The 251,232-nt window shown below is 44.8% G+C and overlaps 4 protein-coding genes across 7 annotated transcripts in view; 2 read left to right on the plus strand and 2 right to left on the minus strand.

The window, feature by feature from the left end:
* The window catches only part of NSMCE2 (NSE2 (MMS21) homolog, SMC5-SMC6 complex SUMO ligase), a 125,403-nt gene extending 101,940 nt beyond the window's left edge, over positions 1–23,463 (minus strand). The window contains exons 1-2 of the mRNA XM_072151204.1: positions 23,316–23,463; positions 20,069–20,221 (exon numbers count right to left, since the gene is read on the minus strand). Of these exons, the coding sequence (XP_072007305.1) occupies positions 20,069–20,207 (139 nt within the window). The 5' untranslated portion in view covers positions 20,208–20,221; positions 23,316–23,463. The remainder of the gene's footprint in view (positions 1–20,068; positions 20,222–23,315) is intronic.
* WASHC5 (WASH complex subunit 5) lies at positions 23,407–49,217 on the plus strand. Its single transcript, XM_072151203.1, has 29 exons — positions 23,407–23,545; positions 24,580–24,805; positions 26,153–26,298; positions 26,396–26,480; positions 27,251–27,351; positions 27,513–27,705; positions 29,083–29,235; positions 31,525–31,638; positions 32,349–32,520; positions 32,776–32,903; positions 33,711–33,840; positions 34,669–34,781; positions 35,780–35,946; positions 36,595–36,670; positions 36,768–36,878; positions 38,018–38,158; positions 40,382–40,462; positions 41,030–41,131; positions 42,238–42,417; positions 42,593–42,717; positions 44,039–44,201; positions 44,300–44,402; positions 46,168–46,247; positions 46,549–46,652; positions 47,360–47,489; positions 47,589–47,685; positions 48,297–48,450; positions 48,541–48,628; positions 48,964–49,217. Exons 2-29 carry the CDS (start codon positions 24,620–24,622, stop codon positions 49,018–49,020), a joined length of 3,480 nt encoding a protein of 1,159 aa, XP_072007304.1. The 5' UTR covers positions 23,407–23,545; positions 24,580–24,619; the 3' UTR covers positions 49,021–49,217.
* Positions 49,218–52,291: 3,074 nt separating this feature from the next.
* SQLE (squalene epoxidase) lies at positions 52,292–66,996 on the minus strand. The gene is made up of 11 exons (XM_072151210.1): positions 66,072–66,996; positions 63,523–63,775; positions 60,360–60,540; positions 58,872–58,968; positions 58,670–58,783; positions 57,849–58,020; positions 57,387–57,482; positions 57,006–57,148; positions 55,767–55,863; positions 54,695–54,782; positions 52,292–53,512 (listed from the first exon to the last, which is right to left on the minus strand). The coding sequence occupies exons 1-11, from the start codon at positions 66,321–66,323 to the stop codon at positions 53,320–53,322; spliced, it is 1,686 nt and encodes a 561-aa protein (XP_072007311.1). The 5' UTR covers positions 66,324–66,996; the 3' UTR covers positions 52,292–53,319.
* On the plus strand, positions 66,935–185,203 carry LOC140132432 (uncharacterized). 4 transcript variants are annotated; one of them, XM_072151208.1, is made up of 25 exons: positions 66,935–67,196; positions 78,517–78,574; positions 98,286–98,353; positions 110,062–110,164; positions 110,879–111,033; positions 114,385–114,471; positions 114,551–114,701; positions 117,234–117,392; positions 118,441–118,550; positions 124,583–124,673; positions 124,928–124,956; positions 130,489–130,580; positions 130,688–130,802; positions 132,959–133,129; positions 143,822–143,892; positions 162,086–162,256; positions 164,160–164,240; positions 168,593–168,711; positions 170,187–170,385; positions 170,481–170,682; positions 177,230–177,369; positions 178,926–179,083; positions 183,586–183,652; positions 183,927–184,051; positions 185,011–185,203. In XM_072151208.1, the coding sequence occupies exons 4-24, from the start codon at positions 110,071–110,073 to the stop codon at positions 184,039–184,041; spliced, it is 2,577 nt and encodes an 858-aa protein (XP_072007309.1). In that variant the 5' UTR covers positions 66,935–67,196; positions 78,517–78,574; positions 98,286–98,353; positions 110,062–110,070; the 3' UTR covers positions 184,042–184,051; positions 185,011–185,203. The 4 variants fall into 4 exon arrangements, with proteins under 4 accessions (XP_072007309.1, XP_072007310.1, XP_072007306.1 ...); XM_072151205.1 differs by lacking the exon at positions 66,935–67,196 and adding an exon at positions 67,963–68,276; XM_072151209.1 differs by lacking the exon at positions 78,517–78,574.
* Positions 185,204–251,232: the final 66,029 nt, after the last annotated feature.

Raw genomic sequence — 251,232 nt, forward strand, 5'->3', positions numbered from 1 at the left:
TCCTGCAAGAACTCCTGTATGAGGATTGCAGGGCTGAAGGTCCATTTCGTTATTATACCCTGCAGGGTAGTAAAATTTTGGTGGCCAGGGTGGCCGCCCAAATGGCCCATATTACAATCCATTCCTGACGGATCCACACAGACCCTAAGGTGATGGCGGAGGATTTCTTTCTTGGTGGTTATGTCCTGCTCTGCTGGAAATATCCCGATTCCCTGAATTGTGACAAGACATGTCACATCCATGCAGTCACGTGTGACCAGTGCCGGGCAATGCATGTAATCTGCCATATCACCTATAGGATGACAGCAGTTCCTTCCCTTAAATCCTGCTGCAGAACATCAGCTGGAGTCTGACTCTGATTTTCGCAATCTTTCACGCTGTAGCTCCACATAAAGTGTTGAGAAATTTTGCAAACACTTTACTAAACATGAAGTGATTTGCAGTTGCATCATTATCTTCTCTGGTTACATCTAGAGCCAAATTAAAGGGGAAATTCACATAAATCATCTTCTGGTATTTTCTAAGTGACTGACAGAGTGGAGGGGCCCCTGGTGTAGGGCACCCACATTCCTTCCATGTCTGGAAATCGCAGACACTTCTTCTCCACCCACTTTTTCCAATGGAGCTGAAGCACGAGATCTGAGCTGGGGATTTTCAGTCTTTACCAAGTATCTCGGGTTTGGGGTCTTACTGGACCCTCTGGTCCTTCTAATTTAGGAATCCAAAGTTACATGTCTTCTATTGTCTCACAGGACATGCTTTGGCCAATAAGTGGTCTCCTCAGACCACGGGACGTCACTTGTGATGTAGATAAAGAATCGTTCCGTGGACCCAGGAGGAGACTCATTAGTGGATCTGTGATCCCCTGGAACAGCCTGACATAGGCGCCAAAGATCATGAGCACCGAGGTGACACAGGAACTGGATGCCAGAACAGGGCAGGGAGCATGCACTTTATTTTGCCACCTCCGCATTAGGGATCACAGGGATTTCTGAAAATAAATTGGTCCCAGAAAACCCCTTTAATAGAGGTGATAGCAATGGTGACTATTAACCCCTTTGCGGCTATATACATCCCAATAGAACGCACCCCTAGCAGATAGCACACGTATAGATGTCATTGCAGGGGCAAACTTCAAACAGCAATATCTTCTGAACTGTGGCACCTAGAAATCTCCTCTAATAGTGGACACCTTCAGTTCTGTGGCTCAATATTAAAGTCGTCGTCCAAAATGCATTTCTTATTTTCAGCTGTTCAGCCCCGACTATAAAATTAACAGTGGATCTGGGGCACGTAGAACATGTGAGATTCTCCTCTTTAATATGTCATCAGAACCCTGTTTCTAGGTGCCACAGATCAGAAGAAGGCTGTAGCTAAAGGCAGAATAGGGAGGGAGCAGCAGGAAGACAGAGCCAACGTTCTGCAGAAGTACATACAGATCAACGCACTACATGATTTATTTTTTTTTTTTTTTTTTTTTTTTTTACATATTTTGGGGAAATTGTATTCAATTTTACAATTGAAACATATATTAAAAACATTAAATGGATAAAAATCCAAAAAGAGCATATTATTTTCACGCTGCTAATTTTATAAAGAAAAAAAAAAAACTTGTAGTTAATAGAACTATTGTATCATGTTAAAGTCTTGCATTTCTAAAATAAGTTAAAAAAAAAATTGAAAGCTGTTTAAAAGTTATTACAAAGAAGAAAAAGTGACCAGAAAATTCAGGTAACTATAACCTCTGGTCAAGGAAGGGTTAAGGATCCTCATCTATTGCACAGACTCCATACAAAAACCATCTCTGGCTCAGGAGGACTTGTCCATATTCAACAAACAACCCATCCATAGTGAATCAACACTGTGTAATACTTCATTTCCCCCACATGGTGGCGCTGCAGGGAAATCTCCATAGATTACAGCTGATCGCTCTCAGCAGGTGCAGAATTTGTAACTGGTTTACAGTCCAGTACAATCCTATTAGTAGAGAATCTCCCCCAAATAGAAACCCTCTAAAACCTCAGGTCATTTGTGTCATTTCCACTACGGACTTGGAATCTGTGTGTCCAAGGCTTAAAGTAGCAAAAGTGGCCGACAGGTAGAATAAAGTGAACTGCTGACCCAACGTTAACCCACCAGATAACAAGAATCATAGGAAAAGATGGGGGCGCAGTAAGTATTCAGTGCTGACTGCAGTATAGCCGTGGCGGAGAGTCCAGGAGAGCCTCTCCCTCTGACCCACCTGCAAGACAACAAGATACAGCAGGAGCCATCAACCCCTATGGTCCACCTACATTACAACTGTCTACAACAGGAAACTCCCCCCTCGTACCCACCTGCAAGACAACAGGATATAGCAGGAGCCTCCCCCTCTGACCCACCTGCAAGGCAACAGGATATAGCAGGAGCCTCCCCCTCTGACCCACCTGCAAGGCAACAGGATATAGCAGGAGCCTCCCCCTCTGACCCACCTGCAAGACAACAGGATATAGCAGGAGCCTCCCCCTCTGACCCACCTGCAAGACAACAGGATACAGCAGGAGCCTCCCCCTCTGACCCACCTGCAAGGCAACAGGATACAGCAGGAGCCTCCCCCTCTGACCCACCTGCAAGACAACAGGATATAGCAGGAGCCATCACCCCCATGGTCCACCTACAAGACAACTGTCTACAAAAGGAAACTCCCCCTCTGACCCACCTGCAAGACAACAGGATATAGCAGGAGCCTCCCCCTCTGACCCACCTGCAAGACAACAGGATACAGCAGGAGCCTCCCCCTCTGACCCACCTGCAAGGCAACAGGATATAGCAGGAGCCATCACCCCCATGGTCCACCTACAAGACAACTGTCTACAAAAGGAAACTCCCCCTCTGACCCACCTGCAAGACAACAGGATATAGCAGGAGCCTCCCCCTCTGACCCACCTGCAAGACAACAGGATACAGCAGGAGCCTCCCCCTCGGACCCACCTACAACACAACAGGATACAGCAGGAGCCTCCCCCTCGGACCCACCTACAACACAACAGGATACAGCAGGAGCCTCCCCCTCGGACCCACCTACAACACAACAGGATACAGCAGGAGCCTCCCCCTCGGACCCACCTGCAAGACAACAGGATATAGCAGGAGCCTCCCCCTCTGACCCACCTGCAAGGCAACAGGATATAGCAGGAGCCATCACCCCCATGGTCCACCTACAAGACAACAGGATACAGCAGGAGCCTCCCCCTTGGACCCACCTGCAAGGCAACGGAATACAGCAGGAGCCTCCCCCTCGGACCCACCTACAACACAACAGGATACAGCAGGAGCCTCCCCCTCGGACCCACCTACAACACAACAGGATACAGCAGGAGCCTCCCCCTCGGACCCACCTACAACAAAACAAAATACAGCAGGAGCCATCACCCCCTATGGTCCACCTAGAAGACAACAGAATACAGCAGGAGCCTCCTCTCTGACCGACCCACAAGTTTGGTTCCAGGGTTTGGATGCATCCCCCACAATTCTGTAGCACTGCCAGATTGTCAGCCATAACTGCCCGGAGGTGTCATGGCTATAAGGGAGGGGTGTCAAATTTTACAGAATGGCTGCCCAACCGCCAATCTAGCAACATGTCCGCGTAGCACGGGATGCAACTTATCTCCACCCAGTATCAATCGCAGGTAATAAACCGACTCTCCCGTTTTCTTCCCAGTACCTTGACACTAATTTAGACTTGTCCCTGACTAGGAGGGACTAGCGAGCGCCATCTGCTGGACGGGATAATCGGGCGCAACCTGGCAGATAAGAAAGATGGAGCGATACTCTGCACATGCGCGGTTTCACAGCTGTGCCGACACTCACTAATCGGAAACACAGCTGTGACAGGATACGTCATAGGCGGGAGGACCGTCATAGGTTCCTTCAGAGTTGGCCACGAAGGACTGCAGGAACGAGAAGAAAGAAGATGGAGACTACAGGACGACGCTGGAGATTTCCTTATGAAGGTAAGTGACGTGTGTGTGTGTGTGTGTGTGTGTGTGTATACACACATACATACATACATATATACATATATACATATATACACACACATACATATATACACACACATACATACATATATATACACGCATCCCCTTTAAACCTTCCAGGCCCACTACACATCTCTGAGAAGGTCCATCAGCCGGTAGCTGACAGTGTTAGTGTAGCTTGCGGGTAACATCGCTGTGTTTTACCATTTCACTGTGAAATAGGTGACTCACCAGAGAGTATTATTTCTCCGTCTGGTTTAATTTGAATTTACAGAAATGTCATAACAGCGAAGCTGAGAGAAGGCAGAATGGATGTGGAAGGGATGGAGTAGAGATAACGCATGTAGGGGAGGCCTGCAGCCTGTCACATACAGGAAGGTGTGGGCTACGGCTGCTATCTGTACAGTGTACATGTATAGGAGAACGACAACGTGTTTTACACCACATACTGAGTATCTATCCTCTAGTCCTGCTTCCCTCACCTACTATACAGAGAAAACCTGTGAGTCCTACTAATACACCCACTAACATAGAAAGCCTGTGAGTCCTGCTTCCCTGCATCCACTCCTAGAGAAAGCCTGTGAGTCCTACTAATCCACCCACACATAGAGAAAGCCTGTGAGTCCTACTAATCCACCCACTCATAGAGAAAGCCTGTGAGTCCTGCTTCCCCCACCCACTCATAGAGAAAGCCTGTGAGTCCTGCTTCCACCTCCCACTCATAGAGAAAGCCTGTGAATCCTGCTTCCCTGCATTCACTCATAGAGAAAGCCTGTGAATCCTGCTTCCCTGCATTCACTCATAGAGAAAGCTTGTGAGTCCTGCTTCCCCCTCCCAGTCATAGAGAAAGCCTGCGAGTCCTGCTTCCCCCTCCCAGTCATAGAGAAAGCCTGTGAGTCCTGCTTCCTCCTCCCAGTCATAGAGAAAGCCTGTGAGTCCTGCTTCCTCCTCCCAGTCATAGAGAAAGCCTGTGAGTCCTGCTTCCCCCACCCACTCAGAGAAAGCCTGTGAATCCTCTAATAGAGAAAGCCTGTGAGTCCTACTAATACACCCACTCATAGAGAAAGCTTGTGAGTCCTGATTCCCCGTTCCAGTCATAGAGAAAGCCTGTGAGTCCTGCTTCCCCCTTCCAGTCATAGAGAAAGCCTGTGAGTCCTGCTTCCCCCTCCCAGTCATAGAGAAAGCCTGTGAGTGCTGCTTTGATCACCAACTCAGAGAAATAATCTTAATTTTTTTGCAATTCCAACAGAAGAGGAGCTTGGACTGGCTTCTGTCATAACTTCTGGACCTCATGCGATTTTAGAAATGCTAAATCCCAAAAGATATGAGCTGCCAAGCTAGGAAGTATTAAGAAAAAGAGCCAGAAGAAGGAAGTGCATACCCCTGGAGAAGAGCAACATGCCAGGGAATGAAGGTGACCCTATGTCTGTGCCAGGATAAAAAGAACCCAAGTGGGCATGGACCAACAGCATTATACTGCCACAGTTGCTCTATGATGAGTATGGTTCCAAGCAGGTCCCTCTTTATGATATCTATATACCTTGAAGGGCTTTTCCCATTTGGATGGAAGATAATGTTCTGATCTTTGGAGAACTGACCGCAGTGATCCCCAGTGTCACAAGACCGGAAGCTTTCAAGCACTCAATATGAATGGAGCCCGCCATAGAAGTCAATAGAGCGCTGGGCGAATACGTGCAACATATGGGACCCTAGGAAACACATCCGGGCTCCATTGTTATAAGTCCTGAGTCTTTTAAAAGGACAGCAGTTCCGAGGCAGAGAAGAAATTTCACAGGCTCGAAAACACGCATAGAAAAGTAAAAACTTTCCATTACAATTGAGCAACTGATAATCTGCGGTTGTGTAACGCGACGTATCGGATGATCCGGAGCCGCATTAAGTAACATTGCAGCCACCTTTCCGGTAACTCTCGCTCCTGATAAGAAGGATCCGCTTCGTATTTGGCAGTCGCCAGCGCTATATATGGCACAGAAAGTCTCTGCCAAATTTCAAACAATGGTGAAAATTCTGCAGGGAAAAAAAAAAAAACAAACCAAAAAACTAAAATATTCTTAGTTTAATCTACAATACAACCTGCCACATCCATAGTCATAAAATGCCTCAGCCAACTTGTATATAACCCAAGGCCTGGGAATATATAACAATAGATGAATCCATCACTCACCTTCATCTCCACCCCAAAATGTGCATGTTTAGGGCCCAGGGACACGGACGTATGGGTGACGTATATACGAACGCAAATTTACAGCCACATATATAACCCCCCCCCCCCATAGTTGTCTAAGGCACGCCGGCTCGGTTTGGTGAGCACCACATGCCCGCAAAAAAGATAGGACGTGCTCTATATTTTGCCATAAGGACGTCCGTGCTCCACTATTCTCTATGGAGAGTGGAGGGGCGAGCAGCGCTCACTTCTCCTCCTCTCCACCATGCCTGACCTGTCCCAGATCTGCTACAACTGGGCGGACGCACCTCAGTGTGCATGGACCCTTACAGTGCGGTAACTATACATGGAGGGGAAGCTGGAGGTGCAAACGGAAGGAGGATGTGAAGGATTGAGGAAGGGGTCACCGTGACACAATAGGGATCCTACTCTTAAATCTAGGGCGTCCATCCATTCATCCGTATATATCTCTCTTCAGTATAGGACTTTAACCCTTAACGCCTTCACCTTTTTCGTTTTTGTTTCCATTTTTTTGGCGCCTCACCTTCAAAAATCCTTTACCGTAATATTATATGCCGTGCCGTGCGCTGGGAAGCTGGAAACAATTTTCAAATGTGGTGAAAGTAGCGAAAAACACATTTGCACAATTTTTAAGTGGGCTTGGTTTTTACAACCTTCACTATATGTTCCAAATGACACCTTTCCTGTATTCTTTGGGTCAGTATGATCAGAGATACCAAATGTATACAGGTTGTATTGTGCTGGAGGAGATTTTTAAAAATTAAAAGCTTCGCTACAAAAAAAAAATATATATGTATTGATTTTGCCTTATTCCGACACTAATAAACTTTTTGATACTTTGGTGTACGGAGCTAAGTAAGGCGTCATTTTTTGGGCAACAAGATGACATTTTCATAGCTACCATTTTGGGGACTGTACGACCCTTTAATGACTTTTTACTAAAAATTTTCATTTGGGGCGATGTTTGCTATTGCGGGTTTCACTGCCGAAAATAATCGGTTTTATATTTTGATACCTTGGGCCTTTGGGGACGTGGGATCACCTGATGTGTTTATGATTTTACTTGTTCATTTTTATAACAGTTTTAGGGAAAGGAGGGGAATTGAACTCTTCATTTGTTTTTTTTTGCATAATTTTTAGATCTGTTCACTCCCACCATATACTGTACTACTACTGTATTGCAGTATATGGGGATTTTGCAGTATAATCTGTATTGGTCTGTTACATATGGACCACAACAGATTCGGCCTGAAGACAAGCCTTGGAGTTTGACATTAACTCGTGGCTGTCATCACGTGAAATCGTCCCGCCCCAATGACACCACGGGGTACGCCAATCACAACCAAGACATTTAAACGTCCATGGCACCTTTGCCGGTGGCAGCACGGGTGTTTTCTGCATTATGCAGCAAACACCCCGGTAAGTATGAGGAGGGACCAGCCCGTGAGTACTCTGTGTACACCCTCTACCACAACAGGATGTCCAAAAGCGGGAAGGGGTTAAGCTTATTTGGGGTATTCAAAAAATGTTATCTTTATCAAAAAATCCTCCTTAAAGGAAACCTACCACTTGAAGTGGCAGGTATAAGGGGGAACTACTGAGCACCAGCGCAGGGTGAGATCAGGGTGAGCTGGTGCCGGAGCTTAGTTTTGTTAGTGTTTTAAACCGCAGTATCGCAGTTTAAAACACTTTTTAAACTTTATGGCCGAAGCTGCTTCGGCACAGGGAGGTACGCGCTTGGCGCTTACCATGCGCGCGACCGTGCCCGCGGTTCTCCTTCACTTCCTATGTAGCCGCGCGCATGGTGTGCCGAGCGCGTACCTCCCTGCGCCGAAGCAGCTTCGGCCATAAAGTTTAAAAAGTGTTTTAAACCGCGATACTGCGGTTTAAAACACTAACAAAACTAAGCTCCGGCACCAGCTCACCCTGATCTGGTGCTCAGTAGTTCCCCCTTATACCTGCCACTTCAAGTGGTAGGTTTCCTTTAAAGGGGTTGTAGCTAGTGATGCACAGCATAGGGGGTAACAAACTGATTGGTGAGGGTTTGACTACATGGACCCCACAGATCACTAGAGCGGGGACCCCTAGCTGTCCAGAAAGTGGGGTACTGTTCTCACTAAGGAGTAAAGCGGCAAGACAAACATGGCTATTGCCACTTTCAATACTTACAAGCAGAGCAGAGAATACACATGCTTCAGCCCCCACTCCACCAATTAGTGAGAATACCCTCCCCATCCCCTCTGTTCCCCTGAATTGCCGGGCGTCCTGTAGTCGTGATTGGTAGGGGTCCCAGTATTCTTGCTAAATTGGAACAAGTTAGGGTGCAAATGTAACCTGGCCTGTGGTTATATCTGCCCTGACTGCCGGGGATCCCAGATGTGTGTGCAGTCAGTGCTCAGAAGGCCCGTCCTCTGCCATCTGTTTGCCATGAATTACTAGGATAAGAGCGGCGATAGTTACTCGCTGTGATGACTAGTACACGGAGTAATGACTCTTCCTTGAATCACGGCCTCTCACAGTGATCCATAGCACAGGCCACACAAGCGCAATGCCCGGGCACCCAACATATGTAATACACAATATACTATTCATAATACGTCTCCGCTGAGAACAATGGCCACACACAAAGCCATGACTGGAAGTGACTGTGGCCCCATAGCGATACCAACGAAATTATCCAAAGCAATATTGTAATGAATTAAGTGACTACAAAAACTCTTATGTATCCAAATCAGAGGAAAGTGAATCTTTTGCCCTCCTTGTTCCACTCTGAAATATCTGCTGAATCCGTCCGGGGAGTCCAAGAATGATTCAGCACAGATTTTAGAGTGAATGAAGCATCAAATAAGTATCTAGTAACAGCTCACCATAGAAGCCTACAGAGAGGAAGGGGGGAGAAAGAACCAAATAAGAGAAGCAGAGACAAGTGCTGCAGCAGCTAGCACCCAGTGGTTTACAAGCTAGAGTCACACTGGAGTCCTTTAGGACCTTACTGATGCTTCTGATTAAGGGTGAAGACACACATGGCGTTTTTGGGCCGTTTTTGGGCCGTTTTTACTAAGTGCGTTTTCAGATCGTCAAAAACGCATGCGTTAAAAAACGCATGCGTTTTTTAAAAACGCATGCGGTTTTTGAAAACGCATGCGGTTTTTGAAAACGCATGCGTTTTTGTCAGTTTTTCCGAAATTGCGCAATGAAAAACGGACAAAAACGCATGCGTTTTCAAAAAACGCATGCGTTTTTAAAAAACGGATGCGTTTTTAAAAAAACGGATGCGTTTTTAAAAAAACGGATGCGTTTTTAACGCATGCGTTTTTAACGATCTGAAAACGCACTTAGTAAAAACGGCCCAAAAACGCCATGTGTGTCTTCACCCTAAGAGAGACACAAGGACAGACAGAGGCGGCTAGAGATACAATTTAGCTTCTAACACACCACAGCTGCTTAATTCACTCTCTATAATGTCCTACATGATCCTGCAGTTACTTCTGAGAAAATAAGAGGAGACACGGGTATACAAATAATACGCTTCTATCTCACCCCAAGTGCTTTATTTACGCTGTATAATGTCCTATATCATCATCTTGATCCTTCAGAGTGAGAAAGGCTATACACAAGCGTAGATAGAGGCTGCTAGAGCTAATAAGCTTCTATCTCACCCCAATTGCTTTATTCACTTATTGCTGCTTCGGAGCGAATGTCTTCGGTAGCAGATTCCGATTTTCCTTGGTGTAGTTTATAGTAGATCTCAAGGAAAACCATGGAGAATGTATGTCACATACTGTCCAGGAATAGCGCTATACTGCATGCTACACCAGAAGAAGGAATAAAGACCAAGCCAAAATGAATGCTTTAATAGGTGCCTCAATCTGCAACAAGTCATTTCTTTGTACAGACTTCAGCCCAGATTTTACCCATTGCAATATGTAGGAAGAAATGTTCATTTGTAATTATCTACATACTGATCATACGATTTAAATTGGGTTGTAACACTGACAACAATTATCACCCTACCGTTTGGGATCAAATGTAGCAATGTAGGAATATGTAGAGTTGGAGGTGCTGTAGAGCGGGTCACAGCAGGTTGGGGGGGATCCCCAGGTAGGACAGTGATGCATCCTCAGAGACATCCATAACCTGCCCTGTTCTATCAGCAGCGTAACCACTGGTGGATTCCATTAAAATCCTTACATTATATAGGTCCATTACATAATGATACCCGATTATAAAGAGACCTCCCTGGTCATAGATAATATATAGATACGGGAACGACAGATACAAGGTAGAAAGACAGAAGTCACCTCTCTATAAAGCCAGTAATATCTTGTCATGTATCAGAAGAGGACTGGATGTAATATTACCACTGTACAAGGCATTAGTCCGGCCTCACCTGGAATATGCCGTCCAGTTCTGGCCACCAGTCCATAAAAAGGAGGTCCCGGAGCTGGAGACAATACCACTAAAAACCACAAAAAAGTTAAGGGCTACAGAAGGTCTCAGTTATGAGGGAAGATTAAAAGAATTACTGTATATACCCGAGTACAAGCAGACCCAAGTATAAGCCGAGGCCCCTAATTTTACCACAAAAACCTGGTAAAACCTATAGTTTTTTTTTTACTCAAGTATAAGCCGAGTTTGGGTTTTCAGCACATTTTTTTGTGCTGAAAAACTAGGCTTATACTCGGGTACATATGGTAGATTTATATAGTCTCGAAAACGAGAAGACTAAGAGGGGACATGATTCATCTATATAAATATATGAACAGTACATTAAAAAAAATACAGTGGAAAAATCTTCCAGGTTAAATCAAATCAAAAGACAAGGGGGCGCTGTCTGCACAGCAGGGACAGGAGAAAGCTTCAAGGTATAGATTATTTTTAAATCAAAATAACAGATGGTTATTTTATGTACAATTCTGTTCCCTCAACCCCTTTCCTTCTTTGGTTGAACTTGATGGACATTTGTCTTTTTTTCAACTGTACCAACTATGTAACTATGTATATGAGATGATAGAGGATAGATACATTGTTACATTAGCTGGATACAATATAGATTAGATAAACAGATGATAGATATGAGATAGATAGATAGGGGATAGATATGAGAGAGATAGATAGATATGAGAGAGATAGATAGATATGAGAGAGATAGATAGATAGATATGAGAGAGATAGATAGATATGAGAGAGATAGATAGATATGAGAGAGATAGATAGATATGAGAGAGATAGATAGATATGAGAGAGATAGATAGATATGAGAGAGATAGATAGATATGAGAGAGATAGATAGATATGAGAGAGATAGATAGATATGAGAGAGATAGATAGATATGAGAGAGATAGATAGATATGAGAGAGATAGATAGATATGAGAGAGATAGATAGATAGATATGAGAGAGATAGATAGATAGATATGAGAGAGATAGATAGATAGATATGAGAGAGATAGATAGATAGATATGAGAGAGATAGATAGATAGATATGAGAGAGATAGATAGATAGATATGAGAGAGATAGATAGATAGATATGAGAGAGATAGATAGATAGATATGAGATAGATAGATAGATAGATATGAGATAGATAGATATGAGATAGATAGATATGAGATAGATAGATATGAGATAGATAGATATGAGATAGATAGATATGAGATAGATAGATATGAGATAGATAGATATGAGATAGATAGATATGAGATAGATAGATATGAGATAGATAGATATGAGATAGATAGATATGAGATAGATAGATATGAGATAGATAGATATGAGATAGATAGATATGAGATAGATAGATATGAGATAGATAGATATGAGATAGATAGATATGAGATAGATAGATATGAGATAGATATGAGATAGATAGATATGAGATAGATAGATATGAGATAGATAGATATGAGATAGATAGATATGAGATAGAAATATAGAAAAACAGACAGAAGATAAATGTATTATCCAGAAGTGAAGGAAGTGAACAGCAGTGATTCAGCTCATCCGCAGCCGCTCTGTTATTACTGTTAATCATCCTGTTATTCTGCCATGGAACAGCAGGGCCTGAACAATACGAGGCTCGTGAGTCACTGGATCACACAGTCTCACAAATCCTACAAAATAACACAAACCGATTCTCAGCCGAAAGTTGTATAACATATAGCGCATAGAGCGGACAACACACAGACACAGCAGAGGCACGACACCGGTGTGTACCAGCTTATCCTTCCACATATATCTGGATACACCGGGAATAACCAGACAGACACCAGATTATAGATACAGGCATCGAAAATAAATCAACATTGTGAATGAGCTCTCTCATACAGAATAACTATCCTGGTGAAGAGATTCAAATCTTCCAAATGACACCAGGCAGTTGGTTGTAGCATCTAAAGAGCCCAAGATAGGGGTATCGGAAGTGTTGCCTCTTTAGCTGACTCATCTCAGGCAAAAAAAAATAATGACTCTTCTCAGCTAATTTGCATATGACTTTGGATGTGATTCTTTTTTTTATACATAAAAATATTATATACACATGCAGACTCGCACACATTTATATTCAAACTCACACTTCAACTTCTGCAGAAAGTAACCCGTGTTGTGGACAAGACTCCATGCATCATAGTGATATATCATACAAGGAGTCCCTGCTTCCCTGCATATCAAGGTGGTGCTAATTTGTCGGCAAGCAGGGACTCTGCACATTATATATTGGGGAAACAAGACCCCATGGTCTGCGATTATGGACCGACCACAGTAGTCAGAAGGAGCTCTAAGGCTTCATGCACACAGTCCGTATACACAATAGATTCACCTTATGGAATGGGTGTGGGTTACCAGAGCTTTGCAATGTTAATATTTAGGTGTCGCTAAGCTCTGTAGCCAGCGCTGTGTATACATATATACAGCACCAATGTAACCACATGAGATGTTCATTGAGACGGAGGATGAATAACAATGGCTTCCTGCGTCTGATCTGATGCCGCTCAGACAGTTGGCGCGGTGGCAGCAGATGGCAGCAGGAGACACCGCCAGGATTTCGTGGAAGTTTTTGTCATCTGTTTGTGCCAGACACATTTCTAACACTTCTCCTCGCATCTGTCATAGGATCCTGTCTGTACCAAAACCTCAAACTACTTGTGTCTGATCTCCAACATGATTCCACCGTCTCTTTAAGTCTCCATAAAAGGGAACCTGTCAGCTCCCTGGTCACACAGAACCTAAACATACGGCCCAGGTGAAGAGCCATGTCTCAGTAGAGAAAGAAATCGTCATTTTTTTACTTACCCGTATAGAAACTTTTGCATTTCGGTGCACAATGGGCGTGGCCACGTGATCCCGTGTGCACCCTCTAGCCCAGATTCCTAGGGGAAGTAGGGGACTTAGGGCGAGTTGCTGGGGAGCAGAACTGAGAAAGAAAAGGTGTATTGGACCTAATGGCCACACTCGTACTCACACTCATTCCCGAAAATAAGACCTAGTGCAATATTTTTCAGGCTTCAAAATATAAAGCCTCCCCTTCAAGAAGAAAAAGTCATTGATACGGCTCCCCCCGCACCGTAAATAAGTATTAGTAGATCATTTAAATGATTTCTGCAAGAGGCTGTGACACGGGGGAAGAGTTCATGGGAGAAAATCACAGACTGTTGCGCTGCAAACGTGATACATGCAGCGACCGGGACAGGTAGGAAAGGGTTAAACATGAGAGATTGGGGCCAAGGATTCCAATAGAAATGGAGTCACAAGAAATTCAGCATGAAATTCAGAGTTTGGAGCGTTATAAGGAAGTTAGAGAAGTTATTGACATAATGGTCTTTAAAGGGAACCTACCACCCCGATTCTACCTATAAAGGTAGAAGGGGTGGTAGGTGGATGAATGGGACGTGAGGATAGCCCTTTTTGGGCTAATCCTCACGTCCCGGGTGTCTTTTAGAAAAGTTTATTGCGGGCATATGCAAATTTATTTAAGCGGCTACTGGGGCGTGGAGTAGGCGGACATGAGGCTACTAGTCGCGGCTACTCCACGCCCCAGTAGCCACGTTCCTCCGCCTACCATTTAATCTTCGGTGCGCAGCTCCTCGTAGCTGCGCGCCCTCGCCCTGCGGCCTAGTCCCCTGCGTTCTGCGGCCTTCTGCGCATGCGCAGTAGCTCCGCCCCCGGAGCCGAAGGCAGAACGCAGGGGACTAGGACGAGGGCGCAGAGCTACGAGGAGCTGCGCGCCTAAGATTAAATGGTAGGCGGAGGAACGTGGCTACTGGGGCGTGGAGTAGCCGCGACTAGTAGCCTCATGTCCGCCTACTCCACGCCCCAGTAGCCGCTTAAATAAATTTGCATATGCCTGCAATAAACTTTTCTAAAAGACACCCGGGATGTGAGGATTAGCCCAAAAAAGGTCTATCCTCACGTCCCATCCATCCACCTACCACCCAATCTACCTTTATAGGTAGAATCGGGGTGGTAGGTTCCCTTTAAGAAAAAATGTTGCTTTTTATTCATAAATACTGGAATTGTATAATGTACCAGAGATTGTTGTACGTGGAAGAGTCACAAGAATTTCTTGATGGAAGTCAGATGGTTTTGCTGATGTACGTGATCACATGACTACAGGATATTAATACATGCCGATTTTTAAATTCTTGTTCATGTAAAAATAAGACATCCCCTTAAAATAAAAAAAATAAGACCTAGTGACCCTTTAGGACCAAAAAACAATATAAGACACTGTTATTTCCAGGGAAACCCGGTAGTACAAGGAAGGCTCATTTGCATATAATTAAAATGTATTCAGGCCAGCATGAGGGATAGGGGCTAGTCACTGCTCTGACATTGTGGGGGGCCCAGAGCTCAGCTCTATGTATGGTAGAGTTCTCTACAATGACAGCTTACATAGAGCTAAGCGGCTGAGCTAAGATACAGACGCCCAACTATGTATCATAGATAAGTGTTATATATCATAGATAATGAAAGCGTAGAGACAGCAGCTCAGCTCTATATATAGTAGATACCTTCTATAAAGACAGCTTAGATGCAGCCGCTCAACTTTATGTATGCTAGATACCTCAATAAAAGCTTAGATACAGCCGTTCTATGAATAGTAGATATCTGTATGATGAAAGAGAAGGTACAGCCATTCAGCTCTATCTATGATAGAATGACAGCTTAGATACAGCAGCCCAGCTCTATGTATGATAGAGATGTGTATGGTGACAGATACAGCGGCTAAGCTCTATGTATAGTAGATACCTTTACAAAGAACAGCTTAGATACAGCCGCTCAACTTTATGTATGCTAGATATCTCCATGATAAAAGTTTCGCCATTCAGCTCTATGTATGGTAGATATCTCTATGGTGACAGCTTAGATACAGCCGCTGAGATCTGTATGGTATAGTAGAATATCTGACAGATTAGATATAGCTGTTCAGCTCTATACAGGGTAGATAACTGTATGGTTAGAGCTTAGATACAGCCACTCGGCTCTTTGTAAGGTGGATATCTACATAATAGCAGCTTAGATACAACAGCTAGCTCTATGCACTGTAGACCCCTTTATTACACTGAATTATGTCCAGTGACGTCTGAGTGTAAATAGTGGAAAAGGAGAAACCTGTGTCCTTACAGCTGCAGATTTCTCTATAGATAGAAGGATTTCACCAATGGCGGTGACATTGTTGTGCAGTGACTCTATAGGCCTGGTGACAATTGCCACCACTCAGCCGCTGAGTCACATGGACTTGAATATCTGTGCATGTAAAAAAACGGGAGAAAGACAAAAAAGGAACCACAGAAGCCACAACGGAGAAATGGTGGTTAAAAAAGTGAATTTTGATTTTTGAAACTTAGACAATTTGTAAAGAATGATGACACAAGATGACATCCCCTTCCCCAGAGCCGGGGGGATTTTCTGAAATCTGAACCCTAAACCTCATAACAATACATGTTGTATGTATTCACCCAGAGCAGGGGGAATAGACTGGACCCAATGTAACACCCCCGGAAGGTAAAGAGGATTGGGGTTTAGTGAGATGAATGTACAGGCAGTCCCCGGGTTACATACAAGATTGGTTCCATAGGTTTGTTCTTAAGTTGAATTTGTATGCAAGTCAAAACCGTAGATATTAAAAAATTTTAGATCCGGATAAAAAAATTTTTTTGCCCCAGTGATAATTGGAGTTTCAAAATTTTTTGCTGTATTAGGACCACAGATTATCAATAAAGCTTCATTACAGACACCTTACAGCTGATCATTGCATCCAGAAAGGTCACCAGAGGTCACAGTGGGCAGAGGGGTCTGTTTGTAACTAGGGGTCGTATGTAAATTGGGTGTCCTTAAGTAGGGGACTGCCTGTAATCACCCTGCCGTTACATATCCGCTCCCGGAGTTGATCATTCCGGGATCTAACGTGTCAATTTGTATCCGTTCTCCGGAGGTGTAAAATGATACAAATTACCTCGGCAGATGAATAAATCTATCAGATGACATTGTGGCCCTGACATTTACTTGAGTACAGAACATTCTCTATAAATCATTACAACTTCCTTAAAATATCAGCGTTCACAGAATCCGTCTATGGAACTGACTCATAAACCTGAGAAAAAAACTTCTCTATTAATGCGGCAGATCTCCTGTCAGACGGCGGGCGCACCTCCTCCGCTCCATCTCATCACAGGAGAAAGAGCACACCAGAGGGGCTCAGGAACTGGACCCGAACATGTGTGACCCCAAAGTCAGCTAAACTCCCAGAGGACATGCGAGGACCTGCCTACAGAAGTGACAGTCCTGAAATCTAAATACATATTTCCAAGTCCTGAAGCTACTAACAAAATACGTAAAGGTATGATTACACATCTCTCCAGGAACAATACCAAAGACTAACAGCAGATGGAACAGAGCACAGCAGTGTTTGGACAACCCCCAGTGCACTTGGAGAAGCTACAATCCTGGAATAGAAAATCCATATTTCACAGTCCTGCTGCTACTAACAACATACACAAAATTCTCATTACACATCCCTCTAGTGACAATACAGAACACTGGCTGCAAAGAGCTAAGATCACAGCAGTGTGAGGACATACCCCTAATGCATTTGGAGATGCTACAATCCTGGAATATAGACTTCTATTTCACAGTTCTGCTGCTGATATCTAATAACATACAGAAAGTTATAAAATACAGATCTTAACACAGGACAATTGCCAACACTGGCTACAGACAGCACAGAGCAGCACATACTTTTGTTTTTGCTGTTAGTAGCAGCAGAACTGTGAAGTATGGATTTATATTTCAGGATTGTAGCTTCTTTAAGTGCACATGTCCTCACACTGCTGTGCTCTCTGCAGTCAGTGTCATATATTGTCCCTGGTGAGATGTGTAATCATAACTTTATGCATTTTGTTAGTAGTAGCAGTTCCATGAAAAATGTACCTATATTCCAGGATTGTAGTGCACTCAGGTTGTGTCCTTACACTGCTGTGCTCTCCGCAATCAGTGTTATGTATTGTCTCCGGAGACTTTTGTGTATGTTTAAATTCCAGGATTTAGATTTTCCATTAAAATCCCTTAAATGTTCTGAATGATGGGATTGCACGTGTAGACCTCATGGCACAGGGCAGTGAACTAAAGCTCTCACCAGCTCAGCAAATGTCCTCTCAGGTTATCACAATCCAGTGACTGCAAAATACCCAATACCACTGAAGATACTTATCATGGTCTGTGTGTAGGACGCTGCCACCACCTAGAGGAGGCCCAGGGGAACTGCAAGATTTCTATAACCTGCAGAATTCTCATACAATGATTGATGTTATTTTCTGACAGTATATAAGCATATATGTAAAAATCACATTAAAGGGATATCCACTGTCAGAACTATCTGGGACACACCCACCGGTCCTTACAAAAAGGTGGTTTATTGCCACATATAGACCTTTATGGAAACAGCCTGGGGCTACAGACTTATAGATATAGCAATATCTGACTATAAATTTCCGGAAAAAAATAAAGTTGCAATATACACAGTCTTCCTTATCATGCAGTTCACTTCATAAGACCAAGACAACACGGAAACAATTGATCAGCAGTACTTCACCTTTGCGAGGATTCAAGCATAATACTGCCCCCTATGTACAGGAATATAACTACTATAATACTGCCCCCTATGTACAGGAATATAACTACTATAATACTGCCCCCTATGTACAGGAATATAACTACTATAATACTGCCCCCTATGTACAGGAATATAACTACTATAATACTGCCCCCTATGTACAAGAATATAACTACTATAATACTGCCCCCTATGTACAAGAATATAACTACTATAATACTGCCCCCTATGTACAAGAATATAACTACTATAATACTGCCCCCTATGTACAGGAATATAACTACTATAATACTGCCATCTATGTACAAGAATATAACTACTATAATACTGCCCCCTATGTACAAGAATATAACTACTATAATACTGCCCCCTTTGTACAAGAATATAACTACTATAATACTGCCCCCTATGTACAGGAATATAACTACTATAATACTGCCCCCTTTGTACAAGAATATAACTACTATAATACTGCCCCCTATGTACAAGAATATAACTACTATAATACTGCCCCCTTTGTACAAGAATATAACTACTATAATACTGCCCCCTTTGTACAAGAATATAACTACTATAATACTGCCCCCTATGTACAAGAATATAACTACTATAATACTGCCCCCTATGTACAAGAATATAACTACTATAATACTGCCCCCTATGTACAAGAATATAACTACTATAATACTGCCCCCTATGTACAGGAATATAACTACTATAATACTGCCCCCTATGTACAAGAATATAACTACTATAATACTGCCCCCTTTGTACAAGAATATAACTACTATAATACTGCCCCCTTTGTACAAGAATATAACTACTATAATACTGCCCCCTATGTACAAGAATATAACTACTATAATACTGCCCCCTATGTACAAGAATATAACTACTATAATACTGCCCCCTATGTACAAGAATATAACTACTATAATACTGCCCCCTATGTACAAGAATATAACTACTATAATACTGCCCCCTATGTACAAGAATATAACTACTATAATACCGCCCCCTATGTACAAGAATATAACTACTATAATACCGCCCCCTATGTACAAGAATATAACTACTATAATACCGCCCCCTATGTACAAGAATATAACTACTATAATACCGCCCCCTATGTACAAGAATATAACTACTATAATACCGCCCCCTATGTACAAGAATATAACTACTATAATACCGCCCCCTATGTACAAGAATATAACTACTATAATACCGCCCCCTATGTACAAGAATATAACTACTATAATACCGCCCCCTATGTACAAGAATATAACTACTATAATACTGCCCCCTATGTACAAGAATATAACTACTATAATACTGCCCCCTATGTACAAGAATATAACTACTATAATACTGCCCCCTATGTACAAGAATATAACTACTATGATACTGCCCTATGTACAAGAATATAACTACTATAATACTGCCCCATATGTACAGGAATATAACTACTATAATACTGACCCCTATGTACAAGAATATAACTACTATAATACTGCCCCCTATGTACAAGAATATAATTACTATAATACTGTCCCCTATGTACAAGAATATAACTACTATAATACTGCCCCCTATGTACAAGAATATAACTACTATAATACTGCCCCCTATGTACAAGAATATAACTACTATAATACTGCCCCCTATGTATATAGAATAAAACTGCTACCACCAGGTTGTAGGAAACATAATTATATAAGTTTCATGTCTTACATCCGTTCTGTACTAGGTCGAGGGCCACAACGGTGGTGATATCCATTCCGGTGTCTATGTACGCCTGACAGTTCTTCAGGGATGACAGAGAGTTCTCCACAGCGGAGGAGGATACTACTGATGACCCGTGCGATGCCATGTTGAGATGACCACCTATTAATGGATAAATAATAAGTTTTATTCTTATTCACACAATAGGGGACAACAATCTTTTTGGTGGGGATCCAACTACTAGGAACCCCGCCGATCACGAGAACCATTCACTGACTATGAGAGGAATGGTAGAAACTGAGCACAGATCTCCTGCATTCTCATAGACAGTGTATGAGAGTGCAGAGACAGGTGCTCATTAATTACCAACATTTAGAAGGAAGGAGGAGACTGATAACAATTATCGGAAGATTACCACAGTCACTGTGCCTGGATCTATGAGTACAGTATATACTGTAAATTTACTGTAAAAATTGTGCTGAAAAAACCAAACTCAGCTTTTACTAAAATCTATTAAAAAAATTAACACTGTACTCACCTTTCCGACGCCCCCTGCAGGTCCTCTTCTTGCTTAGGATGCTCCGGTGCCTCTTCAGCTCCCGCGTGATGTCAGCGGCGCACAAACAATGCCAAAGGCAAAGGGCTGACATCATTGTATGTGCCGGACATGCACGGGACGCGAAGAGAAGCCGAACCACCCGAAAAGGAGTCAAACGACCCGAAGAGGCACCAGAGCATCCGTAGAAAGAAGAGGACCTGCAGTGGGCTTCAGAAAGGTGAGTACAGTATTTTACAGTAGTGGGGGAGGGCAGGGGCTGGCAGGCTATATACTGGGGGAGGGCAGGGGCTGGCAGGCTATATACTGGGGGAGGGCAGGGGCTGGCTATATACTGGGGGAGGGCAGGGGCTGGCTGGCTATATACTGGGGGAGGGCAGGGGCTGGCTGGCTATATACTGGGGTGTAGGGGCTGGCTGGCTATATACTATGTAAAGGGGCTGGCTGTCTATATACTGGGGGGAAGGGGCTGGCTATATACTGGTGGGGAAGGGGCTGGCTGGCTATATACTGGGATGGAGGGGGCTGGCTGGTATATACTGGGGGGGGGGGCTGCCTGGATATATACTAGGGGGAAGGGGCAGCCTGGATATATACTGGGGGGGAAGGGGCTGGCTGGCTATATACTGTGGGAGGGAAGGGGCTGGCTATAAAATTGGGGAAAGGGCTGGCTGGCTATATACTGTGGCAGGGCAGGGGCTGGCCGGCTATATACTGTGGCAGGGCAGGGGCTGGCTACATACTGTGGGAGGGCAGGGTCTGGCTGGCTATATACTGTGGGAGGGCAGGGTCTGGCTCGCTATATACTGGGGGGGCACGGGTTGGCTATATACTGTGGGAGGGCAGGGGTTGGCTGGTATATACTGTGGGAGGGGAGGGGCTGGCTATATACTGTGGGAGGGCATGGGCTGGCTGTCCATAATTTTGTTTTTTTTTTTCTTTTTTAAACAAAATGTTGTATCACCATATTCTGAAGCCACTAACCATCTCCTATTTCGCTGTACCGATTATTTTATTGCTACAATTTTGGGGACTGAATGAAGCATAGATAATTTTCTATCTATATTTATTTACAAATATTTATGCAAAAAAGCATGGATTCAGATATTTGTATGTTTTTTTCAGTTATGGAATAAACGCTTTTATATTTTCATAGATCAATCAGTTTGGGATGCGGCCATAACTGCCTGTTTATTGCCGTTTTTATTTTTATGTGCGTCCAAGTGAAAAAGGGGGGGGGGGGAATTGAACTGTCAGAATATTTATATATATTTCATAATAAGGCCCCCCACTTATTGTCACAAAGTACTGACACAGCAACTTATCGCTCTCTGCTCAGCCACAGATTTCAATCGTATTGGGTAACTCCAATACTCACCTTTCCCCGCTCCCCCTAAGCTACAGCAGTCTTCTTCTTTACTCGTGTGACTGGCACAGACTCCTCACATTGGGGGAGCGCCGGCGTGGTATTACATCTCCACCTGTGAGTCTGACAGTTTTAGATCCAGCGCATACAGCCGCAGCTCACAGGAGTAAAGAAGACGACTGCTGCAGTTTAGGGGAAGTGGGAAACGGTGAGTAATAGTGTGGGGACACCCCGACACCCGGCTTCTGTAACCCCGCTGTCCCTGATTACTTAATATGTTCAGCTTTGTGGATTCATTCAAATGGCGGATAGTGAAGGTAATGCTGTATAACGGTAACTACTAAACGGCTCAAGTAGAGACATTTATACAGATAAATTAACTTCAGACGCTTTAAAACAAGTTATCCACAGGATAGGGCATAGCTTGCTGATCGGTGGAGGTCTCAGTGATGGGACCTCCAGACATCAAGAGAATGGGGCTCCGATGTACCCCACTCGGATCACTTGTCACTCCCCGAACAGAACAGCAGGACGTGCATGTCCGGGCTGCTCCATTCATCTCTACGGAGCTGAGGGAGATTGCCAAGTACAGCGCTCAGTAATCTCTGTCAGCTCCACATTGATGAATAGTGCAGCGCAGCCATCCGCTCTGCTCATCTCGGGGAGCGACGAGGGGTCTGACTGCAGTACATCTTACCCATGCTCTCAAGATCTGTGGGGGTCTCATCACAGAGACCCCCCCCCGATCAGCAAGTTAGGCCCTAGTAAGATGGTAGACCTTAAATGGTTAAAACCTGCGATTAGTGGGAAATCTGGGGATCACACTATCCACAAGTCAGCGCAGGAGATACCCGGGCGCTGTGCTCAGCACTTTCCAGCACTCCCATGGAACTGAACGCAGTGATCAGATAATTATGTCCTATGTAGAGGGGAGAGCAATAAAACAAGTGCCATCCCTTATAACACAGCAATGTGGGCCCTCACAAGCCTCCGCCATAGAGGATCCACTCTGGAGAGTATATATATATATATATATATATATATATATATATATATATATATATATCTGTTCCTGGGAAAGCTGGGTGACTACACTGTAGATATATACAACTACCTGATATCAATGTTTGTACAATGTCAGTAATGTGATACAACCAATACATAAGCACATCTGATGCTGGGAAAGCTGGGTGATCTGACATGCAGGCGTCTAGGAGAGCCGATGACAGCCTGGTTGTCAGTGATGGTTATGCACAGTGCGAGCTGCGGATAGCAGAACCTGCTGAGACTTGTAGTCCTCCTTACAGAAGCCTCTACCTCTCCGTCACATTTACCTCACGCTGCTGCTGCTGCTCTCGCGCGCTGTTTTTCCTATCACCACACCACGCCCCCTGACCGGGGCTAAATGTTGCTGAGGAGGCGGGCGCGCAGGAGTGACGTCATCCGCCGGCGCCGGCATCACCTGACAGCAGGGTGGCGGGTCATGTGATTGGGGAGATGTCACCCGCTTCCGTCTACATCCAGGGATGAGCAGTCTGTGCTGAGGGAGGCAGCACTGCTACAGGTATGGAGGAGCCTGGGGAACTACAACTCTCCGCATACTAGGATTAAATCTTTGGGCATGCTGGGAGTTGTAGTTCGCAATATAATAAAAAGGGATTTGTCAGTAGTTGTGACCATACAGACTGCATACAGTATTCGGGATTGTCCCTGGAGATCTGTGTATTAGGACCTATGTGTGTATTGTTAGTAGCAGCAGGACTGTGACATATAGATTTATCTACCAGGATTGTAGCTTTTCCAAGTGCACTGAGGGTGTGTCCTTACACTGCTGTGCTCTTTGCAGCCAGTATTTGTTCTTTTCCTTGAAGGGATGTGTAATCAGACCTTTGTATATGTTATTAGTAGCAGCAGGTCTGTGAAACATGGATTTATATTCCAGGATTGTAGCTTTTCTATGTGAACTGGCGCCGTGTCCTCACACTGCTGTGCTCTGTGCTCTCTGCAGCCAATATTAGTTATTTTCCATGGAGAGAAGTGTAATCAGACCTTTATTTACATTTCTACATGCATCAGGACTGTGAAACATGGATTTATATTCCAGGATTGTAGCTTCTGAACTGGAAGCGTGTCCTCACACTGCTGTGCTCTGTGCTCATACTTTTGTGTTTGTTGTTAGTAGCAGCAGAACTGTGAAATATGTTCCAGGATTGTAACTTCTCCAAGTGCACTGGGGACATGTCCTCACACATGTTTGCAATCCTCACACTCCTGTGCTCTGTGCGCTCTGCATTTGGCTGCTCCACAGCCCCCTCTGCCTGGAGTACTAGTGCTGCTAGGTAAGGGGGAACTCTAAACCACCAGTCTATAAGAACCTGTGAGTGTTTTGGTGTCCCAGATCCTATTTGAAGGGGTTGTACAGCTGTGTAGCGGATGGAAATGTAAACCACATGGGACGTGACAAAACCCTTTCACTTGTGCTGTGGATGTGTTTGACTGATCACCTAGAATGACCTCATAACTTGAGTAAAACCCTTTATACTTCTGTGTGATTGATTTTGCCATTAAAGTGTTTCTTCCTTTGCACCGTTCCCACAGCTCGGCCTCCTGCCATCTATAGGATAAGACTTGAGCCATCATGGTGGACTTCCTGGCTGAGAACAATCTCTGTGGACAGGCCGTCCTGCGCATCGTCTCCCGGGGCAATGCCATCATTGCTGAACTCTTGAGACTCTCCGAGTTTGTACCCGGGGTCTTCAGGCTGAAGGACAAGGCAGACCAGCAGAAATATGGCGACATTATATTTGATTTCAGTTATTTCAAGGTAAAGAAGTGCAGGATGTTTCAGTTTTCTATGCAATGTCTGATCATTAAGAGGAGGAGGAGGAGGCTGCTGGGGCATCCATTGTACCAAGGGTACTTTCATTCGCCCACGGCAGCGCGCTGGAGAGCAGCACTCACCCCTCACCTCTCTTAGACCGGCCGTACGTACAGGAAAAGATGGCACATCTTCAATGTTTTCCCTGTGCTATGTTACACGTGTATGGCACCGTACCGTGCCGGGCGCCATAGCCGTCTATGGTGGCTTATATTTATGTCCCTGTAGACCTCTATGGTGCCCAGCAATAGTCTCTTTGGGGCCTAAGAGTGGAGAGGGTGCAGGCTCTTTGAGTTTTTTGAGACTCTGGATCAGTTCTGACCACACACTGTGCTTGGTGTTGCAGGAAGTGAATAGGAAGTGTTGCAGTTCTTTCTTTAGAGAGTATGGGGCACATTTACTAAGGGTCCGCACACCGCATTTCCGTCGGGTTTCCTGACTATTTCCAATTTGCGCCACATTTAACAGGGGTTTTTGCCGCACGCGATCGGATTTTGGCGCAATCGCAGCGACTTTCATGCAACAAAATGGGGGCGTCGTAGTCGGACAACCCAAATGATTCAGACTGAGCTTGGGATTTAAAATTCAAATTGTGTCGCAAGATCAGCACTTACATACACAAGGAAGAAGAAGGTGAACTCCGGCACACATACAGGTAAATGTACGCACAATCTTAGTGAATCGAGCCAGACTTCATCCTCGTCAGACAACGCACTTCGGGGATCGCGACAGGACAGGTAAGTAAATGTGCCCCAGTGTGTCGACGCAAACTGAAGGGGGTGCTACCAATGAGCCATCAATAACTATAATAAAAAATACACGCGTGGACAAATCTCAGACAGCTTTAAAGGGAACCTGTCATCAGGTTTTACCCAACTAAACTTCCAGCCCCCCCAGGTCGGGGATAAAATGTCCTTTATAGAATTCCCTCTTTTCCCTGCAATCTCACCTGAAAAAAAAAATCCCTTAGAGTAAGGCAAATATGACTCTTATTTCCTCATTTTCACATGAGATGCACCAATTTTAGAGGCTGCAGGGGGCAGCGTCACTTCACAAACCTCTATCTTCTGTTCTATAGCACCATAGCACTATAGAAACATACTTTTTGTGTTATGGAAGATACAAAAAATATAATAACAACATGACAACCCCCTGTCGGGGTAGGGGCGGTCGGGCAGCCTTACATCCCATAGTTAGAGACGGACATTCTTGTCTTCTGACTTTCTTCTAGTAACCATATGTAATTTCCATTCTACAATACACTTATACATCTTATGTATCTTGTCTGCACAGGGCCCTGAGACTTGTGAGGGGAAGCTGGAGGCCAAACCCGAGCTCCAGGATCTGGATGAGGAATTCCGAGAAAACAACATAGAAATCCTCACAAGGTTTTACTTGGCCTTTGAAAGTGTCCACAAGTATATAGTGGATCTCAATAGGTGAGCGCTGGAGCTTCGTCCTATCACTTATATCCGGGATAAAGAGGTTCTTCTTTTTTACTGCAATAACTTGTACTTGTTTCTCTTTCCTTCTCAGATATCTGGAAGATCTTAACGAAGGAATTTATATTCAGCAAACTCTGGAAACTGTGCTCCTCAATGAAGATGGGAAGCAGCTACTGGTGGGTACTAGAGATGCATAGATGGGGGGAAGGTTGTGAATGTGATATCTGTAGACCTAACCCTTTACGATGGCCACCAGACTTTACCCTATGAAATGCCTGGTCCCCTTAGGTAGGATATGGAATGTCCTTTCTAGAATTCTCTCATTTAAGTGAAATCTTGGACAATTACATAAAAGAAATCTTCTCTAGTGGAGTGACAATAAGTGGAGACGAGTCATATTTTACCACAGATGAGTCAAGTTTAGATGCTGCAGGGGGAGTGTCACTTCAGATGTCTTTAACTTTGCTTGTTAAGCACCTTGAAGTATGTGATCTACAAAACCGGATATACAGAAAGTTAAAGGAAAATTGAGAATTGCATTTTTATCTGTAGCTCGCCTTTCCAGAGGATGTCTTCACCTGTCTGTATCTCCGGACATGTACGACACAGAACCACAAGCCTGATGCAGTCTGAATGATGAGATTTATCTTAACTAGGAAAAAACCTGCAGCATGGTACTTGGTGCTATAGAACCGAAGATAAAGGCATCTGTAGTTACCTTCCCCCTGCAGCTTCTAAACTTGACTAATCTCAGGCAAAATATGACTCTTCTCTACTCCAAGGTCATCTGACAATGAGCAGATTTTCATAGGTAAATTAGTCAGATTTAACATAGGGAATTCTAGAAAGAACATTTATTCCTATACCTAGTGGGCTGGGAGATTAGTGGGGTAAAATCTGACCGGTTCCTCTTAAAGATCAGTGAATGATTTCCCTCCCTGGGCAGTGTGAAGCTTTGTACCTGTACGGGGTGATGCTTCTGGTGATCGATCAGAAGATCGAAGGAGAAGTCCGGGAGAGGATGCTGGTGTCCTACTACAGATACAGGTAGGTCTCCTGTGCATCACCTATTACACCATTGTCTTCTAGATTATCTGCACAGCAGTGTTAGTATTGTGTAGCTACTGGCTAGAGTTTTGTATGTTACTGTCTACTTGATGATGTTTTGTGATGGGTCTCCCTTTCTTTATTTGATTGTGATCATTCAGCGCTGCCAGATCATCCGCTGACTCCAATATGGATGATATCTGCAAATTACTGCGGAGCACAGGCTTCTCCAGCCAACCAGGGTCCAAGCGCCCCCCAAACTACCCCGAGAGCTACTTCAGCCGAGTGCCTATTAGTGACACCTTCATCAGTATGGTGATCGGGAGACTCAGATCAGACGATATCTATAACCAGGTGAGCTCCATATCTTTTCAGTTATCATATTCTGTAGCGCTTTACAACTACAAATACAATAATACATTATAGAGTACAAACAGTCATATGGAACAATCTTATCATTACTTATCCTGTACTGACCCTGAGTTACATCCTGTATTATACTCCAGAGCTGCACTCACTATTCTGCTGCTGGTGCAGTCACTGTGTACATACATGGCATTACTTATCCTGTACTGATCCTGAGTTACATCCTGTATTATACTCCAGAGCTGCACTCACTTTTCTGCTGCTGGTGCAGTCACTGTGTACATACATGACATTACTTATCCTGTACTGATCCTGAGTTACATCCTGTATTATACTCCAAAGCTGCACTCACTATTCTGCTGCTGGTGCAGTCACTGTGTACATACATGACATTACTTATCCTGTACTGATCCTGAGTTACATCCTGTATTATACTCCAGAGCTGCACTCACTATTCTGCTGCTGGTGCAGTCACTGTGTACATACATGACATTACTTATCCTGTACTGATCCTGAGTTACATCCTGTATTATACTCCAGAGCTGCACTCACTATTCTGCTGCGGGTGCAGTCACTGTGTACATACATGACATTGCTTATCCTGTACTGATCCTGAGTTACATCCTGTATTATACTCCAGAGCTGCACTCACTATTCTGCTGCTGGTGCAGTCACTGTGTACATACATGACATTACTTATCCTGTACTGATCCAGAGTTACATCCTGTATTATACCCCAGAGCTGCACTCACTATTCTGCTGCTGGTGCAGTCACTGTGTACATACATGACATTACTTATCCTGTACTGATCCTGAGTTACATCCTGTATTATACCCCAGAGCTGCACTCACTATTCTGCTGCTGGTGCAGTCACTGTGTACATACATGACATTACTTATCCTGTACTGATCCTGAGTTATATCCTGTATTATACCCCAGAGCTGCACTCACTATTCTCCTGCTGGTGCAGTCAATGTGTACATACATGACATTACTTATCCTGTACTGATCCTGAGTTACATCCTGTATTATACTCCAGAGCTGCACTCACTATTCTGCTGCTGGTGCAGTCACTGTGTACATACATGACATTACTTATCCTGCACTGATCCTGAGTTACATCCTGTATTATACCCCAGAGCTGCACTCACTATTCTGCTGGTGCAGTCACTGTGTACATACATGACATTACTTATCCTGTACTAATCCTGAGTTATATCCTGTATTATACTCCAGAGCTGTACTCGCTATTCTGCAGCTGGTGCAGTCACTGTATACTTGCGGTCATAATCCTCCTTTCTATAATTTCATAATTTTAGTGTTATATACATTCCTAGGTGTAACATGTTTGATTTTCTCCCTAGGTGTCGGCTTATCCTTTACCAGAACACCGGAGTACCGCTCTCGCCACGCAGGCTGCCATGCTGTATGTCATCCTGTACTTTCACCCCTCCACTCTACATACCCATCAAGCCAAGATGAGGGAGATAGTCGACAAATATTTCCCTGATAACTGGGTAAGTAATGTATTTTTGGCACCATTCCTCTAATATTTTTATATGTGTGTGTTTGTGTATATACATTATATTATATTATGAGTGTGTCCAGATTATTAGACTGTAGTTAAATGTGTCCTTTGGGGTATATATATATAATATCGTATTTTTTGGACTGTAAGACGCACATTTTTTCCCCAGTCCGAATGTGCCAGCCCTCCACTGCAGGAGGGAATGGAGGACGGCACATAGCAGTAAGCGCAGGGGCAGTGCTGAGCTCGGCTACACACACAGCTGCCGCCTGCTAGTGTCTGTGAGCAATGGAGCTCGTGCAGTGCACACAGACTGTGACAGCCACTTCCAGGTTATCTGAGGAAGGAAGCACAAGCCACGCCCCCTCTGCACGGAGCACTCACTGTGACTGATACCGGACAGATCACTGTCTTCTACCAGAGTCCCAGCTGCTCGTGCTGCAGGGGCATCACATAACACTAGAGGGGACAGGAAGTGTGACCAATACTGGAGTCTCTGCCCCTGTACCTGCTGTGCTGTGCTCACAGGTGTGTGAAACTGAACAATTCCCAAACAGTGCTTATACAATGTAACAGTAGCACTGTCATCTCCTGTGTCTCCTCCTCCTCATAGATTGTAAGCTCTTGTGGCCATTGTACAAGCACTGTCATCTCCTGTGTCCCCTCCTCCTCATAGATTGTAAGCTGTTGTGACCATTGTACTAGCATTGTCACCACCAGTGCCCCTCCTCCTCATAGATTGTAAGCTGTTGTGACCATTGTACTAGCATTGTCACCACCAGTGCCCCTCCTCCTCATAGATTGTAAGCTGTTGTGACCATTGTACAAGCACTGTCATCTCCTGTGTCCTCCTCCTCATAGATTGTAAGCTGTTGTGGCCATTGTACAAGCACTGTCACCGCCAGTGCCCCTCCTCCTCATAGATTGTAAGCTCTTGTGACCATTGTACAAGCATTGTCACCGCCAGTGCCCCTCCTCCTCATAGATTGTAAGCTCTTGTGACCATTGTACAAGCATTGTCACCGCCAGTGCCCCTCCTCCTCATAGATTGTAAGCTGTTGTGACCATTGTACTAGCATTGTCACCACCAGTGCCCCTCCTCCTCATAGATTGTAAGCTTTTGTGACCATTGTACAAGCATTGTCACCGCCAGTGCCCCTCCTCCTCATACATTGTAAGCTCTTTTGACCATTGAACAAGCACTGTCATCTCCTGTGTCCTCTCCTCCTGCTCATAGATTGTAAGCTCTTGTGGCCATTGTACAAGCACTGTCACCGCCAGTGCCCCTCCTCCTCATAGATTGTAAGCTGTTGTGACCATTGTACTAGCATTGTCACCACCAGTGCCCCTCCTCCTCATACATTGTAAGCTCTTGTGACCATTGAACAAGCACTGTCATCTCCTGTGTCCTCTCCTCCTGCTCATAGATTGTAAGCTCTTGTGACCATTGTACAAGCATTGTCACCGCCAGTGCCCCTCCTCCTCATACATTGTAAGCTCTTGTGACCATTGAACAAGCACTGTCATCTCCTGTGTCCTCTCCTCCTGCTCATAGATTGTAAGCTCTTGTGACCATTGTCACATATACTCATACCTATACAGCCCTGGTAACTCTTGAGACCCCCTGACTAGGTGTCAGCATAATTCTATCTAAAGAGCTGTAATTCCCATCACTAATTCTGCCCCCAACACTGGTTGGCTGAGCTTGCTGCTAGCCAAGCCCTAGCCAATTGGGTCAAAGGAACGGCACTACCCCGACCACCAAGTGTTCTGTATAGGGCTGAATCTGACAGAACACTTGTAGTGTCGGCACGGGAGCCATCCTTCAGCATCAGGTAACAGTGTCCCGTAAAATGTCCCCTAATAAAGTGTCCCCATTAATTCTCCCTGAACACAGTACACTATTAAAACTTCACCAAATGTCACACAATGACCCCTAATAAAAGTATCCCCTACACAGTCCCCTTAGGCTACATTCACATGAACGTGTGCCAGCCGTACGTAGCACGGCGGGCACGCGTCGGTGCCCGGGAGAGGAGGAGGGGGTGAGGGCTGCTCGCCCCTACCCCTTTCCATAGAGAAACATAGCTGCACCTCCCCTTAAAAATACGGACTATAAGACGCAAAAATATATATATATATATATATACGGAAGCTACAATCCTGGTATGTTATACTTGTGGTAGTTGCAGGTGTGGTAGGGTTGGTACTTATTACTTCTTATAACTTCACTGTATCATTCACTACAACTTTCTGAGTTTCTTTTGTTTTCCTCCAGGTTATCAGCATTTACATGGGGATCACGGTCAATCTCATGGAGGCCTGGGAACCTTACAAAGCTGCGAAGACTGCGCTGAACTACACCCTGGATCTTCCCAACATCAAGGAGCAGGTACAGCTGTGTGCCCAATGATGCAAAGTTTTTAAAGGGGTTTTCCATTTAATTCTCTAGTCTTCGCTGCTTAACTTCTGGACCTAAACTCATCAGAACCGCAGCTTCCAGACTTCCAGGCCAACTGTATAAGTGGACACAGATCAAGATCCTTCATCTCTCTGTTTCACATTGTTCCATGGGGTTGGAGGGGGCATAGTTATTGGACATGTAGCACAACATCAGAACTATTCCAAAAGTCTTTGTTATGATGACTGCAGTTGTAGTATTTTAGATCCTTGGATAAATCTTTTTACCCCTTCAAGACAGCGCTACTATTATGTCATATTTACACATGACCGGTGCATACAACACATATGTACATGTCAAGACAGTGTCTCACTTTAAACTGTCAAATCTTCTGAACCATGGCACCTAGATTCTGGTGTACTTTTAAAGAGGAGAATCTCTACTTGATTATAGTATCAGGATTGTGTTTCTAGGTGACACAGAGATATCCACAGTTAAGTTGCAGTGAAATATGTGATTTTTTTTTAATGCAGATCTCATTTCCCTAGTGTAACTTTAACAGGGGATATCTGCAGTTCTGTTTTACCTAGAAACACAATCCTGATATAATAATTTATTTAAAATGTCTGCTTTTTATTCCATTATGTCCAGTTATTGTTATTACACAAATGCTATACTATATATGTATACCTTTATGTCAGGCATGCCGATACGCCGCCATTATGGAGCGTCTACATCCGCAAGTGCAGCAGTTCCTGAAGGAGGGATTCCTGAGAGAGGAGTTTGTCTTGGATAATATCCCAAAGCTGCTGAACTGCCTGAGGGACTGTAATGTCGCCATCCGATGGCTGATGCTGCACACTGCAGATTCAGGTAATACAGCTGACAAAATTCTGCACAGACCATCGATTCGAGTAGTTCAGCCCTTTCTTTGATATACATAATGGTCATCATCTTCAGGTCATCATCTAGTTGTAGATAAAGTGGTCTTGTGTCAATAGTGGGAACTAAGTGGCTGCTATTATATATTGTAAATCTTATTAGAGGAAAACATCATGGTATGACTATTGGTCCTTTATATTATAAAAATGTCGATAATCTGAACCACATATTGTCGTTTCTTTCCAGCTTACGACCCAAATAATAAGAGACTGCGCCAGGTAAAGGACCAAGTTCTGGCTGAATCCAAGTACAACTCCAAGGTCCTGTTCCAGCTGCTGCTCGACACGGCTCAATATGAGTTCCTCTTAAAGGAGGTAATGTTATCCCTTTTAAGAGCAAAAGTAAAATGGTAAGAAGAATATGGTTACAGCTCACCCACAGAAAGTTTCAATGTCCATCTTGGTAGAGTGTCCGGGAGCACGGATTTCCCAAACGCTGGTCCGGATATCCAGGATGAAGTATACTTGTAGCAAGATTTGATGAAAAAGACGTGAATTCCAGCAGCCGAAAAAGACTTACCAAACTGTTGAAGCATAGCCAAAAAATGTATTCTAATTCTTTAAAAAACACATAATGGGGCTTTTTTTACTAAGGGTCGGTCAGACGATCCGACTGATTCAGACTGAGCGCAGGATTTAACTTTCAAATTGTGTTGCAAGACAATGCACTTGCATGCACCAGGAAGAAGGTGAACTCCTGTGGACCTGAGCGGGTAAGCGACACATGCAGGATATCGGGCGCACGATCTTAGTGAATCGTGGACCAGTGCGTTATCATCGGACTTTGCACTTTCGAGAACTCCGAGGGATCGGGTAAGTAAATGTGCCACAATGAGTGCTAACACGGACACAGAGAAATACGAGACAAAAAATGCAGCGGTAACACATTTTGGACTATTAAGTCCGAGTCCTTAGTCATGACTAAAGACTAGGAATTAATAGTACGAAACGCGTTACCGCTGCATTTCTTGCGCTAGGAGCTGCTTACTTTAGTGCCTTTTTTATGGGTGACAGGTCCTCTTTAAGTAATTAAAGTTTTAAGTTTATTAAAGGTAATAATCTCTCTAACTTATAGTAATTCTCTACATCACAACTCGTCTTAATTTATTATTTTAATTTCAGATGTTTAAGCAAATGTTGTCAGAAAAACAGAACAAGTGGGAGAATTATAAGAAGGAAGGTTCGGAGCGGATGACGGAACTTGCAGATGTTTTCTCTGGGGTTAAACCTCTCACCAGAGTGGAGAAGAACGGTACGGTGCCAGATCACAACAATATGCTGCCAAGTGCCAGGCCTTCTGGTTTAACAAACCGCTTCCTAGGGATTTTCTTTCTGACAACCATAGTTGGTCCCTAGCACTTCATCTACTTTCTTGTCAAGTCTGCTACTTTCTGCTACACCTTGTTTCGATTGTTCCATTTTCAAGAACCCTGATTGCTGTCCGTTAATCTGAGTATTCTTCTGCGACACCTACACAGGACATTCTGATGTGTTCACATCATAGATGATTGAAGTCATCCCCATTGTATGAAACACTTCATGTTTTGTGACGGATAGAACCATACACTGGGGCACATTTATTATGGACCTTGCGCCAGTTTTCTGTTGGACTTTGCACGTTCTTTTATGTGCAAACTGCTTTCACATGTATTTCAGAAGTGTCTGTGCCACATTTGTGTCACACATGCGCCGTTTGTGGCGCGGCTGCACTATTCTTCATGCAACACAAATCTCTGCACTGAAGGGGGCGCTTCGGTACTCAGTCGGACCATGCGTCACCTTAATCATACAGTGTCTGACAGAAGTGTGTCGCATACCCCATGTTAAAGTTGCACCAAAAAAAAGTTGGTGCACTCTGTCGGAGCAGTGTAGGGGGCGCCAGATTCATGAAGAACAGGCGCCAGAATTCATGAATCTGGCGCCCCCTGCACACTACACAGGACATAATTTACACTGCACTGTTCTTAGTAGATGTGCCCCAGTGTGTAGTATAAGGTTGTAGAATGTACTCGTGGATTATGCAAGTGGATTTCTTGCTGGTTTCTTCATCACAGGGTAAAATTCTTTCATTCATCCACAGAAAACCTCCAGGCCTGGTTCAGGGAAATCTCCAAACAGATCCAGTCACTGAACTATGATGATTCCACAGCTGCCGGAAGGAAGACGGTGCAGCTCATCCAAGCACTGGAAGAGGTAACATCTCCCTCATGTATCACTTTATATATTTTCAATCAGTCATCTCTGGAGAATTTGATCAACCAGGTTTGGTGTCCATGACTCATCTCTATGTTGAGCAAGATTTTAATAATACTGTGAGTCCTGCTTCCCTCCACCCACTCATAGAGAAAACCTATTAGTCCTGCTTCTCCACCCACCTATATAGGAAACCTCTGAGTCCTTCCTCCCTCAACCCATTCATAGAGGAAGGCTGTGAGTCCTGCTTGCCCCACCCACTCATAGAGGAAGCCTTCAAATCCTCCTTCCCCCGACCATTTTTGGAGAAAGCCCAAGAGTCCTTCTTCCCTCATTCCACTCATAAAGGAAGGCTGTGCTTTCCTTATCCAAGCCTGTGAGTCCTGCTTCCACCTCCCACTCATAGAGAAAGCCTGTGAGTCCTGCTTCCACCTCCCACTCATAGAGAAAGCCTGTGAGTCCTGCTTCCACCTCCCACTCATAGAGAAAGCCTGTGAGTCCTGCTTCCACCTCCCACTCATAGAGAAAGCCTGTGAGTCCTGCTTCCATCTCCCACTCATAGAGAAAGCCTGTGAGTCCTGCTTCCATCTCCCACTCATAGAGAAAGCCTGTGAGTCCTGCTTCCACCTCCCACTCATAGAGAAAGCCTGTGAGTCCTGCTTCCACCTCCCACTCATAGAGAAAGCCTGTGAGTCCTGCTTCCACCTCCCACTCATAGAGAAAGCCTGTGAGTCCTGCTTCCACCTCCCACTCATAGAGAAAGCCTGTGAGTCCTGCTTCCATCTCCCACTCATAGAGAAAGCCTGTGAGTCCTGCTTCCACCTCCCACTCATAGAGAAAGCCTGTGAGTCCTGCTTCCACCTCCCACTCATAGAGAAAGCCTGTGAGTCCTGCACTCTGCTCCCACGCATAGAGAAAGCCTGTGAGTCTGTGTATCTCTTTGGTCCGTATATCCACTTCTATCCTATACAAGAAATCATGGCTTTGACTTTCTACAGGTGCAAGAATTCCACCAGCTGGAGAGTAACCTCCAGGTCTGCCAGTTCCTTGCTGACACCAGGAAGTTTCTGCATCAGATGATTCGCACAATTAACATCAAAGAAGAAGTACTGATCACCATGCAGATTGTGGGGGACCTGTCCTATGCCTGGCAGCTGATTGACAGGTAACGCAGGCCTCTGCTTCATTATATTGGTACAGATTATATTTTCCTACTAGTAATAGAAGAAACAAGCAAAATATTAATCAAATATACAACTTCTAATGAACTTCCAGAAAATGTAGATGACAAAACTCACACTAAACTAATGATTACTTTTTACCAGGGTCATTGCTGGCAGTGGTGTAACAAGGAGAGACAGGGCCCCATAACAGACCTCTGAATGGGGCCCCGTAACCCACAGAAAATATACATATTTATATACTGTTAAACACATTTATGCACTGATATATACACTTATACACTTATACAGATTCTACAGTCTCAGTAGCTGCTGATGGAATGGGGGGAAGTAGGGATAAGAGATTCCTAGTCCTGTCATTCTGCTGCCCCCTTCCTCTTCACGGACGTTTCCTATCTGAGCTGCTTATTCATGCTGGATACTGAGGAAGATGTGCACCTTTATATAGATACGTTATTGCACAGGGCACATCTTCCATTCTCTAGTGTGTCAGGACGGATGTCGGGGCCCCCTAACACTGCTGGCCCCATAGCAGCTGCTATGGCTGCTACCGCTGTAGGTACGCCCCTGATTGGCGGTTGTTGATGAGTAAGTTTCTTACTTGTAATATAGTTACATGTTTTACCTTCTAGTTTCACATCGATTATGCAGGAGAGTATAAGAGCCAATCCATCCATGGTCACCAAGCTGAGAGCCACGTTCCTGAAGGTACAAGCCTATTCCATCCTACATTAGGGCACGTCATTCCCGCCATCACGCTGGCAAAGCTGCAATGCCTAGTAATATATAACTTCTTCCATTACAGCTGGCATCGGCCCTGGATCTCCCCTTACTGCGCATCAACCAAGCCAACAGCCCGGATCTACTTAGCGTCTCGCAGTATTACTCCGGAGAGCTGGTGTCCTATGTCAGGAAGGTAAGTCATCTGTCCAGCTCTACTACACCCCCATTACATAGACAATGGGGCAGATTTATCAAGTGTCTGAAAGTCAGAATATTTCCAGTTGCCCATGGCAACCAATCACAGCTCAGCTTTCATTTTACCAGTGCTCATGAATATTTTAAAGGGGAGCTGTGATTGGTTGTCATGGGCGACTGGAAATATTCTGACTCTCAGACACTTGATAAATCTGCCCCAATGTGCTACCACTTTAGTCACATCAAACTCCTACAAATGCTCTATTACAGTATATGAAGGATCCCTTTAAGTATAAGTGGTTCCTCCTCCTGACCAACATGTAATGGTGCATTTCGTGAAGTAACAGGAGGTGAATCTAGTATCCAGACCTCCTGTGATCAGATTAACACTGGGAAACCCATTTAGTAAAGTGGCTGTCTCTCTTTGCAAAAGATGAATGCTCACACTGCTGTGTTCTGTGCATTAGGCTGTTTCTTAGTACCTCCACTGTGCACTGAGTGACTCCAGTAGTATTCAACCAGGAAGCTGCCACAGTTTTTAATCACAGCAGAACAAAGATGCTGTAAAGCTGCTCAGAACGCAGCAGTGTGAGGACACGTCCCCAGTGAGTTTGTATAGATTAATAATAATTATAATTCTTTATTTATATAGCGCCTACAGATTATGCAGCGCTGCACAGAGTTTGCCAAATTGGTCCCTGTCTCCAATGGGGCTCACAATCTAATCAACCTACCGGTATGTTTGGGAGTGCGGGGGGAAAGCGGAGGACCCAGAGGAAACCCACGCAAACACGTAGAGAACATACAAACTCTTTGCAGATGTTGACCTGGGTGGGATTTGAACCCAGCGCTGCAAGGCAGAAGTGCTATCCACTGATCCACCGTGCCGCCCTATAGAAGCTACAAGCCTGAGGGGCTCCAGGATCCATCAACACCTATGGAGCCTGGAGCCCCTCAGGCTTATTTACCTACAGTCCTTCATCCTGGTGGTAGATGTCCTTTTAAGGGATGTAAGACCCTCAACACATTCTGTAAGAGGGGCAGCTGCTTGCTTTCCAGCTGTGCCTCACCAACTCTTACTCCTGTATCAAATTGAATATGTTGGATGTAGCTGAGATGTTTATTCTTTTTATTCAGGTTCTTCAGATCATTCCCGAGAGCATGTTCACATCTCTAGCTAAAATTATCAAACTTCAGACCCACGATATAATAGAAGTGCCCACTCGCCTGGATAAGGATAAACTGAGAGACTATGCTCAGCTCGGGGCCAGATATGAGGTAAGTAGTGGCCACCCCTATGATCCGTATACAGCATTAGAGGAGGAGAGAGTTGTGGTTTTAGCAAATAAATTATTGTGTAATATAGAGAATTTCCCTAATATCTCTTTTATCAATTCTGGGACGTTTTTCAAAATCTCTGCTTTCTGTCATTTGATAGAGAGTATTTTCCTAGTGTGTATGAACCAGTCCTGGTCATGTGATGGACATACTGTACAGGTCCATGGCTCTTTATCAGACACCGCTCTGATGACTGTACTGACACGGGAGGCAAAGGATGACGTTAGAAAGTGTGAAAGCAAGCGGAGATATTGAAAATTGCTACTATTTTACCATTTTCAGGAATGGAGCCTTAATGTTGCCAGAGGCTCGCCATGTTCACTGGTGGTAAAGATGCATGGGAGGCACTCTGCAGAGGCTACCCAGGCAATTAAGTAGCCTTAGCCCCTGGAGCCCTCACAGGTTATTCCACGCCTTGAGTAGCCCCTGCTAGTAATTAGCACATACATAAAATAAAGTATTAAGATGTATATGGCTTAGTTAGATTAAGAGAATCTACCGTCTGGATCTATTAAGTAACTATGGCAGATATCCTTGAAGTAAAACGGCTCCTCTGTGGCTTTTTCTGCTTCTTCTTTCTCCTGTAGTGAGCAGTGTTTCTAAAAACCTTCTCATGTATGTTAATCTTTGGCTTCCTTTCCTTATCTGTCTGAGATAAAGTCTTTATACCACTACATATCCTTTAATGGCTCTGTACTGAGATAGGACTGGCCAGGGAATGTCTGTAAGGCGTTAAGTCATTAGACACTTTATCAGCTTCTCCTTATCTCTCAGCTGTCAGTGGATACAGGACAGAAAGCTGGTTTACACAAATTCTAAAAGCAGAAAGAGAGATGGGAACAGGAAAAATTTCCTCTAATGAACTATATTACAACTGTACTATTAATTTATAGAATCTGGTTAAAAGTTTAGTTACACTTTATTCTGCAGATACTGCTGTGTTACTGTAAGGAGCTCCATGCTGCACCTTGTCTTTGCCTTTTCTCACATGAATTTGCTGGCAATATGTGGTCCTAATACTAAAGGTGTTCTCCATTCTTGCACCCAAATGTTTTTTTACGGCTTTCTGCTGCCTGTTCTGTTATAATATGGGTAGCACACGGCCACATTCACTACAGTGGGCAATATGGTCATCCATTTGAATGGCCGTATTTCCCGTTGTACTGTATCAGTGCCGTCCTGCTTCCTATTGAATGGCGGTTGTGTTTACTCTTGAGTGGCTTGAGTCGCGTTTACATGGTGTTTGCGTTTACTTTCTGTTTGCGTGGCATTTGCATTGCATTTTTGTTGCATTTACGTTTTTCGTTTGCATAAAATTTATGTGCTATTTGCATTTAATTTGCATTTGTTGTTTGCGTTGATTACGCCTTCATTTATGTGGCATTTTGTGTTTATGTCTCATTTGGTCGTATTTTACACTCTGCTATGGCCCGGGTGAGCACACTCTGTTTTCAAAGGACCTAAATTAAATAGACCCTAACTAATCAGCAAAACTTAAAGGTGTTTTCCCACAAACGCAAGTTAGGTCCTAACCCCAGGACCCTCGTAGTTCACGAAAAACCCTCGTCACTTGATCAGACTAATGGAGCAGACAGCCACGCATGACGGTTCTGCTCCATTAATCTCTATGGAGCTGACAGAAGTTGCCAAGCGCAGCGTTCACCGATCTCCGTCAGCTCCGCAGAGATCAATGGAGCACAACGGTCATGTGCGGCCGTCATTCTCGTGATCTGTGGCGGTCTCATCACTGAGACCCCCACTGATCAGCAAGTTAGGTGCTATCCAGTGGATAGGGCCTAACTTGCGTTCGTGGGGAAACCCCTTTAATATAAATCGGCCATACAAGTAAAAATAAGAAACTTTGTAATAAATCTTATTCCAGAAAACTGCTTCTTACTCCACTTATCAGGCTCTTTTCCTCCTCCCCCTCCTAGTCTATAATCGCATGAGAAGTATCCCATAACTAGGTCAAACGTTACTCCCAAATTTGTGTAAGTGAACAATCCTTACATCATGTACCCAGCAAGGGAGGAGGCTTTAATATCTCTTATGTATATAATAGAAATCTATGGTCCTGATGCACATACAGTAAAGAAATATGCAGAATTGTGGACTGGAATGGTAAAGTTTTAGAAACAATTAGGTCATTGTGTTCCTCCTCAGGTGGCACGGCTGACCCACGCCATTTCCATATTCACTGAAGGGATCCTGATGATGAAGACCACCCTGGTGGGAATCATCAAGGTACGGATGGAGGGATTGGGCTAGTTGTGATGTATACATCTCCTATACCAGTGGTGGCGAACCTATGGCACGGGTGCCAGAGGTGGCACTCAGAGCCCTCTATCTGGGCACCTGCGCCATTACCCCAGGGCAGAGTTCACCAGACAAGACTCAAGGCCTCTTGCAGTCCCAGGCCGCCCAGGAACCTAGAAGCTACAATGATAATCCAAACTTCTTCTCCTTCTACTGTATTGGTGTCCTCAGGTGCCTATACAATTTAAACCTGTGACTTTGCAGGTAGTAATAAGTTACTGCTTAAATTGACGCTTTGGCACTTTGCGAAAAATATGTGGGTTTTGGTTGTAGTTTGGGCACTCTGTGTCTAAAAGGTTTGCCATCACTGCCCTATACCCTGGGGCAAAGACTTGTATAATCACCGGTCAATATGCAAATCGGTCTTTACCTCCAACAAGATACAACGATATCTATGATCCTGAGTGTATACAGAACATATGGGAAGGTTTATGTGGTTACTCCAGGTAATAACTGTGTATGAGAAGAGTAATTGTAGGTTTATGGCTTCTTCAGGTGGATCCTAAGCAGCTTCTGGAGGACGGGATACGGAAGGAGCTGGTGAAACGCGTGGCTTTAGCCTTACATAAAGGCCTCATCTTCAACCCCAGAGCAAAGGTACCAAGGATGCATTGCACTACATGACCCGATCCTATGGGTTCTGTTCAGACGCAGCATCTCGACCTTATACCTTTCACAGCTTAGAGGTGGATGCAATAGTTGCAGATCCTCAGCTTTGAGATTTATTAGATCTGTATGGGATTTTGGGCTCTTGGTTGTTTCCATTCAGTGACAGCAAGAAAGGATCTTCATTTTGAAGAATAATGTAGACACAAATAAGGCACTTTTAATAAGATAAAAGTTTCAACCAATGAAGGTTTGATTGGTGCTCCATTCACTTCTATTGGGCTGGTGAAGATGCACTATAGAAGTGAATGGGGCGCTGATCCAAAGTGATCCAGACCCCCAGTGATCACACGTGTTATCCATCTGAAGGAATTGCCCTTTCAGAAATTGTAGAGCAGGTCTTGCAAGAAAGTTTTCTCCATGCAGTATATACATTACCTGTAGAAACGGGATATTTAAAGGGGTTGTCCGTAGATAAGTAAATAACATAGTTGCTACATCCCAGGAATAGCGCCACCCACGCTCACAGGTTGTGTCTGATATGTCAGCTCATCACCTTTTGACTTCAATGGCACCAGTACCAGACCTACTTCATGGACTTATGTGGTGCTGTTACGGGAGAAAAGGAAATCTGCCATTAAACCCATCATGATAAACATACATTTGATACATTTGTTATCCATGGCCTCCTTCCTTCTAAAACCAACTTATATAATTATGCTAATGAGTCGGGGTGTTACAAGAGCCCCTCCGTGCTGCAGCTTCACAGGCTGTTACACTTTCTATCCTACCCTCTTCTCCCTCTGCACTCCCCCTCCATCTGTCTGATATAATCTTGCACAGTGGGAGGGGGAAGTGCTCCAGCACAGTCGAAAAGCCTGTAAAGCTACAGCATGGAGGGGCTCTGGTAACACCCCCAGGAGCCCTTCAAGCTCATTTAGCATAATTTTAAATGTTGATTTTAGAAGGAAGGAGGCCATGGATAACAAATATAAGAAGATGACCACGGTCACCTTGCCTGGATCTATGAGTAATTGCCCCGGGTTTGTGATGATGGTAAATGACATAATAATGTCTCTTCTCTTCTGCCTCTCCAGCCCAGCGAGCTGCTCCCCAAGCTGAAGGACATGGCGGCCACCATGGACGGTTTCCACCGCTCCTTTGAGTACATTCAGGACTATGTCAGCATCTACGGCCTGAAGATCTGGCAGGAAGAAGTGTCCCGGATTGTGAATTATAACGTGGAACAGGAGTGTAATAACTTCCTCCGCACCAAGGTCCGGTATCCGCAGCTCCATGTGTTCTGTCTGTGAGGCTGGGGGCAGCGGGTGAAGGATAACCATAATGCTGACTCACTAGTCATAGCTGTGTCTTATATACCCAGGAAGAGCACCCCCTACTGGACAGGGTGGTCTCTGCACCCAATTACACCGGACCTGTTCTTTCTTTCAGATACAAGATTGGCAGAGCATGTACCAGTCCACACACATTCCCATTCCAAAGTTTCCTCCCGTAGATGAGTCTGTGACATTCATTGGTCGCTTGTGTCGGGAAATCCTGAGGATAACTGATCCCAAGTAAGTAAAAAGCATGAACATGTACATACCTTAGTGTATGTCGTCAGTAGCAGCAGGACTGTATGGATCTATATTCCAGGACTGTAGCTTCTCTAAGTGTACTTTGGGGTGTGCACTTACACTGCTGTGCTCTGTGCAGTCAGTGTTATGTATTGTCCCTGGAAAGATGTGTAAGCAGAGCTTTGTGTTTGTAGTTAGTAGCATCAGGACTGGGAAATATGGATTTATATTCCAAGTTTGCAGATTATCTGAGTGTACTGGTGGTGTGTCCTCACACTGCTGTGCTCTGATCTCTCTAAAGCCAGTGTCTGGTATTATCCCTGAAAGATTTGTAATCAAACCTCTCTGTTTGTTGTTAGTAGCAGCAGGACTGTGAAATATGGATTAATATTCCAGGATTGTAGCTTCTCCAGGTGCACTGGGGGCGTGTCCTCACACTGCTGTGCTTATAGCTCTGTGTATAAAACTGCAAATCCCATTCTCTCTGCATTGATTACAAGCTGTAACTGGCTGCTTGTTCAGTACTACTGCAGCCAGAGGTATAGAGCACTAAAGCAGTTCAATGCGTAGAACACAGAGCACAGCAGTGTGAGGACACATCCTTAGTGCACTTGTAGGAGCTACAATTCTGGAAAATAGGCCCATATTTCACAGTCCTGCTGCTACTAACTTACACAAAGGTTTGATTACACATCTCTTTAGAGACTTGAACTAACACTGGTTTCAGAGTGTACAGAGAACAGCAGTGTGAGGTAGCACCCCCAGTGCACTTGGAAAAGCTACAATCCTGCATGTTTCATAGTCCTGTAGCTACTAACACAACACACACAGGTCTGATTACACATCTCTCCTGGTACAATACCCAACACTGGCTGCAGATTGTCTTTGACTTGATGTTTTACTACTTCCCATACATCTCTAGTCTTATGAAAGGGTTTTTTTTATGTTTTTTTTATTGCTTATGATACTATTGTTTTTTTTTCCCTGCGTCCAGAAACGATCTGTGAAGGGATCCAGCAGCGAGTGATTTCCTTACAGCGCCCCCCACAGGCCAAATGTAAAATGACACTATTTATGTAATGTAGACTGTAGAATGGGCTCTGGTTATAGAAGGAGGACCCCCGGTACAGTAAGTCTTCAGTAGATTGGGGGGTCTTATCCACATCACCCCATTATGAGGCTCCTCCCGGGGGTTATCTATGTAATACTTGGTGATTTTAGGAAGGACAAGTTTAGAACTAAATTATCCAGATGGAAGCACCAGTCCATTAGGAAGTGTTTCCCTGATAATATGTAGCCTATATTGTTCTGTACGTTGCAGGGTGACCTGTTACATATATCAGATGAACACCTGGTACGACATGAGGACCCACCAGGAGGTGACCAACAACCACCTCTTCTCCGAGATCCAGGACTCTCTGGGGACATTCGGATTGAACGGCCTGGACCGGTTACTCTGCTTCATGATTGTGAAGGAACTGCAGGTACAGGGGCGACTGTGGGGTCACTGATTTCATCTTAAGACATTGCATGTCCCATCCCCCGTGTAACAAGACGCTGCATCGTCTCCTTATCCCTCCAGAACTTCCTGCGGTTATATCAGAGGGTCATCCTGAAGGACAAGACGGCCCAAGATACACTAAGAGCCCTGCAGAAAGTGGTCAGCCCCATAAAGGGCATCATAGGTAACGGCCCAGAGATCCCAACATCTGCCAAAGTCTAACCATGAAATGAAATATAGAACAAAATTTCTTGCCCTACCAGAATACTCTGTCCGCTCCAGTGAGGCTCTTACACGTTATATAGCGTTATTATCCCTGGTTCTCCAATATACTGGAGGGTGATCTGTCCTGGGAACAAAGGATGGGCCATGTTGGCTAGATGGATGGAGAGATGGGAGAATAGATGGAGCGATGGAAGAATAGAGTCAGGGATGTAAGAATGGAGGGATGGAAGAATAGATGGAGGGATAGGAGAATGGAGGGATGGAAGAATAGATGGAGAGATGGGGGAATAGAGGGATGAAGGGATGGAAGAATAGATGGAGAGATGGGGGAATGGAGGGATGGATATATAGACGGAGGGAGGGATGGATATATAGACGGAGGGAGGGATGGATATATAGACGGAGGGAGGGATGGATATATAGACGGAGGGAGGGATGGATATATAGACGGAGGGAGGGATGGAGAGCTGGGAGAATAGAGGGATGGAGAGCTGGGAGAATAGAGGGATGGAGAGCTGGGAGAATAGAGGGATGGAGAGCTGGGAGAATAGAGGGATGGAGAGCTGGGAGAATAGAGGGATGGAGAGCTGGGAGAATAGAGGGATGGAGAGCTGGGAGAATAGAGGGATGGAGAGCTGGGAGAATAGAGGGATGGAGAGCTGGGAGAATAGAGGGATGGAGAGCTGGGAGAATAGAGGGATGGAGAGCTGGGAGAATAGAGGGATGGAGAGCTGGGAGAATAGAGGGATGGAGAGCTGGGAGAATAGAGGGATGGAGAGCTGGGAGAATAGAGGGATGGAGAGCTGGGAGAATAGAGGGATGGAGAGCTGGGAGAATAGAGGGATGGAGAGCTGGGAGAATAGAGGGAGGGATGGATGCCCATTCCTTTGTATATAATTTTACTTGTATTCTTGGGAAAGGGGGTGATTTAATTTTTTTTTTTTACAGATTTTTAGGCCTCTTAAGGCACTTGAACTCTGGGAGATCTGATCACTCATATTGTACATTACAATACAATATGGTAAAAACATTGTACTTCTGACATCTGTCATGGGCATGGGGAGGCAGCATTTTAAATTTACCATGAAAATCCATCCTGATAAACCAGGGACACTTAGATCCAGGCAGCGGGACTGTGGTATCTTCTTATATTTGCTATCCATAGCCTCCTTTTTGCTAAAATCAACCCTCAGCATTTCCCCTCCCTCTGCCTGATGTAATCTCACTGTATTAGAGGAAGTTTCAGCACACAGTGGGAGGGGGAAAGGGCTCCTGCTCAGTGTACCAGCCTGTGTAGCCATTGCACGGAGGGGCTCTGGCAACACCCCTCAGAGCCCTTATCTCAAGCATAATGTTGATGTTAGAAGGAAAGAGGCCATGGAAACACATAACAAGGAGATTACCACAGTCCTGGGGCCTGGATCAATGAGTAAGTGTCTCTGGTTTATCAGGATGGAATTAGATTTACTCTACAACCACATATAAGACCCCAATTTTATAAATGACAGATGGGGATAGAGCTATTTTAAATTGGTTTAGCAGCAAAGCGCAAGAATCGCCCTAATAAACCCCTGGGGGACCCTGAACTAAAATACATGTAAACTCTGTGTTACCTAATTATCAGAGGGGTCTGTAATCTATTAAACCCCACACGCAGCCCACCTGAATGTTACCTGGATATATCGGGAATACATAACGGATCTATGGATCTTGTTTCTTTGCAGTCAATTCTTCCAAAATCTATTCTTCTGCCATTACCAAAACCCAGAAGATTTGGGCCCCTTACCTGGACGCAATAATGAAGGTGAGTGAGCGCTACAGTTAGGATCTATGAATGTGGTGTCCCTTAGGTAGGGTCCTAGAGGGGTCCTACATGTCCATATGACCTTGTGCTGCACTACATCTGTGTATAAGACACATGTTGTATAGTGCAGGGATTCTATAGATTCCTTTTCCTCTTGGTTACATCTTGCTCCATCACGCTGACACTTACACTCCATGACCAGTAGAGGGAGCCAGGCCTGAAATCCAAAGCATTTGGATACGGATATGGGTCCTGGGTGTCTCCGGGCCGCCCTGCTCATGCTTCTGCTTTGTCATTGCAGGTCGGACAGATGCAGATTCTGCGGCAGCAAATTGCGAATGAATTGAATTACTCGTGTAAATTTGACTCCAAGCACCTGGCGGCAGCGCTGGACAACTTCAACGAGTACGAGAAAGGGACATCGTATCCTCCCCATGGGGTGTCCTGGGCCCAGTGATGGAAGGAGCAGCTTATGATTGCTCAGTCTTTCCTATATTACTAGTCATCAGGGTCTGGATGGTGATAATTACTCATCACATTGTACTACAAGCCGCAGCTTCTCCCGTAAATACATCGTAACAGGTTGTGTCAGGTCTCCAATCTAAGGACATGACAGGATTAATGTGGAGGTTGGAAGCAGGACTCACAGGCTTCCTCTATGTGTAGGTGGGGGAAGCAGGATTCACAGGCTTTCTCTATGAGTGGGAGGAGGAAGCAGGACTCACAGGCTTTCTCTATGTGTAGGTGGGGGAAGCAGGACTCACAGGCTTTCGCTATGAGCGGTTGGGGGGATGCAGGACTCACAGGCTTTCTCTATGAGTGGGTGGGGGAAGCAGGACTCGCAGGCTTTCTCTATGTGTAGGTGGAGGAAGCATGACTCAAAGGCTTTCTCTATGAGTGGGAGGTGCAAGCAGGACTCACAGGCTTTCTCATACAGTAGACATCATGGCTGCACCTTCCTTCCATTGTCAATACGGGTTACAGAAGTTCTGAGTGGTTCCTTGCAGGTTCTGCTGGACCGTGTATGAATGGAGCTGATGCACATTATTAGTGGGAGAATTGTTTGTAATGAATATCTCCTGTAATTATTGCCTTTTTATCTTCTTTTCCAGAGCGATTCTATCGGACATCAAGGCACATTACAAGGACCCGTCGCTGCCGTGCCCCAAGGAGGACAACACCCTCCTGTATGAGATCACAGCCTACCTGGAGGCCGCGGGGACCCACAACCCCCTCAACAAGGTGACGCTGCTCTACTTGTACGTCCTTGTGGTTTTCAGTTCTTGCCATCACCGTGCAGCCTGGGCTGATGTTGTCCTCTGATCTTCTCTCTCCGGACAGATCTACATCACTACAAAGCAAGTGGCCTTCTTCCCCATTGTCAACTTCTTGTTCCTGATCGCTCAGCTGCCCAAGCTGCAGTATAATAAAAACTTAGGTAATTTACAAGGGCAATGGATTTCTCTATAGATCCGCTTACATTGTCAGGCCACACCCATATGTCAGAGGCCACTCCCATGCTGTTACCTTCCCGCCCCTGCATGGACCATGGAATCACCTGATTGGTTAAAAATATGATAATTCAAGGGAGAGTTTCACATAATATACCTATGAGTTACAGAACCGGAGACAGGAAATTTATAGTTGGGAATTTGAGCTGCAGATAAAGATCCAGTTCCCACCTATTTCTGTAACTGTCTGTATCTCTGGGTCTGTATCACATAACCTGATGCTTTTGAAAGGTGAGATTCTTATCTTTAATATGACGCCATGTTTCTAGAGACAATAGAACAGTAGATAGGAAGTCCCCCCTGCAGCCTCTAAACTTAACTCATCTCAAGCAAAATGTGATTCTTCTCTGCTCATTGTTACATGACTTTGGAGGAGATTTACGGGTGAGATTTCACATAAAGGAGGGAATTCTCAAAAAGGACAGTTCATAAAGAGCCTGAGGGGGTAACAGCTGGTGACAGTGTCCCTTTAAATCACGGCTTAAGCTACACATACACGTAGAGTCCTGATCTTGATATGACTGTGCTTTATTGGCAGGTATGACATGCAGGAAGCCCGCAGATGCCATCGACTGGCCGCCATTGGTCCTCGGCCTCCTGACGTTGCTTAAGCAATTCCATTCCCGATACACGGAGCAGTTCTTGGGTCTCATTGGGCAATTCATCCGATCCTCGATGGAGCAGAGCACGAGGTGAGACAACCACAGGCCACGTAACAATATGATTGCCCCATCTCTACCAAGTCACTGGAGGGTCACCTCTATATTTTGTTTGGGTTGCAGCCAGAAGATTCCAGAGATGCCGGCGGATGTGGTCGGGGCCCTAATGTTCCTGGAGGATTATGTGCACTTCACCAAGCTGCCCAGGAGGGTAAGTGTGCACTAAGATTTGTCTGTACTGGGACATAGGGATATGTACGTGTGTGGTTGGTCGCCTAGATGTGCATGGAGGAGGAGGTGAGGGTCTCATTGACTTCAATAGGAGCTGAGCTGCCGTTACTGTGCCGGACCACTACACCGAGCCGGTGCTGTGCTCTGCATTCTGGACCGCAGCTGCAAATTGCTCCGGTGTTGACACCTGGCCACATCGTATGTTGATACAAATTCATGGCCAACCCCTTTAAGGTTCCATACAGAAGCCTAGAACCCTCCACTTCTTAGTCTCTACTATTGTCCTTCCTGATGTTGTGCTGTGTCCCCCTGCAGGTGGTGGAGGCGCACGTGCCCAACTTTATCTTTGATGAATTTAGAACGATCCTGTGAGAGAGAGAGACGATGACTATGAAGCCTTCATCTTCTCCCTGTGACTGATCCTAATGGACCTAATCGGATTAACCCTTGTGAACCCAACCCCCTCCTCTACAGAAGAGCATCTCCTCCGTAGCACTTACACATGGACATTCATCTCTAATGACTTTTGGACAATAAACTTTTCATAATAAAAAGAAATAAATATCTGATTATCTGTTTCTGAGTATTTCTCTGGGGTGCGGAGGATACAAAGGGGTGGAATGATGTCTTGTTATAGATCTTCTATAAAACAATCTTCTCTGAGACAGAGCTCCAAATCCTCAGCATGCACAGGGCCAACATATTGTAAACCTGCAGCCACCATTAGGGGGAGCTAGTAGGTACTTGCAATGAGCTGTTGTGCTTTGTGTAGTAAGGGCTATAACACTTACACAACATCTGCTGTAAATCTACCGGATTTTAACCAGAGGCCTGGCTATTTTCCCATCAGAATCCATCCTGATAAACCAGGGACATTACTTATAGATCCAGGCAACAGGACTGTGGTATCTTCTTATATCTGTTATCTATGGTCTCCTTCCTTCTAATATTAACTCCCTCATGGCACGTTCAGAAAATAAGACCATGAAAAATCCAAGATAAATCCTGTCGCCCTGACAATGTTCCAGCAGATTATGAAGAGGTCTGGGATATTTAAAGATAAACCTGGATTTTCTTGCCCATCTGTCATTGTGGATGTTGTAAGGACCTGCAGTATCTCAGAGCCGCTATAGGGGTATACAATGGGGGAGATTCATGATACCAACTGTGATGGAAAAGTTTCCTGCTTTATTGGCTCACACAACCCCTTTAGGCATGTCGGGGCAGGCAGGGGAGTGAACCAGCAGAGACCTCCGGCAGACCACACCGGTCTTGGGTCGCACCCGGTTGGGATTGCACCTGGAGCCTCTTGGTTAATACAATTGCTGGAGGTGGGGAACTTTTATGAGTCTTTAAGCATAACCGTAATTTCAGATGAATTTTGATATTGTGTTTGGGAGGGGGGGGGGTGAAAACATTTTTTTATATACTTCTGCAACATCCCTGCCAATGCAAGGCAGAGGAGTTTTTGCAAACAAGCCCCTTTATATGTGTGTCCCCCTGGAAGTGAGTCTGATCAGCTCTCCTGCAGGACACTACACATATAATCAGGTAATTGTGCAGCAGTAGATTCTGCCTGGAGATTGGAGAAGGAGACCACCTGACTAGGGAGTAATTACACCCTTAGTCAAGGGAGGAGTTAGCTTGGAGTGAGGCTGAACGTAGTTCCAGAAACTTGAGAGAGAGCAGATCTCTCAGGCCCAGCTCTCACCACAGGAGAAGCTGCTCGGCCTCAGCTCAGCTAGTACAGATAGTGACATAGGACAAACAGGACAAAGCTGCAGCTTCCAGGATTGGACCCAGCTACATCCCAGCCTGCCCCTGCATCCAGGCTGGTGACCCAACTCCTGAGGTTCCTCTCCACAATCACTCCAGTACTGTATCTGTGCAGAATCGTTTGGCGTGTTGTTACCGTTGGTTGAATAAAGAACTATAAGTTACTTTTATGCACAACATAGCTTCTGTCTGGTCCCTGCTACGGCTGCATCACCACCACAGGCTTCCCCATCCATCTACCAAGGACACATACTACAGACTCTAAGGGCTGCCCCAGGTAGAACCAGTACATCAGCCTCTCCCTCCATCATTTCTTGCACACACCACCTGCTGGAGACCTGCCAGGCTGTAGGACCCTCCGCTACCCATACCAAGCACCGTGACACTAGCGTGCCTAGTCCGCAACCGCCAGCCACTCCGGTATTCTGGGACCCGGCTGCCTCCAGGCCCCAAGAAGAGGCTAGGCCCCGGTGGGGATGTTGCACTTCATTAAGGGTGAAGACACACGTGGCGTTTTTAGGCCGTTTTTAGTTAGTGCGTTTTCACACTGTTAAAAACGCATCCGTTTTGGTCCGTTTTTTATTACGCAATTTCGGAGAAACGGACAAAAACGGAAGCGTTTTTTAACGCATGTGTTTTTAACGATGTGAAAACGCACTAACTAAAAATGGCCCAAAAACGGCCTAAAAACGCCACGTGTGTCTTCACCCTAAGAAATTCTGCTTACTTTGTAAAGAAACAGACTGCAATGTGCCCCTCTCTATTGACCAATCTATCTACAGGATTGAATATGGTTCTCTCTCTATTCTCCTGTTTGAGCTGTGAGTGTTAACCCTTCCTACTCTCTCCCTGGCTGCAGTATGCTATGAGCAGTATGTTTAAAGATAAAGTTAAAGGGAACCTGTCACCAGGAGACCCATTTTTAGCACTCCCCCATTCCCCACAGAGCATAGTACATACACTGCCAAAGCGTTTTTGTATAAAAAATTGGTTTTACAGAAAAAAAAGATCTGTTATATTGTACCTTTCATTAGCATGTGCTGTGTGACTAGGCAGTTGCCTAATGGGAGGGTCTGGAAAGGAGCAGTCCCCCCCCCACCCACAGCTACTCCATGTGACCTTTTCAAATATATGAAAACACCCATCACTGGGCTTAGCGACGCCCCCTGCTCCTCTACAGCCAATCCCGAGTGAGGGGAGTTAATATATTTGAAAATGTCACATGTTTCCCAAGGGTGGGGGGAACTGCTCCTTTACAGACCCTCCCATTGGGCAACTGCCTAGTCACAAAGCAGATGCTAATGAAAGGTACAATATAACAGATCTTTTTTTCTGTAAAACCAATTTTTTATACAAAAACACTTTGGCAGTGTATGTACTATGCGCTGTGGGGACTGGGGGAGTGCTAAAAATGGGTCTCCTGGTGACAGGTTCCCTTTAAGGGGTAAATCCAACCTTCTCAGAGCTGTGTAACCAAACACTAGGAAATTAGATGTGAGCTCCTGCAGCCTCCATAGACACACATTGTGCAGGCTCTATAGAAGGGAGGAGCTTTTATTTATTTTTACAAACTAAGGCTACATTCACACGAATGTGGCCACTGTACCTTAGCACGGCGGGCACACGACGGCATGCGGGAGAGAAGCAGGGCTCACGTACGGCGCTGTAAGCCCATTGCCGTCAATGGGGGGCATATATACGGGTTATATACATCGGCCGTATATACGCCTCCCCATATGGCCATGTGAATGTAGCCTAAGCTACAATTATCTCAAATCACAATTACACTTTCATGAATCCTCCCCCCCCCCCCATTGTCTTGGGGTCTTGCACTTCTTTTGTCATGAAACCGACCAACAAGCCGTTCATAAAACCACTTTAATTTGTAAAATTAACAACTCCGTTAAATCGCAGGTTGACTTTTTTTTTTGCATAAAATTTTCCATCGTATATAAAAAAATAAAAACAAAGCACTTCCACGATACGTGTGTATCACGCTGTACAAAAATATTGCATATCCACCGTCCGTATCCTCAGTGAGGAGTTTCCCCATTTCTTTCAAACATTTCAGGTTATTATATCAAGATCATGAAACAATGTGCGGCGTATTCTACGCGAATTAACCCTTTATCTCACTGTCCGGTTCTCTATACCGACCATAGCAAAGAGATGAACAATGTAAATCCACACTGGCACAGGGAGGGGAGGGGGCGGCAGTAAAACGCCAAGGTTGGGTTGATGCCCAGGCACAGTCTGTGATAGACACTGGAGGGGAGGGTACAGGTAGGTCGGAGGGTTCGGCTACAGGACAGTGGTTTTATAAGAAGGAGAATCGGTCTGATACATAGAATAGGTTGGCGGTATTATAATATCTCATCAGTTTACATTGTGTCTGATAATTGCCGCCATGGTGAACCCACCGGTGCCAGCCATTATGCCAGCTCGTTTCCACATGGCTAAGGATTTATAAATAATTAAACCATCTGGCGCCCCCTGTTGAAACGAATGAGTATTACAGAGGAGATGTATCCAGTATAGAAGGCTCCAGCACGCTGTCGAGTTCCTAATCTTCATCTACGTCTTATCATTGGCTGCAGGTTCCTTATATAAATAGATATAACAATGTACATGAAGACATTTGCGGTTCTTGCACGGATTCACATAACGGATCAGTTTGCGTCTCGTGTCTCAGGACGGAGCGGATACTGATCTCACGCCCCCCCGGGTGTGAGCGGATGCCCGTCATGCCAGGCTGTGCAATCATTCTGCTTTGTACATCAGGATCATTATGGACCAGTTATAACCAAATTGGACCCGCATGGTGGCACTGAGAGACGTGCCTTGTTGCCTGATTGGTGCCCTCTGTTGGCAAGGTTAACTGTTCAATGTCTGGATTCAGTAGACCAGGTGTTTCATCTCTGAGTATATTAGAGGGAAGATGACGGAGCACGCTCGGTAGAGGACGGCGCTGCTTCGGATCAGGGCGCGGGGCTTGGTCAACCAGGGCTCGGATTTAAAGCAGAAGTACACAGCGTAGAAGGCGACAGCGAAGAAATGTCCAATAAGCAGCGTGGGTCTGGGGGACAATCTGTGGGAGGAGGCAAATAGATCAGTAATGTCAAAAAACCTTCCTGTATATATTGTATGTGGATGCTATGGGATAAGCCTGGGTGCTAATATATTACACTGTGTATACAGGCGGTTCCCTACTTAAGAAGACCCGACTTACAGACGGCCCCTAGCTACAAACGGACCACTGGATGTTGGCAATTTACTGTACTTTAGCCCTAGGCTACAATGATCAGCTATAACAGTTATCACAGGTGTCTGTAATGAAGCTTTAGTGTTAATCCTGGTTCTTATGACAACCCAACATTTTTAAAGTCCAATTGTCACAGAGACCAAAAAAATTCTAGCTGGGGTTACAATGATAATATATACAGTTCAGACTTACATACAAATTCAACTTAAGAACAATCTTACAGAACCTATCTTGTACATAACTCGGGGACTGCTTCCCTGTCTATGACAAACTACAACTCCCAGCCTCCTCTAACAAAACGCATCTCTCTAGCAGTGAGGAAATCAGATTCTCGCAGTGCTGGTTACATAGGGGAAACTTACAACGCTAAAGCGGATACGCTCTGCCAGCGCCCCCTGCACTGCTCCGGCAGAGTGCACCATCTTTTTTTGGTGAATCCTTAACATACAGCGTGCAACACACTTCTGTCGAGTCTCAATAATACATTTATGTGCAGAATTTTGTGGCGCGGGGGACACACAGCAGCTGAGACACAAAACTGGCGCAGACACTATATAAATACATGTGCAAGCTGTCTGCACGATCTTTTCAGGGCAAAGTCAGACAGAAAACTGGTGCCAACACTATAATAAATGTGGGCCAATATTCAAATATAAGAGCACAGCAGTGTGAGGACACACATCTACTGCACTTGGAGAAGCTTCAATCCTGGAATATAAATCAATATTTCACAGTCCTGCTGCTACTAATAACAAACAAAGAGATCTGATTACACATGTCTCCAGGGACAATACCCAACACTGACTGCAGTGAGCACAGAGCACAGCAGTGTGAGGACACGTCCCCAGTGTAGTTGGAAAAGCTACAATTCTGGAATATAAATCCATATTTCACAGTCCTGCTGCTACCAACAACATACACAAAGGTCTGATTACACATCTCTGCAGGGACAATACATAACACTGGCTGCAGTCTGTATGTAAGGGGGGAAGTGAATGTTATACGTACACAGACAGAAGTCCTATGGGGCCGGCCACACATTCTCCTCCAAGCTTGAAGTAGTTGAAGCAGGCTCGTCTCAGCTGGTAGAGGGAATCTGAGAACACACAAATCACATGAGATTAATATACAAGAGTAAATATACAGAACATGTGACACATTATCAACCGGTTAATCAGATTAAATATTTTTCTGTCTCCTTCCTTGTCCCAGTGCAGACAACAGAGACACATCATTACCACTACTCTCTCAAAAGAGTCTGGTTCCGCCACAGATTTTGTGCACTTTTAGCTTTTTTTTTTTTGACTAGTTTGACAAGGATCGGACATGTACTACAAGGTATGACCACGGTCCGGTGTTTGCAGCCGTTGTTCACTTCCATGTGCTGGCAGCATAAACTTTAAAGGAAATATACCATTTGATTTGATGCATTATGAAGCAAACATACCTTGATAATGCTGTAGCTACACTGATTCTGGAACATCTTGTTTAATCCCTGAACTGAGTGGTTTTGCTGAAAAAACTATTACAAAATTATGATAATGGAGTTCTGTCGCTTTTCCTTTCACATTAGTTATGCACTGCACCAGAGGATGATGTAATCACTGTTCTCCCTGCCAGGCAGAATAATCAATTGCTGCACCATCCCTCAGCTGATGTGTATGAGTGATCAAGCTCAGGTTGATTAGTCCTGCCTTGGCTGTTCAGAAAGCTTGTGTATAATGTGGATCCAGCTTTCCCAAAGTCCTGAATTTTATAGTTGTTTTTTTCAGCAAAACCACTTGTCTCAGGGATTTAACAAGATATGTTTCTGCTTCAGTGTAGCTACAGCAGTCTCAAGGTATGTTTGGTTCATAATGCATCAAATCAAATGGTAGATTTTCTTTAAATCTACAGCGATAATTGACTAGATGAGGTTTCTAAATCCCCATTTTTTTCCACCCCAGGATATTATTTTTCACATAATGTGGATGGGATTTGTATAGATGCAAATATCTGCAGATCAGATGATGGATTAGGACCTTTGTGCAAATCTTTTCCGAACACATGAGTATCACGTGTCCCTACATCTTCTACTCACCATCAGTAGCTGCAAAGAGCTCGTACAGAGCCTGGGCCAGGACATTCACCACGAAAGAGTGCGTCTTCTTCCTAGACCAGTAGAACTGCTGTTTAGCCTGCAAGCAAAACAACAATATAATATCACAGCAGCAAGGAGAATTACAATATAAATAACCGATTCCATAAATATATATAGAAATAATACTTAGCTCTGTAAAGTAATCAATACAGAAGAGGATAGTGTAATATTACAAAGTAGGATAGCATAAAACTACAGATTAGAATAGTATACAGAGGGTGATAGCATAATATCACAGAGATCGACAATATAATATCACAGAGGATAGTATAATATTACAGAGTAAGATAGTATAATATTACAGAGGAAGATATTATTATTTTACAGAGGAGGGTGGTATATTATTACAAAGTAGTAGAGCGTAATATTATAGAGGAGAATGGTATAATATTACAGAGTAGGAAATCATAATATTACAGAGAAGGATAGTTTAATATTACAGAGGAGGATAGCATTACATTACATAGACAGATAGTATAATATCACAGAGGAGGATAGTATAATATATAGTAGGAGAGAATGATATTAAAGAGGAAGGTAGCATAATATTACAGAGGAGGATAGTACCATATTACAGAGAAGGATAGTATAATATTACAGAGGAGGATAGTATTAAATTACGGATGAGGATATTATAATATTACAGAGAAGGAAAGTATTATATTACAGTGGGGGTAGAATAATATTACAGAGGAGGATAGCATTACATTACATAGACAGGTAGTATAATATCACAGAGGAGGATAGTATAATATATAGTAGGAGAGAATGATATTAAAGAGGAAGATAGCATAATATTACAGAGGTGGATAGTACCATATTACAGAGAAGGATACTATAATATTACGGAGAAGGATAGTATTACATTACGGATGAGAATATCATAATATTACAGGAAAGGAAAGTATAATATCACAGTGGGGGTAGAATAATATTACAGAGGAGGATAGTATAATATTACAGTGGGGTTTGTGGATGCCGGTGTAGGTGGATAAATGGCTCGTGAAGTGTAATGTAAATAAAATAGGGGAATAGGTAGATAAAAGTCAGGGACAGGTTGTAAAAAACATAGAAAGCTATAGGGGATCTAATAATAATAAACATATTGTATATATTGTATATATGAATGGACAGTACAGAGATCCTTCAGTCTTGTCCTTTTTACAATTATTTTCTCACCTTCAGGACTTGTGAGTGTTCGCTCAGATCAGGCAGATCCTGAAGAAGATCCCTCCAAATTTTAACATCATTCAAGACGACGCTCATTCCACCTCCGGTCAGCGGATGCCTCATGTTGTAAGCATCTCCCAAGAGCAGAACTCCTGCACACAAGAGATACTGGTGTTGGTTACTCTGTGCCATGTGTCATGATAGCTGTCATACTAGAAATGGGATCATTTGTGTTTGCCTTTATCCGGCACTAGGGGGAGCTCACTGTATACAGATTTTTGCTGCCAACAATATATCTAAAAAATACGTATATTTATGTGCAGTGAGATATGAAAATAAGATTGATGGACACTGCAACCAAACAGAAAGTGAACCCTAGTGTATTCTTACCCTTTTTGTCAACAGGTGAAGGTGGAAGGAAGCTGGCCGGCATCGTCCTCAGGCGGTCATTTTCAACAGCAAAGTGGAAAGGTTCTTGTAAATGTTCTGCAATAGAGTAAAGTGGGGTAATTCTATTGGCTCATAATACACTGATATTTACCATGTCATCATAGGTCTTCCTTTGAAAATCTGTGCACTCATTGCAGAATTTATATGCTAATTAACATTTCAGTGCACCATAGGTGTGGTCTTGACGTCTGGAGCACCCATTCTTATCAAGTCCTACAGGGAAGGTAGGGCACTGTCATTCAAAGCTAAGTGGGAGCTGATACTGGACAAGAAAGGTGCACCCATATGTTCCGGAGCACAAAATACCCCAAAATTAGGATATTACAGCTGTCTTAAAGGAAATCTACCATCCAAATCAAGGGGCACATTCAGGGTCACACTATGACCATCCCAGGTCCTCACCAGGAAGCTGCGGCAGGATCTTCTCCAGCATGTATTCTTTAAGGTTCTTTGGCATCTCTCCCCTGATGTCCACCAGGACCCGCGTTTCATTGGACGATATCTGGTAGATAAGGACGGGGCTGGGATTGGCCAGGACCAGCTCTGCGTGATTGGCTTTAAACTGTGGCGAGTCCTGGAATGAGGAATAAAAACAGTTGAAGTTGTTTAAAAATCTGATGTTCTTTCACCATTAGAAGATGTACAAGGGGTATCCCTGGCTACTTCGAACAAGTCTACCACTTCCCCAAGTATTATACACTATGATTTGTAAAATACCTTTATTATGTCTATCTATTATGCCACTACTGAGAAATTCCCAGTTTTATCCATATGCTAATGAGGCAGTTGGTGCAATCATAACTTGCCCTTAGCACCCACTGCACTGCTAGGACCACTCCAATCTCTACACGTGAGCAGCATGGGGTGAGACTTGAGTTAATTTGGAATAGCAATGCACTGGGTGCTGAGGAAAGACCCTGGGTACACCAATTACCTCATTAGCATACAGATTAAGCTGGGAATATCTTGGTGTCATCGAATTCAGGCCATTGGCATTAATTCAGACAACAGATCCATATGAACATCTGTTTTACTATAGCAGAGCAGTTCTGCATCTCTGCCACTACAAGGAGAATGGCGCTGTTCATCCAGCTATATTTTCTGTCTTGATTCTGGCAGACGATGCATCCAAAATCAGCCATAGTGATCATGATGCTTGGAAAGTGTCATGTGACATCATGTGACAATACATTCAAAAACTGCAACTAGACTAAAGTACTTACCTTTAAAATGCAACCCACAAAATGGGAGGAAACTTTGACCTGTCCAGAGATTAGATCTTTCCTAAATTTGGAGAAAACTCCATCAGCGACGACTGTTAGTGGAGCGCGGACGTCCTACAAAGTAAGGTTTAACCATTAATATTCTGGTATTATTATATAGATAGACGACAGACAGATATAAGATAGATAGTTAACATCTTACCTTCACATCTCCGGTTTCTTTGTCTCTGTACTGGACTCCTACAACAGCGTCATTTTCCTCAATGAGCTGAAGGACGGTCCCCTCCATGTACTGTGTACTGCAAAACAAGCAACAATCATCCTCATAAGATATAAGAGGAGATGTATACAGCTGGCCAGGGGGAGGTATACAGCTGGCCAGGGGGAGGTATACAGCTGGCCAAGGGGAGGTATACAGCTGGCCAAGGGGAGGTATACAGCTGGCCAAGGGGAGGTATACAGCTGGACAAGGGGAGGTATACAGCTGGCCATGGGGAGGTATACAGCTGGGCACGGGGAGGTATACAGCTGGACAAGGGGAGGTATACAGCTGGCCATGGGGAGGTATACAGCTGGCCAAGGGGAGGTATACAGCTGGACAAGGGGAGGTATGCAGCTGGACAAGGGGAGGTATGCAGCTGGACAAGGGGAGGTATACAGATGGGGAGGTATACAGCTGGCCAACGGGAGGTAGACAGCTGGTCATGAAGAGATATACAGCTGGCCATGGGGAGATATACAGCTGGACAAGGGGAGGTATACAGCTGGCCATGGGGAGGTATACATCTGGCCATGGGGAGGTATACATCTGGCCATGGGGAGATATACAGCTGGACAAGGGGAGGTATACAGCTGGCCATGGGGAGGTATACATCTGGCCATGGGGAGGTATACATCTGGCCATGGGGAGGTATACATCTGGCCATGGGGTGGTATACAACTGGCCATGGCGAGGTATACAACTGGCCAAGGATGTATACAGCTGCTCAAGGGGAGACATACAGCTGATCAAGGAGAGGTATACAGCTGGTCAAAGAGAGGTATACAGCTGGTCAAAGAGAGGTATACAGCTGGTCAATGGGAGGTATACAGCTGATCAATGGGAGGTATACAGCTGGTCAAGGGGAGGTATACAGCTGGACATGGGGAGGTATACAGCTGGCCAAGGAGAGGTATACAGCTGGTCAAGGAGAGGTATAGCAGCTGTACATGGGGAGGTATACAGCTGTACATGGGGCGGTATACAGCTGGTTAAGGGGATATACAGATGATTAAGGGGATATACAGCTGGACATGGGGAGGTATACAGCTGGTTAAGGGGATATAGAGCTGGACATGAGTAGAATACAGCTGGACACAAGTAGTATACAGCTGGTAATGGGATCTATGCAGCTGGTCAAGGGGTGTTATACAGCTGGAGATAAGCTGGCCTCCGGCCCTACCTATCCTCACTCTGTGTTATGGAGGTTCTGATGGAGATAGTAACCCCTGGTATCATGGGGAAAAGGTTTGATAAGGGAAAAAAGAACCCGATCTCTCGCACTACTCAGCAACACACAATATTACAATGTACAGTAAGTGAATCAGATCTCCAGTCACAGCTGTAGACCCCTGGTCTTATATATCAAGTGGAGACACACATCAGGTGATAACAGGGAATATAAGGAGAGATAACATCTAGTAGACTCACTTTGGTTCTGCCATGGCCATCTTACGGAGCCCCATGATGAAGCGGCCATGATGGAAGGCCCTGCCGCACTGCAGCTGCTTCTCCTCATTCACTGGGTACGGGATCTCCACTTCTGCCTTACTCTCTATATCATGGACCACATATCCGTGCACCACATGGGCATCCAGACCTTCCACCGCATCTGGAAAAGGACCAGCATATGGGGATTAGTTATTTCCAACTTAGCATTGTCCATTACAGAATATAGTATACAACGATCATAACTGTAGTATATACTGGGCAATATCGTCCTCTTATGAGAAATGGAAAAATGAGCAACCATAATGATCTGAGTAACCTTGACATACAGTGGATATAGAACGTATTCAGACTCCTCTACATTTTCCACACTTTGTTTCATTTTAGCCAATTGGTAAGATCAAAAAAGTTATGTGCCCTCTGCCCTCATTGTGTCAGAAAAAAAATTATTAAACAAGGAAAACTGAAATATCACACAGTAAGTATTGGTGTTGAGGTGGGTTCCTTACTAGGTAGCAAAAAAGCGTGGTTTTCCTTTTCCCATCATGGAAAACTTTTTTGCATATTTTCACATGCTGATAAGTATTTGGCCCCTGTTCAGTGTTGTATAGAAGCAGATTTGGAGCTGGTGTAACCATGAGTCTTCATGGGAATGGTGCAACAAGTTTTTCACCCCTGGATTTGGGGAACCTCTGCCTCTTCCTTGCAGATCCTCTCCAGTTCCCGCAGATTGGATGGTGAACGTTGGTGAAAGCCATTTTCAAGTCTCTCCTTGGCACAATTCTGTCTGTGAGCTCCTTGAGCAGTTCCTTAGACCTCATGATTCTCATGTGCTCTGACATGCACTGTGAGGTCTTATATAGACAGGTGTGTGCCTTTCCTCATGAAGTCCAATCAGCTGGACTCCAATGAAGAGTGTTGAGTAGAACCATCTCAAGGAGGCTCAGAAGGAAATGGACAACATATGAGTTAAATATGAGCGTCACAGGAAATGCTTTGGGGGCAGAGTGTACTTTTTTAATCTTACCAATTGGCTGCAATTAAACAAATTGTGAAAAATTCAAAGGGGTCCGTATACTTTCTGTACCAACCTTAGGTTAGATATTGCAGCTCGCTTTGTAAGGGAGGTGTAGTCACAGAGCGGCCATGCCGACCCCTAACCACTGCTGGCTATGATAGAAAGGTGTCAGGACACACAGGACATGGCAGCTCGCTGTGTATGGGGGGTGTAGTCACAGAGGGGTCTGAGCACCCATGCTGATCCCTGACCACTGTTGGCTATGATAGAAAGTGTCAGGACACACAGGACATGGCAGCTCCCTGTGTATGGGGGTGCAGTCACAGAGGGGTCAGAGCGCCCATGCTGACCCCTGACCACTGCTGGCTATGATAGAAAGCTGTCAGGACACACAGGACATGGCATCTCGCTGTGTATGGGGGGTGTAGTCACAGAGAGGTCAGAGCGCCCATTCTGACCCCTGACCACTGCTGGCTATGATAGAAAGGTGTCAGGACACACAGGACATGGCAGCTCCCTGTGTATGGGGGGTGTAGTCACAGAGGGGTCAGAGCACCCATGCTGACCCCTGACCACTGCTGGCTATGATAGAAAGGTGCCAGGACACACAGGACATGGCAGCTCGCTGTGTATGGGGGTGTAGTCACAGAGGGGTCAGAGCACCCATGCTGACCCCTGACCACTGCTGGCTATGATAGAAAGGTGTCAGGACACACAGGACATGGCAGCTCGCTGTGTATGGGGGGTGTAGTCACAGAGGGGTCAGAGCGCCCATGCTGACCCCTGACCACTGCTGGCTATGATTGAAAGGTGTCAGGACACACAGGACATGGCAGCTCGCTGTGTATGGGGTGCAGTCACAGAGGGGTCAGAGCACCCATGCTGACCCCTGACCACTGCTGGCTATGATTGAAAGGTGCCAGGACACACAGGACATGGCAGCTCGCTGTGTATGGGGTGCAGTCACAGAGGGGTCAGAGCGCCCATGCTGACCCCTGACCACTGCTGGCTATGATAGAAAGGTGTCAGGACACACAGGACATGGCAGCTCGCTGTGTATGGGGTGTAGTCACTGAGGGGTCAGAGCACCCATGCTGACCTCTGACCCCTGCTGCCTATGATAGAAAGGTGTCAGGACACAGGACATGGCAGCTCGCTGTGTATGGGGGGTGTAGTCACAGAGGGGTCAGAGCACCCATGCTGACCCCTGACCACTGCCGGCTATGATAGAAAGGTGTCAGGACACATAGGACATGGCAGCTCGCTGTGTATTGGGGATGTAGTCACAGAGGGGTCAGAGCGCCCATGCTGACCCCTGACCACTGCTGGCTATGATAGAAAGGTGTCAGGACACATAGGACATGGCAGCTCGCTGTGTATAAGGGGTGTAGTCACAGAGCGGTCAGAGCGCCCATGCTGACCCCTGACCACTGCTGGCTATGATAGAAAGGTGTCAGGACACACAGGACATGGCAGCTCGCTGTATATGGGGGGTGTAGTCACGGAGGGGTCAGAGCACCCATGCTGACCCCTGACCACTGCTGGCTATGATAGAAAGGTGTCAGGACACACAGGACATGGCAGCTTGCTGTGTATGGGGGGTGTAGTCACAGAGGGGTCAGAGCACCCATGCTGACCCCTGACCTCTGCTGGCTATGATAGAAAGGTGTCAGGACACACAGGACATGGTAGCTCCCTGTGTATGGGGGGTTTAGTCACAGACGAAAGTAGGCACAGCCAGAGTTGCAGTAATAAGTCCATCTGGTCTCATGGATCCCATCTTACATAATGGGCTCCGCCAGATGCATGTTTATCATGTACATGGGGAAGAGAAGGCACCTTGATGCATTATGGGAAGAAGTTTCCAGTATATGCTGTGGGACGCTCTGGGCAATATTCTGCTAGAAACCTTGTGGATACAACTTTGAAACCTTCCTTCATTACAATTTAGCCTTTCTCAGAGTTAGTCAGATCCTGAGATCATGGGATCCTGAAGTCCTCTGGGTCTTGTCATCAACCATATTTCACCGGGCACGGATGAGCATATGTTGTAGTTTAGATATCCACTGTGCAGTGTATAAAGTGTACCCCAACCTCCCCAGCCTGATGTCTAGTGTCATCCCTTACCCCCAAGTCCCAGATCCTTCAGGGCTTGATACCCTCCTGGTTGCAGTAATTCTCCCACAATACGATCTGGTTCCTTCAGGTCTCGTTCAATGATGGCCACCCTCCTGCCATCTCTGGATAACACTGTAGCCAGTGCTGAACCGAGGACCCCAGACCCCACAATGACGACATCGGGGCCATCACCAGATCTGCTAGAAGAAACAGCTGCGCCATTACTGTCAGTGGAGGATCGCTGGTGGTTCTCAGTTTTCCTCTGTAAAAGAGAGACTAAAAATATTCAGAATAAAAACTGACCAATAAACTTCCTAAAATGTCATTGCATTCCCACTGTAACCATTGAAACCACTAGACCTGATCTGAATGTACCCTTAAGAGTCCTGTCCTGGTGTGAATTGGGCCATCCCAACATTTTATTTGAGTCCGTGGTAGTCTGAAATCTATCTCTTTTCAGCAGTCTAGGCTGATGCATGATACTTTACACTGCAGCTCTGCTCGATTTCCTTATATTATTATATTATATTATATATTATATTTCCAGCACATAGTAGGAACCTGCACACTTCTGCCATAGTAGGTAACTGTCCCTTTAAATGGGAGAGCTATATGTAACGTTGTCTGGCTCCGCGCCCAGGTCATTTTCATGATATAACTTAAGCTCCTGCCAGGTATGTGCAGCCGTGTAGACGATCCATGAGAATAATCTGTATAACAAAAAGAATCAGGAAGGCGCTATCCCTATAAGAGCGCATAAAACTAACACAGCGACAGCCGAGGGGCGGAGAACATGGCTGCCCGTCCTCTGACACATTGTGACTTCTACATTTTGTTTCTTTTTATCCAGGAGAAGAAGTAGGACTTTTAAGTGAACATTTTGTGATGAAAAATCTAAGAGGTAAAATTGGCAGATGGGTACAAGAGGATCTATAATAGAAGGGGGGTGATGAGCTGGGGTCACAAAAAGTAATACAGAGAGATGGGTAAATATCGGAGAGATACTGGAGATAGATAACAAAAGAGACAGAAAGAAACAGGCGGTCCCCAACTTAAGGACAGCGGACTTACAGGCGACCCCTAGTTACAGATGGACCTCTCTGCCCCTGTGACCTCTGGTGAAGTCTATGGATGATAATTAAGTGTCTGTAAAGAAGCTTCAATTCTCGGTCCCATGACCAATTGTCACAGGGAAGAAAAAAATTGTGTTATGACTTACAATGACATACAAATTCAACTTAAGAACAAACCTAAAGAGCCCATGTTGTACGAAACCAGAGGACTGTATTACATGTAGAGACAGATGTTACACATAAATATAGATAAAATGAAGGTGGATTGATATGATATAGTAAAAGAATGTTTAAAAAGATTATACATAGACAGATAAAAAGATAGATAGATATGAGATAGATAGATAGATAGATAGATAGATATGAGATGGATAGATAGATAGGAGATAGATAGATAGATAGATAGATAGATAGATAGATAGATAGATAAGAGATAGATAGATAGATAGATAGATAGATAGATAGATAGATATGAGATAGATAGATAGATAGATAGATAGATAGATAGATAGATATGAGATAGATAGATAGATATGAGATAGATAGATAGATATGAGATAGATAGATAGATATGAGATAGATAGATAGATAGATAGGAGATAGATAGATAGATAGATAGATAGATAGATAGATAGATAGATAGATAGATAGATAGTCAGCAGTTGCACACAGATAAGTGCTGGAAGCTCTCGGCTCAGTACAGTAATCTCCGGTGACTGCTGATTTCTGGAATAATCTTCGCTGTGAGAACATTATCCGCTTTAAGTCTCATTGAAACTCAGTAACTAGTAGCCGACAGACGACACTTATCTATATCCATGTATACACCTGATGCCACACTGTAACACACCTGGGTAGGACACAATGTAACTGACCATGTTCTATAAGTAGATATAGAGAAACTTTATGTATCCTCCTATCCATCTATACTTGGTAGCTAGATAGACAGACGGATGGATAGATAGATATGAGATAGATAGATAGATAGATAGATATGAGATAGATAGAAATATAGATAGATAGATAGATAGATAGATAGGAGACAAGATAGATAGATATTAGATAAATAGATAGATATGAGATAGATAGACAGATAGACAGATAGATAAATAGATAGATATGAGATAGATAGACAGATAGACAGATAGATAAATAGATAGATATGAGATAGATAGACAGATAGACAGATATGCGTAGATGGATGTTTAGACATAGAATAGATAGATGTTATAACAAAGATGTTAGAAAGATAAGTAAATATTAGATTGAAAATTAGATGGAGCTAGATATATAAATGCATACATAGACATTAGATATATATGGGATAGATATAACGATAGAAAGCAGAAGAGATCTCTATATGTACATGTATCTCTCTATATACTATATCTATACACACATATAGTCCAGTACATTCTTTAGCCACACGTACAATACACATACATATATATTTATTGTATAGGTGTCACACTGGCGGCCACCTACCTGTCTCACGCCGTTCTCTGCGCCTCTCCCCATGTCTTTGGGTGCGGTGCTGTTCAGCATCCTGGAGACAATCCCTGGACCCCCCTGTTTCTGTGAGCCCACTCTCCCGCGGTACCGGATGAGTGACAGCACCAGGCCAATGGTGCAGCACCCGATCAGGGCGAGCAGCACCTCCAGCCGGGGCGAGCTCAGCAGCTCATCGCACTTCTTATACACATAGGTGAAGGTGGCCACCCCCAGGAAGGTCCACATCCTAACAAGATCACAGTCCAATGTAATACGGCGGCTCCGAGCTGAGGCCAAATTCAAATTGCCAAAAAAATAATAATAATAATTTCAAAAAAACTCTGAAACTCTGAAACTCTGAAACTCTCAGAAAAAAAAAATCAAAAATGGGAAAGAAAATGAGAATAAAATAAATAAATAATAAATATTTTTGAATATTTTGCAGTAATTTTGCGGAATATATAAATAGAAGAGGCAGCAGAATGTGAGCTGCACACAGCGGCGGGTCCGGTGCAGTGTGACAGCGCACACCTGTAGGCTCTGGCTCTGGTTACATGCAGTGACGGCCGCTCTCACATACACCGCATCATAGGATGGTGCCTGGGGGCGGAGCCAAAGCGCAGCCTCAGCAGCAATCGGCGCCTACAGTTACCCGGCAACCAGAGCTCGTCAGCGTACTGGGCGCGGTTACAATTCCTAGAAAGGCGTGACTCGCCAGCGCGCAAGTTTCCGAGTCCCGCCCCGCGCGCTTTTTCAGCCAATGGCAAGCCGTCGCTACGGTGTGCAGAGCTCACGCTATGGCTGTGGGAGCCAATGGGAGTGGTCGTGCCAGATCTCGCTCAGCGCTTGTGAGCCGTAGTGCGATGTGACGTCACGCGAGAGGCGGGGTGGGCTGAGAGGGCGGGAAGGCGGCCCGGTGCTGAGGTGAAGTGACGGCGGCGCTGCTCGTGCATCACGTAGACGGGCGGACGGGTTTTTTTTTTACGTGGACGTGTAATGGTCGTGACTTAACGACATGTGTTCACCTCGCGCACGACGCGATGGGAGAGGGGGGCGCCATGGTATAGAATCTATAGGGCTCAGGCAGTTGTCGAGGAATTCTTGCTTGAATTTCCTGAGGTAAAAAGTTACTTGAGAAAAATATTCTCTTTGATAAGTTGTGTCCCGCCCCGTTTTCTGTCAGTTTTCAAGTTAGACACAGTCCGTGTCATCCAACTTAAGCCGTGTTCACACAGTGCGCTTGGCATGTGGCTTGAAATCCCAGTTAAGTTGCAGTGGATTTCATAGTGACTTCCTTGTATAATGTGTGATCGCTGCCTGAGCCAGAATTGCGTTGTGAAACACGTTTTAGTAAGTATTAAATGGAGATGTGCCTTATTGCATTGCGTTAACATTGCACTTTGTAAACATAATGTTAACACAATGCAATTGGGCATATCTCCTCTTCACCGCTGTTCAATAGCATTTCAAAACGCAATGTAAATTCCACCCAGAGAGTTTTTAAACGGACTGAAAACACATTCATTTTTAAACGCAATCGTTTTGTATGTTTACCATGTGTTTGGCTGTTTATCTCAATTTCTAGAAGTGTAGGCAGCTGTGAAAAGGATTAAAACTAGCCAAAAGCATGGTAAACATACAAAAACGCATCAGTTTTTAGTCTGTTAAGAACGGTCCACATGTGCATTTTTAAACACAATAGGGCAGATTTACTTACCCGGTCCAGTCGCGATCCAGCGGTGCGTTCTCAGACGCTGATTCGGGCCTGCCAGGATTCACTAAGGTCCGTGCGCCCAATATCCAGCAGGTGTCGCTGCTGCGCCCAGGTCTGCCGGAGTTCACCTGCTTCATCCCAGTGCATGTAAGTGCTGATCTTGCGACACAATTCTTTTTTAAAATTTTGTGGTTTTTCCGGATCCGTCGAGTTGTCAAACGGCCACGCCCCACGATTTCTGTCTCGTGAAAGCAGGCTCCGATGCGCCCAAATCTGATTGCGTGCACCAAAATCCTGGGGCAATTCAGGGCAAATCGGAAGTGTTCGGGAAACCCGACGAAAGTGCGCGGTTTGGACCCTTAGTTAATGAGCCCCATTATGGCTACCTTCACACAACCTTTTAACCAATGAAAAACCTCAGAGGTACCCAACAAATTGTACCCACTCGCTCGACCACAAGGTCACTAGCGCCAACCAAAAAACAGGTGAGAGTACACAAAAATCATAATCCATATGAATAAAAATCAACGCTTTAATACATCATAATTAGAGATGAGCGAGCACTAAAATGCTCGGGTACTCGTTATTCGAGACGAACTTTTCCCGATGCTCGAGTGCTCGTCTCGAATAACGAGCCCCATTGAAGTCAATGGGAGACTCGAGCATTTTTCAAGGGGACCAAGGCTCTGCACAGGGAAGCTTGGCCAAACACCTGGGAACCTCAGAAAAGGATGGAAACACCACGGAAATGGACAGGAAACAGCAGGGGCAGCATGCATGGATGCCTCTGAGGCTGCTTAATCGCACCATTATGCCAAAACTATGGGCAACAGCATGGCCATGACAGAGTGACAGAATGAAGCTAGATAGCATCTAAAACATCCAATAATTGACCCTGACACTATAGGGGACGGCATGCAGAGGCAGCAGCGGCAGGCTAGAGAGTGGCATGGCGACATACTCTAAATGGACTCAGGCTTCAAACCAATGGGTGGCAGAGAGGAACCAAAGGAGGTGAGCAAGAAGCGCTCAAATAATATCGGTACATGATAAAAGTTTGCCAGTATATTTTGTGGATTACACAGCAGGGTGGCGACAAAGTTAACATGGAAGCCATGAAAACAACCCAAAATTCTGCCTGACACAGCTCGTTTGATAAGGGGAACATGTATGGAGGCAGTGAACTAGTAGTAGATTAAAGGTGCTGCAGTTAAAACTATGTTAGTTGGATCTTGGCATGGAGCTGGCGCTCCGCTGCCAGGCGAGCTTTCGCCAATCCAAGCCCCTGTCTCTAGGCTACTCCCCAAACAGCACTTCTAAGAACCTTTTGTATAAGATCAAGTGTAGTAGCGTTCTTATAAGTTTGGGATATGGCGGGTGAGGGGAATGTAAACAGATGCGCAAGAAGCGCTGAAATAATATCGGTAAATGATAAAAGTTTGCCAGTATTTTTTGTGGATTACACAGCAGGGTGGCGACAAAGTTAACAAGTTTGTTGTGGAAGCCATGAAAACAACCCAAAATTCTGCCTGACACAGCTCGTTTGATAAGGGGACCATGTATGCTTACAGTTCATGCCAGTCGCTGCACTGGCTGCCAGTCTCCTTTCGAATACAGTTTAAAATAATAACCCTCATTCATAAAGCTCTGTATAATGCTGCACCCCCCTACCTCTCCTCTCTTATCTCAGTCTATCGCCCAACCCGTGCTCTTAGATCCGCCAGTGATCTTAGCTTAACCTCTACCCTAGTGCGGACCTCCCACTCGCGTCTCCAAGACTTCTCTAGAGCTGCACCAATTCTATGGAATGCTCTGCCCCGGACTATCAGACTAATACCTAACCTCCAAAGTTTCAAACGTGCTCTTAAAACCCATTTCTTTAGGCAAGCCTATAACACTCATTAACTGCATGAAGTTTTAACTCTTCTACTAACCCGTCCTGTGTCGTCCTCCCATCTGTTATCCAGCAACCAACAGGCACCAGACTTCTCTGCAGTCCCATTCACCCTGGACCTGGTATATAAGATGACGGCTGAGTGGTTCAAGCGACAGCAATTCCATTTATTATATTTTGTTCTATTCCCTAAGAAGAATGGCTTGACCATTAAATATTCTTTTACCTCGTGTTACCCCATCATCTTCATAAACCGTAAGCTCTGGCGAGCAGGGACCTCACTCCTGTTGTTCCATACAAATGTTGTGCTCTGTTACATTACATTTGTATTTGTTTCCTATGATTTGTAAAGCGCTACGGAATATGATGGCGCTATATAAATAAAGATTATTATTATTATTATTATGGAGGCAGTGAACTAGTAGTAGATTAAAGGTGCTGCAGTTAAAACTATGTTAGTTGGATCTTGGGATGGAGCTGGCGCTCCGCTGCCAGGCGAGCTTTCGCCAATCCAAGCCCCTGTCTCTAGGCTACTCCCCAAACAGCACTTCTAAGAACCTTTTGTATAAGATCAAGTGTAGTAGCGTTCTTATAAGTTTGGGATATGGCGGGTGAGGGGAATGTAAACAGATGCGCAAGAAGCGCTGAAATAATATCGGTTAATCATAAAAGTTTGCCAGTATATTTTGTGGATAACACAGCAGGGTGGTGACAAAGTTAACAACTTTGATGTGGAATCCATGAAAACAACCCAAATTTCTGCCTGACACACCTCGTTTGATAAGGGGACGATGTATGGAGGCAGCTATATGGACGACTTTTGGAGGTAGCAATGGAGACAACGTGTGGAGGCTGCTATGGAGACAATTTAATTTGGATAGTGCCTGTATGTGGCAGTCCAAAAAAGTTTTCAAACCAGAGGAGCAGGTAGGTGGCCCTCCAGAAAAATGGAATAGATTGAGTGCCTGTATGTGGCAGTCCAAAAAAGTTTTCAAACCAGAGGAGCAGGTAGGTGGCCCTCCAGAAAAATGGAATAGATTGAGTGCCTGTATGTGGCAGTCCAAAAAAGTTTTCAAACCAGAGGAGCAGGTAGGTGGCCCTCCAGAAAAATGGAATAGATTGAGTGCCTGTATGTGGCAGTCCAAAAAAGTTTTCAAACCAGAGGAGCAGGTAGGTGGCCCTCCAGAAAAATGGAATAGATTGAGTGCCTGTATGTGGCAGTCCAAAAAAGTTTTCAAACCAGAGGAGCAGGTAGGTGGCCCTCCAGAAAAATGGAATAGATTGAGTGCCTGTATGTGGCACTCCCAAAAATTGTTTAAAACAGAGGACCGGGTAGGTGGCCCTCCAGAAAAATGAAATGCATAAAGTACTATAGCTAGAGCCAGTGGGCCCTGTCAAAAAATAGCCAGTTTCCTCTGCTTTAGTGTACAAAGAGGAGGAGGAGGAGTGCATAAATTATTCAGGTTGAGCTTCCTTCACCTGGTGGAGATTGGAAATTATGAGAAATCCAGGCTTTATTCATCTTAATAAGCGTCAGCCTGTCAGCGCTGTCAGTCGACAGGCGTGTACGCTTATCGGTGATGATGCCACCAGCTGCACTGAAAACCCGCTCGGACAAGACGCTAGCGGCAGGGCAGGCAAGAACCTCCAAGGCGTACAGCGCCAGTTCGTGCCACATGTCCAGCTTTGAAACCCAGTAGTTGTAGGGAGCTGTGTGATCATTTAGGACGATGGTATGGTCAGCTACGTACTCCCTCACCATCTTTCTGTAAAGATCATCCCTACTCTGCCGAGACTGGGGACAGGTGACAGTGTCTTGCTGGGGTGACATAAAGCTGGCAAAAGCCTTGTAAAGCGTACCCTTGCCAGTGCTGGACAAGCTGCCTGCTCGCCTACTCTCCCTCGCTACTTGTCCCGCAGAACTACGCACTCTGCCACTAGCGCTGTCACAAGGGAAATACTGTTTCAGCTTGTGCACCAGGGCCTGCTGGTATTCATGCATTCTCACACTCCTTTCCTCTCCAGGGATGAGAGTGGAAAGATTTTGCTTGTACCGTGGGTCCAGGAGAGTGAATACCCAGTAATCGGAGCTGGAATAAATTCTTTGAACGCGAGGGTCACGGGATAGGAAGCCTAGCATGAAATCTGCCATATGCGCCAGAGTCCCAACGCGCAAGAATTCACTCCCCTCACTGGCCTGACTGTCCATTTCCTCCTCCTCCAACTCCTCTTCTTCTGCCCATACACGCTGAACAGTGAAGGTCTGAGCAATGCTCCCCTCTTGTGTCTCGCCAACATTCTCCTCCTCATCCTCCTCCACCTCCTCCGATATGCGCTGAGAAACAGACCTGAGGGTGCTTTGGCTATCAACAAGGGAATCTTCTTCCCCCGTCTCTTGTGACGAGCGCAAAGCTTCCGACTTCATGCTGATCAGAGAGTTTTTCAACAGGCCAAGCAGCGGGATGGTGAGGCTGATGATGGCGGCATTGCCACTGACCATCTGTGTTGACTCCTCAAAGTTCTCAGCACCTGACAGATATCAGACATCCACGTCCACTCCTCATTGTAGACTTGAGGAAGCTGACTGACCTGACTACCAGTTCTGGTGGAAGTTGACATCTGGCAGTCTACAATCGCTCTGCGCTGCTGGTAAACTCTGGATAACATGGTTAATGTTGAATTCCACCTCGTGGGCACGTCGCACAACAGTCGGTGAGCGGGCAGTTGGAGGCGGCGCTGCGCTGCCCTGAGAGTGGCAGCATCTGTGCTGGACTTCCTGAAATGCGCACAGATGCGGCGCACCTACGTGAGCAAATCAGACAGATTGGGGTATGTCTTGAGGAAACGCTGAACTATCAGATTTAACACATGGGCCAGGCATGGCACATGTGTCAGTCTGCCGAGTTGCAGAGCCGCCACTAGGTTACGGCCGTTGTCACACACAACCATGCCTGGCTTCAGGTTCAGCGGTGCCAGCCACAGATCAGTCTGCGCCGTGATCCCCTGTAATAGTTCTTGGGCGGTGTGCCTTTTATCGCCTAGGCTCAGCAGTTTGAGCACCGCCTGCTGTCGCTTAGCGACGGCACTGCTGCTGTGCCTAGAGCTAGCGACTGATGGCGCCATGCCCACGGATGGTAGTTCGCTGGAGGAGGGGTGGGAGGAGGAGGAGGCATAGTAGGCCTTTGAGACCTGGACCGAGGTAGGCCCCGCAATCCTCGGCGTCGGCAGTATATGACCAGCCCCAGGGTCAGACTCGGTCCCAGCCTCCACCAAGTTAACCCAATGTGCCGTCAGCGATATATAGTGGCCCTGCCCGGCAGCACTCGTCCACGTGTCCGTGGTCAGGTGGACCTTGTCAGAAACGGCGTGTGTCAGGGCACGGATGATGTTGTCTGACACGTGCTGGTGCAGGGCTGGGACGGCACATCGGGAAAAGTAGTGGCGGCTGGGGACCGAATACCGAGGGGCGGCCGCCGCCATGAGGTTGCGAAAGGCCTCGGTCTCTACTAGCCTATAGGGCAGCATCTCCAGGCTAAGCAATCTGGAGATGTGGACATTAAGGGCTTGGGCGTGCGGGTGGGTTGCACTATATTTTCTTTTCCGCTCCAAATTTTCCTGGGAGGGGGCAGACTGGGGGGGAGGAGGCTGAGGTGCAGGAGCTGGAGGAGTGCCGATTTCAGTGACATGGGTGGACTGCGTGGAAGACTGACTGGTGGACAAATTGCTCGAAGCATTGTCGGCAATCCACGACATCACCTGTTCGCACTGTTCTGGCCTCAACAGTGCTCTACCACGAGTCCCAGTAACTTCAGACATGATGAACCTAGGGAGTGTAGCTCTGCGGCGTTCCCCTGCTCCCTCATCAGCAGGTGGTGTCTCACCCCACCCAGGACCACGGCCTCTGACCCCTGCAGTAGATGGACGCCCACGTCCCCGCCCTCGTCCTCGTCCTCTACCCCTAGCCCTCGGGTTAAACATTTTGAAAATGAAAGTTATATAACTTTAATTTTTATTTTAATTTTTTTTGTGTTTTTTTGTGTTTTTTAGGTTTTTTTTGTGTTTTTTAGTTTTTAAAACCAAACAATGCTATCCTATTGCTATGGCTATTTTCTAGCCAAGTATGAAAGCACACTGATGAGATGACGCTGAGTTATGAAAAAATAAAAGGAAAATAAAAAGGAAATGGCAGACTGTGCCTAATTGAAATCCGACCCCTAATAAATTTTCCCACTTCGGTCTTTGTGATGGATATGTGCGTCACTAAGCGCTAAACACAGCGGTCGCAAGTCTCACTCCAAATTCCTCACAATTGGCTAGTATATGCACTGCAGCAAGGACAGCCACCAGCAGATCAACCAGAAATAAAATATATATAACGCTATTGTAGGCGTAAGTAAGCCGTTTGGATTCTCCTTTGGCTATTTTCTAGCCAAGTATGAAAGCACACTGATGAGATGACGCTGAGTTATGAAAAAATAAAAGGAAAATAAAAAGGAAATGGCAGACTGTGCCTAATTGAAATCCAACCCCTAATAAATTTTCCCACTTCGGTCTTTGCGATGGATATGTGCCTCACTAAGCGCTAAACACAGCGGTCGCAAGTCTCCAAATTCCTCACAATTGGCTAGTATATGCACTGCAGCAAGGACAGCCACCAGCAGATCAACCAGAAATAAAATATATATAACGCTATTGTAGGCGTAAGTAAGCCGTTTGGATTCTCCTTTGGGGTGGATATGTGTGTCACTAAGAGCTAAACACAACGGTAGCAAGTCCCCCTGCAAATTCCTCACAATATGGTACTAGCTGCACTACTAGTGCCAGCAAGCCCAGCCACAAGCAAACAAAAAAAAAAAAGTATAACGTTATTGTAGCCCTAAGAAGGGCTGTTGGGTTCTTGTTGAATCACTCCTGCCTAACAGTAATCTACTAGCACCCTAACGCTGTCCCTGACCAGCAGCAGCTCTCTCCCTAGCGGCATCCAGACACAGAATGATCCGAGCAGCGCGGGCAGCGGCTAGTCTATCCCAGGGTCACCTGATCTGGCCAGCCAACCACTGCTATCGACGTGTAAGGGTACCATGTCATGCTGGGTGGAGTGCAGAGTCTCCTGGCTTGTGATTGGCTCTGTTTCTGGCCGCCAAAAAGCAAAACGGCGGGAGCTGCCATTTTCTCGAGCGGGCGAAGTATTCGTCCGAGCAACGAGCAGTTTCGAGTACGCTAATGCTCGAACGAGCATCAAGCTCGGACGAGTATGTTCGCTCATCTCTAATCATAATGATACAAAGAAAATACAAATACGAAAAATCTGATGGCATGTCAAAAGGAGAGACAGTCAGATATATAGCACCAGAAAATTACTGACTGAAAATAGGGGGTAGACACCTAAGGGTGATGCCACACACAGCGTTTTGAAACCCTTTTTGGTCCGTTTTTAAGCAATCCGTTAAACGCATTCATTTTTTATACCGCATCCATTTTTTATTGCACAAATTCGGAAAACCTTTCAAAAACGGATGCGTTTTCAAAAAACGCATGTATTTTTTAAAAATGGATGCATTTTTTAAAGGATTGCTTAAAAACTGACCAAAAATGGTTTCAATACGCCATGTGTGGCATCACCCTAAGCATCCACATATATCACTGACAGGTGACCAAAGCCTAGATTGACTGGGACAATACCAGTTATGACATGTCTCCAAAGAGATATACTACCTCCAAGGTAACGCTATAAATGAGCTTAATACCTAAAAGTAAATGGGGGAATATATAATACATAGCAATAATCTAAGATGCATGGAAACCAGCACATGCAGTACTTGTATATCATATTGAGTGAAGGGTATAATGATACACAGGAGATGTATTGTGTCCTAAAACATCAGACATGCTGGAAATATATCCATGTGGAAAAAACACAAAAGTAAATAAAAAATAAAGTCATATGTGTACCTTGTGTTATCCTGTCAGTGTGTAGGGCAACGCCGCAGACAGAATAACCTATACGTACGTTTCACCCTGCGGCTTTGTCAGAAGGACATTCACACGACCGAATGGGGTACAGCAATGGCCACACAGAGCAATACAGATGTGTCCTATCTTTCCCCGTGTTACGGCCCGTACCCAATGCACACCAAACAGGAGGAAAGCTGACACATCCTCTATATCCTACACCGCACAGGAGGAGAACTGACACATCCTCTATATACTACACCACACAGGAGGAGAGCTGACACATCCTCTATATACTACACCACACAGGAGGAGAGCTGACACATCCTCTATATCCTACACCGCACAGGAGAAGAGCTGACACATCCTCTATATACTACACCACACAGGAGAGCTGACAGATTCTCTAAATACTACACCACACAGGAGGAGAGCTGACAGATCCTCTATATACTACACCACACAGGAGACACATCCTCTATATACTACACCACCCAGGAGAGCTGACAAATCCTCTATATACTACACCACACAGGAAAGCTGACAGATCCTCTATATACTACACCACACAGGAGAGCTGACACATCCTCTATATACTAGACCACACAGGAGGAGAGCTGACACATCCTCTGTATACTAGACCACACAGGAGGAGAGCTGACACATCCTCTATATACTACACCACACAGGAGAGCTGACACATCCTCTAAATACTACACCACACAGGAGGAGAGCTGACAGATCCTCTATATACTACACCACACAGGAGAGCTGACACATCCTCTAAATACTACACCACACAGGAGGAGAGCTGACACATCCTCTATATACTACACCACACAGGAGAGCTGACACATCCTCTATATACTACACCACACAGGAGAGCTGACACATCCTCTATATACTACACCACACAGGAGAGCTGACACATCCTCTATATACTATATCATACAGGAGGGCTGACACACCCTCTATATACTACACCACACAGGAAAGCTGACAGATCCTCTCTATTCTACACCACACAGGAGAGCTGACACATCCTCTATATATTACACCACACAGAAGAATTTACACATCCACTATAAACTACACCACACAGGAGAGCTGATAAATCATAAATATACTATATCGCACGGGAGACACATCGGCTATATACTAGACCAAACAGGAGACACATAATAATAATTCCTTTATTTATTTAGCGCACACAGATTACGCAGCGCTGCACAGAGCACATTAGTCCCTGTCCCTAATGGGGGTCACAATCTTATCAGCCTACCAGTATGTTTTGGACTGTGGGAGGAAACTGGAGGACTCGGAGGAAACCTACACAAAAACGGAGAGAACATACAAACTCTTTGCATATGTTGACCTGGATGGAACTTGAACCCAGGCCCCAAGCACTACAAGGCTGTAATGCTAACCACTGAGCCACCGTGCTGCCCCTACACATCCTCTGTATACTACACCACACAGGAAAAACATCCTCTATATACTACACCACACCGGAGAGCGGCAGATACTCCTTATGAAGGAGAAATTGCAAAAAGTTGATGGAATCATTTATATTTAATTTCTAAGAATCACTACAAATATACAATTTTATAGCAGTGTGTTGGTATGTTTTTTATGAGTATTCAAGAGAACGAAAGTTTTGACATATTGGGGCAGATTTACTTTCCCGTTCCTGCGTTTGTTGTCCGACGAGGATTTGGGTCCGGGGCAACTCACTAAGATCGTGCGTCCGAGTTCCTGCATGTGCCGCTTCTGCACCGAGCTCCGCCAGAGTTCACCTGCTTCTTCCTGGTGCATGTAAGTGCTTGATCTTGCGACACATTTCCTTTTTTAAAGGGAACCTACCACCACGAATCTACCTATAAAGGTAGATCGGGTGGTAGGTGGATCAATAGGACGTGAGGATAGCCCTTTTAAGGGCTAATCCTCACATGCCTCGATAACTTTTATTAGCTTTATATGCAAATTTTCTTATGCGGCTACTGGGGCGTGGAGTAGCCGCATCTGAGGTTACACGGGGCGGCTACTCCACGCCCCGGTATCCTCCTTTCTCCACCTACACATAATCTTTGGCGCGCAGCTCCTCGTAGCTGCGCGCCCTCATCCGATGATCCTGCCGCCTGCGCATGCGATGAACAGCAGGCCCGCGCCTGTGCAGCTCCGGCTTTGGAGCAGTGATCACGCAGGTGCGGGCCTGCTCTTCTGCGCATTCGCAGACGGCAGGTTCGTCGGCCGAAGACTGTGAGTAGGAGGAGAAAAGAGGCTACCGGGGCATGGAGTAGCCGCCCCGTGTAACCTCAGATGCGGCTACTCCACGCCCCAGTAGCTGCATAAGAAAGTTTGCTTATAAATCTAATAAAAGTTATCGAAAAAGGGTTATCCTCTCGTCCTATTGATCCTCCTACCATCCGATCTACCTTAATAGGTAGATTCGTGGTGGTAGGTTCCTTTGAAATTCCCCGGTTTGTCCAAATCCGTTGGGTTGTCAGACAGCCCGCCCCCCGATTTCTGTTGCAGTGCGCCAAAACCCTGGGGCAATTCAGGGCAAAAGAGAAATACTCGGGAAACCCAACGAAAGTGCTCCGTTCGGACCCTTAGTAAATGAGCCCCAATACCTCCAATTGCATGTTACCATGATGTTATGATTTTTCTCTAAATAAGACAAGCCAGGTAGACTCATCCTTTATACTCATAAGGTGATTATCGAGGCTTTGAATGATGTTCTGGAATACTTTGAACACGCTGGAATACGTGTTTTGTACTTAATCTCATTATACAACTTGATGACATAATAAGCATTCCTATAATGTTGTGAGTAACTCCTTAGTCTTTTAAAGAAATGTGGTTTTTCTCCTCCATAGATAGGTTTACTTCACTGTGATCAACATGCGACCAGGAAGGTCCTCACCATTCCACACAGTAAGTCCTGATTTCAGGGTTCATTTGTTGATGTGGGAAAAATTAGGCAGATATTATTTTAATGGAATTTTTTTTGCTTCCTAAAGGGGTTATATTTCAATTGGCTTCATGATCTCTGTAGGGCCTCGCCACTGTAACATTTACTATCAAGTTTATTAACCTAAATTTAGTCCTATTTTATGAGATACTTATAGTTAATACAGTTCTTATTCAATATGGAGATCAGATGAGATACATGGTTAAACCCCTATGGAGAGGGCTCAGCTTTTGAGCCCTCTCCATTCATCTCTCCACAGTATGATTTAGAGGTGGTCCTCTACTTAGGGACACCCGACTTACAGACGACCTCTAATTACAGACAGATCCCTCTGCCCACTGTGACCTCTGGTGAAGTCTCTGGATGTTACTTTAGTCCCAGGCTACAATTATAAAATATACAGTTTCGGCTTGCATACAAATTTAACTTAAAGGGGTTTTCCCATGAAATAAAGTTAGGCCCTATCCCGTTGCTGATCAGTGCTGACACCCCCGCAGATCGTGGAAACGAGGGACCTCGTGGCTCTGTCAGATTCATGGAGCAGACGGCCGAGCATAACCATTCTGCTCCATAAATCTCTATGGAGCTGACGGAAATTGCAGAGCGCTCACCGATCTCCTTCAGCTCCATAGAGATTAATATAGCAGAACGGTCATGCACGGACGTCTGCTCTGTTAAACTGAGAGAGCGATGAGGGGTCCGACAAACTCCTCTTTATCGCGATCTGCGGGGGTCTCGGCACTGAGACCCCCCCACTGATCAGCAAGTTAAGCCCTATCCTGTGGATAGGGCCTAACTTTCCTTTGTTGGAAAACCCCTTTAAGAACAAACCTAAAGAACCTATCTTGTACGTAACCCAGGGACTGTTTGTACTGTGAGGTCATGGGGCAGGAATAAATGGAGGTGTCCCCAAGATCGGCCTTTCCAGCAATGCAATTTGTCCGCTTTTATAAGGTCAAAACTGCTGTTGCCCACTTTTAAATAACATATGTGGACCATATGATGGCTAAACTTGACAGACTGGCCACTTCTTGTAAGATTATCCTTCTACTGTGCAAACTGCAGAGCAAAATGTAATCATGTCTACATAATGGTAGAAAGGACTCCCTGCATCATATATCACTACAATGCACTGAGCCCTGTCCCCTGGTTAGTGGTCAGTTTGTGATATTTGGCCGGCACATGGATGAGATAACGGAAATGTGAACAGGCCCTAAAATGTTGCGGATAAAACTTTTCCTCCGTTTCCTCCCACACTCCAAAAACATGTGTTGAGGTGTAAATGCACATGGACAGGAACTCCTGCCCCATGCGCTTAAATTGCTTTTCAAAACACAGTTCATAATGCAGCCTCTGATCGCAATGTCACTGTTGAGTAATTGAAGAAAGAATTTTATTTTAGTAGCATAAATCCATAATGCCATTTATTTAAAGTAAATATATATTATATGCAAAAAGGAAACAAAACTTGGCGACCCTGTAACTTAACTCAGTATGAGTCCCCAGACCCCCATGACATTCTTTATAAGTACAGGCGGTCCCCTACTTAAGAACACTCGACTTACATACGACCCCTAGTTACAAACGGACCTCTGGATATTGGTAATTTATTGTACTACAATGATCAGCTGCAACAGTTATCACAGGTGTCTGTAATGAAGCTTTATTGTTAATCCTGATTCTTATAACAACCCAACATTTTTAAAATCCAATTGTCACAGAGACCAAAAAAGTTCTGGCTGGGGTTACAATGATAAAATCTACAGTTCCGACTTACATACAAATTCAACTTAAGAACAAACCTAAATCTTGTATGTAACCCGGGGACTGCCTGTAGTTGAATTTGGAACAAAAGAATCTTCTAATCTTTTAAAGGGACTCTAAAGGGTCACCGCATTTGTCCTCATTAAACTGCTAGCACCTTCAGGTGAATGGAAGATATCTTCTGTTCACCATAACGGAAGCATCTGACAATCCCAGTTTTTAAAATTGACTCAACTCAGGTAAAATATCACTCTTCTCTGCTGATTTTCACATGACTTTGGATGAAATGTTTTATAGGTTAACGGGGGAGATTTCACAAGGAATTCAAGAAAGGACATTTCATACCCTACCTTAGGGAGCTATGAATGTTATGGGGTAAAATCAGGTGACAGCTTCCCTTTAATCTACAAGTATATAGTTTTTACAATATATAGACCATAATGATACTAGGTACATGGAGAAGATATATACTAGACAAGTATATATCTTCTCCATGTACCTAGTATCATTATGGTCTATACATTGTTCTAGCTCTACATGCTTATGTATATAAACCTTTGTATCCTATAGTGTTTGACAAAGGCCTGTGATAGGCCGAAACGTCACCAACTGATCACGTTCTTGTAAATAAATATCACTTTCTGGCATCTGAAAATCAAAAGGAGTGCTTGGATTAATTTATTTATCGATTACATTGGGGTGGGAACCCTAATCCTTATCAGCACCCACTGTCGATGTGCGACCGCACAAATCAGACCATTATACAGGCTGTCAGTCATGTGTATAGGAGTATCTGATACACACAGGCTGCAGGGAGCACCAGCAACAGGAAGCACATGAAGGAGCCATTACACCATTATACCTCACTCCATTATACAGACTGTCAGTCAAGCACCGGGGGTGTGGCTGTGCCTCCCACTCATGAATAAGCTGGACAGCTTATGACTCATTGGACATCTCACAGGTCATTTGCATACAGCTTTAGGACCTCGTTGCTTAGGTTTACAGGCCTGTAGAGGGACAATGAAGGGATAGAGGCAATGCTCTCTAATGGCAGTTTATGAAAATATATTTAGTTTAGGGGGTTATTTTGCCTGACGGGTTCTCTTTAAAGCGGCAGCCTGGCCATGCGCGATCAGCTGTTCCGCTCATCTCAGGGAGCGACGAGGGGTCCAACAGAGGTACATTGGACCCCATCAGACCCCCCATTCTCTTGATCTGTGGATAGGGCCTAACTTGTTTTGTAGGAAAACCCTTTTAAATGTTCTTACACTTGAATATGAACTATTTCTACAGAATTGGAATGTAATTGCATAGGATGACGCCATAATTTTGATTTATACCTGTAAGAGAAAAAAACACTAAAGAAGAAAAACATGTTGGTTATTTTGGTTACTCCCCTGATACCTCATAAAAAAAGTTCAAATCTCTTTGTGTTGTGAACTCCCTTTGTATTCATTGGTGTTACATCTTTTAGGATATTATTATTCCTCAGATAATATACAACCTTCAGTGTTATACAATTAGTCTTAGACTTGTCCTGTTCAAACTATGTTCACATACACCATCGGCTGAAGATACAAGTCTGTAAGTCTAAACAATTACTTTATGTGTTTTGCTGTAAAGTTTACCTATTTTTTTAAATTGGGATTAACTTTTTTTTTTGGTGGATGGGAGGCTAGAATGTAATGTAATCTATATAACATATGCTTCTATCGGGCAGCTCGTGGATTTGTTATTTTAATTTTCAATGTGTCAGATAGGACAGGGTATGGTTCACCTACTCTGTGGTGTACTGGTTGTTTGGGGACAGTGGGGCAGATTTACTTACCCGGTTCATTCGCGATCCAGCGGCGCGTTCTCTGCGGTGGATTCGGGTCTTCCGGCGATTCACTAAGGCAGTTCCTCCGACGTCCACCAGGTGTCGCTGCTGCGCTGAAGTCCTGAGTACACGATGCATTGCCTGGTGAAGGTAAGCGCGTGTCCAGCGACACTTTTTTTAAAAAAATGCAGCGGTTTCTCCGAATCCGTCGGGTTTTCGTTCAGCCACGCCCCCCGATTTCCATCGCGTGCACGCCGGTGCCGATGCGCCACAATCCGATCGCGTGCGCCGAAATCCCGGGGCAATACAGGGAAAATTGGCGCAAAGCGGAAAAATTCGGTTAGCCCGTCGTAAAAATGCGAATCGGGCCCCTCGTAAATGACCCCCAGTATGTATTTCTGTCGTGGATCTATAGAATCAAACTGCAAGTTTAGACAGAAATAGCTAAATTGAATTATTTTTTTAGAAGCTTTCCAATATGGTTTTAATACAGGGGTGTTCCCATTTCAGCAAAGTAAATTTCATTGTTTGTATTATAAAAAGTTATACAATTTTCTAGTATACTTTCTGTATCAGTTCCTCACAGTTTTCCAGTGGACAGAAATCTGACCATGGTCACACAGTTGCACGGCTCGTTATAAAAAACGTCTCTGATTACTCTCTGTGATACTAACGAGCCTGTATGACCAGGGTCAGGTACCTGTCCACTTAAAGTAAACATAGAAGCTTTCTATAAGCAGAGATCTGGAAAACAGTGAGGAATTGGTACAGAAAGTATATTGGAAGGTTGTATAAATTTTCATTTTACAAACAATAACATTAATTTGCCAAAATGGGATAATCTGACTCAATACTATTACAATAACACAACATTTATATACATTTTTAAGTATTAATTCTTTTGTACAAATATTTTTACTTATATAAATAAGTTTTGGCACTTTACAACACCCATTGCATTTTTTCTGCATGAAAACCTGACATTATGTTTATTGGTGCAATTTAATGGCATATAAACAAAAACAGCAATTCTGATATTTTTTTTCCTGAATCATTTTAGTAACTTATAATTTTTTTTTCACATTACCTGGGTACCTGCCAGCAGCATATGTGTGTCCTGGGAGGGGGAATTGTGTGTGTCTGTATCAGTATCCTCTCCTCCACACTCATCCATCTATCTCCATCCTCCCCTCTTCTTGTTATGTGCATTGAGCAGGGGAGGGGGATGGTTTTGAGTAGAGGAAGAACGTATAAGGAGACACACACACACACACACCAGGTAATGTGAAATAAACTTTTCTAAACTACTGAAATGATTCAGAATGCTGACAAAGGCATTTTCAAAATCAGCATAGCACAGACCAGGGACACTTACTCATAGATCCAGGCACCATGACTGTGGTAATCTTCTTATACAGGCGGTCCCCTACTTAAGAACACCCGACTTACAAACAACCCCTAGTTACAGATGGACAACTGGATGTTGGTAGGTTACTGTACTTTAGTCCTAGGCTACAATAATCAGCTATAACAGTTATCACAGGTGTCTGTAATGAAGCTTTATTGTTAATCCTGGTTCTTATGACAATCCAACATTTTTAAAATCCAATTGTCACCGAGACCAAAAAAATTCTGGCTGGGATTACAATGATAAAATATACAGTTTCGACTTACATACAAATTCAACTTAAGAACAAACCTACAGACCCTATCTTGTATGTAACCCGGGGACTGCCTGTATTTTCTATCCATGGCCTCCTTCCTTCTAAAATCAACTTTTCTAATGAGCCAGGAGTGCTTTAGGGTGTGTAACCAGAGCCCCAGTGTCACTGTATGTAGATGCACTACTGTACTAAGAATACACATCTCTGCACATCTCATGCAGTTTTGCTTATACACAGGTGTTTACAGCCGTGCATATGAATCATAGTATTTGTCATCCCGGAGATTTTTTCAGTGCCTAGATTATGCCTGTGACATTACTGCTCAGATTTGTGGGGACACAACATTGTAAATAAGGAGAGACTACATGTTTACAGAGTTAATCATAAGACTCTTAGAAAGAAAAGCAGCACATTGTAGACAGATTCATAGTTCATTTTTTTAGTCTACATACTACATAGAGAAATGTAAGAAGATATGTATGAGATATTTTCAGAATGTATGTCAGAATACACATTGGCGTTGGACCAGGGGTACCTGAGATCTTGATGTATGCTTGTTTTCTTATACACTCCCTCTCAAAAGTTTAGGGTCACCCAGACAATCATTTGTTTTCCATGAAAACTCATACTTTTACTTTTTCAATTTCTTTTTCAAATTTTTGACAAGGTTCAAAATATTATTTTTTTCATTTGAAATAATAATTTTCTCCTTCAGTCTTTGCTTTCATCACAGAATGTTCCATTTGCTGCAATTACAGCATTGCAGACCTTTGCCATTCTAGCTGCTCATTTGCTTAAATAATCTGGAGAAATGTCACCCCATGCCACCAGGGGCCCCTCGCTGTAGTTGGATTGGCTTGATGAGCACTTTTTGTGCACCATATGGTCAAGCTTCTTCCACCACAGCTTAGCGTGGTTGAGATCTGGTGACTGGACGGCCGCTCCATTAGGGTTCATTCACACTGCCATCAGCTGGGACGTACATGCGGCCGCATATACGTCCCCATAGACGGCAATGGCGGCACGGCGGGGATACAGTGCCGCACATGTGTGGCACCGTTCCGCACCACACACCAGGAAAAGATAGAACATGCTCTATCTTTTGCCTGGTGTGCGGCCGTGCGCCGCTATTTCCTGTGGAGGGAGGAGGGGTCACCTCCTCCTCCTCCCCAGCACACGGCGGTATGCTCCCTTACAGATAGAATACAAGCTTATTGCACCAGCTGCTTCACTGATCACGGCAGAGGATACCCCCTGTCTATGGTGATGGCAGAACCTCCTCTCCTCTAGGTGTAGAGGATGTCCCCTGTCTATGGTGATGGTAGAACCTCCTCTCCTCTAGGTGTAGAGGATGTCCCCTGTCTATGGTGATAGTAGAACCTCCTCTCCTCTAGGTGTAGAGGATGCCCCTGCCTATGGTGATGGTAGAGCCTCCTCTCCTCTAGGTGTAGAGGATGCCCCCTGTCTATGGTGATGGTAGAACCTCCTCTCCTCTAGGTGTAGAGGATGCCCCCTGTCTATGGTGATGGTAGAACCACCTCTCCTCTAGGTGTAGAGGATGCCCCCTGTCTATGGTGATGGTAGAACCTCCTCTCCTCCAGGTGTAGAGGATGCCCCCTGTCTATGGTGATGGTAGAACCACCTCTCCTCTAGGTGTAGAGGATGTCCCCTGTCTATGGTGTTAGTAGAATCGCCTCTCCTCTAGGTGTAGAGGATGCCCCCTGTCTATGGTGATGGTAGAACCTCCTCTCCTCCAGGTGTAGAGGATGCCCCCTGTCTATGGTGATGGTAGAACCTCCTCTCCTCTAGGTGTAGAGGATGCCCCCCGTCTATGATGATGGTAGAACCTCCTCTCCTCTAGGTGTAGAGGATGCCCCCTGTCTATGGTGATGGTAGAGCCGCCTCTCCTCTAGGTGTAGAGGATGCCCCCTGTCTATGGTGATGGTAGAACCTCTTCCTCTCTAGGTGTAGAGGATGCCCCCTGTCTATGGTGATAGTAGAACCACCCCTCTCTAGGTGTAGAGGATGCCCCCTGTCTATGGTGATAGTAGAACCACCTCTCTCTAGGTGTAGAGGATGCCCCCTGTTTATGGTGATGGTAGTACCTCCTCTCCTCTAGGTGTAGAGGATGCCCCCTGTCTATGGTGATGGTAGAACCTCCTCTCCTCTAGGTGTAGAGGATGCCCCCTGTCTATGGTGATGGTAGAACTGCCTCTCCTCTATGTGTAGAGGATGCCCCCTGTCTATGGTGATGGTAGAACCTCCTCCTCTCTAGGTGTAGAGGATGCCCCCTGTCTATGGTGATAGTAGAACCACCTCTCTCTAGGTGTAGAGGATGCCCCCTGTCTATGGTGATGGTAGAACCTCCTCTCCTCTAGGTGTAGAGGATGCCCCCTGTCTATGGTGATAGTAGAACCACCTCTCTCTAGGTGTAGAGGATGCCCCCTGTTTATGGTGATGGTAGTACCTCCTCTCCTCTAGGTGTAGAGGATGCCCCCTGTCTATGGTGATGGTAGAACCACCTCTCTCTAGGTGTAGAGGATGCCCCCTGTCTATGGTGATGGTGGAACAGCCTCTCCTCTAGGTGTAGATGATGTCCCCTGTCTATGGTGATGGTAGAACCTCCTCTCCTCTAGGTATAAAGGATGCCACCTGTCTATGGTGATGGTAGAACCTCCTCTCCTCTAGGTGTAGAGGATGTCCCCTGTCTATGGTGATGGTAGAACCTCCACTCCTCTAGGTGTAGATGATGTCCCCTGTCTATGGTGATGGTAGAACCTCCTCTCCTCTAGGTATAAAGGATGTCCCCTGTCTATGGTGATGGTAGAACCTCCTCTCCTCTAGGTGTAGAGGATGTCCCCTGTCTATGGTGATGGTAGAACCTCCTCTCCTGTAGGTGTAGAGGATGTCCCCTGTCTATGGTGATGGTAGAATCGCCTCTCCTCTAGGTGTAGAGGATGTCCCCTGTCTATGGTGATGGTAGAACCTCCTCTCCTCTAGGTGTAGAGGATGCCCCCTGTCTATGGTGATGGTAGAACTTCCTCTCCTCTAGGTGTAGAGCATGCCCCCTGTCTATGGTGATGGTAGTACCTCCTCTCCTCTAGGTATAAAGGATGCCCCCTTTCTATGGTGATGGTAGTACCTGCTCTCCTCTAGGTGTAGAGGATGCCCCCTGTCTATGGTGATGGTAGAACCTCCTCTCCTCTAGGTGTAGAGGATGCCCCCTGTCTATGGTGATGGCAGAACCTCCTCTCCTCTAGGTGTAGAGGATGTCCCCTGTCTATGGTGATGGTAGAACCTCCTCTCCTCTAGGTGTAGAGGATGTCCCCTGTCTATGGTGATAGTAGAACCTCCTCTCCTCTAGGTGTAGAGGATGCCCCTGCCTATGGTGATGGTAGAGCCTCCTCTCCTCTAGGTGTAGAGGATGCCCCCTGTCTATGGTGATGGTAGAACCTCCTCTCCTGTAGGTGTAGAGGATGCCCCCTGTCTATGGTGATGGTAGAACCACCTCTCCTATAGGTGTAGAGGATGCCCCCTGTCTATGGTGATGGTAGAACCTCCACTCCTCTAGGTGTAGAGGATGCCCCCTGTCTATGGTGATGGTAGAACCACCTCTCCTCTAGGTGTAGAGGATGTCCCCTGTCTATGGTGATGGTAGAACCTCCTCTCCTCTAGGTGTAGAGGATGCCCCCCGTCTATGATGATGGTAGAACCTCCTCTCCTCTAGGTGTAGAGGATGCCCCCTGTCTATGGTGATGGTAGAGCCGCCTCTCCTCTAGGTGTAGAGGATGCCCCCTGTCTATGGTGATGGTAGAACCTCCTCCTCTCTAGGTGTAGAGGATGCCCCCTGTCTATGGTGATAGTAGAACCACCTCTCTCTAGGTGTAGAGGATGCCCCCTGTCTATGGTGATAGTAGAACCACCTCTCTCTAGGTGTAGAGGATGCCCCCTGTTTATGGTGATGGTAGTACCTCCTCTCCTCTAGGTGTAGAGGATGCCCCCTGTCTATGGTGATGGTAGAACCTCCTCTCCTCTAGGTGTAGAGGATGCCCCCTGTCTATGGTGATGGTAGAACCACCTCTCCTCTAGGTGTAGAGGATGTCCCCTGTCTATGGTGATGGTAGAACTGCCTCTCCTCTATGTGTAGAGGATGCCCCCTGTCTATGGTGATGGTAGAACCTCCTCCTCTCTATGTGTAGAGGATGCCCCCTGTCTATGGTGATGGTAGAACCCCCCTGTACTCTAGGTGTAGAGGATGCCCCCTGTCTATGGTGATGGTAGAACCTCCTCTCCTCTAGGTATAAAGGATGCCCCCTGTCTATGGTGATGGTAGAACCTCCTCTCCTCTAGGTGTAGAGGATGTCCCCTGTCTATGGTGATGGTAGAACCTCCTCTCCTCTAGGTGTAGATGATGTCCCCTGTCTATGGTGATGGTAGAACCTCCTCTCCTCTAGGTATAAAGGATGCCCCCTGTCTATGGTGATGGTAGAACCTCCTCTCCTCTAGGTGTAGAGGATGTCCCCTGTCTATGGTGATGGTAGAACCTCCTCTCCTGTAGGTGTAGAGGATGTCCCCTGTCTATGGTGATGGTAGAATCGCCTCTCCTCTAGGTGTAGAGGATGTCCCCTGTCTATGGTGATGGTAGAACCTCCTCTCCTCTAGGTGTAGAGGATGCCCCCTGTCTATGATGATGGTAGAATCGCCTCTCCTCTAGGTGTAGAGGATGCCCCCTGTCTATGGTGATGGTAGAACCACCTCTCCTCTAGGTGTAGACGCCCCTGTCTATGGTGATGGTAGAACCTGCTCTCCTCTAGGTGTAGAGGATGTCCCCTGTCTATGGTGATGGTAGAACCTCCTCTCCTCTAGGTGTAGAGGATGCCTCCTGTCTATGGTGATGGTAGAACCTCCTCTCCTCTAGGTGTAGAGGATGCCCCCTGTCTATGGTGATGGTAGAACCCCCTCTCCTCTAGGTGTAGAGGATGTCCCCTGTCTATGGTGATGGTAGAACCTCCTCTCCTCTATGTGTAGAGGATGCCCCCTGTCTATGGTGATGGTAGAACCTCCTCTCCTCTAGGTGTAGAGGATGCCCCCTGTCTATGGTGATGGTAGAACCTCCTCTCCTGTAGGTGTAGAGGATGTCCCCTGTCTATGGTGATGGTAGAACCTCCTCTCCTGTAGGTGTAGAGGATGTCCCCTGTCTATGGTGATGGTAGAATCGCCTCTCCTCTAGGTGTAGAGGATGTCCCCTGTCTATGGTGATGGTAGAACCTCCTCTCCTCTAGGTGTAGAGGATGCCCCCTGTCTATGATGATGGTAGAATCGCCTCTCCTCTAGGTGTAGAGGATGCCCCCTGTCTATGGTGATGGTAGAACCACCTCTCCTCTAGGTGTAGACGCCCCTGTCTATGGTGATGGTAGAACCTGCTCTCCTCTAGGTGTAGAGGAAGTCCCCTGTCTATGGTGATGGTAGAACCACCTCTCCTCTAGGTGTAGAGGATGCCTCCTGTCTATGGTGCTGGTAGAACCTCCTCTCCTCTAGGTGTAGAGGATGCCCCCTGTCTATGGTGATGGTAGAACCCCCTCTCCTCTAGGTGTAGAGGATGTCCCCTGTCTATGGTGATGGTAGAACCTCCTCTCCTCTATGTGTAGAGGATGCCCCCTGTCTATGGTGATGGTAGAACCTCCTCTCCTCTAGGTGTAGAGGATGCCCCCTGTCTATGGTGATGGTAGAACCTCCTCTCCTGTAGGTGTAGAGGATGTCTCCTGTCTATGGTGATGGTAGAACCTCCTCTCATCTAGGTGTAGAGGATGCCCCCTGTCTATGGTGATGGTAGTACCTCCTCTCCTCTAGGTATAAAGGATGCCCCCTGTCTATGGTGATGGTAGTACCTCCTCTCCTCTAGGTGTTGAGGATGCCCCCTGTCTATGGTGATGGTAGAACCTCCTCTCCTCTAGGTGTAGAGGATGCCCCCTGTCTATGGTGATGGCAGAACCTCCTCTCCTCTAGGTGTAGAGGATGTCCCCTGTCTATGGTGATGGTAGAACCTCCTCTCCTCTAGGTGTAGAGGATGTCCCCTGTCTATGGTGATAGTAGAGCCTCCTCTCCTCTAGGTGTAGAGGATGCCCCTGCCTATGGTGATGGTAGAGCCTCCTCTCCTCTAGGTGTAGAGGATGCCCCCTGTCTATGGTGATGGTAGAACCTCCTCTCCTCTAGGTGTAGAGGATGCCCCCTGTCTATGGTGATGGTAGAACCACCTCTCCTCTAGGTGTAGAGGATGCCCCCTGTCTATGGTGATGGTAGAACCTCCTCTCCTCTAGGTGTAGAGGATGCCCCCTGTCTATGGTGATGGTAGAACCACCTCTCCTCTAGGTGTAGACGCCCCTGTCTATGGTGATGGTAGAACCTGCTCTCCTCTAGGTGTAGAGGATGTCCCCTGTCTATGGTGATGGTAGAACCTCCTCTCCTCTAGGTGTAGAGGATGCCTCCTGTCTATGGTGATGGTAGAACCTCCTCTCCTCTAGGTGTAGAGGATGCCCTCTGTCTATGGTGATGGTAGAACCCCCTCTCCTCTAGGTGTAGAGGATGTCCCCTGTCTATGGTGATGGTAGAACCTCCTCTCCTCTATGTGTAGAGGATGCCCCCTGTCTATGGTGATGGTAGAACCTCCTCTCCTCTAGGTGTAGAGGATGCCCCCTGTCTATGGTGATGGTAGAACCTCCTCTCCTGTAGGTGTAGAGGATGTCCCCTGTCTATGGTGATGGTAGAACCTCCTCTCCTCTAGGTGTAGAGGATGCCCCCTGTCTATAGTGATGGTAGTACCTCCTCTCCTCTAGGTATAAAGGATGCCCCCTGTCTATGGTGATGGTAGTACCTCCTCTCCTCTAGGTGTAGAGGATGCCCTCTGTCTATGGTGATGGTAGAACCTCCTCTCCTCTAGGTGTAGAGGATGCCCCCTGTCTATGGTGATGGCAGAACCTCCTCTCCTCTAGGTGTAGAGGATGTCCCCTGTCTATGGTGATGGTAGAACCTCCTCTCCTCTAGGTGTAGAGGATGTCCCCTGTCTATGGTGATAGTAGAGCCTCCTCTCCTCTAGGTGTAGAGGATGCCCCTGCCTATGATGATGGTAGAGCCTCCTCTCCTCTAGGTGTAGAGGATGCCCCCTGTCTATGGTGATGGTAGAACCTCCTCTCCTCTAGGTGTAGAGGATGTCCCCTGTCTATGGTGATAGTAGAGCCTCCTCTCCTCTAGGTGTAGAGGATGCCCCCTGTCTATGGTGATGGTAGAACCTCCTCTCCTCTAGGTGTAGAGGATGCCCCCTGTCTATGGTGATGGTAGAACCACCTCTCCTCTATGTGTAGAGGATGTCCCCTGTCTATGGTGATGGTAGAACCTCCTCTTCTCTAGGTGTAGAGGATGCCCCCCGTCTATGATGATGGTAGAACCTCCTCTCCTCTAGGTGTAGAGGATGCCCCCTGTCTATGGTGATGGTAGAGCCGCCTCTCCTCTAGGTGTAGAGGATGCCCCCTGTCTATGGTGATGGTAGAACCTCCTCCTCTCTAGGTGTAGAGGATGCCCCCTGTCTATGGTGATAGTAGAACCACCTCTCTCTAGGTGTAGAGGATGCCCCCTGTCTATGGTGATAGTAGAACCACCTCTCTCTAGGTGTAGAGGATGCCCCCTGTTTATGGTGATGGTAGTACCTCCTCTCCTCTAGGTGTAGAGGATGCCCCCTGTCTATGGTGATGGTAGAACCTCCTCTCCTCTAGGTGTAGAGGATGCCCCCTGTCTATGGTGATGGTAGAACCACCTCTCCTCTAGGTGTAGAGGATGTCCCCTGTCTATGGTGATGGTAGAACTGCCTCTCCTCTATGTGTAGAGGATTTCCCCTGTCTATGGTGATGGTAGAACCTCCTCCTCTCTATGTGTAGAGGATGCCCCCTGTCTATGGTGATGGTAGAACCCCCCTGTACTCTAGGTGTAGAGGATGCCCCCTGTCTATGGTGATGGTAGAACCTCCTCTCCTCTAGGTATAAAGGATGCCCCCTGTCTATGGTGATGGTAGAACCTCCTCTCCTCTAGGTGTAGAGGATGTCCCCTGTCTATGGTGATGGTAGAACCTCCTCTCCTCTAGGTGTAGATGATGTCCCCTGTCTATGGTGATGGTAGAACCTCCTCTCCTGTAGGTGTAGAGGATGTCCCCTGTCTATGGTGATGGTAGAACCTCCTCTCCTCTAGGTGTAGAGGATGCCCCCTGTCTATAGTGATGGTAGTACCTCCTCTCCTCTAGGTATAAAGGATGCCCCCTGTCTATGGTGATGGTAGTACCTCCTCTCCTCTAGGTGTAGAGGATGCCCTCTGTCTATGGTGATGGTAGAACCTCCTCTCCTCTAGGTGTAGAGGATGCCCCCTGTCTATGGTGATGGCAGAACCTCCTCTCCTCTAGGTGTAGAGGATGTCCCCTGTCTATGGTGATGGTAGAACCTCCTCTCCTCTAGGTGTAGAGGATGTCCCCTGTCTATGGTGATAGTAGAGCCTCCTCTCCTCTAGGTGTAGAGGATGCCCCTGCCTATGATGATGGTAGAGCCTCCTCTCCTCTAGGTGTAGAGGATGCCCCCTGTCTATGGTGATGGTAGAACCTCCTCTCCTCTAGGTGTAGAGGATGCCCCCTGTCTATGGTGATGGTAGAACCACCTCTCCTCTAGGTGTAGAGGATGCCCCCTGTCTATGGTGATGGTAGAACCTCCTCTCCTCTAGGTGTAGAGGATGCCCCCTGTCTATGGTGATGGTAGAACCACCTCTCCTCTATGTGTAGAGGATGTCCCCTGTCTATGGTGATGGTAGAACCTCCTCTCCTCTAGGTGTAGAGGATGCCCCCCGTCTATGATGATGGTAGAACCTCCTCTCCTCTAGGTGTAGAGGATGCCCCCTGTCTATGGTGATGGTAGAGCCGCCTCTCCTCTAGGTGTAGAGGATGCCCCCTGTCTATGGTGATGGTAGAACCTCCTCCTCTCTAGGTGTAGAGGATGCCCCCTGTCTATGGTGATAGTAGAACCACCTCTCTCTAGGTGTAGAGGATGCCCCCTGTCTATGGTGATAGTAGAACCACCTCTCTCTAGGTGTAGAGGATGCCCCCTGTTTATGGTGATGGTAGTACCTCCTCTCCTCTAGGTGTAGAGGATGCCCCCTGTCTATGGTGATGGTAGAACCTCCTCTCCTCTAGGTGTAGAGGATGCCCCCTGTCTATGGTGATGGTAGAACCACCTCTCCTCTAGGTGTAGAGGATGTCCCCTGTCTATGGTGATGGTAGAACTGCCTCTCCTCTATGTGTAGAGGATTTCCCCTGTCTATGGTGATGGTAGAACCTCCTCCTCTCTATGTGTAGAGGATGCCCCCTGTCTATGGTGATGGTAGAACCCCCCTGTACTCTAGGTGTAGAGGATGCCCCCTGTCTATGGTGATGGTAGAACCTCCTCTCCTCTAGGTATAAAGGATGCCCCCTGTCTATGGTGATGGTAGAACCTCCTCTCCTCTAGGTGTAGAGGATGTCCCCTGTCTATGGTGATGGTAGAACCTCCTCTCCTCTAGGTGTAGATGATGTCCCCTGTCTATGGTGATGGTAGAACCTCCTCTCCTCTAGGTATAAAGGATGCCCCCTGTCTATGGTGATGGTAGAATTTCCTCTCCTCTAGCTGTAGAGGATGTCCCCTGTCTATGGTGATGGTAGAACCTCCTCTCCTGTAGGTGTAGAGGATGTCCCCTGTCTATGGTGATGGTAGAATCGCCTCTCCTCTAGGTGTAGAGGATGTCCCCTGTCTATGGTGATGGTAGAACCTCCTCTCCTCTAGGTGTAGAGGATGCCCCCTGTCTATGATGATGGTAGAATTGCCTCTCCTCTAGGTGTAGAGGATGCCCCCTGTCTATGGTGATGGTAGAACCACCTCTCCTCTAGGTGTAGAGGACGCCCCTGTCTATGGTGATGGTAGAACCTGCTCTCCTCTAGGTGTAGAGGATGTCCCCTGTCTATGGTGATGGTAGAACCTCCTCTCCTCTAGGTGTAGAGGATGCCTCCTGTCTATGGTGATGGTAGAACCTCCTCTCCTCTAGGTGTAGAGGATGCCCCCTGTCTATGGTGATGGTAGAACCCCCTCTCCTCTAGGTGTAGAGGATGTCCCCTGTCTATGGTGATGGTAGAACCTCCTCTCCTCTATGTGTAGAGGATGCCCCCTGTCTATGGTGATGGTAGAACCTCCTCTCCTCTAGGTGTAGAGGATGCCCCCTGTCTATGGTGATGGGAGAACCTCCTCTCCTCTAGGTGTAGAGGATGTCCCCTGTCTATGGTGATGGTAGAACCTCCTCTCCTCTAGGTGTAGAGGATGCCCCTGTCTATGGTAATGGTAGAACCTCCTCTCCTCTAGGTGTAGAGGGTGCCTCCTGTCTATGGTGATGGTAGAACCTCCTCTCCTCTAGGTGTAGAGGATGTCCCCTGTCTATGGTGATGGTAGAACCTCCTCTCCTCTAGGTGTAGAGGATGCCCCCTGTCTATGGTGATGGTAGAACCTCCTCTCCTCTAGGTGTAGAGGATGCCCCCTGTCTATGGTGATGGTAGAACCTCCTCTCCTCTATGTGTAGAGGATGCCCCCTGTCTATGGTGATGGTAGACCTCCTCTCCTCTAGGTGTAGAGGATGCCCCCTGTCTATGGTGATGGTAGAATCGCCTCTCCTCTAGGTGTAGAGGATGCCCCCTGTCTATGGTGATGGTAGAACCTCCTCTCCTCTAGGTGTAGAGGATGCCCCCTGTCTATGGTGATGGTAGAACCTCCTCTCCTCTTGGTGTAGAGGATGCCCCCTGTCTATGGTGATGGCAGAACCTCCTCTCCTCTAGGTGTAGAGGATGCCCCCTGTCTATGGTGATGGTAGAACCTCCTCTCCTCTAGGTGTAGAGGATGTCCCCTGTCTATGGTGATGGTAGAACCTCCTCTCCTCTAGGTGTAGAGGATGCCCCTGTCTATGGTGATGGTAGAACCTCCTCTCCTCTAGGTGTAGAGGATGCCCCTGTCTATGGTGATGGTAGAACCTCCTCTCCTCTAGGTGTAGAGGATGCCCCTGTCTATGGTGATGGTAGAACCTCCTCTCCTCTAGGTGTAGCGGATGCCCCCTGTCTATGGTGATGGATCTACAGTGTGTATGAGTACAAAATGCTTTATGGAATTGTAGTAGATTCTGTATTTTAGCGTCTATATCTCCATCTAGTGTCTGATGTTGGTGACTGTAGGCACCATGATCTGCTTTTTCTTTTTGGATAACTGCACATGGAGCTTAATGGCTGTGGGACGTACCCAAGCGGTAAGTCTGCAGCTATTACTCGTCTCAGATGTTGTTTCTGATGCATATAATGCTGCGATTTTGTGAAGCTCATGCTTTGCATTGCATAGGTTGATTTCCCCACCATGATCCTCAGCAAGTGATAGAAGTTACTTATTTGTTGAAGACCAGAAATTTGTAGCAGAAAGGCCTTCCTTCTGCAGAATATAACTTAGTGTGTGTATGGGACTGTAATAATTTCTATACACTACAATGTTACTGTATTACCCTGCAGATTTCCATGTGCAATATGTAACATATGCAGATTCACTTAAAATTTTATGAAGCTTATTATTTAAGTCTTTACTATTGTGCTTCACTTTATGGCAGGTTATACAGGCGGTCCCCTACTTATGGACACCCGACTTACAGACGACCCCTTGACTTTACTATAGTCCCAGGACACAATGATCAGCTGTAAGGTGTCCGTGATGAAGCTTTATTGATAATCCTTGGTCCTATTACAGCAAAAAATTTTGAAACTCCAATTGTCACTGGGGCAAAAATTTTTTTGTCTGGAGCTACAATTATAAAATATACAGTTTTGAAGAGCCCGTGATGCGGCAACAATGGAGGGGATCTGGTAATGCCCCCCCCCCCAAAGGGGGCTCATTAGCATAATTATACATTTGACTCTAGAAGGAAAGATGCCATGGATAACATTTTAGAAAGATAAGAAAGAAGATTACCACAGTCACGGTACCTGGATCTATGAGTAAGTGTATCTTGTTCATCATACCTGATTTTGATGGTAAATTTCCCGTAAAAGGAGCTGAATAGACCGCTGTAAGAAGTATTCAGCCTGTATAAAATATTTTGGTAAAATAGCAAAGCATTAATGCAATTCATGCAACAGAAGGTTGAAAAGGCATTATAACTATTGCTGGTGTAAATCTAGAATATAAGGTAACGGCAACAGAGTAGGGATGTACATTGCTGGTCTTACTGATTACTTTATCAAGGGTTTAGTTTCTGCAGGTCACAGGTTGGTGTTATGAGTATAGACATGGTGAGGAATTTCACTTCTTCACCACTTGAAGGTTGATGAAAAAAAGTTTTTTAAACCTCTTTATAGAATTGTTAACTACAGTATCTTCCTTAATGCCAAAGTGAACATGTGCACAAAATAATCACTTTCAAGGAGTGCTGAACTGTATAAGCGCTGAGGAAGCTGGGGGAGGGAAAGACAGTGTAAACACCTGTAAAGCCTGATCACAGAGGGGCTAGAGTAGCCCCTTAGAGTCATTAGGATAATTTTAAAAGTTGATTTTAGAAGGAAGGAGGCCGTGGATAACAAATGTATGGAGATTAAAACAGTAACGGTGCCTGGATCTATGAATAAGTGTCCCTGGTTTATCAGGATGGATTTTGATGTTAGATTTCCTTTAATATCACATCAGGATTCGGTTTCTAGCTGTCACAGAGCCGGAGATGTCCGTTGTTAAAGTTAAAATTGAGACTGGAAAGGAGTTTATAGTGCAACAGTTGAGATCTTCAGTTCTCCTGATGTGCTATTAAATGGAACTTTAATATGACACCAGAACTGTGTGTTCAGAAGATATAACCGTTTGAAGCTGTCCACAGTCATGACATCTATCTATTTGCTATCTGCAACTGGTATGTGCAATTAGGATATATGTAGACGTATATCAGTTGTGAAGGGGTTAATGTGTCTAAAAATTAAAGATTTATACTAAAATAGATTTAGCACAGATAAGAAGTTAAAGGTCGCAACAGGTTAAAGAGGTGGTACCAAGTTTGTACGTGATCCCCTGATCGCTGACAGACCTACTGCAATCCCCACAGATCATGAGAACAGGACCCCAAGCTATAAGTGGAGCAGCATTACAAGTATGCAGAGATCCATGAGCGCAGTGCTCAGTAATTTCTAACACTTCCTTACTATATTATGGAATGGCAGGATGCATACTCGTTCTGCTGCCCCAATACCTAGAGAGAACAGGACTATTCTCAGGATTCCTGAGCGTCCACTTCTCGTGATCATTTGGGATCCCAGCAGTCGACCCCTCACCAATCAACTTGTTGGTAACTTGCAAACTTAGAACAACCCCTTTTGGGATTAAAATATTTGTGAAATGACATGAAATCATATTGTTTTAAGTATCTAAAATGAGAAAAGTAACGACCATCCGACTGTGAGAGGCAAAGACCCCATAGTCGGGCTAATTTACTTAGGGTCCCGCAGCCACATTTTCGTTGTGTTTTCCGACTTTTCTGGGATTGTGTTGTACGCAATCAGATTTTGGTGCATTGGCGCCGGCTTTCAGGTGACAGAAATCGGGGGGCGGGCCATCGGACGATCCGACGGATCCGGACTAAGCGCAGGATTTAACATTTAAATGTGTGTCGCAAGCCAAGCACTTACATGCAGCAGGAAGAAGATGGTGAACTCCGGCGGACCTGATCGGGGGAAGCAACAAAAGCAGGAAATTGGGCGCACGATTTACGTGAATCGCGGCAGAGTTCATCCTCGTTGGACAGTTCGTATCGGGGATCGCCCAGGGACCGGGTAAGTAAATGTGCCCCAATGTCTCAGGTCCTCAAAGCGGTTTCCAGGCTTCTGTATTACTAAAGAGCTAATTCATAGGAGAGGTCATTAGTAGCTCATCCTTTATATGTTCCTGCATTGATCTTGTAGCATTGGTGAGTGGTTCCATTGTGAAATTAGAAATGAATGGTGACAGGGGAACAATACATATGTTGAATGGAAGCGTGAGGGTTACATTTCAAGCAAATAGGAGAAAAATGTCCGTCACAGGTAAGTGACTTGTAGGTGCGCATTGTGTGGGGCTGCCATTCCTCTATGTCACCAATAAGTTGTTCTTCCAGTACTGTGTATTAGACAAATGGCGTCAACTCCACTCTATAATTAAGACATTGTCAACACAAGAAACGCAGCACCAGGCGTTACGGTGTCTATGGATACAAATGTCTTGGGAGAAATTCATATCCAGACACCGAAAACCTGAGCAACTCTTGTCATATCTACTTGTGAGAAGCTGCTAGACTGGAGCCGTACTCACCTGAGTTTCATCTTTACAGCTAAAGAAGATTCGTCCAAAGCTTTACTGTCCGGCTTAAGTGTAACCCGCCAGGCCCGGCGCTCAAACGTGAGTACAAACAATCATGTCTGACGTATTGAGGTTCATACTGTGCATGGATGAGATTGTACTTTCGGCTTCCCAATAAGAAGTAAGTGCAAATTGCTCAATATAACATGAAGCTGTGGCTCCAAAAGTAAATACCGATGCAGGATCTCTAATTACACTACAGGTCATAGCACTTACCTGCAGTGCACCCACACCATGTGCCCTGGTATCCTGTATTCAGGAAATCACGCTACTACTCACCTGTTCTGTTACTAGTCATATACGGGGCATAAATCATTGCAATACAGAAACTGATTCTTTAGTTCCAGCTGTTTAGGGATTTGTAGATTTTGCTTTTCAATAACCTAGTTACTTATATGAGGAGAAAAAGTGATTTATAGGGAGTTCTGAAAAGTAGTAATTCAAGGTTACAATTAGGTAACCCCAGTTATTTTATAATATATCTGTATAGCAATGATGGAGAAGCTATGTCACAGGCGTAGAGGTGGCACTCAGGGTCCTCTCTGTGTGCACCCAGGCCATCACCCCAGCACAGAGTTCAATAGACAAGACTCAAGGCTTTACAAGACTCCTTCATTCCGCATGAGATTCCGCATTCAGCGCTATTTTAAAGCTACACATCCTTGGCTTCCAGTGACTGAAGGAAGTGTGAAAATGTTTGGAGAGGCTTGGTGATCTCTGAAGTTTCTGCTACAAGCCCAATTCTTCCTGTCCAGTATAGCTTTGGAGGGAAGCTGCAGCGTTAGTCTACATTCACGCGGCCTCTGTATATACGTCCCCCATAGGCCGGCAACGGACGCATGGAGCGGTACCGAAATGTTCCATACTGGGGGAAAAGATAGGACATGTCCTATATTTCTCCGCTACTGTACGGCGGGCACACATTTGTATGAATGTAGCATTAATCCTAATTTGCCCTCCTTCTTTCACCTATATTGCTGTCTTCAGGATGATTTGTTGTGGCTGAGCAGTTAGCAATAAATAATATAAATAATAATAAATATAAATGATGTAAATACAATTTAACTTTAACCCCTTAACGCTCTGCGCCGTAGCTCTACGGCGCAGAGGTATAAGGGATGTATGAAGAGGGCTCACGGTCTGAGTCCTCTTCATACAAAGGTGGGGGTTTTTTCATTTTTCACAAAACCCCCACCGCTAATAACCGCGGTCGGTGCTTGCACCGATCGCGGCTATTAACCCTCTCAACACCGCCGGCAAAGTCGCCGGCGGCGTTTAAAAGACGGCGGCGCGCGGGCGCCGCCATCTTTTTTCTGATCGCCGCGCCCCCGAACGTCATTGGTTACCATGGTAGCCTCGGGTCTTCTTTTGACACGAGGCTACATGGCTTATGCAGGTTCGTTACAATGAGCCAGTAGCTCATTGTAATGTATGACCTGCAAAAATGCCATATATTGCAATACTGTAGTATTGCAGTATATGGTAGGAGCGATCTGACCATCTAGGGTTAATGTACCCTAGATGGTCTAAGAAATAGTGGGAAAAAAAAGTTTAAAAAATAAAAAAAATTAATAAAATATTAAAAGTTCAAATCACCCCCCTTTCCCTAGAACGGATATAAAACATAATAAACAGTAAAAATCACAAACATATTAGGTATCGCCGCGTCCCAAAATGCCCGATCTATCAAAATATAAAAACGGTTACAGGCGGCGGTGACCTCCGAGGCGGGAAATGGCGCCCAAATGTCCGAAATGCGACTTTTACACCTTTTTACATAACATAAAAAATGAAATAAAAAATGATCAAAATGTCGCACACACATGGAGCGAAGAGTGAAAGTCGTAAAAACTGAGCCCACAAGAACGTGACGCACGTGCAGGTTTTTTTCAATTTTTCCACATTTGGAATTTTTTTTCAGCTTCGCAGTACACGGCATGTTAAAATAAATAACATTACGGGGCACAAAATAAGCCCTCACACAGGTCTGTACACGTAAAAATGAAAAAGTTATGGATTTTTGAAGTTGGAGAGCGAGAAATGAGCCGAAAAACCCTCCGTCCTTAAGGGGTTAATAATAATAATTCTTTATTTATATAGTACACACAGGTTACTCAGTGCTGCACAGAGCTTCCCAAATGAGTTTTAATGCCAAGTCAGATTTTACTATATGATGACTATACAATGGCTAGGAACTATACAATGACTATACAACATTTATACTAGTACTAGGAACTATACAGCAACTATACTAGGACTATGAACTATACGACGACTATACTAGAAACTATACAATGACTTTACTAGGTCTAGGAACTATACAACGACTATACTAAGACTTGGATCTATAAGATATCTATACTAGGTCAAGAAACTATACAACGACTATACAAGGGTTAGGAACTATACAACAGCTAGTCTAAGACTAGGAACTATACAATGACTAAGCTAGGAATTATAAAACTTGCATACAATCACACATCTGTGACAATAATAAATAGTTCTTCTACAGATGTAGTCCTGAGAAAAGGCAAATATACAAAGTTCAAATCATAATTACAAATATGTTAAAAAAAATAAAAGAAATTGATCTTGATTAGAGATGAGCGAGCACTAAAATGCTCGAGTGCTCGTTACTCGAGTCGAACTTTTCCTGATGGTCGAGTGCTCGTATCGAATAACGAACCTCATTGAAGTCAATGGGAGACTCGAGCATTTTTCACTGAAAGAACACATTGCAGATGTATGGAAACATCTGCAACGTGTTCTTCACACATATTGTTCTTCACACACTATTGTGAAGAACACCGTTCGGCGCGCGTCTTCGGATAAGTTAGCAGATGTACGGAACATCTGCAATGTGTTCTTTCAATGTGTTCTTCACTTCAATGATCCTGTGTTCACTGTTTTCACTGTGTTCTTCACTGTGTTTTCTTAAGTAAATGCTCGATCTCGAGCAGGCAAAATACTCGTCCGAGCAACAAGCCGTTTCAAGTATGCTAATACTCGAACGAGCATCAAGCTCAGACAAGTATACTCGCTCATCTCTAATCTTGATAGATTGGGTGGTCGTGGAGCTGTATAGCCTTAGTATTTAGCCAACTGTATGGAAGTTTTATGTGGTCAATATATTCCACTGTGCCTGGGTACATTACTGCATGGTACTATGGTAGACCCATATAAAGCCATTGTGTGATATGTTTATTTGCTGATGTATATAACATTAGTGTTTTGCAATTACTAATGTCTTCATATTCTTCCTGTATTAGCAGCAAATAAGAGAAAATGACTTTGCAGGAGCCTCAGCTTCAGTTAACTCTGTGACCTTTAGACAAGTGTCACCACATTCACTTGAGGCATTGCCTATTGTTTTGAGGTCAATCCATCTTTATAGTTTACATGGTGACTATTTGCATGAAAGACAACCATGGACTTCATGTCGTCATGTTGCTTTTACAGTTGAATCACAAGGATTCAGGCCTAAGGACAGAGGAGACTGTGGGGGGATCTGGTCTTCATTTGATCCATCCATACAGCTAGTCATACTACCCACCCTCTGCAATGTGAACAGCCCCTTACTTGCCATTTTTAGCATTACTTTACCATAATAAATTGACGTGGGAAAATTTCAGGTTTTGTACATCTATAAATTTTATTTGTTCCCTGGAAAGTCAGGGTGCTGCATGTTTTGCCTCTGATCCTGCAATTCGGATAACTTGTCAGAATTGTGTAATATTATACACAAGCAGGTGCATTATGTTTTGACCGTCCACCAACTTTACAATATATATGACGTGCTCATATTATTAATGACTACAATATATTACAACAGATAAAACCTTGTTCATATATTCAGTGAAGTTTTTTTTTTTCTGTTTTAGCCAAAACCAAGAGTACATCCTTAAAGGAAACCTACCACTTGAAGTGGCAGGTATAAGAGGGAACTACCGAGCACCAGCTCAGGCTGAGCTGGTGCCGGAGCTTAGTTTTGTTAGTGTTTTAAACCGCAGTATCGCGGTTTAAAACACTTTTTAAACTTTATGGCCGAAGCTGCTTCGGCGCAGGGAGGTACATGCTCGGCGCACCAAGCGCGCGACCGTGCCCGCGGCTCTCATTCACTTCCTATGTAGCCGAGCGCGTACCTCCCTGCGCTGAAGCAGCTTCGGCCATAAAGTTTAAAAAGTGTTTTAAACCGCGATACTGCGGTTTAAAACACTAACAAAACTAAGCTCCGGCACCAGCTCACCCTGATCTGGTGCTCAGTAGTTCCCTCTTATACCTGCCACTTCAAGTGGTAGGTTTCCTTTAATGGAAGAAAGCTATAAAGGAAAGACTAGGGGTATGTTCACACACTGCAGATGTTCCCCTCGGGGAACCCACTCTAAGGCAGAGGATGCACAGCAGTTAAAACCCCATTTCTGTAATCCTACGTCTTTTGGAGTATACTGTACCTTTAGCGGACTATATACTTCTAGATTTCAGACAGATTTGTATCTTACACAATTTGTTGATTTGAGAACAGTGTCTGATTCACTTTTTGTTGTCAGGAGCTGTTCTTTTGTTTTTCATGAAAAAATGGGAAAAGAAAAATTCAATTACTAAAATCAAAATGCCAGTGACACTGTTTCGTGACAAGATGCTGATAGCTGTCTGAAAATGGTTTAGTGAAGATCTATCATCAAAATCAAGCATGACAAACGCTTACTCATAGATTGAGGCACTGTGGCTGTTGTAATTTTTTGAATTATTATTTTTTTGTTATTCATGGCCTCCTTCCCTCTAAAATCAACTTTTAACATTCTTCTAATAAGCCAGGAAGGCTCTGCAGGCATTACAAGGGCTCCTCCGTGCTATAGCTTCATAGACTGTTATACTGTGCCTCCCACTGTGTGCTTTCTGCTGCAGAGGAAGTGCAGGGGGAGGGTAAGACTTAGACCTGCTGATGCACAGTATAACAACAGAGCACAGATGGCTTCTGTAACACCCCCAGGAGCCCTTCAGGCTCATTAGTATAATTTTAAAAGTTGATTTTAGAGGGACGGAGGCCATGTATAACAAATATAAGAAGATTATCACAGTCACGGTGCCAGGATCTAAGTGTCCCTGGTTTATCAGGGTGCATTTTGATGTTAGATTTCCCTTCTACCACCATCTACCACCAGTATCAAGGATTGCAAACCAAGCACGATGACATACTTGTTTCTTCCCCCTTGCTATGCCTTTATTTTTAAGAAATTACTATAATATTAATATTTATAGTTATAAATATTAATAACTGTGATGCAAAGAGATGTTCTAGCAGCACAATATCAAGATGTTCTACTTCTTTAGTGAGTAAATGCTACACAGATGCTACACAGCCCGGGGGCCTGCAGTATTATACAGGCCCGGGCTGCTCTCAAATCAGAGGTTATGTATTCCCTGCGGTGCCTCCGCTTGCATAAACCTTGTAAATAAGAGATATAGTCTAGTACGATGACACTGCAGATATTGTTGTTTAAAGGAAATCTACCAGCAAAAACTATCATGATAAACCAGGGACACTTACTCATAGATCCAGGCACCGGGACTGTGGTCATAAAACTCTATTAATCCTGTTTTGTGCATCATTACAGGCGGTCCCCTACTTAAGGACACCCGATTTACAGAAGACCCCTAGTTAAAGACGGACCCCTTTGCCCCCTGTGACCTCTGGTGACTTCTCTGGATGTTACTATAGCCCCAGGCTGCAATGATCAGCTGTAAAGTGTCTGTAATGAAGTTTTATTGATTATCCTTGGTGCCATTACAGAAAAAAAAAAATTGCTCTATTACCTTTGTGAAAAAGGAGTTGTGGACCCTTGTGGTACACCAAAAGAGGACCACACACTCATAAGTGCTTATTATGAGCTACAAACACGAAAACAAATTCATAAGAGACAACACAAAAACCACGTGTCAAGTAGCACAAAAACACATCTTTATTAATTTACAGCAAAAGATTCACAAATCGTACAGACAAATGTTAAAAACAGTTAAAAAGGGGTACAGAGCACCTGTACTCCAACAACAGAACACAGGAAGGACTGTGGCACCTGATAACACCAAAAAAGTTCTCCTATAGAGCCCTGACCCAAACAATGCCCTATGAATAGACACCACAAATAATCAGGCAGGTACATGAGCGTATGAGTCTGTGCACAGATGTATGTGGCAACATGTGAAAAAACAAAAAAAAACCGCCACTGATGGCATGTATAAATCCTATGCAGACAAAAGAATTACGTATGCTCAATTCTAATCGAGCCTAAACCAAAATACAGGCAGCCCCTCTACTTAAGGACACCCAACTTACAAACGACCCCTAGTTACAGACGGACCTCTCTGCCCACTGTGACCTCTGGTGACCTCTCTGGATGTTACTATAGTCCCAGGCTGCAATGATCAGCTGTAAGGTGTCTGTAATGAAGCTTTATTGATCATCCTTAGTCCAATTACAGCAAAAAAATTTTGAAACTCCAATTGTCACTGGGGCAAAGAAAAATTGTCTAGAAATTAAATTATAAAATATACAGTTTCGACTTACATACAAATTCAATTTAAGAACAAACCTCCGGACCCTATCTTGTACATAACTGCCTGTAAGTATAAGCCTGCCATGAAGAAATGTATTGCCATGGATCTGAGACAGTGTAGGGAACAAGGGCCCACTGTGCCCTACGCGTATTGCCTTGAACCGCAAATTCGGTAGGCTTATACTTATGTTGGTTCAGGCTTGATCAGTACAGGCAGTCACCGGGTTATGTGCCGGATAGGCTCTTTAGGTTTGTTCCGGAATTTGTATGTAAGTCGGAACCATATATTTTATAATTGTAACGCCAGACAGAATTTTTTTGGTCTCTGTGACAATTGGATTTTAAAAATGTTGGATTGTCATAAGAACCAGGATTAACAATAAAGCTTCATTACAGACGCCTGTGATAACTGTTACAGCTGATTATTGTAGCCTAAATTAACAGCATCCAGAGGTCCGTTTGTAACTAGGGGTTGTCTGTAAGTCGGGTGTTTTTAAGTAGGGGACCGGCTGTATATCTTTTCTGTGGGCATATGTACTTTACATAGCTGCATTTTTCTAGCTCACCAGCTGGTGGCAGCAGAGCTCTTCCCTGTATCCGGCCAGAGGAGCCTCTTTTGTTTGATTGATGCTGGAGAAAGTGAAGACGCAGTGCAGTGTTTGCTGCCGTCCTACAGGCCGTCTCTCCTCTTTATCGTGCTCTACTCTCCTTTAATCACATTGAGATATAAGTATAACTTCTAAATGTCAAATATTCTTATTGTCCAAAATAAATGAAACTGTATTGAAAGACTTTAGTCAGGTCTTCAAAAACATAAGCAAATTATCAATTCTTTTCATATATTGCACTGACTACTGTGTAATGCTAATGTCTGTAATGTATGCACCTACCACAGAGCAATGCCGAGCTTTGATTGGTTGCTAGGGGCAACAAGTCTATTTATTACTCTGTGACCCTATATGTCTTGTATATTGTCATTTTATGTAATGGGGAGATAAGTAGTAACCAGACACTTGTGGCATCATATATCTCCCGGGAAGTAAAGAAATAGACAGAGCCAGAGCGAGTGTTATTTGCCTTCAACTTACAAGGGTCTGAACTCTTGGTCCTTTGGTCACTCATATTGGGGCCCATTTACTAAGGGTCCGAATCGCGCACTTTCGTAGGGTTCCCGGCCGTTTTGCGCCGAATTGCTCCGGGATTTTGGCGCACGCGGTCGGATTTTGGCACATCAGCGCCGGCTTTCACGCAAAATCGGTGGCTTGGCCGTCAGACAACCTGACAGATTCGGAAAAAACACAGAATTTAAAAAGCAATTTGTGTCGCAAGATGAAGCACTCACATGCACCGGGAACCTCCGGCGGACCTTGGCGCAGCAGCGACACCTGGTGAATATCGGGCGCACAGACCTTAGTGCAGTGGTGGCGAACCTATGGCACGGGTGCCAGAGGTGGCACTCAGAGCCCTTTCTGTGGGCACTCAGGCAACTGACCCCAGGACAGAGTTCACCAACCAGGACCAAATCCACCAAATCTTTCTGCAGTCCCAGGCAACTTAAGAGATGCCTTTTGACTTCATTGTCTGTTTGGAACTGCAGGGAATGTAGGAAGGTGTTGACAGAACTGCATTATCTTTGGATGTCATCATGCTGGACCCGACCATTCTTCATCTACAGAGAGACCCTTTAGAGAAGCTACAATGATAGTCTGTATTATCCCTCCTTCTTTCAACTGTATTGGTGGAGTTAGGGGGCCGATATGATTGAAAGATGTCAAAAAACAGGTAGCAATACGTTATTGCTTAAAATGCAATGTTGGCACTTCACAGTAAATAATTAGATTTTGGTTATAGTTTGGGCACTCTGTCTCGAAAAGGTTCGCCATCACTGGTATAGAGCATGAGGAGGAGCAGCACAGTATAGAGCAGTGATGGCTAACCTATGGCACTGGTGCCAGAGGTGGCACTCGGAGCCCTTTCTGTGGGCACTCAGGCCATCACCAGAGATGACTCCAGGTATCTTCCTGCAGTCCCAGACAGCCCAGGACTTGCTGTGCACAGAGCTATTATAAAGTGACAGCTGTACCTGGGACTAGTTTCTGCCTTATTGGTGTCCTCAGGTGCTGATATCAATGAAAGCTGTGACAGAGCAGGGAGTATAAATCACAAATTAAATTTCTGTGTTGGCACTTTGCGATAAATAAGCGGGTCTTTGTTGTAGTTTGGGCACTCGGTCTCTAAAAGGTTTGCCATCACTGCCTTAGTGAATCCCGGCAGACCCGAATATCCATGCTCTATTTTGCGGCTCACGTGTGTAATCCTTTGCTAGCTTGTCTCAGCCTCACAATGTTGTGACCAATGTTTGCAAAAACAAGGATTACATATCTTTTCACATTCCCTCAGACTTCTATGTGAAGGGCCAAGCCGCAAACACGGGCAGGAATAGGAGCTGCTCTGAGTTTTCTACTGCATCCTGACGGATTTGTGCATGAGTATACTTTTTTTTAATCAATTCCTTATCATTTGCTAGATCTCTGCTTGCTGTCCTTCCATAGAAAGGTTCTAAGCTTACTTCCAGTGAATAGTATCTGTCCATGGTCATATGATGGAGGAGCACGAGCCATTATTTTCACACAGCTCTGATTACTCTCTATGATAATAACAGCTTGTGCACATGCGTGACCATGGTCAGATTTCTATCCACTGGAAGTAAACATTGAACATTTCTACAGCAGAACAGCAAGCAGAGATCTAGGAACCATGAGGAATTGATACAGAAAGTATATTGAAAAATTGTATAACTTTTCATTGTACAAATAATATCAATTATTTACTGAAAGTGGCCGACCGCTTTAACTATAACATTGTGCCCATTTAAAATATTTTTTTTTGTAAAGCTGTTTTCAGAAGTCATGTGGGGGACATTTAGCAGAACCCTTGCACCAGTTTTTGGTCTGAAATAATCATTGTTATTTGCGAAATTCTAGTAATTGCAATTGTTTCTCCCTTCTTACCACGGAGGAGCGGGAAGGGGTACGGACACCAGGCAGGACCTGGTGTACAATCATCCGCAGAGGCTGGAACCTACTGATGTCTCCTCGTGTGTTCGTGAAATACGGACCAGATGGCGGCTGTATTTTCCGTACTGACCACTGTGGAGATCCGGACTCACAGCATCATAGTCGGCTATAATAATTTATGATGCTGTGAGTCACTACCTTCCTGCATTTTACTGAAAACATGATCATAGTATGGGACCATGAAAAGACCGGAATGTACAATATAATGGACTATGATGCTACAAAACTGGGTTACCTGCACAATTTTCCGCCCAAAATAAACAGCTATTTCAGGGTCTGAGCACAAGTGTCTTAGGTCGAACGAGCATGTGCAAGCCGTAGGGTGGTCCAGGCTGCCACCAGTGTAATGGACAGGGGACCCTTTATTATATAGAAATATAATGCAAGGGTGTCCCATCTGCCGGACGAACAGCCGCGCCAGCACTTTATTAACTATTACAGTTCCAGCGCTGCATTTGGCCTTTGTGAAATTTCCACAACTGTCCCATTCATCTCATCAGGGATTGCAGAAATCAAAATCCGCATTCACATGAACAGAATTGTAGAATTTTTCGTTTCTGCAACATTTATAAAACTTTTTGGTCAGCCTCTCCCCCACATGATTTATAGAAGGCAAAATTCTGCATTATTCATGTCTCGTATGTTTATCTTGTTACTTCATAATGAATGAGTAAAATGTGAAATATTTAAATGATTATGTTCCTCCGAGCTGGAGAACACACAAAAGTCACAGAGGAGGAGCTGTGAGAACAGAGCGCGGTCCTGCAAGGACGATCACACTCCCCCAGGATACATCTCCCCTTATTAATAATGAATTTGTCTTCTAGTAGGAATCTGATGAGGGTAAAAATAAAGCTGTACAATTACCGCCAAGACTTCCTGGCAGCAGGTTATTAATGCGATGTCTTGTATGTATAACATGTAGGTGTAACTATAGGCAGTTTAATATTAATATAATAATAGCTGAATATGTACCGAACCCTACAAATGAAAAACATGTGCATCAGATCAGTCAACTGATGGGCCAACAATATCCTACCCCATAGCACTTATGGTCTGTCATCACAGGCCCCCAATCTCCACTGACATCTTCTGCAAATATACAGCACGGCCTCTGAATATTTTTATATGTCTGTACTGGGGAGTTCTATTTTTCAGGCTTTGTAAATTATATAATTTTGAATGCATGAAGCCACCACTAGGGGGAGATATAGAATTATATGTATTACAGTAATTACCATTGATGGTTTACCTCGCTGGGGGCCCATCATAGAGCGCCATCAAATGATCTACCATGAATGGTTATTGCTGGACAACCCCTTTAATGTAATCTCTTTGAATCTGTATGAAGTGATATTCCCTTAGTGGTGACATATGATATGATAGCTGAAATGAGTGATATAAGGGAATAATTTAGTGCTGGCCTCTCTCCTCACCGTAGCTGGTATACAACTGGTTACTATACTAAGAATAAAACTCTGGTTGTAAATGATAAGGAAACATTACTTACCTGTTAAATTCAATTTTGAAGACTTTTGTTTACTCTTTTGGATCAATGAGGAGCTATACATCCACATGACCACTGCAGACAATCGTACATGAGGCGTGTAAGACATGTGAGGCCAGTGATTGTCTGCGGCGGGAATTATTGTCCAAGGAAAACAGGGACCACCAAAACATCAGTGCTGGAGTGGGAGGGGGTAATCAGACAAGTATTTGAAACCATTTCATGTAACTACTATACTTTCCATAACTCTTGGATGATATATACATAGATAGATACAAAACAATGCCAGCACACCATTATGAAATAAATAAAAAGGTGGGTTACTTTATCCCCCAAGTCCTACATTTCACTCTCTAGATCAGAGACTTTTGTCAAGCTGTGATCTAGAGACTGAATCCTGGTAATTGGGGAATTAAGTTACCTAAGGTTTTTTTTTTATTTCATACAGGTGTGCTGCCATTTTTTTTTGTATTTGTAGATAGAGGATTCAATCAAGTCCGAAAAGTGTGCACCCAACCCCCTTTTGTAAAGCTGGATACTTTTTTGATACAGATAAATTGATAGATATTTACAGCTTTTGACTCACGTCCTGTATTTGTTCTCTTGAAGGGATATGCCATGGCTTCTGATGAAAAGCAGTCCTGGATACAAGCCCAATACACCAAGTACATACCTCTTCTGAAGCGATCCAAAGATGATATCGCCAAACCAGGTAACGGACAATGGACTATTGTGTGTGGCTCAAGTGGTATATAGCACAGTCCTGGGGCAGTTAATGCCAATAGATACAGCAGGTCTGATAATCCATGTCGGAATGAGGTGCATAGGGCCCAACAGTTGTCATGAAGTTTCTTAAAGATGTCAATGTGTCAGCTTAGGACATAGATTCTGTTCTGGCCACATCGGGTACTTTTATTATTAGAGGCAGGCACACCGATGGGGACGGACACCCCTGCCATTTCACCAGGTGTTGCAGCCCACCTGTGGATTCATCAGTGGTCCAGTCCAAGCCTGCCGATAAGTGATGTAAAACTTATTCTCTATATTACACACAAGTTATTCGAATGCTGAAATTTTAGAATTAGAATCTATATTAACTATATGTATAATATGACTGTTTTAGTGTCATTTTGTGCTATTTTGGTTGTTGGTGTGCCCCAGGATTTTCTAAGTATAAAAAGTGTGCTGCGGCTCAAAAAAGGTTGAAAATCACTGATCTAACATATATACAATACTTGCCGGATCAAGAATTTGTAATATATGTAATTGCCGAAAAGTGTTGATTATAGTTTAATTGTCTTCATTTATTACTGGTGCCATTTTGACGTATATGCCCCTGCTCCAAGAGGCAAGGAATCCCCCATTTTTTTTCCTATAAATTCTTCCCAATGATCTTATGTGCTCCCCTGTTGCCTCCTGAATATAGGTCGCACTTCATCGGAAACCTACTCAGGTCTGGAGGACAAAGTTGATGACATTGCTGAAAAGTCAGTTCATCTTCCGGAAGAAGTGACCAATTCCAAGTCACAGTTGACCGTTCTGAAATATTTCATACATCTCAGCAAAAATGAAGGCGAGCAGGTATCCAGCCCTGGTGACAATGGCGCTCTTCATATATAAAAATAAAATCCAGTTGAAGTAGTTGTACAAAGCAACAAACCTGAACTCCACTAATTCACTCCGGCCTTAGCTGGAAAATCTACCGTAATGTAAAGATCCTGAGCATATTTACAGGAATTTGCGATTGATTATTATGTGACATTTCATTATTTTATAACTAGGATAATTTGCCACCGTTTTTGGTGGAATATATTATAATACTAATGGGAATATTTATAATGTTACTGCAAAACTGTGACAAAAACAAAAGGACCGTGTGAACCCAGGATAAATATAAACATGCTTTTTAGCACACTCTCTCTAATCAATTTACGTAAATTTTGAAACCTTTTTTTTATTTCATATATAGAGCTTGTGTTAATATGAAATTTTTTTTTTCACATTTTTGCACCCTTTGTCCCTGCACTTATCCCAGTGTCTAAAAAAGCTCCCACTCCCTATTCAGGTAGCTGGGAGTAAACTTGGTGCAGACAATAAGTAATAAAATCTCCCCTGGCGCTTTCCAATAAAATGATTTGTTTTTATTTAGTAAAAATTGTATATAAAGAGTATAAACAGGGGGTTAACAGAGTGATTTACCATACAATTATGGGTTAAAACCCTTTGATAGCTTAAAAGGGAGACATATTTCAAGTCTGTTCCAGACTCATCCTCATTCCTGAGTATCTCACAACCTATATAAGGTGAGCGTACACCTAAATGCTATTTTTTTTCCCCTCTGTACTATATAAGTCCTCTAGTAAGTGCAGGCCTAGATAATTTTACAGGCTGTATTTCAGGATCCGTGCCTTCATAGCAATTGTTCTACCTGTGTTACATGTTTCACCTGTTGCATTTGTTTAATCTTTTATGAAAGTAAACCAGCCTTCTTCCCAAAATGTAAGGAGTGTAGATTTATGCCACATCCCCTGCCGGGCCCTAGCCTTTTCTTGGTGACCTTGGTTGTTCTTGGTTGATATGGGGACCGGAGGGCTGTCCTACAGCCTGGCAGGTCTCCAGCAGATTGTGTGTGCAAGAATTATGGAGGGAGAGGCTGAGGTACTGGTTCCCATGGGGAGCCCATGATGGTAACTGCCGTATCCAGGGATCAGACGGAGGCAACGTTGTGCAAATCAACTTACAGTTCTTTATGCAACTTTAAACAGCAAGCAACGACCAAATAGTAGCAGCAGATTCAGCAAGCTGGAAGAGTCATGGAGAGCCGGTCCGCAGGAAGGTTGTACACAGCCTGGTAGTAGCTTCAGGCTGGGCTGGTAGAGATGGAGCTGAGACCAGATGGTGGTTCTTTGCTCAGGGGCTGAAGTCTCCGGACTTGCCCTGGGTGCTAGGCAGTGGCCTGAGGCACCTCTGGTTTCTGGCTCTTAAGGAGCTGCACTTCCCTCTGCTTGCTGGAGCTGACATGTGCTTCAAGATGGAGTCTCCCACTCTGCTCATGAGGTCTGACCAGGTGCTCCTACCTTCCAGAGGTTTATATACTCCCTTGGTCAGGTGGTAGTACTTTTCCAATCAGCTTCCAGCTTGCTTTACAATATCGCAAGAAACCTCATTGGACAATGACATTTGGCATTGTTAACTCTTGCCTTACTAGGCACTGACCACAGCTGCAATTACAAAGTTCTCCAGTACTCAGTCCTGATGAGTCTCCCTAACAGCTCCTGACATAGAGAGCGCGCTATTCGCAACAACCACCTTGCCTATGCGTTGGCAGGGGTGTTGAACTTAACCGGTTCGCGACCGCCCACCGTGTATTCACGGCGGCGGTCGGGTCGCGCTGCATGGAGAGGGCTCACGGGCTGAGCCCTCTCCATAGCCGGTAAGTCTTTGCTGCATATTGCAGCAAAGGCTTACCGGTAACACCCGCGATCGGTGCTAGCACCGATCGCGGGTGTTTTCGCAGCGATGGCTGCCGGCAAAGCTGCCGGCAGCCTCAAAAAGATAGCGTGTATTAATAATTAATAAAATTGGTATATTTATCTATCCATGGGCATCCGCTTTTTTCTCTATTACTCCGCATGGGCGCCGCCATCTTACCTGGGATCGCCGCTCCCCGTGACGTCATGGGGGGCGGCGATCCTTCTTTATGGTAGCCTCGGGTCTTCCGAAGACCTGAGGCTATTTCGTTTTAACCCCTTCATTACAATGTGCTGATAGCACATTGTAATGAATGAGGAGGAAAATCCCCATATACGGCCATACTGTAGTATGGCAGTATATGATAGGATTGATCAGACAACCTAGGGTTAAAGTACCCTAGGGAGTCGGAAAAATAGTATAAATAAAAATAAAAAAAAGTTTAAAAAAAAATTATAATAAAAAAACCTAAAATTTCAAATCGACCCCAGTTTTCTCTAGAACTGACATAAATATAAATAAACTGTTAAAATCATAAACATATCAAGTATCGACGCGTCTGAAAATGCCCGATCTATCAAAATATGATAACGGTTTTTCAATGCGTTTAACCCCGTAACGGAAAATAGCGCCCAAAGTCGAAAATGGCACTTTTTTGCCATTTTGAAAAATATAAAAAAAATCTAAAAAGTGATCAAAAGGTCGTACAGTCCTAAAAATGATATCATTGGAAATATTATCAAATTTCAGAAAAAATGACACCTCCCCCAGCTCCGTACACCAAAGTATAAAAACGTTATTAGCGCCAGAAGTTGGCAAAATCAAAAAAATAATTTTTGAACAGGAGGTTTTAATTTTTGTAAATGTATGAAAACATTATAAAACCTATACAAATTTGGTATCCCCTTAATCGTACCGACCCAAAGAATAAAGTAGACATGTCATTTGGGGCGCTCAGTGAAAGACGTAATATCCAAGCCCACAAGAAAATGGCGCAAATGCGTTTTTTCACCATTTTCACTGCATTTGGCATTTTTTTTCCCGCTTCCGAGTACATGGCATGGAATATTTAATACCATCACTATGAAGTGCAATTTGTTACGCAGAAAATAAGCCGTCACACAGCTCTTTACGTGTAAAAATAAAAAAGTTATAGATTTTTGAAGGTGGGGAGTGAAAAATGGACATGAAAAAACAGGAAAGGGCCTGGTCCTTAACCGGTTAAATAATAGGATACTAGAAATCAGTAGAACAGAAAACATGGATGAATTAATGTAGAAATCAAAGTAAAATAGAAGCATATCACAAAATAACAAGACAGATACCTGTTTTCTGGTGGGAGATGTGCTCAGAGACTCCATGAGTTTTCCAATGCTTCCAAGTGGTAGAAAGGACTATAACACATATCCCTCCTTCCCTGTATGTATATTTATTGACTGACTATCACATATCACTTTGCAGATCAACCTTCCAGCAATTGATAATCTTCTCGCCCAAGGCTCCAATGTTAATGAAGTCGACAGACATGGACAGACAGTGATGCATGAGGTGAGATGACCTGTTCTCTCCGTCCCACCATGCCAGCAGACTACAAGGTGGAGGTAAAAGCCATGTGTTTCATCTCTAGGTATGTAAAAGCTGGCACACTGAAGTCGCACTCTTTCTGATCAAAAGGAAAGCTGATGTAAACAAAGCAGACCTTTATGGAGTGACTCCGCTGCATGTGGCAGCTGCAATGGATTACCCTGGAATGATCAACTTCTTATTAAAGCATGGAGGTGAGCAATCCTACTACTAGTCAGACATGCCTTTACTTACATGTCAGGGTAGTAATACAATATGCATTATGCAGTAAGTGCAGATATAAATTATTTATTCTTTGTTATAATAATTATGTATATAATTGCAGTATGGACCACAGGGACCCCAACACCCATTAATTTGCCTAGGGATTACATGCACCTGTAGCCAAAGCATATAACATGATGATTGCCATGTGGAAGCACGTTGGGGTATTTCCTTACCTATCCGACAGAGTTCACCCAAATTGCATTGTCCGACGATAATGCACATCTGCCACGATTCACTAACATCATGCGCCCGATATCCTGCATGTGTCGCTTCCCCACTCAGGGCCAACAGAGTTCACCTTCTTCTTCCCAGTACATGTAAGGGTGAAGACACACATGGCGTTTTTGGGCCGTTTTTGGGCCGTTTTTACTAAGTGCGTTTTCAGATCGTTAAAAACGCATGCGTTAAAAAACGCATGCGGTTTTTAAAAACGCATGCGTTTTTGAAAACGCATGCGTTTTTGGCAGTTTTTCATTGCGCCATTTCGGAAAAACGGCCAAAAACGCATGCGTTTTCAAAAAACGCATGCGTTTTTAAAAACGGATGCGTTTTTTAACGCATGCGTTTTTAACGATCTGAAAACGCACTTAGTAAAAACGGCCCAAAAACGCCATGTGTGTCTTCACCCTAAGTGTTTGATCTTGTAACACAATTAGAATCTTAAATCCTGCGCTCAGTCCGAATCAGTCGGATCATCCGACAACATTCCCCCCCCGATTTCTGTCGCATGAAAGCCAATGCAGCTGCTCCACAATCCGATCTTGTGTGACACAATCTCATCGCAAACCCCTGTTAAATACCTGTCAAAGCTGTGCAAATCCTGAAAACCCATGTACAGTACGACGAAAGTGCGATCCGCGACCCTTAGTAAATAAGCCTATTGGATTAAATTTACTTACCCGGTCCTGTTGCGATCCCCGATCTGGACGGTCCGATGAAGATGAAGTCCAGCACGATTCATAAAGCTCTTGCGCCCAGGTTCCTGCATCCGTCGCTTCCCTTGTAAGTGCGTGTAAGTGCATGTCTTGCGACACAATTTGAAATGTTAAATCCTGCGCGTAGTCCGAATCTGTCAGGTTGTCCGATGGCCCGCCCCCCGATTTGTCGCATGCAAGCCGGCGCCGATGCGCCAAAATCCGTTCATGTGCACCAAAATCCCCTGTTAAATGCGACGCATAACGGAAATCGGCGGGAAACTCGACGAAAATGCGCTCTGCGGACCCTTAGTAAATGAGCCCCATTGTCTTGTTACACACCTAGGGTCTCCTGTCCTTGCTGTTTTCAAATTGCAGAGCAAGGTGAAAATGCTTTGATGCACATCTATGGGGTATTGTTTTCTACGCATTGAGGCCACCCTTTTTTATTGTATGGCCTGAAAGACTCTCTGTGCCAAGTGGTCTCTACATGAGAAACATCTACGGATGGTTGTCTTCTATTCACACTGAATATTCTGGTTCTGGAATGGAGTTTCTAGGATTAAGAAAAACCCCTGAGGGGCCTCCTTTCTCGTTTACACACTCACGTCTTTGAAGGGTCCCTCCATTTTTAGCTGCAGCACACCATAATGATACCATGTATACGGTACAGCCAGTCCACTAGCTTCAGCGATCATGTCTGAATGAACGTATTAGAGAAAGCCACAGCACTCGAAGAAGATAAAGTGATAAACTTGTCTTTTTATTCACCAAGACATGACAGCTGTCTTGACTTAGTGAATAAAAAGACAAGTTTTTCACTTTATCTTCTTTGAGTGCTGTGGCTTTCTCTAATACATTTTGTGATCTTGGCACAGGGATCATTGGCTGTGGTCTGTGGAGAGATGGGCATCAAAGTCAAGCTTGATAAATCAGGGACATATACTCATAGATCCAAGCACCGAGACTGTGGTAATCCATGGCCTCCTTCCTTCTTATATAAACTTTTAAAATGATGGTAATAGGCATGTTACAGAAGCCTCCTGTGCTGTAGCTTCATAAGCTGTTACACTGCAGAAGCATGTCTAAGTCTCACTCCTGATAACATGGATGTTATGCTTTATTATGGTTTACTATACAGTACTTGATGGTAGATTTTCTTTAATTTATCTCATAAGATCTATGAAATGCCTACAATATGACAGATAGCTATCTTCAATAGGTGTCACTAAAGAGACGGCTACCTTCCTACCTCATGAGAGTTAATTTTATAATCTATGAGACACAACACCATGATGTATAAACTGAATTGTCTACTACAATCCACAATCACCTAATCCCCGGGATGATCTGTAAACCGGCCTTAACTTCTTTATGTGCATACATGTTAGACATTCCCACTCTTGTGCATGGGCTGTGTACGCTATTGACAATACGACCGGACACCGATCATGGAATAGAGTGTTGCTTTTGCTTTGGAAGTAAACTCAGATAGATAGATTTGTAAACTTTCAATTGTTTATTTATCCTTTCACTTGTTGGCAGCTAATATAAATGCAGCTACTAACGGGAAGCAGACACCCCTCCATTATGCAGCTAAATATGATGCTGTCAACGCTGTGAAAGTTCTTTTAAAGCATGATGCCGACACAAACGCCCGAGACCACAAGCAACGGACACCTCTGCACCTCGCTGCAGAATTAGGTAAGACACATCTCATTCAATTGTCTGTCCTTTTCTCAAGAAGGAATGCTATGTGCCACAGGGGGCTGTCTGGCTATATACCACAGGGGGCTGGCTGGCTATATACCACAGGGGGCTGGCTATATACCACAGGGGGCTGGCTTGCTATATACCACAGAGGGCTGGTTGGCTATATACCACAAGGGGCTGGTTGGCTATATACCACAGGGGGCTGGCTTGCTATATACCACAGGGGACTGGTTGGCTATATACTACAGGGGGCTGTCTGGCTATATACCACAGGGGGCTGTCTGGCTATATACCACAGGAGGCTGTCTGGCTATATACCACAGGGGGCTGGCTGGCTATATACCACAGGGGGCTGGCTGGCTGGCTATATACCACAGGGGGCTGATTGGCTATATACCACAGGGGGCTGTCTGGCTTTATACCACAGCAGGCTGTCTAGCTATATACCACAGGGGACTGGTTGGCTATATACCACATGGGGCTGGCTGGCTATATACCACAGGGGCTGGCTGGCTATATACCACAGGAGGCTGTCTGGCTATATACCACAGGCTACTGTTTGGCTATATACCACAGGGGGCTGGCTGGCTATATACCACAGGGGGCTGGCTGGCTATATACCACAGGGGTTGGCTGGCTATATACCACAGGAGGCTGGCTGGCTATATACTATAGGTGGCTTGCAGGCTATATACTGGGAGGCTGTGACGCATTTCCCCACCCTCGGCTTATACTCGAGTCAATAGATTTTCCCAGTTTTTGGTGGTAAAATTAGGGGCCTCGACTTATACGCGAGTATATACGGTATAACTATTTTTTTGCCTTTTCACTTTTTATCTGTCACCCTGTTGATTTCATACAATGTGACCAGATATCATGTGGCCCTTTTCCATTATTATATCAGCTGCTCCTCATCATCTATATTGTAGATGACACAAGAATGTTTAGTCCACGAAATTCTGGATTGCCTAATTTAAAAAAATTATTATTATTTAATTTTTTTTGTCCGATTTTTTTTTTTTTTTTATGGCCTGCTCAGATCGCAGTGAAGCAGCGCGACTAATGCTAAACCTGAATTGTGATGCGAGTGTTCAGGATGACACAGGACAATGTTGTCTGACAATGATGGTGGTGAATATGCCTCCTGTGGTGAGTCAAACTGATTGTCTTTTATAATGGGTAAAACCATCAAGGTAAGGAACACATTTCTCCTCATTTTAGGGAAGGATGTCTTACAGGGGTTGTACTAAGTATTGCTGTTAGGGGATACCAATCTGATGGACGGGTCCTACTGTTTGGAAACCCACTTTTCACAAGAACCAAGGTCCTTTTGTAAATAATTCAATGCTCCTGTTCTGTCTATGAAAACCCCAGAGATAGCGCTGTGCTTAATATTGAATGGAGTGCCAAGATGCCTGCTCAACCTACCATTTCATTAAAGGACATCTACCATCAATTTTACTGATTGCAGACACATCCTACTACTCAGCCTGCCTGGTCCCTGACGTCACCTGCTCTATACACTGTGGCCAGGTGGGACATGTATCGTAACGGGGGAGTGAATATATTGTAAGATGAGGCAATCTGAGGTGCTCTGGTGACATAGCCAGAGTGCCCCAGACTGATAAGCAATTTTTAAAACTCCAATACCAATGGAGGTATATAGGACAAAAGTCAATCCACAATCACAGACAAAAACTGTTATCGGGAATAAAACATCAACAATCTTTATTGTATACAAAATACAGCAATCAAGACGAGTATTGTTAAAAATGACATTAAAAGCTCCCAGAAAACACAAAAGAGTGTGGTGGTGGTCCAAAACAAGTCAATATAAATACATCTCTACTATAATGACCTAATGTGCAAGCCAAGTTTATGCAAATTCATATTACCCACCCGGGCGTGACATAACGCAAAAACAGCAGGAGCAGCACCACCACAGCACCCCGACGCACATTTCACCGTCGCTTCTTCCTGGGGGTGTGCCAGTTTTTGCGTTATGTCACGCTCGGGTGGGTAATATGAATTTGCATAAACTTGGCTTGCACATTAGGTCATTATAGTAGAGATATATTTATATTGACTTGTTTTGGACCACCACCACACTCTTTTGTGTTTTCTGGAATCTTTTAATGTCATTTTTAACAATACTCGTCTTGATTGCTGTATTTTGTATACAATAAAGATTGTTGATGTTTTATTCCCGATAACAGTTTTTGTCTGTGATTGTGGATTGACTTTTTGTCCTATATACCTCCATTGGTATTGTTGTTGTTGTTTTGGTGTTAGGATCTGTACAGGAATAGGGTTATCCGATTGGTATTCATTTTTTATAACTCTATATTGCCAAAATCTTGCCATATAATAGAAGTTATAATAGAAGAAATCCTGAGGAAACTACTTCTTCAGGAACCGGTTTGTAGGATAGTAAAACTCAGTAAAACTGATGGTAGATGTCCTTTAAATAATTGAGAACAGAACAATACCTGACACAACCCCTTTAAGGCTCCGAAATACACATGAGAAACATGTGGACCTGGCTGTCTTTTGCATGGGAGCGTCCTAACACTTCTATGACAAGTCATGCCGAATGAAGGAAGGCTCAGAAATGCTGAATCGTCAAAAATAGGTTTTATTTACACTTCTGTAAGTCAAAGACATGTGCAGCGAACTGAGCATTGAGCAGGCAGGGAGGACTAATAAGAGGGAATATTGCACGGTTTCTTATATTCGCCTGAACTACTCATTTATAAAAGATTTGGAACGACAGTCACTTCTTAATGATGCACGGCTAGTGCCAGACCAAGGAGAAGAAATAATTCTGCAGTGATTTCCCCCGGTACCTGACTTCTGTAGCATGCAGGACTTTGAAGCACAGTACCATTCACTGCTGTGTATTTTTAGATCTGTATGCCTTGTGAATACACTGCATTCTTTATACGTATAACACATACTGTTTCTGCTTACTTTGATTATAAAAAAAATTATAACTAGAGGTTTATCCAAAATACATTAAGTGGATATTTTCTCTTCATGCTGATTTACACGTATAAAACACACAATGTAATCAGCTGGAAGTATATTTGTAAGCTTCCAGCAATCCATCTGGCGCTTGGTGGTACTCGCGGCCCACTTTTTCACAGATGACAGAAATAATTGCTTTATTTACAAAGTTTCTAATTGATTGTTAGTTTAGTGAAAATGAAACTATTAATCCATTTATTATAGTATGTGTACTGACGTAGTAAGGTGTGGGTAAAACAGGAACATCTCTCGGGGGCTGCTGCACCTCACAGATAATGTAAATAGCGACTTTAAATGTTACAAAATTTTGATAAGGAATAATATCAACTATGTTCATGTTTTTAACCCTCTCCTAACCAGAACTATCTAAAAACACTCTTGCTCTCAGATTGCCTTATATTTCATGCTGGTTTTATTTTAAGAAAACAATTTGAGCGTAAACAATGAACATTTGATCCTCTTCACCTAATGTGGCTACATATTAACACCGCAACCCAGAAAATGTCCATAAAGTTATGTGTAACACAAAAAACACACACTTTCCTTAATAAAGTTTTTACTTCACGCCATCCCTCCATTATTTATTTTTATGTTATGGTGTTCTTACTCAAATCCTTCTGAACCACGGAGGGTTCCGTTATTGCGCTACTAGCTTGGTTCATGGATATATAGTTTTTTCATTTGGGTTACCATTGTGTAAGGGAATATACAATAATATATCTGTCTGAAGCTCAATTCAATTTTCTGCAAAAATTGTTTGACGCCTCCTGTGGGTTTAACATTACCTTTGCTGCATATTTTGGTGAATATACACCGCGTTCCAAATTATTATGCAAATGATATTTATCTCTGATTTTCCTAAATGGTTGATGCAAATGACAGTCAGTATAATAAATGTCATCACTCGTCACATTAACCGAATCAACCAAAACTGGTGTCAAACGTTTGTGCTGGTTTGTACAGTAAAAATTTTTGTTTCACATGTTAATTTGTTAATTTTTGCCATCATGGTCAAATTTTATGTATTTTTTAAATTAATTTTACACTTTGAATCAAAATTGCATGAAGGCACCTGTGCTTATAAACTCTTTAATGTAATTTTACAAATGGGGCAAGTGTCTGCATTCAGAAAATATATGGTTTGTTGGGGTTTAGTAAAACTCTCTTTGCTGTAATTTCAGTTTTATTTGTAAATGCTATTTGTTAAATTGCTCTGGTCAGTAAAGCAAAAAAAAAATTCCAGAAATGTGTGGCAGTGGTTAAAGGGTTTGTCCCACGAAAAAAGTTAGGTCCTGTCAGGATCAGTGGTAGTGGATCCTCTGTACCACAGTGGACAATGACATAAGCCGACACCTGGGACCTGAGTCTGGTTTCACCAGCGCCCGCAGCAAAGCAAATTGGACTTGTTGTGGCAGGGTTCCACCAGGTCGTTCCACATGTGTGACTTTGTCTGCGGTGACGGCCAAGCGAAGTACAGAATCGTCAATCGGGATGTGGCTTGCAGGGGCACCCGTGACAGGTCCTATCGACTGGATAGGGGATAACTTGCTGACCCCTGGAGGTCTCAGTGATGGGACCCCCACAGATCACAGAACGTGATCACACCCCTCATCGCTTCCTATGATGTCCGGAATAGCCGGTTGCGGATGCACAGGCTGTGCCGTTCATCTCTATTGAACTGATGGAGATTTTGAGCACCATACTCGGCAGCTCCATAGAGATGAATGGGGCAGCCGGCGCATGCGCAGCTTAGTGCACCAGTCATCTTGGTGAGTGACGAGATGACTGAGACTCCCACGGATCAGAAAGTTAGGCCCTATCCTGTGGATAGGACCTAACTAGCTTTATGGGACAACCCCTTTAAAACAGGTCCATTTTATGATTTGGGGATGAGCTGGGTGACTACTTGTTCAACCACAACCTTCCTAGTATTGTAGGAGTAGTTAGTACTGTATCACTACATAGTAAGGAGAAAAAATGTAACTACTCAAAAAATTGCAAATATAGGTTGAAATTCACTCAAGACAAACTTAGACAAGACTTAAGGATCATGACAAAATTAGGGCTGTGGTTGAGACTTTTCTGTAACTTTTTAGTACAAAATTTAACGCCAGGGTTTGCCTAAGGGCTCATTCAGACAGTCATTATGGGGGCCGTGATCTGGTCACATGATTGGAAACCAGATCACAGCCCCCATAGACCACTATGGCTCCCGGTGACGGTGTGGTGAGAACACGACAGACACGGCCAGTGGTCTGCCTATGGAGTTAGGAGGGGGTAAGATTGCTCTACATCCTTCGTTCGGCCTTGAACTCCCCCTGGGTACCGTCTGGACAAGCAACTGGCCGTCGGAATGTACATAATAAATGACACCTATTATATGCACCAAAAAATGCTCCCGAACCTGGAGTAAGATACCTGCTTAATGATAAATATGCCCCAGTTACTTCATTTACAAATTTACTGTAGGTAGATGAACTTTACATAACCCTGTGCTTCTAAAAGTTGCATTTACTTGTCTAAATAGGGGAAAGAGACATAGAAAGTACTTACAATGGCGTCACTGGCAGTCTCCGCTACATTACCTCTACCTATACATTGTCAGATTACTTCCCTACTCCACTTATCCCATATCCGCCACTAACATAAAGGAATCTAATTTTCACTCATTTTCTTTGTAAGTTGCGTGCCTCTAGTTGCATCAATCTCTGCATTATGCTGTTATATGTATGTACATCTTCTACCCACACTTCCAGTTTATACGAGGTCAGTAGGGAAATTACATCCTGTTCTGCGCTTATTACTCTCTGTAATCTGTGTTCTACCTGCCTCCTACTTCTCTACATCTATTATTGTGTCTCTACGTGATATCTGCTTGACTTGGGCACTAGAGTACTTATTTTATTTGTGAATTCAAACTTAAATGGGAGTTCGGTGTGACGTGTTTGGCCTAAAGCATCTTTCCATATATAACGCTGACCTATCCTAAGGATATGTGATCACAAAAAGTCCTGGATGCCCCTCTGACAGATACGTCTGGAGAGACAGGTAATGAATAAAATAGCACCTGTCCTATCCCAGTGCCTTGTAAATGGTGAAGTCTCTGGTGAAAATCTGCAGCATAAATTGACGTACTGCAGTGCCAAAAATAACGAGGATCGTAACGAAGGAAAGGGCACTAGGGGCACCCCTAGAGGTTCAGGGGTCAAGAAGTGATTGAGGTAAAATTGAACTTTATATATTTGGGCACAATAAGAGCATTTGCACTTAAAAAAGAACACTCATATCAGTGGACGGGTCCATTGGATATCCTCTGATGTTGGAAAACCTGGGGGAGTGGTAACAATGGCATCTGATTGGCTCAGAGCACATGGAATTGTGTGCTCTGAGCCAATCAGATGCCATTGTTACCACTCCCCTAGTTCCTCCAACATCAGAGGATATCCCATGGACCTGTTCCGACTGTTACCATGGAAGTGCAAGGTGTTATCTCACTCTCTTTAAGAGCATGTGAACATTTTAAAAGGGCTCCCCATTATAATGCAGTATTCAATTAGTTAAAATTGAGTTAAGTAGTGTAAACTCAATGATAACATTCATGTGTTAACATTGTCCAAGGTTCTGCCCGTGTTATAAAAAGCACAGATTCTTGTATACAGGTGGTCCCCTACTTAAGAACACCCGACTTACAGATGGCCCCTAGTTACAAATGGACCTCTGGATGTTGGTAACTTACTGTACTTTAGCCCTATAATTAGCTGTAGGAGTTATAAAAGGTGTCTGATATTAAGCTTTATTGTTAATTCTGGTTCTTAGAACAACCCAACATTTTTAAAATCCAATTGTCCCATAGACCAGAAAAAATTCTGTCTGGGGTTACAATTATAAAATATACAGTTCCGACTTACATACAAATTCAACTTAAGAACAAACCTACAGAACCTATGCTGTATGTAACCCTGCCTGTAGTTTGCTAGTATTTTACAGACATTCACTGTGTTAAAGGCTTCTCTGTAAAGCTGCTAATGTCTATACGAAAAAAAAATCAGCTGCTTGCTGTGGGTCCAACATGATCACTTGTTTTTGGTTATTCTTTGTAAACGTATTTAATTACCGTATATTCATTTTATTTTAATTTTATCTTTCTGCTTTAGGCCATTCAAGCTCTGGATCAGTTTCACGTTACGGATCGAGCAAACCGAAAGCAGCGTTTTTTCCTAAACCTAGTGGAACCACACACCTCAGGTTAGAGTCATAATTATATAAAGACAGACGTGTATCTCATAAGCTGAAGTAGAATATAAATATCTTCAAGGGGTAGCCACAAACACTGTTTAATGTAAGAAGCCAAGCGGACTGTAATGGGATGAATAACAACAACAGATAGGCACACCATTATTATCATTGTTATAAGGACTCCTATAACCCTCTGAAAGTTGTCATTGCATAAAGTTACTTTATGAAATCATAAAACTTGTAATTTTTTTTGTTATTAACAGATTTCAAAGGAACACAGGCCAAATCCCCAGTGAGTACTTTAAACAGTTTCATTGTTTTCTTTGATTTTGAATTACATTATTCTCATCTATACTAAAGGGAACCTGTCAGCAGAAAGTGACCTAATAAGCTACTACCAGTATGTTCCCAAGCTGAACACCTTCCAGATCATGTTTCTTTCATGTACCAGGGTGGTGGCATTAGCCAGAAAATCAACTTTGAAGTGAGATGTAAATTGGTTTTATAAAGTCAAGGAGGAGGAGAATTTAACACTAAAGTCTCTTCCTCAGAAAGTCCCTTTCACTGTAACTGATGGTCCTAAATCCAGAGACATCACTAACCAGATCTCCTGAAGTCCAATGCATGATGTCAGTCACAGAGGAGGAGGCGATCAGAGCCCCCCACCTTGACTTCAGTGTTAAACTTTATACAACCAATTTACATCTCAATTCAAAGTTGATTTTCTGGATGATGCCACCGCACTGGGTCATGAAAGAAACAAAAAACTGGAAGGTGTTACACTGTTTGACAGTATACTGGTAGCGGTTTATTAAGCCAATTGCTGATGACAGGATCTCTTTAACGATCAAAACCACAAATGTTTACCTCTTCCTTTCATTTAAAATACATTTCAAACGCACCAAGGCTAATCCCATCCTATGAAAGCATATGTGTTTCATATGCTTACTTGGTGGTCCAGTGAACTTGCATTGGTGTCTGGGGTCCCACCCAGCTGCATGGGATGCATTACAGCGAAAACCTGCGAAAATCTTTCATAAATATAAATGTCATAAATGTCTTTCCAGGGAACCCCCCTCTAAGCCTTCTTGTACCCACTATTATTCTAGAGCTGAATATGATTAAACCCCATTTCTTAGCAGATGTTGAGCAGTGGTACACTGCCCTGGACACACTGCTGCAAGTCTGTTTTATAACACAGAATCCCAGTAAACATGCCTGCCAGCCCCAGATGTCCCCAGTGCCCTTTTACATTGCAATTACTCTGATGTTAAGTGGTACTTCTGCCCACAACACGGCTGCTTCTGCTGTATGAAAGGGATTGGTGCGCAGTTGTATGATTCAGACTTCTCAGCTCTATTACACATCCCTGTCCTGCATTTCACATTGTCTGTGTGACTTTATGTGGGATTGTGACATTACACACACATTCTCTTATCACATTCTGTCATCTACATAATTAGAGAATGGAAACATAGATAATCTATTACTGGGGATGGAGGATTAAACTCTAAATGTGTTATTCTTGTAACAAATGTATTCCTGAATTTGGTTATAGGTATCAAACTCTCTTTTATAGGTAAAGTAAGTTGCTAGGGCCCCATAGACAAATTATTTCACCACTTTCTGATGTCAAGGGAGCTTAAGATAGTTTTACATGAACAGGTTTTGGGGCTGTCCACGTTTAGACTGACCCACTAGAAAATCAGAGGAGCTTCTGGTCTGGCTGGGAGGTCTAGCAAAAAAGCAATTAATTGAAACTAGATGTTGTATATTTAGAATATATTGATTTGTCGTAAAGTAACAGTCACATATCTTGTATATAGGGAGGATGTGCTCCCAGAATTCTCCTAGAGCAGTGATGGCGAACCTATGGCACTAGTGCCAGACGTGGCACTCAGAGCCCTTTCTGTGGGCACTCAGGCCATCAGTCCAGGACTGAGTTCACAAAACAGGAACAAATCCATTAAATCTTCCTGCAGTCCTAGGCAATTTATGAGATGCTGCACTCAGCAATATTTTACAGTGACACTTCATTGACTGTTTGGAACTGCTTGAAAATTGAGAAGGTGTTGAAAGAACTGCATTATCTCTGGAGGTCCTCCTGCTGGACCCACCATTCTTCCTAAACAAAGAGACCCTGGAGAGAAGCTACAATGATAGTATGAATTTGCCCACCTTCTTTCAGGTTTATTGGTGGCCTCAGGCGGCCGATACAATTAAAGAAGTGGAAGAACAGGTAGCAATAAGTTACTGCTTAAAATGGCACATCAGGGTAAATAAGTGGGTTTTGGTTGTAGTTTGGGCACTCGGTCTATAAAAGGTTCGCCATCACTGTCCTAGAGGGTCTTAGGTACCCTAGTCTGACACATGATGCGTGGTTTATCATAAAGTCTCACAGAGTGTTTTTTTCAGGACCTCTGTGCTACTATCTATGGTATATGTCATCAGTAGTTGATTGGTGGGTGGGCAACATTCATATTCCCTATTTTTAGGATACGCTCCGCAGACGTTAGTAGGAGCTTTGGAGGATGGACACCACTGTATAGCGTCCATCCCCAGCCTTCGCTGAGCGTACCCTGCAGGTGTTTCCCCAGTGATTTACTGTAACTGTCCAAATATGGAGAGGTATGTCACTTGGGAGACGCCAAGAACATCACCAGCAGCCAATCACCTGCTTCTGATTTAAGGGAGAGGAGCCGAACTGGGGGACATATCCCACTGTATGAGCATATCGTATGAGCATACAGTGGGATACACTTCCCTCTTTGGTAAGGATAAATTAGGAATCCCCATGTTTGTATTGATGACACCATGTTGGGGTCTTGTTTTCTTATAAAATTGGAAAAACTCAATAAATACAGTTGGAAAAAAAATTAGGAATCCCCCAACGTATCTTTACAACGGAGGAAAATAACATAATGTGAAGGTAGCATTATATTGTCAAAATCATCAGACATCAGGTGAGACCCCGTGAGCACAAGGCATCTGAGACAAGACTTTGGTCCAATCTTAAACTGCATGCCCCTGCTATCTACCACTGTAATAGATGGAGCAGCAGGGACCTTGGAACAGATGGGGGCAGTTATTAATACACTTTTATGTTTTATCATTTAACTGTAGCAAGGCATTGTGATATTAACAAATAAGCGAGCTTAGAAATAGTGGCAGATGTCAACGCTCTGCAGAGGACGAGGCCGATAGGGAGCAGGTCGCAGGATGGAAGTGGGGGAAAGGGAGATGGGTGTTAGGTTTTCACCTCTGTGCATGCTCATGCTTATCATGTAATGCAGATTTTCTCCTTCCTCCAACCTACAAACCATACCGATTACTCTATGTGCAGCAATTATAACCAGAAATATAATTATTATGCCGTCAGAGAACATTACCATTTGTTTCTCAGGCTTAATTAAGGCATGGAAGTCCACGGGTTAGTTAGGAAGTATCGTGCTTATGTTTCTGCTACACAATTATCATTGAAGCCTTTTAATATAATGTTTCCGTGCTTAGCCTTAAGACTTCACATCAGCAAGAAATTAGGAAATAGTTTTCTTTATATATTCTGCTTTAACCCCGTTTTCTCCACTAACACCAGTTAATGACATCAATTGCACTTGACAGATTTGCTTTTTATGGCAGAAATATTTTTTTTTCTCATTAATAAGTCTGTGCCCACGAAGTTTAGCGGAATAAAACTAAGGATTCGGGGTAATCAGCTAATGAGTCCTCAACATGAAGAATTTATTGTGCAGTAAATGAAATACTATGGCATATGTCCTCTTTACTTCATACTACTATGCAGGAGTATATTGCTATTTCTACCCAATTTTGACGTTGCAGACCAGACCCCTATATTTAGGGTAAATTAAGGACCAGGCAAACTTTGTACCAGGCCCCCAACTATAATGTATACTATACTATACGGTTTCTCTCGATATGGGAAGAGGACACGATATGGGCCCCATAACTGTTCTGGGCCCTGGTGCAAATGCTGAATGGGCTATCACGATTAGGGTACTCCAGCCTCATGTCATATTTATTAGCTAGAAGGGGGACATTTAGTGGTCTTTGTCATACTTTTACTGAAGTGGCAGGACACATTCTTGATTGACATCCATTGAAGTATCCCTGACCACACGGATGACTGGTAAAACGTAGGAGCAGGGCTTCCAGTGCTGGCGTTCAGTGTGGGTCCCCTGCGTTTGGGCATTACCCAAGTCACAATCCCCTCCCCCCCCCAATAGTACAGAGCTTTTCTAGTACTGTCAGGAATATATAGGCTCCATTACCATAACCCGTGAATAATGAAGTAGGACTTATGTGGGCATAACACTGTATTTGTGTTTAAGAGAGAAAAGCAGAAAAGTCAAAGCTCGAGCTTGAGAAAACAAACCCCAAGTGATTCTCTTGAAGGCTCCGATCCCCCGCACAATGGAAGGAAACAGGAAAATTAATGATGGGGAGTTTTAATGTGATAGAAAACAGTGCTCCGAGCTTCTCTGCTTGCAAATCATGCACCAGGGAAGCAAGAAGGGAACGACTGCACTATTGTAACTGAATGTGCACCGGGGTGTGAAGTGATCCCAGCATTGTGCAGTAAATAGATGCAGCATCACAGCGTGCACTTTATTAATGATCCCCTACACAGAATGGACTTGTTTTCTAGTCATCAAATAACACGAGATGATAATACTGATGGCACCGCTCACATCTCTATGCTGTGCCTAATGAAGGTTAAACATAGGTGAGACTAAGTCTTCATCACAAGGACGGGGAGTTTTCTGCACTTTCTTACAACCATCCAATGCTATTAATGGATGATATAATAATGTGTTACATACTACAGGGGGTAATAAAGTAGTTAAGGCATCCAGACTACAACTTTTTATACCACTTTGTAATTGTTACATGTACTCTGTCAATGTGGAAGGATTGATAGATGTATAGGAGATGGATATGTGATAGACTTGCAATAGATAGATATGAGAGAGATAGATAGATATGAGATAGATAGATATGAGATAGATAGATGATATATTGCTAATAGATAGATAGACAAAAAGAAAAGAAACACAATGCTAAACAGGTACTCGCGCACAAGACCCAGGATGTGGACAAAGTCCCGCCAGCTACAAAGCAAAAGTGCTGCCATTTTTTGTAGATATATAGCTAGACAGAACTACCGCAGCAGTAGTGGAGCTCTGGTTAGACATCTCAGTGACAGCCAATGCTACCCACATCCTCCCGAAACCGTTGTAGTAGAGTACGAAGGTGATGCAAAGAGCATCCCCCAAATCACCAATAAACATCTGCCATGGGTGCGATATGATGACAATAAGTAAGGTAAGAAATTATGAAAGGGGGAGCATGTAATTTACATTTAAAAAAACACCCATATCCCTCCTATTTGAAATATTGGTCTATGCTTATAAAGTTGAACAGCTTCCGAGATTGATGATGTGGGTCAAAAGCTCTGCTACTATGTTAATATGATTTGTCTCTATAGGGGTTTTGCTGCAGTTTCACAAAGTGGGCAGGAACAAAATTTTCATGGTTGCACCATGAATTGCAGCATTTTCGAAAGAGCATAACCTGTTGCAGCTGCAGAAACCGCAGGTTGCTGCATGGTCCCCAACCAAACAGCAATAAATTATGACAAGAGCTATTGGAAATTTTAGAATACTTATTCATCAAAGGAATCTTTTAAAGGAAAATACACTTATTAATTCGACACCATCTCCCACTACAGTGCACATACTCCACTAATGACCCATTTAGCGCTTACGATGTGCATTTCTCTTACTGTCGGCATCTTCCTCTCCAGCTCGAAGTCATTGTGCAATCCCGTCAACTAGACATTATTATGCATCCAGTTATCCAGAAATTAATTGAAGTAAAATGGAGATTTTTTGGCAGGTAAGCCTTGAGACCATTTCATTGAACTAATTGATAATTGCCTGCGGGCAAAGCTCTCGCTCAGCTGTTGAAGATGAAAGCCTGCGCTGTGTTCTCTCATCCCGCAGAAAGAATATCTCTATAATGCTGTCACTGAATCTTCTATTCATCATATCGTGGACAGCGCTGGGAATCGCATCCTCGCTGCCAAGAGCAGAGGATGCACCTTACAAATTTCCTGAGGTACGTCATAGCATAAGCAAAGAATCGGATTAGATCACTGCCAGTCCAGAAGCCGAAAGTTTTATGAAAGCTTCTTATACAGGATTGTTCATGGGTCACTCTGGCCTTATGTCGAAATAAATTTCCTAAAAACTATTTAAAAAATTAAAAAAAACAAGAGCGCAAGTGATTTCTAAAAATGAAAGAAATCCCATTCTCCCCTCTGCGGAGGACCCCACACTACTCTAGCAGAAACTCCATCTCTGCGTTTGGCTGTCATTATCTTGAGTATATGAAGAACATTATGGGGTAGATTTATCAAGCTGTCTGAAAGTGAGAATATTTCTAGTTGCTCATGGCAACCAATCACAGCTCCCCTTTAAAATATTCATGAACACTGGTAAAATGAAAGTTGAGCTGTGATTGGGTGCCATGGGCAACTAGAAATATTCTGACTTTCAGACAGCTTGATAAATGTGCCCCTATGTGTGAAGAACACATTGCAGATGTATGGAAACATCTGCAATGTGTTCTTCACATATATTTTTCTTCACATACTATTGCGCGCGTGTCTTCCGATAAGTTAGCAGATATATGGAAACATCTGCAATGTGTTCTTCACTGTGTTCTTCTTTCAATGTGTTCTTTCAGTGAAAAATGCTCGAGTCTCCCATTGACTTCAATGGGGCTCGTTATTCGAGACGAGCACTCGAGCATCGGAAAAGTTTGTCTCGAATAACGAGCACTCGAGCATTTTAGTGCTCGCTCATCTCTAGTAATAACCATTTCCTCGTGGAGAGCAGAAACCAGATGTGGAGACTTCACAGAGATAAGGTACAAAGGAAATGTTGCCACCTTTTCAGTTTTTTTGACCAGTTCTTATTAGCTGTTCAATAATCCTAAAGCGCCAATACAGGGCAAAAGAGGCTTTACAAAGCTTTCATCTAAATCAACAGTCACAACTTTGGCTAATAGATGAAACCCATTGGGGCAGATTTACTTACCCATTCAAGGAGTTCACAGAAAGTGCATTGTCCGTGTCACTGTGCAGCGAGTCACTAAGATCCTGCACCCGATATCCTGCATGTGTCACTTCCCCGCTTAACTCCGCCGGAGTTCACCTTCTTCTTCCTGATGTATGTAAGTGCATTGTCTTGCAACACAATTTAAGAGTTAAATCCCGCACACAATCCGAATCAGTTGGATCGTCCGATGGCACGCCGCCTGATATCTGTCACATGAAAGCAGCGCAGCTGCGCCAAAAAACAATTGCGTGCGACACAATCCCAGTGCAGACACTTATTTAAATACTTGTCACAGCTGCGCAAATCCCGAAAACGGTGCATATTTCGACAAAAGTGCAATCCGCCCCCCCGTAGTAAACAACCTCTATAGTGGAAGGTGACGAAGGGTAGTGACACACATGGCGTTTTTAGGCCGTTTTTGGGCCGTTTTCAGACTGTAAAAAACGCATGCGTTTTTGACAGGTTTGACCAATTTTAAAAAAAAAAAAAAAAAAAAACTAATGCGTTTTTCAAAAACGGTCAATGGTAAACGGTCAAAATGGATGCGTTTTGAAAAGGGCTGAAAACGCTTGCTTAAAAACGGACCAAAAACGCCACTTGTGGCATCACCCTTAGGCTAGTGCCACACGTAACGCTTTCTCTGCATTTGCAAACGCAGACAAAGCTGCACCCACTGGGGCGGGCCGCCTGGGATCGAGAACGAGCCGCCGGTGTTTTGCGTTAATTTAATGCATAACACCGGTGGCTCGTTCCCGATTGCAGGCGTTTCCATAGGAACGCCGATGGGATCGGGCCGCGGGCCGCCCCAGTGGGTGCGGCTTTGTCTGCATTTGCGTTTTCAAACGCAGACAAAGCGGTGCGTGCGGCACCAGCCTTAGGGTCCCAAACCACCCTATAACATCTTGATCTGTGGTCACTATAAGCAAACAAACATCTATATTTACCTAGAGAAGAGTCTGATAAGCCAACATAGTACACCCCAGCTGCATTGCATCTGCACTAGAGTACTTCTAGTGGGGGACTACTGAATGATTGAGCAGATATGTAGGTAGGTAGTTTGGGACACTAAACTTCCTAAATGTGTGGATCTTTTAGTGTCTCAAATTGTCTCAAAGGTTCCCTTTCATAAAATTGTATTTACCTTCATTGTAGGATGCGTGGAGGATCATTGTCATCTGCATTGCTCTGGGATTGACATTATATCAGATTGTGGAGGAATTTAAAGAACTATATAAATCAAAGGTCAGGATGAACAAGTGGATTGAATGGAGAAAAAAGGAGCTTGAGCGGGACTTAAAATACTGTCATCCCATGTGGCCTGAGGTACGTGCAGTGATATATGCGAAAAACAGGGATTCAGACTATATACCTTCAAAATCATTTTGAAGAACTTCTTACACAGACATGTTAATGATCCAAAAATGGAAGAAGCAAAAGGTTTTGGAGCTATGTGTGGGTGCGCTATTAACCAAATTTGGAGATGAAAGATATACCTTATATACTCGAGTATAAGCCTAGTTTTTCAGCACAAAATTTGTGCTCAAAAACCCTAACTCGGCTTATACCCGAGTCAACTAAAAACATAAAGACAAAACTCATCTTTCTGACGTCACCCATAGGTCCTCTTCTGTCTGAGACAGTCTGAGACAGAAGAGGACCTATGGGGACGTTGGAAAGATGAGTACAGTGTTATTTTTTTTCCTACTACAGGGGCTGGGCAGGCTGTATGCTACAGGGGTTGGGCAGGCTGTATGCTACAGGGGCTGGGCAGGCTGTATGCTACAGGGGCTGGCAGACTATATACTGGGAGGCTGTAACCAATGCATTTCCCACCCTCGGCTTATACTCGAGTCAATTTTATTTTATTATTCATTTCTATTTATTATTATTTTTATTTTATTATTTATTTATTTTTTTTATCATGTATTCTAGTTATGGTCTGACGAAGGGATTTTATCCCGAAACGTGTTACCATTGGACTTTTTTACTGCTGTAATAAAAATACACATATTTATTCTCACTCTCAGCCTCTATCTACTTACCGTATATACTCGAGTATAAGCCGACCCGAGTATAAGCCGAGACCCCTAATTTCAACACCAAAAACTGGGAAAACCTATTGACTCGAGTATAAGCCGAGGGTGGGAAATGCATTGGTCACAGCCCCCCAGTATATAGCCTGCCCAGCCCCTGTAGTATATAGCCTGCCCAGCCCCTGTAGTATATAGCCTGCTCAGCCCCTGTAGTATATAGCCTGTCCAGCCCCTGTAGTATATAGCCTGTCCAGCCCCTGTAGTATATAGCCTTCCAGCCCCTGTAGTATATAGCCTGCCCAGCCCCTGTAGTATATAGCCTGCCCAGCCCCTGTAGTATATAGCCTGTCCAGCCCCTGTAGTATATAGCCTGTCCAGCCCCTGTAGTATATAGCCTGCCCAGCTCCTGTAGTATACAGCCTGCCCAGCCCCTGTAGTATACAGCCTGCCCAGCCCCTGTAGTATTCAGCCTGCCCAGCTCCATGTAGTATTCAGCCTGCCCAGCCCCCTGTAGTATTCAGCCTGCCCAGCCCCCTGTAGTATTCAGCCTGCCCAGCCCCCTGTAGTATACAGCCTGCCTAGCCCCTGTAGTATATAGCCTGCCCAGCCCCTGTAGTATATATCCTGCCAACCCCTGTAGTATACAGCCTGCCCAGCCCCTGTAGTATATAGCCTGCCCAGCCCCTGTAGTATATATCCTGCCAGCCCCTGTAGTATACAGCCTGCCCAGCCCCCTGTAGTATACAGCCTGCCAGTCCCTGTAGTATACAGCCTGCCCAGCCCCTGTAGTATACAGCCGGCCAGCCCCTGTAGTATATAGCCTGCCCAGCCCCTGTAGTATACAGCCTGCCCAGTCCCTGTAGTATACAGCCTGCCCAGCCCATGTAATATACAGCCTGCCCAGCCCCTGTAGTATATAGCCTGCCCAGCCCCTGTAGTATACAGCCTGCCCAGCCCCTGTAGTATACAGCCTGCCCAGCCCCTGTAGTATACAGCCTGCCCATCCCCTGTAGTATACAGCCTGCCCAGCCCCTGTAGTATATAGCCTGCCCAGCCCCTGTAGTATATAGCCTGCCTAGCCCCTGTAGTATAAAGCCTGCCAGCCCCTGTAGTATACAGCCTGCCCAGCCCCTGTAGTATACAGCCTGCCCAGCCCCTGTAGTATACAGCCTGCCCAGCCCCTGTAGTATACAGCCTGCCCATCCCCTGTAGTATACAGCCTGCCCAGCCCCTGTAGTATATAGCCTGCCCAGCCCCTGTAGTATATAGCCTGCCTAGCCCCTGTAGTATAAAGCCTGCCAGCCCCTGTAGTATACAGCCTGCCCAGCCCCTGTAGTATACAGCCTGCCCAGCCCCTGTAGCATATAGCCTGCCCAGCCCCTGTAGTATAAAGCCTGCCCAGCCCCTGTAGTATACAGCCTGCCCAGCCCCTGTAGTATATAGCCTGCCCAGCCCCTGTAGTATACAGCCTGCCTAGCCCCTGTAGTATACAGCCTGCCTAGCCCCTGTAGTATACAGCCTGCCTAGCCCCTGTAGTATATAGCCTGCCCAGCCCCTGTAGTATACAGCCTGCCTAGCCCCTGTAGTATACAGCCTGCCTAGCCCCTGTAGTATACAGCCTGCCTAGCCCCTGTAGTATACAGCCTGCCCAGCCCCTGTAGTATACAGCCTGCCCAGCCCCTGTAGTATACAGCCTGCCCAGCCCCTGTAGCATATAGCCTGCCCAGCCCCTGTAGTATACAGCCTGCCCAGCCCCTGTAGTATACAGCCTGCCTAGCCCCTGTAGTATACAGCCTGCCCAGCCCCTGTAGTATACAGCCTGCCCAGCCCCTGTAGTATACAGCCTGCCCAGCCCCTGTAGTGTTGTATGTTGTGTATGGCTCTTTAAAGGAAACCTACCACTGCTCGCATGATAAAATCATGCGAGCAGACCACCTGGTAGGCTATTTAATACTGATGCCGGCACATACTTTAGTTAGGCACGGCGATCGTTAGTTTAGATAAAAAAATGTTTTACTTACATATGAAAATATTCCTCCGGTGCTACCCTACGTCATCTTCGGAAGGGAGATGCCTTCCGATCTTTAATTATTCACGCCTCCTTCATTGTAGCCGTTTCCTTCGGGTGCCGAGAGCCGTGACGTCACCAAGCTCTCGGCACCTATCGCGCATGCGCAGATACTAACTCTCACACAGCCAGACAGCGATAGGTGCCGAGAGCTTGGTGACGTCACGGCTCTCGGCACCCGAAGGAAACGGCTACAATGAAGGAGGCGTGAATAATTAAAGATCGGAAGGCATCTCCCTTCCGAAGATGACGTAGGGTAGCACCGGAGGAATATTTTCATATGTAAGTAAAACATTTTTTTATCTAAACTAACGATCGCCGTGCCTAACTAAAGTATGTGCCGGCATCAGTATTAAATAGCCTACCAGGTGGTCTGCTCGCATGATTTTATCATGCGAGCAGTGGTAGGTTTCCTTTAATGGCTATCATCACGGATACAACCTTTGGGACACAGACAACATAATTTCATCTTGGGTGTTTCGAATTGGTTATATATTGTAGAAGCCATGAAGAACCAGTATGAACAGCTGTGGTATATTGATAAGAAGACAAGGTCTATGAACATTAAATTGTTAGGATTGGGTAACACAGAAGACAGGGGATAGTGTGCCCTGAGCTTGCCCCAACCTCTGTCCCTTCCTATAGCCCCCCCACGCTAAACCGTGGGGCGACTACTTGAAGACTCGAAATACACTGGATAAGTGTGGGAAGGGAAACACGAACAGACTGACAAACATAAAAATCAATAGAGTGGTAAACTAGCCGGAGTCACCACAAGAGGGTATGTCAAGAGCAAAGTCAGTAAGCAAAGAGTCAGTGTCAAAAACTAGCCGAGGTCACAACAATTCAGATACAGAGCAAGTCAACCTAATGCAGAGAGCGAGTGATGAAGGGATTTCACACACTGGCACAGGTGACTAGTGAAGCTGCAATTTATGCAGCCAGAACTCCACCTCCAGAACCTGATAGGAGCTGGACAACTTCTAGGAATTAACCCCTCATGGTGCAGAATAACCAAGCACAATTGCAGGCACCACGCAGAGGTACCACAAGTCCCAGCAGTTCTAAACACAACTCCTAGACAGCGCGAGATCTTAGCAGCCGCTGCCCAGAGACCGCTTGTAGAGGACATGCAGCACCTCCCTTACATGCACATCTTATCCTTCATGCAGCACCTCCCTTACATGCACATCTTATCCTCCATGCAGCACCTCCATTACATGCACATCTTATCCTCCATGCAGCGCCTCCCTTACATGCACATCTTATCCTTCATGCAGCACCTCCCTTACATGCACATCTTATCCTCCATGCAGCACCTCCCTTACATGCACATCTTATCCTTCATGCAGCACCTCCCTTACATGCACATCTTATCCTCCATGCAGCACCTCCCTTACATGCACATCTTATCCTCCATGCAGCGCCTCCCTTACATGCACATCTTATCCTCCATGCAGCACCTCCCTTACATGCACATCTTATCCTCCATGCAGCACCTCCCTTACATGCACATCTTATCCTTCATGCAGTACCTCCCTTACATGCACATCCTATCCTCCATGCAGCACCTCCCTTACATGCACATCTTATCCTCCATGCAGCACCTCCCTTACATGCACATCTTATCCTCCATGCAGCACCTCCCTTACATGCACATCTTATCCTTCATGCAGCACCTCCCTTACATGCACATCTTATCCTCCATGCAGCACCTCCCTTACATGCACATCTTATCCTCCATGCAGCGCCTCCCTTACATGCACATCTTATCCTCCATGCAGCACCTCCCTTACATGCACATCTTATCCTCCATGCAGCACCTCCCTTACATGCACATCTTATCCTTCATGCAGCACCTCCCTTACATGCACATCTTATCCTTCATGCAGCACCTCCCTTACATGCACATCTTATCCTCCATGCAGCGCCTCCCTTACATGCACATCTTATCCTCCATGCAGCACCTCCCTTACATGCACATCTTATCCTCCATGCAGCACCTCCCTTACATGCACATCTTATCCTTCATGCAGTACCTCCCTTACATGCACATCCTATCCTCCATGCAGCACCTCCCTTACATGCACATCTTATCCTCCATGCAGCACCTCCCTTACATGCACATCTTATCCTCCATGCAGCACCTCCCTTACATGCACATCCTATCCTTCATGCAGCACCTCCCTTACATGCACATCCTATCCTTCATGCAGCACCTCCCTTACATGCACATCTTATCCTTCATGCAGCACCTCCCTTACATGCACATCCTATCCTTCATGCAGCACCTCCCTTACATGCACATCCTATCCTTCATGCAGCACCTCCCTTACATGCACATCTTATCCTTCATGCAGCACCTCCCTTACATGCACATCTTATCCTCCATGCAGCACCTCCCTTACATGCACATCTTATCCTCCATGCAGCACCTCCCTTACATGCACATCTTATCCTCCATGCAGCACCTCCCTTACATGCACATCTTATCCTCCATGCAGCACCTCCCTTACATGCACATCTTATCCTCCATGCAGCACCTCCCTTACATGCACATCCTATCCTTCATGCAGCACCTCCCTTACATGCACATCTTATCCTCCATGCAGCACCTCCCTTACATGCACATCTTATCCTTCATGCAGCACCTCCCTTACATGCACATCCTATCCTTCATGCAGCACCTCCCTTACATGCACATCTTATCCTCCATGCAGCGCCTCCCTTACATGCACATCTTATCCTCCATGCAGTGCCTCCCTTACATGCACATCTTATCCTTCATGCAGCGCCTCCCTTACATGCACATCTTATCCTTCATGCAGCACCTCCCTTACATGCACATCTTATCCTCCATGCAGCACCTCCCTTACATGCACATCTTATCCTCCATGCAGCACCTCCATTACATGCACATCTTATCCTCCATGCAGCACCTCCCTTACATGCACATCTTATCCTCCATGCAGCACCTCCCTTACATGCACATCCTATCCTTCATGCAGTACCTCCCTTACATGCACATCTTATCCTTCATGCAGCACCTCCCTTACATGCACATCTTATCCTTCATGCAGCACCTCCCTTACATGCACATCTTATCCTCCATGCAGCACCTCCCTTACATGCACATCTTATCCTTCATGCAGCACCTCCCTTACATGCACATCTTATCCTTCATGCAGCACCTCCCTTACATGCACATCTTATCCTCCATGCAGCACCTCCCTTACATGCACATCTTATCCTCCATGCAGCACCTCCCTTACATGCACATCTTATCCTTCATGCAGCACCTCCCTTACATGCACATCTTATCCTCCATGCAGCACCTCCCTTACATGCACATCTTATCCTCCATGCAGCACCTCCCTTACATGCACATCCTATCCTCCATGCAGCACCTCCCTTACATGTACATCCTATCCTCCATGCAGCACCTCCCTTACATGCACATCTTATCCTTCATGCAGCACCTCCCTTACATGCACATCCTATCCTTCATGCAGCACCTCCCTTACATGCACATCCTATCCTTCATGCAGCACCTCCCTTACATGCACATCTTATCCTCCATGCAGCACCTCCCTTACATGCACATCTTATCCTCCATGCAGCACCTCCCTTACATGCACATCTTATCCCCCATGCAGCACCTCCCTTACATGCACATCTTATCCTTCATGCAGCACCTCCCTTACATGCACATCCTATCCTTAATGCAGCACCTCCCTTACATGCACATCTTATCCTCCATGCAGCACCTCCCTTACATGCACATCTTATCCTCCATGCAGCACCTCCCTTACATGCACATCTTATCCTTCATGCAGCACCTCCCTTACATGCACATCCTATCCTTCATGCAGCACCTCCCTTACATGCACATCCTATCCTTCATGCAGCACCTCCCTTACATGCACATCTTATCCTTCATGCAGCACCTCCCTTACATGCACATCTTATCCTCCATGCAGCACCTCCCTTACATGCACATCTTATCCTCCATGCAGCACCTCCCTTACATGCACATCTTATCCCCCATGCAGCACCTCCCTTACATGCACATTCTATCCTCCATGCAGCACCTCCCTTACATGCACATCTTATCCTCCATGCAGCACCTCCCTTACATGCACATCTTATCCTTCATGCAGCACCTCCCTTACATGCACATCCTATCCTTAATGCAGCACCTCCCTTACATGCACATCTTATCCTCCATGCAGCACCTCCCTTACATGCACATCTTATCCTTCATGCAGCACCTCCCTTACATGCACATCTTATCCTTCATGCAGTACCTCCCTTACATGCACATCTTATCCTTCATGCAGCACCTCCCTTACATGCACATCTTATCCTCCATGCAGTACCTCCCTTACATGCACATCTTATCCTCCATGCAGCACCTCCCTTACATGCACATCTTATCCTTCATGCAGCACCTCCCTTACATGCACATCTTATCCTCCATGCAGCACCTCCCTTACATGCACATCTTATCCTCCATGCAGCACCTCCCTTACATGCACATCTTATCCTCCATGCAGCACCTCCCTTACATGCACATCTTATCCTCCATGCAGCACCTCCCTTACATGCACATCCTATCCTTCATGCAGCACCTCCCTTACATGCACATCTTATCCTCCATGCAGCACCTCCCTTACATGCACATCTTATCCCCCATGCAGCACCTCCCTTACATGCACATCTTATCCTTCATGCAGCACCTCCCTTACATGCACATCCTATCCTTCATGCAGCACCTCCCTTACATGCACATCTTATCCTCCATGCAGCACCTCCCTTACATGCACATCTTATCCTCCATGCAGCACCTCCCTTACATGCACATCCTATCCTTCATGCAGTACCTCCCTTACATGCACATCTTATCCTCCATGCAGTACCTCCCTTACATGCACATCTTATCCTTCATGCAGTACCTCCCTTACATGCACATCTTATCCTCCATGCAGTACCTCCCTTACATGCACATCCTATCCTTCATGCAGCACCTCCCTTACATGCACATCTTATCCTCCATGCAGCACCTCCCTTACATGCACATCTTATCCTCCATGCAGCACCTCCCTTACATGCACATCCTATCCTTCATGCAGTACCTCCCTTACATGCACATCTTATCCTCCATGCAGTACCTCCCTTACATGCACATCTTATCCTTCATGCAGTACCTCCCTTACATGCACATCTTATCCTCCATGCAGTACCTCCCTTACATGCACATCTTATCCTTCATGCCGCACCTCCCTTACATGCACATCCTATCCTCCATACAGCACCTCCCTTACATGCACATCCTATCCTTCATGCAGTACCTCCCTTACATGCACATCTTATCCTTCATGCAGTACCCCTCTTTATTGCTGCATTTCTCTTTCATGCAGTACCCCTCCTGCTTGCTGAATTTCTTTTTCTTGCAGTATCCTCTCCTCCATGCAGTGCCCTCTACTTCATGCAACACCTCTACTGTTTGTGGCACCTCTTCTCCAAGGGTACAGGTCCACCATGTATCTGCAATGAAAGGCATATCCTTTGGATATTTCATAAATGTCTTTCTGGGAAAACCCTTTTAACTTTATTGGACCCATGTGTTCCTTTTGAGATCAGAATAATAGAACACAAATGCAGATATATGGTAAAGATGGAGGGAACATTGATTAAAAACTGTGTAGGGCATAAAATACCTTGTCTCAGCCCTGGTACACAGCTGAGATACCTATGGATTAGGCAGGACAAAAGTTTTTTTCTTAGTTACACACAAAGCTACCCCTTGTTTAATAAAAGAAAAATCGTCAATGTTCACTAAAATAACTTGAATCAACATTTTTATAAAAATGAACAAATGAAATGCAGACAAAATAAAAAAAAAATAAAACTTATGAAAACAGGCTCGGACAGAAATGATGGTTTCCTTAAAGAGGCATTCCAGGAATAAGCATAATTCATATTCAAATGGGTCAGTAAATTATAAGCTAATATGTAACCAGTTGTTGTTTAAATTTTTTGCCCCGGCGCCGATGCACCACAATTTGGCGCAAACCGGTAATTTTCGGGAAACCCTAGAAAAAAGAGCGATTCGGGCCCTTAGTAAAAGACCCCCAATGTGCAGTGATGGCAGTTACACATTTTGCTATTTATTTTTTACTTTTGTCAGATTTATGTTATTTCTGTGACCTTTGTGGGATTTTTCTTCCATTAAACGAGGAGGACCAACATTTTTGTCCACGTGTGTATATTATCCTGTTATTATTGCATGAAAAATACCTGGTACAGAAATTACCATGTGGTATACGTTTATAACACCTAACCCTATGGGTGCCATATGCCATTTTTTTGGCATTCCTCATTGGCATCTGTGTAACATATGTGCTGAGAGGTTTTTTAGTGCTTCCAGTAAATGTGGGAAGAGACGCTGAATACTTGTACATAAGACTGGGATGTACATTAGTCAATGTCAGGGCTTTGGCAGCATTCATTGTGTATCCGATGCAGTAGATTGTGTGGACTATTACTGGATGGACACAATAACATGTTCTACCCAGTTGAGCTCACTTCACATCTCTTCCTATACATTTGCAAGCATGAAAAATTCCCCTCATGTAATGCATCCATTATAATAATAGAAAAACTTAAAAAGAACCTGTCAGCTGAATTTACTCCATTAAACTAGCACCCCCCCCCCCCCCATCAGGTAGAATTCCCTCTTTTAAGAGATAAACTAAAACTGGATCTTTATCTGCAGTTTGCATTTCCAGCTATGTCTTTAAATGACTGTATCTCCATCTGAGAGATAAGATTCTTATGTTTAATATGACATCAGAAGCAAGTCCTATAGAACTGAAGATATAGAAAGGCGAACAAGGGAAGACCAGATGGCGCTCATAGAGTAGTATTATTGCTAAAACCAGTGGTGATACTTAGAAGAAGGATTGGAACGAGGATCACCATATTTGGTTTTGCTAAGTTTGGCACAACTCTATTAAGGGCGTGTTGGAACTAGTGTCGGTGCCTCCAGGTGATAGCTTCGGACAGGGAACGTCAAAACACGGTTGCCACACCGGTCTGGACACGAGTTCAGTGGATAGAAGGGGGTTTGTCATGGTCGGCGCACTCAGGTATTCCCGTAAACGGGAGATGTGTTGTAAACAAATGTTTTACTTGGTATCTCTGGAACACAACGCGTTTCGGAGTCCAATATGACTCCTTTATCAAGTGGAAAGAGATTACAGCGCGGATGAAGGGTTAATTACCCGGAGCTCGGAGCGCTGCTGTCTCTTTCCACTTGATAAAGGAGACACAATGGACTCCGAAACGCGTTGTGTTCCAGAGATACCAAGTAAAACATTTGTTTACAACACATCTCCCGTTTACGTGAATACCTGAGTGCACCGACCATGACAAGCCCCCTGATATCCATAGACCTGAAGATAACAATCCCCCTGCAGCCTCTAAATTTGACTCGCCTCTGCTAATGTTCACATGACTTTGGAGGAGATTTTTTTTAACAGGTTAACGTTTAAAATATCATATGAAAGAGGGAATTCTAGAAAGAACATGGAGGGCAGTTTAATGGGGTAAATGCTGCTGACAGGCTCTTTTTACAAGTAGACTATGAATATGGTATCCACTGTGTAATAGGCAGCTGCGATCAGAAAAAAGTCTAAAACCGAATCCCATAAAGTTGATTAATCTTAAGAAATACCTAATTTTATCACATTATCTTGGGAAACCAGAGATATTGCAGTAAATTATCCAGATTGATTTAATGTGGCCGTAAATTATCCAGATTGATCTCGTGTTACAGCTCTTCTGCCAATTTCCATGTCTGAGAATTCGGCTGCTGCTACAAGACATAACACTTGCTACATTTTATTGCAGGAAAAAGAATACTTGCAGAAGGGTATTTTCGACTTGCTGGATATTCACCCCCCTTACTTTAAAGATTTCTGGTAGGTGATCCCAAATATCTGACATTCAATACAGAGGGATGATATTCTGTGAACTGGTCTATGTATTTATACCTCCAGGGCGTAACCTGACAATGGACTAGAGAACATAATGTGAATGTGTCCCTTATGCACATCTATACACAGTATATACATTCAGCGATGACAGACTCTAAGGAGAAATACTGTCTAGTTCCATGCGTTGCTGCAGGGGACATCTTAACAATAGCATCAGTGCTAATCTACTCCTCACTCCTGCATCACTTTACACATCCAGCGGCTGCTTCAGGTTCACCACATACCAGATACTGAACATGTCTATAATACACGTGAGAAACATTACAATGTCATGTATCAATCTAAAGGCCAATGCATCTAAAATGAGAAAAGAATTAGGGGTCCTGCAAGACCACCATCTATGGGCTTTATCTGCTGTGTGAAGTGCAACTCCATAATTGCGCTTAAATAAAGTTTATTGTTGAATTAAAAAAAGAGAGAAATAAAAGAATTCTGCAATAGGTTATAATTAGTTTTGTGCCAAAATATTTCTATGGCCCCAATGCAGACAGTGGATCTCTATGGTAACAAACAAACCATCTGTAGTCCAATCCCTTCTTGCTATCCGTCACTTCTTCCTAATCTAGGAGTCTTACTGACCAAAACCTCAGACTATCCATGGTTTGTTTGTTGTCTTTTACCCTTGAGGATATATTGGGGCTCATTTACTAAGGGTCCGAATCGCACATTTTCGTCTGGTTTCGCAAATTTTTCCGATTTGTGCCGAATTGCCTCGGGATTTTGGCACACGCAATCGGATTGTGGTGCATCGGCGCCGGCTTTCACGCAACAGAAATCTGGGGGCATGGCCGTTGGAAAACCCGACGGATTCGGAAAAAACGTGGAATTTAAAAAAAAAAATTGTGTCGCAAGAATAGCGCTCACATACACCGAGACGGAGAAGGTGAACTCTGGCGGACTTCAGCGCACTACCTTAGTGAATCCCGGCAGAACCCAAATCAGCGTCGGAGAATGCGCCGCTGGATCGCGACTGGTATATGTGCACGATTGTCTCCATAGGAGCTGTTAAATAGTAGGACAATTTTATTAAGATTTATTGCAGTTGCTTAATTTTTCCCTTAGGAGGCAATGACAGGGTAGAAAAAAAAATATTACAAATCAGGACATTAAAGGGAACCTGTCAACAGCCATTTACCTAATCATCCACCACCAGTATGTTGTCAAGCAGCTGACCACATTCCAGATTGTGTTTCTGTCGTGGCCCAGGGTGGTGGCATCATTCAGAAAATCAACTTTGAAGTGAGATGTAAATTGGTTGGATAAAGTCAAGGAGGCGGAGTGTTTAACACTGAGGTCAAGCTCTCTCTTTCTCAGAAAGCCCCTTCACTGTAACTGATGGTCCTGCATCCAGAGACATCACTAACCAGATCTCCTGAAATCTGATGCATAATGTCCATCACAGAGGAGGGGGCAATCACAGCTCCTCACCTTGACCTCAGTGTTAAACTCTCCTCCTCCATGACTTTATACAACCAATTAAGATCTCACTTCACAGTTGATTTTCTTGATGATGCCACCATACTGGGCCATAAAAGAAACAAAAACTAGAAGGTGTTACACTACCTGACAATATACTGGTAGTGGTTTATTATGCCAATTTCCCTTTAAAGAGGCTCTCCCATGGTTTAAACTTATCCCTTATGCACATTTTATGCATCTGATATTCCATACTAAGATGGTCAAAGGTGTGCACATTTTTTCAATTTACCGTACCTCTGTGTAATCTCCACACCTCAATTTTGCTGAAGACCAGGGCACACGACTGATAGTCAGTGCATCACACCCCAGATTTCAAGGACGAACATAGTGCCAGGGAACGGACTCTATGGACCATAGTACTATATGATTCAAGGAGTCCCTGCTTCCCTTCTATACAGCAGCACCAAACTAGAGATGAGAATGGTCAAGAAAAAAAGCCAAGATCAGGGCAGACTATTACACAGTTGAGTTTTAGGCTGTAGGTGAGGTCAGGCCTTGAAGATTTTTGGTCATAGACTGCCCAGAGCAGAATCACAGAAGCAAAGTCATAGTCATAGCCATCAGACGGATCAGGGTGCTTTCCCATGATAATAACTCACCAGGCCCCATACCACTCAGGGTTTGTGTGGGATTGCTGTGGATTCCAGTAGGCCTTTCATCTTTACTAATATGGCACATGTTTGCCCTGATAGCTAAGAGAAACTGAAGGCTTTTGGTCCAATAGGTTCTCATAACCCAGCCGCAAGTGAAGTGGAAGGAGGGGTGCGGCAGCCATACCCATTCGGAAATGTAACACGCTGCCCGGTACGCACCATTAGCGCTATATCAATAAGCTTTGAAGCTGCGTTCACATGCAGCATTTTAATTGCTTTTACAAAGCGTTAACATAGTGTTTACAGTATGTTATCATTGCATTTAGTGTAAACACAATGTAAAAGTTATGTAAACTATGGTGACCAGACCTTTGGTCAGAGCTTTGGCACTTTTGTTATAACCAGTAATAACAAGGTATAAACAGATACCCACACTGGGGCACCTTGAGGATTGGGAGAGGTATTTTCCCATCAGACAAGAAATTTTTTATTAAATGTATTTTAAAATAATAATATATTTTACCTAACTGGAACAATGGGTCCTATTTTTTTATCTTCTTTTTTATCTTCTTTTCCTTTCGTTTGACCAATTTAACACAAAACAGATCTCACTTGAGTGCTGATGTGCACGGTTGTGGTTTAATAAACCACTTATATAACAATGTATTTTACTACAGTGTAACTAATGATACAATTCACTTTGCTCTGTGTATAATGAATCCTCCATAATTTAACATGCAGAGCACATAGTTCAGTGTCCTGTACACAGCAGACTAATCAGTATGGGCCGTGTGTAGGTCCCTCTTGCATTATCCTGCCGTTACTCTGTGATCAGGGAAGTTTTTTCTCCCAATTCCTTATTTCACTCCATCGTCTCCTCGTTTGACTTTTGTGTGCGGCAGTCTGAATCACGCTGACACAGTTTATCAATTCCCCTATTAGTTCTCTCATTATTCTTCCTTTTGTCTGTCTCTTCTAATTCCGTCACTTTGACCTAGTGATCCGGCTTATTTATCTCAGTCTGCTGAAATAATTCTATCTTCTGCCTTTTTTTATCGGGCAGGATTGATTCAAGCAAACTCTTCAGAAATATAAAAAGGAACAAAATGATTGGAAGTGGACTCTTTAGACCTCTTACGTTGCAGATCAAGTCAAAGTGCAATGCGTGAAAAACTGACATTTTTGCCTGTTCAGTTTTGTTCGGTTTTTTGGTTGGAGTCATTAGCGTTTTTGCCTTTTTTTCATGTTTTGTTGGTGTTTTCAATGCATTGTCAGATGTGCAATACATTTTTAATGCAACTGTGGTCTATCGTTCCTGTGGCAATTGATCAGTGAAAAACGCATTGTACTTGCATGTGTCTCAGAGTGCAATACGTTTTTGATGCATCTTCATAGACTTGTATGGGGCGTTTTTCATTCATCAAGAAAAAAGCGTGTGTGCAAAAAGGAAAATCTGACAAAACCCACTGAATACAATCGGTCAGAGTACACTGCGAGTTCTGCACATCAAAAACACACACAGAACATGTGCATGAAAAGCGCTAGTGTTAAAGGGGCCTTAGAGTCTAGTAGTATGATCCCGATATCTTGGAATCATAAGGCCACATTTATACATGGGAGCACATGTACTAAGGGCCGGGCGCCAGTCTTCTGTCGGACTTTGCACTAAAAAGAATGTGCAAACTGCTTGAACAGGTATTTAAGAAGGTTCCACACCACATTTGTGTCGCACATGACCCTTATGTGGCACGGCTGCACTAGGCATCATGCAACACAAATTAGGGGGTGTTCCGGTGCTCAGTCGGACCGTGAGCCCCATTTAACATGCAAAGTCAGACAGAATTTGGTGTTAAAGTGCACCAAACAAAAAAGTGGTGCAATCTGTCGGAGCTGTTCAGTGGGCGCCAGATTCATGAAGAACTGGCACCAGAAATCCTGAATCTGGCGCCCTCTTCACACTACACAGGCAAACAGTTTGCACTGTTGTTAGTAAATGTTACAAAACGGAATCAAAGCACTAACGTGTGGCATCACCTTAACCCCTTCCCGACATTTGACGTAATAGTACTGCATCGCGGGAGGTGCGTTCCCGCAAAATGCAGTACTATTACGTCATGCTTCTGGCACCGGCTCCTGAACGGAGCCGGCGCCAGAAGCTACAGGTGTCAGCTATATATTATAGCCGACACCTGCCTCTAACACCCGCGATCGGAGATTTCTCAGATCGCGGGTGTTAACCCCTGACACGCCGCGGTCGCGCTGACCACGGTGTGCAAGGGGCATTTCAGAAGAATCAGACCCCCCCCCCCCCGTGGCGCTTACCGGGGAGGTCCGCTGCTCCGATCGCAGCCCCGGGACTGCCGGTGCCCGGGGCTGCGCGATCCTCCTTCCTGTAGCCGGGTCCTGCCTTCTGACAGGACCCGGCTGTAACACACTGAGCATGCGCAGTGTTACATTACACAGTGTCATACATCTGTATTACACTGTGTAATGTGAAGAATAGCTTGAACAAGTGATCAGTGGATCACTTGTTCAAGCTAACCTGTAAAAGTTAATAAAAATGTTAAAAACATTACATAAAATAATTTTTTAATAAAAATAATTAATTAAATAAAGTTAGAGTCCCCTAAACACAAATATTCCCTATACACATGCAATAAAGTGAAAAAAACACAAAATCGCCAAAAAACACCACATATTTGCTATCGCCGCGTCCGTAACAATCCGTACAATAACTCAGAAACATTATTGGACCCGCTCGGTGAACGCCGTAAAAACAAAACCCGTAAAACACGCCAAAAATGTACATTTTTCATAAAATCTCTACACAAAAATGTTCTAAAAAGTGATAAAAAAAAGTTATGTGCGCAAAAATGGTACCACTGAAAAGAACAAATCAACACGTAAAAAATAAGCCCTAAAGTAGCTCTGTCAACCAAAAAATATTAAAGTTACGTCTCCGAAAAGATGGCGATGCAAAAACAAATGAGATTTCCTCTATATTAGTTTTTATCCAGTAAAATTGTAAAAATAAATGAAAAACTATATAAATGAGGTATCACCGTAATCATAGTGACCTATAGAATGAAGATAATATAATATTTTTAGTGTACGGCGTACGACCCCCAAAAAATACGAAAAGAATGTAAACCAAAATTGACAATTTTCTTTTCACCCATACATTCAAGAGTTAATAAAATCTCATCAATTAGCTAATGACCCACTAAAATGAAGTATTTGTAAAGTGCATCTCATGTCGCAGAAAATAAGCCCTTATATGTCCAAATTGCCAAAAAAATAAAGATTGTATAGCCAATAAAAATTGACAATGCATAATCTGCTCTGAATGGCGCAGCTCCCTTCGATGCCCTGGCGTGTGCCCATACAGCAGGTTACCACCACATATGAGGTATTATTATACACGGAAGAGATTGGGTATCAAATTTTGTGGAGCGTTTTGGTATTTTATCCACTGAGAATTTGTACATTTTTTGAAAAACATATTAATTTAGCCAAAAAAATTTTACTTTCAAAATTGCATCCGATTTTGTTTTAACCCCTGTAAAACAATAAAAGGGTTAACAAACTTCATAAAAGTTGTTTCACGTACGTTGAGGGGCGTAGTTTCTATAATGGGGTAATTTATGGGGTTTTACTTTTATTTAGGTCTCTCAAAGTGATTTGAAACCTGAGCAGGTCCCTCAATAGCAGGATTTTGCGTTTTTTATGAAAATGTGAAAAATCACACCTGACGTTCAAAGGCCCATAACATCCTACAAAAATAAGAGTATGCATAAAAAACCATGTCCACATAAAGAAGACATTTAGTGAATGTTAGTTATTACGTTTTTTTGTGGTTATGACTATGTATGGAAAAAGTAGAACATTTTGAAGTTCAAAAATCAAAAATTTTTCCAAATTTTCACCAAATATCTGATTTTCTCATAAATAAATGCAAAACATACCACCAAAATTTTTCAAATAACCTGAAGTACGATGTGTCACGAGAAAACAATTTTAAAATCACTTGGATATGTTAAAGCGTTCCGAAGTTATAACCACTTATAGTGACACAGGGCAGATTTGAAAAAATGGGCCGTGTCAGGAAGGTGAAAAGGGGCTTCAGCGTTAAGGGGTTAAGGTCCAAACGTATATGTGATTGGGTGCAACTCCTCTCTGTTGGGATTGAATTGCGTTTTAAAAGAGCTCACCATGTTCCCAACATTCAACTTACCGATTGGATACTTTGTGCAATCTTTTCATCTAATCCTGCTCTATACCATGCTGTCTGCAGATAGGAGACTATTTGCAATCTGCTCAACTCTGCCTGCTTTATAACATGCTGCCTGAATATAGGACTCTGTATACAAATTGCTCAGCTCCTCCTGCTTGATAACATGATGCCTGCAGATAGGACACTATGTACAATCTGCTCAGCTCCTCCTGCTCTATAACATGCTGCATGCAGATAGGACACTATGTACAATCTGCTCAGCTCCTCCTTCTCTATAACATGCTGCGTGCAGATAGGACACTATGTACAATCTGCTCAGCTCCTCCTGCTCTATAACATGCTGCCTGCAGATTGGACACTGTACAATCTGCTCAGCTCCTTCTGCTCTATAACATGCTGCTTGCAGATAGGACACTTTTTACAATCTGCTCAGCTCCTCCTGCTCTATAACATGCTGCCTGTAGATAGGACACTATGTACAATCTGCTCAGCTCCTCCTGCACTATAATATGCTGCCTGCAGATAGGACACTTTTTACAATCTGCTCAGCTGCTCCTTCTGTATCAAGAAAAAGTGACTGTTCCAGCTCACCTCTAGCCTCCTTGTGCTCAGGAAACGGCATGGACTCCACCTTGTTTGTTAAGGTCAAACCATCTGGATACAGATACACCATGATTAAGAACGGTTAACCCGTTCGAAGCGCGTTGGATTTAAGAGGAATATTGAAACCTTGCTGTGGATATATGATGTTGACTAAATAAAAGTCTTAAAGTTTCATTGGAACCTGGCTGGACCTTTCAAAGTTTTTTCGTATGCTCCTTCTGTATAACATGCTGCCTGCTGGTAGATCAATATGTACAATTTGCTTAACTCCTCCTGCTCTATAACATGCTGCCTCCAGATAGGACACTTTACACTTTCCATTTTCATGGTGACAGGTTCCCTTTAAATAAAATTAAATACAGTAGTGCTGTGATAGCATAAAATAATCAGTGCAGCTTTATGGCTACGTCAGAATGTATCTTCATGGCACTGACAATTATTTAGCTGTTTTGCCCTCTGCTCTGCGGGTCCTGACCTGCCCATGGTGTAATAGACAGCGGATTCCACAATCACAGAAATCATTTCTGCTTGGCTGCTCTTATCTTCTTCATCCCTATAATGTGGGTTACAAACCAAACATTGGGAAGTGTCACGCAACAAGATGCAGCTCTGTGTAACCTAAGCAGCCTGTAACATCTGAGCGTTATTACTTATCACGTGCCGGGCTATTAGAGGACTATAACGTGTTAGACATACCTCATGCATTTATGCATGCAAAATGCTTTAATTATAGCAAGGCTGATGAAATACGACGGCTCAAGACGTTTCATCTTTCATAGACTGTAAGCTCTTGTGTCACCCCCTCATCCTCATAGACTGTAAGCTCTTGTGTCACCCCTCATCCTCATAGACTGTAAGCTCTTGTGTCACCCCCTCATCCTCATAGACTGTAAGCTCTTGTGTCACCCCTCATCCTCATAGACTGTAAGCTCTTGTGTCACTCCCTCATCCTCATAGACTGTAAGCTCTTGTGTCACCCCTTTATCCTCATAGACTGTAAGCTCTTGTGTCACCCCCTCATCCTCATAGACTGTAAGCTCTTGTGTCACCCCCTCATCCTCATAGACTGTAAGCTCTTGTGTCCTCCCCCATCCTCATAGACTGTAAGCTCTTGTGTCCTCCCCCATCCTCATAGACTGTAAGATCTTGTGTCACCCCCTCATCCTCATAGACTGTAAGCTCTTGTGTCACCCCCCTCATCCTCATAGACTGTAAGCTCTTGTGTCACCCCCCTCATCCTCATAGACCGTAAGCTCTTGTGTCCCCCCTCATCCTCATAGACTGTAAGCTCTTGTGTCACCTCTCATCCTCATAGACTGTAAGCTCTTGTGTCTCCCCCTCATCCTCATACACTGTAAGCTCTTGTGTCACCCCTCATCCTCATAGACTGTAGGCTCTTGTGTCACCCCCTCATCCTCATAGACTGTAAGCTCTTGTGTCACCCCCTCATCCTCATAGGCTGTAAGCTCTTGTGTCACCCCTCATCCTCATAGACTGTAAGCTCTTGTGTCACCCCTCATCCTCATAGACTGTAAGCTCTTGTGTCACCCCTTTATCCTCATAGACTGTAAGATCTTGTGTCACCCCCTCATCCTCATAGACTGTAAGCTCTTGTGTCACCCCCCTCATCCTCATAGACTGTAAGCTCTTGTGTCACCCCTCATCCTCATAGACTGTAGGCTCTTGTGTCACCCCCTCATCCTCATAGACTGTAAGCTCTTGTGTCACCCCCTCATCCTCATAGACTGTAAGCTCTTGTGTCACCCCCTCATCCTCATAGACTGTAAGCTCTTGTGTCACCCCTCATCCTCATAGACTGTAAGCTCTTGTGTCACCCCTCATCCTCATAGACTGTAAGCTCTTGTGTCACCCCCTCATCCTCATAGACTGTAAGCTCTTGTGTCACCCCCTCATCCTCATTGACTGTAAGCTCTTGTGTCACCCCCTCATCCTCATAGACTGTAGGCTCTTGTGTCACCCCTCATCCTCATAGACTGTAAGCTCTTGTGTCACCCCTCATCCTCATAGACTGTAAGCTCTTGTGTCACCCCTCATCCTCATAGACTGTAAGCTCTTGTGTCACCCCCTCATCCTCATAGACTGTAAGCTCTTGTGTCACCCCTCATCCTCATAGACTGTAAGCTCTTGTGTCACCCTCATCCTCATAGACTGTAAGCTCTTGTGTCACCCCCTCATCCTCATAGACTGTAAGCTCTTGTGTCATCCCCTCATCCTCATAGACTGTAAGCTCTTGTGTCTCCCCCTCATCCTCACATAGACTGTAAGCTCTTTTGTCCCCCTCATCCTCATAGTCTGTAAGCTCTTGTGTCACCCCCTCATCCTCATAGACTGTAAGCTCTTGTGTCACCCCCTCATCCTCATAGACTGTAAGCTCTTGTGTCACCCCCTCATCCTCATAGACTGTAAGCTCTTGTGTCACCCCTCATCCTCATAGACTGTAAGCTCTTGTGTCACCCCTCATCCTCATAGACTGTAAGCTCTTGTGTCACCCCCTCATCCTCATAGACTGTAAGCTCTTGTGTCACCCCCTCATCCTCATAGACTGTAAGCTCTTGTGTCACCCCCTCACCCTCATAGACTGTAAGCTCTTGTGTCTCCCCCTCATCCTCATAGACTGTAAGCTCTTGTGTTACCCCCTCATCCTCATAGACTGTAAGCTCTTGTGTCACCCCCTCATCCTCATAGACTGTAAGCTCTTGTGTCACTCCCTCACCCTCATAGACTGTAAGCTCTTGTATCACCCCCTCATCCTCATAGACTGTAAGCTCTTGTGTCACCCCCTCATCCTCATAGACTGTAAGCTCTTGTGTCACTCCCTCATCCTCATAGACTGTAAGCTCTTGTGTCACCCTCTCATCCTCATAGACTGTAAGCTCTTGTGTCACCTCCTCATCCTCATAGACTGTAAGCTCTTGTGTCACCCCCTCATCCTCATAGACTGTAAGCTCTTGTGTCACTCCCTCACCCTCATAGACTGTAAGCTCTTGTATCACCCCCTCATCCTCATAGACTGTAAGCTCTTGTGTCACCCCCTCATCCTCATAGACTGTAAGCTCTTGTGTCACTCCCTCACCCTCATAGACTGTAAGCTCTTGTATCACCCCCTCATCCTCATAGACTGTAAGCTCTTGTGTCACCCCCTCATCCTCATAGACTGTAAGCTCTTGTGTCACTCCCTCATCCTCATAGACTGTAAGCTCTTGTGTCACCCCCTCATCCTCATAGACTGTAAGCTCTTGTGTCACCCCCTCATCCTCATAGGCTGTAAGCTCTTGTGTCACCCCTCATCCTCATAGACTGTAAGCTCTTGTGTCACCCCTCATCCTCATAGACTGTAAGCTCTTGTGTCACCCCTTTATCCTCATAGACTGTAAGATCTTGTGTCACCCCCTCATCCTCATAGACTGTAAGCTCTTGTGTCACCCCCCTCATCCTCATAGACTGTAAGCTCTTGTGTCACCCCTCATCCTCATAGACTGTAGGCTCTTGTGTCACCCCCTCATCCTCATAGACTGTAAGCTCTTGTGTCACCCCCTCATCCTCATAGACTGTAAGCTCTTGTGTCACCCCCTCATCCTCATAGACTGTAAGCTCTTGTGTCACCCCTCATCCTCATAGACTGTAAGCTCTTGTGTCACCCCTCATCCTCATAGACTGTAAGCTCTTGTGTCACCCCCTCATCCTCATAGACTGTAAGCTCTTGTGTCACCCCCTCATCCTCATTGACTGTAAGCTCTTGTGTCACCCCCTCATCCTCATAGACTGTAGGCTCTTGTGTCACCCCTCATCCTCATAGACTGTAAGCTCTTGTGTCACCCCTCATCCTCATAGACTGTAAGCTCTTGTGTCACCCCTCATCCTCATAGACTGTAAGCTCTTGTGTCACCCCCTCATCCTCATAGACTGTAAGCTCTTGTGTCACCCCTCATCCTCATAGACTGTAAGCTCTTGTGTCACCCTCATCCTCATAGACTGTAAGCTCTTGTGTCACCCCCTCATCCTCATAGACTGTAAGCTCTTGTGTCATCCCCTCATCCTCATAGACTGTAAGCTCTTGTGTCTCCCCCTCATCCTCACATAGACTGTAAGCTCTTTTGTCCCCCTCATCCTCATAGTCTGTAAGCTCTTGTGTCACCCCCTCATCCTCATAGACTGTAAGCTCTTGTGTCACCCCCTCATCCTCATAGACTGTAAGCTCTTGTGTCACCCCCTCATCCTCATAGACTGTAAGCTCTTGTGTCACCCCTCATCCTCATAGACTGTAAGCTCTTGTGTCACCCCTCATCCTCATAGACTGTAAGCTCTTGTGTCACCCCCTCATCCTCATAGACTGTAAGCTCTTGTGTCACCCCCTCATCCTCATAGACTGTAAGCTCTTGTGTCACCCCCTCACCCTCATAGACTGTAAGCTCTTGTGTCTCCCCCTCATCCTCATAGACTGTAAGCTCTTGTGTTACCCCCTCATCCTCATAGACTGTAAGCTCTTGTGTCACCCCCTCATCCTCATAGACTGTAAGCTCTTGTGTCACTCCCTCACCCTCATAGACTGTAAGCTCTTGTATCACCCCCTCATCCTCATAGACTGTAAGCTCTTGTGTCACCCCCTCATCCTCATAGACTGTAAGCTCTTGTGTCACTCCCTCATCCTCATAGACTGTAAGCTCTTGTGTCACCCTCTCATCCTCATAGACTGTAAGCTCTTGTGTCACCTCCTCATCCTCATAGACTGTAAGCTCTTGTGTCACCCCCTCATCCTCATAGACTGTAAGCTCTTGTGTCACTCCCTCACCCTCATAGACTGTAAGCTCTTGTATCACCCCCTCATCCTCATAGACTGTAAGCTCTTGTGTCACCCCCTCATCCTCATAGACTGTAAGCTCTTGTGTCACTCCCTCACCCTCATAGACTGTAAGCTCTTGTATCACCCCCTCATCCTCATAGACTGTAAGCTCTTGTGTCACCCCCTCATCCTCATAGACTGTAAGCTCTTGTGTCACTCCCTCATCCTCATAGACTGTAAGCTCTTGTGTCACCCCCTCATCCTCATAGACTGTAAGCTCTTGTGTCACCCCCTCATCCTCATAGACTGTAAGCTCTTGTGTCACTCCCTCATCCTCATAGACTGTAAACTCTTGAAAGCAGGGCCATCACTCCTATTGTTTCCGTTTGTTGTTACTCTGTATCGCCTTATTTTATTTGTACATTTCCTCATGTTTTTGTAAAGCGCTACGGAATATGATGGCGCTATATAAATAAAAATTATTATTTAGTCCTCTATATCTCCATAGTAACAGACTACAAATACTGTGTAATCTGATGCTTTTAGTCCTCTCTTGTGCTCCATAATTTCCGCTGATTGCAAGAAATAGGCTAAGAATATTTTGTTTACATGATAACAACTAATGTAGGCTACATCACAGGACCCGTCTGTCCTCGGACTATATTTAGTGGAAGCAGAGAAGGGGGTTTGGTAGATCTAAACAATGTTTTCTGAAACTTTTTGGTTCCTGTGTAACTTTAAACACTATAAAAGGAGATGGCTGGATACTTGTATCTGTTTGAGTAAAGTTTCCAAAATACAGTTTTCAAAATACAGGCAGTCCCCTACTTAAGGACACCTGACTTACAGACAACTCAGAGTTACAGACGTGCCCCTCTGCCCCCTGTGACCTCTGGTGACCTCTCTGGATGTTACTATAGTCCCAGGCTGCAATGATCAGCTGTAAGGTGTCTGTAATGAAGCTTTATTGATAATCCTTGGTCCAAATACAGCAAAAAATATTGAAACTCCAATTGTCACTGGGACAAAAAACTGTTTTTGTCTGGATCTACAATTATATAATATACAGTTTCGACTTACATACAAATTCAACTAAAGAACAAACCTATGGAACCCATCTTGTACATAACCCGGGGACTGTCTGTACTCTCTATTATCATAATTGAACTGAAATTCTAGATGATTGTAAAAACTAGAAGATGACCAATTGTGGTCCCTGATTGGGGATCATCAAATCTCTCCTGTCTGGATCAGACGACAAGTATTTACATTGATGAGGACAAGTGACTCTAAGACCTTTCTTTTTCGTTTCCTACTTCCAGGATCGTTCAACTGAGTATTAGGTTAATCTGTGACCGAGTTCTCAATTATAAAGCATTTAATACAGGAGGGAGAAGAACGACGGCCGGACCCATTATACTCTGCGCATTCACCAATGCATCTCCCTCAGGCCACAGTCTAATTAGCTTTTGATGAGACATTCTCTCTTTGGCTCAGCCCATTGGGACATGTGCGCGGCTCCACATAGAGGAACGGCTTCCGTCGTGTCTGTTTTGAATTTACTTCATCTGGATGTATTATCTGTTTTTTGTGTCATTGTGACTCACCATCCGCAGATAACCAGATGTGGAGTTAACCTGTTCATCATTGGAGGTGCCTCCTGTCATCCTCATCTCAGTGATCACTTCCTGTTGGACACCTTCTAACAAAAATGCATCAAATAAAACACTTTCTGACTTACCTCTACTTATCCTTTTGTTTGCTGCTTTTTAATTTTTAAATTATGAAACTTTTTCTACTGAAACAAAAAAATGCACCAATCAATGAAACTTTAGGCCCATGAAGGTTACCTGACATTGCATAATTCATTAGTCGGGGGTGTGTACATGAAGAATACTAATTTATTTTCACGGGAGCTCCTGTGACCCACATCCCGGGTCGCAGACGCACCCGTGCCCCTCTCTGTGGCACCCCGGGTTCACTCACCTCTCCACGCTCCTGCTCCCGTCCAGGCTTTCCGTTCCGTCTCCCTGGGCGTGCGCACATCGGCGATTATAGATATAAAGGTCCAGTGCACCGCCTATTGAGCTGGTCATTTCCTGGATTTAAATAAAAGCCGGCCTCTTCCAGCATTCCCCGCCGGATCTTCGTGCTCATTCCGTTGAGAAAGCTTCTGCCCCTGCCTTGCGTTACTGTTTGGATTTCCCATTGTGACCCTGGTTCTGTGTTCGACTCTGATCCTGTTCCGCCTGCCCTGATCTCCTGCTTTGTTCCTGTGCTGCCTGTCTTGATCTCCTGCCTGTCCCCGACCACGAGTTTGCCTGACAATTCTGTACCTTGCCGTGGCCTCCACCATGGACAAAGTTGCACCTGTGGAATGACCTGGTGGTACCACGCCGCAGCAAGTCCAACCCACTTTGCAGCGGGCTCTGGTGAAAACCGGGTACCACATAGACTATGGTCCCAGGTGTCGGCTTACATCAGTGGTCCAGTGGGTCACCATTATTCTGCTTCTTCTAAAATTTTTCACTCTGCAGGCTCTGTGTATGATTTTCAATCCTCCATGAGCTAGGGACTGGAGACGTAGCTGCTGTGACTCAGCTCATTTTATCAGGAAAGTAGCGAACTTGTGGACCCCGGCTGATAAGGAAAACATGGTTTCTATGTACAAACATTGGAATGGGAGAAATCCCAGTGATCCTCTACACACTTCTAATACCGAATTATTGTAGTATATTTTTTTTATGTGTATACTTTCTTCTTTATTTTTAATAAAGTAAAATACACTATATTATCAACTGTGTACTGACAGTCATTCTATTACATCCTGTTTTAAGCTAATAGACTCCATGTATTGTGACAACCCATAGGGCAGTGATGGCGAACCTTTTAGAGGCCGAGTGCCCAAACTACAACAAAGACCCGCTTATTTATCGCAAAGTGCCAACACAGAAATTTAATTTGTGATTTATACTCCCTTCTCTGTCACAGTTTTCATTGATACCAGCCCCTGAGGACACCAATAAGGCAGAAAATAGTCCCAGGTACAGCTGTCACTTTAAAATAGCCCTGTGTACAGCAAGTCCTGGGCTGTCTGGGACTGCAGGAAGATACCTGGAGTCCTTTCTGGTGATGGCCTGAGTGCCCACAGAAAGGGCTCTGAGTGCCACCTCTGGCACCAGTGCCATAGGTTCGCCATCACTGCCATAGGGGGTTCCAAGCTGTTATTACAACCAAAAGTCTACAGAGTGAACTCTTTCAAGTAAATCTACCATCAAAATGCGTAATGATAAAACAGGGACACTTACTCATAGATCCAGGCACCATGACGGTGGTAATCTTCTTACGTTTGCTATCCTTGAGGGAATTCTATTCCCTCGCTTTTGCCTCTGTAAAAGTGCCAACAATATAGAAATGGAGACTATTTCAGTACCTCAAGGCAGGACCAGGGTATCAGTGGGCATTTAAAAAAAACCCTCATTGGCTTGTCATATCCTAGGATTTGCTTGATCACTGAAAGTAATTTGCTAGCTTAGCAGTACTTCCTGATACCTAGAGAGGGACACATGCTCCTTCTAAGATATTCCCAGGATGAGCAGCCAATTCAAGGGGACGTTGGTTACCTGCCAGTGGGCAATTTATAGTAAGCACCGTGTTTCCCAGAAAATAAGACATGGTCTTATATAAATTTTTTCCTAAAGAGGCATTGGGTCTTATTTTCAGGGGATGTCTTATTTTTACATGAACAAGAATTCACATTTATTGTTGAACAAAATCAACTTCTCTAACATCATCTAACAACTCTCCGAACTCTGAATTTCATGCTGTATTTCTTGTGACTCCATTTCTATTGGTATCATTGGCCCCAATCTCTCATGTTTAGCGATAGCACTTGGTTGGTTGCCACTTATTTTCGGGGATGCTTGATTTCTAAGCTTGAACAAAATTGTATTAGGTCTTATATTAGGGGCATGTCCTATATTAGGGAAAACAGGGTATTAGAAAGCCCAAAACCTATTGGGGCACATTTACTAAGGGTCCGTACACCACATTTCCGTCAGGTTTCCCGACTATTTCCGATTTGCGCTGCAGATCGTTGGACGATCCGACAGATTCTGACTGAGCGCGGGATTTAAAATTCGAATTGTGTCGCAAGACAATGCACTTACATGCACCGGGAAGAAGAAGGGGAACTCTGGCGGACCTCAGAGGGGATGCAACACATGCAGGATATCGGACGCACGATCTTAGTGCATCGCGCCGGACTTCATCCTCATCGGACAACGCACCTCGGGGATCGCATCAGGATCGGGTAAGTAAATGTGCCCCAAGGAGAATTATTGAATGGATTCATGTAACCATTTTTTTGATGGTACATGATCTAAGCATGATGAAATGATGACCTAGATTTACTCTATTATTATATAATTTATCTTACTGATGACAAAGACAGACAAAATGAATGGACAGAATAATTAGTGTTAAGATATTTGCTTCAAATGAGTTTGCCTATGGCAGCCACAGCAAGAGAAATTCACTCTTGATCGCTTGCTTGAGTCCTCTACCAACACCCCTGGCTGAGCACTGAGGTGCTGTAACCAGAGACGGGAGCAGCTTTAGAACACTATGGGGCAGATTTACTGTCGCGATTCACTAAGGTCCGTGCGCCGATATCCACTAGGTGTCGCTGCTGGGCCAAGGTCCGCTGGAGTTCACCGGAGTTCACCTTCTATTTCTTGGTGCAGGTAAGTGCGTGTCAAGCGTCACTTTTTTTTTTTTAAATACCGCTATTTTTCAGAATCCGTCGGGTTTCCTGATGGCCACGCCTCTCGATTTCCGTCGCATGCATGCCGGCGCCGAAGCGCCACAATCCGATCGCGTGTGCCTAAAAACCAAGCGCAAATCGGAAAAATTTGGGAAACCCGACGAAAAAAAACGATTCGGATAAATGACCCCCTATATTTTTATTGTTTTGTTACCTCGGCCCGGCCCAAATGGGGTTTTCTAAGAATCTCTAGTAGCTTCGAAAAGATTAGAAGCTTAACTTTTGTATGTGATCAGCTCCTGTCTAGGAAACTTTTCCAGTAATTTGAGTTTTTTGAGGTGAGCATTGGGGGGAGCCTGGTTTTCTTGCATATTTATTTGACAGTACATTTTTGTTTTGTAAGTATTTATATGTCAAAACTTGTCAAAAATGTATCCTTGGCCCCTGTGACCAAATCTTCGCAAATGTGTAAGGGACGTTTCCAATTATTATACGTTATCCAATACATAAGAATGTTATTCTTGTTATTATTGTCCTTCGCCATCCAATGATTTTGGGTGGGTTGATTCGTATCCTTCGAAGACACGATGAGTATTTAAAATGCGCAGAATGAGACGAATCTTGTCATTTTACAATGCCAGGGAGGGAAACTGGAGGAGCAAGAATTCTAGGAAAAGTAAAGCGGACACATAAAAACTCTAGAATCTCTGACCAGAAGGGAAGGGCTCCCGGGCTCTCCCATACACAGTGTAAGTAGGGGCCCGCAGATGGCCGACACCTGAAACAAGTGTGAATGGAGGAGATGCTCATCCTACAGAGCCTGAGTGGTGTAACATAAAAATGTTTTTGGAATTTTGGTTGTGTAACAACACTACTTCCTATCACAGTAGGTAGTAGTGCTGCCCTAGGGATCCCCAACTACTCACCCAGTACTGCAAAGGGTAACAGCCCCTCTCCCCCACCAAATAGATGACCTACAAATTTCACTCCAGCTCAAGCCCACAGATGGAAATGGAGGAGTTTGGGGATTAACTTCAAGGGGGGGTTCTATTTTTAAAAGTTTTCCATTCATATATTCTCTCTTTTGCAGTGTATGTCTAAATTTTAGTTCTTAGCACCAGAACTCTACATCCAGGAAAGATTAGAGATGCTCAGAAATGAAATCCCTCAATTACTTCCCGATTCTTTAGCTTTAGAAAACCTCCAAACCCTCAGCCCGATAATTGTGAGATTAATTTCTCATTGTAATTTATTAATACAAAGAGTGCAAAGAGTCCCACGGCAGCGCATATTACTCCACGTATGGCAAAGGTTGGAAGCGTAATCCTAATAAGTTACAGTGAGTGTTTTATTCATTGTGAAAGTCAATTGATAAATACGGTAGGTTGTTTCTTTAGTGTTGGATGTATAGAACAGGAATGGAATAGAGATCTGTGTTTGATAATTTACAAAGAATCAGGTTGTGCAGCAATGTATACACAGAGCACTAGGTCTCTCTTACATCTCATTGCACTTGTTAACTGGTCATAACCAGCATGGTAATGGTAGGATGCATATATGTATATACTAATATGTATACCTGGATAGATTATACATAAGTTGTTATACATATGTTTTTTTAGACTTTTTTTTTCTGTTTTCAGGAATGTCTTTGACTGGATTGTGTATTTCCTACTTCTGGCTGTCATCCTCACTCATATAGCCGATGTAGTTGTGCAGCACAATTCAGATCTACACATTTCTCATATCCGAGTCTTTGCAGTCACCATCGTCTTTCTCTGGCTCCGGTTGATGAAGCACGCTAGAGCCATTCGGTAAGTAAGAAGCACACTATGGAGAACTGTGCCCCATAGTATAATTATCGTTGGGACCCCCCTAAAGCTAAGCATGAAAGGGGTATTCTCGTCTGGACATTTATATTCAATTTCATTAATCTGCCGTATATATAAATTCTTCAATTAGATGTTATTAAAAGAAATTTACCTGTGTGAAGATAATTTCCCATAAATGTAGTCTTATGGTCCCTTAGAAACAAGACGGTGTCCTTGGATATGACCACAGCTGCTGGAAAGTTTACACAAAGAAACAAAAAGTTTTTGGATCTGAAATGTCCGGGAGTTACTGAAGGTTCCAGAGACGTCCTGTGGTAATGATTCCTGAAGCCAGTTGGTCAGGCAGGGCTCAATGCTGCCTGAGTGCGAGGGTGGTCGTGTCCGAGGAAGCTATGTCGTTTCTAAGGGACAACATGGCTACATTTATAACAAATTATCTTCACACAGGAACTTATTTGTCAATAACATTCAATTGAAAAATGTTTACGTATGGCAGATGAATTTAATTAAATGTGAATGCCCAGATGGGAATACTCCTTTAACATTGCAGACTGGAACGCACATCACTGTGTGTCTGTAGCCTGATGGTACCTGTACACCTGCCACATAAAAGTGCCTCTATTTCCCAGACTGTCCATTGTATGATCAGTCGTAGGTACGGGTGCAGCCTGGGAACGAGTGGTAATACACACGAGCTTACCTTCACAAGTATGCATCATGTCTGTATGTAAAAGGGTTTTATAACATGTTGTCTTCTTGACCAACTCTAGCACGGGTTTATGCTGGAAGAAGAGGACTGTAGAGTAATTGCTGAATATGTTGTACATCCTTCACTCATCAATATTGTCTCTAGTCCGGACTGACGGGCCCCCCTGACACCTTACACCCCAGTTGGAAAGGCTGCTAAAGTGGTTGTTATCCCTTGGATAGAGTGGCACAGTATTTGCAGCGTACATCAGACATACTTGTTGGTGCATACCCTCCAATCCCTGTGTATGTCACTAGCATGTGGCACCTATCACTATGACATTTTTATGATTAAAAACTACATTTTTTCAGGATTCCTTTGCATGGAATAGCACAGCAAACAATGGTATCACATACAGCTAAAAAGTAGCAAACACTGACCTGTAGTGCAAAGTTTACGCTTTAATTGCAGATTTCACCTTTTGAATTGCTTCGGGTTTTATGCACCAAAAATCCACAACAAAAGCAGCCCTTAATTTTTTCTTATTTGAGCAAGCACGTGGCGCCAACGAAGCATCTTCGCATATTTCATGTACAGTGTAGATTTTAAGAAAATGTTCAGATTCTTGGTGTATGTTCACACAATGGAAACATTTGGAGGAAATATAAGGTATGTCGGTTCAAATCCGTGTCTGATTTTTACCGAAATGCTTTATATTCTGAACGGCAGCTGGGTGCAGAGGAGAGACGCCAAGGTAATAATGAGAATGGGGAGATGACAGAGGAAAGAAAGTTATTGGAGTACAGGCAGTTCTTAAGTCGAATTTGTATGTAAGTTGGAACTGTATATTTTATAATTGTAACCCCAGACAGAATTTTTTTGGTCTCTGTGACAATTGTATTTTAAAAATGTTGAGTTGTCATCAGAACCCGGATTAATAATAAAGCTTCATTACAGACGCCTGTGATAACTATTATAGCTGATTATTGTAGCCTAAGGATAAAGTACAGTAATTACCAACATCCAGAGGTCCGTTTGTAACTAGGGGTCAACTGTAAGTCAGGTTTTCTTAAATAAGGGACCGCCTGTAATCATGTTTGGGGAAAAAAAAAGATGTCTAGGGTGTAATCTAGTTACAATGTTCAAGTATATGAATAGAGAATACAGAGATCTTTCTAATGACCTTTTTACACCTAGGCCTGTAACCATGGCAAGGCGGCATCCTCTATACCTAGCGGAAAGACAGATTCCCCATCACCATAGACAGGATTTGTTACTGTAAGAGCAATAAAACTATGAAACTTACCGCCACAAGATGTTGTGATGGCTGATAACAGGTGATCACAGATTTATGGACCAGTTGACAAATACTTCTATATTCTCACGGCCCTGGATGGGAGCGGTACGGTGCAGCACACGTGCGGCACCGTACCGCTCTGTAGCCCGGTAGAAAGATTGGACATGTCCTATCTTTCTACGTGATACGGCGCTGTGCGCTGTATATGCCTCTCCGCAGCGCCGATGTATGCCTGCCGTACTACGGTACAGCGGGCATACATCGTGTGCATGTAGCCTTATATGGGGAGAGCAGCACATATGGACATAATAAGGACATAATAAGTGCGGGCATACGAGTGCAGCCTTAGCAAGGTGTGTACAGACCTGACCCCAACACACATTTCGGCTGTGCCTTCTTCTGTCGGTGGTCTGTATAAAGTTATATAGATTGTAAGCTCTTGTGAGCAGGGTCTTCATTCCTTTTTTTGTACGCCATGATCTGTAAAACGCTGCAGAATATGATGGTGTCTATATAAATAAAACACGATTTGTTATTATTATGTCCATATAATCTGTATGCATGTAATATAGATGTGCTCATCCTTACCTTTGTCTTTTGGCAGCACACGTCATCAAAGGGAAAACTGACCATACAAAGCTACAGACGGTATAGGCCCTAGAGAACTGTGTAATCCTGCCTTTGTATGTGTAGTAAGTAACAAGGATGTGAAAAGTGAAGTTTTAATACAGTTTTGCAGCTCCTGCAAGTGATCGGGGCGGGTTCATCCTGAAGAGCTTTCTTCTCTTTGAGGGTGCGTTCACACGTTCTGTTTTTCAGATGCAGTTTTCAAAGCCAATAGTAGGTGATGATGATTGGTGAGCACATACCACTGAGAGGTTCTACTCCTATTTTTTTCACTCCACTCCTGGTTTGGACATCAAAAACTTCATCTGAAAAATTCAACGTGTGAACACACCCTAAAATGAACGGCTCCACAGCCCCTCCCCAATGCACTGAACGACTGCATGAAGTATCCAACCAAAATCCTGAAACGGCTCCTAACTAGCAGAGGGGAGGGGCTGTGGAGCAGCACAGTGCACAGAGCAGAAAGCTCTTTAGGCTGATAGACCCGCCCAGAGCCCTTGCAGGAGCTGCAGAACTGGATTATTAATACACTTTTCACAGGCAGGTCACTACTAACAACACACACAGACAGAGGCATAACTAGAAGCTGATGGGCCCCAGTGCAAAGACTGTGCCAGGTCCCCGACTATAATGTATGGCAAGTGCCCCCTAAACCTCTTGGGCCCAGGTGCTATCGCAACCTCTGCACCCCCTAAAGCTACGCCCCTGTACAGAGGTATAACCACAAATATCTCCAGGGCACTGGCTGCATCTTTGCATTGTCAATAGATTCCTGATAGATTCCCTTTAATAGATAACTAATGGAGGTGCAACAGCAGTCGCCCCCACCAATCAGGTAAGTGCAGCAGTATTAATGGTTGCACTACATGACAGCAGACACCTATGTCCATAGTGTACAGGTCATCCAGACACACCTCTCAGAGAAGTGAATAGGACTTGCATCTGCAGTATGGCTGGATGGTTCGTAGTAGCATACAGCAGCTGATCCCTGAGGATACCCATCACACACTTTCCTATGAAAACGTCATTATTAGTTTTTAGCCAGAATTTCAACCAAATTTAAGCAAAAGTAATGGTGGACACATACGTTTGTGCAGTGATAATCACAGTGATATAAGCTTTCTATGTGGAGGTATAAAAAGCTTCAGGAATCATCCTGATGTAGTGATGGTTTTATGCTTTGTTCAGTTTTATTGATTGGAAGTACAGCGTGCGATATTTATGATCTAGTCTTTTTTTGTTTTCTTTATCTTGTCTCAAAATTGGAATCAATGGACCCAGGAATAAGGTAATAAGTGACAAGGAGTTGGGGCTCTTTGCCTCTGGCTGAGGTATAGGGTTAGCAGAGTCCCTGTGGTGCATTATTCATGCCTTCCCTGTCACTGGTGGAGGCTCCTGCTCTCACAACTGCGATTGATGATTGAGGAATCCCCCTCATCATTTATATTGTAGTATATCTGATACACTAACAGGGAGAAGAGAACAATGATCAAGTCATTCCCTCATCTGCCACCACCTGCTCTCATTTGTCACAGACAAAGGGCACAAACAGATCTGATGAAATGTGTAAAGGTGAAATGTATTATACTGTTATGCTGCAGCAGATAGGGGCAGTAGTGGATTATCATATAGGCCTAAGCCTGCTAGGGGGCCCATGGCCACCCAAACCACCCACCAAATATTTTACTCAGAAGGACCTTCTCCGTGAAATCCTGGTATATCTGTCCCTGCTCTTTATACACAAGAGCAATTTCAAGACCTTTGAAAGTCCTCCAAAGGTCCTAAAACTACAGATTGAATGCAGGCAGAAAAACGCATCCTTTAAGGTGGTGGCAAACATGGCGTTTTGAATCCGTTTTAATCTGTTTTTAGTCATTCGTTTTCAGTCTGTAAAAAAACGCTAGCGGTTTTTTTAAAAAACTCATCAGTTTTTGTCCGTTTTTAATTAAGATAATTGGGAAAAACTGACAAATATGCACTAAAAACGGGTTCAAAACGCCACGTGTGACACCACCCCTGAATGTCCGGAGTATAACAGTATACAGAGGAATGGAGATTTCAGACCAGAACTTGTGTAACTCAAGAGGAGAAATATTTTATGTGCCTGCCAGAGGCGTCCGTCCAGGAGCTTTGTAGTAATTTCAGAAATGTGCTGGTTACTACGTATGTCCTGTGCTGTCTCCTTATGTTTTCCTCATTAACGTGCATCAGATGTTTAGGACGTCTTTCTACTTTGATGATGTCGTAATAGTTTAACATGTCGTAACTATCTGTCAACTTCACTGCAAGGTAATTAGATCTTTGAGGAAGTAGATGTGATCCAAGCCAAGAGGTCATGTGTACTGCAGGTTTCATAATATTACTGCAGGTTGTTCCATTGCTTATTTTTAGATACATGAAATTCCCTTCTTTAGTTAATTAAAAAAATTTAAATTTATTTTTTTTAGTTAAATTTAAAAAAAATTACTTATTATTAATTAATGCAAAATTCTTGTGTTAGGCACTGTTCTCTCGTGCACTTAGGATTTCTGCTATTGCTGAGAGCAGTTTGCAGCTATATTGCATGCAGCCAGTGTTGGGTATTGTTGGTGGAGATCTGTGTAATCATACAATTTGCATATGCTGTGATTGCAGCATTACCAAGTGCCCTGGGGGGCATGTCCTCACACTGCTGTGCTCTGTGCTCTCTGCATTACCTTGCTCATCAACATCCCAAACCCCTGCTCTAGGTAACTGCTGTAACAGTCTTTTGGTTAGGTGTCACAGCATGCACTCAGAGCAAAGGGAGTGGACTGTGGGAAAAACACGGAGCAAAGCAGTATCAAAGCTTCAAGTGCTGTTACAATCCTGGAATATAAATCCAGTCATATCTTTTCTTATGAAAGGAAGCTACGACAATAGTTTAAAGAGAACACAAACCCCCTATATATTTATGTTATGTTAAATTTTTCACCACAAAGACATAAGGATGAAATGACTTTGCAGCTAATGTGAGAAATAAACCTAGAGCAGCTGTTACTTCCCCTCATCCACCTCACTGATCACAATTTGGGATAAATAATATATTATTACAACCCACCGCCTTTATTTCTACAGTATGGGCAGCCTGGAACTGAGGGGCTACTGACTTGTGCCCTGTGGCTCACTATATGCAGGACTATAGTAATGTATACTGTGGAAGGAACATTCACACAGCAATGAGACAGTTCTGTCAGGACCAGTTAGAAGGAGGAACATGCAAGTCATTATGGGGCTTGTAGGACACTGCCAGCTAATGTGGATCTCCACTTTCCTTTTTCTACTGTTCCTCTCTGCACAGTGAAGGCAGAAATAGTTGATCATGTCTGAAAACCTGCACAATAATGTGCACTGTTAACTCTTGAACCACCATCTATTTTGTTTCGAGTGCACAATACAATGCCAGCCCTGTATATGAGTAGAGTAACAGGGCATCTGCACAACCACGGCTTCACTTACTGTAGCTGGGAATACAAGGGAATTTGTTCCCTACTTATCCCGGGACAGGTTCACTTTAAAATCTATGCTCCGAGTAGATACAAACAAGTTTGCTCTGGTATTGGCTCGTAATTTGTCTTAAAACATGTTTTCTTGTGACAACAAGCCCCCAACCATTACTCAAACTTGTGTGATCCCGTTCCAGCCTCTCGTGCTTAGTGCTTTATGTAATGTTTTTATTTTTTATCAGACTCCTCGGTCCGTTCATTGTGATGCTGGGAAAGATTGTTACTGACGTCCTAAAATTCCTGTTTCTCTATGGAGAATTTTACATCCCCTATGCCTGTGCATTCTGGATCATATTTGGAGGTAAAACTATTCATGACTTTTAGACCTTGCCTGTATATGTGATTCTTATACACAAGTCACAGCTATCAGAGGCCAGGAGCAAATAATGATTTTCTACTGTGTAATAGGCTGCCTCCATTACAGCCTCTACCCTGCAGAATTCACAGCCCCCATTACATTCCATCTGAGTAACATAATGACATCGAATCCACCCAGACGCAGATCAGATGCAAGGCGCATAATGCGTAATTAAATGCTTCTCTTGTGTGAGTTTCACATGCACATTTATATATATAAAATTGGGACTTTTGCAAGGAGTCGCGCCCTGCAAGTTATTATAATACGCACCGAAAACTGATATAAATCAAAGCTATAATTCAGCAATATGCTGCATAAGATTCTGCAGCATGTGAATTTTTTTGTTTTGGGTTTTACTTGTAGATTTATACATTTGCAACCTACATGTAAAGAAGCAGATAGTAAAAGTCATCCAATTTCATGAGGTTTACAGGAGCAGATACAGGCAGTCCCCAGGTTACGTACAAGATAGGTTCTGTAGGTTTGTTCTTAAAGGGAACCTGTCACCAGGAGACCCATTTTTAGCCCTCCCCCAGTCCCCACAGAGCATAGTACATACACTGCCAAAGTGTTTTTGTATAAAAAATTGGTTTTACAGAAAAAAAAGATATGTTATATTGTACCTTCATTGGCATCTGCTGTGTGACTAGGCAGTTGCCAATTGGGAGGGGCTGGAAAGGAGCAGTTCCCCCCCACCCCCCACCCTTGGGAAACATGTGACCTTTTCAAATATCTGAATAACTCCCCACACTCGGGATTGGCTGTAGAGGAGCAGGGGGCGTCGCTAAGCTAAGTGATGGGTGTTTTCATATATTTGAAAAGGTCACATGGAGGAGCTGTTCCCCAAGGGTGGGGGGGGGACTGCTCCTTTCCAGCCCCTCCTATTGGGCAACTGCCTAGTCACACAGCAGATGCTAATGAAAGGTACAATATAACATATCTTTTTTTCTGTAGAACCAATTTTTTATACAAAAACACTTTGGCAGTGTATGTACTATGCTCTGTGGGGACTGGGGGAGTGCTAAAAATGGCTCTCCTGGTGACAGGTTCCCTTTAAGTTGAATTTGTATGCAAGTCGAAACTGTATATTATATAATTGTAGATCCAGACAAAAAATCTTTTTTCCCCCGGTGACAATTATAATTGGACCAAGAATTATCAATAAAGCTTCATAACAGACACTTTACAGCTGGACATTGCAGCCTGGGACTATAGTAACATCCAGAGAGGTCACAGAGGGCAGAGGGGTCTGTCTGTAACTAGGGGTCGTCTGTAAGTCGGGTGCCCTTAAATAGGGGACCGCTTGTAATGCAGAATTTTCCTGGAGAGGTTTTTTGCACACTCAAGTGTGTAAAGGAATAAGTCCTTCCACTGATGCATCTATTATGTGCCACGTAATACAATATTTGTGTTTGCAGGTCAGGTCTCCAACATGGCGACTGTACCTCAGATGCTGTTCACCATATTCCGCATCACACTGGTTGATGATTATAACTTTGGAGACATGTACAATGTTGATCCCGTCATGGCCTATATACTATGTGGAACCTTCTTGGGTGTCTCCTCCATCCTCTGTATCAATCTCCTCATTGCTCTGCTTGCTGATACGTTTCAAAGGTACTGTATGCATAATACTCCCGTATCGTTTTAGGAAACCCTCTGTCTGTGCATCTTAGAATCAGTCCCTATAAATATTTAGTTTTCTGTTATAGGGTTTACGATAATGCAACAGCAAACGCAGTCATGCAGCAAGCAACTATGCTGCTACAGATAGAGGAAGACCTCAGCAAAAAGAATAAATCCAAGTTCAATGAGTACATGAAGACCACCTGCGCCCCTCTGTCCCTCTTCTATGACGACGACCTTACAATCGAACAAGATGAAGATCTGAAGAAAGTCACCATGCATATTAAGGTACATTTCTGCACTCATCCAGTCTTGTCAAAGTTTTTGATTTAGGTCTTGTTCTGTCAATGCGCCTGGATTGCATTTTGAAACTCATGCGTCTACAAAATGCAAGCGTTGTGGGGGAAAATGCATGTTTTACCTGATGCGCTTAAAAAAATTTTCAGAACCCATTCCAAGCGCAACATGTGAACACAGCCTTAGGCCAGCCACACGCTGCACAATATTTCCTAATGGAAATTCAGCATCAGCTAATCTGCATCTGTTTTGAGTTGCTATGAAGGTGGATAGGGGGTCAAAAAATGCCCATCTGCAAACAGGCAGTCCCCGGGTTTCGTACAAGATAGGGTCTGTAGGTTTGTTCTTAAGTTGAATCTGTATGTAAGTCGGAACCGTATACTTTATCATTGTAGCTCCAGACAAATTTTTTTGGTCCCTGTGACAATTGGATTTTAAAAATGTTGGATTGTCATAGAACCCAGGATTAACAATAAAGATTAATACCAGTGATAACTGTTACAGCTGATTATTGTAGCCTATAAGGCTAAAGTACAGAAAATTACCAACATCCAGAGGTCCGTTTGTAACTAGGGGTCATCTGTAAGTTCGGGTGTTCTTAATTAGGGGACCGCCTGTATAGTATATAAAAAGCTACAGTTTATGCCTTTCATTTTACTTAAGAATAGAGACCAGTAGAGCCAGTTCAGGTTCGGCGCTGCGGGTCCGCTCATCTCTACTCAAGAATGTACAATATTTCAATACAAAGTTGTTTTTGCCACAGCCATTTGCTGGACATTCACATTTGGGCCCTGTGACCTTGCACATGAGCCACTGTCCGCAGGTTAGGTTTCCTGGGATTGTGCTTGTTCTGATTCTGAATCTTCTTTAGGACCACCATCACCATGTGTCTTCTTCCAGCTACATGTCCTTCAAATGGAGATTGCCACATCTTTTTTTTTTTAAACTTTGTTTATTGATTTTACATTTTACAATGCAAATATAAGTACATCAATGAGCATTCAAGTATCAATGATCAAAATGAGTTTGCCACATCTTATAATTGTTACTTTTGCATTGTCCCATCCATCTTGGTCCTCTAGCAGTTCCATCCTGCAGCTACCCCTAAGCCTTCCTGCGCTAGAACATGCACCTTTCACAGGGAGCAAACGATGATCCGTTAATACAGCTCCTATGTCATCGCCGGGTGAGCCCCCCCCCACACATATAGAAATAACAATGGCTATAGAAAATGACTGCCCGAGTTGCAAGCATGGGTGAGAATAGCACCTGCTCCATAATGTGCAGTATAAACTGTGGTCTTGTCTGTGAAGCCATAAGATATGGTGCAAGCTGTTGAAACAAATAAAGTATGTTTGCATGTATTTAGGCTAACACAGTGCACCTCAGTAATAGTGCTTTACAGAGAGCTCCCCTGATATACTAGTGACACAAAAAAAACTGCACCCTAGTGTAGCGTGCTGAAAAATGACACATATCCTGGTCCACAATGTGTAAAATTTAACTTATTGTGATCCCTACCCTATATAATGCCCCCCAATGTGGGTCCCACACCCTCAGTATGTTGCCCTGATTGTAGCCCTCACCCTTAAAAATAGCCCACACACTTTATGATAAGCCCCTTATCATTGCTCCTTCACCTCTTACTGCAGCTCTGACATCTAAGAAAGACCATTATTGTGTCCCCCACACATATTATGACTCCCATTATGGCCCCCACTCTGTATATATATATATATATATAATTCCTATCCCCCTTCCATGTAGTGACAGAGTTTGTATGGTGGAGCAGGGAGCCGGCAGCTCCACTTTATCTGTGTCATGAAGTTGCAGATTGAGTAGAATTTAGGCCACACAGTATAATTGTCCCATTGACTCAGGAACATCTGGGGCCTAGGCCAAAAGAGTCTTATGTCCTGTATTCTTGTAAATTGTGCCGGGTCACTTCTCACCTCTCATAAATCTTGTCTTATATGACACCAAATGTGATTGAACAGTATTTCCCAATTTTCTTATCACTTGGAGTTGCTCTTGTCATGCGTTGTATGAGCCGCCACACAGGATGAATAAAATGAGTGAGACCAAAGTTTTCATTTAGCACGAGGGAGATGGGTTGTACGGGAAGATGAAAGCATTCGACACGCAGCGAATCTGGGAAACAACATGGTGAAATCTCTGCTGATTGTGTACGCCGTGGAGATTATTTAAATCACACTTCAAAGAGACTTTAATTAACTTCTGATCATGAGCCAAACCATGGGTGACATGATTTTCTTACCCCATTTGTGCTGGTGCAGTGTAATCCTATAATGTATGTGATATGTGGATTCCCAGCGAGTGAAGAACTGCATGACCCAGCAGTTAGTTACCGTATAACCAGAGACCTAGAGCAAATGTCCTACTCCTCTAAATATAGACTTCAGGGGGATACAATTAAAGGGGTTGTCCCGTGCTGCGGTCCTTGTTTACAGGGCCATGGCAGCTCAGCTCCAGTTTCAATGATTCCAATGTTTCCCCAATTGACACTTTATTAAAAGGGTTGTCCGACTCTTAAAAAACTAGCAGGCGGGCTGGGGAGGTAAGTTTTTTTAAAAAGAAAGCTGTACTCACCTCCATACACCTCATACATCGGCGCCGGGGAGAGGAGGAGGGGGAGAGCGCCGCTCGCCCCTGCCCCTCTCCATAGAGTAACAAAGGGCACGGTGCTGAATTCCGTTGAAAGATAGGACATGTCCTATCTTACTCCCGGCTACGGAACGGTATGGTGCCGCATGTGTGCTGCACTGTACCGCTCCCGTACGGCGCCGTGAGGCTATTGCGGTGTATGGGGAACGTATATACGGCGTATATATGTCGGCCTTATATACGTCCCCAATACTTGTGTGTGTGAATGTAGCGTTAAGCATATGATAACTCAATCCATGTCCTTCTGTGTTGATCCTGGAAAAAGAACATCTACATCAGAACGGCAGATACTTTTTAACTGTTCAAATTAATTTCTTTTCCCAGGTTAGCCACACAGGCATCAGGTGAACTTCAGCTTATCTCACTTATGTCACCAGGTCAATGTTAGGTCTAGTTGTAACACAGCAGTACATGTATGTGTTTTCTTCCTGTGGGTCCCGTCACATTACCAGCGCAGGTTTACTTTTGTCTCTACCAGCAGCAAGCAAAGATTTAGAACTGTGAGTTCAGTTCAACCATGAGGTGAAAGAAGATGAGAGATCTTTATGTTTAGTTATGAGCATATGAAAACTTCAGTGCACTATGGGCGTGGTCATGAAGTTCGGGGTGCACTTCCACCTCCCTCTCAGTGTTTGACAGTGCCTTATACACCCCTAACTGAGCAAGTGACATTCACACAGTGTCCATGCACAGATTGTTAGGATGGAATATAATGTAAAGTTTTCCTCCTTCAAGCGATTTGGAAGTTACAATCCGGGAACATAATTAATTTCTTTTATGCGCTAATTAAGATTCACAAGCCGGGCCCTTTCCCACTTTATCTCTAAATCACACTTGATTTTTGCTGCTCAGTTTTGTTCTCTCATTCACAATTTGCCAATTAATTTCTGATGTAATCATTAAAATAGGCCTTGGCTTGGAGCAGGGAGCGGCCGATAATTAACAGCCCTGCAAACTAAGCAAGTAATGTCACTAATAGTAATCTACACTGATTTCTATATGGCCGCACTCAACAGGGACAGAACTGATCGGTACCCGCAGAATGTACAGATATAATATAACCATGTGCATGAGGACCTGGAAAGGGAACCTGTCAGCAGACATTGACCGCGTAAACCACTACCAGTATGTTGTGAAGCAGGTAAACACCTACCAGATCATGTTTCTTAGAGGCTGTGTTTACACATTGTAGTTTGAAATGATATTCAAGAAGTGAGAGAGCCCGTATATATGGTTCCATTTATCGGGGTTGAGCACAATGCGGCACATTTACTAACCCGGTCCGGAGGATTTCCTGAATGCACAATTCACTGTGCCGCGACTCAATAAGATCGTACGCCCGATTTCCTGAATGTGTTGCTTCCCCAAGGTCACCATCTTCCTACCGGTGCATGTAAGTGCATTGTATGCGACACAATTTTCAAGTTAAATCCCGCAGTTTGTCCGAATTAGTTGGATCGTCCGAGCCCCCCCCCCATTTGTGTCGCATGAAAGCCAGCGCAGCCGCACCACAATAGGATCGCGTGCGCCAAAATCCCCCTCTAAATGCCTGTCCCAGCAGCGCAAATCCGAAAACATCGGAATATCCGACTAAAGTGCGTTCCGCGGTACCCTTAGTAAATAAGCCCCAATGTGTTTTCATGTAAACAGGACAAAACAAAGTTGAGTTGATGGAGGGAGCCACAGCACGCGAAAGTTTCCAAAAGTATAAAGGCTTTATTTAAGGCATAGAATACGCGACGTTTCGATTCGCAATGAATCTTTTTCAAGCATTGAAAAAGATTCATTGCGAATCGAAACGTCGCGTATTCTATGCCTTAAATAAAGCCTTTATACTTTTGGAAACTTTCGCGTGCTGTGGCTCCCTCCATCGATGTTCTGAAGTAAAGATTCATGTACCAGGATCTTCTGCTGCGAGCACCAAACTACATGAACTATCGTGCAGGAATCGGATTGCTGTCCTTCCCTCCCTTCTCTAAAGTTGAGTTGATGTCACATTTATATATTCCTGCCTTTAAAGCAATAGTGTCAAAAAGAGTAACTAAACCTTGGATGCAAATTTTATTTGTATGTCAGAAATGAATAGAACAAGTGATAATAATAAGCATTGTAATTTATTACTTTAAGTAAACCAGCTTCCCTAGGCTCTTGTTCTGCTTCTTTCTCCTGCGGGTAGCAATGTATCTGTAAGCCTTTAGATTTCAGTCTCCCTCAGACAAAAAAGTTAGTTAATGAAAAACTCGTGGGCTCACCCGTGCCTTTCGTCCCCCGCCAGCGCGACGCACGCACAACTTACGGGTCCCGGCTCCTGCTCCCTCCTCTTCAGTCCCACCAGCTGCTCCATCCTCCTTGGCTGTGTGTGCCCGTTCCCGACTCCTAGGGTGCGCGCACGCGGGCTTCAGCAGATTTAAAGGGCCAGCTCGCCACTAATTGACGCTGGCCATTTTCAGGTATACTATATAACCCTGCCTCTTCCTGTGGCCCCTGTCGGATCTGTTTGCCTAGAGCCCTAGAGAAAGCTGTGTTTATGCCTGTGAATTCCTGTTGTGAAACTGGTTCCGTTTCTGACTTCGCTCCTTTGCCGCCTGCCCTGACTTGTTGCTACGTCTCCAACTCCGATCCTGTGCTGCCCGTCCTGACCTTCTGCCTGTCTCCGGTTACTAGTTTGCTTGCCTTTTCTGTACCTCATCTTGGTTGCCACTGTGGAATCAACTGGTGGTACCACGCCGCAGTAAGTCCAACACGCTTTGTGGCGGGCTCTGATGAAAACCGGGTGCCACTTCGACTCCGGTCCCAGGTAGTGGCTTGTGTCATCGCCCGCAGTGGTTCAGAGGATCCACAACCTCTAAGCCTGACAATTAGACACTTCACTTATCAGCTTCGCCTTATCTTTCAGCTTTCAGTGGATATAGAACAAAAAAGCTGATTTACACAAACTGTTATAATGAGGAAGAAAGGCAAATGAAAAGAAGAACACATACACATATTTCTATAATACAGGCAGTCGCAGACTTAAGAACACCCAACCTACAGACAACCCCTAGTTGCCAACGGCTCTCTGGATGTTGGTAAACTACTGTACCTTAGTCTCAGGCTACAACGATCAGCTGTGAGATTTATCAAAGTTGTGTATTTAAGATTTATTGTTAATTCTGGTTCTTATGACGACCCAAAAGTTTAAAAATCCATTTGTCAAAGAGACCGAAAGAATTTTGTCTGGAGTTACAATGATAAAATATACAGTTCTGACTTGCATAGAAATTTGACTTCTGAACAAGCCTACAGAACCTTGTACGTAACCCGGGGACTGCCTGGTTGTCTATTACAAAGTTTATAGCTATTATCTGCTCTCTCTTCATTTATAACATTTTGTTGCAGGTTTAGTTACCCTTTAAACCTACAGTATCTGTAGTTTACAGAATGTAGTTGTGCTTGGAGCATTCTGTAAGTTCTTAGAACATGATGCTGTAAGTTGTTATAGCTCCATGGCTGCTCCGTGTGCGAGTCCGGTATTGTCATTTTTCACGGTTTAGCAAATGAATTTGATCTGCTTAGCACATATGTTCCCATCGAGGATCCTAAATGACATTGCTTTATTTCTATTAGGAAGTTATCTAGTGACTGTGAATATCTGTGTTGTGCCCAGAACAGAGGCTCCGTCTCGCGCCCCCTTAGGCGTTTAAGTCTTAATACTATGAAATATTCTTCTTCATCATGTCTCTGTGATGCTCTGGTGGGAATGTCCTACTGAAAAATGCATGAGGCTTCTTTCCGTCTCACTAATGTATTCAGAATTTTCTCGAGTGCCCGGTCACCGCAACAACCTACTTTCTTCTTTTTTTTTCTCCTACAGGATGAATTAGGGGAACTGGTGCAGATTGTGAAAGAAGAGAAAATAAAGAGCGAGTTGTCGGGCATCCAGCAGAAAAAGAGGAGTAGCCATGGTAACACGAAATCCATTTCCAAACTGCATCCGACCAATGGCCTGCAGAGGTACGTCACTTTCTACCACCCCTCGTGATGAGCGCGGCTCTGGGGAGGAATTTCTCCACAGCATGAAGTTTTAATGCAAAGAAAATGACTTGTTTCCTGCAGTGAAGCTCAGAATAATTGTAAGACACAAAGCAGAAGATTTCTAATCCTTAAATATATAATCCAACCAACCGCATCTGTAAAGATGAGTCGCTTCAAAGTACAATGCAGACGTATCACAGAGAAGAGCTTAAAGATGGAGAGGAGTCTGCAAATGCACACACACTCACATTCATCAATCTATCCTGTACATATCTATCTATCTCATGTCTATCTATAAATCCTATACATATATATCTATATCCTATTTATCTATCTAATACATATCTACCTATCTCATATCTATCCATGTATCTATCTCATATCTATCTATCTATCTATCTATCTCATATCTATCTGTCTCATATCTATCTATCTATCTATCTATCTCATATCTATCTATCTATCTCATATCTATCTATCTATCTATCTCCTATCCATCTATCTCATATCTATCTATCTATCTATCTATCTCCTATCTATCTCATGTCTATCTATAAATCCTATACATATATATCTATATCCTATTTATCTATCTAATACATATCTACCTATCTCATATCTATCCATGTATCTATCTCATATCTATCTATCTATCTATCTATCTATCTGTCTCATATCTATCTATCTATCTATCTATCTATCTCCTATCCATCTATCTCATATCTATCTATCTATCTATCTATCTATCTATCTATCTATCTATCTATCTATCTCCTATCTATCTCATATCTATCCATGTATCTATCTAATATCTATCTCATATCTATCTATCTATCTATCTCATATCTATCTATCTATCTATCTATCTATCTATCTATCTATCTATTTATCTATCTCATATCTATCTGTCTATAGAAAGTGAAGAGGCAACACTCCAGGTTGTGTTGAAAGGGGTGAACCTTTATTCCATCAAAAGCATGCTTGAGAAAGGTGTAGATTGACACCGAAACGTCGCTTTTGATGCAATAAAGGTTCACCCCTTTCAACCTCTTCACTCTATATTTTGGATCCGTGTCAAGGGATCATCGGCTACTGCACCCATTGTTAGCTGTGCTGCTCTATCTATCTATCTGTCCAGGAAGAAAGGCAGCACTCCAATTTTCAGTATCAAAGATGAGGGTTATCTCAAGTGTGGCAACATTTCGGTGTGAATACACCTTTGTCAAGCCCCAACAAACTTACATCCCACTGAAATCTATAGAACAGTGCTAGCGCCACCCTCCTCCAAAATTAATAAATGCCCCTCAACATGTCTATGGCACAGGATGTGGGAAATGTTTCACCATAACATTTATCTATAAAAAAATGGTTGTATTTTTCCATGCTGTATGCATTTGTGGGCGCTAACACGAGCATGAACTATTTTTACCCTCGTATTCTTCTTGAAATGGCACAGCTCTGAAAGGTCACCAGGTTTCCTATGAGAGATGAAGCCTGAGCTTCTAAGATCCTTTTTTGCTTTGTTCCCTTCGCAGGACGAGCCTCCATACTTCAAGTTCAGACAGTTCACAGGCATTAATGATGCTGATAACAAATCAGCAGGAACAGAGCGCGGCTTTGGAGAATATGAACCAGAGGCTTCAGTCTCTAGAAAGGATGATTCGTCACAGCTTGCTGGCTAATGCTCCTCCAGGTAACAGGATTAGGGGTGAAGAAGGCGTCCTGTCTGTTTCATCAAGTCATGGCAATCCCAGTGTTTAACATTCACCCATAATATTTTATACAACTTATTATCAACCTATTATCTAAAATATTTGTTTATTCACTTATGATACTACTAGGGAGCAAATTTTCATAAGGGGGAGAACCCATTTTTATCTGTGCAATAGGTCCCACTCTTCTTACAAATAGTTCTACAACTAGTTTTCTGTCGGACTTTGCACATTCTTTTAGGTGTCAACTGCTTGCACAGGTATTTAAGAAGTGTCTGCACCACATTTGTGTTGCACGTGACCCTTTTGTGGCACAGCTGCGCTGGCCTCCATGCGACACAAATAGGGGCCGTTCCGGCGCTCAACCGGACCGTGCGCCTGATTTAAAGGAAACCTACCATTTGATTTGATGCATTATGTACCTTGAGAATGCTGTAGCTACACTGATGCAGGATCATATCTTGGTTAATCCCTGAGCTGAGTGGTTTTGCTGATAAAACAGATATAACATTATGATAATTAAGCTCTGTGGCTTCTATGGCTGCTTCAGTGCTTGGTTCTGCGCTTCTCCTAGCCTGTGAGTTTTTCTCTGCAGGAGAGAATGATGCAATCAATGTTCTCCCTGCCAGACAGAATAATCAATTCCTGCACCATCCCCCAGCTGCTCTGTATGAGTGATCCAGCTCAGGTTGATTAGCCATGCTGGACTAACCTGCATTTGTAATTACAAGCTCAGTGTTGATCCAGACAGCAATTCTAATCCAGCTTTCCCAAGGTCCTGAATGTTTTAATTGTTTTTCAGCAAAACCACTCAGCTCAGGGATTAACCAAGATATGATTCTGCATCAGTGTCAGTGTAGCTTCCGCATTCTCAAGGTATGTTTGCTTCATAATGTATCAAATCAAATGGTAGGTTTCCTTTAACAAGCAAAGTCTGTCGCACGCACTGTGTTAAAAGTGCACCACAAAAAAGTTAGAGAACTCTGTCGAGCCAGTGCAGGGAAGCGACAGATTCATCATTGCTGGCCCACTTTCTTAATGAATGTGTCGAACCGAACATTATACATGGGAAGAGCAGTTTTAGTGCAGTTTCCCACATTCTTAGAAAATGTGCCCCATAGTTGCGTAGAATTAGCACCATGGCGTAGGAGTATGCACATACTATAACTTCAGCACTCATAAGTATACAATGAGAATAATAACGTAAGGGTGAAGCGCAGGAGCTTGGGGAAGATTTATAGTTTTCAGCGGAAGAAATTCTGCTAATCCAACTTTAAAGCTTTTTAAAGAAGGAAGCGATCCGTTCTAACACAATGGCGTGAAATCAAAGATGACTCAGTGAAAACTAGGAAATCAATTGTGTCAAACGCTGACGAGATCTGAGAGAATAAAGAATTAATATTGAACGTTCACGGAGCCACTGAAAAAGCATCAATGTCATAAAAGTGAACATTTCCAGCCAAGTTATTTCTATGTTATATTCATTGTCTGTTTATATGAAATGAGGACAGGAGTCTAAGGAGGCGGCAGGTATCTATAGGTGGTCCAGGGAAATATACCAGGCAGTCCCCAGGTTACATATAAGATAGGTTCTGTAGGTTTGTTCTTAAGTTGAATCTGTATGTAAGTCGGAACCGTATACTTTATTATTGTAACCCCAGTCAAAAATTTTTTGGTCTTTATGACAATTGGATTTTAAAAATGTTGGGTTGTCATAAGAACCAGGATAAACAATAAATCTTAATTACAGGCACCATAAGCTGTTGTAGCCCAGGGCTAAAGTACAGTAACTTACCAACATCCAGAGGTCTGTTTGTAACTAGGGGTTGTATGTCAGTCAGGTGTTCTTAAGTAGGGGACCGCCTGTATATTGAGTATACACAGACAATACACACATGTAATATACACATATATACACATTACATATACACTTTAAGCACATAGATATATAAATATATTACAAAGTAATTTAGCAAGATAATAAAGCAACTTCTGCAGATTTTTCTGCTACTTATGTCAAATGGAACAGACCAAGGCTACATTCACACCACGTTTATTGTGGTTTCATTGACATCCATTGTAGTTTCGTATAGCGGAGGACCCATGGTGTCCTGTTCCTCCCCTGAAAGAGGGAGAAGGAGTGGTTATGTTCAGGGTATTACCCCAGTGATGTTACTGTCCTTATATGGACTGCAACATAACTGTGGTCCTGTTTGAGTATACTGTCAGTGGAGGGCAGGAAGGGGTGCACAGCGTTGAATTCATCCCCCATTGCCTGCGACAGTCTCCCCTGAACGTATTTATCACTAAGCAAGATGGAAAGACATAACTTGCTGCATCTTTCCATCCTGTGTTTACTGCAGGATGCAACGTACACTGACTGGCCACTTTATTAGGTACACCAACTGCTCGTTAACACTTAATTTCTAATCAGCCAATCACATGGCGGCAACTCAGTGCATTTAGGCATGTAGACATGGTCAAGACAATCTCCTGCAGTTCAAACCGAGCATCAGTATGGGGGAGAAAGGTGATTTGAGGCCTTTGAACGTGGCATGGTTGTTGGTGCCAGAAGGGCTGGTCTGAGTATTTCAGAAACTGCTGATCTATTGGGATTTTCACGCACAACCATCTCTAGGGTTTGCAGAGAATGGTCCGAAAAAGAAAAAACATCCAGTGAGCGGCAGTTCTGTGGGCGGAAATGCCTTGTTGATGCCAGAGGTCAGAGGAGAATGGGCAGACTGGTTCGAGCTGATAGAAAGGCAACAGTGACTCAAATCGCCACCCGTTACAACCAAGGTAGGCAGAAGAGCATCTCTGAACGCACAGTACGTCCAACTTTGAGGCAGATGGGCTACAGCAGCAGAAGACCACACCGGGTGACACTCCTTTCAGCTAAGAACAGGAAACTGAGGCTACAATTTGCACAAGCTCATTGAAATTGGACAGTAGAAGATTGGAAAAACGTTGCCTGGTCTGATGAGTCTCGATTTCTGCTGCGACATTCGGATGGTAGGGTCAGAATTTGGCGTCAACAACATGAAAGCATGGATCCATCCTGCCTTGTATCAGCGGTTCAGGCTGGTGGTGGTGGTGTCATGGATCCATCCTGCCTTGTATCAGCGGCTCAGGCTGGTGATGGTGGGGTCATGGTGTGGGGAATATTTTCTTGGCACTCTTTGGGCCCCTTGGTACAACGCCACAGCCTACCTGAGTATTGTTGCTGACCATGTCCATCCCTTTATGAGCACAATGTACCCTGTAACATCTGATGGCTACTTTCAGCAGGATAATGTGCCATGGCATAAAGCTGGAATCATCTCAGACTGGTTTCTTGAACATGACAATGAGGTCACTGGACACAAATGGCCTCCACAGTCACCAGATCTCAATCCAATAGAGCATCTTTGGGATGTGGTGGAACGGGAGATTCGCATCATGGATGTGCAGCCGACAAATCTGCGGCAACTGTGTGATGCCATCATGTCAATATGGACCAAAATCTCTGAGGAGCTTCCAGCACCTTGTTGTATCTATGCCACGAAGCATGGAGGCAGTTCTGAAGGCAAAAGGGGTCCAACCCGTTACTAGCATGGTGTACCTAATAAAGTGGCCGGTGAGTGTATACTTTGCATAAAGGATGCCCTACCTACCAGTATGTGACTGTAGGTACATTCAGCCTGTACACCAGAAGCTGTCCTGGCCTATGCACTGAGGGTATCAATAAAACATGGTGTGATTGTAGCTGTAAAGGACACTCCTAAATATCTACTACAAAAAGTTCCATTTTACACCATCTCATTGGAAAACTACTTTCAGGCTCACAAGATGCTTCAAGAGGTGTCAGATATATTAGGATTTGCCTGCGTTGTAATTAAACTGGCACAAGCTAGTCCAGTGCTCTGCATATTAAGTGGAATCTAATCCTAAAGTTCTAATGTAACACACATACAGCACATATAACACTTCAATTACACCTTATTTATATACAGTTAACTATATCCCAGACTATGAAGAAGCTGGGACCATAACCCCTCTGCTTCATCAGAAAAGCTTGTCAGAAACCATTTTATTTTTCCATGGGATTATTTTAGTCGTCTGCTGCTTTATTTATGACGCCGGATTTCTCCTTAACTTTCTGTCCTCTTAGTTATTTCCAACTCAGGCATTGAAGAAGTAGTGAGGCACTAATGATGTAGGGGACACTGATGTGCTCTTAGCCCACATTACAGTATGTATGAGACTGCATTATAACAGCAGGAGAAAGTTCTGGTTGTTGTAACAGGTCTGGAAGTAGAAGACCTTCATCTCCCATTAATTTTATAACTATTTGGGATTACATTATTATATTGAATGAACATGCAGGACTGTTATCATGTGGAAGTATAATATGGTTCAGGTAATGACAGCTGAAAATCTAAAATAGATAGACCACACTAAATATACATTTTTCATTAAATGCCACTATTTTTGTCTCCATCAGGTTCTTCATCTACAGCAGATTGGGAACAAGTAAACGTACAGACATTCAGTGGGATGTCAGGGGACAGGTAGGTAGTACGTCCCTCCAGGCCAAGCTGAAGTATTAGGTCATGTTCAGATGTTACAGTCACTATGAAATTGTGCTGTGGATTCTGTATCACAAATCTGCTGCAGATCCACTACATACAGAAAGTAGATTGTGTAAATTCAGAGCATGGTACAAATTTCCAAACCTGCTGCATGCTCATTTTTATGTAAAAAGGATGGAAAAAAATTAGGAAAACGGCAAATATGGAGGACAGAGAAATACAGAAGTGATAGATACCCTTCCTTCTCTTTCAGGGAATACCATCCAACTGTGGGACAAGTTCCCGCTCCAGTACCAGCATGGCAAGATACTGAGCCCAACAGTCAAGTGACAGTGGACATTATCGGCAGAACAAGACATCAGTCGTAACACAAGAAGGGTAAGTGTATCTACAAAGTAAAATTGTCAACAGTTATAGGGGTTTTCTCATGAAGCAAGTAAGGCCCTATCCACAGGATAGGGCCTAACTTTCTAATTGGTGGTACCCCCGTCGCACCCCTTGTCAACTCCCTGAGATCAGCGGGGCAGGTGGTTGTACATGGGGGCCGTCGAGGGTACATTGGAGCTCCGTTCTCGTGATCCATGGGGGTCCCATCCCAGAGACCGCTTAGTAAGTTAGGCCCTATCCACAAGATAACTTGCTTTGTTGGAAAACCCATTTGAGCCAAATGTATGAAATAAAAAAAGATGTAAAATATAATTTTTTGGTTTGCTCCACCAAAAAATTTGAGATCACGCCACGCCACAGTCTACCAATCCGCTGCCTGATGGAGTGACAACACGTTTATTCACCACGTGGCCTTTATACATCTCATCCCCATTTAAGTGAACGGGGCTTAGCTGCTATACACAGCGGAATAATAATACATCTTTATTTATATAGCGCCATAATATTCTGCAAACATTTACACAGTAATAACATAGTCATATGAAATAATAGGAGTGATGGGCCTGCTCACAAAAGCCTACAATCTCATAACCTCTATGATTAGAATGATTACGTTTCTCCATTTGATAAGTCTCAGAAATACCTTTAATAGCTTATCCATAGGATCTGAAAACATCACATTTGGCCAGATGATATAAAAGGACATGTTAAGGGGATCAATTGAATCCCAAACACAGGAAAAGACCAGAGTCATGGCTCTTCCCAAAAGGTTACGGGGGTAGAATGAAACAAATGTCTACACACACCCGTAGACCATACGAGTGCATACACCAAGCACCATTGTGGTCTATTCCATGACCCCATATCCAAATGACACATAATTCATGAGAAATACCCGCACTTCTACATTCACAATTTTATTGAATTTTATGAAACTTGTTGTTTTTCAGACCCCGCACAGATGTGTCACAGCTGGAGATGACATTGGAGATTTATCTCCCTTTCTGGGGACATTGGCAGTGGCGCTGTATACATCTCTACCATCAGCCATGGTCTTCCTGGATTAAGAATCTACACATCTATTTTTATAGATGGAGATTCAAGTTGGTTATTTTGTACCTTCAGATAAAAATGGACATTTAAAAAGGTTTTATATCCATATATACACGTGTGTTGTGTGTTATTCTTGTAACAAGGATGCGTTTTCTCTCTACCTCTGTTCATGGTTTGTTGTTTATCTCCCGTGAGACCATTGGAGCTGGGGAGTCAGTAACTAATAAGTACAAAGTGTTCACCTCTCACTACAATATGATAGGAAGGACCACTCTGGAGAGATCATATACTGTAGGCTCCCATAAATGTGACCTTCTAATGTGACCGAAGAGGGTCATCACAGAAATACACAGAGTATACAGTATGTAATACTCCCCCAATATGTAAGTATTCATATCAGAAGTGTCTGGGGTAAAAATGTGCTTCTAGTTACCCATGAAAACCAATCAGACATCAGCTTTAATTTTACTAACAGCTGTGGGCAAATAAAAGATGAGCTGTGATTGGTTGCCATGGATTTGATAAATCTCCCCTGTACAGAAAGTCTTGCAATTACTGTATTGCATACATATGAGGGATGTCATAACTTGGTTGTATAAGTGTAAGATAATATTACCAGTATAAGTGCAGATAGATGCTGATATTACCAGTATAAGTGCAGATAGATGCTAATATTACCAGTATAAAAGCAGATAGATGCTAATATTACCAGTATAAGGCAGAATTCACACAAACGTATGCCCGTCCGGCTACGCTGGAGAGGAGGAGGGGTGTCTTTGGATAAAAGAAAGTGCGAGAGAGTGAAATATTCCATGATTTCATAACATAACAATTTCACAATAAAAACAATGGGGCACATTCACTAAGGGCTTTGTGCTGCACTTTTGTTGGACTGTGCACGTTCTTCTAGGCTAAAACGGCTCTGTGCCGCTATTGTGTCGCATGTGACCCTTTTGTGACACAGTTGCGCTGGTTTCCATGCGACACAAATAAGAGGTTGTGTCAACGGTCAGTCCGACTGATTTGGACCGAGCGCCGTATTTAACTTGCAAATTGTGTCTCATGCCCTATGTTAAAGATGCGCCACAACAAAGATGGTGAACTCTTTCGGGCCTGATCGGGGAAGCGACAGTGAATCACCGTACCCGGCATTATACACTGAAATAGCACTTTTAGTGAATTTTCCGAATTTCTACGTAAATGTGCCCGAGTGTGTTCATGACATCATCATACTGACCCCTGGTGCCATGAGCACACCCCGTTTTTATTGTGAAATTGTTATGTTATGAAATCAAGGGATGAAAACGACACCAAGTGCCAGAGTGATACGCTCTCTTTTATCCATTGATGTCAAAACCCGGACACATTCCTTGAGCACGGTGCCGTCTATATCTGAGCTGAGCTGTTGAACATCTTTGTTTAATCTATACTTGTGTCTATGGCAAAGCAAGCGAACAATGCGCTCCCAGCTCTGCCACTGACAGAGGAGCGCACGGGACATCAGCAGCCGGTGGCGCAGTGACATCACACACTATGGTGCCTGCGCCAGACGTCTTACTAGAGAAGGGTGCTCCACACACCGGGGGAGCGGGAGAAGGTAAGTACTTGTCACTTTACAAACCTATAGGGATCTAGTACGTCTGGCTTAGTACGTCTGGCATTGCCTTGTGTTATATTTGTTCTGCCTACATGTGCGGTGTAGACTGATAATTTATGGTGAACTCTCATGGAGTGACAGCTATAAATACAGCCCGGCCTGGCAGGTAGACCATTAATGAAAAGCCCTCCATAAAACCAGTGTCCACAGAATGGATGATCCCACTCTGCACATGTACATGCCAGGATGTTTTTTATACATATATTTTAGTAGGATATTTCCTCTCCTAGTAAATTATAGCTTATCATTCCCTTTGAGGTGGTTTTGCCTCTGCATTTCCCATTTTATTCCTACACAACATAACTATCATACTGACTGGATTCGTGATATTTATAGTTAATAATTATATATGATAATTAAAGATGTTTTCCAAGTAGATCACCCTTTATTCCAAATAGTCAGTGACTCTATACAAACTTTGTCATAGATCTTCTATTGATTTCCACTGATTTTCAACTCTTATCTTCCTCCCTCTATGACTTTCGCTTTGAGATATTTGACTTTTATTAGGATAATGGGACAGATTTGGCATTTAGTCGGCTTTGGGTCCCACCTTCGGTAATGCTAATCACTGCTCAGGACCACTCTGCCGCTTCCTATGGTCTAGTTTCTTCAGCTCCAGCTAAACAGCAGAAAGTTAGTAAACTAAGAGGAGGAGGAGGAAAACATTGCCCCATCACTCAAAGGGGTGGACGAATATATCATCACCATCCTCTATCATTCTCTGCACCAGTTTTTACCGCTTCCATCCCCCCAATGTATTTGCTCCCCTGGTCTCTCTTTACTCCTGCTTCAATATCCAAACATTGTTAAATTGCATAGAAGTCTATGAAGGAGGTAGGAGTCACAGAATCAGCTGTAAAATACAGAATACAAGTCACATAATGGTCATATACACACATTGGACTACTAATTTCTGCAAAGTTGGTTAACCTGTCATATACTTTTTTTTTGTCCTGTGACAATTCAATTCTTAAAGTTTTTTGCTGTCATAGGAACAAGGATTCTGAATAAAACTTCATTACAGACACAATTCAGCTGATCATTGCACCCAGAGAGCTTCACCAGAGAGGTCTGACTGTAACTATGGGTTGTCTGTAAGTCGGGGACCGCCTGTAATTGAAAAGAGGAGAGTAAATTTGGATTATCATTGCAGCTCCCTCCAGGATCCCACTGAACAGAAAGAATTGTGGGGTTTGCTGCAGGAGCTTCAAAGAGTTTAGAGAAGTGTGTAAAGTGCCACATAGTATTCAGGTGAATACCATTATACAACATACAGGTCTAGTAATGTAAAGGTTATTGTCTATGCAACATCCCCCACCGGGGCCTAGCCTTTTCTTGGGGCCTGGAGGCAGCCGGGGCCCACAGTACCTGAGTGGCTGGCTGTTGCGGCCTAAGCACGCTAGTGTCACAGTGCTTGGTATGGGGCCCGGAGGGCTGTCCTACAGCCTGGCAGGTCTCCAGCAGGTGGTGTGTGCAAGAAATTAGATGAGGGAGAGGCTGAAGCACTGAATCTCCCTGGGCAATCCCTTAGTGTCTGTAGTATGTGTCCCTGGGTAAGGGATGGGAAGCCCGTGATGGTGATACAGCCGTATCCAGGGAACAGATGGAGGCAACGTTGTGCAAAGATAACTCACGGTTCTTTATTGGAACAACTGCAGGCAACGAGCCAAATGATTTGGGTACAGATGCCGGATTGTTGGAGGAATTCCGGATTACTGGAGTGGTCATGGAGAGTGATCCTCAGGAGTAGATTCACCAGCCTGGTAGCAGATGCAGACTGGGAGGTAGCTGTGTCCAGATATGGAAGCTGCAGCTCTGTCCTGGGTGTTCTGTGTGTGGCACTAGAGGGATGTCACAGTATCTCTCTGGTCACTGACAGTCTGTGCTCTATATTGAGAGCTGAGGCCTAGGAGGCCTGTAGTAAGAGCTTGTGCTCCCAGATATCTCTAGTAAGAGCTGGCTTCCAAGAGGACTTGCCACTTCCTGTCTAGGGGTTTTATTAAACACTCCAGCTTACAGATTGGAACATCATTGGATAACAAACATTAAATAGTCTTAACCCTTGCCTGTCTAGGCAAAATCTATTGCTGCTAATTACCTCTAAATAGCTGTGTAATCCCTGAAGTGAGTTGTGCAGGCTCATCTACTAGGGAGACACAAACAAGGCAGCTCAAACACTCCTCTGCCTGCACATTGGCAGGGGTGTTGCATCTACATAAAGAACTAAAGGAAATCTACCACCATGATCAAAGATTGTAAACCAAGCACACTGTTCCCCCTCTTTCAAGATCTGCTCTTCTTTATGCATTGTATGCCCTTGTTTTTAAGGAAAAAGACTTTAAAAAACTTTGCAAATGAGCCTAAAAGGCTCCAGACTCTATTTACAGCTATGTAACCTGGAGCCCCTTAGGCTCATTTGCATAATGTGTAAAGCCTTTTTTTTTTGGCAAAAGAAGTTAAAAGAAGAGCAGATCCTGCCAGAGGGTGCACACACCAGTATGTGCTTGGTTTACAATCCTTCATTCGGTGGTAGATGTCCTTTAAATGGAACCTATCACCAGATTTTACTCCATGAAACTTCCAGCCCCCTTAGGTAGAGAATGAATTGTCCTTTCTAAAAAATTTTCTTTTATGTGAAATCTCACCTGTTTGCCTATAAAAATATCCTCCAAAGTCAAGTGAAATTAGCAGAGTTAAACTTTAGCAAGTTTAAAATCTTCCGGGGGAGGGTCACTTGAGATGCCCATAACTTTTGTTCTATAGAACCAGAAATACAAACAGTTATAGACATATTGGAAATGTGAGCTCCTGCCTTTTATTTTGCTGTCTGTATCTCTGGTTAAAAAAAACACAAAGCATGTATTATTATGGCCCAAAATCAAGGACGTTTTTGCCTCTGGTTCACTCAATATTCAAAATTTATCAGCATGGCTGTGAACTAAAACTTATATAGGGATCACACCATCAGATAGGGATCAACGCCTGGGGCTCCACACCAGGGACCCAGTAGATGACCCTACACTTGGGTTTATCAGACTATTTACTACACCCCAAGGGATGCTCCTCTACATTGGAGACCCCATGTTTTATTGATTCCACCGCAATCCCTCTGAAGAACCTACAGCAGGAAGAAACGCGTCAGGGAAGGGGAATGCAGGGTGTTTTTTTTTTTTTTTTTTTTTTTTCTTTTCTAAACTAGGGCAAGTTATTGGGACTGCCCTTGTCAGGGCGGGAGCTAATCACACCTGGGGACAGGGACAGTTGTAGCCTTGTTACAGTTCGTGACGTTTTTGGTTCTAACATATACAGGTATGTCCTTTACCATCTTAATGCTCCCGTCAATACACGTACTTTGGAAACAGCACAGCTGACCACTGGACACAACTACAGACCATTACCAGTTGTGGTAAGAACCATCTTTTATTTCCTCTTTGCAAGGTATTTTTTGGATGGTATGGTGCATGGCACCGTGATTTGCAGGTACGTGGTATCCCCATTGTTTGATCCACAACCGTTGGGGGTTGTGGTGATCAGTATAGTCGCCTAGGTCGGTGTCTATAGTACGGATTGTTGTTGCTGTATCTCTGGTTCCGTAAATCACAGAAATAATATTACCTTTTACATGACACCAGGAGCATCTTCCACATCTGAATTTACCCTCTTCCTGCAGGCTCTAAACTTGACTTATCTCAGGCATGACTCTTCTCTGCTCATTGTATCATGACTAAGGAGGAGGGGTGGAAGGTAGACTAAGGTAGAGGGGGGGGGGCAATAGTTTAACCCCTTAAGGACGCAGCCTGTTTGCAGGTTAAGGCTCGCAACTTTTTTTTTAAATTTGACCAGTGTCTCTTCCTGTGGTAATAACTTTTGAGCACTGTTACTTATCAAAGCGATTCTGAGATTGTTTTTTCCCCACATGTTGTACTTCATTTTAGTGGTAAATTTTGGCTGATAAGTTTTGCGTTTATTTACAAAAAAAAGAAAAAAATGATGAATTTTTAGAAAAATTTGCCATTTTCGAAATTCTAAATCACCGCGTTTTCAGGCAGATAGATTTACCACCTAAATAACTTGCAGAATAACATTTCCCATTTGTCTACTTTACATTTTCATAATTTTTGAAATGTTTGGATAATTTATTTTGATGTCACGCGGCCTACAAATCGAATAGCGATTTTCCGTATTTTCGGAATTGACTATTTTGGGGATAAATTCTGTTTGAAATCAAATTTTACATATTTAGCAACAAAACCCCCTATATAACCAACCCATTTTCAAATCTGCACCCCTCAAACTATCAGAAACAGCTTTTACAAAGATTGTTAACCCCTTGAGATCTTCATAGTAATTGAATCAAAATGGCGGTGAAATTTAGAAATTTCAAATTTATCAAATTTTGTCGGTTATACGTTCATTTAGCCCTAAAATTTACACATTTCCAAAAGATAAAAAGAGAAAACTCACCATAAAATTTGTTCTACAATTTCTCCTGAATGCAGCGACCCCCCACACGTGGCCGTTACTTGTGTTATGGGGGCACAGCGAGGCGCAGAAGGGAAGGAGGGCGCTGCAGCTGCCAGGATTTTAGTTTTCTGGTTGCCCCCTTTTGAAGGCTATAAAATTTTCGCTATTCTGTTATTTGGTCCATGTGACGGCATTTTTTTTGCGGGACGAGATGCTTTTTCCAGTGTTACCATTTTGGGGATGGTATCACCTATTGTTGAAAATTTTGGAACTTTTTTTGAGGTCATGAGTAGAAAAGCATCAATTCTGTACTGGATTTTTTACTTTTTTTTTTTTTCCGTGTTCACCGTATAGCCTAATAATCCTGTTATCTTTATTCTATGGGTCGATACGATTACGGGGATACCAGACATGAATATTTTTTCTTATGTTTTACTAAATTTGCCAAATAAAACCCTAATGTGGGGAAAAATCTATCATTTTTGCATCGCCGTCTTCCAAGTGGCATAACATTGTTACGTTTTTGGCTACAGAGCTGGTTGATGGCTTGTTTTTTGCGGGACATGTTGTTCTTTGCAACAATATCATTCTGGAGTACATATGTTTTGTTGATCACTTTTTATTGCATTTTTAGTGGGATATAATAGGTAAAAATCATAATTTTTGGCGGGTTTTTAACGTTTTTTTTTTACGGCGTTCATCATATGGGTTCAATAGTTATTTAGTTTTATTCTATGGATTGTTACGGACGCGGTGATACTATATATGTGGGGTTTGTGTTATGATTTAGACTTTTTTGAGCGTTATATGTCTCTTTATATGTTTTCTGGCTTATGGGCATTTTTAGTGATTTATAAAGTAATTTTTTATTGAAAAACCTTTTTTTTTACATTTTTTTACTTGATCCACCATGGGATATGAACAAGCAATCATCTGATTGCTTGTTCTTGATAATACTCTGCAATACTAATGTATTGCAGGGTATTATCAGTGCCAGCCTATGCAGATGCATAGGCTGACACTTTGCCTTTAAGATGACGTCACAGACGCCATCTTAAAGGTAAACCCTCCAAGGCTTCTCTGGGGTCCCGATCGGACCCCAGAGGAGCCAAAACAGCGATCGGCCCCCCCGAAAACGGTGCGGGGGGGGCGATCGTGGGGTAAAGACCCCCAGAAGGCATGTTAAATGCCGCGGTCGCGTTGACCGCGGCATTCAACGGGTTAAACACCCGCGATCGGAGCCCACTCCGACCGCGGGTGTTAGCCGGGGATGTCAGCGGTAGATTACCGCTGAAATCCCGCGGCTAGCGATGCCGGTTCGGCTGCTATACAGCGCTGAACCGGCATCGTCTCTGCGCCGTAGCTGTACTGCGCTGAGCGCTAATCGCGGGACTCAGCGCAGTACAGCTACGGCGCAGAGCGCTAAGGTGTTAATGTTGAAAACCTGGAGTCCCTTTAAAACATTGTTGAATCAATGCCAATGTCCCTGGTGGACATTGGAGGTTAGGGGTCAATGTAAGGATCCCTGAAAGTCCTGGGTACTGAAAGGAGTAATATCAGAATATTTGGTGGTGTAGGACCATGGGTGTCTGAATAAGTGGGGTTTGACACATTACAATACATCTTGGAAACCTATTGGAGGTCATTTACTAAGGGCCCGAATTGCATTTTTGCGTCGGGTTACCCGAATTTTACAGTTTTGCGGCGAATTCCACCGGGTTTTTGGCGCATGCGATTGGATTGTGGTGCTGCGGCGCCGGCATGTCCGCAACGGAAATTGGGTGGCGTGACCGTCGGAAAACCCGTTGGATTTGGAGAAAACGCCGTATTTTAAAAAAAAAAATGTGTTGCATGACACACACTTACCTGCACCCGGCCTGGCTTGGTGAACTTCAGTGCACTCCGACGGACTTCAGCGCAGCAGCGACACCTGGTGGACATCGGGGGAACTACCTTAGTGAATCGCCGGAAGACACAAATCAGCGTCGGAGAACGTGCCGCTGGATCGTGAATGGACCGGATAAGTAAATCTGCCCCATTGAATCGTAATACAATTTTTCCATACAGTCCCAGAATGAGGGACCCAGAATTTGCTGTCTGTCCCATTGGCAGGAGGTATGTTCCCAATCTCAATAGAGTTGGATATAATGGTGAAGCAGAGAGCTCCCACTCACACCTTCTACTCTGCCACTGCTGTGAGCGGCTCACGGGTTGGCAACAACATGATGATGTCCTCACTCCAGCTCTTGGCTTTAGAGAAGGGAGTGTAGCTGCCTCGGAGGAACCAGCAGGGCTGAGTATTTGTGTTTTTATATTTTATAGGATCAGGGGTGTAACTGCAGGGGTAACAGTCATTGCAGCTACTATGGGGCCCACAGTGTCAGGGGGCCCTGCATCTGGGATATTGGATGGGAATATGCTTTATGTGTGTATTTTTGATGTGTATATCTGTATATGATGCATAGGTGTATATGGTATTGTATGTATGTATATATGGTGTGCATAAACTGTATGTCAATTTTTTAAGGAGTAAGTGGGGCCCCGTGTAGAAGTTCCTTATGGGGAAAGTACAGCAGGACATTATTAGTGGGTGACTGGTGCTAAGGCCCTGTATGGTGTCCACCCTGTCTGCACATACCCAAAACCTTCATAAAATGCCGTATTTGTGCACTCACTTAGCGGCGGCCTGTGTTTGCCCGCACTCCTTCACAGCAAACAGCAGCAATCACATTCCCCTTCAGGACATGAAAGAGCCTTATCCTGACATCTCCTATCTCCATCTCCCCTGACGAGACTCTTTGAAGTCTTTGCTGCTTTAAGCTTTTATATTCTCATTTCAGAAATAAAATAGGCGATAGAGAAAATAAGTCGGCAGGTGCGGCCCGCTTCATTGCCGTCACACTGGGACCTTCCAGGCAGATGGAGAGAGAACCCTGCGAGGAGCCTTTATTACATCAGATTTCAGGTACCTGCTCCCAGCCGCAGAGTGGAGAAGACGGAGAATCTGTAAGGAACTTTCATCGTCTTTTATTCTGGATAACGCTGCATGGACCTCACCGCGTCCTGCTCTTCACCCCAATTATATGATGGAGAGCCGCGCTGGGGATATACACATTACTGTAAAAGTTAAGCAAGCCCTTCAGAGATAAGATTAATCTGGAATATTCCCTGATATTAGCAGCACAGGGGATCCAATGGTCAAATTAAAGGAAATCTACAATCAAAATCTGTCATGATAAACCAGAGACACTTACTCCTAGGTCTTCTTATATATCTATGGCCTCCTTCTTTTTAAAACCAACTAAAACAATGCTATTGAGGCGGCAGAAGGGCTCTGGGGGCAATACCAATGCCCATCAGTGCTGCAGCTTCACAGGCTGTTATACTGTGTCCCCCTCCACCCTGCTCCCTAAGCACTTCTCCCTCCCTCTGCCTGATGTAATATCACTGCAGCAGAGGAAGTTTCAGCACAGGGAAGGAAGTGTTTACTATGAGCACAGAGCCCCATTGTGCTGCAGCTTCATAGGCTGTTACACTTCTCCCCTTCCACTATTTGAGATAACAGCAGGCAGAGGGAGGGAGTGCTGAGGGAGCAAGGGGAGGGTACAACAGTTTAACAGTCTATGAAGCTACAGCACGGATGGGATCTGATTGGTTTAATAGTTGATTTTAGAAGGAAGGAGGCCATGGATGATAAATTTAGGAACATTACCCCAGTAACCAGACACTTCATGATCCCTCTGTGCTATAAGATGCTGTGTGCTGACAATGTGCTTAGACTATCGGGGTCCAGGTTTATATACACTTTCATTTAGCTTCTGAACATTCACTAGTATCTGACACATAGAAAGAGAGATGAGACAGATCAGAGATGATGAGATCAGTAATCCCTTATTATTCAGTGATCTAACATCAATCCCAAGCCAGCATGCAGTTGTACAGTAATCCCTGGGGATCTAGCAGTGTCACATTAATCTGTGGTGTCTAGTAGTCTCAAAGTAATCACAGATGATCCGGTGATCTAACAACAATCCTGTGCCAGCATGTAGTCTAAAAGTAATCCCTGGTGATCTAGTCGTCTTGCACTAATCTGTGGTGATCTAGTAGTGTAGCAGTAATCCCTAGTGATCTAATATTCTCACAGTAATTCCAGATGATCTACTGATCCAACAGTTATCCATGATGATCTAGTAGTCTAACAGTTATTCTTGTTGATCTGGTGCTCTAATAGTAATCCCCTGCGATCTAGTAGTCTAACAATATTCTCTGGTGATCTAGTAGTCTCACAGTAATCCTTAATGACCTGGTGATCTAACAGTTATCCATGTCATCTAGTAGTTTAACAGTAATCCCTGGTGATCCAGTGATATAGCATCAGCATGTAGTCTAAAAAGTAATCCTTGGTGATCTAGTAGTCTAACAGTAATCCCTGGTTATCCAGTGACCTAACAGTAATCCCTGTGATCTAGTAATCTAACAGTAATTTCTGTTGATCTCATAGTATCACAGCAATCCCTGATTATCCAGTGGTTTCCCAGTAATCACTGTGATCTAGTAGTCTAACAGTAATCCCTGGTGATATAGTGGCTTTGCAAGACATCCCTGATGATCCAGTGATCTAATATCAATCCCAGTATGTATTCTAACAGTTTTCCCTGGTTACAGCTTCCAATGGGCATTTGTAATTGTTCATGTTACTGTGTTACTTCAGTCTTCTAATGGTCTATTAGTGATCCCTGGTGATCAGTAGCGTCTTCCAGTGCTTCTTATCACCCAGTCTCTTTCAAGAAGAAATTGCCTTCCATCAACTTTAGGTGTTTTGGCCTGATAGCCAAGCATGTAAACCTGTGTCAGTTTGATGAGCATTGAACAGTGTCAGAGTAGCATTGAACAGTGTCAGAGTAGCATTGAACAGTGTCAGAGGAGCATTGAACAGTGTCAGAGGAGCATTGAACAGTGTCAGAGGAGCATTGAACAGTGTCAGAGGAGCATTGGACATACATGAATATTTCCTCTATATGATGTCAGCACGTTTTATATACTTTCTGTTTATTGGTCTATATAGAGCTATATAAAGGGTTAATGAACATTGAGAGACATTTCTGGCTGCATAGCTCTAACTAAAGAGAAGATAGTAATTATCCATAACTTTAGTACAAATTCTCTTGTTTACTACAAAAGCAAGTAACCTGACAGGTGCTGTCAGGAAAGTTGTTTACTAGTTTAGAAACTTGCTACCATAGATTATTATAGGTACTCAATGTATCCACTCCTCCCCCAGTAGAAGGTATATATTAAGAGAACAGTCATACTCCTTAGTGTCTTGCAGTTAGGAAACAGATCTTAGTAGAGGAGTCTCTCCCAGATTGCCAGGAGAAAAAGCTCAGAGGGGGATACTCTGGCACAGATGCCGAGTCTCTTAGCCTTTGACCATGGTACCAGCCTTCTGAGAAAAAGAGAGACAGGTAGCCCAGGTCTTTCCTCAGAATTAACCCATCTTCTGCCAGGAAGGAGATTGGAGATGCCCTGTGCTTTACTTGTACTGTTTTACACCTGAATTTCCTCAGTAAAGAAGGAAAGTGTTCACTGCAGACCCCGACTCTCTGGACTTAGTTCCCAGTTCGGTGCATCAATCCTTACTATCCCTTCTGGAAAGAAGCAACACGTGGTGACCCTGAATGATGCTTGGAAGCCTGACAGGTGATGTCTGGAAAGTTGTTTACCACTTTAGAACCTTTCTTCCATAGAATACTATAAGGACTCAATGTAAGTCTATTGGAGATAGTTTTTGTCATTGTTTGTGCTGAAATGCACCCCCCCCCCAATAGAAAGTAAACAATAAGAGCCGTCCCAATCCCTAGTGTCCTGCAGAGATCAGAGCTTGGAAGAGGAGACTCTGCCAAACTGTCTGAGTGTCCAGAAGCTGAGATAGGGATACTCTGCCATAGACCTTGGGCTCCAGGTCTTTCCTCAGCATTAACCCTTCTTCTACCGGAGAGGAGATTGGAGATGCCCTGTGATTTGTATTGTGTTGCTTTATACCTGAATTTCCTCAATAAAGAAGGAAACTGTTCACTGCAGACCCCGACTCTCTGGACTTATTTCCTATTAGGGAGCATCATTCCTTACTATCCCTTCCGGAGAGCAGCACCACGTGGCCACCCAGTATTGCGTTGGAGTCATCCCTATCCCTGACACTGTACCAATAGGCAGATCTATTAAACATATAGGGGCAGATTTACTTACCCGGTCCGTTCGCTATCCAGCGGCGCATTCTCTGCGGTGGATTCGGGTCCGGCCGGGATTCACTAAGGTAGTTCCTCCGCCGTCCACCAGGTGGCGCTGCTGCGCTGAAGAGCATCGGAGGCGCGCTGGAATGGCCTGAAATTCACCGGCCAATACCTAGTGAAGGTAAGTGTAATTTTCGCGACACATTTTTTGTTTTAAATGCGGCGGTTTTTCCGAATCCGTGGGGTTTTCGTTCGGCCGCGCCCCCGATTTCCGTCGCATGCATGCCGGCGCCGATGCGCCAAAATCCGATCGCGTGCGCCAAAATCCCGTGGGCAATTCAGGGGAAATCGACGCAAATCGGAAATATTCGGGTAACACGTCGGGAAAACGCGAATCGGGCCCTTAGTAAATGACCCCCATAGACCCCACATATCAGACATTCAGACCATGTATCTTCTCACACATATTATATCCTGATGATGTTAGTAGGACCCACCAACAATGTAACTCATAGTATGGCTGTCCCGTGATACTAACTAAGGATTTCAACTTGCTTGATCCCTTGTTCACGCTGAAGATTAGCTGGCGGGGTGTCTGTCAATGGCTAATCCTCCGACACCTTATGGTCAGCAGAACCATCCATGCATGAATGTTAATGGATAGAGCTGTAAGTCATATTGTGGTCTTTATGGGTTTATGTCTAACTCTTGAGTGACCCCCATCTAATGGATCCATTCCATTACTCATCCAAGTGAGGTTAACCCTTGGTGGCAACCAAGCCTGGAATCGCAAACTCAAACCCCAGGCCCCAAAGACAAATCATCTTGATTTTTCCATCCTGTGTGTCCATATGACAAGTGTTTGGGTGCCGTTTAGTATATATTTCATTCGAAGCCTTATAATTACATAGCGCTAGTGGTAGTCTGCCTGAAATTGCCCACTTACTCATCAGAAACCCCCTACATCTGCCACATAGCAGACTTATCAACACGACTTATCTCCCATGGAAAGTGTAGACCATGTTCTTCCTATGACTATGGATAATGATATGTGACTACGTAACAAATTATCTGTAAAGTTGTACCAGAACTAATGTTTCTGATGTATAAACGTACAATTACAGGCTGCTATATGTGTCCTCAGGTACGGCTTATAGTAACCATGTTTCTTATATCGTTCCAGCGCTGATGGGGTTAACTCCGACAAGTAGCTCCTTTTCTATAATCCTTTCTGGATTTTGCATATAAGGATTTTCCTTAATCTGATTTTGCCTGTGCTTATTTTTCCTGAGGCCCAGGAATTTCTGAGGAGCTTTATTGTTATAATGACATGAAATACACGGTGAGAAATGAGCTGCTCCAAATCCTCTGTACTACGTGTTATAGAGTCCCCACCACGGATGAAGCCTCCGTACTACTGCTACAAAACACCAATATAGGCAGAATATTATAATATCAGAAGACTAAAATAACAAGCCATGCAATACTATACATGCTGATGGTTTCCCATGTTTTGGAACTGGTTGTAGTAATATTGTCTTTAGCCATGAACTGCACCCCCTTTCAAGGAAATCTACCACCAGGATGAAGTATTGTAAACCAAGCACACTGACATACTGGTGTGCGCCTCCTCTGCAGGATCTGCTCTTTAAAGGGGTATTCCCATCTGGGCATTTACATTTAATTAAATTCATTTGCCATATGGAAACATTTCTTTAATTGGATGTTAATAAAAAAAATGTTCCTGTGTGAAGATAATTTCTCATAAATGTAGTCATTCTGTCCCTTAGAAACCAGATAGCTTCCTCGGATACGACCACGTCACACTCTGGCAGCGGTGGCCAGACATGCGCTATAGAGTCCTGCCAGACCACCAGGATTCAGCAATCATTACCACAGGACGGCTGTGGAACATGCAGATACTTCCAGACATTTTATATACAATAACCTTTCATTTCTTTGTGCAATCCCTCCAGCAGAGGTGGTCGTATCCAAGGAAGCCATCTCGTTTCTAAGGGACAACATGGCTACATTTATGAGAAATTATCTTCACACAGGAACATTTTTTTTAATAACAAAAAAGAAATGTTTAAAAATGGCAGATTAATGAAACTGAATGTGAGTGCCCAGACGAGAATACCCCTTTAAGCTTCCTATGCCCTTGTTTATAAGAATAAAAGGCTTTAAAATTATGCAAATGAGCCTGAGGGGCTCCAGGTTCTAATAAAACCTATGGAGTCGGGAGCCTTTTAAGGGCTAATCCTCACGTCCACACACGGTTTCGATAACTTTTATTATCTTTATATTCAAATGTCCTTATGCGGCTACTGGGGCGTGGAGTAGCCGCATCTGAGGTTACACGAGGCGGCTACTCTACGCCACGGTAGCCTCTTTTCCCCTCCTACTCACCATCTTCGGCGCGCAGCTCCTGGTAGCTGCGCGCCCTCGTCCGGCGATCCTGCAGTCTGCGCATGCGCAGAACAGCAGGCCCGTGCCTGTTCAGCTCCGGCTTCAGAGCAGTGACCGCGCAGGCGCGGTCCTGATGTTCTGCGCATGCGCAGACTGCAGGATCGCGGGACGAGGGCGCGCAGCTACAAGGAGATTCGTAGTGGTAGGTTCCCTTTAAACCATAAGTTTTGTGCCACTAATGCGTGAATGTAACCATCATCTGTGTGCCCTCAATGAGAGCTATGACCATAAGCTGTGTGCCCTCAATGAGAGCTATGACCATAAGCTGTGTGCCCTCAATGAGAGTCTTTAACCAAAAGCCTCTGTTCCGTTATTGGAAAACTTTAACTATAGTAGCGGATTATGATATAGGTGATGTGGGAAGTAGCCCAGGGCCCAAGTTTTCTATGGGGGCCATGGTCACCCAAACCACCCACTAAATTTTATACTGAGAAGGACCCTCACCCGTAAAATCCTCATAGATCTGTTCCTGCTCTCAATACACATGAAGGTCCTCCAAAGGTCCAGAAACAGTTTCTGCTCTGAATCCCCAAGAAGCCCTCCAATCATCATCTTTCACCTGAGCTGAGTCCAATATATTCATGTTCTTCCAGGGCAGCCGTGCCTCTAGCTAATTCCCCCTCCCTTAGTAATGAGTGAGACGCTGGCAGTGTGAGTCAACAGAGAGGATTCCTGACGGACGGGGGTATGAGGAAGCTGATTTTGTTTCAGTGAGTCACACACAACCAATGGCTCTCTTATTCCTGAGGGAGGGGTAAATGATGTTGCGGAACTGAGTTCAATCGACTGAAGAGAAAAAGCACACCTTGTCAATCAGGAGCTGAGCTGGAAGAACATGAATATGAATAGATGGTGAGTCAGCTTTATGAGTGGACTGTGGAACTTTACAGGCATGGGGAGGAACAATATAGGGATAGTTGTACTGCTTTATAACAGCAGTTTTCAGTGATATGTTTGGTTAGTGTGAGTGAGTTTAGCTGATAGGTTCCCTTTAAGGCCTGTCTTTCAAGCTGTGAGACCTCCTTGAGAGACAGTAGCGACTGCCAAGATCTTTGCCTTTCACAGTTTCTGTAACCATCAAGCTTTGTACCTTTTTGACTGCAGCTGTCCAACATTGTCCCACACATTGAAGCCTTGTACCTCCTGCTATAGGAGATTTATTCCTACAAGCTATTACTGCTATAGTGTTTAACTCATTACTGCTTGAGCAGGACTCCAAGGCATCCAGCTCTGCTACATATACATATTTACAGCAGAAAACTCTCATATGAATGTATATATGATATCTGTTCTGTGTCTTTGCTTGACACTTGTCTCATCTCTTACCTTATCTCTCCTCCTTCAGTAATGTCCCTCTCACATATGAGACTAGCAGAAAATGATCTAAAATATTCATGCGAGGAAACAACAATGGCCGAGAATCACCCCCCGCACCCCCGCTCTGTGCTCCCCGACCGAACCTCTTACTTCAAGGAGCTGTCACTTTGGATCAGATTAAACTATGATTAAAGTAAGTGAACTCCTCTACATGGCGGCTCCTTAATGTATACTTGACCTAGTTTTAAAAAAAAAAAAAAAAGTCGAGTGAAAAATCGAGGCTTTCAAGTGAGCAAAACAGCAGTAAAAGGGAAAATGTAGGGATTGTCAGTGATGTCTGTGATCCCAGAACATGGGGGGTTGCCTTCTCATCCTGCGTCTTCTGGAGATCTCCGGACGCCTGTTTTCTAGGTCATGTATAAGGAATTCAGGTTACATGGCTCCTGTAGGATATATCTGAACGCAGGGAGCTCCATCTATCATGATAGGGGAACCCCAATTACTATTAATAGGGTAAATTTTTACCTGGGGGGCCACTACCAGTATGATTATGGGGTAGTCCCTCCCAATTGGCAACTGTCTAGTCACACAGCAGATGCTAATGAAAGGTACAATATAACATATCTTTTTTTCTGTAAAAACCTATTTTTTATACAAAAACACTTTGGCAGTGTATGTACTATGCTCTGTGGGGACTGGGGGAGGGCTAAAAATGGCTCTCCTGGTGACAGGTTCCCTTTAAAGATCAATGGTTACATATACAAACATTATAAGAGTAATAATAGTGCACCTCCTGGTAATGTCTCCGGCACTGATCACTGTACGATGTGGCATCCGGTAGTTTGTTTTATCATATTATTAAAATGCTGATGTGAAAATGCGTTTCCAGCCCTAGTGGGCACTTCCTCTCTTCAACACTACAGATGTCTCCTCGCTCAGGTCTTCGTAGAGACACAAGGACCCGCATATCGGTTGAAGTGACCACTTTTACAAACTCCAGTTGTGTCAATGATCACAACCCAAAAAAAGTGACTGCAACACCATGGAGTTGCCTATTTGCACTATACCTGCCGACTCATTGGCGCCCTCTCTCTTTTATTTCTGCAAGCAGTAACTTGGTCAGATGATACAATAGGAATGCTCACAAGAGCTTACAATCTATGCGAGACTAGAAATCATGTTTGCAATATCAGTGGTGTAACTTGAAGCAGTGCAAAGTCTGTGCCAGGACCCCAACTATAATATATGGTTTATACATGAGCCTTCTCATATGGGATAAAGACACCTTATGGGCCCCCTAAGACTCTAGGGCCCGGGTGCAACCGCACACTCTGAAGCCTCTCAAGTTATGCCCCAGTGCAACATCCATGGGGCCAAAATACAACTCCTCTTAGGGAAACTCTCACTAATTTTTTTTGTTGATTGTCATGGACAAAGTCACTGGGGCTTATTTACTAAGGGTCCCACGGCCACATTTTCGTCGGGTTTCCCGACTTTTTAGGGATCGCGCCAGGAATTGTGTCGCACACGATCAGATTGTGTTACAATCGCGCCGGCTTTCACGCCACACAAATGGGGGGAATGAAATTCCATATGAGAGAAGTCTTCCCATGGATAGAATGGATCTGTATACGTCGTTGGGTATAGAAGCAGTCTAACCTGGATATTACAAGGGTGCAACGTTTTTAGAGACAGGTGTATGGAATTATTGCAAGCGCCAGTGTGTACAGTCTGAGTACAATGCACTGAAGAAGGGGATATAGTATTAATAATAATAATCTTTATTTCTATAGCGCCATCATATTCCTTAGCTTTACACATCATAGGGGACATATACAACTATAATATCACATTACAAAGTACAAACAGTCACATGGAACAATAGGAGTGAGGGCCCTGATCACAGAGAGGTTCAATTTAAGGAAGAGATTAATCCAATATCACTGACAGATCGAAAAGCAAGGGATGGGCGATGGACTGAAATGAGAGAAGAGAGGTATGGAGGTGCAGCGTTGTGCAGAGCTTTGTGGATGGGGGTGTTTAACTTAAACTGAGTTCAGAAGAGACGGTCAACCAGTGCAGTGATTGGCACAAACTGGAGGCATCCGTGTAGCGAGCCTGGTTGCTGCATTAAGAATAGATTGTAGAGGAGAGAGTTTAGTGAGTGGAGTTACAATAGTCTAGAGAAACAATTCGCATTTTAGAGGTTTAAATTGTCAGAAATGGTCAGATTCTGGAGATGTTTCTGAGATGCAGCAAGAGCTAGCAAGAGATTGAATATATGGTGAAAAGGAGAGGTCATAGTCCAGCACAACCCCAAGACTCCGGGCCTGCTGCCTCGGTGCTATAGTGATCCCACAGACCCAGATGGAGAGGTCAGGGTTTGTTTGGTTAGTAGATGATGGAAAGACAAGAAGTTCAGTTTTAGAAAGATTCAAGAAGGACATGATGTTAGAGACAGCAGAGAGACAGTCACTAGTGTTCTGGAGTAAGGCAGGAGTGATGTTACGTGCTGAGGTATACAGCTGGGTGTCATCAGCATACAGATGATACTGGAAACCAAATCTGCTGATGGTTTGTCCAATGGGGGCAGTATAGAGAGAGAAGAGAAGAGGACCTAGGACTGACCCCCGAGGAACCCCGACACTGAGAGGAAAAGGAGACACTGAAAGGATAGATCTTCTGAGGGGCAATGTACTTAATGTACAATCATTACTGACCTTCCCAGGTAAAATAAATTACATGCACCATTAATTTTTAGCCTGGGGGGGGGGCAGTTTTGACATTTTAAGAGGCTGTTGAGATTTCTGCCATGTTGTTGTGTAAATTCCTGCTCTTTCTATAGATGGGTGACGGCTATTAGCAGCTGTTCCGTACATTCCAGGACACACAATCTTGTTTCATTCCTACCAAAAGGCAGCCATGGAATCTGACGACCCCCGATGTAAAGATGAAGTGGGCACAGGGTAGAGACGAGCAAAGCAGGTCTCAGCCTGATACCGGATGCTTATGAAGACAAGGGATATATAGAAAAATGTATAGAAAAGCCCTACCAAAAATTTGTTCCATACTTTATATACAATATGACAAAATGTATGACTCAGGAGTAATTTCCAGGATTACTTACACTTTCGCTCTCTGTTATCAGCTCTTATGCAATACATATCTTATCTTTACGACCTGTATGATGAATTTCACAACCTTCTGGGAAATGGACACATTTTATGTGCAGACTCTCATCAGACTGCGGCCTCTGACCGATGTCTCACTGCTCCAACACGATTGTTTTATTTTGTTATGAGCCTATTATGTCACTCGCTGGGAACTCAGTGTCAGATTGGGCGCTAAGCCACTTGTGCTGGCGAGAAGCTTACGACAGGCGATGTAACTGATAGGAGGCCGGCACGTACTGCACGGCCCTGGTGCCAAGTCCTTCATAGGATGAAAGATTGTCTGGAAATATAAAGTCTCAGCAGTCCCATAACTTCATAAGTGGTGAGGGGTCATTTAGTTTATTGTGCTCCCTTAAAGGGGTTATCCTGAGTGGTGCTGCATGAAGGAGCTGCATGGAGGAGAGTATTTTCATAGAGGAGAGTATCTGCATAGAGGAGAGGAGCTGCATGGAGGAGAATAGCCGCATGGAGGAAAGGAGCTGCCTGAAGGAGAGTATCTTCATGGTGGAGAGGAGCTGAATGGAGAAGATGAGCCAGATGGAGGAGAACAGCTGCATTGAATAGAGGAGCCGTATGGAGGAGAGGAGATACATGGAAGAAAGGAGCTAAAGAGAGCAGTGTAGCGACATGGAGGAGAGTAGCTGCATGGAGGAGAGTATCTGCATGGAGGAGAGTATCTGCATGAAGGAGAGTATCTGCATGAAGGAGAGTATCTGCATGGTGGAGGGGAGCTGAATGGAGGAGATGAGCTGAATGGAGGAGAGGAGCTGAATGGGAAAGAGAGGCTGCATGGAGGAGAAGAGCCAGATGGTGGATAATAGCCACATGGAGTAGAGGAGCCGTATGGAGGAGAGGAGCCGCATGGAGGAGAGGAGCTACATGGAAGAAAGGAACTAAAGAGAGCAGTGTAGCGACATGGAAAAGAGGAGCTGCATGGAGGAGAGGAGCTGCATTCAAGGGAGGAGCTGCATGGAGGAGAGGAACTGCATGGAGGAGAGGAGCATGCATTGAGGAGATGAGCTGAATGTAGAAGAGGGGCTGCATGGAGGAGAGTAGCAGTATGTAGGAGAGGAGCTGAATGGAGGAGATGAGCTGAATGTAGAAGAGGGGCTGGATAGAGATTAGGAGAAGCGTGGAGGAGAGGAGCTGCATGGAGGAAAGGAGATAAAGGGAGAAGTGTAGCTGCATGAAGGAGAGTATCTGCATAAAGTAAAGTAGCTGCATGGTGGAGAGTATCTGCATGGAGGAGAGGAGCTGAATGGAGGAGAGTAGCCACATGGAGGAGAGGAGCAGAATGGAGAAGAGGGGCTGCATGGAGGAAAGGAGCCATATGGAGGAGAAGAGCTGCATAGTGGAGAATAGCCGCATGGAGGAAAGGAGCTACATGGAAGTAAAGAGCTAAAGAGAGCAGTGTAGCCACATGGAAAAGAGAAGCTGAATGGAGGAGAGTAGCTGCATGGAGGAGAGGAACTGCATGGAGGGGAGGAGCCACATGGAGGAGAGGGGCTGCATGGAGGAGAGTAGCAGCATGGTAAAGAATAGCCACATGGAGGAGAGGCGCTGAATGGAGTAGAGGAGCTGCATGGAGTAGAGGAGGTGCATGGAGGAAGAAAGCTAAAGGGAGCAGTGTAGCCGCATAGAGAAGAAGAGCTGCATGGAGGAGAGTAGCTTCATGGTGGAGAATAGCCACATGGAGGAGAGGAGCTGAATGGAGAAGAGGGACTTCATGTAGGAGAGGAGCCGGATGGAGGAGAGGAGCCAGATGGAGGAGCTGCATGGAGGAGAAGAGCTGAATGTAGAAGAGGGGCTGCATGGAGGAGATGAGCCACATGGAAGAGAGTAGCTGCATGGAGGGAAGGAGCTGTATAGAGGAGATGAGAAGCATGGAAGAGAGGAGACACATGGAGGAGAAGAGCTGCATGAAGGAGCCACATGGAGGGGAGGAGCCACATGGAGGGGAGGGGCCACATGGAGGAGAGGAGCCACATGTAGGGGAGGAGCCACATGGAGGAGAGGAGCTGCATGGAGGAAAGAAGCTAAAGAGAGCAGTGTAGCCGCATGAAGCCGAGTTTCTGCATGGAGGAGAGGAGCTGCTTGGATGAGATAAGCAGAATGGAGGAGATAAGCTAAATGTAGGAGAGTAGCTGCATGGTGGAGAATAGCTACAAGGAGGAGAAGTGCTGAAGAGATTAGAGGGGCCGCATGGAGGAGAGGAGCTAAAGAGAGCAGTGTAGCAGCGTGGAAAAGAGTAGCTGCATAGAGGAGAGGAGCTGCATGGAGGAGATGAGCTGCATGGAGGAGATGAGTTGCATGTAGTGGAGGAGCCTCATGTAGTGGAGGAGCCACATGGAGGAGATGAGCTGAATGAAGGAGATGAAAAGCATGGAGGGGAGTAGTTGCATGGTTGGATGGAGCTGTATGGAGGAAAAGAGCTAAAGGGAGCAGTGTAGCCACATAAAGGAGATTATCTGCATGGAGGAAGGTAGCTGCATGAAGGTGAGGAGAAGCATGGAGGAAAGGAGCTGCATGGAGGAGAGGCGCTGCATGAAGGTGAGGAGAAGCATGGAGGAGAGGAGCTGCATGGAGGAGAGGAGCCACATGGAGGAGAATAGAAGCATGGAGGAGAGGAGCCACATGGAGAGAACTAGCTGCATGGAGGAGAGGAGCCACATGGAGAGAACTAGCTGCATGGAGGAGAGGAGCCACATGGAGGAGAGTAGAAGCATGGAGGAGAGGAGCCACATGGAGAGAACTAGCTGCATGGAGGAGAGGAGCCACATGGAGGAGAGGAGCCGCATGGAGGAGAGGAGTAGCATGGAGGAGAGGAGCCACATGGAGGAGAGGAGCCACATGGAGGAGAGGAGCCACATGGAGGAGAGGAGCCACATGGAGGAGAGGAGCCACATGGAGGAGAGGAGCCGCATAGAGGAGAGGAGCCACATGGAGAGAACTAGCTGCATGGAGGAGAGGAGCCACATGGAGGAGAGTAGAAGCATGGAGGAGAGGAGCCACATGGAGAGAACTAGCTGCATGGAGGAGAGGAGCCACATGGAGGAGAGGAGCCGTATGGAGGAGAGGAGTAGCATGGAGGAGAGGAGCCACATGGAGGAGAGGAGCCACATGGAGGAGAGGAGTAGCATGGAGGAGAGGAGCCACATGGAGGAGAGGAGCCACATGGAGGAGAGGAGCCACATTGAGGAGAGGAGCCGCATGGAGGAGAGGAGCCACATGGAGGGAACTAGCTGCATGGAGGAGAGTTGCTGATATATGTATGATTTGCTATTAATTAAAGGGCGTCTAAAATTAAAGGACTTTTCAAGGATTTATATTGACAGCATGATTTACAGAAAGTACATATGTATATAATAGCCCCCACTGTTCTTGAGCACCCAACATGCTAACTAGGCTCTTTACTCGTCAAGTGGGCGGAGTCACCCCTGCGCCGCCTACCTGCAGATAAAGAGCAGAATCATCACATCTGGGACTTATGGTACTGATAGCTTGGGAATGGAGGGGGCTGAAGAAAAAATTCTAACTACGCCGGAATCAGTGGTGCGGCACCGAGAGCTGGAGGTGGTGACAGGTCGTCTTTAAGTGACATAAAATAATGTATCTGGTAATCTAATAGTCACAAGTCTCTGTATAAGAAGGATCTACACAGTCACCACCTGTCGGTTTCTTTAAATATTAGCAAAGTCACAAGAAGCATCCGCCCCCCCCCCCCCTCCCCTGCGCCTCATACTAAGAGCCGCAGTATTTTTATCTACTGGTGCATGAAATCTTCCCTTAATCCCAGACATTGGGGGTCATTTACTAAGGGCCCGATTCGCGTTTTCCCGACGTGTTACCCGAATATTTCCGATTTGCGCCGATTGTACCTGAATTGCCCCGGGATTTTGGCGCACGCGATCGGATTGTGGCGCATCGGCGCCGGCATGCGCGCGACGGAAATCGGGGGGCGTGGCCGAACGAAAACCCGACGGATTCGGAAAAACCGCCGCATTTAAGAACCGAAAATGTGTCGCTCGGGACCCGCTTACCTTCACTCAGACGGCCTCGGTGAATTCCGGCGCGTTAAAATGTTTTTCAGCGCAGCAGCGCCACCTGGTGGACGGCGGAGGAACTACCTTATTAAATCCCGGCCGGACCCGAATCCAGTGCAGAGAACGCGCCGCTGGATCGCGAATGGGCCGGGTAAGTAAATCTGCCCCATTGACTTCACTGGGACCCTGACAAAAAATATCTCGAAATTTTCTAAAAACACTCCAGGTCAAGTCTGGTCTCGTCTGTTGAAGAATGTGCGGTATATTGTATGCGAGGCTCCACAGCGCTGTGCCGGGTACAGTCAGGACTATGGAGAGCGCTATTAATCTCTATTACCGCCATCTTTATCTGCCCCTTGTTTATTCAGAGGTCTACATAAAACATCACGGTCACATCATTCTGTATGTCCTATAGCGACTGGAAGAGACATCTGTATGTTCTAGTGATATACTATGTCACCTCATTACACAACTTCTTTATTGTATTTAAAAGGAGTTTTTGTAAATGTTCAGACACAGAACAACATAATGCTAAGGGTTATCCAGTGTAATTGTACATAGGGGGCAGTATTATAGTAGTTATATTCTTGTACATAGGGGGCAGTATTATAGTAGTTATATTCTTGTACATAGGGGGCAGTATTATAGTAGTTATATTCTTGTACATAGGGGGCAGTATTATAGTAGTTATATTCCTGTACATAGGGGGCAGTATTATAGTAGTTATATTCTTGTACATATGGGGCAGTATTATAGTAGTTATATTCCTGTACATAGGGGGCAGTATTATAGTAGTTATATTCCTGTACATAGGGGGCAGTATTATAGTAGTTATATTCTTGTACATAGGGGGCTGTATTATAGTAGTTATATCCCTGTACATAGGGGGCAGTATTATAGTAGTTATATTCTTGTACATAGGGGGCAGTATTATAGTAGTTATATTCTTGTACATAGGGGGCAGTATTATAGTAGTTATATCCCTGTACATAGGGGGCAGTATTATAGTAGTTATATTCTTGTACATAGGGGGCAGTATTATAGTAGTTATATTCTTGGACATAGGGGGCAGTATTATAGTAGTTATATTCTTGTACATAGGGGGCAGTATTATAGTAGTTATATTACTGTACATAGGGGCAGTATTATAGTAGTTATATTCTTGTACATAGGGGCAGTATTAAAGTAGTTATATTCTTGTACATAGGGGGCAGTATTATAGTAGTTATATTCCTGTACATAGGGGGCAGTATTATAGTAGTTATATTCCTGTACATAGGGGGCAGTATTATAGTAGTTATATTCTTGTACATAGGGGGCAGTATTATAGTAGTTATATTCTTGTACATAGGAGGCAGTATTATAGTAGTTATATTCTTGTACATAGGGGGCTGTATTATAGTAGTTATATTCTTGTACATAGGGGGCAGTATTATAGTAGTTATATTCTTGTACATAGGGGGCAGTATTATAGTAGTTATATTCTTGTACATAGGGGGCAGTATTATAGTAGTTATATCCCTGTACATAGGGGGCAGTATTATAGTAGTTATATTCTTGGACATAGGGGGCAGTATTATAGTAGTTATATTCTTGGACATAGGGGGCAGTATTATAGTAGTTATATTCTTGTACATAGGGGGCAGTATTATAGTAGTTATATTACTGTACATAGGGGCAGTATTATAGTAGTTATATTCTTGTACATAGGGGCAGTATTAAAGTAGTTATATTCTTGTACATAGGGGGCAGTATTATAGTAGTTATATTCCTGTACATAGGGGGCAGTATTATAGTAGTTATATTCTTGTACATAGGGGGCAGTATTATAGTAGTTATATCCCTGTACATAGGGGGCAGTATTATAGTAGTTATATTCTTGTACATAGGGGGCAGTATTATAGTAGTTATATTCTTGGACATAGGGGGCAGTATTATAGTAGTTATATTCTTGTACATAGGGGGCAGTATTATAGTAGTTATATTACTGTACATAGGGGCAGTATTATAGTAGTTATATTCTTGTACATAGGGGCAGTATTAAAGTAGTTATATTCTTGTACATAGGGGGCAGTATTATAGTAGTTATATTCCTGTACATAGGGGGCAGTATTATAGTAGTTATATTCCTGTACATAGGGGGCAGTATTATAGTAGTTATATTCTTGTACATAGGGGGCAGTATTATAGTAGTTATATTCTTGTACATAGGAGGCAGTATTATAGTAGTTATATTCTTGTACATAGGGGGCTGTATTATAGTAGTTATATTCTTGTACATAGGGGGCAGTATTATAGTAGTTATATTCTTGTACATAGGGGGCAGTATTATAGTAGTTATATTCTTGTACATAGGGGGCAGTATTATAGTAGTTATATCCCTGTACATAGGGGGCAGTATTATAGTAGTTATATTCTTGTACATAGGGGGCAGTATTATAGTAGTTATATTCTTGGACATAGGGGGCAGTATTATAGTAGTTATATTCTTGTACATAGGGGGCAGTATTATAGTAGTTATATTACTGTACATAGGGGCAGTATTATAGTAGTTATATTCTTGTACATAGGGGCAGTATTAAAGTAGTTATATTCTTGTACATAGGGGGCAGTATTATAGTAGTTATATTCCTGTACATAGGGGGCAGTATTATAGTAGTTATATTCCTGTACATAGGGGGCAGTATTATAGTAGTTATATTCTTGTACATAGGGGGCAGTATTATAGTAGTTATATTCTTGTACATAGGAGGCAGTATTATAGTAGTTATATTCTTGTACATAGGGGGCTGTATTATAGTAGTTATATTCTTGTACATAGGGGGCAGTATTATAGTAGTTATATTCTTGTACATAGGGGGCAGTATTATAGTAGTTATATTCTTGTACATAGGGGGCAGTATTATAGTAGTTATATTCCTGTACATAGGGGGCAGTATTATAGTAGTTATATTCTTGTACATAAGGGTAGTATTATAGTAGTTATATTCCTGTACATAGGGGGCAGTATTATAGTAATTATATTCTTGTACATAGGGGCAGTATTATAGTAGTTATATTCTTGTACATAGGGGGCAGTATTATAGTAGTTATATTCCTGTACATAAGAGGCAGTATTATAGTAGTTATATTCTTGTACATAGGGGGCAGTATTATAGTAGTTATATTCTTGTACATAGGGGGCAGTATTATAGTAGTTATATTCTTGTACATAGGGGGCAGTATTATAGTAGTTATATTCCTGTACAAAAGAGGCAGTATTATAGTAGTTATATTCTTGTACATAGGGGGCAGTATTATAGTAGTTATATTCTTGTACATAGGGGGCAGTATTATAGTAGTTATACTCTTGTACATAGGGGGCAGTATTATAGTAGTTATATTCCTGTACATAGGGGGCAGTATTAAAGTAGTTATATTCTTGTACATAGAGGGCAGTATTATAGTAGTTATATTCTTGTACATAGGGGGCAGTATTATAGTAGTTATATTCTTGTACATAGGAGGCAGTATTATAGTAGTTATATTCTTGTACATAGGGGGCAGTATTATAGTAGTTATATTCTTGTACATAGGGGGCAGTATTATAGTAGTTATATTCTTGTACATAGGGGGCAGTATTATAGTAGTTATATTCTTGTACATAGGGGGCAGTATTATAGTAGTTATATTCCTGTACATAGGGGGAAGTATTATAGTAGTTATATTCTTGTACATAAGGGTAGTATTATAGTAGTTATATTCCTGTACATAGGGGGCAGTATTATAGTAATTATGTTCTTGTACATAGGGGCAGTATTATAGTAGTTATATTCTTGTACATAGGGGGTAGTATTATAGTAGTTATATTCTTGTACATAGGGGGTAGTATTATAGTAGTTATATTCTTGTACATAGGGGGCAGTATTATAGTAGTTATATTCTTGTACATAGAGGGCAGTATTATAGTAGTTATATTCTTGTACATAGGGGGCAGAATTATAGTAGTTATATTCTTGTACATAGGGGGCAGTATTATAGTAGTTATACTCTTGTACATAGGGGGCAGTATTATAGTAGTTATATTCCTGTACATAGGGGGCAGTATTATAGTAGTTATATTCTTGTACATGGAGGCAGTATTATAGTAGTTATATTCTTGTACATAGGGGGCAGTATTATAGTAGTGATATTCTTGTACATAGGGGGCAGTATTATAGTAGTTATATTCTTGTACATAGGGGGCAGTATTATAGTAGTTATATTCCTGTACATAGGGGGCAGTATTATAGTAGTTATATTCCTGTACATAGGGGGCAGTATTATAGTAGTTATATTCTTGTACATAGGAGGCAGTATTATATTAGGTATAGTCTTGTACATAGGAGGCAGTATTATAGTAGTTATAGTCTTGTACATAGGGGCAGTATTATAGTAGTTATATTCTTCTACATAGGGGGCAGTATTATAGCAGTTATATTCCTGTACATAGGGGCAGTATTATAGTAGTTATATTCTGGTACATAGGAGGCAGTATTATAGTAGTTATATTCTGAAACAAAGGAGGCAGTATTATAGTAGCTATATTCTGGTACACAGGGGGCAGTATTATAGTAGTTATATTCTTGTACATAGGGGGCAGTATTATAGTAGTTATATTCCTGTACACTGGGGGCAGTATTATAGTAGTTATATTCTTGTACATAGGGGGCAGTATTATAGTAGTTATATTCTTGTACATAGGGGGCAGTATTATAGTAGTTATATTCTTGTACATAGGGGGCAGTATTATAGTAGTTATATTCTTGTACATAGGAGGCAGTATTATATTAGGTATAGTCTTGTACATAGGAGGCTGTATTATAGTAGTTATAGTCTTGTACATAGGGGCAGTATTATAGTAGTTATATTCTTCTACATAGGGGGCAGTATTATAGTAGTTATATTCTGGAACAAAGGAGGCAGTATTATAGTAGCTATATTCTGGTACACAGGGGGCAGTATTATACAGGCGGTCCCCTACTTAAGAACACTCGACTTACATACGACTCATAGTTACAAACGGACCTCTGGATATTGGTAATTTATTTTACTTTAGTCTTAGGCTACAATGATCAGCTGAAACAGTTATCAAATGTTTCTGTAATGAAGCTTTAGTGTTAATATTTATTCTTATGACAACCCAACATTTTTAAAATCCAATTGTCACAGAGACCAAAAAAGTTCTGGCTGGGATTACAATGATAAAATATACAGTTCCTATTTACATACAAACCCAACTTAAGAACAAACCTACAGACCCTATCTTGTATGTAACCCGGGGACTGCCTGTAGTAGTTATATTCTTGTACATAGGGGGCAGTAATATAGGACTCTCTCTAACAGACACTTCATGATCCCTGCGTGCTATGAGATGCTGTGTGATGACAATGTGCTTAGATTATCAGGGTATAGGGTTTATATACACTATCATTTGCCTTCTGAACATTATACTAGTATCTGACACATAGAAAGAGAAATGAGACAGATCAGGGATAATCAAATACATGAGACGCCTATTACACACTGTCAGCTCTGCCACATATCCCTTACCAACACTATGAGATCTCCTGTGCCTGACTCCCCTTTCCCCTGGATAAATTATCTGCCTGTAGCTTGCAGCTTCTTTCTCCTCATGATGTGTTGTTTGCTGGCAGGAAGTGAGTGTCTGTGATCTCCACCCTGAACTGCATAGGGTGGGGCTAGAGTGCAGGGGGCGAGGCTAGAGTGCAGGGGGCGGGGCTAGAGTGCAGGGAGCAGAGAGAATTCTCAGCTCCAGGCTGTCACACAGAAATTCTAGATGACTGCCCCTGACCCTACGCCAGAAGTTTCAGGGTCGTGTCTAGGGGCAACTGAAATTGTGTACACCAGGACCGCTAGAGACACGTCGGACTTATACCTGTGAAATGCTGTATTTTTGTTATAACAGCGAATTTGAGAATGTGTTATTTTGTTATCCTGAGTACATGTAAGAAATTTGTCTTCATGGGAGGAATACCCCTTTGATGAATGTGGGTCAGTGACTGCACCAGCAGAATAGTGAATGCAGCTCTCAAGCATAATACAGGATGTAACTCAGGATCAGTACAGGATAAGTAATGTCATGTATGTACACAGTGACTGCACCAGCAGCAGAATAGTTCGTGCTGACTCATTCTGCTGTGAGCTGTTGGAGGGTGTGGTTGTGTGCTGCTGAGCTCCTGCACCACCTGGAGCAATCTCCATCCACCCAGGCCTGCTCTCTCCTCCCCAGGGAGGGAGTGGGTTACTGGGATGAGTGAGCCAGGAAAATCCCAGGCTTCTGCCTCCCGGACCAGGCCGGCGGGGGGCAGGAGAAACAAGTTACCGGCCAAAGCAGAAGGGGTGAGAAGATCTGCCCGGAGCCAAGGACGCAGCGATGTGACCTCGGCTGCCACCCCCAAGACCCAGGGAAGCCGCAAGGTCTCCGGTTCACAGAAGATCAAGGCAAGTAACATCAGCCTGAGTGCTCCTCCTGGAAAGCTGAGTGACTGTGCAGGAAAGCTGGGTGGTTCAGCTGAAAAGCTGGGTGCTCACGGAGGTGTGCAAAAAGCATGGGGTGACCTGAAGGCCCGGGAGTCTGCTTCCATCTATGGCTCCCGGATTGCTGAGCACCTCCGTGAGTACGAGGAAGCTGGAAAAGCGCTGAGGAGGCTCCAGGAGGAGATAAGGGAGACCTTGGCCCTAGCGGGGGTGGCCACTAAGAAGAAGAAGCCTGATCTTCTTACCACCATCAACAGGCTTAAAGCCGAGGTCACCGCTCTGGAGGAGAAGCGTCGGCTTATCCGTGAAAACAGCGGTCCGTTCCGGGAAAAGCTTGAGAATGACACCAGATTTGAAAAAATGCAACAAGAGCAGCTGAGAAAGCTGAAGGGGCTTGAGATCCAGGCGGATGATGGCGATGATGAGGAGGATGAGGAAGACCTGCCGTGTCCGTCTGGTGGCCTGCACCAACACCAGCAGGCCTCGCACGACAGGCTGCCTGCGGAGCAAGCGCCATTACCATCAGGCTGCGGCTCTGCCAACCTGGAGGAGGAAAGTGATGACAGCGGCCAGGGGGGGGGGCGCTAATGGCTCAGATCCGTCAGCTCGAGTCCCCAGTTCACCTCCAGAACTTCTCCTTCGGCGATGATATGCCAGATGACGACCCAAAGAGAAAGAAGAGAGCCAGGAAGACCAAGGCGTCTGAGGAGGTGAATCTGGTGTTTCGTCCCCTCCCTGTTCCCTCCGGGCGGGCAGCAGTGCCAGCCTGTCGTGTAGGCCCCGTTACCCAGCCCAGCACGAATCCTGCAGTGGACTCGGTGCCAGGGTGCGGGGAGAGTGCAAAGCCACGTTCCATCATGGCGCAGAGCACCATCCTTGTTTGCAGTAGCAAGGATGGTGCAGGGAAGGCATCGGCCGAAAGGCCGGACAGTGAGGGCGATCCAGCAGGTCCTGGTACTGTGCGCTGCCCCCCAGTGGGAGGGGGGGGTGGCCCGGTGCCAGGGGCAGTGGCGGTGGCTCCTGTGGCCCCTAGCGCTGTGGCTGCCTCTAGCTCCGGTGAGCAGCGGCAGTGTGATGGGGCTGCTGGCACTTGTGGTGCGGCGCCTCCCAAGCGTCTTGTGCAGCCTGTGGGAAAGGGTGCAGGAACAGTGTTATTTTGTATTGGTGCATCTGACCCTGGAGATGACCATAAGAGACTGTCCGGAGTAAATAAAGACAGGAGGCCTCTTGCATCTAGTGAGCAGCAATGCTCAAACCTTAGAAAAACTGCTGGACAACAAGGGGTTAATGCCAATGAGGCAGAGGGCACAAGTAAGATCGGGGTTGGAGCTGCCTCTTCTCAGGCTGTATCAGCTATGGAGGTAGCTCTACCCCCAGTGCCCAGTGACGCCGAGGCAACCCCAGGTCCTCCTGGCCCAGCTGGTGTGAGTGATGCAAGGAAGCGAGGCAGTGATGCAAGGAAGCGAGGCAGTAATGTATATAGTGTGGTGAATGTGGGGGTGGTGAATGGCGCTGAGGGGGATCCTGGTGTGAGTGCTGGTCCATCTGCACCCCCAGTGGTGGCCGCTCCCATAAGGAGCTATGCGAGTGTCACCGCTGGGGCAAGTGGGGTTAACTCCTTGTCTCCTGGCTCTGGGAACAGCGTTTTGCAAAGGCGTCTTCTGGAGGCTCTCAGGAGAGGGGAAAAGTCAATCACTGTAGAGGGGAGAGATGTTGATCTGTCCTTCTGGACAGACAGGCATGGCCTGGCAGCCTTCCAAGAGAAAAGGGGGGGAGAGACTGTATGGTCTTTACCCACAACCGGGCCCGGAGCTGCCCGTAGGAATGTGGTTCGTCTTCGCTGGAGGGGCAGTGACGCATGCCCACCCAGGTCAAGGGTGGTGGAGCTCCTCCTGAAGATGAACTTCAGGGCTAGTGACATCTTTGCCCTGATACATCCTTATGGTACTCCGGAGTTCGATGTCAGCTTTGTTCGGCCGGAGGGCTTAGAGCTCTTCTGGTCGAATTATGAGCTGGCAAAGAACGAGCCCGCATGGCGAGACTTTGCTGTGCAAGCAGTGTCTCGCCAAAACACAGTCAAGAAAGTGACCGTTTTGACCCGTAACGAGTCACTTTCTTGCATGGACATCATGACTTGGCTCAGTCGTTATGGTGAGGTTGTACAGGTACCTCAGAAAAACCGCGATGAATTTGGCATTTGGTCTGGGGCCTGGACCTTCATGATGAAGTTGAAGTGTTCAGGCGGCACAGTCGCCCACATTCCCTCTTCAGCCTTTCTTGGGCGGGACAGAATCCTGATTTTCTACCAGGGGCAGCCGAAGGTCTGTCACAGGTGCGGTGACCCCACACACTTTAGCGCCAGCTGCCAAGTGCAGAAGTGCGCTTTGTGTGGTGGGCTAGGTCATCTCGCTGCATCCTGTAAGGACATTAGGTGTAACCTGTGTGGTGAGCTCGGTCACCCTTTCAGCCGTTGTCCTCGCTCCTTTGCCAATGCGGTTGTGACCCCAGTGGAGGAGAGCCAGGAGGTTGCTTCTGCTGGGGAGGGTACCAGCAGAGGTGGAGGAGCTGAGGGGCCTGTGAAGAAAAGCAAGAAGAAGTCGCCTTCTCAGTTAAGGCGGCTTGAAGCCAGACAAAAAGGGAGAGAACTGGGGAAGCCTCAGGTTGCTGGGGTGACCCTTGGTCCTTCCTCAGAGGCTGGTCATGCTACTGAGGCCCTGAGGGATGATGAGTTGGATGAGGAGGTCAGGAGGATGGAGCGCGAGAAAGGTGCCATGTCCTCCACGTCCTCCCATTATGAGAGTATGGATGAGGATAACAGGATTTGGCTAGAAAATAAGCGCAAGCAGAAAAAGAAAAAACGCGGCCTATCTAAGGTACCTAAGGAAGGGAAAACTTCCTCCCCTCTGGTTGAGCTTTCCAACCAGTTCCTCACCCTCGATGAGATCGCCTCCTCGGAAGGAGAGGCTGAGGGTGGGGTTCTGGAGGTGGCGGCGGAGCAGCCTGCAGGGGGCGCCGAGTCTCTATCCTCTGGGGATGCTGGGTCCTCAGAGTGGGAGACTGACTCAGAACCAGGAGACAAGGACGAAGGAGAGGGTGGTCCGGGTGGGTCCTTGGGGGCCAGTAATAACATGGACACCTCAATTTCGTTAAAAAGAAGTTGCCCCAATTCTGAAGGGAAAAGGGAAAAGGGATCATCCTCAGAGGACAGTAGAGGGAAGGGAGGTAGTAAGAAAAAAGCCGTCTAACTCAATCACTCATGATGGCAGCACCCACTCCGTTGACGCTGGCGTCCATTAATGTCGCCAGCATTAAGTCTGATGCGGCTAGATTTGCGGCCTTTGATTTTCTCGGCCGTGTTGAAGCCGACATTTTATTTTTGCAGGAGACCAGGCTGCCAGATTTGGCGGCCGTGTTTAAAGCTAAGAGGGAATGGAGACACGGGCCTTCCTATTGGTCTCTTGCGGCCGAGCCGTATAGCGGAGTGGCGGTCCTTTTTACCGCACCGGTAGAATGCCGACGAGTTATTGAGTTAGAAATGGGGAGGTGCCTGATCCTGGATGTCCTCATGAAGGGACAAGAACTTCGTCTTATTAACATCTATGGTCCCCAGTCCAAGTGGGACAGGAAGTGTCTCTTTATGAGGATCAAGCCCTACCTTTTTACAAGTCGGCAGGTGGTCTTTGGAGGGGACTTCAATGCTGTCACGAGGTCCCAGGATAGGGGAGGTTCCAGAGACAAGCTGACTTATGATAGCGTCGCTCTTAATAGCATAGCTAGTGAGGCTCGCCTGGTGGATGTCCACATCCGGCACACCCCAGGCCACGCGGGGTTCACCTATTATAGGGGTAGCTGCAGGTCTAGAATAGACAGGTTTTATTTAAAGGAGGAAGCCATCTCTTCAGCAGTGTCCGTTGTTGAGGTGGAGTTCTCCGACCACTGTCTAATTTTGTTTTCTCTGAATGTTACAGAGACCCCCCGGATGGGAAGAGGCTACTGGAAGCTCAATTCGTCTCTCCTGGAGGAAGCGGAGATCAGACAATCCTTTGAGGACTTTCTTCAGAGCCAGGTACCATTGCTGGGCCTTTGTAGCAGTAAGTCAGAGTGGTGGGAGATGCTCAAGAAAAGGGTGGCGAGATTCTTCCGCCAGCTCTCGAGCCTCAGGAGCCTGGACAGGTACCGCCTGTATCAGGGCCTGAGGAGGAAACTCGAGCATCTCGTCTCGACTGGAGGTAGTCGTGAGGACATCTCCAGAGTGAAATCCTTGCTGAAGAGGTGTCAGTACGATAGACACGCATCTTTGGTTTTTGAGAGGGATTACGGGAAATACCGCTCGCCCGACCCTTACAGAAACTGCAAGATGTCAGTGAATGGTAAAGTTGTCACAGGACTGGTTGACAGTACGGGATCCCTGAAAAGGTCCAGATCAGGGATTCTGGAGGTCGTCAGATCCTTCTACTCGCACCTCTTGGGCAGGAAGGATCTAGATCGGGATGTGATGTCGGATTTCCTGGCTGAAGCTGTCCCTGAGCCAGGAGTAGACCCCTCTCTTGATGTTTTGACAGAGATGATTAGGGAAGAGGAAGTCAGCCGGGCGATTGAAGGGCTCGCCCTCAAGAAATCGCCGGGTCCGGATGGCTTAACATCTGAGTTTTATAAGACCTTTAAGGACGCCTTGGTTCCCCTCTTGACTGAGGTATTCAATGAGTGTCTTTCCTCGGGCGCTCTGCCGAAGTCAATGAGGAGGTCTGCCCTGATCATCCTGTCAAAGGGTAAGGACCGATCTCGTATTGAGAACTGGCGTCCCATAGCGCTTCTCAATACGGACAGAAAGGTTTTGGCAAAGGTGCTGTTTAATCGGCTGGTGCAGTTTGCACCCCGGCTCCTTTCGGGGACCCAGCACTGCTCTGTTCCAGGCCGCAGTACATTTAGTGCTGTGCTTTGTGTCCGGGAGGCAGTGGAACAGGGCAGGGCTGGTAACTGGAAGGGGTACTTGCTGTCCTTGGATCAGGCAAAAGCGTTTGATCGGGTTAACCACGAGTACCTCTGGTCTATCCTTCTGAGGTATGGCCTGCCGGGTGGGTTTGTCAATTGGCTGAAAGTTTTGTACGCAGGGGCAGAGAGTTTCCCGCTTGTGAACGGTTGGATTGGCCGCTCTTTTGAGGTTGGGTCTGGTGTTCGCCAGGGTTGTCCTCTGAGCCCACTACTGTACGTGTTCGCGATTGACCAATTCCTTAGGAGGGTTGATCGTGGGCCGTTGGTGGGAGTCGGGATGGACCGGGCAGCACTGGAAGCCACTCTAAGGGTGGTAGCGTATGCTGATGACGTCACTGTTTTTGTGTCCTCGAGAGGGGAGGCGCAATGGGTGATGTCAGAGGTTGACCGCTACTCAGAGGCTTCTGGGTCCAAGATCAACCGGGATAAGTGTGAGAGTCTCTGGCTGGGAGAGGGAGGTCCAGGCTTTGATCTCCCGGACACTCTTCCAGGGCCCCAAGACTCTGCCAAAGTTCTCGGCATCGAATTTGGCCAGGGGGATTACCCCAAACAAAACTGGGACGGCAGGCTTAAGATCGCCGCTCAGAGGGTGGACCAGTGGAAGGGTTGGTCTTTGACCCTCAGAGAAAGGGTTAATCTGATCAAAACTTACCTGCTCCCATTGCTGATTTACCTGGGCAGTGTGTGCATGTTGCCAGAACCCCTCTGGACTCGGGTCTACAGTCTGTTCTTCCAGCTGTTATGGGGGAATAGGCTGAACCTAATCAAGAGGGAGGTTACTTACCGCACGAGGAGACAAGGAGGGTTGTGTATGGTCAACCCTGTGGTGTTCCTAGTGAATACCTTTCTTAAAATCAATGTAGCAAACCTCTGGAAAGAGAGGGCTCCTCCGTGGGTATACTCCTGCAGGGGATGGTTTCGGCCTTTCTTCCAGGAATGGGAGACAGGAGGACAAGTGAAGGATCTCCGCACACCGCATGGGCATCTTCCGGCTTACGCTACCCCGGTTCTGAAGGTGATTCGCCGGTGGGGTCTGGGAATGTGGGAGATCAGGACCATGTCGAGGAAAATCCTTGACAAAAGGGTTCTGTTTGCCCGTTTCCAGAAGCCTCTGGCCCTCAGGGATTGCCCAAGTCGGGATCTTGGGGTGGGTTTGAGTTTATTGAATTCCATCAGGATCCCCTTGAAGTTTTGGGACTTGACTTGGCGCTGCTTCCATGGTAAGCTGTGTGTGAGGGACAATCTGAAGTGTAGGAGCTCTGAGGAAAGGGGTTGTCCCCGGGAGGAGTGCGGTGGCCTGCTGGAGAGCATGGACCACTTCCTGCTTCAGTGCCCCTTTAACACAGAGGTGTACAACCGGGTGGGCGCTTCCATCCATTGGCCCGGGTTGGCCGGTCTCTCCTATGCGGAGTGGGCCTATGGAGCATTCAGAGGCCTGGGTGGCCGGGACCGCTGCACTTTATTCCTAGTTAGTCTAGTGGTCAGGTACCACACGTGGAACGCACGCTGCTTAGTTTCGACGCAGCGTAAAATCCTCCCGGTGGATGAGGTGGTTAGGAACATTCTGGGTGACCTGGTGAAGGTGCGCTCTCTGGAGTATGAGGGGCTGGGCACGGGGAGGGCCTCTCTCCTTTGGAGGGGGTTCTCCTTTAGTGTCCCTTAGTCTGTCATCTCCTCTCCTGGTGTTAGGCTGAAGCTGACACTGTAGATTTTTGTTTTGTATCTGAGGTTATAGAGATGTAGGGGCTGCAGGCACCGAACCTGGGCTTTATGTGGTTTTGATATATGTTGATATGTTTAATGTGTTTGTATCTTATGTACAGTGTGTATAGTTATATGTAGTTATAGTTCTTGTGTGTATATAGGTTGGTTGGTTTTGGGGTGTTGGTGTTAGGGTGTTAGGTTGGGAGGGGGGTGGACTGGACTTGGACTGTACGATCCTGGGCACTGGTCTGGACTATATAACGCGGACTTTGGACGTTAGACCAGTGTCTGGGGGGGGGGAGGGTGATGGGCGTGGGATTTAGTTAGTTATATTTTAGGTTATTTTATGTTATTTAATGTTATTAATGTTACTTCCGTTATATTCATTGTTATTTCTGTGTTTATTGTTTATTTATTTATGTGTATTTTGCTGTGTATTTTGATATTAAAAAAAAAAAAAAAAAAAATTTAGGTGGTGGGACTGGGTGAAGGTTTTGTTTGTTTTCATGCTGAGTGTGTGGTGTGTGTGTGGCTGGGCCAGGAGGTTTTGTAAGTTTATTTTCGTTTATATTTGTTCTTTTGTATTTCTTTTGCCAGAAGTTATGGCTTTATTTATGTTTATTATTGTTATGTTTTTCACTTTTATATAAAATAAAAGATTTACAGGATGTAACTCAGGATCAGTACAGGATAAGTAATGTCATGTATGTACACAGTGACTGCACCAGCAGCAGAATAGTGAGTGCAGCTCTGGGGTATAATACAGGATGTAACTCAGGATCAGTACAGGATAAGTAATGTCATGTATGTACACAGTGACTGCACCAGCAGCAGAATAGTGAGTGCAGCTCTGGGGTATAATACAGGATGTAACTCAGGATCAGTACAGGATAAGTAATGTCATGTATGTACACAGTGACTGCACCAGCAGCAGAATAGTGAGTGCAGCTCTGGAGTATAATACAGGATGTAACTCGGGATCAGTACAGGATAAGTAATGTCATGTATGTACACAGTGACTGCACCAGCAGCAGAATAGTGAGTGCAGCTCTGGGGTATAATACAGGATGTAACTCAGGATCAGTACAGGATAAGTAATGTCATGTATGTACACAGTGACTGCACCAGCAGCAGAATAGTGAGTGCAGCTCTGGAGTATAATACAGGATGTAACTCAGGATCAGTACAGGATAAGTAATGTCATGTATGTACACAGTGACTGCACCTGCAGCAGAATAGTGCGTGCAATCTCATTCTGCTGTGTGCTACTGAAGGGTGTGGCTGTGTGCTGCTGAGCTCCTGCACCACCTGGTGGAAGATCAATCCACCCAGGCCTGCTCTCTCCTCCCCAGGGAGGGAGTGGGTTTTCTGGGATGAGTGAACCAGGCAAATCCCGGGCTTCTGCCTCTCGGACCAGGCCGGCGGGGGGCAGGAAAAGCCAGATACCGGCCAACATGGAGGGGGTGAGAAGATCTGCCCGAACCCAAGGACGCAGCGATGTGACCTCGGCTGCCACCCCCAAGACCCAGGGAAGCCGCAAGGTCTCCGGTTCACAGAAGATCAAGGCAAGTAACATCAGCCTGAGTGCTCCTCCTGGAAAGCTGAGTGACTGTGCGGGAAAGTTGGGTGGTTCAGCTGGAAAGCTGGGTGCTCACGGAGGTGTGCAAAAAGCATGGGGACACCTAAAGGCCCGGGAGTCTGCTACCATCTATGGCTCCCGGATTGCTGAGCACCTCCGTGAGTACGAGGACGCTGGCAAGGCGATGAATAGGCTCCAGGAGGAGATAAGGGAGACCTTGGCCCTAGCGGGGGTGGCTACACAGAAGAAAAAGTCTGATCATCTTAACACCATTGACAGACTTAAAGCCGAGGTCACCGCTCTGCAGGAAAAACGACGGTTGATCCGGGAGCACAGTGGTCCGTTCAGGGAAAAGTTGGACAATGACGCCAGATTTGAGGAGATGCGCCAGGAGAAGCTGAGAAAGCTGAAGGGGCTTCAGATCCAGGCGGATGAAGGCGATGGCGATGATGAGGAGGATGAGGAAGACCTGCCGTGTCCGTCTGGTGGCCTGCACCAACACCAGCAGGCCTCGCACGACAGGCTGCCTGCAGAGCAAGCGCCATTACCATCAGGCTGCGGCTCTGCCAACCTGGAGGAGGAAAGTGATGACAGCGGCCAGGGGGGGGCGCTAATGGCTCAGATCCGTCAGCTTGAGTCCCCAGTTCACCTCCAAAACTTCTCCTTCGGCGATGAGATCCCGGATGACGACCTAAAGAGAAAGAAGAGAGCCAAGAAGACCAAGGCGTCTCAGGAGGTGAATCTGGTGTTTCGTCCCCTCCCTGTTCCCTCCGGGCAGGCAGCAGTGCCAGCCTGTCGTGTAGGCCCCGTTGCCCAGCCCAGCACGAATCCTGCAGTGGACTCGGTGCCAGGGTGCGGGGAGAGTGCAAAGCCACGTTCCATCATGGCGCAGAGCACCAGCCTTGTTTGTAGTAGCAAGGATGGTGCAGGGAAGGCATCGGCTGAAAGGCCGGACAGTGAGGGCGATCCAGCAGGTCCTGGTACTGTGCGCTGCCCCCCAGTGGGAGGGGGGGGTAGCCCTGTGCCAGGGGCAGTGGCGGTGGCTCCTGTGGCCCCTAGCGCTGTGGCTGTTGCTTGCTCCGGTAAGCAGCGGCAGTGTGATGGGGCTGCTGGGGCTTGTAGTGCGGCGCCTCCCAAGCGTCCTGTGCAGCCTGCAGGAAAGGGTGCAGGAAAAATATTATTTTGCATTGGATCATCTGACCCAGGAGATGGTAACAAGAGACTGTCTGGACTTCATAAAGAAAAGAGACCTCATGCATCTAGCGAGCAGCGGTGCTCAAACATTAAAACACCTGGTCAACAAGGGGTTAATGCCAATGAGGCAGAGGGCACAAGTAAGATCGGGGTTGGAGCTGCCTCTTCTCAGGCTGTATCAGCTATGGAGGTGGCTCTACCCCCAGTGTCCAGTGACGCCGAGGCAACCCCAGGTCCTCCTGTCCCAGCTGGTGTGAGTGATGCAAGGAAGCGAGGCAGTATTGTACATAGTGTGGTGAATGTTGGGGTGGTGAATGGTGCTGAGGGGGGTGATCCTGGTGTGCGTGCTGGACCATCTGCACCCCCAGTGGTGGCCGCTCCCATAAGGAGCTATGCGAGTGTCACCGCTGGGGCAAGTGGGGTTAACTCCTTGTCTCCTGGCTCTGGGAATAGCGTTTTGCAAAGGCGTCTTCTGGAGGCTCTCAGGAGAGGGGAAAAGTCAATCAATGTAGAGGGGAGAGATGTTGATCTGTCCTTCTGGACAGACAGGCATGGCCTGGCAGCCTTCCAAGAGAAAAGGGGGGGAGAGACTGTATGGTCTTTACCCACAACCGGGCCCGGAGCTGCCCGTAGGAATGTGGTTCGTCTTCGCTGGAGGGGCAGTGACGCATGCCCACCCAGGTCAAGGGTGGTGGAGCTCCTCCTGAAGATGAACTTCAGGGCTAGTGACATCTTTGCCCTGATACATCCTTATGGTACTCCGGAGTTCGATGTCAGCTTTGTCCGGCCGGAGGGCTTAGAGCTCTTCTGGTCGAATTATGAGCTGGCAAAGAACGAGCCCGCATGGCGAGACTTTGCTGTGCAAGCAGTGTCTCGCCAAAACACAGTCAAGAAGGTGACCGTTTTGACCCGTAACGAGTCACTTTCTTGCATGGACATCATGACGTGGCTAAGTCGTTATGGCGAAGTAGTTCAGGTACCTCAGAAAAACCGCGATGAATTTGGCATTTGGTCTGGGGCCTGGACCTTCATGATGAAGTTGAAGTGTTCAGGCGGCACAGTCGCCCACATTCCTTCTTCAGCCTTTCTTGGGCGGGACAGAATCCTGATTTTCTACCAGGGGCAGCCGAAGGTCTGTCACAGGTGCGGTGACCCCACCCACTTTAGCGCCAGCTGCCAAGTGCAGAAGTGCGCTTTGTGTGGTGGGCTAGGTCATCTTGCTGCATCCTGTAAGGACATTAGGTGTAACCTGTGTGGTGAGCTCGGTCACCCTTTCAGCCGTTGTCCTCGCTCCTTTGCCAATGCGGTTGTGACCCCAGTGGAGGAGAGCCATGAGGTTGCTTCTGCTGGGGAAGGTACCAGCAGAGGTGGAGGAGCTGAGGGGCCTGTGAAGAAAAGTAAGAATAAGTCACCTTCTCAGTTGAGGCGGCTTGAAGCCAGACAAAAAGGGAGAGAACTGGGGAAACCTCAGGTTGCTGGGGTGACCCTTGGTCCTTCCTCAGAGGCTGGTCATGCTACTGAGGCCCTGAGGGATGATGAGTTGGATGAGGAGGTCAGGAGGATGGAGCGCGAGAAAGGTGCCATGTCCTCCACGTCCTCCCATTATGAGAGTATGGATGAGGATAACAGGATTTGGCTAGAAAATAAGCGCAAGCAGAAAAAGAAAAAACGCGGTGTATCTAAGGTACCTAAGGAAGGGAAAATTTCCTCCCCTCTGGTTGAGCTTTCCAACCGGTTCCTCACCCTCGATGAGATCGCCTCCTCGGAAGGAGAGGCTGAGGGTGGGGTTCTGGAGGTGGCGGCGGAGCAGCCTGCAGGGGGCGCCGAGTCTCTATCCTCTGGGGATGCTGGGTCCTCAGAGTGGGAGACTGACTCAGAGTCAGGAGACAAGGACGAAGGAGAGGGTGGTCCGGGTGGGTCCTTGGGGGCCAGTAATAACATGGACACCTCAATTTCGTTAAAAAGAAGTTGCCCCAATTCTGAAGGGAAAAGGCAAAAGGGTTCATCTTCAGAGGACAGTAGAGGGAAGGGAGGTAGTAAGAAAAAAGCCGTCTAACTCAATCACTCATGATGGCGGCACCCACTCCGTTGACGCTGGCGTCCATTAATGTCGCCAGCATTAAGTCTGATGCGGCTAGATTTGCGGCCTTTGATTTTCTCGGCCACGTTGAAGCCGACATTTTATTTTTGCAGGAGACCAGGCTGCCAGATTTGGCGGCCGTGTTTAAAGCTAAGAGGGAATGGAGACATGGGCCTTCCTATTGGTCTCTTGCGGCCGAGCCGTATAGCGGAGTGGCGGTCCTTTTTACCGCACCGGTAGAATGCCGACGAATTATTGAGTTAGAAATGGGGAGGTGCCTGATCCTGGATGTCCTCATGAAGGGACAAGAACTTCGCCTAATTAACATCTATGGTCCCCAGTCCAAGTGGGACAGGAAGTGTCTCTTTATGAGGATCAAGCCCTACCTTTTTACAAGTCGGCAGGTGGTCTTTGGAGGGGACTTCAATGCTGTCACGAGGTCCCAGGATAGGGGAGGTTCCAGAGACAAGCTGACTTATGATAGCGTCGCTCTTAATAGTATAGCTAGTGAGGCTCGCCTGGTGGATGTCCACATCCGGCACACCCCAGGCCACGCGGGGTTCACCTATTATAGGGGTAGCTGCAGGTCTAGAATAGACAGGTTTTATTTAAAGGAGGAAGCCATCTCTTCAGCAGTGTCCGTTGTTGAGGTGGAGTTCTCCGATCACTGTTTAATTTTGTTTTCTCTGAATGTTACAGAGACCCCCCGGATGGGAAGAGGCTACTGGAAGCTCAATTCGTCTCTCCTGGAAGAAGCAGAGATAAGACAATCCTTTGAGGACTTTCTTCAGAGCCAGGTACCATTGCTGGGCCTTTGTAGCAGTAAGTCAGAGTGGTGGGAGATGCTCAAGAAAAGGGTGGCGAGATTCTTCCGCCAGCTCTCGAGCCTCAGGAGCCTGGACAGGTACCGCCTGTATCAGGGCCTGAGGAGGAAACTCGAGCATCTCGTCTCGACTGGAGGTAGTCGTGAGGACATCTCCAGAGTGAAATCCTTGCTGAAGAGGTGTCAGTACGATAGACACGCATCTTTGGTTTTTGAGAGGGATTACGGGAAATACCGCTCGCCCGACCCTTACAGAAACTGCAAGATGTCAGTGAATGGTAAAGTTGTCACAGGACTGGTTGACAGTACGGGATCCCTGAAAAGGTCCAGATCAGGGATTCTGGAGGTCGTCAGATCCTTCTACTCGCACCTCTTGGGCAGGAAGGATCTAGATCGGGATGTGATGTCGGCTTTCCTGGCTGAAACTGTCCCTGAGCCAGGAGTAGACCCCTCTCTTGATGTTTTGACAGAGCTGATCAGGGAAGAGGAAGTCAGCCGGGCGATTGAAGGGCTCGCCCTCAAGAAATCGCCAGGTCCGGATGGCTTAACATCTGAGTTTTATAAGACCTTTAAGGACGCCTTGGTTCCCCTCTTGACTGAGGTATTCAATGAGTGTCTTTCCTCGGGCGCTCTGCCGAAGTCAATGAGGAGGTCTGCCCTGATCATCCTGTCAAAGGGTAAGGACCGATCTCGTATTGAGAACTGGCGTCCCATAGCGCTTCTCAATACGGACAGAAAGGTTTTGGCAAAGGTGCTGTTTAATCGGCTGGTGCAGTTTGCACCCCGGCTCCTTTCGGGGACCCAGCACTGCTCTGTTCCAGGCCGCAGTACATTTAGTGCTGTGCTTTGTGTCCGGGAGGCAGTGGAGCAGGGCAGGGCTGGTAACTGGAAGGGGTACTTGCTGTCCTTGGATCAGGCAAAAGCGTTTGATCGGGTTAACCACGAGTACCTCTGGTCTGTCCTTCTGAGGTATGGCCTGCCGGGGGAGTTTGTCAATTGGCTGAAAGTTTTGTACGCAGGGGCAGAGAGTTTCCCGCTTGTGAACGGTTGGATTGGCCGCCCTTTTGAGGTCGGGTCTGGTGTTCGCCAGGGTTGTCCTCTGAGCCCACTTTTATACGTGTTCGCGATTGACCCATTCCTTAGGAGGGTTGATCGTGGGCCGTTGGTGGGAGTCGGGATGGACCAGGCGGCACCGGAAGCCACTCTAAGGGTGGTAGCCTATGCCGATGATGTCACCGTTTTTGTGTCCTCGAGAGGGGAGGCACAATGGGTGATGTCAGAGGTTGACCGCTACTCAGAGGCTTCTGGGTCCAAGATCAACCGGGATAAGTGTGAGAGTCTCTGGCTGGGAGAGGGGGATCCAGGCTTTGATCTCCCGGACACTCTTCCAGGGCCCCAAGACTCTGCCAAAGTTCTCGGCATCGAATTTGGCCAGGGGGATTACCCCATGCAAAACTGGGACGGCAGGCTTAAGATCGCCGCTCAGAGGGTGGACCAGTGGAAGGGTTGGTCTTTGACCCTCAGGGAAAGGGTGAACTTGATTAAAACTTACCTGCTCCCATTGCTGATATATCTGGGCAGTGTGTGCATGTTGCCAGAGCCCCTCTGGACTCGGGTCTACAGTCTGTTCTTCCAGCTGTTATGGGGGAATAGGCTGAACCTTATCAAGAGGGAGGTTACTTACCGCACGAGGAGACAAGGAGGGTTGTGTATGGTCAACCCTGTGGTGTTCCTAGTGAATACCTTTCTTAAGATCAATGTTGCAAACCTCTGGAAAGAGAGGGCTCCTCCGTGGGTATACTCCTGCAGGGGATGGTTTCGGCCTTTCTTCCAGGAATGGGAGACAGGAGGGCAAGTGAAGGATCTCCGCACACCGCATGGGCATCTTCCGGCTTACGCTACCCCGGTTCTGAAGGTGATTCGCCGGTGGGGTCTGGGAATGTGGGAGATCAGGACTTTGTCGAGGAAACTCCTTGACAGGAGGGTTCTGTTTGCCCGTTTCCAGAAGCCTCTGGCCCTCAGGGATTGCCCAAGTCGGGATCTTGGGGTGGGTTTAGGTCTTTTGAATTCCATCAGGATCCCCTTGAAGTTTTGGGACTTGGCTTGGCGCTGCTTCCATGGAAAGCTGTGTGTGAGGGACAATCTGAAGTGTAGGAGCTCTGAGGAAAGGGGTTGTCCCCGGGAGGAGTGCGGTGGCCTGCTGGAGAGCATGGACCACTTCCTGCTTCAGTGCCCCTTTAACACAGAGGTGTACAACCGGGTGGGCGCTTCCATCCATTGGCCCGGGTTGGCCGGTCTCTCCTATGCGGAGTGGGCCTATGGAGCATTCAGAGGCCTGGGTGGCCGGGACCGCTGCACGTTATTCCTAGTTAGCCTAGTGGTCAGGTACCACACGTGGAACGCACGGTGTTTAGTGTCGACGCAGCGTAAAATCCTCCCGGTGGATGAGGTGGTTAGGAACATTCTGGGTGACCTGGTGAAGGTGCGCTCTCTGGAGTATGAGAGGCGGGGCACGGGGAGGGCCTCTCTCCTTTGGAGGGGGTTCTCCTTTAGTGTCCCTTAGTCTGTCATCTCCGCTCCTGGTGTTGGGCTGAAGCTGACACTGTAGATTTTTGTTTTGTATCTGAGGTTATAGTGATGTAGGGCTTGCAGGCACCGAACCTGGGCTTTATGTGGTTTGGATTTGTTATGTTGATTTGTTTAATGTGTTTGTATCTTGTGTACATTGTGTATTTATTTATAGTTATATGTAGTTATAGTTCTTGTGTGTGTTTATAGGTTGGTTGGTTTTGGGGTGTTGGTGTTAGGTTGGGAGGGGGGTGGACGGGACTTGGACTGTACGATCCTGGGAACTGGTCTGGACTATATAACGCGAACTTTGGACGTTAGACCAGTGTCTGGGGGGGAGGGTGATGGGCGTGGGATTTAGTTAGCTATATTTAATGTTATTAATGTTATTTCAGTTATATTCATTGTTATTTCTGTGTTTATTTCTTGTTCGTTTATGTGTATTTTGCTGTGTATTTTAAAAAAAAAAAAAAAAAAAAAAAAAAATTAGGTGGTGGGAATGGGTGATGGTTTTGTTTGTTCTTATGCTGAGTGTGTGGTGTGTGTGTGTGGCTGGGCCAGGAGATTTCCGTAAGACTCTTTTAGTTTGTATTATTGTTTTGTTATTATTATTATTGTTTTATTTTGCCAGAAGTTATGGCTTGATTTATGTTTATGGTTGTTATGTTTTTCATTTTTATATAAAATAAAAGATTTACAGGATGTAACTGAGGATAAGTCCATGAACCTTCATTGATGGCCTCTCCGCAGGATAAGTGTGGTGCATAGAGCGAATGAGAACCTGTTTATATGCCGTCAATGTCTGGGCATCACGACTTGTTTTGTCGGGTTTTCGGGGGTATTTTTAGCTCCTTACGATATGCTGTATACAGGTCGGCCAATGCTATGGTGACCCTATTATAATATAACACATCGCGCTCACATGTACTGGATCTATCACTGTAAGTGCAAACAGGTCACAGCAGGAGAGGCTGATGAATATTTCCTTTATTCCTCCCTGATTATATATGTATACATGGAAGCCAATGACATCATTGTATTAATAATGAAGCCTACGATACTTACCTTATGTAACCCGCTATCCCACCCTACCCTGTATAATCAGACAGAAATCTGTATATTCATTGGCAAATAAATTCACTGCATTTGTTTCATATGATTTTTTTTTTAATCTGTAGAATCTGTAAAGCGCTACGGAATATGATGGCGCTATACAAATAAGGATTATTATTATTATTGTCAAATACAGCACCAAGTACAAGTTGATATGATGGGGGTCATTTACTAAGGGCCCGATTTCGTCGTGGGTTTTTCAGAAAATTACCGATTTGCGCCGAATTGCCCCCGGTTTTTGGCGCACGCGATCGAATTGTGCCGCACTGGCGCCGAAATGCACGCGACGGAAATCGGGGGGCATGGCCGTCGAAAAACCCGACGGATTCGAAAAAACCACGATAGGACGGTGAACTCCAGCAAACTCCAGCGGACTTCAGCGCAGCAGCGACACCTGGTGGACATCGGGGGAACTACCTTAGTGAATCGCCGGAAGACACGAATCCTCGACGGAGAACGCGCCGTTGGACAGGAACAGGTAAGTAAATTTGCCCCAATGAGTGTCTGTGTTAGATTGTACGTCCTCGTGTGTGTGTGGGGGGTGTTTTTGTGGTACCTGTTAATTCAGTGGATAACGCACACTCTGGGCCATGGAGCTGTTGCCTGTGGCCCATGAATTGGGGTGGGGGTGCGACTACACAGGGCACCAGCCATTTGGAGTTTGAGGGGGGGATTGTGAGATTGTAAGCAGAATATATGTCTTCTTTCTGTACAGAGTATAGAGTTGTGGAGACATTCATTGCTGTGCATTATACTGCAGTGTGTCCTCCTATCATATATAGGTTACTGTTCTATATCATGGCTCCCCACATCATCACACCAGCAGGGGGCAGTGTGTCCTCCTATCATATATAGGTTACTGTTCTATATCATGGTCCTCCACATCATCACACCAGCAGGGGGCAGTGTGTCCTCCTATCATTACTAGGGGTGACTGTCCTATACCATGGTCCCCATATCATCAAATCAGCAGGGGGCAGTGTGTCCTCCTATCACTACTAGGGGTGAGTGACTGTCCTATACCATGGTCCCCACATCTTCACAGCAGCAGGGGGCAGTGTGTCCTCCTATCACTTCTAGGGGTTACTGTCCTATATCATGGTCCTCCACATCATCACACCAGCAGGGGGCAGTGTGTCCTCCTATCATTACTAGGGGTGACTGTCCTATATCATGGTCCTCCACATCATCACACCAGCAGGGGGCAGTGTGTCCTCCTATCACTACTAGGGGTGACTGTCCTATACCATGGTCCCCATATCATCAAATCAGCAGGGGGCAGTGTGTCCTCCTATCACTACTAGGGGTGGCTGTCCTATACCACGGTCCCCATATCATCACACCAGCAGGGGGCAGTGTGTCCTCCTATCACTACTAGGGGTGACTGTCCTATACCATGGTCCCCATATCATCAAATCAGCAGGGGGCAGTGTGTCCTCCTATCACTACTAGGGGTGACTGTCCTATACCACGGTCCCCATATCATCACACCAGCAGGGGGCAGTGTGTCCTCCTATCACTTCTAGGGGTTACTGTCCTATATCATGGTCCTCCACATCATCACACCAGCAGGGGGCAGTGTGTCCTCCTATCATTACTAGGGGTGACTGTCCTATATCATGGTCCTCCACATCATCACACCAGCAGGGGGCAGTGTGTCCTCCTATCACTACTAGGGGTGACTGTCCTATACCATGGTCCCCATATCATCAAATCAGCAGGGGGCAGTGTGTCCTCCTATCACTACTAGGGGTGGCTGTCCTATACCACGGTCCCCATATCATCACACCAGCAGGGGGCAGTGTGTCCTCCTATCACTACTAGGGGTGACTGTCCTATACCATGGTCCCCATATCATCAAATCAGCAGGGGGCAGTGTGTCCTCCTATCACTACTAGGGGTGACTGTCCTATACCACGGTCCCCATATCATCACACCAGCAGGGGGCAGTGTGTCCTCCTATCACTACTAGGGGTGACTGTCCTATACCATGGTCCCCATATCATCAAATCAGCAGGGGGCAGTGTGTCCTCCTATCACTACTAGGGGTGAGTGACTGTCCTATACCACGGTCCCCATATCATCACACCAGCAGGGGGCAGTGTGTCCTCCTATCACTACTACATGAAAGGCAGTGAAATTCATCAAAACGCCATGTGGCCCAGATTTACTAAAGCCCCTGCGTCAGTTTTCTGTCGGACGTTCTTTTATGTGCAAACTGAATTTTTTTAAGAAGTGTCCGAAACGCATTTGTGGTGCGGCTGCGTTATATACCCGACGCAACACAAAATTCTGTGCATTTTGGTGGTCATTCGGACCGTGTGCTGCATTTATTATGTAGTGTCTGACAGAAGTGTGTCAAGCGTCACACGTTAAAGGTGAATAAAAAATAAGTGGTGCACTCTGTCAGGGCAGTGCAGGAGGCACCAGGTTCATGAAGATTGTGCACCAGAAATCCTGAACCTGGCGCCCCCTGCACACCACACTGGACACTGGACCTAGTACACACTGTACATAGTACACACTACACAGGACACTGCACATAGTACACAGGACACTGCACATAGTACACACTGTACATAGTACACACTACACAGGACACTGCATATAGTACACAGGACACTGCACATAGTACACACTGTACATAGTACACACTACACAGGACACTGCACATAGTACACACTGCACATAGTACACACTGCACATAGTACACACTGCACATAGTACACACTGCACATAGTACACACTGTACATAGTACACACTGCACATAGTACACCCCCTGCACATAGTACACCCTGCACATAGTACACAGGACACTGCACATAGTACACACTGCACATAGTACACACTGCACATAGTACACACTACACATAGTACACACTGTACATAGTACACACTGCACATAGTACACACTGCACATAGTACACACTGTACATAGTACACACTACACAGGACACTGTACATAGTACACACTGCACATAGTACACACTGCACATAGTACACACTGTACATAGTACACACTACACAGGACACTGCACATAGTACACACTGCACATAGTACACACTACACAGGACACTGCACATAGTACACACTGCACATAGTACACACTACACAGGACACTGCACATAGTACACACTGCACATAGTACACACTGCGCATAGTACACACTGCACATAGTACACACTGCGCATAGTACACACTACACATAGTACACACTGTACATAGTACACACTACACAGGACACTGCACATAGTACACACTGCACATAGTACACACTGCACATAGTACACACTGCACATAGTACACACTGTACATAGTACACACTACACAGGACACTGCACATAGTACACACTGCACATAGTACACACTACACAGGACACTGCACATAGTACACACTGCACATAGTACACACTACACAGGACACTGCACATAGTACACACTGCACATAGTACACACTGCGCATAGTACACACTGCGCATAGTACACACTGCACATAGTACTACACTCCAGTAACGACTTCACCATTGTCTATGGGATCATCTCTGGGAGTGATTATTGTCTTATTGTACAGATCTGAGAATATTATCAGACGCCATTTACTGTAAATTATAATAAAAAAGGAAAAGACTCATTTCAGCAAGAATTTTTTTTATTTTTTTTCCATCTCTGTAACTTTTAGTCCCTGCAGTTACATCACAATGTGCTCCGGACATTGTACAAGCTGAGACTTTATGTGCAGAGATGAAGCCCTGAACGTTCTGTCACATTCTCTCAGTCTTGTTCCATTATTAGTCCCAAATAAGATTTTACTTTGTAGTTTAAAAATTAGAGACAAATTTGGCGCAAATAATTCGGACATGCGACAATTCCAAAACGCATTTACTAAGGCAGAACCAGATCCATCATAGATCAGGAGCCAAAAAACAAGAGCAAACCAGGCGCAAAAATAGGCGAACCTGAGACCCCCGATGATTAATGTCCCCCTAGGTATTTGAGTGTCATGTTATTCCACATTTTCTACAGATTTCCCATAGATTCAGTGGGGCAGATTTACTTACCCGGTCCATTCGCGATCCAGCGGCGCGTTCTCTGCGGTGGATTCGGGTCTTCCGGCGATTCACTAAGGTAGTTCCTCTGACGTCCACCAGGTGGCGCAGCTGCACTGAAGTTCATCGGAACGCACTGAACTTCACCAAGCCGGGCCGGGTGCAGGTAAGCGCGAGTCCAGCGACACTTTTTTTTTTAATGTGGCGTTTTTTCCGAATCCGTCAGGTTTTCTTGCGACCACGCCCCCCCCCCGATTTTGGTCGCGTGCATGTCGGCGCCGATGCGCCACAATCTGATCGCGTGCGCAAAAATCCCGGGGCAATACAGGGAAAATTGGCGCAAAACGGAAATATTCGGTTAACCCGTCGCAAAAACTCGAATCGGGCCCTTAGTAAATGACCCCCAGTGAGTCTGAATATTGTCCATATCGGACTCATCAGTGGATTATAGACGCTCCCTTCATTAACATTAATATTTCAATTAATTGAATCTTCAAAGAAGCCTCCATCTGTTTTACAGGACACTTTGAAGACTCGTATGTTTTCTATGACCGGGATCTCCATCCCTTTGATTCTTCCATCTCTTTTGTTAACAACCGCACAAAGCTGCGATGGCCTCTGCCATCCTCCCAGGTTGGTCTTGTATTGATCCATGTTTAAACACATTTTAACTAATACTCGTTCACAATACTGCAGGCTCCAGAGCTGAAATCACCCAGAATTCATTGCTGCTTGTGCACACATGCACAATGGCGCCTCATTCACGGGGGAAATATGGGTCCCACCGTTTCCCAGTTACTGGAGTCAGGTGGTCAGACCCCAAGATAGGGAAAAGGATTAAGGCCTTGGGACCAGAGTGGGTGTGACCTACCAGCGGAGGACTAGAGGAACCTCGGGTGGGCCGACAGAATAATAGGCTCAAAAGCAGATGACGAGGTCTGGAGCAATCACTAAAAGGGGTTGAAACAACGGAGACATCCGGCATTTCTAATTCCTTAAAATTCCATCTTTTATTGTAGTAGAATATCGATTCCAGACATCACACTGGCCAGGGCCGGTCTAACACAAAGTAGGGGCCTGGGCCAAAACTAAAAATGGGGCCCCAAAATAAATCTATTTTATGAACAGATAGGTAGGATCTATAGATAGGAAATTATAGGAAATAGATAACTAGACGGATAGATGATAGATGTATAGACGGGAGATGGATGATAGATGTATAGACAAGAGATAGATGATAGATGTATAGACAGGAGATGGATGATGGATATATAAGCAGTAGATAGATGAGAAGCATCTGCAACATCCCCCACCGGGGCCTAGCCCTTTTAGGTGAGGCCTGGAGACAGCCGGGGCCCGCGGTACCGGAGTGGCTGGCGGTTGCGGCCTAAGCACGCTATTGTCACGGTGCTTGGTACGGGGGAACCGGAGGGCTGTCCTACAGCCTGGCAGGTCTCCAGCAGGGTGGTGTTGGCAAGAAATGATGAGGGGATAGGCCGCTATAGCGGATCTCCCTGGGGCAACCCCTTAATGTCCCGAGTGTGAGTCTCTGGGTGATGCTCAGGGTGCCGGTGATGAAGGCAGCCGTATTAGCAGGGACCAGACGGAGACAGAAGTTGAAGAAAACAACTTACAGTTCTTTATTTGAACCGGCAGGAACCGCAGCAACGTGCCTTTAACAGGTAGATGGAGTGCTGAGATGTGAGTTGGAGGGAGCCTCAGGAGATAGTTCACCAGCCTGGATGTAGAGGGCAGGCTGGGAGGCAGCTGTGTCCTGGTAGGAAGCTTCAGCTTGTCCTGTAGGGCTTCAGGTATCACCTTTAAAGGTAAGATGATACCCCTTTCCTCACTATACTAACTCTAGTCTGATACTCCACTCTTCAGAGGCAGGGGCTAGGCTCTTCCTGCTCTGGTATGGGCTAGACAGAGATTACTCATTCACTCACTGATCTCTAAGTCTACAAGATCTTCTCCTCTTCCCATCTGGGAGAGACTTCTCCTCTAACTCTCTAGAACCTTCCTGGCCAGGGGGTTTTATTACCTTCCTTTGGTCAGTTGGTGGCTGCTCCTCCAATCACATCTCAGCTTACAAAGGACAGGATGTAACACAGATTATTGGACAATATCATCTTGCATCATACAAAATACTTAACTCCTGCGCTGCCAGGCAGGATTCACCACTGCAATATCCCTATGTCCTATCAGGACCATGTAGTGTGATGTGGTTACATGCTATGGGGCTTATTCGCAAACACTCCCTCGCCATTGCATCGGCGAGGGTGTTGCACATCTTCACCCGGACATTCAACTAAGGGCTATCAAAGAAGCCATACATCCTCTGCCCATGCAAGGGGCCCCTTTAGGACAGGGGGTCCTTGGAAAATGCCCAGTTTGCCTTCCCCTTATGCCGTCCCTGCACACTAGTTTACAAGGGAACAATGTCTAACCAAAACGTTTTGACTGCTAAGATATTCACAAAGGCTTATTAGTCGAGACACCCTTCCCTGGTGTACTAGTGTGATGTCTGCACATTATATTCCGCTATAATAAAAGATGGTTTAGTACACAAGAAGTCAGCCTCGGACATTCTGTGAGCTGAACCATTGTATTTGTTGCAACTTCTTAAAGTAATCTAAAATTTTGGATACCATTGAATATATCTATGGCATCCTAATGGATGGAGGGGCTTGCTCGCACCAATCATTATTGGGAACAGGACCCCAGTCCTTCAGATTGTGGGTGGTGCAGTTCTCATGATTGGTGAGGATCCCAGCATTTAAACCCTCACTGATTCCCTTGATATTCCTTATCCTGTTCGTAGGGGATAACATGAAAAGTTGGTACAATGCCTTTAATTCCACTGGAATTCAACTGGATCAACATCCAACTCCTCTCCAGTTCTGCAAGCCAGTTGTTTTCTTTAACGATTATTTTGAGTAAAACAAAAGTGACCTCACTGTCTCATGGTCCTGTGCCTATTCTCACCAGCAGGTTATATACCCCTTAAAACAGTGGTTCTCAACCTGTGGGTCTGGACCCCAGCAGGGGTTGAACGAGCAAAACACAGGGGTCGCCTAAAGCCTTCGGAGCCTCGATTTTATTGTGTTTTTACTGCAAATCGCATGGTTTGGGGTTACCGCAACATAAGTAACTGTATTGAGGGGTCACAGCATTACAAAGGTTGAGAACCACTGCCTTAAAAGGATCTGTTAGCAAATGTGACCATGCTGACCACAGACAGTGTAAGGTATTGTCCCTGGAGATTTGTATAATCATACCTTTTGTGTGTATGGATAGTAGCAGCAGGACTGTGAAATATGAATTTATATTCCAGGATTGTAGCTTCTTCAAGTGCACTGGGGGTATGTCCTCACCCTGCTGTGCTCTGTACTTTCTGTAGCCAGAGGTGTAATAATACCTTTGTGTGTGGAGTATTGTCCCTGGAGAGTTGGGTAATTCTTTTGGGGCCTGGTGACAGCCAGGGCCCAGAATCCCATAGTGGCTGGCTAGTGCGGCCTTGGGTACATTGTGGTCACGGTGCTTGGTATGGGGACCGGAGGGCTGTCCTACAGCCTGGCAGGTCTCCAGCAGGTGGAGTGTGCAAGAAATAAGGAGGGAGAGGCTGATGCAATGGTTTCTCCCTGGGGAAACCCCTGAGTGTCTGTTGGATGAGTCCCTGGGTGATGGATGGGGAAGCCCGTGGTGGTAACAGCCGTATCCAGGGATCAGACAAAGGCAACGCTGTGCAAATCAACTTACAGTTCTTTATTGAACAACAGGCAGCGAACAAACACCATAACAGAAGATTCACAAGCTACAAGAGTCATGGAGAGCCGGTCCACAAGAAATGTTACACGCAGCCTGGTAGTAGATGCAGGCTGGGCTGGTTCAGATGGAGTCCAGATGGTAGAAGCTGCAGTCCTGGGCTTAAGTCTCTGGACTCCCCCTGGGTGCCAGGCAGTAGGCCTGAGGCACTAGAAGTTCCTGAAGTTAGGACGCTGGCTGAGGCAGACAGACCTTCAGGTCTTGTGCTAAAGGCCATGTGCTTCCGCCCAGCAGGGGTTTATATACTCCCCTGGTCGGTGGTCGCACCTCACCAATCACCTTCTAGCTTATGTGTTACAGAAATATCATTGGACAACTACTTATTTCACAATTAACTGTTGCCTTACCAGGCAGTAACTACAGCTGCAATTACACAATATGCCAGTTCTAGAAACTTCCTAGGAGGTTCACGACTCCCCCCTAACAGCTCCTGACCTGGAGAGGGCGCTATTAACAACTACCAGCCTGCCTAGGCTTTGGCAGGGGTGTTGCACATACCTTTATGTGTAGCAGCAGAATGGTGAGATATGAATTTGTATTCAAGAATTGTAGCCTCTTTAAGTGCATTGGAGTGTCCTCACACTGCTGTGCCCTGTGCTCTCTACATTGAACTCTACTCTGAGTTAAAGCTGTCAATCTGAACACAAGAGGACAGGGGTAGCAGTTGCAAACAGGTCCTGGCTGTGGTATGAGAATTGGTGATGGGGTCCGCGCCTTGGTACACACGAATATCTCCAGACGTAGCGACATGAAGCTGCGACCACAGGACATGTTTGTTTTGTGCGGTTCTTGGTGAGTGAATGGCGCACAATACGTTACATTCAGTGCAGGGTTTTGGACGAGTTCCCTTATTAATCATTATAGATGTCAATAGGCGAAACACTTCCCGATGTGTTTAACAGCTCATAATGAGTCTGTGTTCTGCAGCGCGACGACGTTCCATCTCAATGAGCGGCAGTGAATGAAGTGACACTATTATAGCGGCGGCGGAGCGTGCTCCATACAAGCGCAAGCTCATAGAACACAGAGATATTCATATTCATTGTGGATTGTCTATTATTGGGATACATAATAGATGCTGAACACTGGGTGTCTGCCTTGTTCTAGGCACATAAGGAAGCACTCCGGATATTTACTAGTGCCTATAGTCTGCAAAATGAGCTATTATCAAAGGGATGTGTCAGCGCCAGGTCACATATACATTAAGCATATGAAGTTTAAAAATGCCTTTGTCAGTATTTTGGGTCATTTCAGTAGTGTATATAAGTTTATTTCACATTACCTGGCTCCCTGCCTGCAGCGTGGGGGGAGGAGCAGCTGCAGCCTGTCTCTCCTCATACAGTCTTCCTTTCCTCCACACCATTCTCTTCCCTCCCCTGTCTTCTTAATATACATGACAGGGGGGGCTGCATGTGTGTGGAGGAGAGAAGACTGACATAGACTGACGAAGGCATTCTTAAAATCAGCAATGAATAGGCTATTGGAACCTGTCACCTGCTGACATGTTCACTGTAAAGGGGTGTTTAGGCCAAAAATATCAAGAACCAGCGCACTCGATAAACAAGGACTGGATCAGTATAGGTCCAGAAAAAGTAGTGTCATGTAGTATCTCTAGGATGTAACTCAGGATGAGTACAGGATAAGTAATGTCATGTATGTACACAGAGGGGCACATTTACTTACCCGGTCCTGTCGAGATCTCTGAGGTGCGTTCTCCGACGAGGATGAAGTCCGGCGCGATTCTTCAAGATCTTGCAGCTTTTCTTGCAGATCACCAATGATCACTGGATGATCCATTAGACCAGTGGTTCTCAACCTGTGGGTCGCGACCCCAGCAAAGGTCGAACAATCAAAACACAGTGGTCGCCTAAAGCCATCAGAGCCACAATTTTATTGCATTTTTTGGCACAAATACAATATTCTTGTACATGGTTTGGGGTCACCACAACACGAGGAACTGTATTGCGGGGTCACAGCATTAGAAAGGTTGAGCACCACTGCATTAGATGGACATGCAACATCCCCCACCGGGGCCTAGCCTTTTCTTGGGGCCTGGAGGCAGCCGGGGCCCAGAATACCGGAGTGGCTGGAGGTTGCGGCCTAGGCACACGGTGCTTGCTATGGGGAGCGGAGGGTTCTACAGCCTGGCAGGTCTCCAGCAGGAGGTGTGTGCAAGAAATATGGAGGGAGAGGCTGATGTACTGGTTCTCGCTGGGGCAACCGCTGAGGAGTCTGTAAGATAAGTCCCTGGGTAATGGATGGGGAGCCTGTGGTGGTAACAGCCGTATCAAGGGATCAGATGGAGGCAACTTTGTGCAAATCAACTTACAGTTCTTCATTGAACAGGTAGCAGGCAATGGGCCTAACACGATAAAAGAAGGTTCTTTAAGCTGGAAAGGTCACGGAGAGTTGGTCCGCAGGAAAGGTAGATGCAGGCTGGGCTGGTTGAGATGGAACGGAGTTTGTTTGGTGGAGCTGCAGTTCTGGGCTTAAGTTTCCAGACTTGCCCTGGGTGCCAGGCAGTAAGCCTGAGGCACTAGACGTTCCTGGGATAAATGGCTGTCGCAGCACTAAAGGTGTGCTGCTCACTCTCTCTCTTGACTCTGCAGTTTGACTGAACATGAGGTTAGACTGACTAGACTGACCCATGTGCATCCTCACAGTAGTCAGGTGTAGCACCTCTCCAGTCACCTTCCAGCTTGTGTAATAATTATCACGGGTGATCCTGCGATACATGTATCGGATCGCGGGTGCGATATGTGCTGCCCTGCTCCCCTCACCTGTACTCACCTCTCCAGGCTCCTGGCTCCGCTCAGGTACTGGCATGTGGTCTCTCCAGGAATTTAAAGGACCAGTGTCCTTATTGGCGCTGGCATTCCCAGGTTCCTATATAGCCTGGCGACTCCCAGAATCTCCTGCCGGATCTTCAGGTCGTTCTACTGAAGAGAAAGCCTCCCTGAGCGTTTCCAGACACCTCTGAGTTTCCTGAGCGTTTCCAGACGCCACCGTGTTCCTGTGGTGTTCCCGTGTTCCTGTGGTGTTCCCGTGTTCCTGTGGCGGTCCGGTTATCCTGTGGCGGTCCGGTTATCCTGTGGCGGTCCGGTTATCCTGTGGTCTTCCTAGGTCCTGCCAGCGTCCTTCCGAGGTCCTACCAGCCGTCCTTCCGAGGTCCTGCCAGCCGTCCTCCCGTGGTCCTGCCTTTCTGTGGTCCTGCCTTCCCGTGGTCCTGCCTATCCGTGGTCCCTGTGTCTCTACCTTGGCTGCCACCGCGGGACTAGTCGCATCCGCGAAGCGACCTGGTGGCTCCCCGCCGCAGCAAGACCATCCCGCTTTGCGGCGGGCTCTGGCGAAGACCAGGAGTCCACTTAGACTTCGCTCCCAGGTTGCGGCTGGCGTTATCTCCCGCGGTGGTCCAGGGAGTCCACAGACTTTAGCCCTAAGGGACTATTCCCATAGACTGTGACAATAATAATATATTAATAATAATAATAACCTGACACTAGCCGCTCTATACATCATTCACTGGGTACTAGTAAGTAGTGCCCATATCCCCCGTCCCACCATAGATGTCTCTGTCCCTCCCTAAAATTACTCCTATTATACTGTTTTCTTGTGTTTTTTGTATTTATTGTAATATATTGTACCTTTCTTTTTTGCCTGGACCATTGGTACAAAACAATTTGGAGATCAATAAAGTTGTATCATATTGTATAAGTCTTCTAGACCAGAACCAGCACAGGGGTTTTTTGCACTTCCATCTCTTCTTTTGCATTATTCTTGGCCGACCAACAATTCCTTACAGGGAATCTTGGCTGAGAATATTAATGCTCAGAGCCAAAATGTTTCCTTGTTACAAGTTTGTGCAGAGAAATAAATGTTCCAATTAAGTACGTGGGAAATGGTTCTCCAGTGCGAAAAGAGATGAAACTGGACACATCCGAGAGCGATAGCGCTACCATATAACAGGGAGTGCCCGGCTTGGAAAAATGGACATCCCCTTGAAGTTTTTAAGAAATATATTTTTTTTTTTGTATCAACAATAACAATTCACAAAAGTACTTTTTTTATCTATTGTACAGTGAACTAAAAATCCGGTATTCTCTAAAACAACAACAATAATTGTGTTATTTCTGGTACTTTCCACATAAATCTCATTAAAGGGGTTTTCCCATGAAAGAAGGTTTTCAAATTTTAACCCCACAGTGATGTTTACACTCTATAGATAAGTTTTAATTACTTCACCATTTTACTCCGTTTTTAGTGCTGTTTTTGGTCTTATCACACAGTGATGGTCATGGTAATATTCAGCAATGTGGGCGAACACTGGGTGACCTCTCCCCCTCCCTGCTTTTCTGTCTTGCTACACAGGGACACTTCTCTGCACTGTCTCCCCCTCTCCCTGGTTTTCTATCCTGCTATATGGGACACTTCTCTGTACTGTCTCCCCCTCTCCCTGGTTTTCTATCATGCTATATGGGACACTTCTCTGTACTGTCTCCCCCTCTCCCTGCTTTTCAATACTGCTACATGAGGACACTTCTATGTATTGTCTATTTGCTCTGCCTGCTTTTCTATCCTGCTACACAGGGCATTTCTCTGTACTGTCTCTCCCCCTCTCCCTGCTTTTCTATCCTTATACATAGGGACAATTCTCTGTACTGTCTCTCCCCCTCTCCCTGCTTTTCTATCCTGCTACATGGCGACACTTCTCTGTACTGCCTCTACCATCTCCCTGCTTTTCTATTCTGCTACATGGGGACACTTCTCTGTACTGCCTCTCCCCCTCCCTTCTTTTCTATCCTGCTATGTAGGACGCTTCTCTGTACTGTCTTCCCCTCTCCCTGCTTTTCTATCCTGCTACACAGGGCATTTCTCTGTACTGTCTCTCCCCCTCTCCCTGCTTTTCTATCCTGCTACATGGGGACACCTCTCTGTACTTCCTCTCCCCCTCCCTACTTTTCTATCCTGCTTTATGGGACACTTCTCTGTACTGTCTTCCCCTCTCCCTGCTTTTCTATCCTGCTACATGAGGACACTTCTCTGTACTGTCTCTTTGCTCTCCCTGCTTTTCTACCCTGCTACACAGGAAACTTCTCTGTACTGTCTTCCCCTCTCCCTGCTTTTCTATCCTGCTACATGAGGACACTTCTCTGTATTGTCTCTTTGCTCTCCCTGCTTTTCTACCCTGCTACACAGGAAACTTCTCTGCACTGTCTCTCCCCCTTCCTGCTTTTGTATCCTGCTACATGGGGACACTTCTCTGTACTGTCTTGCCTCCTCTCCCTGCTTTTCTATCCTGCTACACAGGGCATTTCTCTGTACTGTCTCTCCCCCTCTCCCTGCTTTTCTATCCTGCTACATGGGGACACTTCTCTGTACTTCCTCTCCCCCTCCCTACTTTTCTATCCTGCTTTATGGGACACTTCTCTGTACTGTCTTCCCCTCTCCCTGCTTTTCTATCCTGCTACATGAGGACACTTCTCTGTACTGTCTCTTTGCTCTCCCTGCTTTTCTACCCTGCTACACAGGAAACTTCTCTGTACTGTCTTCCCCTCTCCCTGCTTTTCTATCCTGCTACATGAGGACACTTCTCTGTATTGTCTCTTTGCTCTCCCTGCTTTTCTACCCTGCTACACAGGAAACTTCTCTGCACTGTCTCTCCCCCTTCCTGCTTTTGTATCCTGCTACATGGGGACACTTCTCTGTACTGCCTCTCCCCCTCCCTGCTTTTATATCCTGCTTTATGGGACACTTCTCTGTACTGTCTTGCCTCCTCTCCCTGCTTTTCTATTCTGCTACATGGGGACACTTCTCTGTACTGCCTCTCCCCCTCCCTGCTTTTCTATCCTGCTACATGAGGACACTTCTCTGTACTGTCTCTTTGCTCTCCCTGCTTTTCTACCCTGCTACACAGGAAACTTCTCTGTACTGTCTTCCCCTCTCCCTGCATTTCTATCCTGCTACATGAGGACACTTCTCTGTATTGTCTCTTTGCTCTCCCTGCTTTTCTACCCTGCTACACAGGAAACTTCTCTGCACTGTCTCTCCCCCTTCCTGCTTTTGTGTCCTGCTACATGGGGACACTTCTCTGTACTGCCTCTCCCCCTCCCTGCTTTTCTATCCTGCTTTATGGGACACTTCTCTGTACTGTCTCTCCCTCTCTCTGCTTTTCTATCCTGCTATATGCGACACTTGTCTGTACTGCCTCTCCCCCCCTCCCTGCTTTTCTATCCTGCTATATGTGACACTTATGTGTACTGTCTCTCCCTCTCTCTGCTTTTCTATCCTCCCACATGGGGACACTTCTCTGTACTGTCTTGCCTCCTCTCCCTGCTTTTCTATTCTGCTACATGGGGACACTTCTCTGTACTGCCTCTCCCCCTCCCTGCTTTTCTATCCTGCTACATGAGGACACTTCTCTGTACTGTCTCTTTGCTCTCCCTGCTTTTCTACCCTGCTACACAGGAAACTTCTCTGTACTGTCTCTCCCCCTTCCTGCTTTTGTATCCTCCTGCTTGTGGACATTTCTCTATACTGTCTCTCCCCCGCTCCATGCTTTTGTATCCTGCTACATGAGGATACTTCTCTCCCTGGTTTTCTATCCTCTACACAGGGACAGTTTTCTCTACCGTGTCTCCCAGCTTTTCTATCCTACTACACAGGGACACTTTTCTGTACTGTCTCTCCCTCAGTACTCTTCTCTGTACTGTCTCTCCCCCTCTCCCTGCTTTTCTGTCCTTCTACATGGTAACACTTTTCTGTACTGTCTCTCCCCGTCACCCCTGCTTTTCTATCCTGCTCTGAGCTGCTGCTTTTGTTGAATATTTGTAAACAGAAGCTCCTGAACTATAAACAGTGGCTGCATGTAGTGTAAACAGTGGCTGAGCTCTGCTGCTCCAATATATAGAAGGGCTGGAATTTGTTTACACCTGAATCAAAAGTCGCTATAGAAGAATCATCAGTAGGCGCAGCTAAACATCTGGATAGATAGGATAAATGAGAAAAATCTGCTTTTGATACACCTCTAGTTTGGCCTTTAGTCACAAAACTGGTGCAAAATTACTGCAACAAAATAAAGTCGCTAGAACAAAAAACAAGTGATACTTCTGCCCCTGCTACTCTTTTCATACAGGGTCTTCCCCATAACCTTCGTGCTGGACTCTCCATATGTTATAAGAGCCCGTCAGTGGGTTGTCTATTAAGAGGGTGGCACGGTGGCTTAGTGGTTAGCATTACAGCCTTGCAGCATGGTGGCTTAGTGGTTAGCATTACAGCCTTGCAGCGCTGGGGACCTGGGTTCAAATCCTAGGGTCAATATCTGCAAACAGTTTGTATGTTCTCTCCGTGTTTGCGTGGGTTTCTTCCGGGTCCTCCGGTTTCCTCCCACACTCCAAAACATACTGGTAGATTGATTAGATTGTGAGCCCCATTGGGGACAGGGACTGATTTGACAAGTTCTGTGCAGCACTGCATAATCTGTGTGCGCTATATAAATAAAGGAATTATTATTATTAATTATAAGGGAGCACAGGATACATCCCCCAGAGTAATAGCTGCTGACCTTCGGGAGTATACATTTGGCAGGTGAGACAATGCAGGTTTTTTGTCTTGGTTTGGAAGTATTTCAGTCCTTTCAAATATTCCAAAAATGTCACCAAGTATTCCTTCCTAGTCCCCGTCGTGAGGACATCCATGTTCCCTCTGCCCCCTGACAGTGCGGTTCCTCTCTTTTATGACAGCAGGATATACGGGTTATGTCGGACAGGTGGGCGGTGTGCGCTCATGTATTGTTTGGGGAGCGGTGGAGTGATTGGCAGGACGACTTGTAGGACAAGTTTTAAGATTCTGTTAAAATCCTATATTGACTTCCTGCAGTAATAATAGGAGCATTGTGAGCCGGCGTCCGGGGTCAGGAGAGGCAGAGCTGTTTTTGTAGTAAATTCTTTCCTCAATAGATGCGGCACATCATCTACTTTGTGGGTTTAGCATCAGTGTAAGTCTAGCGTCTGGAGTCAATAAGATGTTAGACCTATAGGCCCTGGCACGTCTCAAGATTTATCTGCTGCAGGCACCAGCCCTGATCTCATCATGACAGGCATTAGGGGCATATCTGCAGCCATAGCAGCTGCTATGGGGCCCGCAGTGTCAGGGGGCCCGGCATGCCACCTGACAAACTAAATAATGGAGGAGGTGAACCATTATATGCATGTTTGCTGCATGTATATATGGTGTATGTGTGTATAAATACTGTATGTCTATATATGGTACTGTATGTGTGTGCTTATGTGATGTGTATATACTGTTTATTTGTGTGTGTATATGGTATGTGCAAATAATCTATGTGTGTATGTGCTGTATGTGTGTATATGTGATGTTTATAAACTATGGGGGTCATTTACTAAGGGCCTGAATCGCGTTTTTACGTTATGTTACCCAAATTTTTCCGCTTTGCGACGAATTTCCCTGATTTGCCCCGGGTTTTTGGCACACGTGATCAGATTGTGGCGCATCGGGGGGCATGGCCATACGAAAAACCGCCGCATTAAAAAAAAAGTGTCGCTGGACACGCGCTTACCTGCACTCGGCCCGGCTTGGTGAAGTTCAGTGCATTACGACGGACTTCAGCGCAGCAGCGACACTGGTGGACATCATAGGAACTACCTTAGTGAATCGCCGGAAGACCCGAATCCTCCACACAGAACGCGCCGCTGGATTGCGAATGGACCGGGTAAGTAAATCTGCCCCAATGTATTTTTATGATATGGTGATATGGATATTTTTATGTACATAGTGTATGTGTGTGTATATACAGTATTGTACGTGTCTGTATATGCTGTATGTCTGTATAAGGTTGTATGTTTATGCTGTTTGTGTATATACGATGTGTATAAGAAGTATATATACTTTATGGGTGTATAAGGTGTGTATATACTGCGTGTATAAATACATAAATGCATACACATGAGTATATAAATGTTTGGGATTGTAACTCAAGTGTGTGAGTATAAAAAAATGTATATATTTTTAAGGAGGGACGAGGCCCCATTCAGAAGTCTGCTATGCACCCTGCCTCCCCTAGTTACACCCCTGAGGGGCACAAAAATGTTATATTTTAGAAGGAATCATTTCATATTATTTGTATTATTTTGGTAAACAACATCCTGCTCATTATATTGTTGTCAGAGCCCTTCCTCTCTAACAGCCCCTTACATAATAACATTGTAGTCTATCCTTCATCATCTTAGCATGACAGACCCTCCCCCTTATTAACAGCATGGCCCCTCCCCTATAATATAAGCACAGTGTCTCTCCTCTTCTTAGCATGAAGACCCCTCCCCATTTTTCAACATTACAGCCCCTCCCCTATTATATAAGTACTGCGTGTCTCCTTTTCTTTGCATGACAACCCCTCCCCCTTATTCATAGTACAGCCCCCCCTTAGTAATATTAAAGCCACTCAAGCACCTCCCATCTTTTTAGCATTACAACTCCTCCCCATTATTAACATTACAACCCCTTCCCTCGTATATAAGTACAGCACTTTCCACCTTCTTAGGATTACAACCCTTCCCCCTTATTAGCATTACAGCCCCTCCCCTTTTATTAAAATTAGATCCCACCCTATTATTATAGCTCCTCCCCACCATTAAATATTTCACTTTGCACACCACAGGTCATCACTTAGTCCATAGGAGAAAACTAACCCTTTAATTTAGATTATTGAGCACATGAAAGGGGTCTTCACATTGATCAAGGTAAAATCTTAGTCCATTTTACAGGATTATAGATATTTATTATACTCACTATCCCTAGAAATAACAGCACATCATACGTTCTTCAAAATTTTAGGTGCATAGTTGGGATAACCCCCCCATAAATGTGGAGCCATCAATGATTGGCTTCAATCATTGGGGGAGGCATCAAGTAGCCTCCCATTTGTCCAGCAGTGGCCACTACAGGATAAACAGGGTATTACATGGGGCTCATTCATTCTCACGTGTAATAAACTCTGTAAGTTATACAGAGGTTATGTAGAAAAGGGCACATGGATTAACCCTTTAACCCTTTGGCTAGCCCATCTGCACCACTAAACTCCTAATCCTTTCAGGTAAGGGATGAAATGCCCTTTCGAGAATTTATCCCTTCATGTGAAATCTCACACATTAACCTAAAAAAATCTCCCCCAAACACAGGGAAATATGATTCTCCGCAACCAATTTTCACATGAGAGGAGTCAGGTTTAGTTATTGCAGGGGTAGTCTCAGTTTAGGAGCTCATATCTATAGCATCTAGAATCAAGGTTTTTGTCATATTAAATAATCAATCTTTCTGTTTGCATCATGATTACGGTTCTGTGAGGTGCAGAACTGGACATAAAAATATCCAAGAACTGGATCTTTATCTACAGCTCGCATTTCAAGCTGTCTTTAGCTGTCTGTATCTGTGGTTCTGAAGCTCACAACGCCATAAGCCTGATGTGATCTGAATGATCTTTAAAATGACATCAGCAGCATGGATCTAGGTGCTATAGAACAGATGATATGGACTTCTGAAGTGACAATCCCCCTGCAACCTCTAAACTTGACTCATCTCATGTAAATAAATGGGATGAGAAAAGTCATATTTGCCAGACCTTGTGGGGGGATTTTTTTGGGGGAGTTCTATTCTAGAAAGGAGATTTCATCCCCTACCTGAGGAGGCTGGTAGTGGAGGAGTAAAACCTGTTGACAGGTTCCCTTTTAGACCCAGGAATCCATCCACAACCTGTAAGCAGCCAGTTCTACCCCAGCCCAGCCTGCTACCAGATGGATCCTGCGCTATCACTGCTGCTGCTGTTGAATTCTGGTTTGTGGAATCTAGAACTGTTGGAATTTATTACCATATGAATAAGTATCCAAAATGCAGGGGCAATGCTGGAGCATCCCACTTATTCTAACAACTGTCCTGGAACAATAAACAGCGATCACTATGATGCCCCCCTTGATATATGGGGACCCAAGCAATGGATTGGGCTGCACTATAACTAATAGAGGAGAATACCCCACACAACGACACCTACCCCCTTCCAGTCCCTGGAAACATTTTCATGCATGAACCTGGTACATGGTGCAAAAATGGATGGGAACTTGCGCCTCTAATTCTAGGTTGGAAAAGCCAAATGGTGTCATCGTATAATATTAAGAGCCGCAGAGACGACACAGAACAGACTAAGCATCAATAGTCACACGCCGCACACCCAGGCTGCAGGGTATTTATACAGTGTCACCCAGCCCTAGTGTCACATTATGCCCGATGATACTACCTTTCTGTAACCTTCCATGGATATAGGGTTATTCCAGCCAGTAACAGGTGTAATCCACAGGATAAGAGTTTAGGGGTTTCAGGCTCTGTGCCCATAGTGATGGCTGCTGTTCTTCTTCAGATAGGATATTTAGATATACAATTGTGGAGAAAGATGGCTGAAAACGTAATACATGCACATACACGTCACAACTATTCCTCCAAATACCCCCATACACATGCATGCCGGGCGCAGCTGAGAGTGCATGTGTCAGACACCACTTGTGAGAGTACAAGTCTCCCCAAAAAACAGAATGGAATATTGATACCCCATGCCCTGGCTGTTTGGACGCCAATTCGACAATACGTCTGAATCACGCGGCCAACCCAAAGCCCGAATAGGAATATCAGGTCCACTCAATTCCATTGGCTAGTCTTGCTAAAATCTGGTTCAATCAAGATTGATTCAGTCAACTTTAAATTTTTTTTAGAAAATAACTTTCTGAGAAGTGGGGGGCATGGCAGTCCTATAGGTAAGGAAGACAGTGGCAAAACCCCTTTCTTATCAGTTGTGGTTCCAGTGGTTGGACCCCACCAATCAGCAAGTTGTCACCTATCCTGTGGGTGACCTATAAAACTTACGCCCTTCAAGCTGCAGGGTCTGACTGCTAGTACCACAGTCTGCGGTGCCCCATACAAGGGGCGTATGAAAACAGCTAATTGACTGTTCTATACAACCTACCTACAGTGCTGTCGTAGTGGATTACAATATAGGCGGTTTGAGCGGTAGCCTGGGGCCCAAGCCACCAAATTTTATACTGAGAAGGACCTCCACCCATGAAATCCTGGTACATATGTTCCTGTTCCCAATACACATGTACACGGGGGGCATTTTAGGACCTTTGAAGGTCCTACAAAGGTCCTGAAAGCGCAGGACGCATCCTCCATTCCCCAAGAAGCTGATTCTAGTACCAGATGTAGGAAGTGATTCCAATTGTAGGGGCCATAATATTTATACAGCCCAGGGCCCATGGAGGT

This window comes from Engystomops pustulosus, chromosome 5 (genome assembly GCF_040894005.1).
Source record: "Engystomops pustulosus chromosome 5, aEngPut4.maternal, whole genome shotgun sequence".
Lineage (NCBI taxonomy): Eukaryota > Metazoa > Chordata > Amphibia > Anura > Leptodactylidae > Engystomops > Engystomops pustulosus.

Coding starts and splice junctions, on each gene's coding strand:
- WASHC5 (XM_072151203.1), top strand. CDS start 24,620: ATGGTGGACTTCCTGGCTGAGAACAATCTCTGTGGACAGGCCGTCCTG. Junction 26,299..26,395: donor TATATAGTGGATCTCAATAG/GTGAGCGCTGGA, acceptor TTTCCTTCTCAG/ATATCTGGAAGATCTTAACG. Junction 26,481..27,250: donor AAGATGGGAAGCAGCTACTG/GTGGGTACTAGA, acceptor CTCCCTGGGCAG/TGTGAAGCTTTGTACCTGTA.
- SQLE (XM_072151210.1), bottom strand. CDS start 66,323: ATGTGGACCTTCCTGGGGGTGGCCACCTTCACCTATGTGTATAAGAAG. Junction 60,541..63,522: donor GAAGGATCTGGGACTTGGGG/GTAAGGGATGAC, acceptor GTCCTTTTCCAG/ATGCGGTGGAAGGTCTGGAT. Junction 58,969..60,359: donor ATGGCCATGGCAGAACCAAA/GTGAGTCTACTA, acceptor CTTGTTTTGCAG/TACACAGTACATGGAGGGGA.
- LOC140132432 (XM_072151205.1), top strand. CDS start 68,199: ATGAAAAACCTCAGAGGTACCCAACAAATTGTACCCACTCGCTCGACC. Junction 162,257..164,159: donor AAGCACGCTAGAGCCATTCG/GTAAGTAAGAAG, acceptor TTTTACACCTAG/GCCTGTAACCATGGCAAGGC. Junction 179,084..183,585: donor GCTGGCTAATGCTCCTCCAG/GTAACAGGATTA, acceptor TGTCTCCATCAG/GTTCTTCATCTACAGCAGAT.